The 288,358-nt window shown below is 46.2% G+C and overlaps 2 protein-coding genes and 1 long non-coding RNA gene across 6 annotated transcripts; all 3 read right to left on the bottom strand.

Annotated features, from left to right (window-relative positions):
- Positions 1-99,893: 99,893 nt before the first annotated feature.
- Positions 99,894-174,015, bottom strand: CCDC50 (coiled-coil domain containing 50). Of its 3 annotated transcripts, XM_067466139.1 has the most exons (12): positions 173,700-174,012; positions 141,121-141,183; positions 139,891-140,020; positions 134,725-134,815; positions 132,440-132,560; positions 127,715-128,401; positions 118,021-118,139; positions 115,743-115,787; positions 110,388-110,495; positions 108,227-108,312; positions 106,656-106,741; positions 99,894-104,496 (listed from the first exon to the last, which is right to left on the bottom strand). In XM_067466139.1, the coding sequence occupies exons 1-12, from the start codon at positions 173,746-173,748 to the stop codon at positions 104,477-104,479; spliced, it is 1,605 nt and encodes a 534-aa protein (XP_067322240.1). In that variant the 5' UTR covers positions 173,749-174,012; the 3' UTR covers positions 99,894-104,476. The 3 variants fall into 3 exon arrangements, with proteins under 3 accessions (XP_067322240.1, XP_067322241.1, XP_067322242.1); XM_067466140.1 differs by lacking the exon at positions 106,656-106,741 and having other exon boundaries at positions 173,700-174,015; XM_067466141.1 differs by lacking the exon at positions 127,715-128,401 and having other exon boundaries at positions 173,700-173,990.
- LOC137096531 (uncharacterized) lies at positions 128,822-132,429 on the bottom strand. The gene is made up of 2 exons (XR_010909534.1): positions 129,263-132,429; positions 128,822-128,907 (listed from the first exon to the last, which is right to left on the bottom strand). It is a non-coding gene; the product is annotated as an uncharacterized lncRNA (long non-coding RNA).
- Positions 174,016-195,169: 21,154 nt separating the features above from the next.
- OSTN (osteocrin) lies at positions 195,170-249,238 on the bottom strand. Of its 2 annotated transcripts, XM_067466137.1 has the most exons (5): positions 249,125-249,230; positions 227,247-227,339; positions 217,572-217,792; positions 209,228-209,307; positions 195,170-197,155 (listed from the first exon to the last, which is right to left on the bottom strand). In XM_067466137.1, exons 2-5 carry the CDS (start codon positions 227,337-227,339, stop codon positions 197,019-197,021), a joined length of 531 nt encoding a protein of 176 aa, XP_067322238.1. In that variant the 5' UTR covers positions 249,125-249,230; the 3' UTR covers positions 195,170-197,018. The 2 variants fall into 2 exon arrangements, with proteins under 2 accessions (XP_067322238.1, XP_067322239.1); XM_067466138.1 differs by lacking the exon at positions 195,170-197,155 and having other exon boundaries at positions 209,223-209,307; positions 249,125-249,238.
- Positions 249,239-288,358: the final 39,120 nt, after the last annotated feature.

Genomic DNA, 288,358 nt, shown 5'->3' with positions numbered 1-288,358 from the left:
GAGGCTTCTGGTCAGCTGAAGACGGCTCCTGAGCCGAAACTGATTAAATGTGCGGCCGAAGCTACAGAATTTAATCTTAAAGCATCAGCAAATCTCTTCCAGCTTCCCGCCCCAGTTTCACAGAAGGTAACTTCTGCATTGCAAAAGAGGAGTAACTTCCATGGATGTAAATTCCCCTCATTTCAATGGGGCTCCTCTTTCATGATCCCTCAAATGCCCAGAGCATCCATCTCTCTCCCCCAAAGAGCAGGTGGGTCAACGCCAAACAGGTGAAGAGAAGGTGAAGATAACTTGCTCCTTTCCGTTCCTTTCCTTTCCTCTTTACTCCTCTCCTCTTCTTCTCTCCTTTTTTCTTTATTCCCTCCCTTTATCCTGTCTTTCTTCCCTTCCCCTCTTCCCTTCTTTCGCTTTCTTTCCTTCACACCTCTATCTTTTCCTCTTTCCTTTCTCTACCTTTCTCTTCCTGCTTTCCTTTCCTCTTTTCTCCTCTCCTTCTCTCCTTTTTCTTTATTCCCTCCCTTTATCCTGTCTTTCTTCCCATCCTCTCTTCCCTTCTTTCACTTTCTTCCCTTCACACCTCTATCTTTTCCTCTTTCCTTTCTCTACCTTTCTCTTCCTGCTTTCCTTTCCTCTTTTCTCCTCTCCTTTTCTCCTTTTGCTTTCTTCCCTCAATTCATCCTGTCTTTCTTCCCTTCCTCTTTTCCCTTCTTTCTCTTTCTTTCCTTCACACCTCTAATATATTTTCCTCTTTCCTTTCTCTACCTTTCCTTTCCTTTCCTCTTTTCTCCTCTCCTTCTCTCCTTTCGCTTTCTTCCCTCACTTCATCCTGTCTTTCTTCCCTTCCTGTTTCCTTCTTTCTCTTTCTTTCCTTCACACCTCTAATATATTTTCCTCTTTCCTTTCTCTACCTTTCCTTTCCTTTCCTCTTTTCTCCTCTCCTTCTCTCCTTTTGCTTTCTTCCCTCACTTCATCCTGTCTTTCTTCCCTTCCTCTTTTCCCTTCTTTCTCTTTCTTTCCTTCACACCTGTAATATCTTTTCCTCTTTCCTTTCTCTACCTTTCCTTTCCTCTTTTCTCCTCTCCTTTTATTCTTTTTCTTTCTTCCTTCCCTTCATCCTGTCTTTCTTCCCTTCCTCTCTTCCCTTCTTTCACTTTCGTTCCTTCACACCTCTAATATCTTTTCCTCTTTCCTTTCTTGATTTTTCTCTTCCTTCCTTTTCTTTCTTTTCCCCTCTCCTTCCTTCTGCCCTTTTCTCTTTTTTCTCCTTCCTTCCTTCCTTCCTTTTGCTTACTTCCTTCTTTTTGTCCTCCCTCCCTCCTTTCTTCCCTTCCTTTCTCTTTCTTTCCTTCACACCTCTAATATCTTTTCCTCTTTCCTTTCTCGACTTTTCTCTTCCTTCCTTTGTCTTTCTTTTCCCCCTCCTTCCTTCTGCCTTTCTTTTCCTTTTTTCTCCTTCCTTCCTTCCTTCCTTCCTTCCTTTTGCTTCCTTCCTTCTTCTTTTTCTCCTCCCTCCCTCCTTTCTTCCCTTCCTCTCTTTCCTTCTTTCTCTTTCTTTCCTTCACACCTCTAATCTTTTCCTCTTTCCTTTCTCAATTTTTCTCTTCCTTCCTTTTCTTTCTTTTCCCCTCTCCTTCCTTCTGCCATTTTCTCTTTTTTCTCCTTCCTTCTTTCCTTCCTTTTTCTTACTTCCTTCTTTTTGTCCTCCCTCCTTTCTTCCCTTCCTTTCTCTTTCTTTCTTTCACACCTCTAATACATTTTCCTCTTTCCTTTCTCTACCTTTCTCTTCCCTCCTTTGTCTTTCTTTTCCCCTCTCCTTCCTTATTTTTTTTTTCTTTTTTCACCTTCCTTCCTTCCTTCCTTCCTTCCTTCCTTCCTTCCTTTTGCTTCCTTCCTTCTTTTTCTCCTCCCTCCCTTTCTTCCCTTCCTCTCTTCCCTTCTTTCTCTTTCTTTCCTTCATACTTCAAATATATTCCTTCTCCCTTTCTTTTTCTTTTTTCTCCTTCCTTCTTTCCTTCCTTTTCCCTTTCTTCCTTCTCCTTCATTTTCTCCTGCCTTCTTCCTTTCTTCCCTTTCTCCTTTCCTTGATACACATGCCACCTAGCATCAGCCAATTCGCTTCCTTTCTTTCCCAGTGACGTCACAGAAGGCCCCCTTCCTTTCCTTCCTTCCTTCCTTCCTTCCTTCCTTCCTTCCTTCCTTCCTTCCTTCCTTCCTTCCTTCCTGCCTGCCTTTTCCCTCCCTTCCCCTTCTTTTTCTCCTCCCTCCTTTTTTCCTTTTCTCCTTTCCTTGATACACATGCCACCTAGCATCAGCCAATTCACTTCCTTTCTTTCCCAGTGACGTCACAGAGGGCCCCTTCCCTCCCTCCTTCCTTCCTTCCTTCCTTCCTTCCTTCCTTCCTTCCTTCCTTCCTTCCTTCCCCTTCTTTTTCTCCTCCCTCCCTCCTTTCTTCCCTTTCTCCTTTCCTTGATACACATGCCACCTCGCATCTGCCAGTCCACTCTACTCCCTTTCTTTCCCGTTGATGTCACAGAGGGCCTCTTCACCTAGCCACAACCAGTCCGATTTCCTCCTTTTCTTTCCCTCTGCTCTGGACCTGAAAGGGATGGTTGTTTTTAGTTCAAACCACTCCATTATTTGAGTTGGGAAATGAGTGGAATGTGTGTCATGTTTATTCCAGATCCACCGAGCTAAGGAGAAGCCTTTGTGGTACAAATGGACAAACATAACATTTATCCATCCTTTAATTTTGCTACAGAGATAGATTATTCAGTGTCTAATTGCACATTTTTCCGCCCATATCCATGATGTGAGCAAAGCAGGCCCTGACTTGGTGGAACAGGCTCGCTTTGTCCTCCAAACAGGGACGCAGTGAACGTGGAGCTCAAAGGCCACTCTGTGTGGGTCCTGGCCCCATCACGGCTTGGCTAAAGGGCGGCCAGAACAACTGGACACTGCAAAGCCAGGGCTACATTTTTGGGACCAAAGCGAGGCACTCAGAGTTGAAAAACACAGCCTCGTTCAAAGCACAGCTCTGTCTAGTTTTGTCGTCTCCAATGTCACCAGTTGAAGCACAAAACAAAGCCCTCTTTTTGCAAAACAATGACAGACACAAAAAACCCCAGTTTCTTCTCTTTTTGTCCAATCCCAGGATGGGAGAGAGGCAGTTATCTAATCCTATCTATTAGGCCTGGGCGGTTTCGTTCGTTAATTATGTAATTCGTTAAATATTCGTTATTTTTAGCAATTACAAAATGAATACAAAACATTTTTTGAAACCCGGAAGGGTTTTTCAATAACGAAACGGCATCCTCCATCCTTTTTACGAGCTTCCGCCTGTTTCGGAAATGGGATGGAGGATGCTGGTGCCTGGGAGCCAATCCGGCGCTCCCAAGCACCCAAGCAGTGCACCGTGGCTGATTTTGATTGGCCAGGAAGCCCTTTAAAAGCGGCTCCGCGTGGCCGCTTTGCTCATTGTTGCGGAGGCGAGGGAGAAGGGAGGTCCGGGAGGGCGGCTTGCATTGGCTTGCATTGGCTTGCATTGGCTTGCATTGGCTTGGCTTGGTTGGCTGGCTAAGCTGGATTTCCTTGCATTGATTCCTTAATTCCTTAATTCTGTTGTTGGGAGAGTGAGGGCGGTTTTTGTTAATTTGTTAATTTTCCATTTTTAAATATTTTTGAAAAATACCTTTCTTTTATTCTTAAAAAAATCAAAAAATATTCTAAAAAAAGAAAAGAATCTTGTGTGCCTGTGTGTGCGTTTGTCATTTGTGTAGTTCCAACCAGTGCGCTCCTTTTGCCAACACAAAGTGCTATATAATACAGTGCTCGCTCATTATTTGTGTAGTTCCAACCAGTGCGCTCCTTTTGCCAACACAAAGTGCTATATAATACAGTGCTCGCTCATTATTTGTGTAGTTCCAACCAGTGCGCTCCTTTTGCCAACACAAAGTGCTATATAATACAGTGCTCGCTCATTATTTGTGTAGTTCCAACCAGTGCGCTCCTTTTGCCAACACAAAGTGCTATATAATACAGTGCTCGCTCATTATTTGTGTAGTTCCAACCAGTGCGCTCCTTTTGCCAACACAAAGTGCTATATAATACAGTGCTCGCTCATTATTTGTGTAGTTCCAACCAGTGAGCTCCTTCTGCCAACACAAAGTGCTATATAATACAGTGCTCGCTCATTATTTGTGTAGTTCCAACCAGTGCGCTCCTTTTGCCAACACAAAGTGCTATATAATACAGTGCTCGCTCATTATTTGTGTAGTTCCAACCAGTGAGCTCCTTCTGCCAACACAAAGTGCTATATAATACAGTGCTCGCTCATTATTTGTGTAGTTCCAACCAGTGCGCTCCTTTTGCCAACACAAAGTGCTATATAATACAGTGCTCGCTCATTATTTGTGTAGTTCCAACCAGTGAGCTCCTTCTGCCAACACAAAGTGCTATATAATACAGTGCTCGCTCATTATTTGTGTAGTTCCAACCAGTGCGCTCCTTTTGCCAACACAAAGTGCTATATAATACAGTGCTCGCTCATTATTTGTGTAGTTCCAACCAGTGCGCTCCTTTTGCCAACACAAAGTGCTATATAATACAGTGCTCGCTCATTATTTGTGTAGTTCCAACCAGTGAGCTCCTTCTGCCAACACAAAGTGCTATATAATACAGTGCTCGCTCATTATTTGTGTAGTTCCAACCAGTGCGCTCCTTTTGCCAACACAAAGTGCTATATAATACAGTGCTCGCTCATTATTTGTGTAGTTCCAACCAGTGAGCTCCTTCTGCCAACACAAAGTGCTATATAATACAGTGCTCGCTCATTATTTGTGTAGTTCCAACCAGTGCGCTCCTTTTGCCAACACAAAGTGCTATATAATACAGTGCTCGCTCATTATTTGTGTAGTTCCAACCAGTGAGCTCCTTCTGCCAACACAAAGTGCTATATAATACAGTGCTCGCTCATTATTTGTGTAGTTCCAACCAGTGAGCTCCTTCTGCCAACACAAAGTGCTATATAATACAGTGCTCGCTCATTATTTGTGTAGTTCCAACCAGTGAGCTCCTTCTGCCAACACAAAGTGCTATATAATACAGTGCTCGCTCATTATTTGTGTAGTTCCAACCAGTGCGCTCCTTTTGCCAACACAAAGTGCTATATAATACAGTGCTCGCTCATTATTTGTGTAGTTCCAACCAGTGCGCTCCTTTTGCCAACACAAAGTGCTATATAATACAGTGCTCGCTCATTATTTGTGTAGTTCCAACCAGTGCGCTCCTTTTGCCAACACAAAGTGCTATATAATACAGTGCTCGCTCATTATTTGTGTAGTTCCAACCAGTGAGCTCCTTCTGCCAACACAAAGTGCTATATAATACAGTGCTCGCTCATTATTTGTGTAGTTCCAACCAGTGCGCTCCTTTTGCCAACACAAAGTGCTATATAATACAGTGCTCGCTCATTATTTGTGTAGTTCCAACCAGTGAGCTCCTTCTGCCAACACAAAGTCCTATATAATACAGTGCTCGCTCATTATTTGTGTAGTTCCAACCAGTGCGCTCCTTTTGCCAACACAAAGTGCTATATAATACAGTGCTCGCTCATTATTTGTGTAGTTCCAACCAGTGCGCTCCTTTTGCCAACACAAAGTGCTATATAATACAGTGCTCGCTCATTATTTGTGTAGTTCCAACCAGTGCGCTCCTTTTGCCAACACAAAGTGCTATATAATACAGTGCTCGCTCATTATTTGTGTAGTTCCAACCAGTGCGCTCCTTTTGCCAACACAAAGTGCTATATAATACAGTGCTCGCTCATTATTTGTGTAGTTCCAACCAGTGAGCTCCTTCTGCCAACACAAAGTGCTATATAATACAGTGCTCGCTCATTATTTGTGTAGTTCCAACCAGTGCGCTCCTTTTGCCAACACAAAGTGCTATATAATACAGTGCTCGCTCATTATTTGTGTAGTTCCAACCAGTGAGCTCCTTCTGCCAACACAAAGTGCTATATAATACAGTGCTCGCTCATTATTTGTGTAGTTCCAACCAGTGAGCTCCTTCTGCCAACACAAAGTGCTATATAATACAGTGCTCGCTCATTATTTGTGTAGTTCCAACCAGTGCGCTCCTTTTGCCAACACAAAGTGCTATATAATACAGTGCTCGCTCATTATTTGTGTAGTTCCAACCAGTGCGCTCCTTTTGCCAACACAAAGTGCTATATAATACAGTGCTCGCTCATTATTTGTGTAGTTCCAACCAGTGCGCTCCTTTTGCCAACACAAAGTGCTATATAATACAGTGCTCGCTCATTATTTGTGTAGTTCCAACCAGTGAGCTCCTTCTGCCAACACAAAGTGCTATATAATACAGTGCTCGCTCATTATTTGTGTAGTTCCAACCAGTGAGCTCCTTCTGCCAACACAAAGTCCTATATAATACAGTGCTCGCTCATTATTTGTGTAGTTCCAACCAGTGCGCTCCTTTTGCCAACACAAAGTGCTATATAATACAGTGCTCGCTCATTATTTGTGTAGTTCCAACCAGTGCGCTCCTTTTGCCAACACAAAGTGCTATATAATACAGTGCTCGCTCATTATTTGTGTAGTTCCAACCAGTGCGCTCCTTTTGCCAACACAAAGTGCTATATAATACAGTGCTCGCTCATTATTTGTGTAGTTCCAACCAGTGCGCTCCTTTTGCCAACACAAAGTGCTATATAATACAGTGCTCGCTCATTATTTGTGTAGTTCCAACCAGTGAGCTCCTTCTGCCAACACAAAGTGCTATATAATACAGTGCTCGCTCATTATTTGTGTAGTTCCAACCAGTGCGCTCCTTTTGCCAACACAAAGTGCTATATAATACAGTGCTCGCTCATTATTTGTGTAGTTCCAACCAGTGAGCTCCTTCTGCCAACACAAAGTGCTATATAATACAGTGCTCGCTCATTATTTGTGTAGTTCCAACCAGTGCGCTCCTTTTGCCAACACAAAGTGCTATATAATACAGTGCTCGCTCATTATTTGTGTAGTTCCAACCAGTGCGCTCCTTTTGCCAACACAAAGTGCTATATAATACAGTGCTCGCTCATTATTTGTGTAGTTCCAACCAGTGAGCTCCTTCTGCCAACACAAAGTGCTATATAATACAGTGCTCGCTCATTATTTGTGTAGTTCCAACCAGTGCGCTCCTTCTGCCAACACAAAGTGCTATATAATACAGTGCTCGCTCATTATTTGTGTAGTTCCAACCAGTGCGCTCCTTTTGCCAACACAAAGTGCTATATAATACAGTGCTCGCTCATTATTTGTGTAGTTCCAACCAGTGCGCTCCTTTTGCCAACACAAAGTGCTATATAATACAGTGCTCGCTCATTATTTGTGTAGTTCCAACCAGTGCGCTCCTTTTGCCAACACAAAGTGCTATATAATACAGTGCTCGCTCATTATTTGTGTAGTTCCAACCAGTGCGCTCCTTTTGCCAACACAAAGTGCTATATAATACAGTGCTCGCTCATTATTTGTGTAGTTCCAACCAGTGAGCTCCTTCTGCCAACACAAAGTGCTATATAATACAGTGCTCGCTCATTATTTGTGTAGTTCCAACCAGTGAGCTCCTTCTGCCAACACAAAGTGCTATATAATACAGTGCTCGCTCATTATTTGTGTAGTTCCAACCAGTGCGCTCCTTTTGCCAACACAAAGTGCTATATAATACAGTGCTCGCTCATTATTTGTGTAGTTCCAACCAGTGCGCTCCTTTTGCCAACACAAAGTGCTATATAATACAGTGCTCGCTCATTATTTGTGTAGTTCCAACCAGTGCGCTCCTTTTGCCAACACAAAGTGCTATATAATACAGTGCTCGCTCATTATTTGTGTAGTTCCAACCAGTGAGCTCCTTCTGCCAACACAAAGTGCTATATAATACAGTGCTCGCTCATTATTTGTGTAGTTCCAACCAGTGCGCTCCTTTTGCCAACACAAAGTGCTATATAATACGGTGCTCGCTCATTATTTGTGTAGTTCCAACCAGTGCGCTCCTTTTGCCAACACAAAGTGCTATATAATACAGTGCTCGCTCATTATTTGTGTAGTTCCAACCAGTGAGCTCCTTCTGCCAACACAAAGTGCTATATAATACAGTGCTCGCTCATTATTTGTGTAGTTCCAACCAGTGAGCTCCTTTTGCCAACACAAAGTGCTATATAATACAGTGCTCGCTCATTATTTGTGTAGTTCCAACCAGTGAGCTCCTTCTGCCAACACAAAGTGCTATATAATACAGTGCTCGCTCATTATTTGTGTAGTTCCAACCAGTGCGCTCCTTTTGCCAACACAAAGTGCTATATAATACAGTGCTCGCTCATTATTTGTGTAGTTCCAACCAATGAGCTCCTTCTGCCAACACAAAGTGCTATATAATACAGTGCTCGCTCATTATTTGTGTAGTTCCAACCAGTGCGCTCCTTCTGCCAACACAAAGTGCTATATAATACAGTGCTCGCTCATTATTTGTGTAGTTCCAACCAGTGCGCTCCTTTTGCCAACACAAAGTGCTATATAATACAGTGCTCGCTCATTATTTGTGTAGTTCCAACCAGTGCGCTCCTTTTGCCAACACAAAGTGCTATATAATACAGTGCTCGCTCATTATTTGTGTAGTTCCAACCAGTGCGCTCCTTTTGCCAACGCAAAGTGCTATATAATACAGTGCTCGCTCATTATTTGTGTAGTTCCAACCAGTGCGCTCCTTTTGCCAACACAAAGTGCTATATAATACAGTGCTCGCTCATTATTTGTGTAGTTCCAACCAGTGAGCTCCTTCTGCCAACACAAAGTGCTATATAATACAGTGCTCGCTCATTATTTGTGTAGTTCCAACCAGTGCGCTCCTTTTGCCAACACAAAGTGCTATATAATACAGTGCTCGCTCATTATTTGTGTAGTTCCAACCAGTGAGCTCCTTCTGCCAACACAAAGTGCTATATAATACAGTGCTCGCTCATTATTTGTGTAGTTCCAACCAGTGCGCTCCTTTTGCCAACACAAAGTGCTATATAATACAGTGCTCGCTCATTATTTGTGTAGTTCCAACCAGTGCGCTCCTTTTGCCAACACAAAGTGCTATATAATACAGTGCTCGCTCATTATTTGTGTAGTTCCAACCAATGAGCTCCTTCTGCCAACACAAAGTGCTATATAATACAGTGCTCGCTCATTATTTGTGTAGTTCCAACCAGTGCGCTCCTTTTGCCAACACAAAGTGCTATATAATACAGTGCTCGCTCATTATTTGTGTAGTTCCAACCAGTGCGCTCCTTTTGCCAACACAAAGTGCTATATAATACAGTGCTCGCTCATTATTTGTGTAGTTCCAACCAGTGCGCTCCTTTTGCCAACACAAAGTGCTATATAATACAGTGCTCGCTCATTATTTGTGTAGTTCCAACCAGTGCGCTCCTTTTGCCAACACAAAGTGCTATATAATACAGTGCTCGCTCATTATTTGTGTAGTTCCAACCAGTGAGCTCCTTCTGCCAACACAAAGTGCTATATAATACAGTGCTCGCTCATTATTTGTGTAGTTCCAACCAGTGCGCTCCTTTTGCCAACAGAAAGTGCTATAATACAGTGCTCGCTCATTATTTGTGTAGTTCCAACCAGTGCGCTCCTTTTGCCAACACAAAGTGCTATATAATACAGTGCTCGCTCATTATTTGTGTAGTTCCAACCAGTGCGCTCCTTTTGCCAACACAAAGTGCTATATAATACAGTGCTCGCTCATTATTTGTGTAGTTCCAACCAGTGCGCTCCTTTTGCCAACACAAAGTGCTATATAATACAGTGCTCGCTCATTATTTGTGTAGTTCCAACCAGTGCGCTCCTTTTGCCAACACAAAGTGCTATATAATACAGTGCTCGCTCATTATTTGTGTAGTTCCAACCAGTGCGCTCCTTTTGCCAACACAAAGTGCTATATATAATATAATACAGTGCAATTAGCACGAATAACAAAATTTCGTAAATGCCTTTTGCGCATGCGCTAACACGGTGCACCATCTTAACGAATCGATTTGTTATTAGCGATGCATACAAATAACGAAATTTCGTAAATGCTTTGCGCATGCGCCAACGCGGGCGCCATCTTAACGAATCGATTCGTAAATATTTACGAAATTTCGTAAATACCAAACTTTTTTAAGGGAAAATTTTGTAATTATTTTAAATATCGAAACAAAAAAAACCCCCAATTACAAATCGATTTTAGAAACAAATTTTTCCGTTGTTACCCAGGCCTACTATCTATCTGTCTGTGATCCACCAACATTCCATGGTCGGCATCCGGACAATGTGGCCAGTCCAGCGGAGTTGATGGCGGAGGACCATCGCTTCAATGCTGGTGGTTTTTTGCGGCCATGTAGTGATTTCAGTTAGGACCGCAGTTAGGGAGATCCATTCCTGGTGTGCGTAAACTAAACCAGACTGGCCAGAACAGAGAAACGGGAGATACTGTGGAATCGTGGAAAGAGCTAAATCTTGACAAGAGGTGGAAGAGTTGGAGGGATGGGCATCGGCAGTCAGGTGCAGAAGCAAGAACAGCTGTAAGGGATGACGATGGGGTGGAGGTCAGCTCATCATCGGATGATGAGGTGTAAGATAAAAGTTGGCACTGAAATGGAAGATCTTTGCAGAAGGCAAAGTGTTGGTTTCGTGCCTTGGTTTTGTCGCTGCTGCTTTTGTGTTGGCCTTGGGTCCTGGATCTGCAGGTTGTTACAACTCAGCTTGGATTCTCATGAGTGCGGATTTCCCCTTCCTTGACTTTGGACTGCTTTTGATGATGACGCTGCCCACGTGGACTTTGGAATCTTGCAACTTCGGACTTGGCTTTCTTCGACCTCGGACTTCATTTGACTTTGGCTTTTTCTTCACGGCTCTTTGTTTGTTCGTCCTTCAATTACTGTGTTGTTTTGCGTGACTTTGGAAGCACTTCAGTTTAATCCGGATCTTTTCTCCGGATAATCCGGGTTATTGCTTTAGTTTGCTTTTTAAGCTGAAACTTGCTGCTACTTTTGGGTTTTGACCAGGGACACTGAAGTAAGTGTCTCTGAGTCCCTTTTGCTTTGTATTAATAAACTATTCTTTTGGACATACTCTTGAGTCTGGCTCTTTAAGGCGTCTGGGTTCTGACAGGTTCATTGATTCTGGCATAACGCAGCCACCAATATATCCACCAGAGGTGCATCTAGACTAAAGAATCAATGCAGTTTGATGCCCCTCGAACTGCCATGGCTCAGTGCTATCGAGGAGTTGTTCTTTGTAGAGGCCTCCAACACTTTTTGACAGAGAGGGCTGAAGTCCTTTTGAAACTATAACTCCCAGGATTCCACAGTACAGAGCCATTGCAGTGAAAGTGATATCAAAGGGCACTCATTCTACAGTGTAGATGCACCCCAAGTTGTTCCAGTTCTGTTTTAGCATGCAATGGTTCCTCCGTGTCCCAGGAGAGAGGAGCCATCCTTGGCTCTTCCTTTTCCCTTTTGCTTCCTTTGCACTTCTCTCTGCCGCGGAAATGAGCAAGAATGCAAGAGCAGCGATTTCACACCTGGTTTGCTATGCGTGCATGGCTGGGCGCATCTGATTTATTTTTATCTGGGCTGCAACAATCTTTATACCCTTCTCCATTCCCACTACCCTCTCCCTTTTTCTTAAAATGTCCTTGGCTGCATTTACACTGTAGACTCAGTGCAGTTTTACACCGCTTTCACTACCATGGGACGATGCCGTGGAATGCTATGGGAGATACAGTTTGGTGAAGCACCAGTCCTCTTTGGCAGAGAAGGCTACAGACCTTGTGAAACTACAATCTACAGGATTCCATTGAATTAAGCCATAGCAGTAAAAGTGGAATCCAAATGTATTAATCTTACATGCTGGTTCGCCCATCACAACTTATTCCCATTGATTTTTGCCATACTGCACCCAACACTAGCTAATCCTGTCGTTATTGTTGTTGTTGATGATGGTGATGTTGCTATTTGTTCCCCGCCAGCCTTCACAGGATGAGGTGGAACAGAACTTGGTTAAAACACGCTATATATATAGTGGCGCACTGGTGGCGCACTGGGTTAAACCGCTGAGCTGCTGACCAAAAGGTTGGTGGTTTGAATCTGGGGATGGGGTGAGTTCCCGCTGTTAGCCCCAGCTTCTGCCAACCTAGCAGTTCGAAAACATGCAAGTGTGAGTAGATCGATAGGTATTGCTTTGGCGGTAAGTTAACAGTGCTCCATGCAGTCATGCCGACCACATGACCTTGGAGGTGTCTACGAACAATGCCAGCTCTTCAGCTTAGAAATCGAGATAAGCACCAGAGTCCCAAAGTCAGCTACGACTGGACTTAATGTCAGGGGAAAACCTTTACTATACACACACACACCCATATATATATACATACACACACACACAGAGGTATATATTAAAAGTCAGAACAAAGATTTAATTGCCAATCCTAATTAAAGGTAAATTTAAAAGTCACTGCTTAAAATTGATTGAGCATTTGCCCATCTCTAAAACTCTTTTATCCTGTGCTGTCCTTAATGGGAACATGGAGAAGGAGGAAGGTGCACGACACCTGAGGAAATATTAACAGAACGGAGGACTTTAATCTCAAAGGCATGTTTACGAGCTCCGGAGATCACAGCCTGCAATTCAGCCAGCGATGGGTGGACAATTGAGCCATGAGCAATGACTCTGGAAAATAGAATTCGAATCCTTGCTGGGCCATGGAAACCTATTGGGTGACGATGGGTTGGTCACACTCTCTCAGGAGCAGGATTCAAAACTATCTTGACAAATTAGAGAGATGAATGGCCAAAACTAACAAAATGAAGTTCAACAGGGACAAATGCAAGAGACTCCACTTAGGAAGAAAAAACGAAATGCAAAGATACAGAATGGGGGACAATGATGCCTGGCTCGAAAGCAGGACGTGTGGAAAATATCTTGGAGTCCTTGTGGACAACAAGTTAAACATGAGCCAACAATGTGATGCGGTTCCAAAAAAAGCCAATGGGATTTTGGCCTGCATCAAGAGGAGCCTAATCTCTAGATCTAGGGAAGTCATGCTCCCCATGCTCTATTCCGCTTTGGTTAGACCACATCTGGAATATTGTGTCCAATTCTGGGCACCACAATTCAAGAGAGATATTGACAAGCTGGAATGTGTCCAGAGGAGGGCAACTAAAATGATCAAGGGTCTGGAGAACAAGCCCTATGAGGAGCGGCTTAAGGAGCTGGGAGTGTTCAGCCTTAAGAAGAGAAGCCTGAGAGAAGACATGATGAGGGCTATGAATAAATACGTGAGAGGAAGCCCTAGGGAGGAGGGAGCAAGCTTCCTTTCTGCTGTCCTGGAGACTAGGATGCAATGGAGCAATGGCTTCAAATTACAAGAAAGGAGATTCCACCTGAACATTAGCAAGAACTTCCTGACTGTGAGAGCCGTTCAGCAGTGGAACTCTCTGCCCCAGGGGGAGTGTGGTGGAGGCTCCTTCTTTGGAAGCTTTTAAGCAGAGGCTGGATGGCCATCTGTCAGGGGTGATTTGAATGCAATATTCCCGCTTCTTGGCAGAATGGGGTTGGAGTGGATGATGGCCCATGAGGTTTCTTCCAACTCTTTGATTCTATGATTTGATTCTATGGAAGGAGGGGGTTGAACTGGATGGACCTTGGGGTCTCTTCCAACTCCAGCAATTTATGATTTTATCTACCAGCCTGTCTGTCCCCTTCTCTCCTTCCCTGGGAGTTTTTAAGCAGAGGCTGGAGGGGAATCGGTTGGGAGAGCTTGCATGTCGTCGTCTTTCCTAGCAGGAGAGGGTTGGACTGGATGGCCCTTGGGGTTCCCTTCCAACTCCAGGATTCTATATCTGGGGACAGCGAAACTGAACCTCATGATAACGTGGAGGAGGATCTTCCCACACAGAGAAATAATGAGGCCATTGGTACATAAAGGCCTTTGTCGAGTCACAGCACAGGATGTACCCACTAATGTGGCCTTGTTATTTTTATCCAAAGGGAGAGAGGAAGCAGGAAACACTCTGATGTCCTTCGCCAACCACCCAACCCTTCTTTCTTCAAATAATTCCAAACAAAGAGAGATAAGTTCCCTCCAAGGCAATCCATTCCACAATCCTTTGAACAATCAAAAGTGTTAGGATTGGAATCTCTTTTTTGGTGTGCAAAACAGGCTTTGCAGGGACACAATGATAATGCAAGGATCCAATACTGACGACGAAGCATTCCCAGCGAGAATGCACCTGTGCCTCACCTAAATCTTTGCTATCAATTGTCTGGTCTTACTCAAAACCCCTTCCTTAAATTTCAATTGTCCACTCACAATGAACCGGGGGGGGGGGGGATTGTCAGGAGCGACTTGAGAAACTGCAAGTCGCTCCTGGTGTGAGAGAATTGGCCGTCTGCAAGGACGTTGCCCAGGGGATGCCTGGATGATTTGATGGTTTTTTTTTTGTCATCCTTGTGGGAGGCTTCTCTTATGTCCCTGCATGAGGAGCTGGAGCTCACAGAGGGAGCTCATCCACCTCTCCCCAGATTCAAACCTGCGACCTGTCGGTCTTCAGTCCTGCCGGCACAGGGGTTTAACCCACTGCGCCACTGGGAGCTCAATGAATGTACATCAGAGAAATTATTCAATGAATTTATTTATTTATGTATTTATTTACCATATTTATATACCGCCTCTCTCAACCGGAGGTGACTTGAGGCTGTTTACAGTCGGGAATCATTCCCCCCCCCCCCCCACAACATACAATATAGTTAAAAACATTAAGATACAATCAGAGGCGGCCCTAGCTAATTTTCAACAGTAAGCAAACAATATTTTGTCACTCGCCCCGCCCCCCCAACCAATCATTGATATATATTTTCTGTTTGTCGTGGGAGTTCTGTGTGCCATATTTGGTTCAATTCCATCATTGGTGGAGTTCAGAATGCTCTTTGATTGTAAGTGAACTATACATCCCAGTAAATACACTTGCCGCACTTGCTCCCTTGCCTGGCCTGCTTTGGGTCCAGAGGCGTGCCTGAAGACCCTGGCGTGTGAACCAAAAGTCATCTCTTCTCCTGACTTTCTCCTCAGCCATTGGGACCGACAGAGAGAGAGAGAGAGAGAGAGAGAGAGAGAGGTGGAGATGCCCACCTTTTCTGAAGGTAGGCGCAAAAACAAAGGAGGGAGCGGAGGTGGGAGATACCTCCAGCCGGAGGGGCTCTCTCTCTCTCTCTCTCTCTCTCTCTCTCGGTCCCAATGGCTGAAGAGAAAGTCAGGAGAAGAGGCGACTTTTGGTGCGCACGCTGGGGTCTTCAGACACGCCTCCGGACCCAAAGCGGGCCAGGCGCAGCAGCTCCGCCCCTTGGCCCACCCACGGATTGGGGAGAGGAGAGAAGGCGGGTGGAGCGCCGGGGAATTGGGAAAGGGAGACGGTCATGGGGAAGGGATCGAACATGGAGAACGATTGAGCGCCGGCTCTGCTCACGCACCCGGTGGCCGGGTGGAGCAGGAACAAGAGGGGCTAGGCGAGGCTCAAGGGCCCGGCCCCTTTGGGAAGAGGATTGCCCAGCAGCGAGGCAAGAAAGCCGAGGCTCCCCCCGGACTGCTAGGGCTGTTGTGAGTTGAGGGGGCGCTCCTCAAGTGGCGGTCGAGGGGCATTTACAGAGGCGCCTCTGCACCCCTGGCAAAATAAAGTGTTCTGCGACCGCTTACTTCGCGTAATGGACGAGCCGCCCCTGGATACAATATAGATCATATAAAAACAGTAGAACAATAAAACCCATAAGTGTCCATTTCCTTCTCCCATTGAGAAGATCAGGGTGATCTGTGGGGGGAAAATCCAGCACCTAGGCCCCCCAACCAGTCTCGCCTATTGAAATGGTCACCTGTCGCACCTCAGGGTAGATTCACCTTGCTAAAATCACCAAACTGCACACATACCGAAGTTTTTGTAGTTTATTGAAAAGTAAAAGATAAAAAGTTCTTAAAAGCAAGTAGTGTTCCAAAAGATCAATAAAAACATAGCAGATGCATCAACAAAACAAAATCTCATGAGAACATGACAACGTCCCAAGACCATGGACACAAGAACTACAAGATAATCCAGGCAAACGAGCACAAGCTGCTTGGTTGAGCGAAAAGTTGCTCTGACAAAGGTTTGTTTTCAAACACATTGCTTAATACCCTTTGCAATACATGAAAGCATTTCTTTGGCCTCTGACCTCCTTCATGTTGGCTATTCTCACACTCCTTCGAACTCTGAATTCCAAACGGTCAGCCTGATCAAAGATTCCCTTTTCATCAAGGTCAGGTTGCTCGTTAGTGTCCGCCTGGTTGCCTTCCTGCTTCCTGTCAGGCTGAGAATGGCCCTCCTTTTCTGAGTCTGGGCACCACAATTCAAGAGAAATATTGACAAGCTGGAATGTGTCCAGAGGAGGGCAACTAAAATGATCAAGGGTCTGGAGAACAAGCCCTATGAAGAGTGGCTTAAGGAGCTGAGCATGTTTAGCCTGAAGAAGAGAAGGCTGAGAGGAGATATGATAGCCATGTATAAATATGTGAGAGGAAGCCACAGGGAGGAGGAGGGAGCAAGCTTGTTTTCTGCTTCCCTGGAGACTAGAACGCAATGGAAGAGTGGCTTCAAACTACAAGAGAGAAGATTCCATCTGAACATGAGGAAGAACTTCCTGACTGTGAGAGCTGTTCAGCAGTGGAACTCTCTGCCCCGGAGTGTGGTGGAGGCTCCTTCTTTGGAAGCTTTTAAGCAGAGGCTGGATGGCCATCTGTCAGGGGTGCTTTGAATGCAACATTCCTGCTTCTTGGCAGAATGGGGTTGGACTGGATGGCCCAGGAGGTCTCTTCCAACTCTAGGATTCTATGATTCTATGATTCTCTGAGTCAATTTGCACCTGGCTAGTTTCAGTATCAAAAGCATCATTCCCTGCTGTGGGAAACTGACCTTGCACACCCTGCTCCTCATTGTCTACAACAGGAACATTTTGAACCTGATTGTGAACCTGAATCCCATCATCCTCGTCAGAGTCACTCTGAGACCCCATCTGAGTCTCAACACTATCAGTCTGTGGTTCCAGCTGAGTCACAACATCACTATCCTCAAGTATCCCTTTTGTATATTGAACTTCTCATGGACTCAATAACTGCTATCCCGTCACATTCCTTTCAAATTGCATCTCATCCCTTTTGGAGGTGGACCATGAAGTGGACTGACACTTCAAGTGCTTCTATGACATTCATTGTATTTTCTGTCACATGAAGAGCCAATCAGCAAAGATGTCTGGTGGAGCCCTGATCCAATCAGGATTGGGATCCTAGTTGGACAACGAATGCCTTCACTGTCGGAGAAGATGCGGGTCAAGAATACTGCTCCACAGCCACCTACGAATCCACAAGGAAACCCAACATGGAAGACCATCTTACTCATCCAACGAGGGATCGCCTAAGTAAGCAAGCAAGTAGTCGGACAATTTCTGAGCCAATCAGGAGCTGGCTCAAGTTTCCAGAATAGCTCTCAAATGAACTAAACATTCTCTGTGTTTACAATTGTGGTATGTCAGTAATTTGGAGTGCATTCTCCACTGACATCCTCTCTGGTCGTTGAGAATAAACCTCAGCTTTTGCCTTCTACCCGTCTTTGTCTGGTTTGGCCATTGAGAAGCTAGACATACCAGGCTTCCAAACCCACAGTCCTTGTGGTAGCTGAAATCACTCAATACAAGAGTGGCCTTGGCCAAGCCCTTCTCTCTCAGCCAGAGTGTAAGCTACTCTGATTCCTAGAAAATCCTACAATAGGGTCTCCATGCATCACTTTTAGAGAAGTTTGAAAGTTAGACTACATTTCTGGGAAACCAAGGTTCGAATCCCTGTTCAGCCCTGGAAACCTTCTGGAAACCCTGAGCCAAGTCACACTCTCTCAGCCTCAGGGGTAGACCCTGGTGTCAAATCCCTAGGAAGAAATCTGGCCAAGAAAGCTCCACAAGTCAGAAAAATACGTTGAAAATACACAACAATAAAAGATGGTGAAACTTCCCCAACAAGTTCAAGTGAAAATTTGCATGCAAAACGATCTTGTAACAGTTTCAGAGAAAATGGTAGCACAATGTATTGTCGAAGGCTTTCATGGCCAAAATCACTGGGTTGTTGTAGGTTTTTTCGAGCTATATGGCCATGTTCTAGAGAGGCATTCTCTCCTGACGTTTCGCCTGCATCTCTGACAAGCATCCTCACTACCTCTGAGGATGCTTGCCAGAGATGCAGGCAAAACATCAGGAGAGAATGCCTCTAGAACATGGCCATATAGCCCAAAAAAACCTACAACAACCCAATGGTAGCACAACAGTGACAAATGCAAGATACTCCACTTTGGCAGAAAAAATGAAATGCAAAAATACAGAATGGGTGACGCCTGGCTCGAGAGCAGTACGTGTGAAAAAGATCTTGGAGTCCTCGTGGACAACAAGTTAAACATGAGCCAGGAATGTGATGTGGCGGCAAAAAAAGCCAATGGGATTTTGGCCTGCATCAAGAGGAGCATAGTGTCTAGATCTAAGGAAGTAATGCTACCCCTCTATTCTGCTTTGGTTAGACCACATCTGGACATTGGACTCCACTGGCTTGACTACCATCCGATCCTCTGAAGATGCTTGCCACAGATGCAGGTGAAACGTCAGAATAAATGCTGCTAGAACATGGCTATATAGCCTGGAAGCTATACAACACCCCTGCTACAAGATTATTTGCATACTAACAAAATGAAGTTCAACAGTCCAATTCTGGGCACCACAATTCAAGAGAGATATTGACAAGCTGGAATGTGTCCAGAGGAGGGCGACTAAAATGATCAAGGGTCTGGAGAACAAGCCCTATGAGGAGCGGCTTGGGGAGCTGGGCATGTTTATTTATTTATTATTTATTTATTTCTTGCATTTATTGACCGCCCCTCTCAGCCCGAGGGCGACTCGGGGCGGTTAACAACAACAAAAAAGACAGTGTACAGTAAATTACGACAATACAAACCAACAGTTACAACATAACACATACCTATACTAAAAATCCGCTTCGTCAAGTCCTGGGGTCATAGCCGAAATTCATAATCCTAGTTCATTCCAATGTCATTCCAAGATACACTCAATTGAAGGCCTGCTCGAAGAGCCATGTTTTCAGGCTCCTACGAAAGGCCATCAAGGAGGGCGCCTGTCTAACTTCAGCAGGGAGGGTGTTCCACAGCCAGGGGGCCACCACCGAGAAGGCCCGCTCCCTCGTCCCCGCCAGACGTGCCTGTGAGGCAGGCGGGACCGAGAGAAGGGCCTCCCCGGATGATCTCAAGGCCCTCGTGGGCTCGTAGGCCGAGATGCGGTCTGCAAGGTATTTTTGGCCGGAACCGTTTAGGGCTTTGTAGGATAACACCAGCACCTTAAATTGGGCCCGGTAGCGAATCGGCAGCCAGTGGAGCTGGGACAGCAGGGGCGTTGTATGCTCTCTGCGTCCTGCTCCCGTTAACAACATGGCTGCCGCGCGTTGGACTAGCTGCAGCTTCCGGGCCGTCTTCAAGGGCAGCCCCACGTAGAGAGCGTTGCAGTAGTCGAGACGGGATGTGACCAAAGCATGTACCACCGTGGCCAAGTCAGACTTCCCAAGATACGGGCGCAGCTGGCGCACGAGCCTAAGCTGTGCAAATGCTCCCCTGGTCACCGCTGAAACCTGAGGCTCCAGGCTCAGCGATGAGTCCAGGGTCACACCCAAGCTGCGAACCTGCGCCTTCAAGGGGAGTGCGACCCCGTCCAGCACAGGCTGTAACCCTATATCCTGTTCGGCCTTGCGACTAACCAGGAGTACCTCTGTCTTGTCTGGATTTAGTTTCAGTTTGTTCGCCCTCATCCAGACCATTACAGCGGCCAGGCACCGGTTCAGGACTTCGACGGCCTCCTTAGTAGCAGGTGGAAAGGAGTGACAGAGTTGGACGTCATCTGCGTACAGGTGACACCGCACCCCGAAACTCCGGATGATCTCACCCAGCGGCTTCATGTAGATGTTAAACAGCAAGGGGGACAAGATGGAACCCTGAGGAACGCCACAGGTCAACGGCTGTGGCGTTGAGCAGGAGTCCCCCAGTAACACCTTCTGAGTACGACCCTCCAGAAATGACCGGGGCCACTGCAGAGCAGTACCCCCAAGACCCATCTCTGCAAGGCGCCCCAGAAGAATACCGTGGTCGACGGTATCGAAGGCCGCTGAGAGGTCCAGGAGCACCAACAGGGACACACTCCCCCTGTCTAGCTCCCGGCGCAGATCATCCACTAAGGCGACCAAGACCGTCTCGGTACCATGTCCCGGTCTGAAACCAGACTGTGCCGGATCCAGATAATCCGTGTCTCTCAAGAATACCTGGAGTTGTGAGGCCACCACGCTTTCCATGACTTTGCCCAAGAAGGGAAGATTGGAAACAGGCCGAAAGTTGTCCAATTTAGTGGGGTCAAGTGATGGTTTCTTCAACAGCGGCTTTATAACAGCCTGTTTTAGGCTCGCTGGAATCTTGCCTTCCCGAAGGGAGGCATTAACCACCACCGTTACCCACTCGGCCAATCCCCCTCTGGCCTCCTTCAGAAGCCAGGATGGGCAGGGGTCTAGGATGGACGTGGTGGGTCTCATTCCTCCAAGTACCTTGTCCACATCCTCGGGTTTCACAAACTGAAAAGAATCCAACAAAATCGGACAAGCAGGTGCTTGTGTCACATCCACAGAGACTGCATCTAATGTGGCGTCCAGCCCAGAGCGGATCAAAGCGACTTTGTCTGCAAAGAACCGAGCAAATGCTTCACAGCGCGCTGCCGAATTGTCAGGGCTCCCACCTGCATTGATGGGAGTTAAAGACCTCTGACAATCCGGAACAACTCCGCCGGACAGTTTTTTGCAGACGCAATAGTGGCCGCAAAGAAAGTTTTCTTTGCGGCTTTTATTGCCGCGGCATATGCCCTTAAAAAGGACACAAACCGTGTTCGGTTTGACTCGCTTGGGTCCGAGCGCCACACGCTCTCTAGAACCCTCTTCCTTCGCTTCATCGCTGCCAGCTCCTCAGTAAACCAAGGGGCTGGTTTAGCTCGGTTACTTGAGAGGGGACGTTCCGGAGCGATCTTGTCAATAGCTCTGGTCATCTCCCCATTCCAGAGAGCGACCAAGGCCTCGACATGATCACCTACCGCGGTGGCGGGAAACTCCCCAAGAGCCGTCAGGAATCCATTCGGATCCATTAGCCTCCTGGGGCGGACCATCTTAATGGGTCCTCCACCCTTGCGGAGGTTAGGGGGCGCAGTGAGCCTAAATCTAATCAGGAAATGGTCGGACCACGGCAACGGAGAGATGGACAACTCCTCCACACCGCCACCCTGCTCCCATCCCTGGCAGAAAACCAAGTCCAATGTGTGTCCAGCACAGTGGGTGGGGCCAGTTATTTGTTGGGACAGCCCCATGGTTGCCATGGCGGACATGAAGTCCTGAGCCGCACCTGTGAGGGTTGCCTCGGCGTGGATGTTGAAGTCCCCCAGCACAAGAAGCCGTTGGGACTCCACCGCCAGGCTCGAGACCACCCCCGCTAGCTCAGGTAGGGAGACTGTAGTGCAGCGAGGTGGACGGTACACTAGCAGAATCCCTATTCTGTCCCGGTCACCCACCCTCAGGTGGACAGATTCAAAATTTGTGGTCTGCGGGATGGGGCTCCTGGTTAGATGGATGGTATCTCTATAGACCACTGCGACCCCGCCTCCCCGTCCTCCGGCTCTTGGTTGGTGTTGCACGGAGAAACCTGGAGGACAAAGCTGGGAGAGATTTACGCCCCCCGCTTCATCCAACCAGGTCTCCGTGATGCACGCCAGATCTGCCCGCTCCTCCAGGATTAAATCCTGAATCCAAGTTGTTTTTCCGTTGACAGACCTGGCGTTCAACAACACCACCTTCAAGCCAGAGGGCCCGCTCACCTGGTTACACCAAGTTACCTTAGGAGACCTATTGGGAATAGTTAATTTGGAAAAGCGGTCCGAATTAGGCCAAATTCGGGGTCTCCTTCTCCCGCATCTCCTCCTTCCCACCACGACCTCTATGGGGGCCCCTCGGCTAGTGGAACACCTCCCCCCCTCCATGCCGCAGTTATGAGCCATAAGATTCCTTTCTCCTACGTTTGTTGTTAGGTTTATTGGTTCTTGCCAGCATCCCCCCTCCCCCTCCTCCCCCCTCCCCACCACACCTTCAATCACCGGCTCCGGGCCACCTCCTCTTCTGCCCCCTCCGCTACACCAGAGCAACAGAAACAGTACACAAAGGGGGGTAGGGGACCACATGGGTAGCAGCAATACAGATGGTAGTCGATATTCCGACTGCTTCAACAGACCAGTTCTTAAAGTGCTTAGATTCCAGGAGCCGTCCGTCGGAGAGCGTAAATGAACGTAAATTACTTAGCAGCAACACACATTCAAAGGCACATTAATAAAGTGCTGGATCTAAAGTGCTCTACTTAGCGATATAAAGTGCGGCACAGAGGGACAGGGAAGGGGTGAAAGTGCTGGTGCAATCTAGCAGCAGATGGCAGGCGCCTAAGTGCTCTAATTTGTTCTTATCACAATAATGACAGATGGCAACAATGACTACCAGGAAAGTGCTAGTTGATATTCTACGACTGCCCCTTATGGGCGATAGTGGTGGTAGTTAGCTAAATATTGCTATGACCCGGTGAGACTCTAGACGGTTGGTAAACCAGCGGATGGGGCTTCCGGAGATGGACACTCGGTAATGGGACTGCACAGTTAGTTAGTTACCTATTACACACTCTGTACTGGCACAGAGAGGGCTGGCATAGAGGTCTACACAAGGGTCTATACAAGGCCAGCGCAAAGGTCTACACAGGATCTACACAACGGTCTGCACAGAGATCTACACAGAGAGGCCTGCACAGAAAGGCCAGCGCCAACACAGAGAGGCCAACACCGACTGACTGTCCAGGGGTCTGCACAGCGTCAGTCAAACCGCCCTCCGCAGACTTGTTGCTCTGTCCAGATGGGAAGATGGGAGGCCGTTCAGGTGGTCCGGCGATGGTGTGGCCTATACGGTTCCCAGCAATGGCTGGGTGGCAACAGACTCGTCTGAGCTGCAGTTCCACAGCGGCCCAGCGACGATGGCAGCCGCTGCCTGGTAGAAATGGCGGGGGCGGCCTGGTGGTAGCAATGGCGGCCTAGCCCAGCCCTCACAGTGGCAACGTACCCGTCTTGGCGGCGCGGCGGACAGTGGTGGATGATGGTAGTGGCCGCGGCAATGGAGGCCCGGTGGAGGCCCGCTGGAACGACGGCTGCAACAGCAGCGGCCTAGCAGAGGCCCCCGTCGAGGCAGCAGAAGTCTCGTCCCGCAATCCAGCGGCGGCCGCGGCCTGGTGGCTCAGCCGCAGCCTGGCCCCCGCAGTGGGGCGTCAGCAGCTTCTCAGCCTGGCGGTGGCCACGGGCGGCGGCGCCTTAACAGGGCAAGAGTACCTGAAGATGGAGGGGCTCCGCAGCAATGCCTTGGCCTCCCCGGCCTCCTCGCGGCGTCTGCCCTCAGCGCCCAGCCTCCCCGCGGCGGCAATGGCGGCCAGGCAGAGGGAGCGGCGGTGGGTTGGTCTCCTCGGCCCCACTCGGCCCTACTCGGCCTCCTCGGCCCCACTCGGGCCCCACTCGGCCTCACTCGGCGGCGGCGGCGGCGGCGGCCCGGCGGCGGCGGCCCAGCTTAGCAGCAGCGGCTCCGTCCGGCGGCGGCCCCAACAAAGGGCGACGATGGCGGAGGCCCGGCGGTCGCGGCGGCCGCGGAGATGGTTTGGCCAGCCAGGCCAGCCAGCCAAGCCAGGTGGAAGAGCAGCATGGAATGGAGCAGCGCCCAGCCAGCAGCCAGTCGGCGGTGCGGTAGGACGGCCGTGATGGAATGGCGGCGGGTGTTTCTTCTCCTTCTCCTTCTCCGCCTTTCCTCCGCTTCCTCTAGGCCTTCCCGGTTCTTTCCCGGCTCTACACCCCCCTATCGAGAGCTTGAGGATTGGGGGTCCTTTCTCTCCTTAATTTGGGGTGGCAGGCGGGGGGGGAGGCTCAGGATTCCACCAGATTGAAAATTGGTTGAGGAGCGCAGCGTTTTTTGCTGCCAGCCGCCATACCGGAACCGGAAGTTTAGCCTGAAGAAGAGAAGGCTGAGAGGAGATATGATAGCCATGTATAAATATGTGAGAGGAAGCCACAGGGAGGAGGGAGCAAGCTTGTTTTCTGCTTCCCTGGAGACTAGGACGCAATGGAACAATGGCTTCAAACTACAAGAGAGGAGATTCCATCTCAACATGAGGAAGAACTTCCTGACTGGGAGAGCCGTTCAGCAGTGGAACTCTCTGCCCCGGAGTGTGGTGGAGGCTCCTTCTTTGGAAGCTTTTAAGCAGAGGCTGGATGGCCATTTGTCAGGGGTGATTTGAATGCAATATTCCTGCTTCTTGGCAGAATAAGGTTGGACTGGATGGCCCATGAGGTCTCTTCCAACTCTTTGATTCTATGATTCTATGATTCTATGATTCTATGATAGTCTAGGCTCACATGCCTGGGACTTTGAGTTCCACCTTCATGGAAATAGTTGTGTAGGTAGGCTTTAAAGATGCCGGAGTGATTTGAAGCTGTTCTTCCTGCCGTATCTTGGACTCCTACTCAGGGAAGCGGTCAAGAACGTTCTGTCTTGGGAACTAATGATCATTTTGGGTGGCCAAATGCAGGGCAGTTTCTTTGGAGAAAGTCTGGATGCTGACCTCTCCTTGGCCAGAGATACCTCTGTGGGTCCTTCTGCTCTACAAATCTCCTGTTGTGGTCTCAACCCACTCCTGGGCTACCAAGGCCATGGATTAGCATGCCGCTGATCATGGAGACCCTGCAACATCTCCATTGGATGGTGGTCTTCCTGGGTCTCCTGGTGAGAGGTACCAAAGAGTAAGCAGATCCCTCCGCTCCGCTAATTAATGAGCGCCTGCTTTCCGCCTTGTGCCCTTTCATGTTAAGTGTCCTTTGTCCTCCAAGGAGACCTTGGGTGATCTGCATCTCACCCTTCCCAAAGTGTGAACTATCCCAAACTAGAAAATGGGGGGGATGTTTTGGCTCTTTGGGCTCCTGATTCTGTGCTAGTGTGTGTGTGTCATGAGCAACCTGAGAAACTGCAAGTCACTTCTGATGTGAGAGAATTGGCCATTTGCAAAGATGTTGCCCAGGAGATTCCACCTGAACATTAGGAAGAACTTCCTGACTGTGAGAGCTGTTCAGCAGTGGAACTCTCTGCCCGGGAGTGTGGTAGAGGCTCCTTCTTTTGAAGGGTTTAAACAGAGGCTGGATGGCCATCTGTCAGGAGTGCTTTGAATGCAATATTCCTGCTTCTTGGCAGAATGGGGTTGGACTGGATGGCCCATGAGGTCTCTTCCAAGTCTATGATTCTATCCTGTCCACCAACATTCCGTTTTCCGTTCTTGAGTTCAGAATAGAGCAACTGCTTTGGGAGACGGTGGTCTGGCATCTCGACAACATGGCCAGTCCAGTGGAGTTGATGGCGGAGGACCATCACTTATATATTCCACAGATATATAAGCCCCGCTTGCCTAGTTTCCAACAGATCTCACAAACTGCCATAGATGTGGGCAAAACATCAGGAGAGAATGCTTCTGGAACATGTCCAGACAGCCCAGAAAACTCACAGCAACTCAAGGTGCATTTTCCTCCTTTTTTTTTCTGTGGTTAGCAAATGTTGAATGTTTATGGATAAGAGAGAGGCTTAGTACTTTTCTCCTTTTGCAGTCCCTCCTCTAAGGCTTCGGATAGCTGTGGCCAAAAGGTGAATCCAAAAACAAGACTGAATTGACCCCAGTGGAAATGTCCCTTTAGTTCCCACATTTATTCCCCAACACTCTTTTGTTTGCTGCGTCCACATACCTTTAATTGCTTTGCCTATATACAGAAATGACATTTCTATTATTATTATTATTATTATTATTATTATTATGTAATTTTTATTCAGAAATGAAAATATTATAATAAAAGAACAAGGACGGTAGAAAAAATCGCAAATTTCCATCATCTATGTATTGCTAAAACTAAGCAGCTGTCTGACTAGCCACTGTGACTTGCTACAAGAGCTGTTCAACAGTGGAACTCTCTGCCCTGGGGTGTGGTGGAGGCTCCTTCTTTGGAAGCTTTTAAACAGAGGCTGGATGGCCATCTGTCAGGGGTGATTTGAATGCAATATTCCTGCTTCTTGGCAGAATGGGGTTGGACTGGATGGCCCAGGAGGTCTCTTCCAACTCTTTGATCTCTTCCAACTCTAGATCTAAGGAAGTAATGCTACCCCTCTATTCTGCTTTGGTTACACCACATCTGGAATATTGTGTCCAATTCAAGAGAGATATTGACAAGCTGGAATGTGTCCAGAGGAGGGCAACTAAAATGATCAAGGGTCTGGAGAACAAGCCCTATGAGGAGCGGCTTAAGGAGCTGGGCATGTTTAGCCTGAAGAAGAGAAGGCTGAGAGGGGATATGATAGCCATGTATAAATATGTGAGAGGAAGCCACAGGGAGGAGGAGGGAGCAAGCTTGTTTTCTGCTTCCTTGGAGACTAGGATGCGAAACAATGGCTTCAAACTACAAGAGAGGCGATTCCATCTGAACATGAGGAAGAACTTCCTGACTGTGAGAGCCGTTCAGCAGTGGAACTCTCTGCCCCGGAGTGTGGTGGAGGCTCCTTCTTTGGAAGCTTTTAAGCAGAGGCTGGATGGCCATCTGTCAAGGGTGATTTGAATGCAATATTCCTGCTTCTTGGCAGAATGGGGTTGGACTGGATGGCCCATGAGGTCCCTTCCAACTCTTTGATTCTATGATTCTATGATTCTATGATTCCTTAGCCTAAGCCTTGATGGTTCAAGTGGTATCAAACTACATTAATTCCACAGTGATGTGGATGCAGTCCTAAAAGCGCAGAAGGATCAGTGGTCAATGAGTGCAGGCCAATGAGAAATGGGTTTTCATGCAGGGCAAAGCCACAGGAAAGAAGCTGAATTGTGCAAGAATTGTGCAAGAAAGTTGCAGAAAGGGGAAAAAAAGGACTCTCCCCTTTGAAGCAGTTGATTTTTTTGCTTCCAAATTGTATTTTTTTTAGTAATGTTTATTGAAAGGAGGAAATGTGCTACAGCAATGATAGAATAGACAGAAAGATTGTTAGGTGATACGCACACACGCACACGCACACACACACACACACAGTTACTGCAGTCCAACTATTTATTTATTGTGTCATCAGCAACCATACCATTGTGTTACAATTCTAACAGAATAAAACAAACACACAGATTAAAAAGAGAAAAAAAACACACACAGATTTTGCAAACTTGGTAGTTGGTTAAATGTCCTTTGACCAGTATCTGGCCCCTTGGGGTGCCTCTGGTGTTGCCGCAAGAAGGTCCTCCATGGTGCATGTGGCTGAGCTCAGGGTGCATTGCAGCAGGTGGTCAGTGGTTTGCTCTTCTCCACACTCGCATGTCGTGGATTCCGCTTTGTAGCCCCATTTCTTAAGATTGGCTCTGCATCTCATGGTGCCAGAGCGCAGTCTGTTCAGCACCTTCCAAGTCGCCCAGTCTTCTGTGTGCCCAGAGGGGAGTCTCTCATCTGGTATCACCCATGGATTGAGGTGCTGGGTTTGGGCCTGCCACTTTTGGACTCTCGCTTGCTGGGGTGTTCCAGCGAGTGTCTCTGTAGATCTAAAAAAACTATGTCTTGATTTAAGTCATTGACGTGCTGGCTGATACCCAAACAGGGGATGAGCTGGAGATGTCCCTGCCTTGGTCCTTTCACTATTGGCTGCTCCTTCCCGCGGATGTCAGGTGGTGCAATACCGGCTAAGCAGTGTAATTTCTCCAGTGGTGTGGGGAGCAGACACCCTGTGATAATGCGGCATGTCTCATTAAGAGCCACGTACACAGTTTTAGTGTGGTGAGATGTGTTCCACACTGGGCATGCGTACTCAGCAGCAGAGTAGCATAGCGCAAGGGCAGATGTCTTCACTGTGTCTGGTTGTGATCCCCAGGTTGTGCCAGTCAGCTTTCGTATGATATTGTTTCTAGCACCCACTTTTTGCTTGATGTTCAGGCAGTGCTTCTTGTAGGTCAGAGCACGGTCCAGAGTGACTCCCAGGTATTTGGGTGCGCTGCAATGCTCCAGTGGGATTCCTTCCCAGGTGAACCTCAGCGCTCGGGATGCTTGTCTGTTCTTAAGGTGAAAGGCGCATGTCTGTGTTTTAGATGGGTTAGGGATCTGCTGATTTTCCCTGTAACAGACAGTAAGGGCACCTAGAGCTTCGGAAAGCTTCTGTTCTACCATCTCAAGGCTCCCTGCTTGAGCGGTAATGGCACGATCATCAGCATAGATGAAACTCTCTGTCCCTTCTGGTCATTTGTGTAGATGTTGAACATGGATGGAGCAAGCACGCTCCCCTGAGGCAGGCCGTTCTTCTGTTTCCGCCATCTGCTTCTCTGGCCCTGGAACTCAACAAAGAAGCTCCTGTTTTGTAGCAGGTTTCCTATGAGGCGGGTGAGGTCCAACTAATTACTACAAATAGTAAAACATAAACACAAAAACAAAACAAACTAAAAAATGCAAAGACTAATCGATGAACCTCTTACTCCCTGCCTGGTTTTTATTTCTAACTACTCCTTATAAGTGATATTATATAATACAACATGATCACACTTCTGCATTTAGAATCATAGAATCCTAGAATCAAAGAGTTGGAAGAGACCTCATGGGCCATCCAGTCCAACCCCATTCTGCCAAGAAGCAGGAATATTGCATTCAAATCACCCCTGACAGATGGCCATCCAGCCTCTGCTTAAAAGCTTCCAAAGAAGGATCCTCCACCACACTCTGGGGCAGAGAGTTCCACTGCTGAACGGCTCTCACAGTCAGGAAGTTCTTCCTCATGTTCAGATGGAATCTCCTCTCTTGTAGTTTGAAGCCATTGTTCCATTGCGTCCTAGTCTCCAAGGAAGCAGAGAACAAGCTTGCTCCCTCCTCCTCCCTGTGGCTTCCTCTCACATATTTATACATGGCTATCATATCTCTTCTCATCCTTCTCTTCTTCAGGCTAAACAGGCCCAGCTCCTTAAGCCGCTCCTCATAGGGCTTGTTCTCCAGACCCTTGATCTGCTCCCTCATCCCTGTGGCTTCCTCTCACATATTTATATATGGCTATCATATCTCCTCTCAGCCTTCTCTTCTTCAGGCTAAACATGCCCAGCTCCTTAAGCCGCTCCTCATAGGGCTTGTTCTCCAGACCCTTGATCATTTGAGTCACCTTCCTCTGGACACATTCCAGCTTAGAGTCAATATCTCTCTTGAATTGTGGTGCCCAGAATTGGACACAATATTCCAGGTGTGGTCTAACCAAAGCAGAATAGAGCATGGGGAGCATGACTTCCTTAGATCTAGACACTATTTAATTAATTTCTGATTATTCATAAGTGCCACAATTGGCAAATTATATGACCAAACAGGGGCTACTAAACTGTTAAGTAGTCGTAATAGTAATAGTAGTAGTTGTTGTTATTTCTGTGGATCAAAGCAGAGAACAACAAATTAACATGCAGAAACAAGCAGTCACGTAACGCACTTAAAAACACAATCACCAATTAGAAATGCATCATAGGTTGAAGTGGCATAACTTCAGTTGGAAAAGCATGCATATTAAAAACAAATGCAAAGATACAGAATGGGGGACAATGCCTGGCTTGAGAGCAGTACGTGTGAAAAAGATCTTGGAGTCCTTGTGGACAACAAGTTAAACATGAGCCAGGAATGTGATGTGGTGGCAAAAAAAGCCAATGGGATTTTGGCCTGCATCAAGAGGAGCATGGTGTCTAGATCTAAGGAAGTCATGCTCCCCATGCTCTATTCTGCTTTGGTTAGACCACATCTGGAATATTGTGTCCAATTCTGGGCACCACAATTCAAGAGAGATATTGACAAGCTGGAATGTGTCCAGAGGAGGGCGACTAAAATGATCAAGGGTCTGGAGAACAAGCCCTATGAGGAGCGGCTTAGGGAACTGGGCATGTTTAGCCTGAAGAAGAGGAGGGTGAGAGGAGACATGATAGCCATGTATAAATATGTGAGAGGAAGCCACAGGGAGGAGGAGGGAGCAAGCTTGTTTTCTGCTTCCTTGGAGACTAGGACACAATGGAACAATGGCTTCAAACTACAAGAGAGGAGATTCCATCTGAACATGAGGAAAAACTTCCTGACTTTGAGAGCCGTTCAGCAGTGGAACTCTCTGCCCCGGAGGGAGTGTGGTGGAGGCTCCTTCTTTGGAAGCTTTTAAGCAGAGGCTGGATGGCCATCTGTCAGGGGTGATTTGAATGCAATTCCTGCTTCTTGGCAGAATGGGGTTGGACTGGATGGCCCATCAGGTCTCTTCCAACTCTTTGATTCTATGATTCTATGAAATAATTCATCACTGAAAACCTCATGATTAAAAAAACCATTAGGCTATAGGCTTGGTGGACGAGGCTGGCCTGACTCTTTAATGCCATTTTAAATGCAGGCGGTGCATCCAGCGGTCAGTGGGTCATTCCACCAAATAGCCCCCTTTTAATGTTTCTGGGCCTCTGCCAACGTTTGGCCCTGAGCCGAATGTCTGGCCGTCAAAGGCGGCATTCCCCATCAATGCCCTTCCCTGTGTGTGTGTCTGATGCATTGTTTGCCAACTGCGGGGACCACATGCCGGGAGGGAAAGCCTTGCTGGCTACTCAGTGCTCAGTGGTTTTGTCAGGACCCTCTGGTCGCATCCACACTCTCCAATAAGAGCCCCTCCGTTGTTCGTGTTCCCAATCCATTCCAGTCTGCACAGGCAATACGATCCTTACCTGGTCTGAAAGGGCCATTTTAACTGGATTTAAAACTGACTTGCATTAAGTAGTCCACTGTTTTTATATGCGTTTAATCCGTTTACATTATGCCTTTTGTGTTGTCGAAGGCTTTCATTGGGTTGTTGTAAGTTCTTTCGGGCTATACACAGGGGCGGCTCATCCATTACGCGAAGTAAGCGGTCGCAGAACACTTTTTTTGCCAGGGGCGCAGAAGCACCTCTGTAAATGCCCCTCGACCGCCACTTGTGGAGCTCCCCCTCAGCTCACCTTCAGGAAAGGTGGGCATCTCCACCTCTGTCTCTCTCTCTCTCTCTTGGTCCCAATGGCTGAGGAGAAAGTCAGGAGAAGAGGTGACTTTTGGTGCACACACACCGGGGTCTTCAGGCATTGCCCGGACCTTGCCCGGACCCAAAGCGGGCCAGGCAAGGGAGCAAGTGCGGCAAGTGTAGTTACTGGGATGCATAGTTCACCTACAATCAAAAAGCATTCTGAACTCCACCAATTATGGAATTGAACCAAATATGGCACACAGAACTCCCACGACGAACAGAAAATATATATCAATGATTGGTTGGGGGGGGGCGCAAAAATACTGTTTGCTTACCGTTGAAAATTACCCAGGGCCACCTCTGGCTATACGGCCATGTTCTAGAGGCATTCTCTCCTGACATTTCGCCTGCATCTATGGCAAGCATCCTCAGAGGTTGTGAGGTCTGTTGGAATTAGAAAAATGGGTTTATATATCTGTGGAATAACCATAGAATCATAGAATCAAAGAGTTGGAAGAGACCTCCTGGGCCATCCAGTCCAACCCCATTCTGCCAAGAAGCAGGAGTGTTGAATTCAAATCACCCCTGACAGATGGCCATCCAGCCTCTGTTTAAAAGCCTCCAAAGAAGGAGCCTCCACCACACTCCGGGGCAGAGAGCTCCACTGCTGAGTGACTCCCAGGTATTTGAAATGATGATGATGATGATGATGATGATGATGATGATGATGGTTGTGATGGCGGTCAATGTGGCAATAAAGCAACCCAATCTACTTATTTTGTTTTCCTCCAGGGATGAGCAGTCAAGTCCAGTGACGAGTTTGGATTCGAAAGCAGGTATGTGCTCTTTCTTTCCGAATGAGACCTGTTCCTTCTGCAACTGTTGTGGACCTTCAAGACTGTTGTGCAGAAGCGGACTTTAGCCAGGTCCAATGCAATAGACACACAGGCAAGAGGGAAAAAAGAACAGAAAACCTTTACTCTTATCAGCAGAGGCAAAACATAAACTTGCAGGCGCCTCTCCTGATCGAATTACCGGCATGTCTTCAGGGGCGCCTTTTACCTCCCTGCCAAATCAGTACCTATTTATCTACTCACATTGCTTTGTTTTCTAACTGCTAGCTAAGCAGAAGCTATGCTGACGGTGGGAGCTCACCCCAACCCATGCCTTGAACTTCCAACCTTCCAGTCTGCAAGATTTTCTGTAGCTGGTGATTAACCTGCTGTGCTAACTGCAACCCTACACATACATATTCGCTTTGGATTGCATAGGGGAAAGTTGAACACCCCTGTGGTGTTTCCTTTGTGTCTGTGCTGCTGTTTAGAAGATGTCACCTCGCTTTCCATCCCTGTGAGAATTAGATTTTGAAAAATTTGGCTTGTTGAGAAAACAAGAATTGTACATGTGAAAAAGATCTTGGAGTCCTCGTGGACAACAAGTTAAACATGAGCCAACAATGTGATGTGGCGGCAAAAAAAGCCAATGGGATTTTGGCCTGCATCAAGAGGAGCATAGTGTCTAGATCTAAGGAAGTAATGCTCCCCATGCTCTATTCTGCTTTGGTTAGACCACATCTGGAATATTGTGTCCAGTTCTGGGCACCACAATTCAAGAGAGATATTGACAAGCTGGAATGTGTCCAGAGGAGAGCGACTAAAATGATAAAAGGTCTGGAGAACAAGCCCTATGAGGAGCGGCTTAAGGAGCTGGGCATGTTTAGCCTGAAGAAGAGAAGGCTGAGAGGAGATATGATAGCCATGTATAAATATGTGAGAGGAAGCCACAGGGAGGAGGAGGGAGCAAGCTTGTTTTCTGCTTCCTTGGAGACTAGGATGCAATGCAACAATGGCTTCAAACTCCAAGAGAGGAGATTCCATCTGAACATGAGGAAAAACTTCCTGACTGTGAGAGCCGTTCAGCAATGGAACTCTCTGCCCCGGAGTGTGGTGGAGGCTCCTTCTTTGGAGGCTTTTAAGCAGAGGCTGGATGGCCATCTGTCAGGGGTGATTTGAATGCAATATTCCTGCTTCTTGGCAGGGGGTTGGACTGGATGGCCCATGAGGTCTCTTCCAACTCTTTGATTCTATGATTCTATGATTCTATTCTATGACATAAAGCTTCAGTGGAGATCCCCTTTCCCCAGGATAATCACTCTTTCAGGAGGGAATTTCCCTTCTGAGGGGAAGATTTATCTCACTTCCTGTTGTCCCACACCTGTTCTGAACTAGGAGTCGTTTGTAAGTCGGATGTTTGTAACTCGGGGACTGCGTGTAATTGGTTACGATAATGTCATCTGTAATGACTTTTAATGCTCACAGCCATAACATGCTTTGTTATGTTTAATGGGGAGCCTGCTTGCTTTCTGCAGCACCGTCCTGCCCGGTCAACAGCGCCTTCCACACCTGTGCCTCCGCTTGTCCGGCCACCTGCCTGGAACCCAAGGCTCCCGACACCTGTCCTTTCCCCTGCGTCCAGGGCTGCGTCTGCCTGAATGGTTTCGTCCTTCACAATGGGACCTGCATCCCCCGAAAGCAGTGCGAGTGCTGGCACGAGGGTAGGCCCCTCCTGGTGGGCTCTGGCTTCTGGGCTGATGCCTCCTGCACCAAGAAGTGCACCTGTCCTGGCCGTGGTGGACCAGTGGTCTGCAGGGAAGCCTCCTGCCCCAAGGAAACGCAGTGCGGGGTCAAGGACGGGGAGTTGGACTGCCACCGCAAGGTATATGGGGTGTGCCGCATCCATGGAGACCCCCACTACACCACCTTCGACCAGCGCACGCATCACTTCCAGGGCAACTGCACCTATGTCCTGGCCAGAGTGGGCCCCAGCCCCTTGCCCCGCTTCATCGTGGCAGCCAAGAACCATTACGAAGGGGCCCCCGCACGGTCCTTCATCCACAAGGTCTTCGTGGAGGTTTATGGGGAACTGATAGAGATCCACAAAGGCAACGAGTTCCAAGTGATGGTGAGTCACCCTTTTTTAGGTCAGCATTTACACTGTAGTTTTAATACAATTTGATGCCATCTAACAGCCATGGCTCCATGCAGTGTAATCCTGGTGTTATCAAAAAATTGACACACACCCTCCTTTAATAATGACTATCTATATATATAAATTTGTTAGGGGCATCCAACGAGGAAACAAAACTCAAAAACCCCTCAACGAAACTTAACCAAAATTCCCATGCCCATAACACAACCCACAAGGTACAAACATATCTACTCAAAATGAAAAACAACACAACAACACACTCACAAAACGGCAAAACAACTGAGCATGCGCATTGGCGTCCAGCCGCAAGTTCCCTGGCGCGCGCACATGGCCTTCTGGCCAACGTTCCCTCTGCGGAAATCATGCCCACTCCAAGCCCCATCGCGCCGCTTCCCGCACACACACACCCCCTGCCGCACACACACACACAACCCCACACTCCATCACTCCCCCCGCCGCACGCACACACGCAACCCCACTCCCCCCGCCGCCGCACACACACACACGCAACCCCACGCTCCATCACTCCCCCCGCCGCCACACGCACACACGCAACCCCACTCCCCCCGCTGCCGCACACACACACACAACCCCACGCTCCATCACTCCCCCCGCCACCGCACACACACACGCAACCCCACGCTCCATCACTCCCCCCGCCGCTGCACACACACACGCAACCCCATGCTCCATCACTCGCCTGCCCCAATCTTACCTCCTTTTACTTCACGCCACCTCCAAACCCCACCCCGCCCCTTCCCGCCCTGTCAAAATCTAGGAAAGACAGGAAGGAAGGAAAGAAGGAAGAAAGAGAAAGGGAGGTAAAGAAAAATGGGGAAGGAAGGAAAGTTAGAGAAAGAAGGAAGAAGAAAAGGAAAGAAAAGGAAAGATGGAAGGAAAGAAAAGAGAGACAGCAGAAAAGAAAGAAAAAGGGGGAAGGAAGGAAAGAGATAGAGAAAGAAGAGGAGAAGGAAAGATGGGAGGGAAGGAAGGAAGGAAGGAAGGAAGGAAGGAAGGAAGGAAGGAAGGAAGGAGGGAAAGAAGGAGAGAAACAGGGAAGATTGGCCACAGCAACACGTGGCGGGTAAAGGTTGTTATTTCTATTATTATTATTATTATTATTATTATTATTATTATTATTATTATGATGCTATTGTTCCTCTGAGACCCTTTTAGGGGGAATGGGAGAGGTCCCAGGTCCCAGAGGCAATGTATTGCATTATTGTTATTGTTATGATGGTGGTGAAATAAAAGGAAATAAAAAGTGAAAGAAGGAAGCAAACAGGGAGGGAAGAAAGGCAAAGGAAGAAAGGGGGAGGGAATGAAGGAAAGAGAGAAGGATGAAACCAAGTAGTGAAAGAAAGAAAGAGGTATTTATTTATCGTGTCATCAGCAACCACTGTTTTACAATTCTAACAGAGCAAAACAAACACAGAGATTAAAATGAAAAAGAAAAAAAAAGAAAAAAAAACCACACAGATTTTGTAAATTTGGTATTTGGTTAAATGTCCTTTGACCAGTATCTGGCCACTTGGAGTGCCTCTGGGGTTGCCGCAAGAAGGTCCTCCATCGTGCATGTGGCAGGGCTCAGGGTGCATTGCAGCAGGTGGTCAGTGGTTTGTTCTTCTCCACACTCGCATGCCGAGGATTCCACCCTGTAGCCCCATTTCTTAAGATTGGCTCTGCATCTCGTGGTGCCAGAGCGCAATCTGTTCAGCGCCTTCCAAGTCGCCCAGTCTTCTGAGTGCCCAGGGGGGAGTCTCTCATCTGGTATCACCCATGAATTGAGGTGCTGGGTTTGGGCCTGCCACTTTTGGACTCTCGCTTGCTGGGGTGTTCCAGCGAGTGTCTCTGTAGTTCTAAGAAAACTATGTCTTGATTTAAGTCGTTGACATGCTGGCTGATACCCAAACAGGGGATGAGCTGGAGATGTCTCTGCCTTGGTCCTTTCACTATTGGCTGCTACTTCCCGGCGGATGTCAGGTGGTGCAATACCGGCTAAGCAGTGTAATTTCTCCAGTGGTGTGGGTCGCAGACACCCCGTGATAATGCGGCATGTCTCATTAAGAGCCACATCCACTGTTTTAGTGTGATGAGATGTGTTCCACACTGGGCATGCATACTCAGCAGCAGAGTAGCATAGCGCAAGGGCAGATGTCTTCACTGTGTCTGGTTGTGATCCCCAGGTTGTGCCAGTCAGCTTTCGTATGATGTTGTTTCTAGCGCCCACTTTTTGTTTGATGTTCAGGCAGTGCTTCTTGTAGGTCAGAGCACGGTCCAAAGTGACTCCCAGGTATTTGGGTGCGCTGCAATGCTCCAGTGGGATTCCTTCCCAGGTAATCCTCAGAGCTCGGGATGCTTGTCTGTTCTTAAGGTGAAAGGCGCATGTCTGTGTTTTAGATGGATTAGGGATCAGATGGTTTTCCCTGTAATAGGCAGTAAGAGCACCTAGAGCTTCGGAGAGCTTCTGTTCTACCATCTCAAAGCTCCCTGCTTGAGCAGTAATGGCACGATCGTCAGCATAGATGAAACTCTCTGTCCCTTCTGGCAGTGGCTGGTCATTTGTGTAGATGTTGAACATGGATGGAGCAAGCACGCTCCCCTGAGGCAGGCCGTTCTTCTGTTTCCGCCATCTGCTTCTCTGGCCCTGGAACTCAACAAAAAAGCTCCTGTTTTGTAGCAGGTTTCCTATCAGGCGGGTGAGGTGGTAGTCCTTTGTGATATTATACATTTTTCTCAGGAGGAGGCGGTGGTTCACAGTATCATAGGCTGCTGACAAGTCTATGAAGACAGCTCCTGTGATCTGCTGCCTTTCAAAGCCATCTTCTATGTGCTGGGTCAGGTTCAGCACTTGCGATGTGCAGCTTTTGCCTTTCCTGAAGCCAGCTTGCTGTGGGATCAGACAGGGGTCTATATTTTCCATAATTCTATGCAAAATAAGTCTCTCCAGAACTTTGTAGAGGTGGCACAACAGGGAGATTGGTCTGTAGCTTTTTGGGTCATTACGGTCTTTGCCTGGCTTCAAGATGGCGATGACTCTTGCTTTCCTCCAGATTTTGGGGATCTGACAGGATGCAGTGCAGTTGTTCATCAGCTCCAGCAGCCAGCGCCTTGCTTTTGGACCAAAGTTCTTGATTTGTTCCATCCGTAGATCATCCAAGCCAGCTGCTTTGCCATTCTTACATTTGTTGAGAGCCATGTCCAATTCAGTAGATGTAAAGGGTTCATGGAGGTTGTTGTTCTCAATCTCTGGTTGTCTGGCTATTGGTTTCTTTCCTACTTTGGTGGCAAGGTTGGGTTTCCCATTCTTCAAGAGTTGGTGTGCTATCTGATCTGCCTTTATGTTGGCATGGGTATTAGTTTGTGAGGGATCGTTGCTCAGCCGTCTCAGCAGCCTCCACGCCTTCTGGCTGCTCCTGCCCATGTCGACCTCTGTGATCAACTTGATCCACTGTTCTTTCTTGGCTTCAGAGATGGAGGACACAATGCTCTGCGCTGCCTGAAGGGTCTGCTCACTGAATGGGTCTTCGTTGTGGAGCCTGTAGTAGTTTTCCAACAAGGCAGCTGTTTCAGGAGTAATGCCCTGGAGGTAGTGGGTTCTGCAGCCTCTCGGTATGGAGGCCCGTGAGCAGGTTTTCACTATTTCAATAAAATGTTCGTATTCAATAAAATGTTCGTATAACCCAGAAGCAACCGGTGAAGAAAGAGGTAGAGAAGGAAGAAAGGAGAGAAAGGGGGAGGAAAAGGGGCAAGGAATAGGTATGGACCTCTCTTTCATAATAGTCCAGATATCTACCTCAACTTTGATAAGTTTTACTATAGGCCACAGCAACGCGTGGCAGGGCATAGCTAGTAAATGTATAATATATTTTCATAGATCTTAGCTGGGTTTCCAGCCTCAGCCCAGCCCCAAACATTCTTGGGAGGATTAATCCCATCATTTACCAAGACTAAGAGACAAACTGAAAACCCCTCAGGACAGAGACAATGCCCAACTAAAGAAGACAATGGCTCAACACCCCTTATAGAGGTTTTATAGAGGCATCCAAAGAAACTTGGTATAATATATGAACTTGTGAAACTGGGGTGTGGGTGTGGGTGGGGCTTTGAACATCCAGAAAGTCAGCCTGATATCCAGCTGAGAGAGAATCCCTCAGGGAAGCAAGGCCTCTTTTTAATCACCTCTCAACAAAAGATTGCTCCAGGCACTTCCAGGCTATCAAATACTAATCAAGGTGGTCAGTTGAAACATTCACACCTAGCTCCAGCAGACAAGAGTCCTTTGTCCCACCCCGGTCTTTCCACAGATATATAAATCCATTTTCCTAGTTCCAACAGACCTCACTAAAATGATCAAGGGTCTGGAGAACAAGCCCTATGAGGAGCGGCTTAGGGAACTGGGCATGTTTAGCCTGAAGAAGAGAAGGCTGAGAGGAGATATGATAGCCATGTATAAATATGTGAGAGGAAGCCACAGGGAGGAGGGAGAAAGCTTGTTTTCTGCTTCCTTGGAGACTAGGACGCAAGGGAACAATGGCTTCAAACTACAAGAGAGGAGATTCCATCTGAACATTAGGAAGAACTTCCTGACTGTGAGAGCCGTTCAGCAGTGGAACTCTCTGCCCCGGAGTGTGGTGGAGGCTCCTTCTTTGGAAGCTTTTAAGCAGAGGCTGGATGGCCATTTGTCAGGGGTGATTTGAATGCAATATTCCTGCTTCTTGGCAGAATGGGGTTGGACTGGATGGCCCATGAGATCTCTTCCAACTCTTTGATTCTATGATTCTATGATTCACTACCTCTGAGGATGCTTGCCATAGATGCAGGCGAAACGTCAGGAGAGAATGCCTCTAGACCATGGCCATATAGCCCGAAAAAACCTACAACAACCCAGTGATTCCGGCCATGAAAGCCTTCGACAATACAAGGCCTCTTTAGAGAGTTAATTAAGGTCAGGCTCCCAAAAAGCCATCCAGGTGTTTCAGAAATATCAGGTGGGAGATGTGTTTCAGTGAAATCTGCATTGTGTTATATGTTTCCTATTCAGTGTGTATATTTGCATAGGTAAAGGTAAAGGTAGTCCCCTGACATTAAGTCCAGTCATGTCTGACTCTGGGGTGTGATGCTCATCTCCATTTCTAAGCTGAAGAGACAGCGTTGTCCGTAGACACCTCCAAGGTCATGTGGCCAGCATGACTGCATGGAGCGCCGTTACCTTCCCGCCGGAGCGATACCTATTGATCTACTCACATTTGCATGTTTTCAAACTGCTAGGTTGGCAGAAGCTAGGGCTGACAGCGGAAGCTCACGCCGCTCCCCGGAATCAAACCTGCGACCTTTCGATCAACAAGCTCAGCAGCTCAGTGCTTGAACCCACTGCGCCACCGGCATACATTTGCATACACTTTATCTTTTGTCTCTGAGGCTGGCTCCTATTGTAAACCCCATAATCCCATCCTGGACTATTTCACACCATTTCCCAAGTCTTGCCCTTTTTCTCCTTGGAGGATCTTCCAAATGGCTTCAGTTTCAAATAGACAAATAGCAGCTCTCCATTTTTCCCACCATAAGAGTTTTGGAAAGGCATGACCTTTTTTTTTTTAGAGATCATAACCTTTTGGAAAACCGGAATCTCCAAAGTGTGACCTTTTGGAGATTAATTGGCACTCACTACCATTTGAAAATCATAACCTTTTTGTAAAGTATGATCTTCCAGAGAAGAGTTAAATATTTGAGTGAATCTTCTCTTTAGTGGTAAATATCCCGTAGTATTCATGCAAAGCAAATTAGGTTTCTCAGTTGTTAGACTGATATACCTGGCTATCTCTTTGAACTGTTAGGAACAAAGATTATGCCAGGGCACAAAATATATAGCAGATCTTCACAATTATTATTAGACTGATGGACTTGGTTATGTCTTTGAACTGTTAGGAACAAAGATTATGCCAGTCCACAAAATATATAGCAAATCTTCAGAAGTGTTACTTCAGTTGCCCAAAACCATCTACTCTCCCTTAAAACTTCTTGGTTTAAATCATGCTCTCAAGAGACAAAAATAAGTAGTCTTCGTTAATGATAGCATAGTTGGCTTACTCACAAACTTCATGTATTCAGAATACACATACATTGCTTATCAATTCAGTTACAGCTGGAATTTGAAGCAATTTCTCTGTGCAGATAACACAGGGCATCTATCCTATAATCAACAGTACAAAGTCTAAAGCAGGGGCGGCTCGTCCATTACGCAAAGTAAGCGGTTGCAGAACACTTTTTTTGCCAGGGGCACAGAGGGGTCCCTCAACCACCACTTGAGGAGCGCCCCCTCATCCCACAACAGTCCGGGGGGAGACTCGACTTTCTTGCCTTGCTGCCGGACGATCCTCTTCCCAAAGGGGCCGGGCCCTTGAGCCTCGCCTGGCCCCTCTCGTTCCTGCTCCACCTGGCCACTGGGTGCGTGAGCAGAGCCGGCGCTCAATCGTTCTCTGCGTTCGATCCCTTCCCCATGACCGGCTCCCTTTCCCAATCCCCCCGCGCTCCACCCGCCTCCTCTCCTCTCCCCAATCCGCGGGTGGGCGAAGGGGCGGAGCCGCCACACCTGGCCCGCTTCAGGTCCGGAGGCGTGTCTGAAGACCCCAGCGTGCGCACCAAAAGTCGCCTCTTCTCCTGACTTTCTCTTCAGCCATTGACACCGAGCGAGAGAGAGAGAGAGAGAGAGCCCCTCCGGCTGGAGGTATCTCCCACCTCCGCTCCCTCCTTTGTTTTTGCGCCTACCTTCAGGAAAGGTGGGCCTCTGTCTCTCTCTCTCTCTCTCTTGGTCCCAATGGCTGAGGAGAAAGTCAGGAGAAGAGGTGACTTTTGGTGCACACGCCGGGGTCTTCAGGCATGCCTCCGGACCCAAAGCGGGCCAGGCAAGGGAGCAAGTGCGGCAAGTGTAGTTACTGGGATGTATAGTTCACCTACAATCAAAGAGCATTCTGAACTCCACCAATGATGGAATTGAACCAAATATGGCACACAGAACTCCCATGACGAACAGAAAATATATATCAATGAATGTTTTTTTTGGGGGGGGGGGGGCGTCAAAATACTGTTTGCTTACCATTAAAAATTACCTAGGGCCGCCTCTGGTCTAAAGTATCTCTCCTATTCTAAAATGGAGTCTGAGATCTGAATAGTCTCAGGTCTGGTCACATGGTCTTTAGTCCCTCCCACAACACAGAGTTAAGGAAAACTGCGTACTGTTGCACTCCAGACCAGGAGAAGCCCTCTGACTTTAAACATCACACAGCTGAGTAGAAATGCAATCTGTTTTATTGAAGATAATTAAAAAGCAGTAATAGTAAAAAGCACTTTAAAAGAATAGGTAAATCCAATTAAGTAGGAAGATAAGCTGGAACAAATAGTCCAGGAAATTAGTCCATCAAAGTTCTTGATAAACAAAGGTAAAAACTTCTATAATAAAATTCAAAAACTGGAAACATGAATCCAGGGCACTCAACACATGAAACATAAAATCCAAGAACTGAAAACATGAATCAAAGGCACTTAGCACTTGAATCTTTCCAAACCAAGGCTTCCAAGGAACAGGAATGAGATCTTGACTTGATTCCAAATGATGCTTCATCTGACTACAAATCCTGTACTTGGGACTTTTATCTCCTCGTTACACTATGTCCCAAGCAGCCAGAAAGGGGTTTTGTTTTAGCCTTGAATCCTTTATCATTCTTTCTTTGAGCCTGGCAGAACACCTAAGAGACTGGTCTGCTTTTCTATTCTGACTAATAACATCCCATCTATCTCTTTGCTCATTAATTTCTGCAGCTGGCCCGGGTGCCGAGCTAGTCCCAGGCTCTAAACCATGGGAATTCTCTGATAGCAATTCAGGGAGCACACCATCATCCCCACACCCTTCAGGAACAATCTCATGAGAAACTACACTTTGAACAGGGATCTCCTGATCATTCTCTGCATCAATATCATTGGAAACATCATGACCCACATGAACGTTATGGTCATCATTCCTCAAATCCAAAGTACCCTGATCCTGAAACACAATCACAGGCTGAACTCCAACACATACCAATACACACATATACTCGTGCGCCAGCTGCGCCCGTACCTCAGGAAGTCTGACTTGGCCACGGTAGTACACGCTCTGGTCACATCCCGCCTTGACTACTGCAATGCTCTCTACGTGGGGCTGCCCTTGAAGATGGCCCGGAAGCTCCAGCTAGTCCAGCGCGCGGCAGCCATGTTACTAACAGGAGCGGGACACAGGAAGCACACAACGCCCTTGTTGTTCCAGCTCCACTGGCTGCCGATCTGCTACCGGGCCCAATTCAAGGTGCTGGTGTTGGCCTACAAAGCCCTAAACGGTTCCGGCCCAAAATACCTGTCTGACCGCATCTCAGCCTATGAGCCCACGAGGACTTTGAGATCGTCTGGGGAGGCCCTTCTCTCGATCCCGCCTGCCTCACAGGCACGCCTGGCGGGGACGAGGGATAGGGCCTTCTCGGTGGTGGCCCCCCGGCTGTGGAACACCCTCCCTGTAGACATCAGACAGGCGCCCTCCCTTATGACATTCCGCAAGAGACTAAAGACGTGGTTGTTTGAGAAGGCGTTTGACTAAGTGCTACAACAATTGGCAACGATGATTGGAACGGAATATGGTTAACAAGATTGGATTGTGATTCTATGATGAGACGTCGCGAATGATTTAGTGTAATTGTATTATTGATAGTGATGTTGTTATTGTTGTTTGTGATATTGCCTTTATTGTAAATTGTTTTTATATGTTGTACACCGCCGTGAGTCGCCCTAGGGCTGAGAACGGCGGTCTACAAGTGCAGTAAATAAATAAATAAATAAATATACAATATAATAAGCCATCTGAATTGTATACGTAACAAATAACTAGAATAGGAGGCTTGTAGAAGGTTGCTATTTCCAACAAAGGCCGACTTTTGTATTGGAACTTGTGAAGCAACAAGCTCTAATAAGGAAACTGAGAAGAGGGGGGAGATGGGCAGGAAAGGTGTATAAAAGGAAGTGGTGGTGGGAAAAAGTCAGTAGTGTCTTTCTTTGCTGCAGAGATACAAGCAATATATTCATTTCAAAGCAAAACCGGCTTGTGAGTGATCATTTAATATTGCTATATAAAACCTACAGTCTTACAATTATATCATTTCAGTGTTACTCTTTGGGTGTGCCTTTAGGTGAACGAAATGTGGAGGACTCTTCCGGTGAGAAACGCCAATGGCTCTGTGACGGTGAGCCGGAGCGGGCGCCACATCTCCATTGAGACCGACTTCGGCCTGACCGTCAACTATGACAGAGATCACCTGGCAGAGGTCTGGATGCCCGCTGCATTTGCCAACTTGACCCGCGGCATCTGTGGCAACTTCAACGGCATCAAGGAGGACGATGCCATGATGCCCAACGGGCAGCAAGCGCCAAACTCCACGGCGTTGGGCAGGAGCTGGCGCATGCCACAGGGCAAGTACGACAACCCCTTTTGTCTCACTCCGGACAGCCGTCCCCTCTGCACCTCCGAGGAGGAGGACATTTACCGGGAGAACGACTCCTGTGGACTGCTGACCAATCCCGAGGGGCCCTTCCGGAAATGCCATGCAACGGTCAACCCAGAGAACTTGTTCGACACCTGCCTCAGGGACATGTGTGCCTTCAAGGGGGACCACAAGTTCCTGTGCAATGTGCTGGTGGCCTACAGCGAAGTGTGCCAGCGGTCGGGCATCCTCCTCGACAACTGGAGAAAGGACACGTATTGCCGTGAGTATTAACTGCAGCCACCCCAAGGCACCAAGGGGCCCAGAGGGGAAAACATGCCGCTTGTTCAATATTGGTCTAAAGACATCTGGGAGGGGAACCGGGAGGGATCTGTTCCTGTTGAATGCTTGAACTGGACAATGTTGGCAGGTTGAAAATGAATAGGATACCTCTGTGTGCTCAGGTCATACATGTAATACTAATAATAGTATTAGTATTCACTCTGTGAAGTCTGTGTGTTGATCAGTTGTGCACTGACCTCCACACATTAAAAAAACCCACGCACAGGTGTCTTCCAAAGAAAACAAAAACCAAGCAACCAAAGTCCCATGGCGATCAGCGAGTGGTGACGGGGGCAGGACTGTGAAATCTGGAAGCCCCTAGTCACAGACTGGCACATGGGCGGTGGGTACGGACTCAGTCGTTCTACCTCAAGGTCCGAGGCAGTTGAGTAGTTCGGCAGCTGTATCCACGACTGAGCAGCCCTATTGAGGACCAACTCTGCTCACCCCACATGGGGAGGGGGCTAGAAAAGGTGCCCTAAACATAGTCTGCCTCACTCATCCCTGACTGGACTGCCGCATCCAGTGGGGTCACCACCCTGCGGCCAAAAAAGGAAAATGAACTTCGGTACGTGGAACGTACGGACTCTGATGGACAACAGTGGCAGTGAACGCCCCGGACGCAGAACTGCCATCATCGCAAGGGAGCTGGGACGCTTCAACATCGACATAGTAGCCCTTCAGGAGACCCGGAGAGCAGGAGAGGGACAGCTGAAGGAAGAAAAAGGAGGCTACACCTTCTTCTGGAAGGGACTGCCCGAAAAAGACCAAAGAATGCACGGAGTTGGCTTTGCCATCAGGAATGATCTGGTGAAACATCTGTCCGAAGCACCCACTGGCATCAACGAACGACTCTCAACCCTCCGAATCGATCTTGCCAAAAACCAACGAGCAACCATCATAAGTGCCTATGCACCAACACTAGATGCTGACGAAGACATCAAGGAGAAATTCTACTGTCAGCTGGATACCGTCCTATCGGGGATACCTAAGGAGGACAAAATCATCCTCCTGGGGGACTTCAATGCAAGAGTCGGGCGAGACTTCGACCTGTGGGCAGGGACCATCGGAAAAGACGGGGTTGGAAACAGCAACTCAAACGGCATCCTGCTTCTCACCAAATGTGCGGAGCACAACCTTGTCATCACCAACACGCTCTTCCGCCAGAAAAACAAGCTCAAGACATCATGGAAGCACCCCCGGTCAAAGCATTGGCACCTCTTAGACTATGTAATCACACGCGCCAGAGACCGCCGTGATGTGCTCCTCACAAGAGCCATGACAGGTGCTGACGACTGCTGGACTGACCACAGGCTAATTCGATCCTCGATGGCTATCAAGATCGCCCCCAAGCGCAGACTCCAAGGAAGGAAGACAAGGCGCAAAATGAACACCCAAGCCCTTCAGGAGCCCTCCAGACGAGCCCATCTCCAAACAGCACTCAAGGACCATCTACCCACAGTACACCCCAAAAATGTCGAGGAACATTGGAACAAACTGAAGACCTCCATCATCCAAGCCTGCGAAGAAACTATTGGATACCAAGCCAAGAAACATCAAGACTGGTTTGATGAAAATGACATCGAGATCCAACAGCTAATTGGCAAGAAAAGGAAAGCCTTCCAAGCATGGCAGAGAGACATCAACTGTGCTGCTAAGAAAAAGATCTATGCCAGTGCAAAAGCTGAGGTCCAAAGAAGGACAAGAGAACTCAAGAACATCTGGTGGACAAAGAAGGCCGAAGAAATCCAACACCTGGCAGATACCCATAATGCTCAAGGATTTTTCAAAGCCACAAAGGTCATCTATGGACCAAGAAACCATGGCATACAGCCTCTACGCTCATCAGATGGAACCAAACTCCTGAAGGACCAAAACTCAATTGCACTACGTTGGAAAGAACACTACCAAAGCCTCCTGAATCGCAGCTCCAGTGTGGCCGAAGAGGTCCTCTCACAAATCCCGCAGCAACAAACAAGGGAAAAGCTTGCAGCACTGCCTAGTTTGGAAGAAGTCAGCAATGCCATCAGCCAACAGAAGAATAACAAAGCCAGTGGACCAGATGGGATCCCTGCTGAAATCTTTAAAGAGGGAGGACCTGAGCTGACACACCAACTCCACCAGCTCATAGAAAAAGTGTGGGTGACCGAGAAAATCCCAGCAGACTTCAAGGACGCCACCATCATCACCCTCTTCAAAAAAGGGGAAAGAACAGACTGCGGAAACTATCGAGGTATCCCCCTTCTAACCTCCGCTGGGAAAATCCTCGCAAGAATCCTTGCAAACCGCCTTCTGCCCCTCTCAGAAGACACCCTCCCAGAATCCCAGAATGGCTTCCGCCCCTCCAGAGGAACCGTGGACATGATCTTCACTGCAAGACAGCTCCAAGAAAAAGGCAGAGAACAAAACCAACCTCTGTACATGGCATTCATCGACCTTGCAAAGGCAATCGACACAGTGAATCGCAGCGCTCTCTGGACCATCCTCCACAAAATCGGGTGCCCAAGCAAATTTGTGAACATCCTGCGGCTCCTCCACGATGGCAACAGTCTTGGACAGCAGTGGCTCCCAAAGTGACCCATTTAAGGTGGAATCGGGTGTCAAACAGGGATGTGTTATTGCCCCAACTTTATTCTCCATCTTCATCGCTATGATACTTCACCTTGTTGATGGGAAGCTTCCCACCGGAGTGGAAATCATCTATCGGACAGATGGCAAGCTATTCAACCTCAGCAGACTGAAAGCCAAAACCAAGGTTACAACAACAGCTGTTATAGAACTCCAGTATGCTGATGACAATGTCGTCTGTGCGCATTCAGAAGAAGATCTACAAGCCACTCTAAACACCTTCGCAGAAGCATATGAGAAGCTCGGCATGTCACTGAACATTGAGAAAACCAAGGTGCTGTTCCAGCAGTCGCCAGCCAATCCCTCTCCAATGCCAGTAATACAGCTTAATGGTGTCACATTAGAAAATGTTTCCGCCATTTCCGCTACCTTGGCAGCCACCTCTCCACCAAAGTCAACATCGACGCCGAAATACAACACCGCCTGAGCTCTGCAAGTGCAGCATTTTCCAGAATGAAGCAGAGATTGTTTGAGGACCGGGACATCCGTAGGGATACCAAGGTGCTTGTTTATAAAGCTATTGTCCTCCCAACCCTGCTCTATGCCTGTGAGACGTGGACTGTCTACAGACGTCACATGCAGCTCCTGGAACGTTTCCATCAGCGCTGCCTCCGGAAAATCCTGCAAATCTCCTGGGAAGACAAGTGGACAAACGTCAGCGTGCTGGAAGAAGCAAAGACCACCAGCATTGAAGCGATGGTCCTCCAACATCAACTCCGCTGGGCCGGCCACGTTGTCCGGATGCCTGACCACCGTCTCCCAAAGCAGTTGCTCTACTCTGAACTCAAGAACGGAAAACGGAATGTTGGTGGGCAGGAAAAGAGATTTAAAGATGGGCTCAAAGCCAACCTTAAAAACTCTGGCATAGACACTGAGAACTGGGAAGCCCTGGCCCTTGAGCGCTCCAGCTGTAGGACAGCTGTGACCAGCAGTGCTGCAGAATTTGAGGAGGCACGAATGGAGGGTGAAAGAGAGAAACGTGCCAGGAGGACAGCGCGTCAAGCCAACCCCGACCGGGACCGCCTTCCACCTGGAAACCAATGCCCTCACTGCGGAAGAAGATGCAGAGCAAGAATAGGGCTCCACAGCCACCTACGGACCCACAGGGAAATCCATAATGGAAGACCATCTTACTCGTCCAACGAGGGATCGCCTAAGTAAGTAAGTAAGTAAGTACTACTACTACTACTACTAATAATAATAATAATAATAATAATCTATATAATAAAATGTAATGGGTTGTTGTAGGTTTTTTCGGGCTATATGGCCATGTTCTAAAAGCATTTTCTCCTGACATTTCGCCTGCATCTATGGCAAGCATGCTCAGAGGTAGTGAGGTCTGTTGGAACTAGGAAAGAGGGTTTATATATCTGTGGAATGACCAGATATATGTCTGTTGGAGCTAGGTGTGAATGTTTCAACTGATCACCTTGATTAGCATTTGATTGCTTGGCAGTGCCTGGAGCAATCTTTTGTTGAGAGGGGATTAGATGTCCTTGTTTGTTTCCTCTCTGTTGTTGTGCTGTTGTAATTTTAGAGTTTTTAAATCACCTCTCAACAAAAGATTGCTCCAGGCACTGCCAAGCAATCAAATGCTGGCTTGTTGCCCTTGGAAAACTAAAAATCCCTAACCATAAATCCTTTTTCTTCAGGGTGGGGGTGTTGTGGTATGCATTCTCTGAAGGCAGAATGTCAAAAACGGCTTCTTCCTTCCAAAGTGACTTTGTCCTTCCTTTCTTCTCGCTTTGCTTTCCAGTGTTCCTTTGCCCGTCCAACAGCGAGCACCACATGTGCACCAGCGCATGTCCGGCCACATGCACCGACCCGCTGGCGCCCAACAATTGCAGCAAGCCCTGCGTGGAAGGCTGCCAGTGCCACGAAAGCTACCTCTTCAGCGGCGGAGAGTGCGTCCCGGTCACAGAGTGCGGCTGCCTGGACGAAGGCCGGTATTACGAGGTGGGCTCCCTATTGACACCACAGGTATAGCCAGGGACCACCTGGAGAACCCCAAATAGAAAGACCCATGCAGCCGACAGAGGGGTGCTCAGTCCACATGTGGCCAAATCCCATTGGTTGGAGAGGTCTCCTCCAGTTGGATGCATGACTGAGATCTTTCATCCACTTGTATTGCGTAATCCGGTCCACATAGGGCAATATTTCTCAACCTTCCTAATGCAGTTTGGGAATTGTAGTTCATCTACACCCAGAGATTACTCTGGACTCAAACAATGATAATTCTGGACCAAACTTGGCGTGAATACCCAATATGCCCAAATGTTAATATTGGTGGAGTTTGGAGGAAATAGTCTTTGACATTTGGGAGTTGTAGTTGCTGGGATTTATAGTTCACCTACAATCAAAGAGCATTCTGAACTCCAACACCAATGGAAATGAACCACACTTGGCACACAGAACTCCCATGACCAACAGTAAATACTGGAAGGGTTTGTTGAGCATTAATCCTTGAGTTTGGGAATTTTAGTTCACTTACACCCAGAGATCACTGTGGAGTCAAACAATGATGGGTCTTGTAGTTGGTGGGATTTATAGTTCACCTACAATCAAAGAGCATTCTGAACCCCACCAATGAAGGAATTGAAGCAAACTTGGTACACAGAACTCCCATGACCAACAGAAAATACTGGAAGGGTTTGTTGAGCATTGACCTTCAGTTTGGGAATTGTAGTTCACCCACACCCAGAGATCACTGTGGAGTCAAACAATGATAGTTCAGGACCAAACTTGGCACAAATACCCAATATGCCCAAATGTGAACATTAGTGGAGTTTGGAAGAAATAGACCTTGACATTTGGGAGTTGTAGTTGCTGGGATTTATAGTTCACCTACAATTACAGAGCATTCTGAACCCCACCAATGAAGGAATTGAAGCAAACGTGGTACACAGAACTCCCATGACCAACAGAAAATACTGGAAGGGTTTGTTGAGCATTGACCTTCAGTTTGGGAATTGTAGTTCACCTACACCCAGAGATCACTGTGGATTCAAACAATGATAATTCTGGACTAAACTTGGCATGAATACCCAATATGCCCAAATGTTAATATTGGTGGAGTTTTGAGGAAATAGTCTTTGACATTTGGCAGTTGTAGTTGCTGGGATTTTTAGTTCACCTACAATCAAAGAGCATTCTGAACTCCAACACCAATGAAATTGAACCAAACATGGCACACAGAACTCCCATGACCAACAGTAAATACTGGAAGGGTTTGTTGAGCATTAATCCTTGAGTTTGGGAATTTTAGTTCACTTACACCCAGAGATCACTGTGGAGTCAAACAATGATGGGTCTTGTAGTTGGTGGGATTTATAGTTCACCTACAATCAAAGAGCATTCTGAACCCCACCAACGAAGGAATTGAACCAAACTTGGCACACAGAACTCCCATGACCAACAGAAAATACTGGAAGGGTTTGGTGAGCATTGACCTTCAGTTTGGGAATTTTAGTTCACCTACACCCAGAGATCACTGTGGAGTCAAACAATGATAGTTCAGGACCAAACTTGGCACAAATACCCAATATGCCCAAATGTGAACATTGGTGGAGTTTGGAAGAAAGAGACCTTGACATTTGGGAGTTGTAGTTGCTGGGATTTATAGTACACCTACAATCAAAGAGCATTCTGAACTCCAACACCAATGAAATTGAACCAAACATGGCACACAGAACTCCCACGACCAACAGAAAATACTGGAAGGGTTTGTTGAGCATTGACCTTCAGTTTGGGAATTTTAGTTCACCTACACCCAGAGATCACTGTGGACTCAAACAATGATAATTCTGGACTAAACTTGGCATGAATATCCAATATGCCCAAATGTGAACATTGGTGGAGTTTGGAGGAAATAGACCTTGACATTTGGGAGTTGTAGTTGCTGGGATTTATAGTTCACCTACAATCAAAGAGCATTCTGAACCCCACCAATGATAGAATTGGGTGAAACTTCCCACACCGAACAAATAAGGCAGAATAGATCCCAAGAATGTGGTTCCTGGTTGAGCAAGACAGTACATTATATGGCACATCCTCTATTTCTGGGGTTCCACAAATACAGGTCGATTCTAAAGTACCCAGGTAGTTTCGCCATTGTGCACAAAGAACAGACTGAATGTGCCTTCTGTTTCTCTGACTCTCTGGCAGAAAGGAGAGACCTTTTGGCGATCCGGCTGCCTCGGCCAGTGCCTCTGTGCGGAAAACAGCACTTTAGTGTGCAACGCCGATCGCTGCCCCGAGGACCAGTTTTGCAAAGTGGAAGAAGGCTTCCGAAGTTGCAGCATCCCAGATATAGCCGGCTGCCACATCTTTGGGGACCATCACGCCATCACCTTTGACGGGAAGCTCCACCATTTCCGTGGCGGGTGCAACTACACTGCGGTGGAGACCTTTGGCGAACTTGTCCAGCATTTCTCTGTGACGGTGAAGAGTGAGAGCCCGGAGAAGCCCCGGGCCACGAGGGTCCTCAACTCGGTGGCCTTCTCTTACAAGGACCTCCATATTGTCCTGGGAAAGGGAAAGGAGGTCTACGTGAGTATGGCTGCTCATCGACACAAAGCTGGGAAGGGGTCTCTCTTGCGCATCTTTGGAGCCATGCAAGATAACTCTTTGAGTTCCAGTTTTAGGGAAAGGGCAGAATGTAATCCCAGCCATAGAATCTTAGAGTTGGAAGAGACCCTAAGTGCTATCCAGTCCAACCCCCTCCTGCCATGCAGGAAAAGCACAATCAAAGCACCCCCAACAAATGGCCAATGGCTCTGCTTCAAAAGAACCACCTTGAGTCGCCTCTGATTGATAAAGGCAGTATACAAATGCAGTAAATAAATAAATAAATAATAAAAGCTGGGCAGATGCGGGGAATGCCGTGGATGTAGCGTACCTGGATTTCAGGAAGGCCTTCAACAAGGTCCCCCATGACCTTCTGGCAAGGAAACTAGTACAATGTGGGCTAGGCAAAACTACGGTGAGGTGGATCTGGAATTGGTTAAGCAAAGAAACCCAGAGGGAGATTCTCCCCAAGGCTTCCTCCTCTTCATCCTGGAAGGAAGTGACGAGGAGTGGAGTGCCATCACCAGAGCTCCATCCTGGACCCGGTCCTGCTCAGGATCTTCATTAACAACTTAGATGAAGGGTCAGAAGGCTGGATCATCAAATTTGCAGATGACACAAAATTGGGAGGGAGAGCCAAGACTCCAGAGGACAGGAGCAGGATTCAAAACGATCCCAACAGGTTAGAGAGTTGATGGACCAAAAACTAACAATAATGAAGTTCAACGGGGACAAATGCAAGAGACTCAACTTAGGCAGAAAAAAGGAAATGCAAAGAGACAGAATGGGGGACAATGATGCCTGACTCGAGAGCACGACGTGTGAAAAAGATCTTGGAGTCCTCATGGACAACAAGTTAAACATGAGCCAGGAATATGATGCAGCAGCAAAAAAAGCCAATGGGATTTTGGCCTGCATCAAGAGGAGTCTAGTGCCAAGATCCAGGGAAGTCCTGCTCCCCATGCTCTCTTCTGCCTTGGTTAGACCACACCTGGAATCACACTGTTTCCAATTCTGGGCACCACAATTGAAGAGAGATATTGACAAGCTGGAATGTGTCCAGAGGAGGGTGACTAAAAAGATCAAGGGTCTGGAGAACAAGCCCTATGAGGAGTGGCTTAAAGAGCTGGGCATGTTTACCCTGCAGAAGAGAAGGCTGAGAGGCGACATGATTATAGCCATGAATAAATATGTGCGAGGAAGTCATAGGGAGAAGGGAGCAAGCTTGTTTTCTGCTTCCCTGGAGACTAGGACGCAATGGAACAATGGCTTCAAACTACAAGAAAGGAAATTCCACCTGAGTATTAGGAAGAACTTCCTGACTGGGAGAGCTGTTCAGCAGTGGAACTCTCTGCCCTGGAGTGTAGTGGAGCCTCCTTCTATGGAGGCTTTTAAGAAGAGGCTGGATGGCCATCTGTTGGGGGTGCTTTGAATGCTATTGTCCTGCTTCTTAGCAGAATCGGTTTGGACTGGATGAGGTCTCTTCCAACTTAATGATTCCATGAAATACGGAATATGTGGAATCGACATTGGAATGGCCCAGTCTATGCACTTGGAGCATGTGATTTTTTAATATTTTTGTTAGGTGTTCAAGTCGCAGGTTCAAATCCGGGGAGAGGTGGATGAGCTCCCTCTATCAGCTCCAGCTCCTCATGCGGGGACATGAGAGAAGCCTCCCACAAGGATGATAAAAAACATCAAATCATCTGTGCATCCCCTGGGCAACGTCCTTGCAGACGGCCAATTCTCTCACACCAGAAACAACTTGCAGTTTCTCAAGTCGCTCCTGACACGACAAAAAAAAATTCTTATATTTCATGTTTTAAATAGCCTTTTTTCTTATCTTGTAGTGAATTGTCCTATTGATTTTATGCTTAATTATAGGGTGTGGATTTGTGATTCGGTTTACGTACGTAAGGCATTGAATTTTGCCATTATTTCTGCGTAAACTGCTTTGAGTCTCCCCAGGGGTGAGAAAAGCGGTATATAAAGGCTGCAAATAAATATAAATAAATACATACATTCCACATTGTCAGTAGATTTGCCTTCAGCGGCCTCTTCCTATGAGGAGCGGCTTAAGGAGCTGGGCATGTTTAGCCTGAAGAAGAGAAGGCTGAGAGGAGATATGATAGCCATGTATAAATATGTGAGAGGAAGCCACAGGGAGGAGGGAGCAGATCAAGGGTCTGGAGAACAAGCCCTATGAGGAGCGGCTTAAGGAGCTGGGCATATTTAGCCTGAAGAAGAGAAGGCTGAGAGGAGATATGATGATAGCCATGTATAAATATGTGAGAGGAAGCCACAGGGAGGAGGAGGGAGCAAGCTTGTTTTCTGCTTCCCTGGAGACTAGGACGCAATGGAACAATGGTTTCAAACTACAAGAGAGGATATTCCATCTGAACATGAGGAAGAACTTCCTGACTGTGAGAGCCGTTCAGCAGTGGAACTCTCTGCCCCTGAGTGTGGTGGGAGCTCCTTCTTTGGAAGCTTTTAAGCAGAGGCTGGATGGCCATCTGTCAGGGGTGATTTGAATGCAATATTCCTGCTTCTTGGCAGTATGGGGTTGGACTGGATGGCCCAGGAGGTCTCTTCCAACTCTAGGATTCTAGGATTCCTGGTTCATGACTGTTCTCCACCTTTCAGGTGAACGGAGTGAAAGTCAGCATTCCCCGAAAGCTTGATCATGACATTTTTCTTGAAGAGCGGTGGAAGTTTGTGGCCATCAGCAGCTCTTTTGGCCTCCGGATCGAGTTCGACGGTAGCCAGAACCTTTTCATCCAGGTGAATGAGCAGTACAAAGCCCGGGTGCGCGGACTCTGTGGCACGGCCTCTGGCAACCAGAGCAAGGAGGAGGGTGCTTTCACCAACCGTTGGATCGTGACGGATGAGGACGGGAGGTAAGCCCAATGGACCCAGGGGGATCCAGGTCTCATTAAAGCAGTGTTTCTCAACCTTCCTAATACCATGACCCCTTAAATACAGTTCCTCATGTTGTGGTGACCCCTGACCATAATGCTATTTTTGTTGCTACTTCATAACTGTCATTTTTCTACTGTTTTGAATTGTCATGTAAATATCTGATTTGCAGGAGGTATTTTCATTCACTGGACCAAATTTGGCACAAATACCCAATATACCCAAATTTGAATACCAGTGAGGTTGGGGAGGGGGCATTGGTTTCATCATTTTGGGGTTGTAGTTGCTGGAAGTTGTAGTTCCCCTACAATCAAGAACACTCTGAACTCCAACGATGATGGAATTTAACTAAATTTGGCACACAGGATTCCCATGACGAACAGAAAATATGGAAGGGTTTGGTGGGCATTGACCTTGGGTTTGGACTCAAACAATGATGGATCTGGACCAAACTTGGCAGAAATACTCAATATGCCTAAATGTGAACACTGGTGGAGTTTGAAGAAAATGGGCCTTGACATTTGGGAGTTATAGTTGCTGTGATGTATAGTTCACCTATGATCAAAGAGCATTCCGAACCCCACCAATGATAGAATTGGTGGGGTTCCCACCAACTTCCCACACAGAACCCCCATGACCAAGAGAAAAGACTGTGTTTTCTAATGGTCTTTAGTGACCCCTCTGACGCACTCCTCATGACTCCTCCAGGGGTCCCTACCCTCACCTGAATGTTTCTTGTCTGGAGTTCCCCTGTGTTAGAGTTGTGTTCTTTATTTACTATTATAATTTTAGAGCCCTCTCAGCCCAGTCATAGCTCACTTCTACATGGAACACTTTGAAGAACAAGCCCTGGAGACAGCAACCAAAAAGCCCACGATATGGTTCAGATATGTGGATGACACCTTCACCATTTGGAGCCATGGAGATGAAGAACTCAACAGGTTCCTGGACCATCTTAACAGCATCCACCCAAACATCCAGTTCACCATGGAAAAAGAAAATGAAGGAAGACTGCCTTTTCTAGATGTCCTAGTCATCCACAAACCAGATCAACAATTGGGTCACACCGTCTACAGAAAACCCACACACACAGATAGATATCTACATAAAAACTCCAACCATCACCCAAGTCAAAAAAGAAGCACCATCAAAGCCTTGGCAGACCGGGCAAAAAGAATCTGCGAACCCCACCTCCTCCAAGATGAACTGAACCACCTCAACTGGGCTCTCCAGGCCAATGGAGACTCCACCTCAGACATCAGAAGAGCTGCAAGACCAAGAACAAACCACGAGAGTAAAGATGAAGATCCACCCAGAGGAAAAGTGTTCCTGCCATACATCAAGGGAACCACTGATTGCAGAGGGAAGCTGATGAGGAAACACAACATACAAACAATCTACAAACCCACCAAGAAAATCCAACAAATGCTACGTTCAGCAAAGGACAAGAGGGATCCTCTCACCTCTGCAGGAGTCTACCATTGTATACCATGCAGCTGTGGACAAGTCTACATAGGGACCACCAAACGCAGCGCCCAGACACGCATCAAGGAACATGAAAGGCACTGCAGACTACTTCAACCAGAGAAGTCAGCCATAGCAGAGCACCTGATGAACCAGCCTGGACACAGAATATTATTTGAGAACACAGAAATGCTGGACCACACCAACAACCACCATGTCAGGCTACACAGAGAAGCCATTGAAATCCACAAGCATGTGGACAATTTCAACAGAAAGGAAGAGACCATGAAAATGAACAAAATCTGGCTACCAGTTTTAAAAAACTCTAAAATTTTAACAGCTAAACATCAGAGAGGAAGAAACCAGGCACAGATTAACAACTCCCAGCAACAGATTTTCCCAGACTCAGGCAGGCCTTCAAATGCTAATGAAGGTGATTAGCTAACATTCACACCTAACTGCAGCAGGGAAGAGCTCCTTGCCCCACCCCAACCATTCCACAGATATATAAACCCATTGTACTAATTGCAACAGACCCTCTGAGGATGCTTGCCATAGATGCAGGCGAAACGTCAGGAGAAATGCCTCTAGAACATGGCCATATAGCCCAAAAAAACCCACAAGAACTGAATTTTAGAGTTTTTTTTAATACTGGCAGCCAGATTTTGTTCATTTTCATGGTTTCCTCCTTTCTGTTGAAATTGTCCACATGCTTCTCGTGGTTTTCTATGGCTTCTCTGTGTAGCCTGACATGGTGGTTGTGAGAGTGGTCCAGCATTTCTGTGTTCTCAAATAATATGCCGTGTCCAGGTTGGTTCATCAGGTGCTCTGCTATGGCTGACTTCTCTGGTTGAAGTAGTCTGCAGTGCTTTTCATGTTCCTTGATGTGTGTCTGGGAGCTGCGTTTGGTGGTCCCTCTGTAGACTTGTCCACAGCTGCATGGTATAAGGTAGACTCCCACCTTGGACTTTCCACAGATATATAAACCCAATTTTCCTAGTTTCCAACAGACCTCACAATCTCTGTGGATGCCTGCCACAAATGCAGGCAGAACATCAAGAGAGAAGGCTTCTAGAACATGGCCATACTGTGTAAGGGATCACGGGTTTAGGGTGCGGGGTCCCTTTTTGAAGAAATCCACAGAGTCCAATAGGTTCATGTAAGACACCGTTTATTCAAGCTGATCAGCATGAGGTGGACAGACATCACTTCTGTAAGTGCTTTCACAGACTGCCGTGCCCCTCCTCGGCTTTATACTCAGGTAATTCAAGGGTTTTTTGGTCATGGAAAGTACTCTCTTTCCAGCCCCCCTCCTTTGACCTTTTGATGGAAAGTACCTTCTTGCACCTGCAGACTTTGCGCTTATAGAATCATAGAATCATAGAATCAAAGAGTTGGAAGAGATCTCCTGGGCCATCCAGTCCAACCCCATTCTGACAAGAAGCAGGAATATTGCATTCAAATCACCTCTGACAAATGGCCATCCAGCCTCTGTTTCAAAGCTTCCAAAGGAGGAGCCTCCACCACACTCCGGGGCAGAGAGTTCCACTGCTGAACGGCTCTCACAGTCAGGAAGTTCTTCCTCATGTTCAGATGGAATCTCCTCTCTTGTAGTTTGAAGCCATTGTTCCGTGTCCTAGTCTCCAGGGAAACAGAAAACAAGCTTGCTCCCTCCTCTCTGTGCCTTCCTCTCACATATTTATACATGGCTATCATATCTCCTTTCAGCCTTCTCTTCTTCAGGCTAAGCATGCCCAGCTCCTTAAGCCACTCCTCATAAGGCTTGTTCTCCAGACCCTTGATTATTTTAGTCGCCCTCCTCTGGACACATTCCAGCTTGTCAATATCTCTCTTGAATCGTGGTGCTTAACCACAACCCAACTTCCTATGTAAACTCGAACTTTGTATGACCTCTACATGTCACCTCTTATTTTTAAAACATTTTCTTCCATGTTGCTCCTTTTCTACAGAGAAAGAGTACATTTCTACTATGTTGCTAATTTCATTCAAAGCCCCTTGCTTAGCTATTGCTAATTTCACTCAAAGACCCTTTCAGTACAGCCTGAATAACCTACAACAACCCAGAGATTTTGGCCATGAAAGCCTTCGACAATACATACATCACCAAAATTAAAGTAAACATTAGAGTCACCTAATACCGAGCCAAATCAAAAGAGGAAGCTGCTTCTGGAGCTGCAGCTGTGCCTCTTATTTGAGGGACATCATAACTAATTTCATTATCACGGCTCAATGCTACGTAGAATTCGTTGTTTGGAGAGGCACCAGCATTCTTTGGCAGAGAAGGCTCCAGACCTTGTCAAACGACTGCCCTTTTGACTCCAAAGCATTGAACCAAGGCAATTAACGTGGATTCCTTCTACAGCTTAGATACACACCAAGGTTTTCTGCTCCATTGCTGAGAACTTTGATGTTCAAACACTTTTATTATTTATTTGGTTTACTTTTACCCCGCCCTTCTCACCCCGAAGGGGACTCAGGGCGGCTTACATATCCAAGGCACAATTCGATGCCTGTAACATACAACAATAATAAAACACAATAGCACAGAATAGCAAACAACAACAATACATTATATCTATATCCAATAAAACCAATAAAAACCAATAAAAAATTCATACAAACCGATACAACCAGTTACTCCTTATTGCCGATCAATATTCGCTATCTCATAGTTCAGAGTTTCATTCCACATTTATCAGTCCTGCCGGTCCTATTTGTCTGGTTGTCCTTACTTAGTTGGCAGATTGCCCGAAGGCCTGGTCCCACAACCACGTCTTTACCTTCCTCCTGAAGGACAGGAGTGATGTTGATGCCCTGATATCCGCCGGGAGTGAGTTCCACAGGTGAGGGGCCACCACTGAGAAGGCCCTGCTCCTCGTCCCCACCAGCCTCACTTGGGAAAGCGGGACGTAGAGGGAGATATGTTCGGACAGATACACTGGACCGGAACCGTACAGGGTTTTGTAGGTCAAAACCAGCACCTTGAATTGGGCTCGGAACTGAACCGGCACCCAGTGGAGCTGACACAGCAGAGGGGTGGTGTACTCTCTGTATATCGCCCCAGTGAGCAGTCTGGCTGCCGCTCGCTGGACCAGTTGAAGTTTCCGAACCGTCTTCAAGGGCAACCCCACGTAGAGTGCGTTGCAGTAGTCTATTCGGGATGTGACAAGAGCGTGGACCACTGTGGCCAGATCAGACTTTTGTTTGTAAAGAAGGAATTCTAAGCAGGCAGCACCTGTCGTGACCAAATTACAAAGCTTGACCATTTCGCCACTGCGCATTATTCGGCAGCAAATACTTTTTTTGGTTTCATGGCTTTGAAAATTGATACTTACTTACTTAGGCAATCCCTTGATGTCCAAGTAAGATTGTCCTCCGAGTGCGGTGTCCTGGCAGTGGGTCTGTAGGTGGCTGTGGAGTCATATTCGAGATCCGTATGTTCTCCCGCATTGAGGATATCAGTTTCCAGGTGGAAGGTGGTCCCAGTTGGGGTTGGCTTGATGTACCTTCCTCTTGGCACATTTATCTCTTTTGCCCTCCATTTGTGCCTCTTCGAATTCTGCAGCACTGCTGGTCACAGCTGACCTCCAGCTGGAGCGCTCGAGGCTTCCCAGGATTTTCTTCCCTCTAGTTCACAGACTAGAGATTAATTTAAAATTGTCCCTTTATTACTTTAATATTTACTTACTTACTTACTTACTTAGATGATCTCTTGTTGTCTGAGTAGGATTGTCTTCCAAGATCGGTGTACTGGCGGTGGGTCCATAGGTGGTTGTGGAGCCCTATTCTTGATCCGCATGTTCTCCCGCAGTGACGGTATTGGTTTCCAGGTGGAAGGCGGTCCCGGTCAGGATTGGCTTGACGCGCCTTCCTCCTCTTGGCACATTTCTCTCTTTTGCCCTCCATTTGTGCCTCTTTGAATTCTGCAGCACTGCTGGTCACAGCTGACCTCCACCTGGAGCGCTCGAGGCTTCCCAGGATTTTCTTCCCTCTAGTTCACAGACTAGAGATTAATTTAAAATTGTCCCTTTATTACTTTAATATTTACTTACTTACTTACTTACTTACTTACTTAGATGATCTCTTGTTGTCTGAGTAGGATTGTCTTCCAAGATCGGTGTACTGGCGGTGGGTACGTAGGTGACTGTGGAGCCCTATTCTTGATCCGCATGTTCTCCCGCAGTGACGGTATTGGTTTCCTGCTTCTTGGCAGGGGGTTGGACTGGATGGCCCATGAGGTCTCTTCCAACTCTTTGATTCTATGTCTATGTCAGGTGGAAGGCGGTCCCGGTCAGGATTGGCTTGACGCGCCTTCCTCCTCTTGGCACATTTCTCCCTTTTGCCCTCCATTTGTGCCTCTTCAAATTCTGCAGCACTGCTGGTCACAGCTGACTTCTAGCTGGATCGCTCGAGGCTTCCCAGGATTTTCTTCCCTCTAGTTCACAGACTAGAGATTAATTTAAAATTGTCCCTTTATTACTTTAATATTTACTTACTTACTTATTTACTTAGGTAATCCCTTGTTGTCTGAGTAGGATTGTCTTCCAAGATCGGTGTACTGGCGGTGGGTACGTAGGTGACTGTAGAACCCTATTCTTGACCTGCATCTTCTCCCGCAGTGAGGGCAACGGTTTCCAGGTGGAAGGCAGTCTCGGTCAGGGTTGGCTTGACACACCTTCCTCTTGGCACGTTTCTTTCTTTCGCCCTCCATTCGTGCCTCTTCAAATTCTGCAGCACTGCAGGTCACAACTGAGCTCCAACTGGAGCACTCAAGGGCCAGGGCTTCCCGGTTCTCGGTGTCCACTTACTTAGGTGATCCCTCGTTGTCCAAGTAAGATTGTCCTTCAAGTGAAGTGTCTTGGTGGTGGGTCCGTAGATGGATGTGGAGCCCTATTCTTGATCTGCATCTTCTCCTGCAGTGAGGGCATTGGTTTCCAGGTGGAAGGCAGTCTTGGTCGGGGTCTACTTGATGCACCTTCCTCTTGGCACGTTTCTTTCTTTCGCCTTGCATTCGTGCATCTTCCAATTCTGCAGCACTGTTGGTCACAGCTGACTTCCAGTTAGAGGGCCAGGGCTTCCCAGTTCTCAGTGTCTATGCCACAGTTTTAAAGGTTGGCTTTAAGCCCATGTATAAATCTCTTTTCCTGTCCTTCAAGATTCTATTTTCCATTCTTGAGTTCAAAGTAGAGCAACAGCTTTGGGAGACGGTGATCTTTGGGCATTCAGACAGTGTGGCCAATCAGGCATTCAGACAAGTGAGGTACACATTAGATTTGATGGTGCATTAAACTCAAGTAAATGTGGTAAGCACTTAATGTGGAATGAGATTGGATCAGCTCCATGGCGGCCAAACACTGCAGGGAGCTGATCTAGGATAATGCAAGGCAAGGTCACCTTAACCTTTACACACAATAGTTTTAATCCGTTCATGCACGAAAATGTATATTGTGTATACTGAACCTTCAGAAGGCAAAGACGTTGCTATCTCAGCCAGCGGTGCGGATGGTTTTAGAGACTGTTGGATTTCAACATTCCAGAAATAGGTTTTCTGATGTTAAGGTGATGTCTCCACTCTTTCCACGTTGCAGGTGTGGCCCACAAAGCACCTCACACGCCAAATGCTCCTCAGATGCCAAGAAGCGCCACAAAGCCATCTGCAGTGCGCTATCCAAACCGGGCGGCCCTTTCCAACCCTGCCACACGCAAGTCCTCCCCACCCACTACGTTGCCAGTTGCTTGCAGGACTTATGTGCCTCCAAGGGAGACAAGGAACGCTGCCGGCAGTCCATGGAAGCCTATGTGGCCGCCTGTGGACGCTTCGGCATCACCCTGGGAGACTGGTGGACTGAAAGCCTGTGCGGTGAGTCAGGGGGCCAAGGCCCACCCTTGGAATACATCTTGCTTGAGACCAGTGTGAATGTTGCAATTGACCACCTTGATTAGCATTGAATGGCCTTGCTGCTTCAAAGCCTGGCTGATTGTGCCTGGGGGGGGGGGACACCTTTGTTGGGAGGGGTGTTAGCTGGCCCTGATTGTTCCCTGTCTGGAAATTCCCCTGTTTTTGAGTGTTGTTCTTTATTTACTGTCCTGGTTTTAGAGTTTTTTAATACTTATAGTCAGGTTTTGTTTATGTTCAATCCAACAAAGGATTCCCCCGGACTTGGGAGGGGTGTTAGCTGGCCCTGATTGTTTCCTGCCTGAAAATTCTCCTGTTTTTAAGTGTTGTCCTTTATTTACTGTCCTGGTTTTAGAGTTGAGTGCATCTGAATGATTTTTTATATTTATTTCTTTATTTACAATATTTATATTCTACCCTTCTCACCCCGCAGGGGACTCAGGGCAGATCACAGTGCTCATATACATGGCAAAACTCAATGCCATAGACACACTACATAGACAGACACAGAGGCTATTTAACTTTCCAGCTTCATGAGGGTATGCTTCAATTTCCAGCCACTGGGGGAGCTGTTGCTTCACCGTCCACTTGTGCCACCAATGGAGTACTTCCTCATTCTTTTGCACACTGCTGGAGATTTTTATGATGTCATAAAATAGTTAATAATAATAATAATAATAATAATAATAATAATAAACTTTATTTATACCCTGCCACCATCTCCTCAATGGGGACTCGGAGCGGCTTACATGGGAACAAGCCTGGACAACATGTTACAGCAAAATAAAAACAAAACATAAACAACAAGCAACATAATCAAAATTACATAGAAAAAAATTAGCCTCCCTGCATAAAGCGGTACCTAAATTTCCTACTTGACAGAGGCAACTGTCATTCAGGCTGCAAAGGTCGACAGCAAACTAGACGTAATGGTCGGGAGCTCACTCCGACCCGGGCTGGGTTCGAACTCATAACCTTTCAGTCAGTAGTGATTTTAATGCATCTGACACCCAACCAGCTGCGCCACAGCCCGGTTTGGCCCCACATGAACTGCCATGGGTCCTGGCAATGGAGTCCTAGGAGTTGTAGTTTTACAAGGTCTGTAGCCTTCTCTGCCAAAGGCTGCTGGGGCCTCACAAACTGCAATCCCTGGATCCCATAACATGGAGCCATGGGAGTTAACGTGTTTAAAACTGCATGCATTCTACAGTGTAGCATGTTAGGAATTGTGAGAGCGGAAGTCCAAAACACCTGGAGGGAGGGCTGAAGTTTACCCATAGAATCATAGAATCAAAGAGTTGGAAGAGACCTCCTGGGCCATCCAGTCCAACCCCATTCTGCCAAGAAGCAGGAATATTGCATTCAAATCACCCCTGACAGATGGCCATCCAGCCTCTGTTTCAAAGCTTCCAAAGAAGGAGCCTCCACCACACTCCGGGGCAGAGAGTTCCACTGCTGAACGGTTCTCACATAGGGCTGGGCGGTTTCGTTTCGTAATTTCGTAATTCGTTAAAAATTCGTTATTATTTTTTTTTATAACGAAGCGATATTGAACCATTCAGGAGCAACTAAAAAACGAAACGAATTTTTCCAATTCGTTTCGTAATTGTTTCGTAATTGTTTCGTTATTGATTCGTTATTGATTCGTAAATGTTTCGTTATTATTTCCGCATGTCGGTGCAAGTTTTAGGGTTGCTGTTTGTTTTCTCAGTGAAAAAAAAATATAATTATCACACCAACAGTCAACAACAGAGGGAGAAGGAAGCTTCAGAAGTTTTTTTCGCGTATTGCGCGATCGCGGCCACCATTAACGAATCGATTCGTAATCGATTTGTAATTGTTTCGTAATTGTTTTATGATTTCCGAAATTTCGTAAATATCGAACTTTTTTTAAGGAAAATTTCGGAATTCTTTTAAATAACGAAACGCAAAAAAACCCAAAAAACGAATCGAGTTTAGAAACAAATTTTTCCGTGTTTGGACAGCCCTATTCTCACAGTCAGGAAGTTCTTCCTCATGTTCAGATGGAATCTCCTCTCTTGTTTCGTGTCCTAGACTCCAAGGAAGCAGAAAACAAGCTTGCTCCTTCCTCCTCCCTGTGGCTTCCTCTCACATATTGATACATGGCTATCATATCTCCTCTCAGCCTTCTCTTCTTCAGGCTAAACATGCCCAGCTCCTTAAGCCGCTCCTCATAGGGCTTGTTCTCCAGACCTTTTATCTTTTTAGTCGCTCTCCTCTGGACACATTCCAGCTTGTCAATATCTCTCTTGAAATATTGACAAGCTGGAATGTGTCCAGAGGAGAGCGACTAAAATGATAAAAGGTCTGGCTTGTATAGATGCAACCACGGCTAGCCTTGACAGTGCTCCTCACAATGCCCAGGTTGACCTGCCCTCCTCTTCTTCCCTGTCCTTTCCAGAGCCTGTGGTGCCCTGCAATTTCTCCTGCTCCTTCGACACGGACCTTTGCCTCTGGACCCAGTCTGCCTCTGACAACTTCGACTGGACCTGGTTCCAGGGCTCGACCCCATCCCAGATGACCGGACCCAACCAGGACCACACCTCTGGAAGTGAGCAGCGGAGCCGTCCCCATTCGCGGCTGGAGGCAGACCAAAAGGGCCTTGGGTCTCCTTCGAAAACACTGTGTCACCAAACTTGAAAGATGTTCTGTTCTTGGTTTGAAAGTGTTATTTCCTGTCTAATCATGCAGTCCTTACTTTGAAAGTAGGCTTCCTTTCTGCTGCCCTGAAGAGTAGGACGCAATGGAACAATGGCTTCAAATTACAGGAAAGGAAGTAGATTCCACTTGAACATTAGGAAGAACTTCCAAATTGTGAGAGAGTGCTGTTCAGCAGTGGAACTCTCTGCCCCAGAGTGTGGTGGAGGCTCCTTCTTTCAAGGCTTTGAAGCAGAGGCTGGATGGCCATCTGTCAGGGGTGCTTTGAAGGCAATTTTCCTGCTTCTTGGTAGAATTCAAAACGATCTTGACAGATTAGAGAGATGACTGGCCAAAACTAACAAAATGAAGTTCAACAGTGACAAATGCAAGATACTCCACTTTGGCAGGAAAAACAAAATGCAAAGATACAGAATGGGGGACAATGCCTGGCTCGAGAGCAGTACGCGTGAAAAAGATCTTGGAGTCCTCGTGGACAGCAAGTTAAACATGAGCCAGGAACGTGATGTGGCGGCAAAAAATCATAGAATCATAGAATCCAAGAGTTGGAAGAGACCTCCTGGGCCATCCAGTTCAACCCCATTCTGCCAAGAAGCAGGAATATTGGTTTCAAATCACCCCTGACAGATGGCTATCCAGCTTCTGTTTAAAAGCTTCCAAAGAAGGAGCCTCCACCACACTCTGGGGCAGAGAGTTCCACTGCTGAACGGCTCTCACAGTCAGGAAGTTCTTCTTAATGTTCAGATGGAATCTCCTTTCTTTTAGTTTGAAGCCATTGTTCCATTGAGTCCTAGTCTCCAAGGAAGCAGAAAACAAGCTTGCTCCCTCCTCCCTGTGGCTTCCTCTCACATATTTATACATGGCTCTCATGTCTCCTCTCAGCCTTCTCTTTTTCAGGCTAAACATGCCCAGCTCCTTAAGCCGCTCCTCATAGGGCTTGTTCTCCAGACCCTTGATCATTTTAGTCGCCCTCCTCTGGACACATTCCAGCTTGTCAATATCTCTCTTGAATTGTGGTGCCCAGAATTGGACACAATATTCCAGGTAAAGTGGTCTCACCAAGGCGGAAGAGAGTATGGGGAGCATGACTTCCCTAGATCTAGACACTAGGCTCCTATTGATGCAGGACAAAATCCCATTGGCTTTTTTGACGCCACATCACATTCCTGGCTCATGTTTAACTTGTTGTCCATGAGGACTCCAAGATCTTTTTCACACGTACTGCTCTCGAGCCAGGCCTCATCGTCCCCCATTCTGTCTCTTTGCATTTTGTTTTTCCTGCCTAAGTGGAGTATCCTGCATTTGTCCCTGTTGAACTTCATTTTGTTAGTTTTGGCCCATCATCTCTCTAACCTGTCAAGATCGTTTTGAATCCTGCTCCTGTCCTCTGGACTATTGGCTATCCCTCCCAATTTGGTGTCGTCTGCAAACTTGATGATCCTGCCTTCTAACCCTTCAGAAGATAGATAGCTTCTTGTTGTGGTGGTGGTGGGTGACTAGACCAGCTGTCTGACACAATTTTGGAATATTAGAAGGTCTCTCATATAGCAATTTTCTTGCCGATGCTGTTCCAAAAAGTTGAAGAAGCTGTAAATGAGAGACAGGTTGTTTTCCAGCCTTAATATGTAGACCCCCGTCAGTTGACTTAACAGATATTAGTTTCCTTGACTTAACAGATATTAGTTTCCGTCTTTGCCTATGTTTCTCACCCAGAGTTAGAATCATAGAATCCTAGAATCGAAGAGTTGGAAGAGACCTCGTGGGCCATCCAGTCCAACCCCATTCTGCCAAGAAGCAGGAATATTGCATTCAAATCACCCCTGACAGATGGTCATCCAGCCTCTGCTTAAAAGCTTCCAAAGAAGGAGCCTCCACCACACTCCGGGGCAGAGAGTTCCACTGCTGAACGGCTCTCACAGTCATGAAGTTCTTCCTCATGTTCAGATGGAATCTCCTCTCTTGTAGTTTGAAGCCATTGTTCCCTTGCGTCCTAGTCTCCAAGAAAGCAGAAAACAAGCTTGCTCCCTCCTCCCTGTGGCTTCCTCTCACATATTTATACATGGCTATCATATCTCCTCTCAGCCTTCTCTTCTTCAGGCTAAACATGTCCAGCTCCTTAAGCCGCTCCTCATAGGGCTTGTTCTCCAGACCCTTGATCATTTTAGTCGCCTTCCTCTGGACACATTCCAGCTTGTCAATATCTCTCTTGAATTGTGGTGCCCAGAATTGGACACAATATTCCAGGTGTGGTCTCACCAAGGCAGAAGAGAGTATGGGGAGCATGACTTCCCTAGATCTAGACACTATGCTCCTCTTGATGCAGGCCAAAATTCCATTGGCTTTTTTGCCGCCGCATCACATTGTTGGCTCATGTTTAACTTGTTGTCCACAAGGACTCCAAGATCTTTTTCACACATACTGCTCTCGAGCCAGGCCTCATCGTCCCCCATTCTGTCTCTTTGCATTTTGTTTTTCCTGGCAAAGTGGAGTCTCTTGCATTTGTCCCTGTTGAACTTCATTTTGTTAGTTTTGACCCATCATCTCTCTAATCTATCAAACTTCGTTTTGAATCCTGCTCCTGTCCTCTGGAGTATTGGCTCTCCCTCCCAATTTGGTGTCATCTGCAAACTTGATGATCCTGCCTTCTAACCCTTCAGAAGATAGATAGCTTCTTGTTGTGGTGATGGTGGATGACTAGACCAGCTGTCTGCCACAATTTTGGAATATTAGAAGGTCTCTCATATAGCAGTTTTCTTGCTGATGCTGTTCCACAACGTTGAAGAAGCTGTAAATGAGAGACAAGTTGTTTTCCAGCCTTAACATGCAGACCCCCGTCAGTTGACTTAACAGATATTAGTTTCCTTGACTTAAAAGGGCTCCGTCTTTGCCTATGTTTCCCACCAAGAGTTAGAATCATAGAATCATAGAATCAAAGAGTTGGAAGAGACCTCCTGGGCCATCCAGTCCAACCCCATTCTGCCAAGAAGCAGGAAAATTGCTTTCAAATCACCCCTGACAGATGGCCATCCAGCCTCTGTTTAAAAGCTTCCAAAGAAGCCTCCACCACACTCCGGGGCAGAGAGTTCCACTGCTGAACGGCTCTCACAGTCAGGAAGTTCTTCCTGATGTTCAGATGGAATCTCCTTCCTTGTAGTTTGAAGCCATTGTTCCATTGCGTCCTAGTCTCCAGGGAAGCAGAAAACAAGCTTGCTCCCTCCTCCCTGTGGCTTCCTCTCACATATTTATACATGTGTATGTTCAAAGGTTAATCATTTATCTCTGGTCATCAACAGTTCAGCAACTTTTAATTATAGTTCAGCCGCATAGTCCTTTTCCAGTCCTCCATATTTTCGAATGGTGTCTTCAGCCCACTTTGGCCCCATTCACACTTCTTTCTTCTCCTCCTCCTTTCAGGGGGCCACTACCTCTACACCGAGGGGGACAACGTCATTGAAGGCAACCTGGCCCACCTGGTCAGCCCCGTCTGCAACCCCTCGGGACCCTTCTGCTTCAGCTTCTGGTTCCACATGTTCGGGTCGGCCAGCATGATGTCGCTGCGGGTTTACGTGGCCCGAGTAGGCAAGCCGGCCAGCCTGGTTTGGGTGGCCACCGGGCGGAAGCAGGACTCGTGGCTCCCGGCCAAGGTCACCATCCACAGCACCGGACCCCTGAAGGTAAGGCAGGGCTGGGAGCCCCCTCCCCCTCCCCTCCACACACACACACTTTTCTGCCATGGAGCATCACATACTCTGCAGGTGCAAAATCAGAGAGGGACTTTGGAAGGTGCTGCTCTCACCCTGACATTCCTCCTGCAGAGATAATAATAATAATAATAATAATAATAATAATAATAATTATTATTATTATTATTATTATTTATATACCGCTCCATCTCCCCAAGGGGACTCAGAGCAGTTCCTGTTGCAATCCAGAGCAGGGAACGAGGCCCTTAGATAACTATCCACCACACTTGACTGTGAAAAACAATCCTTTTTTATTGAAAAAAAAAATGGTTACAAAATAAAGGAAAAATGCAAGTCAAAGGCCACAGCAAAATCAGCAAACATGAATTTAAATGCACAAGAACATTGTCCCCCATTCTGTATCTTTGCATTTCGTTTTTCCTGCCAAAGTGGAGTATCTTGCATTTGTCACTGTTGAACTTCATTTTGTTAGTTTTGGCCCATCTCTCTAATCTGTCAAGATCGTTTTGAATTCTACCAAGAAGCAGGAAAATTGCCTTCAAAGCACCCCTGACAGATGGCCATCCAGCCTCTGCTTCAAAGCCTTCAAAGAAGGAGCCTCCACCACACTCTGGGGCAGAGAGTTCCACTGCTGAACAGCACTCTCTCACAATTTGGAAGTTCTTCCTAATGTTCAAGTGGAATCTACTTCCTTTCCTGTAATTTGAAGCCATTGTTCCATTGCGTCCTACTCTTCAGGGCAGCAGAAAGAACAAAACCCAAAGCCACACTGCAAAATACTGGAACCTGTTTAGTGATTCACTAACCGTACTTGATATCCTAGAAATCTTCCCAAGCTATGGCCAGGGAACCGGGAGAGCTGCCAAGGTCTTCATCAATTCTGAAACGATGCCTGAACTGAGGGAATCAGCCTGGCGTATTGCAATTAAAACTCAAGAATTGGTTCCGTGAACCGCCCCTCTTCTTTGAAGCCAATGTTTTTAATTCTTGAATTCGGGAGGATTGACGCAAACTGAGTGATTTATTTCTATCTTGCCAAATTTGGCCCCTTCTGCTGTCATTACAGTTAACAGGTGCAGAAGGGAGGGAAAGATCAAGGCTTCCCTCTGAAACATTCTCATGAACACTGGTACTTTCATTTTCCAAATCTACAGAAGTTCCTTCCTCACTAATTTCAGGAACACTGGCATGTTCCAAACCTACAGCAGTTTCTTCCTCACTAATTTCAGGAGCATTGGCATCAGAAGGTACATTTCCACGAGCATCAGTAAATATACTTTCATTAGCATCAGGAGGAACAAACAGAGAATCAGGTTCAAGTTCAAACTCAGGCTGAACCCCAACAGTTCCCAGGTAACATCACAAAACATACAAAGTAAAAAACAACACAACCATAAGATTAACAGAACAAAATATAAGCATAAATATAAGCCCTATGAGGAGCGGCTTAACGAGCTGGGCATGTTTAGCCTGAAGAAGAGAAGGCTGAGAGGGGATATGATAGCCATGTATAAATATGTGAGAGGAAGCCACAGGGAGGAGGAGGGAGCAAGCTTCCTTTCTGCTTCCCTGGAGACTAGGACGCAATGGGACAATGGCTTCAAACTACAAGAGAGGAGATTCCATCTGAACATGAGTAAGAACTTCCTGACTGTGAGAGCCGTTCAGCAGTGGAACTCTCTGCCCCGGAGTGTGGTGGAGGCTCCTTCTTTGGAAGCTTTTAAACAGAGTCTGGATGGCCATCTGTCAGGGGTGATTTGAATGCAATATTCCTGCTTCTTGGCAGAATGGGGTTGGACTGGATGGCCCAGGAGGTCTCTTCCAACTCTTTGATTCTATGATTCTATATTGTCGCCATAACACATATATTAAAAATAATCCTGCCTGTTCAAGGCAATTAAAAAATTTAAAAGGCCGGGGCAAGATTTGTGCAAGCCCAAAAATTCTAGATTGTCCGGGAATTAAGTGCAATGCTATGGCAGGCAACAATAATATTAGGTACGAGTATGTGACTGTTCATTTCAGGGCCGATTAGAGGAAAGAATCTGGGTAATTGGTAGGAAGAATAAGGCCGCATTCGACAAAGTGTAGGTGTTGGGGTTCAGCCTCCGTGCAAACCAGAACCTGAACCTGATTCTTTAATAGTATTTCCTGATGCAACTGAACAGGCCTCTGAACATGTATCTTTCCCTGATGGGGTTGAATCTGTTGATTCTGAGGCCAGTGGCAGGGAAAGTGAAACTGAACTTCCTGATGAGAATGTTTTGGAATCAAGCAGTGATAGCTCTCCAGAGGGACTCACACCTGGGTTTGTTAATGAGGGAGAGCCAAGACTCCAGAGGACAGGGGCATGGATTCAAAACGATCTTGACAGATTAGAGAGATGGGCCAAAAGTAACAAAATGAAGTTCAACAGGGACAAATGCAAGATACTCCACTTTGGCAGGAAAAACGAAATGCAAAGATATAGAATGGGGGACGCCTGGCTCGAGAGCAGTACGTGTGAAAAAGATCTTGGAGTCCTCGTGGACAACAAGTTAAACATGAGCCAGGAATGTGATGTGGTGGCAAAAAAAGCCAATGGGATTTTGGCCTGCATCAAGAGGAGCCTAGTGTCTTGATCTAGGGAAGTCATGCTCCCCATGCTCAATTCCGCTTTGGTGAGACCACACTTGGAATATTGTGTCCAATTCTGGGCACCACAATTCAAGAGAGATATTGACAAGCTGGAATGTGTCCAGAGGAGGGTGACTAAAATGATCAAGGGTCTGGAGAACAAGCCCTATGAGGAGCAGCTTAAAGAGCTGGGCATGTTTAGCCTGAAGAAGAGAAAGCTGAGAGGAGATATGATAGCCATGTATAAATCTATGATTCTATGACCGAAGAGAACAGATTTGGAAAAACAGGAGTGAGTCGCAGTTTCTACGAAGGTCAAATAGATTACGGGAGAGGGAGGCTCTGGCATTTCAAGAAATAGTTTCTTTAGTTTAAGGGGCCTCTCCCCAGCTGTCTAGCTAGATCAAGCATCGTTTTAGACTGAGGCAGTTCCTTGGCAGATTTCCTGTGTTCCATGGCCTGCATTCCCAGAGGCTTCTAGTTTTCAAGTACGGTTAGTGATATGCTAACAGGTTCCTGGTTTTTGTATTGTGGCTTTTGGAATTTTGCTCAAATTCAGAGATTTTCCTGACTGCTGTGTTTCTGTTGTGGCTTTTTGACTTTGCATTTACCTTTCTTTTGTAACCATTTTTCATCAATAAAAAGGATGGTTTTTTTCCCACAGTCCAGTGTGGTGGATTTAATCTTATAGTCTTGTTTCCTGATCTGGGATGCAATAGTAGGGCTGAGTTAGAACTGGTCATTCTCAAAGACTTGTTGAAACCACCAGGTCTTCAAGCTCTTACAAAAGGAGGGGAGGGATGGGGCCTGTGTTATTTCCCTTGGAAGGGCGTTCCAGAGGCGGGGAGCCACCATTGAGAAGGCCCTCTCTCTCGTCCCCACCAACTGTGCTTGTGACGGAGGTGGCACCAAGTAGAGGGCCTCCCCGGAAGCTCTTAGAGCTCATGCCGGTTCATAGAAGGAGATGCGATCACGGAGATAGGCAGGGAGGGATGGGGCCTGTCTTCTTTCCCTTGGAAGGGTGTTCTAGAGACAGGGGGCCACCACTGAGAAGGTCCTCTCTCTCGTCCCGACCAACCGCACTAGAGACAGTAGTGGGACTGAGAGGAGGGCCTCCCCGGAAGATCTTAGAGCTTGTGGCAGTTCATAGAAGGAGATGTGATCGCAGAGATAGGCGGGGAGGGATGAGGCCTGTCTTATTTTCCTTAGAAGGGCGTTCCAGAGATGGGGGGCCACCACTGAGAAGGCCCTCTCTCTCGTCCCCACCAACTCTGCTTGTGACGGAGGTGGGACAGAGAGGAGAGCCTCCCCGGAAGATCTTAGAGCTCATGCCGGTTCATAGAAGGAGATGCAATTGAGGAGATAAGCGGGGCCCGAACTGTTTAGGGCTTTATAGGTCATGACCTGCACCTTGAATTTGGCTCGGCAACTTATTGGCAGCCAATGAAGCTGTTTTAATAGGGATGTGGTATACTCCCTATAGTTTGCTCCAGTAAGGAGCCTGGCTGCCGCCCAATGTTCTCATTCATGGTGTTGGATGTCCCTTTGAACTCATTCCAGAGGTTGTCATCCTTTCCTTTAGATAATCGTGGAAGGTGTGCGAGGGGAAGATTTCCACAGTGACGTGGCCCTGGACGACATCTCCGTGGCCAATGGAAACTGCACAGGTAAGAGCCCCTTCTAAGAAACCCACATTTTACTCTACACACCAAGAGCAGAATCACACCTCACACAGCATATTCATTTTCTCCACCTATCCAGACTCAGAGATGTTATGCAATGTGTGTTTTAGCCAGATATCCCAGTGCCCAAAGTCCAAAATGCAAAAACTCTCAGACCAATAGTAGAAGTGAACAGAAAAATCTTTACACCTTGTACTTTGCAGAGATGAAACAAAACTGGTAATGTTGCATACAAAAAATCAGCAGTGCAACATATTTACACAGTCTTTGTAAGAAACAAAAAATAAGGCATCTCATAGAATCATAGAATCAAAGAGTTGGAAGAGACCTCATGGGCCATCCAGTCCAACCCCATTCTGCCAAGAAGCAGGAATATTGCATTCAAATCACCCCTGACAGATGGCCGTCCAGCCTCTGTTTAAAAACTTCCAAAGAAGGAGCTTCCATCATACTCCGGGGCAGAGAGTTCCACTGCTCAACTAGGACGTAATGGAGCAAGGGCTTCAAACTACAAGAAAGGAGATTCCACCTGAACATGAGAAAGCACTTCTTGACTGTGGGAGCTGTTCAGCAGTGGAACTCTCTGCCCCGGAGTGTGGTGGAGGCTCCTTCTTTGGAGGCTTTTAAACAGGGGCTGGATGGCCATCTGTCAGGGGTGCTTTGAATGCAATATTCCTGCTTCTTGGCAGAACGGGGTTGGACTGGATGGCCAATGAGGTCTCTTCCAACTCTAGGATTCTATGATTCTATGATTCTATGACTGTGAGAGCCGTTCAGCAGTGGAACTCTCTGCCCCGGAGTGTGGTGGAGGCTCCTTCTTTGGAGGCTTTTAAACAGAGGCTGGATGGCCATCTGTCAGGGGTGCTTTGAATGCAATATTCCTGCTTCTTGGCAGAACGGGGTTGGACTGGATGGCCAATGAGGTCTCTTCCAACTCTAGGATTCTATGATTCTAAGGAGAGATACATTTGGATAGGTAAGTTGGACTAAAACCGTTTAGGGCTTTATAGGCTAAAGCCAGCAATTTAAACTGTGCTCGGTAGCAAGTTGGCAGCCAGTGGAGCTGGCACAGCAGGGGAGTTGTGTGCTCCCTGTACGCCGCTCCTGTTAACAACCTGGCTGCCACCAGTTAGACCATTTGCAGCTTCCGAACAGTCTCCAAAGGCAACCCCATGTAGAGTGCGTTGCAGTAGTCTATGCAGGATGTAACCAGAGTGTGGACTACCATGGCCAGTTGATGAGACAGTTCATGTTTTACCCAAACACCAAAGGAAACTTTTGATTTCAGTTAACAAATTTTTCTCTCCCCAAATATTTTTAAGGTGTAGTTGGTTGCAGATTGGAGTGTGTTTTAGTTTGTTTTTAATGTCGTCTCTAGTTCAAGTTAATGTCCTAACTGTGTTGTGTTTATTCTGATTTGCAAAGCTCTTTGAGTCCCAGAGTTGGAGGGAAGAGGACAACAGCAGAAGGAGAAGCAACACCAAGTCCCTCCCTGTAGCAAAGGAAGGGCCCTCTCCACGCTCCCTGGGCCATCGTCATGAGAGGGGCCTTAGCACCACATTAGCACCAAATTAGCACCAAATTAGCACCAAATTAGAGAAAGGGCTGGTCCATGAGGTCACGAAGAGTCGGAGACGACTGAACGAATGAACAACAAAGAGAAATCAGAGGAGTGTACTTTTATCAGGTCTTGACCCTTCTCTGCAGAAGAGCCCTGGCCCCTCACCAAACTCTAACTCTCACAATTCCATAGCATTTTGCCACAGCAGTTAAAGTGGGTATCAAACTGCATTAAATGCATAGTGTAGATGAACTGCTTGGTTGTGGGTCTTCCCCTTGAGTTTGGGAGTAGAAGTCGACTGGCATCATGATATCTGATCTCACTTTTCTGCATTATTTGAAAGGTATCATGCCAATCAACCTCTGCTGGTGTTCCATCTCATTTCAATCCAGACTTGTTGGGTTTTTCTCCCTGGACTTGTCCAACCAGAATAGATAGTGACTCCATTAGCATCTCCCCATTTTGCCTATTCAAGGCAGGTGTGCAAAATGTGCAGAGCATGATGGTATGAAATTCTGCCCCTTTCTCTCTTTCTGTTTGGATTGTCCTCCTGCCTTCAGCACTCATGGTTTCTTCTTGCCACAATTCCAGGGCTCTGCCTTATTCAGGTAGAGATGAACCAAACAATCACCCAGTTTGTATCAAACAATTTAATTGAAAACAGCACTTACTTTCTGGCTGTTTAAATAGTCCAAAACATAAAACATAAAGATAGCACTCAGCCACAGAATATAAAACAAAACTGACAGCAAACAGTGTTGCAGGTTCAAGATAACATCGTAGTCAAAAGGTCCAGTCCAGTGGTCAAGCGCCGAGAGTTCAATGAGCAAGTCCAGGGAACAAGAGTCCATACTGTACTAAAAAGCAGTCCAAAGATTCAAGGTTCCAGGGTTCAAGAGACAGGTCAGGATACCGAAAATCCACAAACCTGGGGGGAAACCAGCAGCATCTACCACCAAAACAAGACAAATTATTTTCTCCCAAAGATCAGTACCAAGGCTAGCTCCTTATATCTGGAAGCACCCAGCTGCAACCTATCTCTTGCATGCCTCCACCCTTAATTGCTTTGACCCATGAACTCTTACTTACAGATTACTCAACCCTTTAGAACTAAGACTTACATTAACCCTTCCTTCACCTACTGCTAGGCATACCACCACCAACTGCAGAACATGATACATGACACTTCTCCTTAGGTAAACTGAGAATGAGAGGCAGTGACCATGGCTAGTAACCAAGGCCAATGACTACTTGGCTTTCCCTTTTCTCAAGATTTACTGCTGCAAGCTGGACACCAATCGCCCCTGATTTTGGGAATGCCCCGCCCACCTGAGCAGTGATTTAATGCCATATTTCTTGCCCCAAATTGTGACTTCAGCACCATCGTCAAAATCTACGCAGAACGGGGAAGAGAAAGGCAAAGGAGAAGAGAAGTTGCCAGGCTTACTAGCAGATTTACTCCAAAAGCAGCGGTCGGAGTTTCAAGCAGATTTGGCTGTAGCCCTCGAACCCATAAAGGCACAATTGGCATCGCTGGCGAAAGAAAAAGTTGATGATTCAACAGAGAAAGACTTGGACACGGAAGGAGAAATGACCCAATGGCAAGATAACTCGGTACATGTTCAGAATGAAATGGAAGATGGTGAGCACCAGCATCAAAAGGTCATGATTGCATTTCGTGGCACGTCGGATGAGGCCCAAGAAGCAAGCATGGTGTCCTCGCTGGTTGGCTTCCTGAATCAGATCTGCCCAGAAGTACATGTCTCAGAAAGGGACTTCGAGAGGGTCTCCAAGTCTCCAGTCCCAACATGGCGAGAAATGCCCAGAAGAGAGTATGGCCACACCGAAATCTCTGTGCACCACGGTTTGTCCATCAGAAAATGGAGGAAAAGGAGGATGCTTCTGGGTTGCTGTGAGTTTTCACGACCAGTGAGTCCAGCCATGAAAGCCTTCAACAACATAAGGAAGCATAAGGAGGGAGACATCGAACACTCAAAGGACTTGCCTTTCTGGCTGTTGGTCCACCTCAATGGAAGAACCTTCTGGGCCTCACCGGACCACAATACAGAGATTTGCGATGCCCTCAGAGCAGCAAAGGAAGACCAAGACATGAGATAAAAGTAGCCATAGAAGAACATTTGACCAAATCTATTCTCCTGGTGCACAGATTTTCCCCTGGTCTGCACACCATGCAAGATGGATGGAAGAGGAGAAAGAAGTTGAGAAGCAAAATCATGATAGACTCAAAGTACAGCTTTAAATGACTATTAGCTGCCATGGTCCCATCTCTCTGGGTTTTATAGTTTCAAGAGGGGCTTAGAAATCCCAGTGGTATCCAGCTGCGATTGCTGTGCCGTGCAGATTTCGTGGCCGTTACGAACCTGAAATTGGTTACGACATGTGGCAAGCTCTCATTTGTATTTGGCAGGATTGAAGTTGGAGGTGCCCCCCCCCCCCCCAACCCAGGATTCTGTAAAAGATAGTTCAAGGTCAGGGAATTCATAATTTTGCCAAGGACACCAGGCTGGAATGATCCCATATTCCCCTATCTCTACCCCATGTGGGAATCTAAGGCTTTTTCCATGGCCCCTCATGGCAATGCCCTTGTGACCCAAACTAGCATCTGACCAATTTGGCTGTTTATTTATTGGGTTGTTGTAGGTTTTTTTGGGCTATACGGCCATGGTCTAGAGGCATTCTCTCCTGACGTTTCGCCTGCATCTATGGCAAGCATCCTCAGAGGTAGTGAGGTCTGTTGGAACTAGGAAAAAGGGTTTATAGTATATCTGTGGAATGACCAGGGTGGGGCAAAGGACTCTTGTCTGCTGGAGCGAGGTGTGAATGTTTCAACTGACCACCTTGAGTAGCATATAATGGCCTGACAGTGCCTGGAGCAAACGTTTATTTATTAATTGTATTCCTTTTTCGTGAATGAAACTCCTATTTTATGAATAGACTCCGACTTCTCAGTGCTCCTATTGACTCCAGTATGCTCCCCATGGACCCTTATGGACTTCTCTAGGACTTTTACACACTTTCCCCAACCCTCATGAACTTTTATCAACTTTTGAAGGACTCGTAGGAACTCTCTGGCCAAAACCCCCTATGGATCTTTATGATTTCCACCAATCTTTATGAACTTTTAATGGACTTTGGAAGGAGGGAATGCTGACATGGTTCTCCTTTGACTTTGTATGATCTATCCTCTATGAATTCCTTATATGTCCCCTTCCTCATATCACTATATGTTAGTATGTTAGTATGAAAGCCACCTTTTTTATCCAACACCTCATGGCACCCAATTTCCTGAGCCAGTTCATCCCCACACAAAAGACTCAACCAAAACTCATGTGCATGAACAATAAATAAATGGTTCTTATCCGAACAGATCTTGGAGGGCAAAAGGCTAGTCCATCTGGAGAGATAATACCTATGGGCATTTGAATCACCCAATACAAAGCGTGTCTTCCTGTTTGCAAGGAATTAGGATTTCACCACAGCTTCTTCTAATTGTGTCAACCCAACAGGCCAAAACCAGCCTCAAACTTCATCAATGGATCCCATACCTAGGATGGAAGGACAACAAAAGATCTAACCCCTGAGCTAGATGAAAATGTATTTTCAAAAGACTTAAGCAATACTCCTGACCAACTCGAGGGCCTATGCTACCACTGACCGCTTGGACAAACATTTGTCATTTTTATCCTGTCATCTTTTCCTTTCTTTCATTGTTTCCCTGTTGCCCGCCTCCCTTCCCCATCATTGGCTGAGCGGCCAAAGCAGGGCTCAGGCCCCCATTGGCTCTCATTGCTGGTTTGCTGACATAACAGCCAAACATAACAAAGCCAGCTCGGGGAGGGGAAGAGGGGTGGAACCTTTGAATCTGAAGGCTATAAATATTGTATCTTTTTGCCCAGTGGGCATGTCGATTATGTTGGCAGATTACTGCAATCTTCATCCTTTCCAGCTGGAATGAAATAAAAACCTCGATGGCTTTTCTCTTTGACTTGGTGAGATTTATTCTGTAATATTGGCTTCTCTTTCTCACCAGGCAACCCACAATGGCTTGGGCCTATTCACAGCCATTTTAAATTGCTTGACAACAGGATTTGTTCAGAGACAGTGGCCACTGCTTTGTTGTAGGCTTTTTTCAGGCTATATGACCATGGTCTAGAGGCATTCTCTCCTGACGTTTTGCCTGCATCTATGGCAAGCATCCTCACAGGTAGGAGGATGCTTGCCATAGATGCAGGTGAAACGTCAGGAGAGAATGCCTCTAGACCATGGCCATATAGCCCGAAAAAACCTACAACAACCCAGTGATTCCGGCCATGAAAGCCTTCGACAATACAGTGGCCACTGCCTTCCTCTGAGGCTGAGAGAGAGTGACTTGCCCAAGGCCATCCAATCCTAGTCCAACGCTCATGTTGGCTTGCCTTCAAGACAACTCTGAATTATAAGGTGCATCTACACTCTGGAATGAGTGCAGTTTGACCCCACTTGAATTGCCATGGCTTAATGTAGTGGAGTCCTGGGAGGTGTAGTTTGCTAAGGCACCAAGGAACGCGTTGTGAAACTACATCTCCCAGAATTATATGACATTGTGCCATGGCAGTGGAAATGGGGTCAAATGGTATTAATAACTCTCCAGTGTAGAGCTGGCATGGGCACGTTTCGACCCTTCAGGTGTTTTGGACTACAACTCCCACAATTCCTAACAGTCTGAAACACCTGGAGGGCCAAAGTTTGTCCATGCCTGGTGTAGAGGCACCCTTAGCCTTCTTGAAAGTCACACGAAATAACTCACCTGTGGCAAGCCTGCTCATCTTGTGGAAATATCTCAATCCATTCTGCCTGGGACATGTCTTTTTGTTGTGCTCGTTGTAAATAAACCAGTCACTTTATGCTTTTGCGTGGCATTCACTAAAAAAATGCAAAATCTTTGTGTAAATATAATGTATCCATGTCTGGAGTAGACGGATTCTGAACCCATTGAACCTGCTAGACTTTTATTTCTACCAAAGATGCACCATTGTCCTGGGAAAACTGGAATACTGGAATACTGTGTCCAATTCTGGGCACTGCGATTGAAGGGAGATGCTGACTCCAAGCTGGAATGTGTCCAGAGGAGGGCAACCAAAATGATCAAGGGTCTGGAGAACAAGCCCTATGAGGAGTGGCTGAAAGAGCTGGCCACCACAACTGAAGAGAGATATTGACAAGCTGGAATGTGTCCAGGTGAGGGCAACCAAAATGATCAAGGGTCTGGAGAACAAGCCCTATGAGGAGCGGCTTAAGGAGCTGGGCATGTTTAGCCTGCAGAAGGGAAGGCTGAGAGGAGACATTATGGCCATGTATAAATATGAGAGGGGAAGTCATAAGGAGGAGGGTGGAAGCTTCCTTTCCGCTGTCCTGGAGACTAGGACACAATGGCTTCAAACTACAGGAAAGGAAGGAGATTCCACTTGAACATGAGGAAGAACTTCCTGACTGTGAGAGCTGTTCAGCAGTGGAACTCTCTGCCCCAGAGTGTGGTAGAAGCTCCTTCTTTGGAGGCTTTGAAGCAGAAGCTGGATGGCCATCGATCAGGGATGCTTTGAATGCGATTTTCCTGCTTCTTGGCAGAATGGGGTTGGACTGGATGGCCCAAGAGGTCTCTTCCAATTCTATGATTCTCCCATCTCCTCGATGGGACATCCTTTCACATATATCTCTCTAAAGAGAGATATTGACAAGCTGAAATGTGTCCAGGTGAGGGCAACCAAAATGATCAAGGGTCTGGAGAACAAGCCCTATGAGAAGCGGCTGAAAGAGCTGGCCATGTTTAGCCTGAAGAAGAGAAGGCTGAGAGGAGACATGATAGCCATGTGTAAATATGTGAGGGGAAGTCATAGGGAGGAGGGTGCAAGCTTGTTTTCTGCTGCCCTGGAGACTAGGACACAATGGAGCAATGGCTTCAAACTACAGGAAAGAAAGGAGATTCCACTTGAACATGAGGAAGAACTTCCTGACTGTGAGAGCTGTTCAGCAGTGGAACTCTCTGCCCCAGAGTGTGGTAGAAGCTCCTTCCTTGGAGGCTTTGAAGCAGAGGCTGGATGGCCATCGATCAGGGATGCTTTGAAAGCAATTTTCCTGCTTCTTGGCAGAATGGGGTTGGACTGGATGGCCCAAGAGGTCTCTTCCAATTCTATGATTCTCCCATCTCCTCGATGGGACATCCTTTCACATATATCTCTCTAAAGAGAGATATTGACAAGCTGAAATGTGTCCAGGTGAGGGCAACCAAAATGATCAAGGGTCTGGAGAACAAGCCCTATGAGAAGCGGCTGAAAGAGCTGGCCATGTTTAGCCTGAAGAAGAGAAGGCTGAGAGGAGACATGATAGCCATGTGTAAATATGTGAGGGGAAGTCATAGGGAGGAAGGAGCAAGCTTGTTTTATACTGCTCTGGAGACTAGGATGCAGAACAATGGCTTCAAATTACAGGAAAGGAAGGAGATTCCACCTGAACATGAGGAAGAACTTCCTGACTGTGAGAGCTGTTCAGCAGTGGAACTCTCTGCCCCAGAGTGTGGTAGAAGCTCCTTCTTTGGAGGCTTTGAAGCAGAAGCTGGATGGCCATCAATCAGGGATGCTTTGAATGCGATTTTCCTGCTTCTTGGCAGAATGGGGTTGGACTGGATGGCCCAAGAGGTCTCTTCCAATTCTATGATTCTCCCATCTCCTCGATGGGACATCCTTTCACATATATCTCTCTAAAGAGAGATATTGACAAGCTGAAATGTGTCCAGGTGAGGGCAACCAAAATCATCAAGGGTCTGGAGAACAAGCCCTATGAGGAGTGGCTGAAAGAGCTGGCCATGTTTAGCCTGAAGAAGAGAAGGCTGAGAGGAGACATGATAGCCATGTGTAAATATGTGAGGGGAAGTCATAGGGAGGAGGGTGCAAGCTTGTTTTCTGCTGCCCTGGAGACTAGGACACAATGGAACAATGGCTTCAAACTACAGGAAAGGAAGGAGATTCCACTTGAACATGAGGAAGAACTTCCTGACTGTGAGAGCTGTTCAGCAGTGGAACTCTCTGGCCCAGAGTGTGGTAGAGGCTCCTTCTTTAGAGGCTTTTAAACAGAGGCTGGATGGCCATCTGTCGGGGATGCTTTGGATGTGATTTTCCTGCTTCTTGGCAAAATGGGGTTGGACTGGATGGACCACTAGGTCTCTTCCAACTCTGGGATTCTATGAAACAAAAAAGGGCTGATGGCAAAACAGTTGGGGGAGTATTGGAGGGAAATAATTATAGAGTCTGGGTTGTTGTAGGTTTTTTCAGGCTATATGGCCATGTTCTAGAGCAGTGGTTCTCAACCTGGGGTCCCCAGATGTTTTTGACCTACAACTCCCAGAAATCCCAGCCGGTTTACCAGCTGTTAGGATTTCTGGGAGTTGAAGGCCAAAAACATCTGGGGACCCCAGGTTGAGAACCACTGCTCTAGAGGTATTCCCTCCTGATGTTTCGCCTGCATCTATGGCAAGCATCCTCAGAGGTAGTGAGGTCTCTTGGAACTAGGAAAAGGGGTTTATATATCTGTGGAATGACCAGGGTGGGGCAAAGGACTCTTGTCTGTTGAAGGCAGGTGTGAATGTTTCAACTGACCACCTTGATTAGCAATTGATGGCCTGGCAGTTGTTTGGTGTTGTTTGTTTATACATCTCCCAAATGTCAATGTTTATTTTCCCCAAACTACACCAGTGTTCACATTTGGGCATATTGATTATTTGTGCCAAGTTTGGTCCAGATCCATCATTGTTTGAGTCCACAGTGCTCTCTGGATGGAGGTGAACTACAACTTCCAAACTCAATGTCAATGCCCATCAAACCCTTCCAGTATTTTCTGTTGGTCATGGGAGTTCTGTGTGCCAAGTTTGGTTCAATTCCATCATTAGCGGGGTTCGGAATGCTCTTTGATTGTAGGTGAACTATCAATCCCACAACTGCATCTCTCAAATGTCAAGGTCTATTTACCCCAATCCCCACCAGTGCACATTTGGGCATATTGAGTATCTGTGCCAAGTTTTGTCCAGATCCATCATTGTTTGAGTCCACAGTGCTCTCTGGATGTAGGTGAACTACAACACCCAAACTCAAGATCAATGCCCATCAAACCCTTCCAGTATTTTCTGTTGGTCATGGGAGTTCTGTGTGTCAAGATTGAGTTAATTCCATCATTGGAGTTCAGAATGCTCTTTGATTGTAGGTGAACTATAAATCCCAGCAACTACAACTCCCAAATGACAAACTCAATCTCCCTCCCCAACCCTAGCAGTATTCAAATTTGGGCATATTGGGTATTTGTGCCAAATTTGATCCAGTGGATGAAAATACATCCTGCAGATCAGATATTTACATGACGATTCCTAACAGTAGCAAAATGAGAGTTATGAAGTAGCAACTGAAATAATGTTATGGTTGGGGGTCACCACAACATGAGGAACTGTATGAAGGGGTCGTGGCATTAGGAAGGTTGAGAAAGACAGCTGTAGTGGAATATAGGCTCCTGGGACTTCTGGAGTCTCTTTCTCTGGAGGTTTTTAAGCAGAGGCTGGATGGTCCCTTTAGATTTCCCAAAGTGATCTGAAAGCAATGGAAGCAGCACCACCTCGTGGATGAGAAAATGCACTACTACATAATAATAATAGAATCCTAGAATCAAAGAGTTGGAAGAGACCTCATGGGCCATCCAGTCCATCCCCATTCTGCCAAGAAGCAGGAATATTGCATTCAAATCACCCCTGACAAATGGCCATCCAGCCTCTGCTTAAAAGCCTCCAAAGAAGGAGCCTCCACCACACTCCGGGGCAGAGAGTTCCACTGCTGAACGGCTCTCACAGTCAGGAAGTTCTTCCTCATGTTCAGATGGAATCTCCTCTCTTGTAGTTTGAAGCCATTGTTCCATTGCGCCCTAGTCTCTCTCCAGGGAAGCAGAAAGGAAGCTTGCTCCCTCCTCCCTGTGGCTTCCTCTCACATATTTATACATGGCTATCATATCTCCTCTCAGCCTTCTCTTCTTCAGGCTAAACATGCCCAGCTCCTTAAGCCGCTCCTCATAGGGCTTGTTCTCCAGACCCTTGATCATTTTAGTCGCCCTCCTCTGGACACATTCCAGCTTGTCAATATCTCTCTTCAATTGTGGTGCCCAGAATTGGACACAATATTCCAGGTGTGGTCTAACCAAAGGGGAATGGACCATGAGGAGCACGACTCCCTTAGATCTAGACACTATGCTCCTATTGATGCAGGCCAAAATCCCATTGGCTTTTTTTGCCACCACATCACATTGTTGGCTCATGTTTAACTTGTTGTCCACGAGGACTCCAAGATCTTTTTCACACGTACTGCTCTCGAGCCAGGCATTGTCCCCCATTCTGTCTCTTTGCATTTCGTTTTTCCTGCCCAAGTGGAGTATCTTGCATTTGTCCCTGTTGAACTTCATCGTGTTAGTTTTGGCCTTTCATCTCTCTAATCTGTCAAGATCGTTTTTAATCCTGCTTCTGTCCTGCTCTCCCTCCCAATTTGGTGTCGTCTGCAAACTTGATGATCCTGCCTTCTAGCCCTTCATCTAAGTCATTAATAAAGATCCTGAACAGGACCGGGCCCAGGACGGAACCCTGCGGCCCTCCACTTGTCACTTCTTTCCAAGATGAAGAGGAAGTATTAGTGAGCACTCTCTGTGTTCGTCCACGTAACCAATTCCAGATTGGTTGTGGAACAAATGCAGTTTGGCACCACTTTAGGTGACATGGCTCAATGCTGTGGGGTCCTGCCAATTGTAGTTTTACAAGGTCTTTAGCCTTCTCTGCCAAAGTGTGGCTGGTGCCTCAACAAATTACATAGCAATTAAAGTGGTGCAAAACAGCATTCATTCAACAATGTGCATCATTATGTGCAAACTTGTGCCTTCCAGGTGTTTTGGACTCCAACTCCCACCACTCCTAACAGCCTTAGGCCCCTTCCTTTTCCCCCCAGCCACTTAAGTGGCTGTTAAGAGTGGTGGGAGTTGGAGTCCAAAACACCTGGAAGGCACAAGTTTGTGCATGCCTGATGTAGATGCACCCTCTGTGTCAAAGCATCAATGGCTGGATGTTAGTGGGGAAAGAGAGATGCAATGGAAGACTCAAGTCTCCCAGTGTAGCACAATGACATCCCTTCTATGCAATGGCAACAAACACATTTTGGTTTTTGCAATTTTCCTCCCTGAATATTTTGTTTGAAACTGTGGACACAGAGGGCCCAATGATCTTGGAGTCCTTGTGGACAACAAGTTAAACATGAGCCAACAATGTGATGTGGCGGCAAAAAAAGGCAATGGGATTTTGGCCTGCATCAAGAGGAGCATAGTGTCTAGGTCCAGGGAAGTCATGCTCCCCATGCTCTATTCCGCTTTGGTCAGACCACACCTGGAATATTGTGTCCAATTCTGGGCACCACAATTGAAGAGAGATATTGACAAGATGGAATGTGTCCAGAGGAGGGCGATTAAAGTGATCAAGGGTCTGGAGAACAAGCCCTATGAGGAGCGGCTTAAGGAGTTGGGCATGTTTAGCCTGAAGAAGAGAAGGCTGAGAGGAGATATGATAGCCATGTATAAATATGTGAGAGGAAGCCACAGGGAGGAGGAGGGAGCAAGCTTCCTTTCTGCTTCCCTGGAGACTAGGACACAATGGAACAATGGCTTCAAACTACAAGAGAGGAGATTCCATCTGAACATGAGGAAGAACTTCCTGACTGTGAGAGCCGTTCAGCAGTGGAACTCTCTGCCACAGAGTGTGGTGGAGGCTCCTTCTTTGGAAGCTTTTAAGCAGAGGCTGGATGGCCATCTGTCAGGGGTGATTTGAATGCAATATTCCTGCTTCTTGGCAGAATGGGGTTGGACTGGATGGCCCAGGAGGTCTCTTCCAACTCTTTGATTCTATGATTCTATGAATGTACTGCTTCAAACACTGTTTTATACAAGTACAAAACTATGCCTGCTGTGTCGTGATTCTCTTTGTGGGAGTTGTAATCCAAAACACCTGGAGGGCCAACGTTTTAAACTGGTGTCAAACTGTATCCATCCTACAGTGTAGATGCACCCATTGCCCATCTTGTTGGCGGGCTTCTCCAGAGGCATCGGGGGCTGGACTAGATGGCCTCTGCAGTTCCTCCCAATTCTAGTTTCTTGACCTCTGTGACTTTGGCCCAGAGAAGCCTTTGCTCTAATCCAAAGCGCAACTCCCAGAAAACATGAATAACTTCTGTAGATTTGTTTCCAAAGGAAAACATAAGCCAAGAAATGCATTTTGGGCAAAGAAGGCAAAAGACAAGACAATTGGAAAACACGGAAAGTGAAGGATCTCCCTTGGCATTCAAGGATCGTTGGGGACACTAATTGGGGGAACAGACGGCACATATGGAGAAGGCTCCATTCTCTTTAAAATCCCCTTTAAACCAAGAAGCCAAACAGGGTTAGGAGTAAATCCCAGCAAAGCCAGCTTATTGCAGGGAGGGTCCGCCTTCAGGGTGCCCTTTCCATTGGCAAAGGAAGGATGGCTGTGGCTCCTCCCAAACTGTACTTACTTAGGCGATCCCTCATTGTCCGAGTAGGATAATCTCCCAGGGTGGGTCCATAGGTGACTGTGGAGTCCTATTCTTGCATCTTCTCCCACAGTGAGGGCATCAGTTCCCAGGTGGAAGGCGATCCGATCGGGGTTGGCTTGACACACCTTCCTCTTGGCACGTTTCTCCATTTCGCCCTCCATTCGTGCCTCTTCAAATTCTGCAGCACTGCTGGTCACAGCTGACCTCCAGCAAGAGCGCTCCATGGCCAGGGCTTCCCAGTTCTCAGTGTCTATGCCACAGTTTTCAAGGTTGAAAGGTGGTCCCGGTCGAGGTTGGCTTGACATGCCTTCCTCTTGGCACGTTTCTCCCTTTCACCCTCCATTCGTGCCTCTTCAAATTCTGCAGCACTGCTAGTCACAGATGACCTCCAGCTGGAGCGTTGAAGGGCCAGGGCTCCCCAGTTCTCAGTGTCTACGCCACAGTTTTTAAGGTTGGAAGGCAGTCCAGGTCAGGGTTGGCTTGATGCGCCTTCTTCTTGGCACGTTTCTCTCTTTCACCCTCCATTCACGCCTCTTCAAATTCTGCAGCACTGCTGGTCACAGCTGACCTCCAGCTGGAGCACTCAAGGGCCAGGGCTTCCCCGTTCTCAGTGTCTATGCCAGAGTTTTCAAGGTTGAAAGGTGGTCCCGGTCGAGGTTGGCTTGATGCGCCTTCCTCTTGGCACATTTCTCTCTTTCACCCTTCACGCCTCTTCAAATTCTACAGCACTGCTGGTCACAGCTGACTTCCAGCTGGAGCACTCAAGGACCAGGGCTTCCCCGTTCTCAGTGTCTATGCCAGAGTTTTTAAGGTTGGAAGGCGGTCCCGGTTGGGGTTAGCTTGACGTGCCTTCCTCCTGGCACATTTCTCTCTTTCGCCCTCCATTCATGCCTCTTCAAATTCTGCAGCACTGCTGGTCACAGCTGACCTCCAGCTGGAGAGCTCAAGGGCCAGGGCTTCCCAGTTCTCAGTGACTATGCCAGAGTTTTTAAGGTTGGCTTTGAGCCCATCTTTAAGTCTCTTTTCCTGCCCACCAGCATTCAATTTTCTGTTCTTGAGTCCGGAGTAGAGCAACTGCTTTGGGAGATGGTGGTTGGGCATCTGGACAACATAGCCAGTCCATCGGAGTTGATGGCGGAGGAGTATCACTTCAATGCTGGTGGTCTTTGCTTCTTCCAGAACAATGACATTTGAAAATTAGAACTATGAGATAGCGAACGCTGACCGTGTAGGAGGAGGAATTGGGTTTGTATTGGTTTTATTGATTTTATTGATTTTATTGGTATATGGCATGAATTGTTGTTAACTGTGAATTTGATGTAATTTTGTGTTTTGATTGTTCTGTGATGCGGGCATCGAATTGTGCCTTTGCTTTTGTAAGCCGCCCTGAGTCCCCCTCGGGGTGAGAAGGGCGGGGTAAAAGAAACAGAAATAAATAAATAAATAAATAATTTGTCTACCTGTCTTCCCAAGAGATTTGCAGGATTTTCCAGAGGCAACGTTAATGGAATAGTTCCAGGAGTTGCATGTGACATCTGTAGACAGTCCACGTCTCGCAGGCTTATAGCAGGGTTGGGAGGGGAATATGTTTATAAACAAGCCCCTTGTTCTTCCTATGGATGTTCCAGTCTGCTTCATTCGGGAAAGTGCTGCACTCGCAAAGCTCAGACGGTGTTGTATTTTGGTGTCAATGTTGACTTTTGTGGCGAGGTGCCTGCCAAGGTAGTGGAAATGGTCAACATTTTCTAATGTTACACCATTAAGCTGTATCACTGGCATTGGAGAGGGCATAGCTGGTGACTGCTGGAAAGCCACTTTGGTTTTCTTGATGTTCAGTGACAGGACGAGCTCCTCGTATGCTTCTTAGAGTGGCTTTTAGGCCTTCTTCTGAATGCGCACACACAACATTGTCATCGGCGTACTGGAGTTCTATAACCGATGCTATTCTAACCTTGGTTTTGGCTTTCAGTCTGCTGAGGTTAAATAGCTTGCCATCTGTCCGATAGATGATTTCCGCTCCGGTGGGAAGCTCCCAAACTGTATTGCAATGTTCAAACCCTGTTGAAGCAGCTAGATCTTTTCCTCTGATCGAACTACATTCAGCTCAAGGTGAAGATTTGTGCTTGGTGGCCCATTGCCTATGAAGACAGATGTACATCTCCTTCTGCACAGCTGCCATTTGAATCAGGGGATGCATAGCACAACTGCGCATGCAGAGATGAATACGACCCAACTCCAATGCAAGGACTTGGTCAATGCATCTGCTCTGACTTTGTGAAATTGAATAATGAACTCACCTTAGCAAGGACTTGCAGAAATGGAAGAATTGTTCTGACTGCAGTGAAAGACTATGGGTAAACTTCAGCAGCCCTTTAGGTATTTTGGATTACAACTCCCACAATTCCTAACAACCTACTGGCTGGATTGTTGTGAGTTTTTCAGGTTGCGTGGCCATGTTTCAGAAGCATTCTCTCCTGACGTTTCGCCTGCATCTATGGCAGGCATCCTCAGAGGTTGTGAGGTCTGTTGGAACTAGGAAAATGGGTTTATATATCCATGGAATGACCAGGGTGAGACAAAGGACTCTTGTCTGCTGGAGCTAGGTGTGAATGTTTCAACTGATCATCTTGATTACCATTAGGCTTGGGCAATCCATGGTTCTAAATGGTTCTAAAGTACTTACAAAACTAAAGTTCTGGTGGTGAAAATTTCCGAACTCTAACAAAACTCTCAAAATTTCATAATAAATGGCATTTCCTAATTGGTTCTGTCATTATAATCACCAATAATGAAATAATAATTAAATTTTGAAAGTTTTGTTAGAGTTCTGAAATTTTCACCACCAGAACTTTAGTTTTGTAAGTACTTTAGAACCATTTAGAACCATGGATTGCCCAAGCCTAATTACCATATAAAGGTCTGACAGTGCCTAGAGCAAACTTTTGTTGAGAGGTGATTAGATGTCCTTGTTTGTTTCCTCACAACCTCTAAGGATGCCTGCCATAGATGCAGGTGAAACATCAGGAGAGAATGCTTCTGGAACATGGCCATACAACTCTGCAAACTCACAGCAACCTAGTAATTCCGGTGATGAAACCCTTCGAGCCTACTGGCTGTTAGGAATTGTGGGAGTTGTAATCCAAAACATCTGGAGGGCAAAAATTGGCCCATGACTGAGCTATAGGTTGAGCAAAGGTATAATGGTTTTAAAATAGCCAACACTCCAGAGGACAGGAGAGGATTCAAAACGATCTTGACAGAATGAAGTTCATCAGGGACAAATGCAAGATACTCCACTTTGGCAGGAAAAACGAAAAACGAAATGCAAAGATACAGAATGGGGGACAATGCCTGGCTCGAGAGCAGTACGTGTGAAAAAGATCTTGGAGTCCTCGTGGACAACAAGTTAAACATGAGCCAGGAAAGTGATGTGGTGGCAAAAGAGCCAATGGGATTTTGGCCTGCATCAAGAGGAGAAGACTGTCTAGGTCCAGGGAAGTCCTGCTCCCCATGCTCTATTAGACCACTTTACCTGGAATATTGTGTCCAATTCTGGGCACCACAATTGAAGAGAGATATTGACAAGCTGGAATGTGTCCAGAGGAGAGAGACTCAAATGATAAAGGGTCTGGAGAACAAGCCCTATGAGGAGCGGCTTAAGGAGCTGGGCATGTTTAGCCTGAAGAAGAGAAGGCTGAGAGGAGATATGATAGCCATGTATAAATATGTGAGAGGAAGCCACAGGGAGGAGGAGGGAGCCAGCTTGTTTTCTACTGCCCTGGAGACTAGGACGCAATGGAGCAATGGCTTCAAACTACAAGAGAGGAGATTCCATCTGAACATGAGGAAGAACTTCCTGACTGTGAGAGCCGTTCAGCAGTGGAACTCTCTGCCCCGGAGTGTGGTGGAGGCTCTTTCTTTGGAAGCTTTGAAACAGTGGCTGGATGGCCATCTGTCAGGGGTGATTTGAATGCAGTGTTTCCTGCTTCTTGGCAGAATGGGGTTGGACTGGATGGCCCAGGAAATCTCTTCCAACTCTAGGATTCTATGATTCTATGATTCTATGAAATGGTGTCAACCTGTATTCACCCTACTGTATAGACGCCCCGTTGCCCATCCTGTTGGCAGGCTTCTCTAGAAGCATCAGGGCTGGACTAGATGGCCTTTGCAGTCCCTTCCAATACTAGTTTCTTGACCTCTGTGACTTTGACCTGGAGAAGCCTTGGTCCAAATCCAAATGGCTTAAGAACCAGCTCATCCCATTAACCCAGAGACATTGGGATGAACTGGGAAGCTGCTGCTGCTGCTCATCAAAACAAAGAGCTTTGAGCAACAAAGAGGCAGATGGAAGGAGAGATTGGAGAGAAGTCCTAAGGGTTCACTGTGTTGTTGCTGTTGTTATTTGCTATCAAGTTGACTTGGGATTGTGGTGGCTCCATGAATGAGTGACCTCCAAGATTGGCTGCCAGGACAACCATGGCATCCTTGATGGGAGTCCACCCATTTGCCTTTATTTTCTCTTTTGCCTTCTACCTTTCCAAGGCATATTGCTTTTTCTAGGGTCAGGTCTTCTCAAAAATAGATCCAAAGAACAACAGCCTCGTTCCATTATAGAATCATAGAATCAAAGAGTTGGAAGAGACCTCCTGGGCCATCCAGTCCACCCCCATTCTGCCAAGAAGCAGGAATATTGCATTCAAATCACCCCTGACAGATGGCCATCCAGCCTCTGCTTAAAAGCTTCCAAAGAAGGAGCCTCCACCACACTCCGGGGCAGAGAGTTCCACTGCTGAACAGCTCTCACAGTCAGGAAGTTCTTCCTCATGTTCAGATGGAATCTCCTCTCTTGTAGGTTGAAGCCATTGTTCCATTGCGTCCTAGTCTCCAGGGAAGCAGAAAGGAAGCTTGCTCCCTCCTCCCTGTGGCTTCCTCTCACATATTTATACATGGCTATCATATCCCCTCTCAGCCTTCTCTTCTTCAGGCTAAACATGCCCAGCTCCTTAAGCTGCTCCTCATAGGGCTTGTTCTCCAGACCTTTTATCATTTTAGTCGTCCTCCTCTGGACACATTCCAGCTTGTCAATATCTCTCTTGAATTGTGGTGCCCAGAACTGGACACAGTATTCCAGATGTGGTCTAACCAAAACAGAATAGACAGGTAGCATGACTTCCCTAGATCTAGACACTAGGCTCCTCTTGATGCAGGCCAAAATCCCATTGGCTTTTTTTGCCGCCACATCACATTCCTGGCTCATGTTTAACTTGTTGTCCACGAGGACTCCAAGATCTTTTTCACACGTACTGCTCTCGAGCCAGGCGTCACCCATTCTGTATCTTTGCATTTCGTTTTTCCTGCCAAAGTGGAGTATCTTGCATTTGTCCCCATTGAACTTTATTTTGTTAGTTTTGGCCCATCTCTCTAATCTGTCAAGATCGTTTTGAATCAAGAATCGTTTTGAATTATGTCTTCTCTCTTCTTCAGGTTAGATTAATAACAGACAATCATCCCGAGCTCTGAGGATGACCTGGGAAGGAATCCCACTGGAGCACTGCAACGCGCACCCAAATACCTGGGAGTCACCCTGGACTGTAGACCTGTCCGCAGGTTATGATACTGTGAACCACCTCCTGAGAAAGATGTATAATATCACAAAGGAAACCTGCTACAAAACAGGAGTTTTTTTGTTGAGTTTCAGGGCCAGAGAAGCAGATGGCGGAAACAGAAGAACAGCCTGCCTCCGGGGAGCGTGCTTACCCCATCCATGTTCAACATTTACACAAATGACCAGCCACTGTCAGAAGGGACAGAGAGCTTCATCTATGCTGATGACTGTGCCATCACTGCTCAAGCAGGGAGCTTTGAGATGGTAGAACAGAAGCTCTCCGAAGCTCTAGGTGCTCTTACTGCCTATTGCAGGGAAAACCAGCTGATCCCTAATCCATCTAAAACACAGACATGTGCCTTTCACCTGAAGAACAGACAAGCATCCCGAGCTCTGAGGATGATTACCTGGGAAGGAATCCCACGGGAGCATTGCAGCACACCCAAATACCTGGGAGTCACTCTGGACCGTGCTCTTACCTACAAGAAGCACTGCCTGAACATCAAGCAAAAAGTGGGCGCTAGAAACAACATCATACGAAAGCTGACTGGCATAACCTGGGGATCACAACCAGACACAGTGAAGACATCTGCCCTTGCGCTGTGCTACTCCGCTGCTGAGTACGCATGCCCAGTGTGGAACTCATCTCACCACACTAAAACAGTGGATGTGGCTCTTAATGAGGCATGCCGCATTATCACGGGGTGTCTGCGCCTTACACCATTGGAGAAATTACACTGTTTAGCGGGTATTGCACCACCTGACATCCGCCGGGAAGTAGCAGCCAATAGTGAAAGGACCAAGGCAGAGACATCTCCAGCTCATCCCGTTTGGGTATCAGCCAGCACATCAATGATTTAAATCAAGAAATAATTTTCTAAGATCTACAGAGACACTCGCTGGAACACCTCAGCAAGCGAGAGTCCAAAAGTGACAGGCTCAAGTCCAGAGCCTCAACCACTGGCAGATACCCAATGAGAGACTCCCCCCTGGGCACACAGAAGACTGGGCGACTTGGAAGGCGCTGAACAGACTGCGCTCTGGCACCACGAGATGAAGAGCCAATCTTAAGAAATGGGGCCACCAAGTGGAGTCCACGACATGTGAGTGTGGAGAAGAGCAAACCACTGACCACCTGCTGCAATGCACCGCAAAAACAATTAAGATATTATAGTTAGATAAGCTTAATTGAGATATTATAGTTAGATAAGCTTAATTGAGCTATAGTTAGATAGATTATAAGAGAGTCATAGAGTATAAAGAAAAATAGATATTGAGCTTTGAGAATTGAGTTTTATAGAGTCTCATAGAGAGAGAGAGAGACTGCATTGCCTTATCTCCAAGGCTAATCTGGATCTTAGATAGATAGGGAAAGATTTCTTCTTTCTAAAGGCGACAGCTCTGGATTAGGGTGAAGGATCCCTGGATCCCTTTGCTACTTGGGGGAAAGGCTGACTCAGTAACTGGTGGAGAAGAGAAAGAAGGAATATCTATTTGATTTATCAATTGACTATTCTGTTTGCAACTTTGAGAAATAAATATCCTTTTTGATGTTCAGAACTTGTAATAGACTCAGTTACTGAGAATCTCAATCTTCTCAAGAAAAGCACCGGCAGTTCGCCCAGACATAAAGAACAGCACATCATAGTTTTATTTTTATAAAAGCGTCTGGGTGTAACGGCACAGTTGCTCTACTCCAAACTCAAGAACAGAAAATGGAATATTGGAGGACAGGAAAAGAGATTTAAAGATGGACTTAAAGCCAACCTCAAAAACTGTGGCATAGACACTGAGAACTGGAAAGCCCTGGCCCTTGAGCGCTCTAACTAGAGGTCAGCTGTGGCCAGCAGTGCTGCAGAATTTGAAGAGGCACGAATGGAGGGCGAAAAAGAGAAATGTGCCAAGGGGAAGGTGCATCAAGCCAACCTTTGTCGGAACCGCTTTCCATCTGGAAACCAATGTCCTCATCATGGGAGAACAAGCAGGTCAAGAATAGGGCTCCACAGCCACCAACAAACCCACTACCAAGACACTGCACTTGGAGGACCATCACCCTTGGGCTATGAGGGAGCACCCAAAAGTAAGAGCTAGAAATCTGGGGATTTTAGGGAAAATCCATTGGGGATGGCAAAGTTATCATTTGGGGGGGCGGGGGGGGGGGGGGGTTAAAAATCAACAGATAATGACTGTGAGTTTTGCAGAATAGGTTTTGTAGTTGTGTGTTTAGTACGTCATTAATATAGTCATCCAGTCCAACCCCATTCTGCCAAGAAGCAGGAATATTGCATTCAAATCACCCCTGACAGATGGCCATCCAGCCTCTGTTTAAAAGCTTCCAAAGAAGGAGCCTCCACCACTCTCCCTCCGGGGCAGAGAGTTCCACTGCTGAACGGCTCTTGTAGCAAATCACAGAGGCTAGTCAGATAGCTGCTTAGTTTTAGCAATACATAGATGATGGAAATTTGCATTTTTTTTCTACAATCCTTGTTCTTTTATTATAATATTTTCATTTCTGAATAAAAAATACTTAATAATGTCATTTCTGTATACAGGCAAAGCAATCAAAGGTATGTGGATGCAGCAAACAAAAGAGTTGGGGAATAAATGCGGGAACTAAAGGGACATTTTCACTGGGGTCAATTCATTCTTACTTTTGGATTCACCTTTTGGCCACAGCTATCTGAAGCCTTAGAGGAGGGACTGCAAAAGGAGAAAAGTACTAAGCCTCTCTCTTATCCATAAATATTCACATTTGCTAAACCCAGAAAAAAAGGAGGAAAATGCACCTTGAGTTGCTGTGAGTTTTCTGGGCTGTCTGGACATGTTCCAGAAGCATTCTCTTCTGATGTTTTGCCCACATCTATGGCAGGATGTGAGGTCTGTTGGAAACTAGGCAAGCGGGGCTTATATATCTGTGGAATATATAAGCGATGGTCCTCCGTCATCAATTCCGCTGGACTGACCATGTTGTCCGGATGCCTGACCACTATTTCCCAAAGCAGTTGTTCTACTCCGAACTCAAGAACAGAAAACAGAATGTTGGTGGGCAGGAAAAGAGATTGAAAGATGGGCTCAAAGCCAACCTTAAAAACTCTGGCATAGACACTGAGAACTGGGAAGCCCTGGTCCTTGAGTGCTCCAGCTGGAGGTCAGCTGTGACCAGCAGTGCTGTAGAATTTGAAAAAGAGAAACGTGCCAAGAGGAAGGTGTGTCAAGCCAACCCTGACTGGGATCATCATCTTCCAAAGCAGTTGCTCTACTCTGAACTCAAGAATCATAAAATCAAAGAGTTGGAAGAGACCTCCTGGGCCATCCAGTCCAACCCCATTCTGCCAAGAAGCAGGAATATTGCATTCAAATCACCCCTGACAGATGGCCATCCAGCCTCTGATTAAAAGCTTCCAAAGAAGGAGCCTCCACCACACTCCGGGGCAGAGAGTTCCACTGCTGAACGGCTCTCACAGTCAGGAAGTTCTTCCTCATGTTCAGATGGAATCTCCTCTCTTGTAGTTTGAAGCGATTATTCCCTTGCGTCCTAGTCTCCAGGGAAGCAGAAAACAAGCTTGCTCCCTCCTCCCTGTGGCTTCCTCCCACATATTTATCCATGGCTATCATGTCTCCTCTCAGCCTTCTCTTCTTCAGGCTAAACATGCCCAGTTCCTTAAGCCGCTCCTCATAGGGCTTGTTCTCCAGACCCTTGATCATTTTAGTCGCCCTCCTCTGGACACCTTCCAGCTTGTCAATATCTCTCTTGAATTGTGGTGCCCAGAATTGGACACAATATTCCAGGTGTGGTCTAACCAAAGCAGAATAGAGGGGTAGCATGACTTCCTTAGATCTAGACACTATGCTCCTCTTGATGCAGGCCAAAATCCCATTGGCTTTTTTTGCCACCACATCACATTGTTGGCTCATGTTAAACTTGTTGCCACGAGGACTCCAAGATCTTTTTCACACGTACTGCTCTCAAGCCAGGCATTGTCCCCCATTCTGTATCTTTGCATTTCGTTTTTTCTTAAGTGGAGTATCTTGCATTTGTTGAACTTCATTTTGTTAGTTTTGGCCCATCATCTCTCTAATCTGTCAAGATCGTTTTGAATCCTGCTCCTGTCCTCTGGAGTCTTGGCTCTCCCTCCCAATTTGGTGTCGTCTGCAAACTTGATGATCCTGCCTTCTAGCCCTTCATCTCAGTCATTAATAAAAATGTTGAACAGGACCAGGCCCAGGACGGAACCCTGCTGATGGCACTCCACTTGTCACTTCTTTCCAAGATGAAGAGAAGCATTGGGGAGAATCACCCTCTGGGTTCGTCCACTTAACCAATTCCAGATCCACCTCACCGTAGTTTTGCCTAGCCCACATTGGACTAGTTTCCTTGCCAGAAGGTCATGGGGGACCTTGTCAAAGAAGGCCTTCCTGAAATCCTGACACGCTCCATCCATGGCATTCCGCGCATCTACCCAGCTTGTAACTCTATCGAAAAAAGAGATCGGATTAGTCTGGCATGACTTGTTTTTGATAAATCCATGTTGACTATTAGCGATGACTGCATTTGTTTCTAAGTGTTTGCAGACCACTTCCTTAACAATCTTTTCCAGAATCTTGCCCGGTATCGACGTGAGGCTGACCGGACGGTAGTTGTTTGGGTCATCCTTTTTTCCTTTCTTGAAGATTGGGACCACATTGGCCCTCCTCCAATCTGCTGGAACTTCTCCCGTTCTCCAAGAACTCTCAAAGATGGTTGCCAATGGTTCCGAAATGACTTCCGCTCGTTCCTTCAGTACTCTTGGGTGGAGTTGATCTGGCCCTGAAAGGGGATTTGAACTCATTTAGAGCGGCCAGGTATTCCTGGATGACTTCTTTCCCAATTTGGGGTTAGATGTCCTCTAATCCCTCATCCACTCCAGACAAGAACTCTTGTCTACTTGAGACAAGTGTGAATGTTGCAATCAGACAGAAGTGTTGTTTCTCCCACCCTGGACATCAATCCACAGATATATAAACTCCACTTGCCTCATTTCCAACAGACCTCACAACCTCTGAGGATGCCTGCCATAGATGTGGGTGAAATGTCAGGAGGGAATGCCTCTAGAACATGGCCATACAGTCCGGAAAACTCACAGCAACGCAGTGATTCCAGCCATGAAAGCCTTTGACAACAAAATGCACCTTCTTCTTGGTGTCGCTTTCATTTCTGGCTGATGCCTACGGTGCAGCAGCGACAACCATCTGCTTCTTGATAGCTTTGCAGAGCAATTTCCAAAAATCCTGGAGATGCAACCATCTGCTCTCAGCAAAAATTGCATTCAGCTTTTGATTGTTTGCTCTGAAAGGTCCTAAACCCAAACCAAAGGTTTTTACATTCACAGTGGGCTGGAAGTCAATGGGATTCAATAAAGGAACCCCAAATCTCCCCAAAAGGCTGCATTTTAACAACTTTTAAACCATTTGATCCATTGGAAGCTGTTGTCCAATCTGCTTCAATCCAAAAAGGAACTTCCTCAAACTCTGTTGCGACAATATATGTCCTTCTTGGCTCTTCGCCGCTGATGGAAATGACATTAAATTTGGGTTTTTCTCCAAGAAGAAGAATCTTCCAACCACATCTTTGCTGAGACTTTTGCATAATTTTTCACCCAAATGAGGACAAAAGATGATTTCAAAGCCTCAATTCCTGATTGGTTTCAACAGAGGGAGCTCTTCGTCTCCATGATTTTCAGGTTTGATCCAGGAAAATAGATATTTTATTCCCTTCTTTTCCCTTTCCTGAGCTGAAGCTGATAAGGGATAAATAGGGGTATCTCCACATTCATAGCACTTTGATCCCAATTTAACTGTCGCTAACTCCACCCAATGGAACCCCTGGAATTTGTAGTTTCTGGCAAAGGGTACTAGTGCATCCTCAGACACCGACTGAGCTCTGCGAGTGCAGCATTCTTCTGAACGAAGCAGAGCGTGTCTGAGGACCGGGACATTCGTAGGGAGACCAAGGGGCTCCACATAGAATCAAAGAGTTGGAGGAGACCTCCTGGGCCATCCAGTCCAGCCCCATTCTGCCAAGAAGCAGGAATATTGCATTCAAATCACCCCTGACAGATGGCCATCCAGCCTCTGTTTAAAAGCTTCCAAAGAAGGAGCCTCCAACAAACTCCAGGGCAGAGAGTTCCACTGCTGAATGGCTCTCACAGTCAGGAAGTTCTTCCTCCTGTTCAGATGGAATCTCCTCTCTTGTAGTTTGAAGCCATTGCTCCATTGCGTCCTAGTCTCCAAGGAAGCAGAAAACAAGCTTGCTCCCTCCTCCTCCCTGTGGCTTCCTCTCACATATTTATACATGGCTATCATATCCCCTCTCAGCCTTCTCTTCTTCAGGCTAAACATGCCCAGCTCCTTAAGCCGCTCCTCATAGGGCTTGTTCTCCAGACGCTTGATTATTTCAGTCGCCCTCCTCTGGACACATTCCATCTTAGAGTCAATATCTCTCTTGAATTGTGGTGCCTAGAATTGGACACAATATTCCAGGTGTGGTCTCACCAAAGCGGAATAGAGCATGGGGAGCATGACTTCGCTAGATGTAGACATTAGGCTTCCCTAGATCTAGACATTCCAGTTTGATTCCAATTTAAGTGCTGCTAACTCCACCCAATGGAACCCTTGGGATTTGTACTTTCTGGCAGAGGGTTCTAGTGCATCCTCAAACACTGCCTGAGCTCTGCGAGTGCAGCATTTTTCTGAATGAAGCAGAGAGTGTTTGAGGACGGGGACATCCATAGGGATACCAAGGTGCTTATCTATAAAGCTATTATCCTCCCAACCCTGCTATATGCCTGCAAAACGTGGACTGACTACAGATGTCATATGGAACTCCTGAAACGATTCCATCAGCGCTGCCTCTGAAAAATCCTGCAAATCTCTTGGGAAGACAAGTGGACAAATGTCAGCGTGCTGAAAGAAGCAAGGACCACCAGCACTGAAGTGATGCTCCTTCGCCATCAACTCCGCTGGACTGGTGACGTTGTCCGAATGCCTGATCACCGTCTCCCAAAGCAGATGCTCTACTCCGAACTCAAGAATGGAAAATGGAATGTTGGAGGACAGGAAAAGAGATTGAAAGATGGGCTCAAAGCCAACCTTTAAAACTCTGGCATAGACACCGAGAACTGGGAAGCCCTGGCCCTTGAGCGCTCCAGTTGGAGGTTAGCTGTGACCAGTAGTGCTGTAGCATTTGAAGAGGCACGGATGGAGGGTGAAAAAGAGAAACGTGTCAAGAGGAAGGTGCATCAAGCCAACCCCGACCGAGACCGCCTTCCACCTGGAAACCAATGCCCTCACTGCAGAAGAATATGTGGGTCAAGAATAGGGCTCCACAGTCATCTACGGACACACCAGTACACTGATCCTGGAAGACTATCCTACTTGGCCAATGAGTGATTGCCTATGTAAGTAAGTCTAGTGCACCAGTTCAGAGAGAGCAGATCGGAAAACCCAACTTATAAGAGGATCACTGAGTTGGAAAGGACTGCAAGGGCCTTAGATGAAACTTGAAACTAGAAACCCACGGACTCTGAACAATGGCTCTTAAAGGTGGTATCACATTGATATAGTTGCACAATGTGGAAGCATCCAAATGGAAATTGACCTGGGAAAGGACCAGGTGGCCATCCAGCCTCTGTTTAAAAACTTCCATAGAAGGAGCCTCCACCACACTCCGGGGCAGAGAGTTCCACTGCTGAACGGCTCTCACAGTCAGGAAGTTCTTCCTCATATTCAGATGGAATCTCCTCTCTTGTAGTTTGAAGCCATTGTTCCCTTGCGTCCTAGTCTCCAGGGAAGCAGAAAACAAGGTTGCTCCCTCCTCCTCCCTGTGGCTTCCTCACATATTTATACATGGCTATCATATCTCCTCTCAGCCTTCTCTTCTTCAGGCTAAACATGCCCAGCTCCTTAAGCCACTCCTCATAGGGCTTGTTCTCCAGACCCTTGATCATTTTAGTCACCCTCCTCTGGACACATTCCAGTTTGTCAACATCTCTCTTGAATTGTGGTGCCCAGAATTGGACACAGTATTCCAGGTGTGGTCTAACCAAAGTGGAATAGAGCATGGAGAGCATGACTTCCCTAGATCTAGACACTATGCTCCTCTTGATGCAGGCCAAAATCCCATTGGCTTTCTTTGCCGCCACATCACATTCCTGGCTCATGTTTAACTTGTTGTCCACGAGGACTCCAAGATCTTTTTCACACGTCCTGCTCTCGAGCCAGCATTATCCCCCATTCTGTTTCTTTGCATTTCGAGTTCTGATTTCATTTGCTAACCTTTTGACAAATGATGATTTGGGGAGCATCTACACTGTGGAATTAATGCAGTTTGGTACCACTTTACCACTGGACTGACCTTGAAGGAGCTGGGGGTGGTGATGGCCGACAGGGAGCTCTGGCGTGGGCTGGTCCATGAGGTCACGAAGAGTCGGAAATGACTGAACGAATGAACAACAACAACCACTTTACCTGCTATGGCATCATGGGAATTATAGTTTGGTGCGGCACCAGCATTCTTTGGTAGAGAAGGCTACAAACCTTGTGAAACCCATCTCCCAGGATTCCATAGCATTGAGCCACAGAGGTTAAAGTGGTATCAAACAGCATTAATTCTGCAGTGCAGACGCAGCCTTACCTAGACTTCGAAGCCCAAATTATCAAATGGAAAACTCAATAGGATCTTGCCCAAAGAGTCACACAGAGAAGGAAACGGATCCCTTTTTTGGCACCAGATTATTAATACTTAACGAGGAATAAATACGGTCCGAATGGGATGTAGCAACAATGTATTAGAACAACGAGGGACGGAAGATGGAAAATGGCAGGTTCGTTAGTAAACAAAACAAAACAAAACAAATCCCATTAACAACCTTTGACTATTCTATGTCATATAAAAATATAAAATCATAGCGTTGCCGGAGTGTCCAACAGATCAGAAAGAAGGGGAATATGCACACGAATGATGGCCGGACCGGTCCAAAATCGGGGGTGAAATGGACAGCTGGACGGGGCAAAAGTTGGGAACGAGGACTATGGAGCCTTTTACGGAAGAGCAACACGGAGAGCTGGCCTTAGACGTAGTTTTGGGTTTTGCACTCGCTTCCACCCGGCTAAGGCACTTTGGAACTCCCCTTTCGTGGTTTCGAAACAGACCCAGAAAGCAATGTTTCTAGTCCTCATGGTTCCAAAAAGAAATTTACACCTTTGGACGTTGGAAAGCCCAGCTTATATCCAAAAGGAAACAAAGACCCAAACTGAATTGCTTTCCATTCCTATGACTTGGGAAATCCCATGTTTTCCTGGATTTTTTTCTTTCTTTCCCTTCGAAACAGCTCCAGTTCAAAGTATTGCAAGTAGCAGAAAAATAGAACCTTCCCATAGCAGAGAGAGTCTCAAATAAGGTCGTCCAAACGATATCGAAAAAGTATTTTCCAAATGCAGGTTGAGGTGTGTCTAGATCAGGCATGGGCCAACTTTGGCCCTCCAGGTGTTTTGGATTTCAACTCCCACAATTCCTAACAGCCTATTGAAGGAAGGAAGGAAGGAAGGAAGGAAGGAAGGGAGGGAGGGAGGGAGGGAGGGAGGGAGGGAGGGAAGGAAGGAAGGAAGGAAGGAAGGAAGGAAGGAAGGAAGGAAGGAAGAGTTCCAACTTCGGAACTCTTAACCTGGAGAGATCAGGAAAGCCCCTTCACTAGAAACATTAAAAAAGGACCTTAAAACCTGGCTCTTCCACTGTGCCTTTGGTGAGTTAAGTGCACACCATGAGTTGAAGTCCAAAACACCTGGAGGGCCGAAGTTGGCCCATGCCTGGTCTAGACTCTAGCATGGATGAGCTTTAATTGCTACGGCTCAATGCAACAGAGTCCTGGGAGCTGCACCTGTTCATAGAATCCAAGAGTTGGAAGAGACCTCCTGGGCCATCCAGTCCAACCCCTTTCTGCCAAGGAGCAGGAAAATTGCATTCAAAGCACCCCCGACAGATGGCCATCCAGCCTCTGTTTAAAAGCTTCCGGAGGTTTAGCACAGCTGGTGAATCATCAGCAATTGTAAGATCTATCAACCAAAAGGTTGCAAGTTTGAACCCCGGGTTTGGCGTGAGCTGCCAAATGTCAGCCTAGCTCATTGTTTACCTAAGCAATTAGAGAAATTAGGTACTCCCTCTGACTTCCCCTCACATATTTATACATGGCTATCATGTGTCCTCTCAGCCTTCTCTTCTTCAGGCTAAACATGCCCAGCTCTTTAAGCCGCTCCTCATAGGGCTTGTTCTCCAGACCCTGGATCATTTGAGTCGCCCTCCTCTGATGTAATGTTTGAAAGTACAACTCACAGATTCCGTCACACTGAGCCATAGCAGTTAAGGTAGTATCAAATTGTGTTAATTTCAGGCGCACCTTTTATTCTGGCACTGAGGCTCATAATAGGTTTTGAGATGCTGAGTCTGAGATGTATGCAACTTTTTTTTTCTTGCAAACAGCTGCACCACTCAGTTTTACAAAATCTAGAATCCAAAGTTAGTTCTTAGGGGTGTGCCTACATTGCAGCACTAATGCAGTTTTAAGCCACTTTAACTGCCATGGCTCAATGCTGTGGAATCTTGGAAGCTGTAGTTTCACAAAGTCTGTAGTCTTTAGCCAAGAATGCTGGTGGCTCACCAAACTACAGCTGAGTTGTCGTAGTTTTTTTCGGGCTATGTGGCCATGTTCTAGAGGCATTCTCTCCTGACGTTTCGCCTGCATCTATGGCAAGCATCCTCAGAGGTTCTCAAGATTCAGTTCTCAAGATTCCATAAGGTATTGTTTCAATGCTATTGAAACCTGGGAGTTGTAGTTTCCCAAGGTCTTTGCCTCCTCTCCTAGAGCACTGGTGCCTTAGTAAACTGCAACTCCCAAGATTCCATAAGCCAATGGCTTAACGTTATTGAAACCTTGGAGTTGTAGTTTCCCAAGGTCCTTGCCTTCTCTCTTAGAGTGCTGGTGCCTTAGTAAACTGCAACTCCCAAGATTCCATAGCCAATGGCTTAATGTTATTGAAACCTGGGAGTTGTAGTTTCTCAAGGTCTTTGCCTTCTCTCCTAGAGCGCTGGTGCCTTAGTAAACTGCAACTCCCAAGATTCCATAAGGCAATGGTTCAATGCTATGGGATCCTGGGAGTTGTAGTTCCCCAAGGTATTTTGTCTTCTCTCCTAGAGCGCTGGTGCCTTAGCAAACTACAACTCCCAAGATTCCATAAGGCAATGGTTCAATGCTATGGGATCCTGGGAGTTGTAGTTCCCCAAGGTATTTTGCCTTCTCTCCTAGAGCGCTGGTGCCTTAGCAAACTACAACTCCCAAGATTCCATAAGGCAATGGTTCAATGCTATGGGATCTTGGGAGTTGTGGTTTCCCAATGTCTTTGCCTTCTCTCTTAGAGCACCGCTGCCTTAGTAAAATGCAGCTCCCAAGATTCCATAAGCCAATGGCTTAACGTTATTGAAACCTGGGAGTTGTAGTTTCCCAAGGTCTTTGCCTTTTCTCCTAGAGCGCTGGTGCCTTAGTAAACTGCAACTCCCAAGATTCCATAAAGCAATGGCTTAATGGTATTGTAACCTGGGAGTTGTAATTTCTTAAGGTCTTTGCTTTCTCTCCTAGAGCACTGCTGCCTTAGTAAACTGCAACTCCCAAGATTCCATAAGGCAATGGTTCAATGCTATGGGATCCTGGGAGTTGTAGTTCCCCAAGGTATTCTGCCTTCCCTCCTAGAGCGCTGGTGCCTTAGTAAACTGCAACTCCCAAGATTCCATAAGGCAATGGTTCAATGCTATGGGATCCTGGGAGTTGTGATTCCCCAAGGTATTTTGCTTTTTCTCCCCTAGAGCGCTGGTGCCTTAGTAAACTGAAACTCCCAAGATTCCATAAGGCAATGGTTCAATGCTATGGGATCCTGGGAGTTGTGATTCCCCAAGGTATTTTGCTTTTTCTCCCCTAGAGCGCTGGTGCCTTAGTAAACTGCAACTCCCAAGATTCCATAAGACAATGGTTCAATGCTATGGGATCCTGGGAGTTGTAGTTCCCCAAGGTATTTTGCTTTTTCTCCCCTAGAGCGCTGGTGCCTTAGCAAACTACAACCCCCAAGATTCCATAAGGCAATGGTTCAATGCTATGGCATCTTGGGAGTTGTAGTTCCCCAAGGTATTTTGCCTTCTCCCCTAGAGCGCTGCTGCCTTAGTAAACTACAACTCCCAAGATTCCATAAGGCAATGGTTCAATGCTATGGGATCCTGGGAGTTGTAGTTACCCCAGGTATTTTGCCTTCTCTCCTAGAGTGCTGGTGCCTTAGCAAACTACAACTCCCAAGATTCCATAAGGCAATGGTTCAATGCTATGGGATCTTGGGAGTTGTGGTTTCCCAAGGTCTTCTGCCTTCCCTTCTAGAGTGATACTGTCTTAGCAAACTACAAATCCCGGTATTCCATAACATTGAGCTGTAGCAGTTAAAGTGGTATCAAACAGCTTTCATTCTACAGCGCAGATGCACCCGGTGATGAAAACGCCCGTCATCCCAATCTTTGCTCGAGTCCACAAAAATTCTGAATTTTGGGAAGGCTGATATTGCAAATGGAGCTTTTGCAGCACTGGAGAGCCTCAAAACAGAAGGCCGGCATTGTTTACAGGACTGTACGTTACGCTTGTCAGAAGACAGCAAGTCTGGGTTTGTGCCTTTGAACCAAAACGGAAACCGCAGCTAATCCAGGCGTGAGGTCCGTCCCTTGCAAACTGTCCCAACATTCTGCGTCTTGGAAGCATCACGACTCACCCAAACGAGGCACGCAAAAGAGCCCCAACGTAAGAGAAACACACACACACACACACATCTGAATCTGCCAAGGAGGGAAATCCAGACACATTTCAGACGGAAACAGGCGGAGGAGCTCAACTTCCATGGCGGGTGGGACAGACTCCTCAGGTCTGCCACACTTTGAACATTATTAGACTGAGTAGACCATGGAGGGCAAAGCGCTCCAGACAAAAGGCGCCGGAAGACCAGTCGATGTCTTGCTTGTCCGAATCCAGTTGAAGGCAACGGCTCTTGGAAACGGCTCTGCCTCCGTCTCTCTTGGATGCCGAAGGAGAAGACCCAAAGCCAGGCGGATGCAAAGGAGGCAACGGAAGAAGAGGAAGGAGCTGAGTGGACCGAGAACCTTCAAGACACAGAAATGGAGATGGAACACAACGGAGAAGGAGGAGAGGCACTGGTTGCAGACGCTGTGATGGTTGGGGAGGAGGAGGCCTCCACAAGGACTCCAAGACAGTTTGCTACGGAGGAGGAGAGTCAGTCTCGTTGCAATGCAAACCAACGCCCGAGGGTTTCTCCTACTGCTTAAAGTGGTAACCTGCCAACAAGAAGGAGACGGAAAAGGCATTTAGTTTCACAAAACAGCAGACTTGGAACTATTCTTCTGCCCATTCTCTTCCTTAGGAAGGGAAGAATCATAGAGTTGGAAGGGTCCCCAAAGGCCATCCAGACCACCCCCTTCTGTTGAGCAGGAAAAGCACCATCAAAACACCAAATTGGGAGGGATAGCCAATAGTCCAGAGGACAGGAGCAGAATTCAAAACGATCTTGACAGATTAGAGAGATGGGCCAAAACTAACAAAATGAAGTTCAACAGTGACAAATGCAAGATACTCCACTTTGGCAGGAAAAATGAAATGCAAAGATACAGAACGGGGGACGCCTGGCTCGAGAGCAGTACGTGTGAAAAAGATCTTGGAGTCCTCGTGGACAACAAGTTAAACATGAGCCAGGAATGTGATGTGGCGGCAAAAAAAGCCAATGGGATTTTGGCCTGCATCAATAGGAGCAGAGTGTCTAGATCTAAGGAAGTCATGCTCCCCATGCTCTATTCTGCTTTGGTTAGACCACACCTGGAATATTGTGTCCAATTCTGGGCACCACAATTCAAGAGAGATATTGACAAGCTGGAATGTGTCCAGAGGAGGGCGACTCAAATGATCAAGGGTCTGGAGAACAAGCCCTATGAGGAGCGGCTTAGGGAACTGGGCATGTTTAGTCTGAAGAAGAGAAGGCTGAGAGGAGATATGATAGCCATGTATAAATATGTGAGAGGAAGCCACAGGGAGGAGGAGGGAGCAAGCTTGATTTCTGCTTCCTTGGAGACTAGGACGTGGTGGAACAATGGCTTCAAACCACAAGAGAGGAGATTCCATCTGAACATGAGGAAGAACTTCCTGACTGTGAGAGCCGTTCAGCAGTGGAACTCTCTGCCCCGGAGTGTGGTGGAGGCTCCTTCTTTGGAAGCTTTTAAACAGGGGCTGGATGGCCATCTGTCAGGGGTGATTTGAATGCAATATTCCTGCTTCTTGGCAGAATGGGGTTGGACTGGATGGCCCAGGAGGTCTCTTCCAACTCTTTGATTCGATGATTCTATGATTCTATGACTCGGTGCGGCTTACATGAGGCCAAGCCCAATCAACAGATTACAACAAAATAAAATAAAAAACACATGCAATAAACAACAACATCATAATTGCATAAAACATATGAATACATTAACGATATAAGATTACAATAAACACAGTCACAGTGACAATGGGCAGCTACATGTGCGAGAAAATGATTAAAAAACAGATTAAAACCGATAAAAAACACGTGTGAGATAAAAGTAGAAGCAGGTTATTTGCGGAGGTGGGCTCATTAAAACGAGGACTACTGTGGAATCGAGCTTTCCCACAAAGAGGGGGGGGGACATATAGGAGTATACGCCCCCCCCCTCTTTGTGGGAAAGCTCGATTCCACAATTTGTCATTGGACAAAAACGTTGAGGCTGAGCATAATGTGAGGTTGTGTACCTACTCACCAAAGGCGCAGCGGAAGAGCCAGGTTTTAAGGTCCTTTTTAAAAGTTTCTAAGGCAGGGACTTTCCTAATCTCTCCAGGTAATGAGTTCCAGAGTTGAGGGGCCACAGAGGAGAAAGCTCTCTCCCTTGTGCTCACCAGGCGAGCTTGTGAGACTGGCAGGGGCAAAAGGAGGGCCTCCCCAGAAGATCAGAGGGGCCGGGCTGGTTCATGGAGGGAAATACGGTCACAAACGTAGGCGGGTCCCAACCGTTTAGGGCTTTGTAAATGATAACCTGCACCTTGAATTGGGACCGGAAAATGAACGGCAGCCAATGGAAATCCTTAAACAGGGGAGTAGACCACTCCCTGTAACTAGCCCCTGTTATTAATCTGGCTGCCGAATGTTGGACAAGTCTTCAAGGGTAGCCCCACGTAGAGTGCATTGCAGTAGTCCAGTCTAGAGGTAACTAAGGCATGGACCACCATGGTCAAGTCAGACTTCACGAGGTAAGGTTGCAGTTGGCGTTTTAATTGTGTGAAGGCCCTCCCGGCCACCACCGACACCTGAGCTTCAAGCATCAGCGCTGAGTCCAGGAGGACCCCCAAACTGTGGACCTGTCATTTCAGGGGGAATATCCCACCTCTAAGGTACACAGGTGTGTTTTGCTCTGCCACTGGGACTCCGGCTCACCTTTATGTGAAGGCTCTGGCTTGGAGCTCTGCTGGCTGGTCAGGTTCACCAGGTGGTCCAGGGCTTCTGTGGGAGGCGGAGGAGGCCTGCAGGGCAGAGAAAGGGGACACCCTCAAGAGAAAGGAGTCGCAATGGGAACATTCCCTTCTAAATTAAGGGAATGGCCAATCTGCGCCTGGGTTCACTCCGAACTTTAAATTAGCTGTCCAAGGAGTTGAGCTCTCTGCTGGTTACAATGCTCCAAAAAGTGGGATGTGCCCACACTGATGAACAAATGCATTTTCATAGAATCATTGAGTTGGAAGAGACCTCATGGGCCATCTAGTCCAACCTCCCACCAAGAAGCAGGAAAATCACATTCAAAGCACCCCTGATAGGATTGCAATACACCCAAATACCTGGGAGTCACTTTGGACCGTGCTCTGACCTACAAGAAGCACTGCCTGAACATCAAGCAAAAAGTGGGTGCTAGAAACAACATCATACGAAAGCTGACTGGCACAACCTGGGGATCACAACCAGACACAGTGAAGACATCCGCCCTTGCGCTATGCTACTCTGCTGCTGAGTATGCATGCCCAGTGTGGAACACATCTCGCCACGCTAAAACAGTAGATGTGGCTCTTAATGAGACATGCCGCATTATCACAGGGTGTCTGCGCCCTACACCACTGGAGAAATTACACTGCTTAGCCGGTATCGCACCACCTGACATCCGCCGGGAAGTAGCAGCCAATAGTGAAAGGACCAAGGCAGAGACATCTCCATCTCATCCCCTGTTTGGGTATCAGCCAGCATGCCAACGACTTAAATCAAGACATAGTTTTCTTAGATCTAAAGAGACACTCACTGGAACACCCCAGCAAGCGAGAGTCCAAAAGTGGCAGGTCCAAACCCAGCACTTCAATCCATGGGTGATACCAGATGAGAGACTTCCCACTGGGCACACAGAAGACTGGGCGACTTGGAAGGCGCTGAACAGACTGCGCTCTGGCACCACGAGATGCAGAGCCAACCTCATGAAATGGGGCTACAGGGTGAAATCCTCGGCATGCGAGTGCGGAGAAGAACAAACCACTGACCACCTGCTGCAATGCAACCTGAGCTCTGCCACATGCACAATGGAGGACCTTCTTGCGGCAACACCAGAGGCACCCCATTGGCCAGATACTGGTCAAAGGACATTTAACCAACTACCAAGCTTGCAAAATCTGTGTTTTTTTCTTCTTCTTTTTAATCTGTGTGTTTGTTTTTCTCTGTTAGAATTGAAATACAATGGTATGGTTGCTGATGACACGATAAATAAATAAATAAACCCCTGATAGATGTCCATCCAGCCTCTGTTTGGCACTACTTTAGCCGCCATGGTACAATGGAATCCTGGGAGAGCTTTTTGATGGAGACCTTGCAAAAACTACAACTCCCATGACTCCACTCCACTGAGTCTTTAGCATGAATTTTAAATGTCTATTCCTTTGTTTAATCTTTGTTTTGTGTATTTTAATGTGTTTTATAGGAAAAAAAAGTTGCAAATAGTAAGAATGCAATGAGAACCATTTGGCACATCTCACCGCGTGGGTTTGTCACTCTTCCCGCGGTGGTGGCCTTCGTGGACTTCTCTGGACCTGGGAGGCAGCGTGGTTTCGTGCGTCTCGTGCTGCAAGGAGAAAAAAGAGAGCAGGATGCATTCAGTAACATTGGAACCACACAATCTGTTGCAATCTCCAAATGTGCAAAAATTTGGAGACACGAGAGTCTCTAATAGTAAACAATGAAAACCTTTGCTCTTTAAGGTTTTGTTATGCACAAAATACACATTTTGGTGGTCTTGTGCATTTTTGTGGCCAGAGAGCAGTAATAACCACAAATATTTCATTGCAGAGATATTATTTCCTTCTCAGGAGTATTTGCATAGATTTCCTAGAGTTACACAATGTAATGTATTCCCACTTTTCTCCCGCTTGATCGAGACCCAAAGCAGCTCACTACATTTAAAACTAATACAAATTACAATGTATTGTCGAAGGCTTTCATGGCCGGAATCACTGGGTTGTTGTAGGTTTTTTGGGCTATATGGTCTAGAGACATTTTCTCCTGACGTTTCGCCTGCATCTATGGCAAGCATCCTCAGAGGTAGTGAGGTCTGTTGGAACTAGGAAAAAGGGTTTATATATCTGTGGAATGACCAGGGTGGGACAAAGGACTCTTGTCTGCTGGAGCCAGGTGTGAATGTTTCAACTGACCACCTTGATTAGCATTTGATGGCCTGGCAGTGCCTGGGGGAATCTTTTGTTGAGAGGTGATTAGATGTCCTTGGGTTGTTGTAGATTTTTTCGGGCTATCTGGCCATGTTCTAGAGGCATTCTCTCCTGACGTTTCGCCTGCATCTATGGCAAGCATCCTCAGAGGTAATGAGGACTGTTGGAATTAGGACAATGGGTTTATATATCTGTGGAATGACCAGGGTGGGATAAAGAACTCTTGTCTGCTGGAGCTAGGTGGGAATGTTTCAACTGACCACCTTGATTAGCATTTGATTGCCTGGCAGTGCCTGGAGCAATCTTTTGTTGAGAGGTGATTAGATGTCCTTGTTTGTTTCCTCTCTGCTGTTTTGCTGTTGCAATTTTAGAGTTTTTTAATACTGGCAGCCAGATTTTGTTCATTTTCATGGTTTCCTCCTTTCTGTTGAAATTGTCCACATGCTTCTTGTGGATTTCAATGGCTTCTCTGTGTCGCCTGAAACAAATTACACTTTATCTATATAAATAAAAATGTAATGTTCATTTGTGGGATTAACAGAACTCAAAAACCACTGGACGAATTGACACCAAATTTGGACACAAGACACCTAACAACCCAATGTATGTCCTTCACTCAAAAAATTGATTTTGTCATTTGGGAGTTGTAGTTGCTGGGATGTATAGTTCACCTACAATCAAAGAGCATTCTGAACCCCACCAACATCGGAATTGAACCAAACTTGGCACACAGTTCTCCCATGACCAACAGGAAATACTGGAAGAGTTTGGTGGGCAATGTCCTTTGGTTTTGGAGTTGTAGTTCACTCACATGCAGAGATCACTGTGGACTCAAACAATGATGGGTCTGGGCCAAACTCTACACGAATACTCAATATGCCCAAATGTGAACACTGGTGGAGTTTGGGGAAAATAGAATCTTGACATTTGGGAGTTGTAGTTGCTGGGATTTATAGCTCACCTACAATCAAAGAGCATTCTGAACCCCACCAACGTTGGAACTGAACCAAACTTGGCACACAGTGCTCCCATGACCAACAGAAAATACTGGAAGGGTTTGGTGGGCAGTGCCCTTTGGTTTGGGAGTTGTAGTTTACCCACATCCAGAGATCACTGTGGACTCAAACAATGATGGATCTGGACCAAACTCTACATGAATACTCCATATGCCCAAATGTGAACACTGGTGGAGTTTGGGGAAAATAGAATCTTGACATTTGGGAGTTGTAGTTGCTGGGATTTATAGTTCACCTGCAATCAAAGAGCATTCTGAACCCCACCAACTATAGAATTGGCCCAAACCTCCCTCACAGAACCCCCATGTGGGCCACAACAACACGTGGCAGGGGATGGCTAGTAACATATAAATATTAAAATAGAATTAAACCAACAATTGTTAATGTCTTTGCAAAGATGTGTTGCAAAGCCCAGTTTGGGAACGCTAAGCTTGACTCCGATTGAGCCGCAAACTCACTTTCCAGTCTGGATCCTGCTTTTTCTTTTCAGTGGACGACTTTTCTCGCTCCCTCGCTTTCTTGTAAGCCTTCTTCTTCTCTTCTGCCATCAGCAGGCGGGCGATTTCCTAACGGGGAAAACAACACACTGAAATACACACACACACACACACACACAAATAGGACAAGATACAGGTGAGCAAAACCCCAGGGCCACTTCAAGCAGCATTCCTTGGGGTCAGGCCACTGTCCGTCTGCAAGAAAGAAGGAGCCGTGCCCCAAAGGGGTCAGTCACTGGACCAGACTGGGTCTCCAGGCTGGAAAATGGCTTGATTGCATAGATGAGGTGGGTGGGCTCCAAGAAGGAAGCCAGGATTGCCCCAACTTTTGTCATTTATGATGGGGCTCAAGGCACAATTACCACAGCAACCATGCCCATAAATGCTCCATATAGCCATATAGACTACTGCAACGCTCTCTACGTGGGGTTGCCTTTGAAGACAGCTCGGAAGCTCCAACTAGTCCAACGCTCGGCAGCCATGATTTTAACAGGAGCGGAGCGCAGGGAGCATACAACCCCCCTGTTGCGCCAACTCCACTGGCTACCGATCTGCTACCGGGCTGAATTCAAGGTGCTGGCGTTGGCCTTTAAAGCCCTAAACGGTTCCGGCCCAAGCTACCTATCCGACCGCATCTCTGCCTATGAACCCACCAGGACTTTGAGATCTTCCGGGGAGACCCTGCTCTCGATCCCGCCTGCTTCTCAAGCTCGGCTGGCGGGGACGAGAGATAGGGCCTTCTCGGTGGTGGCTCCTCGGCTGTGGAACGCCCTTCCTACCGACATTAGACTAGCACCATCTCTAGTGGTATTCCGCAAAAAGGTGAAGACCTGGCTGTTTGAGCAGGCGTTCGAATAATTAGTGCAATGATTGGTTAATGAACACTGGAATGGAACAATGGATGACGAATCTGGAACATGTTTTTGATGACGAGACGACAGTGAATGGGTATTGTAGTAACTGTTTATTAAGTGTGTAATGTGTTAGGTTGTTAACTGTTTCTATACTGTAGCTCTGAATTTTTGCTGTTCGTATTTGTTGTGAACCGCTGTGAGTTGCCTTCGGGCTGAGAACAGCGGTATAGAAGTAAGGTAAATAAATACATAAATATAGCCATTTTCCTGAAAACCCTTCTGCCATAACGCATTGTGACAGCTACCAAGACAGATGGCCAGTGTTTAATTTAAATTTGAAATATCTATATTGATAGTGTATCTATCCCTGTAGCTATCTATCTATCCATGCAATCATCCATCCATCCTATGTCTATACGTAGACATACAAAGACAAATAGAGAAAGAGACTACATGGGCCATCTAGTCCAACCCACTGCCATAAATGCATACAGCCAATAGTGAAAGGACCAAGGCAGAGACATGTCCAGCTCATCCCTTGTTTGGGTATCAGCCAGCACGTCAACGACTTAAATCTAGAAATAGTTTTCTAAAATCTACAGAGACACTCGCTGGAACACCTCAGCAAGCGAGAGTCCAAAAGTGGCAGGCTCAAACCCAGCACCTCAATCCATGGCTGATACCAGATGAGAGACTCCCCCCTGGGCACACAGAGGACTGGCGACTTGGAAGGCGCTGAACAGACTGCGCTCTGGCACCACGAGATGCAGAGTCAACCTCAAGAAATGGGGCTACAAAGTAGAATCCTCAACATGTGAGTGTGGAGAAGAGCAAACCACTGACCACCTGCTGCAATGCACCCTGAGCCCTGCCACATGCACCATGGAGGACCTTCTTATGGCAACACCAGAGGCACTCCAAGGGGCCAGATACTGCTCAAAGGACATTTAATCAACTACCAAGCTTGCAAACTTTGTGTTTTGTCTGTTTGTTTTGTTAAAAATGTAATACAAATGTCTGGTTGCTCCTGACACGATAAATAAAAAAATCCTTGGAAAGACCCCAGATCCTTGTATTTTGTATTTTATCTGTTTGTTTGCTTTGTTCTGTTAGAAATGTAATATAATCGACTGGTTGCACTGACATGATAAATAAATAATGCATACTACACACACACACACACAGAGCTCTGGCATGGGCTGGTTCATGAGGTCACGAAGAGTCGGAAGTGACTGAATGAATGAACAGCAAACAACACACACACACATATTTATATATACATACATATTTATATACCTCTACATATGTGCATATGCACACACACACACACACACATATATATGCATGCACACAGATACACACACACATATTTTTATATATACATACACACACATATATTTATATGCATATACATACACATCCATACACACAATTTTATATATATACATACACATGCACACACAAATACACACATATATTTATTTATATATACACATTTATGCACACATATATATACACACACACATTTATATATTCATACACATGTGCAGACACATAAATACACACATATTTATATACATATACATAAACATACATACATACACACACACACACACACATATATATATATACTCTGCCCTCCACAAATAAGCCCTAACCAGAAAATAAGTCCTAGCATGATTGCTCAGTATGCTTGTATTATTGTTGTTGTTGTTGTTGTTATTATAGAATCATAGAATCCAAGAGTTGGAAGAGACCTCCTGGGCCATCCAGTCCAACCCCATTCTGCCAAGAAGCAGGAATATTGCATTCAAATCACCCCTGACAGATGCCCATCCAGCCTCTGTTTAAAAGCTTCCAAAGAAGGAGCCTCCACCACACTCCTGGGCAGAGAGTTCCACTGCTGAACGGCTCTCACAGTCAGTTCTTCCTCATGTTCAGGTGGAATCTCCTTTCTTGGAGTTTGAAGCCATGGCTCCATTCCGTCCTAGTCTCCAGGGAAGCAGAAAACAAGCTTGCTCCCTCCTCCTCCCTGTGGCTTCCTCTGACATATTTATACATGGCTATCATATCTCCTCTCAGCCTTCTCTTCTTCAGGATAAACATGCCCAGCTCCTTAAGCCACTCCTCATAGGGCTTGTTCTCCAGACCCTTGATCATTTTAGTCGCCCTCCTCTGGACACATTCCAGCTTGTCAATATCTCTCTTGAATTGTGGTGCCCGAATTGGACACAATATTCCAGGTGTGGTCTAACCAAAGCGGAATAGAGCATGGGGAGCATGACTTCCCTAGATCTAGACACTATGCTCCTCTTGATGCAGGCCAACATCCCATTGGCTTTTTTTGCCACCACATCACATTCCTGGCTCATGTTCAACTTGCTGTCCACGAGGACTCCAAGATCTTTTTCACACGTACTGCTCTCAAGCCAGGCATCATCGTCCCCCATTCTGTATCTTTGCATTTTGTTTTTCGTGCCTAAGTGGAGTCTCTTGCATTTGTCCCCGTTGAACTTCATTTTGTGAGTTTTGGCCCATCATCTCTCTAATCTGTCAAGATCCCTTTGGATCCTGCTCCTGTCCTCTGGAGTATTGGCTATCCCTCCCAATTTGGCATATGCACGAATTTATATATATACATGCACACAGATGCACACACATATATTTATATATATACATACACATACATACATATATGCACACATATTTATATACATATACATACACATGCATAAACACATATATTTTATATATATACATATACATGCACACAAACATTTATATACCTATACATACAGAAACAGATATATTTATATATATACATGCACACACAAATACACACACACACACATATATGTGTGTATTTGTGTGTGCATATATATATATAAATATATGTGTGTATGTATAGATATATAAATATGTGTGTACATGTGTATGTATATACAGAAAAATATGTGTGTGCATGCATGTGTATGTAAATGTATATAAATGTGTGCATATATGTATGTGCGTGTGTGTGTGTGTGTGTATATATATATATATATATATATATATGAGTGGATCTGTGTGCATGTATATATATATAAATATGTGCATATGCATATATGAGTAGAGATATATATTTATATATGCACATACACATATGCACACATTTATACACACATATTTATATATTCATACACATGCACACACAGATATAAACACACACACATATTTATATACATATACATAAACATACACACACACATATTTATATATACATACATACACACACATACTTATATACTTCTACACACATATGCATATGCACATATTTATATATATACATGTACACAGATAGCTTTCAGAGAAATATGGTATATACATGTATGTGTATATGTGTGTGTGTGTGTGTGTGTGTGTGTGTGCATATGGTGGATGAGAACATCGATGGTTTGGGTCTTCTGAGCTGCATTTTATCTGGAGATGGAGATTGGTCTAAGAATGCATCTACACCATAAAATTAATGCAGTTTGATACCACTTCTGTGGCTCAATGCCATGGAAACAGGGGATTTGTATTTTCTGAGGCACCAGCACTCTTTGTCAGAGAAGGAAAAAGTAACTGTAAAACTACAACTCCCAGGATATTGTCGAAGGCTTTCATGGCTGGAATCATTGGGTTGTTGTAGGTTTTTTCGGGCTATATGGCCATGGTCTAGAGGCATTCTCTCCTGACGTTTTGCCTGCATTTATGGCAAGCATCCTCACTACCTCTGAGGATGCTTGCCAGAGATGCAGGTGAAACGTCAGGAGAGAATGCCTCTAGACCATGGCCATATAGCCCGAAAAAACCTACAACAACCCAACTCCCAGGATTCCATAACACTAAACCATGGTTGTCAAAGTGGTCTCAAACTGCATAAATTCCACAGTGTAGATGCAACCAAAGAAGCTACGCTGTTTTAAGGATTAAGCAATTAATGCAAGCCTAGGTTCTTGTGGGTTTTTTCGGGCTATATGGCCATGTTCTAGAGGCATTTCTCCTGATGTTTCGCCTGCATCTATGGCAAGCATCCTCAGAGGCAGTGAAATCTGTTGGAATTAGGACAATGGGTTTATATATCTGTGGAATGGCTGGGGTGGGGCAAAGAGCTCTTCTCTGCTGGAGCTAGGTGTGAATGTTTCAACTGATCACCTTCATTAGTATTTGAAGGCCTGGCTGAGCCTGGGAAAATCTTTTGTTGAGAGGTGTTAAGATGTGTCTGGTTGTTTCCTCTCTGCCACCCCAGCCATTCCACAGATATATAAACCCTTTTTCCTACTTCCAACAGACCTCACTGCCTCTGAGGATGCTTGCCATAGATGCAGGCAAAACGTCAGGAGAGAATGCCTCTAGAACATGGCCATACAGCCCGAAAAAAACCCAGAAGAACCTAGTGATTCCAGCCATGAAAGCCTTCAACAATACAATGCAAACCTACCTCGTCCTGGGCTACCTGGGCTGCCCTCGTATCCACCTGGTTGGCCTAGAAAAGAGAAGAAAATGCAATTTAGAAGGTTTGAGAAGGAAACTTGGTAGTACAGAACTAGTGAGGACACTCTGTGCATGCTCAGAAGAGGGGGAAATGTTCATTTCCCCTCTACGTGCAAGAAGAAAGCAATTCAAAAACTTTATAATACTGTTAGTAAGATGCACTTTTTGGTGGTTTTGCATTTGGGAAGGTGGAGCATAAAATAAACAAGTAAATGTGCAAAAATACTATTCTTTGCAAGAAATATATATTTGCATTGCACTTTCTGGAGGTATTTTTACAACACATTAAGACAGGATGTTTTCCATCATGCTTCATTGGCATTCTCTCCTCTGTCATCGAGTTTTCCTCTTTCAAAATAAGGAATAGAAAGTAGTGCAAAACCAAAAGAAAAACCTGCATCAAGAATATTGAATTGTTTTTCAACACTGTTGTGACTTCTAGGAATCGGTCACTTACCAAACACTGTGAAAAGAACACATTACTGTTTTGAAACAATAGTTTTGTAAGATTTGGAAAAGAATAACAAAAGGTTTTGCAGCAGAGACTGGGTGGTCATCTGTTGGGAAGGCTTGGGTGGTGTCTTCCAACTCTAAGAGTCTGGGATTTTCACCCAACATCCTCTGAGGCAGCCAGGTGCCAAGTGACCAGGTTCACCTCCTAAATCTTCTTTCCCCTTCTTCATCTTCCTTCTTTTTCCTCTGCCTCCCTCCCTTCTCTTCCTTTTCTACTTATTCTTTCTCCTTCTTTCATTCCTTCCTCCTTTTTCTACATGCTCCTTCTTCCTCTTCTTTTTTCTTCCTCCCCCTTCTTCCTTCCTTCCTTGTCTTTCCTTCCTTCCTTCCTCCTCCTTCTTCTTCCTCTTCCTCTTTCCTTCTACTTTTCCACTTTTTCTTCCTTCCTTCTATCCCTCCTCCTCCTTCCTTCTTCTTCCTTCCTCTTCTTCTTTTTTCCCCTTCCTCCTTCTTTCCTATGCCTCATTCCTTTCACCTCCCTTTCTCTTTTTCTTCCTCCTTCCACTTTTTTCATTCTCCTTCTCCCCCTCCCCCTCTTTCTCCTTCCTTCCTTCTTCTTTTTCTTCCTCTTTCCTTCCTTCTACTTTTCCCTTTTCCCTTCCCTCCCTCCTCCTCCTTTCTTCCTTCTTCCTCCTTTCCTTCTCCCTTCCTCTTCCTCTTCCTCCCCCTTCCTATTTCTTTCCTATGCCTCATTCCTTTCATCTCCCTTTCTCTTTTTCTTTCTCCTTCCACTTTTTTCCTTCTCCTTCCTACCCTCCCCCTCTTTCTCCTTCCTTCTTTCTTCTTTTTCTTCCTCTTTCCTTCCTTCTACTTTTTCCCTTTGTCCTTCCTTCCTTCCATCCCTCCTTCTCCTTTCTCCTTCCTCCCTTCCTTCTTCCTTCCTCTTCTTTCTCCCCATTCCTTTCCTTCTTTCCTATGCTACTCTGCTGCTGAGTATGCATGCCCAGTGTGGAACACATCTCACCATGCTCAAACAGTGGGTGTGGCTCTTAATGAGACATGCCGCATTATCACGGGGTGCCAGCGCCCTACACCACTGGAGAAATTACACTGCTTAGCCGGTATTGCACCACCTGACATCCGCCGGGAAGTAGCAGCCAATAGTGAAAGAACCAAGGCAGAGACATCTCCAGCTCATCCCCTGTTTGGGTATCAGCCAGCACGTCAATGACTTAAATCAAGAAATAGTTTTCTTAGATCTACAGAGACACTCAGCAAGCGAGAGTCCAAAAGTGGCAGGCTCAACCCCAGAACCTCAATCCATGGCTGATACCAAATGAGAGACTCCTCCCTGGGCACACAGAAGACAGGGCGACTTGGAAGGCACTGAACAGACTGCGCTCTGGCACCACGAGATGCAGAGCCAACCTTCAGAAATGGGGCTACAAAGTGGAATCCTCGACATGTGAGTGTGGAGAAGAGCAAACCAGAGACCACCTGCTGCAATGCACCCTGAGCCCTGCCACATGCACCATGGAGGACCTTCTTGCGGCAACACCAGAGGCACTCCAAGGGGCCAGATACTGGTCAAAGGGCATTTAATCCACTACCAAGCTTGCAAACTTTGTGGTTTTTTCAATCTGTTTGTTTGTTTTGTTCTGTTAGAAAAGTAATACAATGGTCTGGTTGCCCCTGACACGATAAATAAATACATAAATAAGTTGCTTTGAGTGCTAAACTGGGAGAGAAACATCCGATTTAAGCCATCTCACCAGCAGCTCTTCTTCTTGCAACCTCCTGGCAATCTCTGCATCGTAAAGCTCCTGCTCCTGAGGATCCGTTGGACGGGGTTTGGAGTAGGAAGCCTCCTTCGTCCCTTTTGCTTTTGTCCCTGCAATAAAGGAAAACCAACTCTCTCTTATCCCCAAACAAGACTAAAGTCTTAACGAAGGCTTGCTTCATTTAATTATCCGGCCTTTTCCTTTGGAGATGCGGAACCCACAGTTGCACACCACATTGAAACACGGGCAGAATAAAGTGGCATGGCACTACGGGTGGAGTTGTATCTCTGGAACGTCTGCTGAATATAGGGCAGTTGGGGATTGTGGGAGTTGCAGTCCAAAATAAGGAACTTTACCAAACTTTGGAAACTACTATGGGAGGAACTGTATCTTTGGAACATCTGTGGAATATAGGGCAGTTGGGGATTGTGGGAGTTGCAGTCCAAACAAAGGAACATTCCCAAACTCTGGAAACCACTAAGGGAGAAACTGCATCTCTAGAACATCTGTTCAACATAGGGCAGTTGAGGATTGTGGGAGTTACAGTCCAAAATAAGAACTTTACCAAACTTTGGAAACAGCTATGCGAGGAACTGTATCTTTGAAGCATCTGTGAAATATAGGGCAGTTGGGGATTGTGGGAGTTGCAGTCCAACATAAGAACTTTACCAAACTTTGGAAACAGCTATGGGAGGAACTGTATCTCTGGAATGTCTACTGAATACAGGTCAGTTGGGGATTGTGGGAGCTGCAGTCCAAAATAAGAACTTTACCAAACTTCGGAAACTATATTGGGAGGAATTGTATCTCTGCAACATCTGCTGAATATAGGGCAGTTGGGGATTGTGGGCACTGCAGTCCAAAATAAGAACTTTACCAAACTTTGGAAACTACTATGGGAGGAACTGTATCTTTGGAGCATCTGTGGAATATAGGTCAGTTGGGGATTGTGGGAGTTGCAGTCCAAAATAAGGAACTTTACCAAACTTCGGAAACTATCTTGGGAGGAATTGTATCTCTGCAACATCTGCTGAATATAGGGCAGTTGGGGATTGTGGGAGTTGCAGTCCAAAATAAGGAACTTTACCAAACTTTGGAAACTATCATGGGAGGAATTGTATCTCTGGAACATCTGCTGAATATAGGTCAGTTGAGGATTGTGGGAGTTGCAGTCCAACAGAAGAACTTTACCAAACTTTGGAAACTATCTTGGGAGGAATTGTATCTCTGCAACATCTGCTGAATATAGGTCAGTTGGGGATTGTGGGAGTTGCAGTCCAAAATAAGGAACTTTACCAAACTTTGGAAACTATCTTGGGAGGAATTGTATCTCTGCAACATCTGCTGAATATAGAGCAGTTGGGGATTGTGGGAGTTGCAGTCCAAAATAAGGAACTTTACCAAACTTTGGAAACTATCTTGGGAGGAATTGTATCTCTGCAACATCTGCTGAATATAGAGCAGTTGGGGATTGTGGGAGTTGCAGTCCAAAATAAGGAACTTTACCAAACTTTGGAAACTATCTTGGGAGGAATTGTATCTCTGCAACATCTGCTGAATATAGAGCAGTTGGAGATTGTGGGAGTTGCAGTCCAAAATAAGGAACTTTACCAAACTTTGGAAACTATCTTGGGAGGAATTGTATCTCTGCAACATCTGCTGAATATAGAGCAGTTGGGGATTGTGGGAGTTGCAGTCCAAAATAAGGAACTTTACCAAACTTTGGAAACTATCTTGGGAGGAATTGTATCTCTGCAACATCTGCTGAATATAGAGCAGTTGGGGATTGTGGGAGTTGCAGTCCAAAATAAGGAACTTTACCAAACTTTGGAAACTATCTTGGGAGGAATTGTATCTCTGCAACATCTGCTGAATATAGAGCAGTTGGGGATTGTGGGAGTTGCAGTCCAAAATAAGGAACTTTACCAAACTTTGGAAACTATCTTGGGAGGAATTGTATCTCTGCAACATCTGCTGAATATAGAGCAGTTGGGGATTGTGGGAGTTGCAGTCCAAAATAAGGAACTTTACCAAACTTTGGAAACTATCTTGGGAGGAATTGTATCTCTGCAACATCTGCTGAATATAGAGCAGTTGGGGATTGTGGGAGTTGCAGTCCAAAATAAGGAACTTTACCAAACTTTGGAAACTATCTTGGGAGGAATTGTATCTCTGCAACATCTGCTGAATATAGAGCAGTTGGAGATTGTGGGAGCTGCAGTCCAAAATAAGAACTTTACCTAACTTTGGAAACTATCTTGGGAGGAATTGTATCTCTGCAACATCTGCTGAATATAGGGCAGCTGGGGATTGTGGGAGTTGCCGTCCAAAATAAGGAACTTTACCAAACTTTGGAAACTATCATGGGAGGAATCGTATCTCTGGAACGTCTACTGAATATAGGTCAGTTGGGGATTTTGAGAGTTGCCGTCCATAATAAGAACTTTACCAAACTTTGGAAACAACTATGGGAGGAATTGTATTTCTGAAACATCTGCTGAATATAGGGCAGTTGGGGATTGTGGGAGTTGCAGTCCAAAATAAGGAACTTTACCAAACTTTGGAATCATGAGAAGACAGGAAAGCTTGGAGAAGACAATGATGTTGGGGAAAATGGAAGGAAAAACGAAGAGGGGCCGACCAAGGGCAAGATGGATGGATGGTATCCTTGAAGCGACTGGCTTGACTCTGAAGGAGCTGGGGGTGGTGATGGCCAATAGGGAGCTCTGGCATGGGCTGGTCCAGGAGGTCACCAAGAGTCAGAAGCGACTGAACAAATAAACAACAAACCAAACTTTGGAAATTACTATGGGAGAAATTGCATCTCTGGAGCATCTGCCAAATATAGGGCAGTTGGAGATTGTGGGAGTTGCAGTCCAAACAAAGGAAATTTCCCAAACTCTGGAAACCACTAAGGGAGAAATTGTATCTCTGGAACATCTGCTGAATATAGGTCAGTTAGGGATTGTGGGAGTCGTCGTCCACAATAAGAACTTTACCAAACTTTGGAAACTATCTTGGGAGGAATTGTATCTTTGTAGCATCTGCTGAATATAGGGCAGTTGGGGATTGTGGGAGTTGCAGTCCAAAATAAGAACTTTACCAAACTTCGGAAACTATCTTGGGAGGAATTGTATCTCTGCAACATCTGCTGAATATAGGGCAGTTGGGGATTGTGGGCACTGCAGTCCAAAATAAGAACTTTACCAAACTTTGGAAACTTATCTTGGGAGAAATTGTATCTCTGAAACATCTGCTGAATATAAGGCAGTTGGGGTTTGTGGGAGTTGTAGTCCAAAATAAGGAATTTTACCAAACATTGGAAACTACTATGGGAGGAACTGTATCTTTGGAGCAACTGTGAAATATAGGGCAGTTGAGGATTGTGGTAGTTGTAGTCCAAAATAAGGAATTTTACCAAACTTTGGAATCATGAGAAGACAGGAAAGCTTGGAGAAGACAATGATGTTGGGGAAAATGGAAGGAAAAACGAAGAGGGGCCGACCAAGAGCAAGATGGATGGATGGTATCCTTGAAGCGACTGGCTTGACTGTGAAGGAGCTGGGGGTAGTGATGGCCAATTGGGAGCTCTGGCATAGACTGGTCCAGGAGGTCATCAAGAGTCAGAAGCGACTGAACAAATAAACAACAAACCAAACTTTGGAAATGACTATGGGAGAAATTGTATCCCTGGAGCATCTGCCAAATATAGGGCAGTTGGGGATTGTAGGAGTTGCAGTCCAAACAAAGGAACTTTCCCAAACTCTGGAAACCACTAAGGGAGGAATCGTATCTCTGGAACGTCTGCTGAATATAGGGCAGTTGGGGTTTGTGGGAGTTGTAGTCCAAAATAAGAATTTTACCAAACTTTGGAAACTATCTTGGGAGGAATTGTATCTCTGGAACACCTGCTGAATATAGGGCAGTTGGGGATTGTAGGCACTGCAGTCCAAAATCAGAACTTTACCAAACTTTGGAAACTATCTTGGGAGGAAGTGTATCTCTGCAACATCTGCTGAATATAGGTTAGTTGGGGATTTTGGGAGTTGCAGTCCAAAATAAGAACTTTACCAAACTTTGGAAACTATATTGGGAGGAATCGTATCTCTGGAACATCTGCTGAATATAGGTCAGTTGGGGATTGTGGGAGTTGCAGTCCAAAATAAGAACTTTACCAAACTTTGGAAACTATCTTGGGAGGAATTGTATCTCTGGAACATCTGCTGAATATAGTGCAGTTGGGGATTGTGGGAGCTGCAGTCCAAAATAAGGAACTTTACCAAACTTTGGAAACCACAATGTGAGGAATTGTATTTCTGGAATATCTGCTGAATATAGGGCAGTTGGGGATTGTGGGAGTTGCAGTCCAACATAAGAACTTTACCAAACTTTGGAAACTATCTTGGGAGGAATTGTATCTCTGGAACGTCTGCTGAATATAGGACAGTTGGAGTTTGTGGGAGTTACAGTCCAAAATAAGAACTTTACCAAACTTTGGAAACTATCTTGGGAGGAATTGTATCTCTGGAACATCTGCTGAATATAGGGTAGTTGGGGATTGTGGGCGCTGCAGTCCAAAATAAGGAACTTTACCAAACTTTGGAAACTATGATGGGAGGAATTGTATCTCTGGAACATTTGCTGAATATAGGTCAGTTGGGGGTTGTGGGAGTTGCCGTCCAAAATAAGGAACTTTACCAAACTTTAGAAACTATCTTGGGAGGAATTGTATCTCTGGAACATCTGCTGAATATAGTGCAGCTGGGGATTGTGGGAGCTGCAGTCCAAACAAAGGAACTTTCCCAAACTCTGGAAACCACTAAGGGAGAAATTGTATCTCTGGAACATCTGTTCAACATAGGACAGTTGAGGATTATAGGAGTTACAGTCCAAAATAAGGAATTTTACCAAACTTTGGAAACTACTATGGGAGGAACTGTATCTTTCGAGCACCTGTTGAATATAGGGCATTTGAGGATTGTGGTAGTTGCAGTCCAAAATAAGAACTTTACCAAACTTTGGAAACTATCTTGGGAGGAACTGTATCTGTGGAACATCGACTGAATATAGGGCAGTTGGGGATTGTGGGAGTTGCTGTCCAAAATAAGAACTTTACCAAACTTTGGAAACTATCATGGGAGGAATTGTATTTCTGGAACATCTGCTGAATATAGGGCAGTTGGGAATTGTGGGAGTTGCTGTCCAAAATAAGAACTTTGTCAAACTTTGGAATTGGAAAGAATTGTATCTGTGGGACATTTGCAGATAGGGATTGTGGGAGTTGCAGTTGAAAAATAAAACTTTCCAAACTCTGGAAACCACAATGGGAGGAACTGTATCTGTGGAACATTGTTCAGTATCAGGTAGTTTGGAGATTGTGAGAATCGATTCCAAAAAAGAGAGCAAACTTTCCCACAGCTGGGACTACGGTTGGAATTTGATCTCCTGGAGATCGGATGTGCCTTTTCTGCAAAAGTCATTTTCTCATGGAAAACAAGGGACAGAGAATGACTCACGCCTGGCCAGACGCGCCCCAGGGAGCCAGTTGCTCTGTGGCATCCACAGGAAGTGGGGACGTGGGTCTGTTTTGATAGAGATACTCTCATTATTTGAAGCCTGGCTGTTGTCACAGATAGAAGGAAACGTGGGGTGGGAAAAGACTGATGGGAAATGCAGCGGAGACTCCAAATGCCTTGCCTTTAGGGATGCTTTCTCACAGACATTCAACCCATGACAACCTTTCCAATTTCCATTTTTTGTGCAAATCCCATTAATTCCTAGCTGAGTGTTTCTCAAGCTGAGGATCGGGACCCCTGGAAGGGTCACGAAGGGGGTGTCAGAGGGGTCACCAAAGACCACGTCCTGTTCAAAAGCCAACTGCTATAGGCCCAGCGCGTGACAGCACAGCTTAGTTCACTGCTGACACGATAAATATATAAATAGGGAGTTGCATTACAGAAAATGAACTTTTCTACAATGATTATTGTGAACAGATTTGTCCTGAGAAGCCAGAAAGGCTTGTTCTATGACCGTGATGGCGAACCTATGCAGAGGCGGCCCTAGGTAATTTTCAACGCTAAGCAAACAGTATTTTAGCGCCCCCCCGCCCAACCAATCATTGATATATATTTTCTGTTCGTCGTGGGAGTTCTGTGTGCCATATTTGGTTCAATTCCATCATTGGTGGAGTTCAGAATGCTCTTTGATTGTAGGTGAACTATACATCCCAGTAACTACAACTCGCATATGTCAAGGTCTATTTTCCCTAAACTTCACATTTGAGCATATTGAGCACTTGTGCCAAGTTTGATCCAGATCTATCGTTGTTTGAGTCCACACTACTCTCTGGATGTAGGTGAACTACAACTCCAAAACATCAAGGTCAATGCCCACCAAACCCTTCCAGTATTTTCTGTTGGTCATTGGTTCTATTCCATGGTTGGTGGCATTCAGAATGCTCGTTGATTGTAGGTTAACTATAAATCCCAGCAACTACAACTCCCAAATGACAAGAGCAATTCTCCATCCCCAGAGGCGGCCCTAGGTAATTTTCAACGCTAAGCAAACAGTATTTTGCCCCCTCCCCCCAGCCCAACCAATCATTGATATATATTTTCTGTTTGCCGTGGGAGTTCTGTGTGCCATATTTGGTTCAATTCCATCATTGGTGGAGTTCAGAATGCTCTTTGATTGTAGGTGAACTATACATCCCAGTAACTACACTTGCCGCACTTGCTCCCTTGCCTGGCCCGCTTTGGGTCCGGAGGCATGCCTGAAGACCCCGGCGTGTGCACCAAAAGTCACCTCTTCTCCTGACTTTCTCCTCAGCCATTGGGACCGAGAGAGAGAGAGAGAGAGAGGTCGTGATGTCCACCTTTCCTGAAGGTAGGCGCAAAAGCAAAGGAGGGAGCGGAGGTGGGAGATACCTCCAGCCGGAGGGGTTCTCTCTCTCTCTCTCTCTCTTGGCCTGAAGCGGGCCAGGCACAGTAGCTCCGCCCCTTGGCCCACCCGCGGATTGGGGAGAGGAGAGGAGCCGGTCATGGGGAAGGGATTGAACAAGGAGAACAATTGAGCGCCGGCATTGAAGCTTCCTGCAAATGCAATATTTTGCAATGGAGGCAGCCAGCTATCCTTCCCTTCCTCTTTCTCCAGGTACACAAGTGCCTTTGTTTGGCACTTGCAGCTGGAGCGAAGGAGCTAAAAGCGGAAAGCCCCAGGACAGCCGGCTCCGGCGCTAGCGATCAATCCGCTCTTGTTTGGCTCATGGCTTCTTCCCAACACAGGCGGAATAGTTTCAATAGGGACGGAATTAGACACTGATGTTTCCCACCCTCCCATCTGATTTCCATTTCAAGCATATTCCTCCTTTAGATTCATTCATTTCCTCTCTGACTTATGTTGATGGAAGAGTCTCATTCCATTGAGTTTCAAAGAGATCTATTATTACTCTACAAAACACTATTTTGGTTCCTGGGTTGTAAATGCCATTTCCTAATTGGTTCTATCACAAAAACATAGGGAACATTGACTAAAAACTGCAAAAACTTTGTTTTTTGCTGAACATCAAGCAAAAAGTGGGCGCTGGAAACATCATACGAAAGCTGACTGATTCCATCTGAACATGAGGAATAATTTCCTGACTGCGAGAATCGTTCAGCAGTGGAACTCTCTGCCCCGGAGTGTGGTGGAGGCTCCTTCTTTGGAAGCTTTTAAACAGAGGTTGGATGGCCATCTGTCAGGGGTGATTTGAATGCAATATTCCTGCTTCTTGGCAGAAAGGGGTTGGACTGGATGGCCCATGAGGTCTCTTCCAACTCTTTGATTCTATGATTCTATGACCTTGAGTTTGAGAGTTGTAGTTCACCTACATCCAGAGAGCACTGTGGACTCAAACAATGATGGATCTGGACCAAACTTGGCATGAATATTCCATATGACCAAATATGAACACAGATATAATCTGGGGGAAATAGACCTTGGCATTTGGGAGTTGTAGTTACTGGGATTTATAGTTCACCTGCAATCAAAGACTATTGTGAATGAACCCCACACATGACAGAATTGGGGCAAACTTCCCACACAGAACCCCCATGACCAACAGAAAATACTTAAGGCCATCTAGTCCAACTCCCTTCACCAGGGCAAGAAAACATAATCAAAACCCTCCTGACAGAGAGCCATCCAGCCATAGATATAGACAGATATATATGATTCACACACACATAGATAAAGTATTATAGATTTGAAAGGGACTCCTAAAGATGGACAATTATATGTTCCATGTTCCAGAGTAGGCAAACCAGACAATCTCTATGTCAACACTGTCAAAGAAACATCAAGAAATACTGTTTACCCACAAGTATAAAGACATTACAGCACTTTCTAATTACTTTATTTTCCATATCACCAGACTGGGCCACAGCAATGCAATTTGAATGCAATATTCCAGCTACTCGGCAGAATGGGGTTGGACTGGATGGCCCATGAGGTCTCTTCCAACTCTTTGATTCCATGATTCTATAACTGGCACAACCTGAGGATCACAACCAGACACAGTGAAGGCATCTGCCCTTGCGCTATGCTACTCTGCTGCTGAGTACGCATGCCCAGTGTGGAACAGACTGCCTGAACATCAAGCAAAAAATGGGTGCTAGAAACAATATCATACGAAAGCTGACTGGCACAACCTGGGGATCACAACCAGACACAGTGAAGACATCTGCCCTTGCGCTATGCTACTCTGTGGCTGAGTACGCATGCCCAGTGTGGAACAGACTGCCTGAACATCAAGCAAAAAATGGGTGCTAGAAACAATATCATACGAAAGCTGATTGGCACAACCTGGGGATCACAACCAGACACAGTGAAGCATCTGCCCTTGCGCTATGCTACTCTGCTGCTGAGTACGCATGCCCAGTGTGGAACAGACTGCCTGAACATCAAGCAAAAAATGGGTGCTAGAAACAATATCATACGAAAGCTGACTGGCACAACCTGGGGATCACAACCAGACACAGTGAAGACATCTGCCCTTGCGCTATGCTACTCTGCTGCTGAGTATGCATGCCCAGTGTGGAACACATTTCACCACGCTAAAACAATAGATGTGGCTCTTAATGAGACATGACCCATTACCATGGGGTGTCTGCGCCCTACACCGCTGGAGAAATTACACTGTTTAGCCGGTATTGCACCACCTGACATCCGCCGGGAAGTAGCAGCCAATAGTGAAAGGACCAAGGCAGTGATATCTCTGTTTGGGTATCAGCCAGCACGTCAATGACTTAAATCAAGAAATAGTTTTCTAAGATCTACAGAGACACTTGCTGGAACACCTCAGCAAGCGAGAGTCCAAAAGTGGCAGGCTCAAATCCAGAACCTCAATCCATGGCTGATACCAAATGAGAGACTCCTCCCTATCGCATGCCATCCATCTATCCAACTATCAGCCATTCTGACACACAGCCGATAGTCAGATGGTATGAGATAGGACAGTGGTCCTCAACCTGGGGTCCCCAGATGTTTTTGGCCTACAACTCCCAGAAATCCCAGCTAGTTTACCAGCTGTTAGGATTTCTGGGAGTTGTAGGCCAAAAACATCTTTGGACCCCAGGTTGAGGACCACTGAGATAGGAGTTCATGACAAACCAGCAACAGAGGTGCTCACCCAACTCTTCCTCATTACCTGCGCCCAGGTCCCAGTTTTCCCCGTGATGCGAGGAAGAGGAATGGGGTCTCCCTCTGTCCTTGGATGCTTCGTTTCTCCGTCCTGCATCCTTCTTCCGGCTTTGATGTGGAGAGACCTCCAAGTCATTGTGGCGGTGGTCCCGACCTCTTGGAGAATGCCCCGCTTCATGGGATGGGACCATGTAATGGTTAGGATTTGGTGACCTGCTATAATGTTGACGTGGGAAGCCAACATCCGAACCTGGAGACTGCCTTTCCCGACGTCTATGGCGCCCGAGATCTGGACTCGCTTCTTGGTCCATAAGGAGAGAAGGAGGTCTTGGAGGTCTTTCATGGCTCCTGTGTGGACGCTCCCGATGGTCCCTGCCATCTCCATCCAGTGAAGATGCCGCCCGAGGTCTCTCCAAACTCTCCGGGTTCTTCTTCCTCCTCCTCTCCTTGCTTTGGCCAAGGCTGACCTCGTCCTCCGCTTCCCAAAGAGGCACTGGGTGTTTCTCAGGTTTCCGCTCTCTCTGCCGTGTCCGGCTTCGGCTGCTCTTCCCTCCTTCTGATCCCTCCGAAACCTCCAGGTCGAGCCCCTCCAGAAGGAGAGGAGGGCCCCTCCAGGGGTCTGCGTTGCCCTCGCGGGGCTGGCGAGATCTGGACTGCTCGGGCGCCACATCTCGAGGGCTGGCGCACCTTCGGTCTGGTCGACAAGTAGGACGGACAGAGAACAGAGCGGGGTTAGTGACACGTGTTAATGGCACACACAGAAATGGACATGGAAACTCAAAGGGACCTCCAGAGAGAACGTGGAGGAAGTGGAGAGCAAAATCAATTGCGTAAAGCAGGCATGGGATGCAGTCCTCAGGTCCTCCTCTCTCTCACCATCCTATCTTTCCTTCCTTCCTTCCTTCCTTCCTTCCTTCTTTTTCTCCTCCCTCCCTCTTTTCTTCCCTTCCTCTCTTTCCTTCTTTCACTTTCTTTCCTTCACACCTCTTATATCTTTTCCTCTTTCCTTTCTCAACCTTTCTCTTCCTTCCTTTGTCTTTCTTTTCCCCCCTCCTTCCTTCTGCCGTTCTTTTCCTTTTTTCTCCTTCCTTCCTTCCTTCCTTCCTTCCTTCCTTCCTTCCTTCCTTCCTTCTTTCTCTCTTTCCTTCCTCCTTCCTGCCCTTTCTCCTTCGCTTCTACCTTTTCATTCTTCCTTCCCTCCTCTTTTCTTCCTCCTTCCCTCCCTCTAATCCTCATCTCCCTCTTTTTCCATCTCTTCTTTCTTCCCATCCACCCTTTCTTCGTTTCTTCCCTCTCTCCTTCTTTCTCCTTCCTTCCTTCCCTTTTGTCAGAGAACAGAGCGGGGTTAGTGACACGTGTTAGTGGCACGCACAGAAATGGACATGGAAACTCAAAGGGACCTCCAGAGAGAACTTGGAGAAAGTGGAGAGCAAAATCAATTGCGTAAAGCAGGCATGGGATGCAGTCCTCAGGTCCTCCTCTCTCTCACCATCCTATCCTTCCTTCCTTCTCTCTTTCCTTCCTGCCCTTTCTCCATTTCTTTCCTCCTTCCCACCTCTCTTTTCTTCCTCCTTCCCTCCCTCCATTCCTCACCTCCCTCTTTTTCCATCTCTTCTTTCTTCCCTTCCACCCTTTCTTCGTTTCTTCCCTCTCTCCTTCTTTCTCCTTCCTTTCCTTTTGTCTTTCCTTCTTCCTATCTTCCCTTCCTCTCCCTTTCCTCTTTCTTCCTCCTTCCATTCCCTTCCACCCTTTCTTCATTTCTTCCCTCTCTCCTTCTTTCTCCTTCCTTTCCTTTTGTCTTTCCTTCTTCCTATCTTCCCTTCCTCTCCCTTTCCTCTTTCTTCCTCCTTCCATTCCCTTCCACCCTTTCGTCCTTCCCTCCCTTTTGTCTTTCCTTCCTCCTTACTTCCCTTCCTTTCCTCCCTCTTTCTCCTTCCATCCTTTTCCTTTTCTTCCTTCCTCCTTACCTCCCTCCCTTTCCTCCCTCTTTCTCCTTCCATCCTTCCCTCCACCCTTTTGTCCTTCCGTCCCTTTTGTCTTTCCTTCCTCCTTACCTCCCTTCCTTTCCTCCCTCTTTCTCCTTCCATCCTTCTCCTTCCATCCTTCTCCTTCCCTTCCTTTCTCATTAAGTCCCTCCCTTTCCTCCCTCTTTCTCCTTCCATCCTTCCCTTCCACCCTTTTGTCCTTCCTTCCCTATTTTCTCCCTCTCCTTCCTTCCCTTTTGTCTTTCCTTCCTTCTCTCTATCTTCCCTTCCTCCCTTCCCTCTCTCTTTCTTCCTCCTTCCATTCCCTTCCACCCTTTTGTCCTTCCTTCCATCCATCCTTCGCTTCCACCCTTTCGTCCTTCCCTCCCCATTATCTTTCCTTCCTCCTTACTTCCCTCCCTGTCCTCTCTCTTTCTCCTTTCATCCTTCCCTTCCACCCTTTTGTCGTTCCTTCCCTCTTTTCTCCCTCTCTCCCTCTTTCTCCTTCCTTCCTTCCCTTTTGTCTTTCTTCCCTTCTCTTTCCTTTATCCTTCTCTACCTTCCATCTATCCTTCTCTTCCTCCTTTTTTCCTTCCTTCTCTTTTTCTTTCCTCCTTCCCTTCCACCATTTCATCCTTCCTTCCCTTTTGTCTTTACTTCCTTCTCTCATTCCTTCTTCCTTACCTCCCTCCCTTTCCTCCCTCTTTCTCCTTCCATCCTTCCCTTCCACCCTTTTGTCCTTCCTTCCCTCTTTTCTGCCTCTCTCCCTTTTTCTCCTTCCTTTCTTCCCTTTTGCCTTTCCTTCCTTCTCTTTCCTTTATCCTTCTCTTCCTCTCTTTTTTCTTTCCTTCTTTTTCTTTCCTCCTTCCCTTCCTTCCTTCCTTTCATCCTTCTCTTCCACCCTTCCATCCTTCCTTCCCTTTTGTCTTTCCCTCCCTCTCTCCCTTCCATCCTTCCCTTCCACCCTTTTGTCCTTCCTTGCTTCCATCCTTTCGTCCTTCCCTCTTTTGTATTTCCTTCCTTCTCTCATTTCTTCCTCTTTACCTCCCTCTTTCTCCTTCCAGCCTTCCCTTCCACCCTTTTGTCCTTCCTTCCCTCTTTTCTCCCTCTCTCCCTTTCTCCTTCCGTCCTTACCTTTTGCCTTTTCTTCCTTTTCTTTCCTTAATCCTTCTCTTCCACCATTTTTCCTTTCCTTCTCTTTTTCTTTCCTCCTTCCCTTCCTTCCTTTCCTCCTTCCTTCCCTTTTGTCCTTCCCTCTTTCATCCATCCTTCCCTCTTTCTCCTTCCATCCTTCCCTTCCCTTCCACCTTTTTGTCCTTCCCTCTCTTTTGTCTTTCTTTCCTTCTCTCATTCCTTCCTCCTTACCTCCCTCAATTTCCTCCCTCTTTCTCCTTCCACCCTTTTGTCCTTCCTTCCCTCTTTTCTGCCTCTCTCCCTTTTCTCCTTCCTTCCTTACCTTTTGCCTTTCCTTCCTTTTCTTTCCTTAATCCTTCTCTTCCACCATTTTTTCTTTCCTTCTCTTTTTCTTTCCTCCTTCCCTTCCTTTCATCCTTCTCTTCCACCCTTTCATCCTTCCTTCCCTTTTGTCTTTCTTTCCTTCCCTCTTTCATCCATCCTTCCCTCTTTCTCCTTCCATCCTTCCCTTCCCTTCCACCCTTTCGTCCTTCCCTCTCTTTTGTCTCTCCTTCCTTCTCTCATTCCTTCCTCCTTACCTCCCTCAATTTCCTCCCTCTTTCTCCTTCCACCCTTTTGTCCTTCCTTCCCTCTTTTCTTCCTCTCTCCCTTTCTCCTTCCTTCCTTCCCTTTTGCCTTTCCTTCTCTTTCCTTTATCCTTCTCTTCCTTTTTTCCTTCCTTCTCTTTTTCCTTCCTCCTTCTCTTCCACCCTTTCATCCTTCTTTCCTTCCCTTTTGTCTTTCCTTCCTTCCCTCTCTCCCTCTTTCTCCTTCAATCCATTTCATCCTCCCTCCCTCCCTTCTTTCCTTTCTCCCTTCCCTTCCTCCCATCCCTCCATCACAGAGAAGCCAGTCATCCATGTAGGGAGTGCTAACATGCAGCCCCCAAAGCATTCCAGAAGATGGGGAAAGGGAACCAAAGGGCACAGAATGGTACCGGAGAGATAGGTCGTTGAATCAATGCGTCTTGATCCCACTTTAATTGTGAGAAGCCGAAGAAAAGACAGAGGAGACCTTCACCCAACGGCAGGAGAGACAGAGAGAGCGTTTGTGAGGGTAAAGAGGGAGGAAGCAGACCACCACCAACAAGCAGATCCTCAGTTCTGCACCCCTGAAATCCTCAGGATTATAGTTAGTTCGATCACGAATGTATCTTGGATCAGAAGAAGAGAAATTCCAGATGTTGCTCAGCTTCTTGCAGATTCCAATGGGAACAATTTTCTGTTCGACGATTATTTTTCATGGTAGCTCAGCAAGAGTCTCATCCAGCATGGATCAGATTTTGCATTTCCATTACGATTCTTTATAAGCAATGATTCGGTTCCTTTGGCACCACCACCAATAATCTCCAGGGCTTTTCCAGAAAAGGGGAATCACCGGGAAGCAAAGCAAGTGCGGAATCAAGACACCAAACTTGCAATGTCACAAATGGCAACCTCTCACTGCAATGCATCAACCTCTGCTGGCAATCTCATCTCCCACCTCAAACATTTCACAGGACCAAGGGGAAGACCTTCTGGAGGGGCGTTTGGACTCGCAAACCCAAACCAGAGCAGGCCTTTCCTGGTTCAGATGGGCCAGCTGGTGGTCCTCACCTCTGTTTTCTGGATAGTAGGCCTCTTTGTAAGGGCTGGCCGAGACGGGTTCCGGCGGGAGAGGCTTCTTCCTCCTCTTCTCTTCCTGAAGCTCCTTCTGTTGCAGGATCCGAGCAATGTCCTAAAGGAGAAAGAGAGATGCTTTCTGCTACGCCAAGAGAAGAGGTGCAAATGCAGGGGGGTGAGATACGAGACCAACTTCCAGCCCCAAGGTTATCCAGAAACGCACCAAAACTCAAAAATGATGACGATGAATTATGAAACTGGAACCACCTGAGAAGGACAATTGTCCCCATCATCTCCAAAGCCACCCATGACCTAAGCTTCAGGAGGAATCTTCAGTGAGACTTAGAATCAGAAGAGTTGGAACGGTCCCCCAAAGGCCATCTAGTCCAACCCCCTTCTGTTGGCAAGGAAGGCATGGTCCAAACCCTCTCGATAGATGCCCATTCAGTTTTAAATACTTGGGGGGGGGGGTCTTTCTTTCTTTGGAGGTCTATAAGCATGTCTTGGGGGTCTATAAGCATGTCTTGGAGGGCTATAAGCATGTCTTGGGGGTCTATAAGCATGTCTTGGAGGTCTATAAGCATGTCTTGGAGGTCTATAAGCATGTCTTGGAGGTCTATAAGCATGTCTTGGAGGTCTATAAGCATGTCTTGGAGGTCTATAAGCATGTCTTGGAGGGCTATAAGCATGTCTTGGAGGTCTATAAGCATGTCTTGGAGGTCTATAAGCATGTCTTGGAGGGCTATAAGCATGTCTTGGGGGTCTATAAGCATGTCTTGGAGGTCTATAAGCATGTCTTGGAGGTCTATAAGCATGTCTTGGAGGTCTATAAGCAGCACCCAGTGGTGCAGCAGGCTAAAGCGCTGAGCTTCAGAACTTGATGACCAAAAGGTCACAGGTTCAAATCCGGGGAGCGGGGTGAGCTCCTGCTGCTAGCATCAGCTTCTGCCAACCTAGCAGTTTGAAAACATGCAAATGTGAGCAGATCAATAGATACCGCTCCGGCGGGAAGGTAACAGCGCTCCATGAAGTCATGCTGGCCACATGACCTTGGAGGTGTCTGTGGACAACGCTGGCTCTTTAGCTTAGATATGGAGCGGCGTGAGCTCCTGCTGTTAGCTCTAGCTTCTGCCAACCTAGCAGTTCGAAAACATGCAAATGTGAGCAGATCAATAGATACCACTCCGGCAGGAAGGTAACAGCACTCCATGCAGTCATGCTGGCCACATGACCTTGGAGGTGTCTGTGGACAACGCTGGCTCTTTGGCTTAGATATGGAGCGGCGTGAGCTCCTTCTGTTAGCTCTAGCTTCTGACAACCTAGCAGTTCGAAAACATGCAAATGTGAGCAGATCAATAGATACCGCTCCGACGGGAAGGTAACAGCACTCCATGCAGTCATGCTGGCCACATGACCTTGGAGGTGTCTGTGGACAACGCTGGCTCTTTGGCTTAGATATGGAGCGGGGGTGAGCTCCTGCTGTAAGCTCTAGCTTCTGCCAACCTAGCAGTTCGAAAACATGCAAATGTGAGTAGATCAATAGATACCGCTCCGGCGGGAAGGTAACAGCACTCCATGCAGTCATGCTGGCCACATGACCTTGGAGGTGTCTACGGAGAACGCCGGCTCTTTGGTTTAAAAATGGAGATGAGCACCAATTTCCAGAGTCAGACACAACTGGACTTAACATCTGGGGAAAACCCTTACTTTTACCTAAGCATGTTGAATCTTTTTGGCAATCCTGCATGCCAAGGGGTTTGGATTACATAGATGGCCTTTGTGGTACTTTCCAATCCTATGATTCTATTGCCAGATTTTCCCCAAATAACCTAACTCCACTTCTTTGTTGTATTATTCCAAGGGTGCATCAATAGTATGGAATGCATGCAGCCTGACACAACTTTGACAGCCATAGCTCAATGCAATGGAACCCTTGGGGTTGTGATTTGCACTCTTGGGCAGATTTTGCAAAACTACAGCAACCAGGACTCAATAGCACTGAGCCATGGCTGTTAACGGGGTGTCCAACCGCACCCATCCTGCAGTGTAGATGCAGCCCTAGAGTCTCCAAGGTCCAGTCCAATCCATGCCTTGGGGCGCCGTTTGCCAACCAGATGGTGCAGGAACCCTCCCAGATGCTGTCCATTGCTCTTGTCTGGACATCAAAGTCCCAAGACTCCTGTTTCTCATTTGCCCAAGACAACACTGCATTCCTTAAAATATCCAAAACAACAAAGGCACCCAAACATCGGCCCACGGCTCCCAGGTTCATCACATACCTCGTCGTCCTCTTCCTGCCGGCGCCGTTGTTCCGCTTCGATGACCAGCTTGACTTGGATTTCCTGAGCGATCTCACAGTCCTGGCGCTCTCTGCAAAACAGAAGGCAGGGAGGTGACAGGAGCAGGGAAAGCGGCTGGTTGCAGAGTCTGGGGCATCTACACTGCAGAATTAATGCAGATTGACACCACTATGAACTGAAAACAATATTATTATTATTATTATTATTATTACTATTATTATTACTATTACCTGCCATGTGTTGCTGTAACCAACCTTTCCTCCCCTTTTCTCTCCTTTCTTTCTTTCTCTCCTTCCTTCCCTCCCTCCTTCTCTCTTTTGTTCCTTCTCTCCTTCCTTCCCTCTTTCATTTTTTTATTTCCTTCTCTACCTTTCTTTCCTCTCTCCTTCCCTCCTTCTCCTCTTTCTCTCCCTCCTTCTATCCTTCATTCTCTACCTTTCTCTTTCCTTCCTTCTCTCCTTCCCTCCTTCTCCCCCTCTTTCTCTCCCTCCTTCATTCTCTACCGCTCTTTCTTTCTTTCCTTCATTCTCTCCTTTCTTCCTTCTCTCCCTCTTGCTCTCTCTCCTTCATTCTCTACCCTTCTCTCCTTCCTTCATCCTCTCCTTCCCTACCTCTTTCTCTCTTTTGTTTCTTCTCTCCTTCTTTCCCTCTTTCATTTTTTATTTCCTTCTCTACCTTTCTTTCTTTCCTCTCTCCTTCCCTCCTTTCCCTCTTTCTCTCCCTCCTTCATTCTCTAGCCTTCTTTCCTTCCTTCCTTCCTTCTCTCCTTCCCTCCTTCTCCCACTCTTTCTCTCCCTCCTTCAATCTCTCTATCCTTTTTTCTTTCCTTCCTTCTCTCCTTCCCTCCCTCTTTCTCTCCCTCCTTCCTTCTCTCTCCTTCTTTCCTTCCTTCTCTCATTCCCTTCCTATTTCTCTTTTTTGTTCCTTCTTCCTTCCCTCTTTCATTTTTTTAATTTCCTTCTATACCTTTCTTTCTTTCCTCTCTCCTTCCCTCCTTTTCCTCTTTCTCTCCTTCCTTCATTATTTACCCTGCTTTCTTTCCTTCCTTCTCTCCTTCCCTCCTTCTCTCCCTCTTTCTCTCCCTCCTTCTCTCCTTCCTTCCTTCCCTCCCCCTTTCTGTGTATGTGTTTTGTGTGTGTATATGCATATATGTGTGTGTATATATATATATATGTGTGTGTGTGTGTTTTTATATATATATATGGTTTTGCGCATAAATTGTAACATATTTGGGGGGGGGTTGATTTTAAGTCCCGTCTGCTGTGTTTTTCAGTGTTTTTATGAGTGATGGTCACTTGTTGGTCTGACAGGTGTATTGTGTCCAAATTTGGTGTCAATTCCCCCAGTGGTTTTAGAGTTATGTTAATCCCACAAACGAACATTACATTTTTATTTATATATATTGTTGTTATTGTTGTTGTTGTTATTATTATAATTATTATTATTATTTATATAGCTCTATATTATTTTGCAGTGTATCCTTCACATCCGTGTTGATAAGTTGGACGGTTTGCTTTTTGCGTTGTTATTTTTAACTTCAGAGTTTTGTGCAGAAGCCCGGAAACACAACCAGGAAACAAGGAAGTCCCTTTGTAGCATTCTGTAAAATGGCCTAAGCTTCTGAGATCCTTCTCTTTAGAGCCTCTGGGTGCAGAACCAATGCGGTTTGGCACCACTTTCGCTGCCAAACTGGGAGCTGTAGTTTTACAAGGTCTCCAGCCTTCTCTGCCAAAAGATACCGATGACTCACCAAATCACAAACCCCAGGATCCCATAGCATGGAGCCATGGCAGCAAAAGTGGGGTCAAATTGTATTAAATCTACAATGTAGATGCACATTGTGCTTCTTCACTTGTCACCAGTCTTTAAAAAAGCCTGTCTGCTTTGCTTTTAATCACAATGATATCTATTTTAAGGCTGGGATGTTGTAGGTTTTTTCAGGCTATATGGCCATGTTCTAGAAGCATTCTCTCCTGATGTTTCACCTGCATCTATGGCAAGCATCCTCAGAGGTTGTGAGACCTCACAACCTCTAAGGATGGTTGCCATAGATGCAGGCGAAACGTCAGGAGAGAATGCTTCTAGAATATGGCCATATAGCCCGAAAAACCTACAACAACATGCTTGCCATAGATGCAGGCGAAACGTCAGGAGAGAATGCTTCTAGAACATGGCCATATAGCCCAAAAACCTACAACAACATGCTTGCCATAGATGCAGGGGAAACGTCAGGAAAGAATGCTTCTAGAACATGGCCATATAGCCCGAAAAACCTACAACAACATGCTTGCCATAGATGCAGGGGAAACGTCAGGAGAGAATGCTTCTAGAACATGGCCATATAGCCCGAAAAACCTACAACAACATGCTTGCCATAGATGCAGGGGAAACGTTAGGAAAGAATGCTTCTAGAATATGGCCATATAGCCCGAAAAACCTACAGCAACATACTTGCCATAGATGCAGGGGAAACGTCAGGAGAGAATGCTTCCAGAACATGGCCATATAGCCCGAAAAACCTACAACCCTTTCTCCCACCCTGGACATTATTCCAAATATATATTTATATACACTCCACTTGCCTCACTTCCAACAGAGCTCTGAGGATGCCATTAGCCACAGATGCAGGCGAAACATCAGGAGAAAATGCTTCCAGAACATGGCCATATAGCCCAAAAAACCTACAACCCTTTCTCCCACCCTGGACATTATTCCAAATATATATTTATATACACTCCACTTGCCTCACTTCCAACAGAGCTCTGAGGATGCCATTAGCCACAGATGCAGGTGAAACGTCAGGAGAGAATGCTTCCAGAACATGGCCATATAGCCCGAAAAACCTACAACCCTTTCTCCCACCCTGGACATTATTCCAAATATATATTTATATACACTCCACTTGCCTCACTTCCAACAGAGCTGTGAGGATGCCATTAGCCACAGATGCAGGTGAAACGTCAGGAGAGAATGCTTCTAGAACATGGCCATATAGCCCGAAAAAACCTACAACAACCCAGTGATTCCGGCCATGAAAGCCTTCGAGAATATATTTTAAGCTGGTTTAAATTCACATTGCTCTAAATAAGGTCATTTATCTAACGGTTGTTTGTATTATTAAGTCTGTTTAGATTAATATCATAGAGCTGAAAGAGACCCCAAGGGCCATCTTGTCCAACCCCCTTCTACCTTCATGCAGGAAAAGCACAATCAAAACACCCTCAACAGATGGCCATCCAGCCTCTGTTGGAAAGATTCAAAGGAAGAAGCATCCACCACACTCCGAGGCAGAGAGTTCCACTGCTGAACAGCTCATAAATCCTTGCTGATGTTCAGGTGGAATCTCCTTTCCTGCCATTTGAACCCATTGAGTTCCATTGAGTCCTAGTCTCCAGGGTAGCAGAAAACAAGCCTGTTCCCTCTTCCATGCAAAGGTGGCTTCCCTTGGTTTGCAATAATAGGGCCTATGACCCATCAATCATTGTTAAGTTTTGGTTCCGCCCCTTTCCCCAGGGCCCTGGGAGGAGAGGGAGCCATTTTAGGTCAGTCTTGCATTGGAAAGCTTAGCTACAGGACGTGGATTAGCTCCACCTGTAGAGAAGCTTCGTTTCTCACAGCGTCCGGGGGAAAACAACCTTAAAGCTTCAAAGGAAAACAATTTGACAGCACAACCCTTGTTGAGGTTAAAGATACACAACCCTAAAGCTTCAAAGGAAAACAGTTTGACAGCACAACCCTTATTGGGGTTAAAGATACAGATCCACATCAATTGTGGAGAAAGTCCAAAAGGACTCCTGCTGGAAAATCTATAAAGTCTTGACTGGTAGGTCTACTCGGGTATCCAGAAGCAATTGGAGCCGGGAGTAGGGCCCACACCAGCAGAGCCTTAAAGCAGATTGCCCGAGAGGGATCAAAAAGGGTTTTCCTTGTTAAAGAAAGAAATAGTTCTCCAAGCAAGGTACCTGTCCTTTGTAGACAAGTTAAGAAGCGTATGTTTAATTTGTTGAAGGTCTAAGAAGTATTTGATTGTTTCTTGAAGACTTAAGCAACAATAAAGAACTTTGTTAAACCTTTCAAGCTTCTAAAGACTCTGAATAGGAAAATCCTTAGGGCCTCTCACTTGAGGCACCCTGGCTTCCCACTGGGCACAAAGAGCACGTCCTGTTCAAAAGCAAATTGCTATAGGCCCAGCGCCTGACAGCACACTCACTGATTGACTTTGCAGCTGCAAGGCTACTCAGTGCTAATCAAGCTTGCCAATTGCAACAGTCACACTTGCTTCAAACATGCAAGGGTTCTTTCTCCCACCCTGGACATGATTCCACACCTGAAGATGCCAGCCACAGATGCAGGTGAGACATCAGGAGAGAATGCTACTGGAACATCGCCATACAGCCCCCAAAATTCGCAGCAATCTGGCGACCCGTAATAGGGTTATTGGGGCACCAAAGGCATCCCCTAGACCAGTGTTTCTCAACCTAGGGGTCGGGACCATAGTATTTTCTGTTGGTCATGGGGGTTCTGTGTGGGAAGTTTGGTCCAATTCTATCATTGGTGGGATTCAGAATGCTATTTCATTGTGGGTGAACTATAAATCCCAACAATTACACCTCCCAAATGTCAAGGTCTACTTTCCCCAACCTCCACCAGTGTTCACATTTGGGCATATTGAGTATTTGTGCCAAGTTTGGTCCAGATCCACCACTGTTTGAGTCCACAGTGCTCTCTGGGTGTAGGTGAACTACAACTCCAAAAACCCAACGTCAATGTCCACCAGACCCTCCCAGTATTTTCTCTTGGTCATGGGAATTCTGTGTGCCAAGTTTGATTCAATTCCATCATTGGTGGAGTTCAGAAGGCTCTTTGATTGTAGGTGAACTATAAATCCCAGCAACTCCAACATTCCCAGATGACAAAATTAATCACCCCCATCCCACCAGTATTCAAATTTGGGCATATCGGCTATTTGGGATTTGAAAATACATCCTGCATACCAGATATTTACATTATGATTCATAACAGTACCAAAATTAGTTATGAAGTAGCAAAAAATATAATGTTATGTTTGGGGGTCACCACAACATGAGGAACTGTATGAAGGGGTCACAGCATTAGGAAGGTTGAGAAACACTGCCCTAGACTCACATGTCTTTGTGCCGCTCATGGACCCGGGCCCGGGCTTTCCGGTCTTCCTCCTCCTGGAGCTGCTTGGCCATCTGCAAGTCATATTGCACCAGGCGGTTGCGCTGGATGTTGGTCGCCAAGTGATGCTCAACTGCACGGGGAAAGCAAGGAATACAGTTTCAAAAGTCACGTCAGAAGTCACAGGAAGCAGGGGGAAAAGAACTTCAAAACCCAGTGTGATGTGGATGCTTCATCAACAAGAGTATAGTGCAGGCGTGAGCAAACTTTGACCCTCCATGTGTTTAAACCAGTACAAGTGGTCCTGAAATGGCAGGGAGAAGGTTTGAAAAAAAGAGACAAAGAGAGATCCTCAGAAGTGAAAAGCACGGCTTTATTCTCGGTTGGCGCCAACCGGATATGGACCCTCCTGGTAAGCCAGGAAAGAAGGGTTCAGAACAAAGGAAATCCTTGGTTTATATACCTTTTAAAATAATTCTGCATGCATCATACAGACATCACAAAATTCTACTTTTACATTGACTTCAATAGCATATTTTCAAACTCAACACCTTGTCAATCTTCATTAGCATCCCTATCTGAAGAGTTGCTATTAATGAGGACCATCGCCAGAATGTCTACTAGACCTGATAGCAAGAGTCTCCATCCATCCTAAGATAAGGTCTTCCTGAAATCTCTTAATGGCCACCTCATTAGTCTTACGATAAGGTGACTGGTACGAAAAATAGAACCTCTTGAAATATGCCAGGTCTCTAGACATTCCTTTTCCTAGATGCTGGCCTCTCTAATTTTGCAGCTTTTAAGAAGTCAAGTGAAGTGAAGGCCATGCATACAGACATACATACATTTCTCTTATATATTTCTAACTCCTATTTCTAATATGGTTACATCAAATATATATTTTCCAATATGTGAATTATGTATTTTCATCAAGCCTTCATCAGTCCCAGTGGTCATCGGCACAATGGGTGCCATGCCAAAAGATCTCAGCCGGCAACATGGAAACAATAAATACTGACAAAATCACGATCTGTCAACTGACTTGGATCTGTGGGCATCATTCAAAAATACATCACACAATCCTAGACGCTTGGGAAGTGTTCGACTTGTGATTTTGTGATACGAAATCCAGCATCTATATCTCGTTTGCTGTGACAAACTGTGTTTTTTGTCAATAATAATAATAATAATAATAAATAAGGGAAATAACTTGGTGGCTTTACTGAGACGTACTTTCCTGCTCTTGAAGGCTGTGGGCCAAAGTGTGGTCTTCCAGGACCGCAAAGTCTCGACACACTGGAAAGAAAAAATACATACAATTTATTTACAACTTCATATATATATCTATTTAGTATATCAAATATATTTAACTTGATATATTTACAGCACTGGGCGCAAGGTGGTGTTGGGACTCAGCCTATGCTTGAACCTGTGAATGTGTTTCAGTCTCCTGGTGTTTCTGTGTCTGATGTGGGTAATGAGGAGGGGAATCAGTCCCCTGTTGCTTCTGATGAGGGGGATGCTGGGACTGACTCTGAGGTTCAACATGGAGACTTTGGTCAATGAGTTTCATGCAGACACTGACAGAGAGGCTTCGGTGCAAAGGGCAGATTCTCATGAGAATGCTTCTATCAGGCCTTGGGAGAAAGGTTTACTCTCTCTGCTTGTGAGCTCTCTAGATTCTAGTTTGGAAAACAGCCTGACACCTGCTAAAGTTAATGAGGAGTCAGATAAGCAGAGTCGGCGGCTAGAGATTAGCCAGAATCGACAAGAGGCCCAATATTTATGTAGATCCGAAAGAATTCATCAATTAAAGTCAAAGTTTGGGGGAAAGCAAAACCAGTTTTTGGGATTTAAGGTTTTCCTGTAGAAAATCTCATCAGATCAGGCATCATTTGGAAACCAAGTGTAAGCCTCATGGAATCCCTGTTCAAGTGGTCTCGTCTTCATGGATTTTTCTAGCTTTTAAGGTGACTAGCAGCATCTGGTCTGTTCTTGCTTTTTGTTTGATTCCTGTCTGGTGTCGCACACCAAGGCTGGAAGCACGCCTTTGAACCCACAAACTCTCCAAAGTTCTATAGCAAATAAACAGTTTATTGAATAAATGCAAGCAATATTAAAAGGGGGTGGAAAAGGAAAGTAAAAGGTTAAGTAAGAAAGACTAAAAACAATCCAAACCGATAGATAAGCAAATATAATCCATAAAAGAGCACAGAGATGATCCTTGATTCTACAGCAAAATCCACGAATGCATAGTCCTTAAAACCCACAGAGGAAAATGTCCAAAGTCTCTTGAAAAGCCAGGGAACAAGGTTGCCCAGATCCAAAATCCACAGAAGAATTACACAGGGAAACTTTCACCAACAGCAACTTGAACATGAGTCTTGAGCAGAGTGTTCTATGAATCTTGACATGACATACATACAAGACTTGCCCAGTAACCAACGTTGCGCTCACTGAAGGCAATGCTGTGAAAGCCCTATATTTATTCAAAAAGACCTACACAAAATGCATTCCAATTCCCTTGAGAACTCTCCTTCAAATGCCTCTTTTCCCTTATCCTGACAGACCTTCTGACTCCCCTTTGCAGGTGGCGATCTTGACAAATTTGACCCCTTCTATCAAAGGTTGATTCCTCCCAGTTGCTCGTTAACACATTCCTTTCACTTTCCTTATCTAGCAACACAAGCTGGTTCCCATCAGACTGTCTGGAAACCATTCTCTGGATATCATTGCCTTGGATTATAATTTCATGTTTTTTTGGACATTTTTTATTGTTACGTTTGGACACTGTTTTATCTGGCTGCCTTTGAATGCCTTATTGCTTTTTGGAACCTTATCTATCTTTACAAGCATTTATTTCTACTGGCTTTTTTTGCTAAGCTTTAATAAAAAGGCTGAGAGGATCGTGTCTCCTCTCAGCCTTCTCTTCTGAAGGCTAAACATGCCCAGCTCTTTAAGCCACTCCTCATAGGCCTTGTTCTCCAGAACCTCGATCCTTTGACTCAACCTCTTCCTCTGGACACATTCTAGCTTATAGTCAACATCTCCCTTAAACAGCAGTGCCCAGAATGGGACACAGTGTGAATCCAGGTAAAGTGATCTGACCAAGGCAGAATAGAATAGAGCATGGGGAGCAGGACTTCCCTGGATCTAGGCACTAGGCTCCTATCTAAACAGAAAAGGGTTTATTGTCGAAGGTTTTCATGACTGGAATCACTGGGTTGTTGTAGATTTTTTGGGCTATATGGCCTTGTAATAGAAGCATTCTCTCCTGACGTTTCGCCTGCATCTATGCCAAGCATCCTCAGAGGTTGTGAGGTCTGTTGGAAACTATACAGCCTGAAAAACCTACAACAACCCAGAGAACTGGCCGTCTGCAAGGACGTTGCCCAGGGGACACCCGGATCTCTGAGGGTGCTTGCCATAGATGCAGGGAAAACATCACGAGAGAATGCTTCTAGAACATGGCCATATAGCCCGAAAAACCTACAACAACCCTTTCTCCCATCCTGGACATTATTCCAAATATATATTTATATACACCCCACTTGCCTCTCTTTCAACAGACTTCTGAGGATGCCATTAGCCACAGATGCAGGCAAAATGTCAGGAGAGAATGCTTCTAGAACATGGCCATATAACCCGGAAAACCAACAACAAACCAAACAAGGATTCTTTCTCCCACCCTGGACATTATTCCAAATATATGTTTATATACACTCCACTTGCCTCACTTCCAACAGACCTCTGAGGATGCCATTAGCCGCAGATGCAGGTGAAACGTCAGGAGAGAATGCTTCTAGAACATGGCCATATAGCCTGAAAAACCTACAACAACCCAGACAAGGGTTCTTTCTCACACCATGGACATTATCCCACATATATATTTATATACACTCCATTTGCCTTACTTCCAACAAATCTCTGAGAATGCCATTAGCCACAGATGCATGTGAAACGTCAGGAGAGAATGCTTCTAGAACATGGCCATATAGCCTGAAAACCTACAACAAACCAAACAAGGGTTCTTTCTCGCACCCTGGATATTATTCCAAATATATGTTTATATACACTTCACTTGCCTCACTTCCAACAGACCTCTGAGGATGACATTAGCCACAGATGCAGGCGAAACATCAGGAGAGAATGCTTCTAGAACATCGGCCATATCGCCCAAAAAACCTACAACAACCCTTTCTCCCACCCTGGACATTATTTCAAATATATATTTATAGACACTCCATTTGCCTCACTTCCAATAGACCTCTGAGGATGCCATTAGCCACAGATGCAGGTGAAACGTCAGGAGAGAATGCTTCTAGAACATGGCAATATAGCCTGAAAACCTACAACCACCCAAACAAGGGTTCTTTCTCACACCCTGTATATTATTCCAAATATATGTTTATATACACTCCACTTGCCTCACTTCCAACAGTCCTCTGAAGATGCCAGCCACAGATGCAGGTGAAACGTCATGAGAGAATGCTTCTAAAACATGGATACATCGCCCAAAAAACCTACAACAACCCTTTCTCCCACCCTGGACATTACCTCACATATATATTTATAGACACTCCATTTGCCTCACTTCCAACAGACCTCTGAGGATGCCATTAGCCACAGATGCAGGTGAAACATCAAGAGAGAATGCTACTGGAACATGGCCATATCACCTGAAAAACCTACAACAACCCTTTCTCCCACCCTGGATATTATTCCAAATATATGTTTATATACACTCCATTTGCCTCGCTTCCAACAGACCTCTGAGGATGCCATTAGCCACAGATGCAGGTGAAACATCAGAAGAGAATGCTACCTGAACATAGCCATGCAGCCAGGAAAACTCACAGCAACCCAGTGACTCTGGCAATAAAACCCTTTGACAACACAGAGAAAGCTTTGCTGCAAAGTAGTTATTTTGGTTTGCCATAATCCATTTTCCTTTTTAATGGGATCACTCAATGGATTACGGCGGATGCGAGGCCCTTCCGGAAAATTCAGACAATAGACTCGGCGGACTCTTGACTCAGCCATTGATTGACATGGAAAGGAAGGGAAGAAGTGGCCAGATCATGCTTCTCTGGTACAGAAGACGGCATTTAAGAATCTCATTAATATTTGGAAGATATTCATAGAAAAGGGACAAAATAATAATTGGAAAAATTGTTGGAAAATAATAATTACGGAAAAACAGGGCAACAAGTTAAGTGTTTCCTTTGCCATCGTCCAAACCACAGCTGAAAAATTACAGATGGAAATCTCAGACGTTTCTGATTGAACTTCCAGATGGACTTTTTGGGAACCACCTGAAGGTTGGATCAGGAGAAATATCTGTTTCTGGCTATCTGGAAGCATCTCTTGACCACTTCCTTTTCCTGCATTTTAAGAAAACGAAGAGACTGAAAAGCAAACCGCGGATCAGACACAACAAAGGAAACGAACAGGAGCCAAAACAATGTTGCTTCCCCAAACGATCTCTGTTCTGCATCCATCCACACTGGAGAATGAATGCAGTTTAGCACCGTGCTTGCTCCATCCATGTTCAACATCTACACAAATGACCAGCCACTGCCAGAAGGGACAGAGAGCTTCATCTATGCTGATGATCGTGCCATCACCGCTCAAGCAGGGAGCTTTGAGACGGTAGAACAGAAGCTCTCCAAAGCTCTAGGTGCTCTAACTGCCCAATACAGGGAAAACCAGCTGATTCCTAATCCATCCAAAACACAGACCTGTGCTTTTCACCTTAAGAACAGACAAGCATCCCGAGCTCTGAGGATTATTACCTGGGAAGGAAGGAATCCCACGGGAGCATTGCAGAGCACCCAAATACCTGGGAGTCACTCTGGACCGTGCTCTGACCTACAAGAAGAACTGCCTGAACATCAAGCAAAAAGTGGGCGCTAGAAACAACATCATACGAAAGCTGACTGGCACAACCTAGGGATCACAACCAGATACAGTGAAGACATCTGCCCTTGCGCTGTGCTACTCTGCTGCTGAGTACGCATGCCCAGTGTGGAACACATGTCACCACACTAAAACAGTAGCTGTGGCTCTTAATGAGACATGCCGCATTATCACAGGGTGTCTGCGCTCTACACCACTGGAGACATTACACTGCTTAGCCGGTATTGCACCACCTGACATCCGCTGGGAAGTGGCAGCCAATAGTGAAAGGACCAAGGCAGAGACATCTCCAGCTCATCCCCTGTTTGGGTATCAGCCAGCACGTCAGCGACTGAAATCTAGAAATAGTTTTCTAAGATCCACAGAGACACTCACTGGAACACCTCAGCAAGCAAGAGTCCAAAAGTGGCAGGCTCAAACTCAGAACCTCGATCCATGGTTGATACCAAATGAGAGACTCCCTCCTGGGCACACAGAAGATGGGGAGACTTGGAAGGCACTGAACAGACTGCGCTCCGGCCCCACGAGATGCAGAGCCAACCTTCAGAAATGGGGACACAAAGTGGAATCCACGACATACGAGTGTGGAGAAGAGCAAACTGCAGGCCACCTGCTGCAATGCAGCCTGAGCCCTGACACATGCACAAGGGAGGACCTCTTGCAGCAACACCAGAAGCACTCCAAGGGGCCAGATACTGGTCAAAGGACATTTAATCAGCTACCAAACTCACAAATTTTGTATTTTTCCATTTTGTTTTGTTTTGTTTTTTGCTTTGTTCTGTTAGAAATGTAATATAATCGACTGGCACGATAAATAAATAAGCACCACTTTAACTACAATGGCTTAAGGCTATGGGATTTGCAAGGTCTTGAGCCTTCTCTGCAAGCATCTAGACCAGGCAAGGGCAAACTTGAGCCCTCCAGGTGTTTTGGATTTCGAGTCGCCCTAGGGCTGAGAGCGGCGGTTAACAAATGCAAATAATAAAATAATAATAAATAACTCCCACAATTCCTGAATGCAGTTTGGCACCACTTTAACTACAATGGCTCAGGGCTGTAGGAACATGAGAGTTGTAGCTTTGCGAGGTCTTGAGTTTTTTCTGCAAGCATCTAGACCAGGCAAGGGCAAACTTGGGCCCTCCAGGTGTTTTGGACTTCAACTCCCACAATTCCTAAATGCAATTTGGCACCGCTTTAACTACAATGGCTCAGGGCTGTAGGAACATGAGAGTTGTAGCTTTGCGAGGTCTTGAGCTTTTTCTGCAAGCATCTAGACCAGGCACGGGCAAACTTGGGCCCTCCAGGTGTTTTGGACTTCAACTCCCACAATTCCTAAATGCAATTTGGCACCACTTTAACTACAATGGCTCAGGGCTGTAGGAACATGAGAGTTGTAGCTTTGCAAGGTCTTGAGCCTTCTCTGCAAGCATCTGGACCAGGAACAGGCAAACCTGGGCCCTCCAGGTGTTTTGGACTTCAACTCCCACAATTCCTGAATGCAGTTTGGCACCACTTTAACTACAATGGCTCAGGGCTATGGGAACCTGGGAGTTATAGTTTTGCAAGGTCTTGAGCCTTCTCTGCAAGTATCTGGACCAGGAACAGGCGAACCTGGGCCCTCCAGGTGTTTTGGACTTCAATTCCCACAATTCCTGAATGCAGTTTGGCACCACTTTAACTACAATGGCTCAGGGCTGTAGGAACATGAGAGTTGTAGCTTTGCAAGGTCTTGAGCTTTTTCTGCAAGCATCTAGACCAGGCATGGGCAAACTTGGGCCCTCCAGGTGTTTTGGACTTCCACAGTTCTTAAATATAATTTGGCACCACTTTAACTACAATGGCTCAGGGCTATGGGAACCTGGGAGTTGTAGTTTTGCAAGGTCTTGAGCCTTCTCTGCAAGCATCTGGACCAGGAAAAGGGAAACCTGGGCCCTCCAGGTGTTTTGGACTTAAACTCCCACAATTCCTTACAGCCTCGTATTGTATTGTATCCAAATTTGTTGTCAATTCCCCCAGCGGTTTTTGTGTTCTGTTAATCCCACAAACGAACATTACATTTTTTATTTATATAGATTTGCTTTGCTGTACTGTTGGGTTTGGCCTCATGTAAGCCGCCCCGAGTCCCCCTGGAGAGATAGTGGCAGGGTATAAATAAAGATGATTATTATTATTATTATTACTACTACTACTACTACTACTACTCTCCAGGCTCTGAGTTCCACCCTTTGAGAGTGAATCAAATGAGAGTGGGATCAATACAATGTCACTGGATGCCGTTTTCCAAGGCCTTTGGCACAGAAATCATCCTAAAACCTGGGATTACACCGTGGATGGACCTTGAAACATTGAGCAACAGGCTGTCCTCCGAATCTCACTTTCGGCTCGGTGCTTCTGCCTTTGATCCTCCCAGCTCTGTTTGCTCCCAAGCCAATGAGGCAACGGCTGGCTCTTTCGCCTATTAAAACAAATTGAGATTCCTTGGAGAACAAACAAGCTGGAAAGGCTCCCGACCGCTCCTCCAAGGTGACCAAAGTGGAGTTTTGGTGCCAAGCAAAGAAAGGAGCCGCTTCCCAAGATGTCATCGGCCAAGCATTTGAGGAGAAAGCCTCGGAGGCATTTTCCTCTTCCAAATCTAGACATATTTGTGTTGATGCGCTGCTTTCACTGTGGTGCTGCCATTGCAAAGAGCTCCAAAACAGAACCCAAAGAGCTGCAGCCAGGCTGCAAACATTCCAGCCATGAGAGTATTGTCCAAGGCTCTCATGGCTGGAATCACTGAGTTGCTGTGAGTTTTCTGGGCTGTATGGCTCCCCATGCTCTATTCCGCTTTGGTTAGACCACTTTACCTGGAATATTGTGTCCAATTCTGGGCTCCACAATTGAAGAGAGATATTGACAAGCTGGAATGTGTCCAGAGGAGGGCGACTAAAATGATCAAGGGTCTGGAGAACAAGCCCTATGAGGAGCGGCTTAAGGAGCTGGGCATGTTTAGCCCGAAGAAGACAAAGCTGAGAGGAGATACGATAGCCATGTATAAGTATGTGAGAGGAAGCCACAGGGAGAAGGTAGCAAGCTTGTTTTCTGCTTCCTTGGAGACTAGGACGCAATGGAACAATGACTTCTATTGGGATTAGGACAAGGAACAATGGCTTCAAACTACAAGAGAGGAGATTCCATCTGAACATGAGGAAGAACTTCCTGACTGTGAGAGCTGTTCAGCAGTGGAACTCTCTGCCCCAGAGTTCGGTGGAGGCTCCTTCTTTGGAAGCTTTGAAACAGAGGCTGGATGGGCATCTGTCAGGGGTGATTTGAATGCAATATTCCTGCTTCTTGGCAGAATGGGGTTGGACTGGATGGCCCATGAGGTCTCTTCCAACTCTTTGATTCTATGATTCTATGAGAGTCAAGTGGAGTTTTGGTGCCAAGCAAAGAAAGGAACCGATTCCCAAGATGTCATCAGCTAAGCATTTGAGGAGAAAGCCTCGGAGGCATTTTCCTCTTCCTAAAATATGCTCCATTTCTAGACATATTTGTGTTGATGCGCTGCTTTCAATGTGGTGCTACCATGCAAACAGCTCCGAAATGGATCCCAAAGAGCCACAGCCAAATTGAAAACATGGGGATGAGATTGTATTGTCGAAGGCTTTCATGGCCGGACTCTCTGGGTTGTTGTGATTTATTCGAGCTGTATGACCATGTTCCAGAAGCATTATATTCTGACATTTCACCCACATCTATGGCGAGGTCACAACCTCTGAGGATGTCTGTCTTAGATGGAGGGTTCAACCATATTTCTCTCACACAGTTTGCAGCAACTTCCTGTCGCACATCGGGGAGGGGTGTGTGTGACAACTAGCTTATTGTATTGTATTTTGTGAATTGTTAAGCATCGAATTGTGCCTTTTGTAAGCCGCCCTGGGTCCCCCCTAGGGGGTTGAGAAGGGCGGGGTAGAAGCACCCCAAATAAATAAATAAATAAGTTATGCTCCCCATGCTCTATTCTGCCTTGGTTAGACCACACCTGGAATATTGTGTCCAATTCTGGGCACCACAATTGAAGAGAGATATTGACAAGCTGGAATGTGTCCAGAGAAGGGCGACTAAAATGATCATGGGTCTGGAGAACAAGCCCTATGAGGAGCGGCTTAAAGACCTGGGCATGTTTAGCCTGAAGAAGAGAAGGCTGAGAGGAGACATGATAGCCATGTATACATATGTGAGGGAAAGCCATAGGGAGGAGGGAGTAAGCTTGTTTTCTGCTGCCCTGGAGACTAGGACACAATGGAACAATGGAAGGAGATTCCATCTGAACATGAGGAAGAACTTCCTGACTGTGAGAGCCGTTCAGCAGTGGAACTCTCTGCCCCGGAGTGTGGTGGAGGCTCCTTCTTTGGAAGCTTTTAAACAGAGGCTGGATGGCCATCTGTCAGGGGTGATTTGAATGCAATATTCCTGCTTCTTGGCAGAATGGGGTTGGACTGGATGGCCCTTGAGGTCTCTTCCAACTCTAGGATTCTATGATCAACAGTTGTAGGTTTGAGGCATCCAGTGATTATTCCGCATGTTTCGTTCAATGCTTTGTTTACCTGCTTCAAGTGGGTAGACTTGTGCCAAACAGGTCAGGCATACTCAACAGAGCTTATTTTGGGTATGCTCCCCATGCTCTGCCAATAAGTTTCCGCAGGATGGTATTGCATTCAGCTACTTTGTGCTTGGTGTTTATACAATGTTTCCTAAATGTTGGTGTTCTATCAAAGGTGACACCAAGATATTTAGGATGGAAACACTGTTCAAGCTCTTGGCCTTCTGTGTGGTACATGGAAAGTGCCTCCTCGAAGACTGAGTAGGTACAAACAGGCATCCTCTATGCAACGTTTCTTGTAATCGGCTCATCTTTCCAACCCAAAAGCATGGCTTTTTATCTATACATGAATGCCAGTTGAAGCACAAACTGCTGGATAGTGTTCAATCCCACTTTCCCAGGCACAAGTCTATGATGATGATGATCATACAAGCCAATAGTGAAAGGACCAAGGCAGTGACATCTCCAGCTCATCCCCTGTTTGGGTATCAGACAGCATGTCAATGACTTAAATCTAGAAATAGTTTTCTAAGATCTACAGAGACACTCGCTGGAACACCCCAGCAAGCGAGAGTCCAAAAGTGGCAGGCTCAAACCCAACACCTCAACCAATGGCTGATACCAGATGAGAGACTCCCCCCTGGGCACACAGAAGACTGGGTGACTTGGAAGGCGCTGAACAGACTGCATTATGGCACCACGAGATGCTGAGCCAACCTCAAGAAATGGGGCCACAAAGTGGAATCCACGACATACGAGTGTGGAGAAGAGCAAACCACTGACCACCTGCTGCAATGCACACTGAACCCTGCCACATGCACCATGGAGGACCTCCTTGCGGCAACACCAGAGGCACTCCAAGTGGCCAGATACTGGTCAAAGGACATTTAACCAAATACCAAGTTTGCAAAATCTGTGTGTTTTGTCTGTTTGTTTTGTTCTGTTAGAAATGTAATACAATTGACTGGTTGCCCTGACATGACAAATAAATAAAAAGCATCCTAGAGTTGGAAGAGACCTCCTGGGCCATCCAGTCCAACCCCATTCTGCCAAGAAGCAGGAATATTGCATTCAAATCACCCCTGACAGATGGCCATCCAGCCTCTGTTTAAAAGCTTCCAAAGAAGGAGCCTCCACCACGCTCCGGAGCAGAGAGTTCCACTGCTGAACGGCTCTCACAGTCAGGAAGTTCTTCCTCATGTTCAGATGGAATCTCCTTATGATGATCATGATTATTGGAAGGACTGTATCTTCCTTTACAAGCCCATTAGACTTCTATTATCATTAGGAAATATGTTTCTTCTGGGGCACATTTGCACTGACCACTTAATGTGGATGAAAAGCAGTGGCGTTTAAATGATGCATGGCAGAAATGCACACAGGAGCATGCGTTTAGAGGGCTTAAACTGGGACAAGCAAAATTGGGGGATACTCCAAAATGAGACATCAGCACGTGTACGTATAAACCATGGGGTGCATCTAAACTGCCAAATTGGCAGCCACGTCTCCACCAAAGTGAACATTGACACCAAAATACAACACCGCCTGAGCTCTGTGAGTGCAGCATTTTTCCGAATGAAGCAGAGAGTGTTTGAGGACCGGGACATCCATAGGGAGATCAAGGCGCTTGTTTATAACACTATTGTCCTCCCAACCCTGCTATATGCCTGCGAAACGTGGACTGTCTACAGACATCACATGCAACTCCTGGAACGATTCCATCAGCGCTACCTCTGGAAAATCCTGCAAATCTCTTGGGAAGACAGGTGGACAGGTGGACAAACGTCAGCATGCTGGAAGAAGCAAAGACCACCAGCACTGAAGCGATTGTCCTCCGCCATCAACTCCGCTGGACCAGCCACGTTGTCTGGATCCCCAACCACCATCTCCCAAAGCAGCTGCTCTACTCTGAACTCAAGAACGGAAAACGGAATGTTGAAAGACAGGAAAAGAGATTGAAAGATGGGCTGAAAGCCAACCTTTAAAACTTTGGCATATACACTGAGAACTGGGAAGCCCTGGCCCTTGAGTGCTCCAGCTGGAGGTCAGGTGTGACCAGCAGTGCTGCAGAATTTGAAGAGGCACGAATGGAGAGTGAAAGAGAGAAACGTGCCAAGAGGAAGGCGCGTCAAGCCAACCCCAACCGAGACCGCCTTCCACCTCAAGGGTCTGGAGAACAAGCCCTATGAGGAGCGGCTTAAGGAGCTGGGCATGTTTAGCCTGAAGAAGAGAAGGCTCAGAGGAGATATGATAGCCATGTATAAATATGTGAGAGAAAGCCACAGGGAGGAGGAGGGAGCAAGCTTGTTTTCTGCTTCCCTGGAGATTAGGACGCAATGGAACAATGGCTTCAAGCTATAAGAGAGGAGATTCCGCCTGAACATGAGGAAGAACTTCCTGACTGTGAGAGCCGTTCAGCAGTGGAACTCTCTGCCCCGGAGTGTGGTGGAGTCTCTTTCTTTGGAAGCTTTTAAACAGAGGCTGGATGGCCATCTGTCAGGGGTGCTTTGAATGCAATATTACTGCTTCTTGGCAGAATGGGGTTGGACTGGATGGCCCAGGAGGTCTCGTCCAACTCTTTGATTCTAGGATTCTATGAGAGTCAAGAGCTGTCTATGTTGCCCCGCAATGAACAATGACATTTTCAGTCAAAGGAAAAGGAAGAATAAATAAAACCAAGGAACGAGCAGACATCCTGGCCTGGCAACCCAGTCCAGAATGACTCAAGTGACCTTTAGCCAAGAGGGACAAGGAAGGAGGGGTATATTGCAGAGAGTATTGGCTACGGCCATCCAGCATTTGGCTACGGCTGACCTGAGCCTGTTGCCCAGGAGATGGCTGCTTGGCTCTTTGTTGGGCAGCAGGAGAAGCTTTGTTTCTGCCAAGCCAGGTCCAGGGCTGCCTTTGCACTTCACATTGTCAACATTTATAGGTCAAAGTCTACGGAGAAAACACCTGGGCGAGAAAGCAAACGTGTATGGAAACGCTCTAACCACAGAAGGAAAAGTGCCTCGTGGAGTATAGGCAGTATAAACAGCCAACTTGCAAATGACTCATAGTTATAAACAAGGGTGAGACAACAGGAAGTGAGAGAAATCTTCACCACGGAAAGAAGGGAAATCCACTCCTGGAAGAGTTATTATCCTGGGGGAAAGGTGTCTCCACTGAAGCTGTATTGTCCAAGGCTCTCATGGCCGGAATCACTGGGTGGCTGTGAGTTTTCTGGGCTGTATGGCCCTGTTCTAGAAGCATTCTCTCCTGACGTTTTGCCTGCATCTCTGGCAGGCATTCTCAGAGGTTATGAGACAGACAACAGGGGGAATTCCAGACAAGAAACATTCAGGGCCAGCTAATCACCTCCCAACAAAGGATTCCCCCAGGCAGTAAGAAGTCAGACCTTGAAACTGCCGGGCCATTAAATGCTAATCAAGGTGGACAATTGAAACATTCACACCTACCTCCAACAGACAAGAGTTCTTTCTCCCACCCTGGACATTCCACAGATGTATAAACACAATTTTCTTAGGTTCCAACAGACTTCACAACCTCTAAGGATGCCTGCCATAGATGTGGGCAAAAGATCAAGAGAACATCAACCGGCCTTGCAGCTTCAAAGCCGGCTGCTTCCTGCCCGGGTGATCCTTTGTTGGGAGGTGTTAGCTGGCATTGATTGTTTCATGTCTGGAATTTCAACAAAGGATTCCCCAGGCAGGAAGCAGCCACCCTTTGAAGCTGCAAGGCCATTCAATGCTAATCTATTATTCTATAAGCTTTTAAACAGAGGCTGGATGGCCATCTGTAGGGGGTGCTTTGAATGCAATTTTCTTGCTTCTCGGCAGAGGGTTGGATGGCCCATGATGTCTCTTCCAACTCTATGATTCTAAACAAGATGGCCAATTGCAACGTTCACACCTACCTCCAACAGACAAGAGTTCTTTCTCCCACCCTGGACAATGTTCCACAGATATATAAACCCTTGCAAATGACTCATAGTTATAAACAAGGATGAGACAACAGGAAGTGAGAGAAATCTTCACCGTGGAAAGAAGGGAAATGCACTCCTGGAAGAGTTATTATCCTGGGGAAAAGGTGTCTCCACTGAAGCTGTATCACCAGCCCTTGTTTCCACAAGGAGCCAAATTTTGCAAAATCTAATTCTCACAGGGACAGAAAGTGAGGGGAAATCTTCTGAGGAAGGGCACATAATGCAAAGGAAATACCACAGGGGTGTTCACACTTTCCTAAGTTATCCAAAGCTGAGAGAGAGAGAAAGCTCACAAATACATATAGAATATATATTTAGGTAAGTGTTGCTCAACCTGGGGGTCGCGACTCCCAGAGAGGTTGTGCAGGGGTGTCAGAGGGGTCACCAAAGACCATCAGAAAACACAGTATTTTTTGCTGATTATGAGGCTCCTGTGGGGGAAGTTTGGCCCAATTCTATTGTTGGTGGGGTTCAGAATGCTCTTTGATTGGGTCTGGAGAACAAGCCCTATGAGGAGCGGCTTAGGGAACTGGGCATGTTTAGCCTGAAGAAGAGAAGGCTGAGAGGAGATATGATAGCCATGTATAAATATGTGAGAGGAAGCCACAGGGGGGAGGAGGGAGCAAGCTTCCTTTCTGCTTCCCTGGAGACTAGGACGCAATGGAACAATGGCTTCAAACTACAAGAGAGGAGATTCCATCTGAACATGAGGAAGAACTTCCTGACTGTGAGAGCCGTTCAGCAGTGGAACTCTCTGCCCCGGAGTGTGGTGGAGGCTCCTTCTTTGGAAGCTTTTAAGCAGAGGCTGGATGGCCATCTGTCGGGGATGCTTTGAATGCGATTGTCCTGCTTCTTGCCAGAATGGGGTCGGACTGGACGGCCCATGAGGTCTCTTCCAACTCTTTGATTCTATGATTCTATGATTGTAGGTGGACTATAAATCCGAGATACTACAACTCCCAAATGTCAAGGTCTATTTTCCCCCAACTCCACCAGTGTTCACATTTGGGCATATTGAGTATCCGTGCCAAGTTTGGTCCAGATCCATCATTGCTTGAGTCCACAGTGCTCTCTGGAGATAGGTGAACTACAACTCAAGATCAATGCCCACCAAACCCTTCCAGTATTTTCTGTTGGTCATGGGAGTTCTGTTTGGTTCAATTCCATCATTGGCTGAGTTCAGAATGCTCTTCAATTAAAGGTGAATCCCAGAAACTAGAACTCCCAAATGACAAAATCGATCCCCCGCCCAACTCCACCAGTATTTAAATTTGGGCGTATTGGGTATTTGTGCCAAATTTGGCCCAGTGAATGAAAATACATCCTGCATATCTGATATTTACATTACAATTCATAACAGTAGCAAAACTAAAGTAGCAATGAAAATAATGTTATGGTTGGAGGTCACCACAACATGAGGATCTATATTAAGGGGTCGCAGCATTAGGAAGATTGAGAACAATTGAGATAGATGGATAGATAGATAGATAGATAGATAGATAGATAGATAGGTAGGTAGGAAGGTAGAAGCTCCTTCTTTGGAGGCTTTTAAACAGAGGCTGGATGGCCATCTGTCAGGGGTGCTCTGTATGTGATGTTCCTGCTACTTGGCAGGGGGTTGGACTGGATAGCCCATGAGGTCTCTTCCAACTCTGTGAGTATATATCTATATCCATATCCATATATATAAATGCTCTGTGCATAATGAGTACCTTAAAAACAAAAGAACCAATGAACGAAATCACACTAAATTTGGCAACAAAACGTCTCACCACACAAGGAGTGACCATCACTCAAAAATTATGATTTTGCCATTTGGGAGTTGTAGTTGCTGGGATTTATAGTTCACCTACAATCAAAGAGCATTCCGAACTCCACCAATGATGACATTGAACCAAACTTGGCATACAGAACTTCCATGACCAACAGAAAATACTGGAAGGGTTTGGTGGGTATTGACCTTGAGTTTGGGAGTTGTAGTTCACCTACATCCAGAGAGCACTGTGGACTCAAACAATGAAGGATCTGGACCAAACTTGGCACGGATACTCCATATGCCTAAATATGAACACAGATGGGGTTTGAGGGAAATAGACCTTGACATTTGGGAGTTGTAGTTACTTTATTTTCCAGATCACCACACTGGGACACAGCAACATGTGGCAGGGGACTGCTAGTGTGTGTGTGTGTGTGTGTGTGTATCACATCACACTCCACTTGCCTCATTTCCAACATACCTCTGAAGATGCCTGCCACAGATGCAGGTGAAACGTCAGGAAAGAATGCTATTGAAACTCACGGCAACCCACCTACCAATCTGTTAACAAAGAGCCTACTGTACTTTGCTCTTCTCATAGAATCATAGAATCAAAGAGTTGGAAGAGACCTCATGGGCCATCCAGTCCAACCCCCTGCCAAGAAGCAGGAATATTGCATTCAAATCACCCCTGACAGATGGCCATCCAGCCTCTGTTTAAAAGCTTCCAAAGAAGGAGCCTCCACCACACTCCGGGGCAGAGAGTTCCACTGCTGAACGGCTCTCACAGTCAGGAAGTTCTTCCTCATGTTCAGATGGAATCTCCTCTCTTTTAGTTTGAAGCCATTGTTCCATTGCGTCCTAGTCTCCAAGGAAGCAGAAAACAAGCTTGCTCCCTCCTCCTCCCTGTGGCTTCCTCTCACATATTTATACATGGCTATCATATCCCCTCTCAGCCTTCTCTTCTTCAGGCTAAACATGTCCAGCTCCTTAAGCCGCTCCTCATAGGGCTTGTTCTCCAGACCTTTTATCATTTTAGTCGCTCTCCTCTGGACACATTCCAGCTTGTCAATATCTCTCTTGAATTGTGGTGCATGTTTGCTTTCGGGGTTTTGGGGAAATATTTGCATCCTACACGTTGTTTAATCCATGGATACAAAGGGCTGGCTGTGATTGTACTTCGCGATGGTCATTCAAACGTTATCAAATTCCCTGATTTGGTTTCCCATGCAGCTGTGACCTCTTGGTGCAAAGGAAAGGGCCGGCCGGCCTCCCCATCCATCCCAGTCATTTGACTCTCTCCAAAATACCCACAAAGAGGGGCCCCTTTGCCCTATATCTTGTTCCCACAGCTTAGTGGCAAGGTGACACCACAAGCAAGCAAGCAAGCAAGCAAGCAAGCGGCACAAAAGCAAGGCAAGGCTATGAGGCCAGGAGGTTAAGCGGATCAAGGAGCAGACATTGGCCTCGATTGGTCTCGGCAAAAGCCTAGGGAGGGAAAAGGGGAGGGTTGAGCATCTGTGCCCCCTTCCCTCCCTTTCTCCCTCCCTCCCTCCCCAGAGCACAAAGCAGGCTGTCTGGAGGCAGAAGGTCACCCAAAGACAATGGAGCTGATCCCTCTGCGCGCAGGATCCCTTTGGATACGAGAAATCTTTCTCGGAGAAAAATCAGAGGCATGCCATAATGTGCAATGGCAAAGGCTTTCAGAGGTCCTATGGGGAGAAGGGGATTAAAATGCAAAGTATTTGCAAATAGGGGTAACTTGCAAGAACTTGCAAGAAGGCTGAGAGGAGATATGATAGCCATGTATAAATATGTGAGAGGAAGCCACAGGGAGGAGGGAGCAAGCTTGTTCTCTGCTTCCTTGGAGACTAGGACGCGGAACAATGGCTTCAAACTACAAGAGAGGAGATTCCATCTGAACATTAGGAAGAACTTCCTGACTGTGAGAGCCGTTCAGCAGTGGAACTCTCTGCCCCGGAGTGTGGTGGAGGCTCCCTCTTTGGAAGCTTTTAAGCAGAGGCTGGATGGCCATCTGTCAGGGGTGATTTGAATGCAATATTCCTGCTTCTTGGCAGAATTGGGTTGGACTGGATGGCCCATGAGGTCTCTTCCAACTCTTTGATTCTATGATTCTATGATGCAAAGAGCAACCCTACATTGCAATTGGCCAACTCTAGCATTATAGTTGGACCCTCCGTATCCAGGGATGTAGGCCATTTTCTCTGCGTGGAAGATCCAAACAGATGGCCAAAAATACAATCACGATGATGATGGTGATGATGATAGAATCATAGAATCCCTAGAGTTGGAAGAGAACTTAAACCTTAAAAACTGTGGCATAAACACTGAGAACTGGGAAGCCCTGGCCCTTGACTGCTCTAGCTGGAGGTCGGCTGTGACCAGCAGTGCTGTAGAATTTAAAGTGGCATGAATGGAGGGCAAAATCATAGAATCATACAGTCAAAGAGTTGGAAGAGACCTCATGGGCCATCCAGTCCAACCCCATTCTGCCAAGAAGCAGGACAATCGCATTCAAATCACCCCTGACAGATGGCCATCCAGCCTCTGTTTAAAAGCTTCCAAAGAAGGAGCCTCCACCACACTCTAGGGCAGAGAGTTCCACTGCTGAACAGCTCTCACAGTCAGGAAGTTCTTCCTCGTGTTCAAATGGAATCTCCTTATGATCACGATTATTGGAAGGACTGTATCTTCCTTTACAAGCCCATTAGAGTACTGTGATCATTGGGAAATAGGTTTCTTTTGGGACACATTTGCACTGACCACTTAATGTGGATGGAAAGCAGTGGCATTTAAATGATGCATGGCAGAAATGCACACAGGAGCATGCGTTTAGAAGCCTTAAACTGGGATAAGCAAAATTGGGGGATACTCCAAAATGAGGCATCAGTGCCTATAGGTATAAACCATAGGGTGCATCTAAACATCTAAATGTTCAGATGGAATCTCCTCTCTTGTAGCTTGAAGCCATTGTTCCATTGCGTCCTAATCTCCAGGGAAGCAGAAAACAAGCTTGCTCCCTCCTCCCTGTGGCTTCCGCTCACATATTTATACATGGCTATCATATCTCCTGTCATCCTTCTCTTCTTCAGGCTAAACATGCCCAGCTCCTTAAGCCGCTCCTCATAGGGTTTGTTCTCCAGACCCTTGATCATTTTAGCCGCCCTCCTGTGAACACATTCCAGCTTGTCAACATCTTCTTTCAACTGTGACGGCCAGAATTGGACACAATATTCCAGGTGTGGTCTAACCAAGGCAGAATAGAGCATGGGGAGAATGACTTCTCTGGACCTAGACACTATGCTCCTATTGATGCAGGCCAACATCCCATTGGCTTTTTGCCACCACATCACATTGTTGGCTCATGTTTAACTTGTTGTCCACGAGGACTGCAAGGTCTTTTCCACACATCCTGCTCTCAAGCCACACGTCCCCCATTCTGTATCTTTGCATTTCATTTTTTCTGCCAAAGTGGGGTCTCTTGCATTTGTCCTCATTGAACTTCATTTTGTTAGTTTTGGCCAATCATCTCTCTAATCTGTGAAGATCGTTTTGGATCTTTTTGAATGCTCCAGAAGCCAATCCAGAAATTGAACCAAATGCAGCCTATTATAAGGGGAAATGACCCCTCCTAGGAAACCCAGAAACATATATACAGACAATCCCCAAGTTACAATCATTCCGACTTACAAACGACTCATAGTTAAGAACAAGGCTGAGACAACAGGAAGTGAGAGAGAACTTCCCCACAAAAGGGGAATCCACTCCTGGAAGAGTTATTATCAGGGGAAAAGTGACGAGCGGAGTGCCGCAGGGTTCCCCCCTGGGCCCGGTCCTGTTCAACATCTTTATTAATGACTTAGATGAAGGGCTAGAAGGCAGGATCATCAAGTTTGCAGACGGGACCAAATTGGGAGGGAGAGCCAAGACTCCAGAGGACAGGAGCAGGATTCAAAACGATCTTGACAGATTAGAGAGATGAATGGCAAAAACTAACAAAATGAAGTTCAACAGTGCCAAATGCAAGATACTCCACTTTGGCAGAAAAAATGAAATGCAAAGATACAGAATGGGGGACAATGCCTGGCTCGAGAGCAGTACGTGTGAAAAAGATCTTGGAGTCCTCGTGGAGAACAAGTTAAACATGAGCCAACAATGTGATGTGGCAGCAAAAAAAGCCAATGGGATTTTGGCCTGCATCAATAGGAGCATAGTGTCTAGATCTAAGGAAGTAATGCTACCCCTCTATTCTGCTTTGGTTAGACCACATCTGGAATATTGTGTCCAATTCTGGGCACCACAATTCAAGAGAGATATTGACAAGCTGTAATGTGTCCAGAGGAGGGCGACTCAAATGATCAAGGGTCTGGAGAACAAGCCCTATGAGGAGCGGCTTAGGGAACTGGGCATGTTTAGCCTGAAGAAGAGAAGGCTGAGAGGAGATATGATAGCCATGTATAAATATGTGAGAGGAAGCCACAGGGAGGAGGGAGCAAGCTTGTTTTCTGCTCCCTTGGAGACTAGGACGCAAGGGAACAATGGCTTCAAACTACAAGAGAGGAGATTCCATCTGAACATGAGGAAGAACTTCCTGACTGTGAGAGCCGTTCAGCAGTGGAACTCTCTGCCCCGGAGTGTGGTGGAGGCTCCTTCTTTGGAAGCTTTTAAGCAGAGGCTGGATGGCCATCTGTCAGGGGTGATTTGAATGCAATATTCCTGCTTCTTGGCAGAATGGGGTTGGACTGGATGGCCCATGAGGTCTCTTCCAACTCTTTGATTCTATGATTCTATGATTCTATGAAAAGGGGATCTCCATTGAGGTTTTATCCCCAATCCTTGTTTCCACTGCAAGCCACATTGAAGTAGTCTGCAGTGCCTTTCATGTTCCTTGATTCGTGTCTGGGCGATGCTGCTGTGTTTGGTGGTCCCTATGGAGACTTGTCCACAGCTGCATGGTACGCAGTAGACTCATGCAGAAGTGAGAGGATCCCCCTTGTCCTTTGCTCAACTTCTGCAGGAGTCTACCATATACCATTCACCTGTGGACAAGTCTACATAGGGACCACCAAACGCAGCGATGCCCAAACACAAATCAAAGAACATGAAAGGCACTGCAGACTCCTTCAACCCGAGAAGTCAGCCCTAGCAGAGCACCTGAGGAACCAACCTGGACACAGCAGATTATTAGGGAACACAGAAATGCTGGACCACTCCAACAACCACCACGTCAGGCTACACAGAGAAGCCATTGAAATACGCAAGCATGTGGACAATTTCAACAGAAAGGAGGAAACCATGAAAATGAACAAAATCTGGCTACCAGTATTAGAAAACTCTAAAATTACAACAGCACAACACCAGAGAGGAAACAATCAGGCACATCTAATTACCTCTCAATAAAAGATTCCCCCAGGCACTGTCAGGCCATTATATGCTAATCAAGGTGGTCAGTTGAAACATTCACACCTAGCTCCAGCAGACAAGAGTCCTTTGTCCCACCCTGGTCCTTCCACAGATATACTATAAACCTTTTTCCTAGTTCCAACAGACCTCACAACCTCTGGAGCTAGGTGTGAATGTTTCAACTGACCACCTTGATTAGCATTTGATGACCTGGCATTTGTTTGGTGTGGCTTGTAAGTGCCTGGAGCAAACTTTTGTTGAGAGTCTGGAGCAATCTTTTGTTGAGAGGTGATTAGATGTCCTTGTTTGTTTACTCTCTGTTTTTGTGCTGTTGCAATTTTAGAGTTTTTAGAGCCAGGTTTATATATCTGTGGAATGACCAGAGTGGGACAAAGGACTCTTGTCTGCTGGAGCTAGGTGTGAATGTTTCAACTGACCACCTTGATTAGCATATAAAGGTCTGACAGTGCCTAGAGCAAACTTTTGTTGAGAGGTAATTAGATGTCCTTGTTTGTTTTCTCTCTGTTGTTGTGCTGTTGTAATTTTAGAGTTTTCTAATACTGGTAGCCAGATTTTGTTCATTTTCATGGTTTCCTCCTTTCTGTTGAAATTGTCCACATGCTTCTTGTGTATTTCAGTGGCTTCTCTGTGTAGCCCGACATAGTGGTTGTTTGTGTGGTCCAGCATTTCTGTGTTCTCAAATAATCTGCTGTGTCCAGGTTGGTTCCTCAGGTGCTCTGCTATGGCTGACTTCTCTGGTTGAAGGAGTCTGCCGTGCCTTTCATGTTCCTGGATTCGTGTTTGGGCAATGCTGCTGCATTTGGTGGTCCCTATGGAGACTTCTTGTCCACAGCTGCATGGTACACGGGAGACTCCTGCAGAAGTGAGAGGATCCCAACAGACCTCACTACCTCTGAGGATGCTTGCCATAGATGCAGGCGAAACGTCAGGAGAAATGCCTCTAGAACATGGCTCTATAGCCTGAAAAACCCACAAGTACCTATCCCTCTTGTCCTTTGCTGAACGGAGCATTTCTGGGATTTTCTTGGTGGCTCTGTAGATAGTTTGTATGTTGTGTTTCCTCATCAGTTTCCCTATGCGGTCAGTGGTTCCCTTGATGTCTGGCAAGAACACTTTTCCTCTGGGTGGATCAAACAAGGACATCTAATCACCTCTCAACAAAAATTTGCTCCAGGCACTGTCTGGCCATTATATGCTAATCAAGGTGGTCAGTTGAAACATTCACACCTAGCTCCAGCAGACAAGAGTCCTTTGTCCCACCTTGGTCATTATTCCACAGATATACTATAAACCTTTTTCCTAGTTCCAACAGACCTCACAACCTCTGAGGATGCTTGCCATAGATGCAGGCGAAACGTCAGGAGAGAATGCCTCTCTAGACCATGGCCATATAGCCCGAAAAAACCTACAACAACCCAACAATTATGATGATGTTGTTGATGTTGACTTGCTTAGAGCCCATGGATGTTGGGGCTGACATCCTTGCTAAAAGATGCCCAAGGTGAAAAGTTTGAAGTGTTTTCAGGGCTTCCAAGTGGCTGGCTTGTTTAATTCCATTTTAATATATGTACGTTGTGGATTTAATAGTAATTATATTAGTAATAGTAGGGTTGACTTGCTCAGAGTCTGTGGAAATAAGGAGACCTGATTGTAATGCTAAAGGGTCTTTGCATTGTCTTCTTGCACTGATGATTAATTACATTTTAATTCATTGATTTATTGTCAAAGGCTTTCATGGCTGGAATCACTGGGTTGTTGTGAGTTTTCTGGGCTGAAGCATTCTCTCCTGACGTTTCGCCTGTATCTATGGCAGGCATCCTCAGAGATTGTGAGGTCTGTTGGAAACTAGGGAAATTGGGTTTATATATCTGTGGAATGTCCTAGGTGGGAGAAAGACTCTTTGTCTGTTAGAAGCAAGTGGGAATGCTGCAATTGGCCACCTTGATTAGCACTGAATAGCCTTGCAGCTTCAAAGCCTGGCTTCTTGCTTGCTGGGGGGATTCTTTGTTGGATTGAACATGAACAAAATGTGGCTACCAGTATTTTAAAATCATAACAGTGAATAAATAACAACACTCCAAAACAGGGAATTCCAGACAAGAAAAAATCAGGGCCAGCTAATCACCTCCCAACAAAGGATTCCCCAGGCAATAAGAAGTTAGACCTTGAAAGTGCTAAGCCATTAAATGCTAATCAAGGTGGCCAACTGAAACATTCACACCTCACTACCTCTGAGGATGCCTGCCATAGAAGCAGGCAAAACGTCAGGAGAGAATGCCTCTAGACCATGGCCATACAGCCCGAAACCTACAACAACCCATTCACACCTACCTCCAACAGACAAGAGTTCTTTCTCCCACCCTGGACATTCCACAGACGTATAAACACAATTTTCTTAGTTTCCAACAGACTTCACAACCTCTGAGGATGTGGGCAAAACGTCAAGAGAGCATTGACCAGCCTTGCAGCTTCAAAGCCAGCTGCTTCCTGCCTGTGTGATCCTTTGTTGGGAGGTGTTAGCTGGCATTGATTGTTTCATGTCTGGAATTTCAACAAAGGATCTCCCAGGCAGGAAGCAGCCAGCCTTTGAAGCTGCAAGTCCATTCAATGCTAATCTATGATTCTATAAGCTTTTAAACAGAGGCTGGATGGCCATCTGTAGGGGTTTTTTTGTCATGTCAGAAGTAACTTCTGGTGTGAGAGAATTGGCCGTCTGCAAGGACGTTGCCCAGGGGACGCCTGGATGATTTTGATGTTTTTATCATCCTTGTGGGAGGCTTCTCTCATGTCTCTGCATGAGGAGCTGGAGCTGATAGAGGGAGCTCATCCGCCTCTCCCCAGATTTGAACCCGTGACCTGTCGGTCTTCAGTCCTGCCGGCACAGGGGTTTAACCCACTGTGCCAATCTGTCGGGGTTGCTTTGAATGCAATTTTCTTGCTTCTCGGCAGAATGGGGTTGGACTGGATGGCCCATGAGGTCTCTTCCAACTCTATGATTCTAATCAAGATGGCCAATTGCAACGTTCACACCTACCTCCAACAGACAAGAGTTCTTTCTCCCACTCTGGACAATGTTCCACAGATATATAAACCCCATTTTCCTAGTTTCCAACAGACTTCACAACTTCAGGTGAAACGTCAGGAGAGAATGCTTCTGGAACATGGCCAGACAGCCCGGAAAATAACAACTCAGTTCATTGATTTGTTGAATTCCATTCCAATATTTATATGTTGTGGACTAGCCTTCCCCTGCCATGCGTTGCTGTGGCCCAGTCTGGTGATCTGGTGATATGTAATTCCTTTCTGCTTGTGGGTAAACAGTATATCTTCCTGTTTCTTTGTCAGTGTTGATGTGGAGAGTGTCTGGTTTGCCTCCTCTGGCACATGCAACATATCATTGTCCTTCTTTAGGGGTCCCTTTCAAATCTAGGATACTATGTGTGTGTATGTGAATCATATATATCTATCTATATCTATGGTGGGATGGTTCTTCATCAGGACGGCTTTGATTACGTTTTCTTGCCCTGGTGAAGGAAGTTGGACTGGATGGCCTTAAGTATGGGGGTTCTGTGTGGGAATTTGACCCCAATTCTGTCATTGGTGGGGTTCAGCATGCTCTTTGATTGTAGGTGAACTATAAATCCCAGTAACTACAACTCCCAAATGTCAGGGTCTATTTCCCTCAAACTCCATCTGTGTTCATATGGAGTATTCGTGCCAAGTTTGGTCCAGATCCATCAGAGTTTGAGTCCGAAGTGTTCTCTGGGTGTAGATGAACTACAACTCCAAAACTCAAGGTCAATGCCAACCAAACCCTTGTAGTGTTTTCTGTTGTTTATCGGAGTTCTGTGTCCCAAGATTGGTTCAATTCCATCATTGGTGGAGTTCAGAATGCTCTTTGATTGTAGGTGAACTATAAATCCCAGCAACTACAACTCCCAAATGATAAAATCATTTTTTTTGAGTGAAGGACATACGTTGGGTTGTTAAGTGTCTTGTGTCCAAATCTGGTGTCAATTCCCCCAGTGGTTTTTGAGTTCTGTTAATCCCACAAATGAACATTACATTTTTATTTATATAGATTTGAAGATTTTTAATGTTGTGAGCTACGATCAGGAGACAAAAGCAGGATTATAATCATTATCATCTTGCTCAAAATTCATGGATATAGCGGGGTCAGATGTAATGCTAAGCGCTCTCTTTGCATAAGCTCATACTTATAGTAGACTCTCAGTTAACCAGAACTCTCAAGCAACCAGCAACAAAGAAATAAAAGAAATACATAATATGTAAAATCTATATAAATAAAAATGTAATGTTCGTTTGTGGGATTAACAGAACTCAAAAACCATTGGATGAATTGACACCAAATTTGGACACAAGACACCTAACAACCCAATGTATGTCCTTCACTCAAAAAAATTGATTTTGTCATTTGGGAGTTGTAGTTGCTGGGATTTATAGTTCACCAACAATCAAAGAGCAATCTGAACCTCACCAACGATGGAATTGAACCAAACTTGGCAAACAGTTCAAATACTGGAAGGGTTTGGTGGGCCGTGTCCTTTGGTTTTGGAGTTGTAGTTCACCTACATCCAGAGAGCACTGTGGACTCAAAAAATGATGGATCTGGACCAAACTCTACACAAATACTCAATATGCCCAAATGTGAACATTGGTGGAGTTTGGGGAAAATAGAATCTTGACATTTGGGAGTTGTAGTTGCTGGGATTTATAGTTCACCTACAATCACAGAGCATTCTGAACCCCAACAACCATAGAATTGGGCCAAACTTGGCACACAGTTCTTCCAGGACCAACAGAAAATACTGGAAGGGTTTGGTGTGCAGTGTCCTTTGTTTTTGGAGTTGTAGTTCACCTACATCCAGAGATCACTGTAGACTCAAACAAGGATGGATCTGGACAAAACTCTACACGAATACTCAATATGTCCAAATGTGAACACTGGTGGAGTTTGGGGGAAATAGAAATCTTGACATTTGGGAGTTGTAGTTGCTGGGATTTATAGTTCACCTACAATCACAGAGCATTCTGAACCCCACCAACGATGGAATTGAACCAAACTTGGCACACAGTTCTCCCATGAGCAACGGAAAATACTGGAAGGGTTTGGTGGGCAGTGTTTTTTGGTTTTGGAGTTGTAGTTCACCTACATCCAGAGATCACTGTGGACTCAAATAATGATGGGTCTGGACCAAACTCTACACGAATACTCAATATGCCCAAATGTGAACACTGGTGGAGTTTGGGGAAAATAGAAATTTTGACATTTAAGAGTTGTAGTTGCTGGGATTTATAGTTCACCTACAATCACAGAGCATTCTGAACCCCACCAACGATAGAATTGGGCCAAACCTCCCACACAGAACCCCCTATGTGGGCCACAGCAACGCGTGGAAGGGGACGGTTAGTCTATATAAATAAAAATGTAATGTTTGTTTGTAGGATTAACATAACTCAAAAACCATTGGATAAATTGACACCAAATGTGGACACAAGACACCTCTCAGGGCAATGAGGTACCATCACTGGAAAACACAGCAGAAGAGACTTAAAAAGCCAAAAAACAAAAAATACATGACAACACATGTGCAAAACCACATATATACACAAACATACATATATACGCAGACTTGGCCACAGCAATGTGTGGCAGGGGACAGCTAGTGTGTGTATGTGTGTCTCTGTGTGTTTCTATATAAATAAAAATGTAATGTAAATGTAAACACAATAAACAAATATACACACACACATACATAAACATATATAACAAACAAAACACATATACACAGACTTGGCCACAGTAATGCGTGGCAGGGGACAGCTAGTGTGTGTGTGTGTTTATATAAATAAAAATGTAATGTTCGTTTGTGGGATTAACATAACTCAAAATCCACTGGACGAATTGACACCAAATTTGGACACAAGACACCTCTCAGGCCAACGAGTGACCATCACTCATAAAAACACTGAAAAACACAACAAAAGGGATTTAAAAGGCTGAAAAATAAAAAAATACGTACATTACAACAAATACGCAAAACCACATATATACACAAACACACATATATACATATGCACAAATATATACACATATATATATGCATATATATACACACAAAACATACACAGAAAGGGGGAAGGAAGGAAGGAGGGAAGAAGGGAAAAAAAGAGGGGGGAAAGGAGGAAAGGAGAGAAGGAAGGAAAGAAAAGGGTTAGAGAAGGAAGGAAGGAGAGAAGGAAATAAAAAGTGAAAGGAAAGAAAGAGGAAGGGAAGGGAGGGAGGGAGGGAGGGAGGGAGGGAGGGAGGGAGGCAGGAAGGCAGGCAGGCAGGCAGGCAGGAAGGAAGGAAGGAAGGAAGGAAGGAAGGAAGGAAGGAAGGAAGGAAGGAAAGAGAGAAGGAATGAAAGAGGGAGGGAGGGAGGGAGGGAGGGAGGAAGGAAGGAAGGAGAGAAGGAATGAAAGAAACAAGGAAGGATGGAACCAAAGGGCAAAGGAAGAGAGGAAAGAAACAGAGAAGGAAGAAAGAAGGAGGGAAAGAAAAAGAGGGAAGGAAGGAAAGAGGGAGAAAAGGTTGGCCACAGCAACGCGTGGCGGGTACAGCTAGTATACACATACACACACACACACACACACACACACACACACACGGTTGGAGTTACACTTAAAAATATCTCTGTTTAGACTTAGAAACAAACCTACAGAACCTCTTTTCATAGAATCATAGAATCAAAGAGTTGGAAGAGAAGACCTCCTGGGCCATCCAGTCCAACCCCATTCTGCCAAGAAGGAGGAATATTGCATTCAAATCACCCCTGACAGATGGCCACCCAGCCTCTGTTTAAAAGCTTCCAAAGAAGGAGCCTCCACCACACTCCGGGGCAGAGAGTTCCACTGCTGAATGGCTCTCACAGTCAGGTGGGTCAATGCCCACCAAACACTGCTAGTATTTTCTGTTGGTCATGGGAGTTCTGTGTGCCAAGTTTGGTTCAATTCCATCGTTGGTGGAGTTCAGAATGCTCTTTGATTGTAGGTGAACTATAAATCCCAGCAACTACAACTCCCAAATGACAAAATCATATTTTTTTGAGTGATGGTCACTCCTTGTGTTGTGAGATGTTTTGTTGCCAAATTTGGTGTGATTTCATTCATTGGTTCTTTTGTTTTTAAGCCACTCATTACGACATGAGCATTTATATATATATAGATATATCTGGCAGTGTAGACTCATACAACCCAGTACAAAGCAGATCATCTGAGATCAGATTCTGGGGTGTAGGGCAGATGGAGGAATGTGGACCCAGAGGAAAAGAATGGAGAAGGGGTACACAACCCAGCTTTCCCCCATCTTTAAGGCAACATCCTCCTTTCCTTTTCTTCCTTATTCTTTTCAATGGAAGGAGCCTGCGGCCTGTGGTGAGGTTTGGGGTTTGCCACTGAACCCACAAGGGCTTTCCCACGTTCAGAGCAAAGGAAAACAGGGCTCAAGGGACACAAAAGTTCAGAGGAGGCTAAGGAGCAGGAAGGGGGTGTGGGTTGGAGGAAGGGGCGCCTCCCTTTCCTGGGACCCCCTCCCTTGGAGAACAAAGGAGCCCCCAGCCAGCAGCCTTGCAGAGCTCCACCCGATAACAGTCACCCAGCCACACTACATTTCCCTTTGGAACCCCAAATAATGCACATATAGCACCCCAAAAACACTGGTAATTCATCCCTCCAGCATTCTTCCCCTTGAGCCCCCAAATAATGCCTATATTGCACTCCAATAAGTCAGCCTCCTCCCTAACATTTTCCTCCAGCCCTCCAAAATAATGCACACGTTGGATAGTAATTCAGCCCCAATATTTCACTGTAGCCCTCAAATAATGCATATGTTGCACCCCAATAATAATAATAGCTCAGCCCTTTCCATTTAGACCCAAAATAATTCACATATTGAATCCCAATAGTGATTCAGCCCTAATATTTCACTCTAGCCCTCAAATAATGCCTACATTGCACCCTAATAATAATAATTCACCCCCAGAATGGATATACACACCCCAAAAATAATCCAGTTGGGTATGTGTTTTAAAGCTCCAAATGCACACTTTGCATTCCCACAATTGTTCCCACACTCCAAACTGACATTCCCCTTTAAGCCCCCTCCACAGATTCCCAGGATTGTTGTAGCCCCCAAATAATGCATACATTGCACCCCAATAATAATTCAGCCTATTCCCTTTAGACCCTAAATAATGCACACATTGGATCCCAACAGTTGTTCAGCCCTAATATTTCACTCTAGCCCCAAACAATGCTTATGTTGCACCCTAATAATAATAATTCACCCCCAAAATGGGCATACAGCACCCCAAAAATAATCCAGCTGGATATGTGTCTTAAATCCCCAAATGCACACATTGCATTCCCACAATTGTTCCCACACTCCAAACTGACATTTCCCTTTAAGCCCCCTCCCCAGATTCCTAGGATTGTTGCGGCCCCCAAATAATGCATATATTGCACCCCAATAATAATAACCCAGCCCTTTCCCTTTAGACCCTAAATAATGCACACATTGGATCCCAATAGTTCTTCAGCTCTAATATTTCAATCTAGCCGCCAAACAATGCCTAGGTTGCACCCCAATAATAATAATAATAATAATAATAATAATAATAATAATTCACCCCCAAAATGGACATACAGAACCCCTAAAATAATCCAGGTGGGTATGTATCTTGAAGCCGCAAATGCACACATGGCATTCCCACAATTGTTCCCACTCTCCAAAATGACATTCCCCTTTAAGCCCCTTCCCCAAATTCCTAGGATTGTTGTAGCCCCCAAATAAGGCATACATTGCACCCCAATAATAATTCACCCCAAAAATAGACATACAGCACCTCAAAAATAATCCAGCTAGGCATTTCTCTTGAAGCCCCAAATGCACACATTGCATTCCCACAACTGTTCCCACACTCCAAACTCACATTCCCCTTTAAGCCCCCTCCCCAGATTCCCAAGATTGTTGTAGCCCCCAAATAAGGCATACATTGCACCCCAATAATAATTCACCCCAAAAATAGACATACAGCACCTCAAAAATAATCCAGCTAGGCATTTCTCTTGAAGCCCCAAATGCACACATTGCATTCCCACAACTGTTCCCACACTCCAAACTCACATTCCCCTTTAAGCCCCCTCCCCAGATTCCCAGGATTGTTGTAGCCCCCAAATAAGGCATACATTGCACCCCAATAATAATTCACCCCAAAAATAGACATACAGCACCTCAAAAATAATCCAGCTAGGCATTTCTCTTGAAGCCCCAAATGCACACATTGCATTCCCACAACTGTTCCCACACTCCAAACTCACATTCCCCTTTAAGCCCCCTCCCCAGATTCCCAGGATTGTTGTAGCCCCCAAATAAGGCATACATTGCACCCCAATAATAATTCACCCCAAAAATAGACATACAGCACCTCAAAAATAATCCAGCTAGGCATTTCTCTTGAAGCCCCAAATGCACACATTGCATTCCCACAACTGTTCCCACACTTCAAACTGACATTCCCCTTTAAGCCCCCTCCCCAAATGCCTAGGATTGTTTTCACCCCCAAATAATGCATACATTGCACCCCAATAATAATTCACCCCAAAAATAGACATACAGCACCTCAAAAATAATCCAGCTAGGCATTTCTCTTGAAGCCCCAAATGCACACATTGCATTCCCACAACTGTTCCCACACTCCAAACTCACATTCCCCTTTAAGCCCCCTCCCCAGATTCCCAGGATTGTTGTAGCCCCCAAATAAGGCATACATTGCACCCCAATAATAATTCACCCCAAAAATAGACATACAGCACCTCAAAAATAATCCAGCTAGGCATTTCTCTTGAAGCCCCAAATGCACACATTGCATTCCCACAACTGTTCCCACACTCCAAACTCACATTCCCCTTTAAGCCCCCTCCCCAGATTCCCAGGATTGTTGTAGCCCCCAAATAAGGCATACATTGCACCCCAATAATAATTCACCCCAAAAATAGACATACAGCACCTCAAAAATAATCCAGCTAGGCATTTCTCTTGAAGCCCCAAATGCACACATTGCATTCCCACAACTGTTCCCACACTCCAAACTCACATTCCCCTTTAAGCCCCCTCCCCAGATTCCCAGGATTGTTGTAGCCCCCAAATAAGGCATACATTGCACCCCAATAATAATTCACCCCAAAAATAGACATACAGCACCTCAAAAATAATCCAGCTAGGCATTTCTCTTGAAGCCCCAAATGCACACATTGCATTCCCACAACTGTTCCCACACTTCAAACTGACATTCCCCTTTAAGCTCCCTCCCCAAATTCCTAGGATTGTTTTCACCCCCAAATAATGCATACATTGCACCCCAATAATAATAACTCAGCCCATTCCCTTTAGACCCTAAATAATGCACACATTGGATCCCAATAGTAGTTCAGCCCTAATATTTCACTCTAGCCCCAACCAATGCTTATGTTGCACCCCAATAATAATAATAATAATAATAATAATAATAATAATAATAAACCCCAAAAATGGACATACACACCCCAGAAATAATCCAGCTGGGTATGTGTCTTAAAGCCCCAAATGCACACATTGCATTCCCACAATTGTTCCCACTCTCCAAAATGACATTCCCCTTTAAGCCCCTTCCCCAGATTCCTAGGATTGTTGTAGCCCCCAAATAAGGCATACATTGCACCCCAATAATAATAACTCAGCCCTTCCCTTTAGACCCTAAATAATGCACATATTGATTCCCAATAGTTGTTCAACCCTAATATTTCACTGTAGCCCCCAACCAATGCCTATGTTGCACCCCAATAATAATAATAATAATAATAATAATAATAATACACCCCAAAATGAACATGCAGCACCCCAAAAATAATCCAGCTGGGCATTTCTTTTGAAGCCCCAAATGCACACATTGCATTCCCACAATTGTTCCCACACTCCAAACTGACATTTCCCTTTAAGCCCCTTCCCCAGATTCCTAGGAGTATTTTCACCCCCAAACAATGCATACATTGCACCCCAATAATAATAACTAAGCCCTTTCCTTTAGACACAAAATAATGTACATATTGAATCCCAATAGTTGCTCAACCCTAATATTTCATTGTAGCCCCCAACCAATGCCTACATTGCACCTCAATAATAATAATAATAAACCCCAAAAATAGACATACAGCACCCCAAAAATAATCCAGCTGGGCATTTCTCTTGAAGCCCCAAATGCACACATTGCATTCCCACAATTGTTCCCACACTCCATACTGACATTCCCCTTTAAGCCCCCTCCCCAGATTCCCAGGATTGGGGTGTAATAATAATAATAATTCACCCCAAAAATGGACATACACACCCCAAAAATAATCCAGCTGAGTATGTGTCTTAAAGCCCCAAATGCACACATTGCATTCCCACAATAGTTCCCACACTCCAAACTGACATTCTCCTTTAAGCCCCCTCCCCAGATTCCCAGGATTGGGGTGTAATAATAATAATAATTCACCCCAAAAATGGATATACCGCACCCCAAAAATAATCCAGCTGGGCATTTCTCTTGAAGCCCCAAATGCACACATTGCATTCCCACAATTGTTCCCACACTCCAAACTGATATTCCCCTTTAAGCCCCTTCCCCAAATTCATAGGATTATTTTCACCCCCAAATAAGGCATACATTGCACCCCAATAACAATAATAAATCAGCACCCCGAAAAGATATTCCCATATGCTTAGTATGAAAGAGAAAACAATGGAAATCCGCCCCTTTCTCCGCCCTTTTAGTTTGGGGGGCTTTTTGGGGTAGGGGGGAAGCTCCAAGGTGGGTGTTGCCAGGTAGGAAAGAGCCCCCCAGCAACGAAATAGAAGGAAAAAAGTGGTCCCAGGCTCTCTCCTGAGAGTTCTTGGAGAGGGAGGCTCCCTTTGGGAACGCCTTTGGGGAGATCTCGAAGTCCCCACCGAAGATACTTCCCTCCCCCCAGAAAGGGCTTGTCTTCCCCCCCAAAAGCCCCCCGTTTTGGTCCCGGAAAGAAGGAGGAAGGGGCCTTAGCCTCACCTTCTTTGACGCCGGGCAGCTTGGACTGGTCGATGCTGAGTTCAGCCATGTTGGCCTCCGCCTTTGCAGCCCCAGAGAGAGAGAAAGGGGAGGAAAAGAAAGAGGAGGAAGGGAGGGAGGGGCCAGGAAACACCGGAGGCACCCCCCTCCCCAAATGCAATACTCCGCGGCCCCGATTCGGAAGGGAGTCGGAAGCCCGGCTTTGCGCCAATTGACAAGAAACTGGGGTTTTGGCAAAGGCTGGGAGGCAATGGGGAGAGGCCCTTCCTGCCGAGAGAAAGGAGCCCACGGGAGCTGGATCAGGGCCCTTCTGCCTCCTCCTCTTCCTCCTCCTCCTCCCGAAGGGAAACAAACACGCCCCTCGCCAAGGAGAGGCCCCCACCCGGCTCTTTCCTCCTTTCCTCCCCCCCCCCCTTTCTTTCTTTTCTTCCTTCTTTCCTTCTGTCTTTCTTTCCTTCCTCCCTCCCTCCTTCCTCCCTCCTTTCCTTCCTTCCTTCCTTCCTTCTTTCCCTCCTTCCTTCCTCCTTTCTTTTCTTCCTTCCTTCCTTCTGTCTTTCTTTCCTTCCTTCCTCCCTCCCTCCTCCCTCCCTCCTTTTCTTTCTTTCCTTCTTTCCTTCCTTTCTTCTTTCCCTCCTTCCTTCTTCCTTTCTTTTCTTCCTTCCTTCCTTCCTTCCTTCCTTCCTCCTTTCTTTCTTTCTTTCTTTCTTTCTTTCCTTCCTTCTTTCCCTCCTTCCTTCCTCCTTTCTTTTCTTCCTTCCTTCCTTCTGTCTTTCTTTCCTTCCTTCCTCCCTCCTCCCTCCCTCCTTTTCTTTCTTTCCTTCTTTCCTTCCTTCCTTCTTTCCCTCCTTCCTTCTTCCTTTCTTTTCTTCCTTCCTCCTTTCTTTCTTTCCTTCTTTCTTTCCTTCCTTCCTTCTTTCCCTCCTTCCTTCCTCCTTTCTTTTCTTCCTTCCTTCTGTCTTTCTTTCCTTTCTTCCTCCCTCCCTCCTTTCTTTCCTTCCTTCCTCCTTTCTTTCTTTCCTTCTTTCTTTCCATCTTTCCTTCCATCCTTCCTCCTTTCTTTCTTTCCTTATTTCTTTCCTGCCTCCTTCTTTCCTTACTTCCTCCTTTCCTTCCCTCTTTCTTTCCTTCCTTCCTTCTTTCTTTCTTTCCTTCTGTCTTTCCTCACTCCCTCTTTTCTTCCTCCTTTCTTTCCCTTCCTTTCTTTCCTTCCTTCCTTCCTCCTTTCATTTTTCCTTTCTTTCCTTCCTTCCTACTTCCTTTCTGTTTTTCCTTCCTCCTTTCTTTCTTTCCTCCCTCCCTCTTTCCTTCCTCCTTTATTCCTTCCTTCTTTCTTCCCTTCTTTATTTCCTTCTGTCTTTCTTTCTTTCTTTTCCTTCCCTCTTTCTCCTCCTTGCGAGGAAGGAAGTGGCAAGAAAAGGCCCAGTTGGAAAGGAAAAGGAAAGAGAAAGAGGGAGAAGGAGAAAAGTGAAAAGAAGGGAAAAAGAAAGGGAAAAGGAGGAAGAGGAAACAAAGTAGGGGCGATTTCTTAAGGTGGTCTCCTCGTGAGAAAAGCCTTCTTCCTATCTTATCTATCTATCTGTCTGTCTATTTATCACATATCTCTGTATCTCATATCTATTTATACATTTGTATCTACCAATCTGTTTGTCTGCCTCCTCTCTGTTTATCTATGTATATGTCTATCTATCTAACTAACTAACTAACTATCTGCCTATCTCCTATATATTTCTATCTCATCCCTCTCAATATATGTCTGTCTCATATCTATCAATCTGTATGGCTGTCTTATATCTATCTCTCTATCTAGATGGCTGTTTCATATCTCTATCTATTTCTATTTTCTATCTATCTATCACATCTATCTATATGTCTCTCTAGATCAGTGGTTCTCAACCTGGGGTCCCCAGATGTTTTTGGCCTACAACTCCCAGAAATCCCAGCTAGTTTACCAGCCGTTAGGATTCCTGGGAGTTGTAGGCCAAAAACATCTGGGGACCCCAAGTTGAGAACCACTGATCTAGAATCATAGAATCCTTGAGTTGGAAGAGACCTTGTGGGCCATCCAGTCCAACCCTATTCTGGCAGGAAGCAGGGTCTGTCTGTCTCATATCCTATCCTATCCATCTATCCATATGTCTATCTATCTCCTATCTATATGTTTATCTCATATATTTATATATCTATTTATATGTCTGGGAGTTTCAGAAAAACATCTATTTCTGTTTTATTGACTATTCTAAAGCCTTTGACTTTGTGGATCATAATAAAGACCCGGCACAGTCTGGCTTTAGGCCGGGACATGGAACTGAGACAGCCTTGGTCGCCTTGGTAGATGATCTGCGCAAGGAACTGGACAGGGGGAGTGTGTCCCTGTTAGTTCTGCTGGACCTCTCAGCGGCCTTCGATACCGTCGATCACGGTATCCTTCTGGGCCGCCTCATGGACATGGGGCTCAGAGGCACTGCCCTGCGGTGGCTTCGATCCTTCCTTGAGGGACGGACCCAGAAGGTGTTATTGGGTGACACCTGTTCGGCCCCACAACCGTTGTTGTGTAGAGTCCCACAGGGTTCAGTCTTGTCCCCGATGTTATTTAACATCTACATGAAGCCGCTGGGAGAGATCATTCGGAGTTTCGGACTGAGATGCTATCTCTATGCAGATGACGTCCAAATCTGTCACTCCTTCTCACCTGTCACCAAGGAGGCTGTCCAGACCTTGAACCGGTGCTTGGCTGCTGTGTCGGACTGGATGAGAGCTAACAAATTGAAATTGAATCCAGACAAGACAGAGGTCCTACTGGTCAGTCGTAAGGCCGAACAGGGCATAGGGTTACAGCCTGTGTTAGACGGGGTTACACTCCCCCTGAAGACGCAGGTTCGCAGCTTGGGAGTGATCCTGGACTCATCGCTGAGCCTGGAACCCCAGGTCTCAGCGGTGGCCGGGAGAGCTTTCGCACAATTAAAACTTGTGCACCAGTTGCGCCTGTACCTTGGGAAGTCGGATCTGGCCACAGTGGTCCACGCTCTTGTCACATCCCGGATGGATTACTGCAACGCACTCTACGTGGGGTTGCCTTTGAAGACTGCTCGGAAACTTCAACTAGTCCAGTGAGAAGCAGCTAGATTGCTCACCGGAGCGGCGTACAGGGAGCACACCACCCCCCTGTTGCGTCAGCTCCACTGGCTGCCAATCCAATTCCGAGCACAATTCAAAGTGCTGGTTTTGATCTACAAAACCCTATACGGTTCCGGCCCAGTGTATTTGTCCGAACGGATCTCCCTCTACATCCCACCTCGAAGTTTAAGATCTTCTGGGGAGGCCCTGCTCTCGACCCCACCAGTGGCACAAGTGAGGCTGGCGGGGACGAGGAGCAGGGCCTTCTCAGTGGTGGCCCCCCACCTGTGGAACTCACTCCCGGGGGAGATCAGATCGGCAACCTCTCTTCTAGCGTTTAGGAAAAAACTAAAGACCTGGGTGTGGGACCAAGCTTTTGGCCATGCTGATAACTAACTAAAGGACCTGTCGATAGACAAGGACAATGGAATGGAATGGATATATGGACTCTGATATATGGACTCTGACATGAGATTGTTTTTATGATTTTATCAGGTATTGATGTTTTAATTGTTGAATTGTTATATTTTGTACTGTTTGTTGTGTGATTTGGGCATCTAATTGTGCCTTCCCTGTAAGCCGCCCTGAGTCCCCTCCGGGGTGAGAAGGGCGGGGTATAAGTAAATGAAATAAATAAATAAAAATAAATTGTGGCAAATTCTTCGTGGTATGTATGGGGAGACCAAATCTCCTTCCCTCTCCTGAGGAATCTGTATAAAGACCAAGTAGCAACAGTCAGAACTAGCCATGGAACAACAGACTGGTTCAAGATTGGGAAAGGCGTACAGCAAGGCTGCATCCTCTCACCCAACCTATTCAACTTCTATGCAGAACACATCGTGTGATGTGCGGGGATTGACGAATGCAAGGATGGGGTGAAAATTGGTGGAAGAAACATTAACAACCTTAGATATGCAGATGATACCACTTTGATGGCCGAAAGCGAGAAGGAGCCGAGGAGCCTTCTAACCAAGATGAAGGAAGAAAATGCAAACGCTGGGTTACAGTTAAACAACAGCAACAACAAAAACAAGTTTATGGCAACAAGAATGATTGACAACTGGGAAATAGAGGGAGAAAACATAGAGGCCGTGACAGACTTTGTATTTCTAGGTGCAAAGATGAGTGCAGACGCAGACTGCGGCCAGGAAATCAGGAGATGTTTCCTTGGGAGGAGAGCAAGGACCAATCTCGATAGAATAGTGAAGAGTAGAGACATCACACTTGCAACCAAGATCCGCCTAGTCAAAGCAATGATCTTCCCCATAGTCACCTACGGATGTGAGAGCTGGACCATAGGGAAAGCTGATCGAAGGAAGAGAGATGCTTTGGAACTGTGGTGTTGGAGGAAAGTGCTGAGAGTGCCTTGGACAGTGAGAAGATCCAACCAGTCAATATTTCAGGAAAGAAAGCCCAATTGCTCGTTGGAGGGAAGATGAGAGGCCAAGATGAAGTACTTTGGCCACATCATGAGGAGACAGCAAAGCTTAGAGAAGACAATGATGCTGGGGAAAATGGAAGGCAAAAGGAAGAGGGGCCGACCAAGGGCAAGGGGGATGGATGGCATCCTTGAAGTTACTGGATTGACCTTGAAGGAGCTGGGGGTGGTCACAGCTGACAGGGAACTCTGGCCTGGGATGGTCCAGGAAGTCACAAACAGACCGAAGTGACTGAACAAATGAACAACAACATTTCTATATCATACCTAACTACCATATCTGTCTATATATCTTACTTAGGCAATCCTTCGTTGTCCGAGTAGGATAATCCTCCAGGGTGGGTCCGTAAATGACTGTGGAGCCCTCTTCTTAACCTGCATCTTCTCCCACAATGAGGGCATTGGTTTCCAGGTGGAAGGCGGTCTCGGTCAAGGTTGGCTTGATGCGCCTTCCTCTTGGCACATTTCTCTCTTTCGCCCTCCATTCGTGCCTCTTCTAATTCTACAGCACTGCTGGTCACAGCTGACCTCCAGCTGGAGCACTCAAGGGCCAGGGCTTCCCAGTTCTCAGTGTCTATGCCAGAGCTTTTAAGGTTGGCTTTGAGCCCATCTTTCAACCTCTTTTCCTCTCCTTCAACATTCCGTTTTCTGTTCTTGAGTTCGGAGTAGAGCAACTGCTCTGGGAGACGGTGGTTGGGCATCTGGACAACATGGCTGGTCCGGCGGAGTTGATGGCAGAGGACCATCGCTTCAATGCTGGTGGTCTTTGCTTCTTCCAGCACGCTGACATTTCCCCGCTTGTCTTTCCAAGAGATTTACAGGATTTTCCGGAGGCGGCGCTGATGGAATTGTTCCAGGAGTTGCATGTGACGTCTGTAGACAGTCCACGTCTCACAGGCATAGAGCAGGGTTGGGAGGACAATAGCTTTATCAACAAGCACCTTGGTCTCCCTATGGATGTCCTGGTCCTCAAACACTCTCTGCTTCATTTGGAAAAATGCTGCACTCACAGAGCTCAGGCGGTGTTGCCTTTCAGTCTCAATGTTGACGTCTGTAGACAGTCCACGTCTCACAGGCATATAGCAGGGTTGGGAGGACAATGGCTTCATAAACAAGCCCCTTGGTATCCCTACGCATGTTCTGGACCTCAAACACTCTCTGCTTCATTTGGAAAAAATATATCTATGTCTATCTCTCCTATCTATATATGGCTATCTCATATCTAGCTATCTTATATGGCTCTCATGTATCTCATATCTATCTACTATCTATAAGTCTGTCTATCTCATATCTGTTTGTCTATGTATAAGTTTATCTCCTATCTATATCTGTCTATCCCATACCTATCTCCAGGCCCATAGCCAGGATTTTGATTCGGGGGAGGGGGGGGGGGGGGGCTGAGTGAGTGAAAGAGGGTCTAGCCTAGCAAACCTTTTGTATCATTACCCCAATAATACCCCCATGCATATGGGATATATTGAGTAGGGTGATCAGATCATGATATGAATCAACATAACAGTAAGGCCTTCTCACGGACCACCATCAGAATTTCGGGGGGGGGGGGGAGGCTGAAGCCCCCCAAGCCCCCCCCCCCCCACCGGCTACATGCCTGCCTATGTCTGTCTCATATCTATCTGTCTATCTGTTTCCATGTCTCTCTGTCTGTCTAGATGCGACTCAGCGTAGAGAAAGGATCGGGGTCCAAAAAGAGGAGGAGGAGAAAGTGGGAGCAGGGCAAGGGGGCGGGGAGGGGAAAGGGGGGTCTTCCGGTCCACTTCCGCCCCTCTTCCTCCCCTTCCTCCGCCTTCCTCTTTCGGGGGATTCCCCGCGAAGGGAACTTCCCCCTCCTGCGTCACTCTCCCCTCACCTGCCCCGCCTTCCACTTTCTCTCCCAGGGAACTTTGGGAAGTGTAGTTTTGGGGCAGCTTTGGGGTCTGGCCTCTCCTCCTCCTCTTCCTCCTCCTCCTGCTCCACCCAGCACACCTTCCTGAAGGGATTGGGCTCCACTTCCCAGCATCCCGGCCACGACAACAAGTTAAACATGAGCCAACGATGTGATGTGGCGGCAAAAAAAGCCAATGGGATTTTGGCCTGCATCAAGAGGAGCCTAGTGTCTAGATCTAAGGAAGTAATGCTACCCCTCTATTCTGCCTTGGTGAGACCACACCTGGAATATTGTGTCCAATTCTGGGCCCCACAATTCAAGAGAGATATTGACAAGCTGGAATGTGTCCAGAGGAGGGCGACTAAAATGATAAAAGGTCTGGAGAACAAGCCCTATGAGGAGCGGCTTAAGGAGCTGGGCATGTTTAGCCTGAAGAAGAGAAGGCTGAGAGGAGATATGATAGCCATGTATAAATATGTGAGAGGAAGCCACAGGGAGGAAGAGGGAGCAAGCTTGTTTTCTGCTTCCCTGGAGACTAGGACGCAAGGGAGCAATGGCTTCAAACTACAAGAGAGGAGATTCCATCTGAACATGAGGAAGAACTTCCTGACTGCGAGAGCCGTTCAGCAGTGGAACTCTCTGCCCTGGAGTGTGGTGGAGGCTCCTTCTTTGGAAGCTTTTAAGCCGGGGTTGAATGGCCATCTGTCAGGGGTGATTTGAATGCAATATTCCTGCTTCTTGGCAGAATGGGGCTGGACTGGATGGCCCAGGAGGTCTCTTCCAACTCTTTGATTCTATGATTCTATGACAGGCGGGAGATTGCAGGTGTTGTAGTCCCAAAGCCGGAAGGAATGAGTTACAAGTAACGACGTTAGGGGTCAGCCATTCCTTTCTGGTTGGGTGCCATTCCATGCAAATTTATTTATTTTATTTATTGTGTCATCAGCAACCATACCATTGTGTTACAATTCTAACAGAGCAAAACAAACACACAGATTAAAAAAACAAAACAAAAAAACAGATTTTGCAAACTTGGTAGTTGATTAAATGTCCTTTGACCAATCTCTGGCCCCTTGGAGTGCCTCTGGTGTTGCTGCAAGGAGGTCCTCCATTGTGCATGTGGCAGGGCTCAGGGTGCATTGCAGCAGGTGGTCAGTGGTTTGCTCTTCTCCACACTCGCATGCCCAGGATTCCACCCTGTAGCCCCATTTCTGAAGGTTGGCTCTGCATCTCGTGGTGCCAGAGCGCAGTCTGTTCAGCGCCTTCCAAGTCGCCCCGTCTTCTGTGTGCCCAGGGGGGAGTCTCTCATTTGGTATCAGCCATGAATTGAGGTGCTGGGTTTGAGCCTGCCACTTTTGAACTCTCGCTTGCTGAGGTGTTCCAGCAAGTGTCTCTGTAGATCTTAGAAAACTATTTCTTGATTTAAGTCGTTGACGTGCTGGCTCATACCCAAACAAGGGATGAGCTGGCCTTGGTCCTTTCGCTATTGGCTGCTACTTCCCGGCGGATGTCAGGTGGTGCAATACCGGCTAAGCAGTGTAATTTCTCCAGTGGTGTAGGGTGCAGACACCCCGTGATAATGCGGCATGTCTCATTAAGAGCCACATCCACTGTTTTAGTGTGGTGAGATGCGTTCCACACTGGGCATGCATACTCAGCAGCAGAGTAGCACAGCGCAAGGGCAGATGTCTTCACTGTGTCTGGTTGTGATCCCCAGGTTGTGCCACTCAGCTTTCGTATGATGTTGTTTCTAGCACCCACTTTTTGCTTGATGTTCAGGCAGTGCTTCTTGTAGGTCAGAGCACGGTCCAGAGTGACTCCCAGGTATATGGGTGTGTTGCAATGCTCCAGTGGGATTCCTTCCCAGGTAATCCTCAGAGCTCGGGATGCTTTTCTGTTCTTAAGGTGAAAGGCGCATGTCTGTGTTTTAGATGGATTAGAGATCAGTTGGTTTTCCCTGTAATAGGCAGTAAGAGCACCTAGAGCTTCGGAGAGCTTCTTTTCAACCATCTCAAAGCTCCCTGCTTGAGCGGTGATGGCATGATCATCAGCATAGATGAAACTCTCTGTCCCTTCTGTCAGTGGCTGGTCATTTGTGTAGATGTTGAACATGGATGGAGCAAGCACGCTCCCCTGAGGCAGGCCCTTCTTCCGTTTCCGCCATCTGCTCCTCTGGCCCTGGAACTCAACAAAGAAGCTCCTGTTTTGTAGCAGATTTCCTATGAGGCGGGTGAGGTGGTCGTCCTTTGTGATATTATACATTTTTCTCAGGAGGAGGCAGTGGTGGTTCACAGTATCATAGGCTGCTGACAAGTCTGTGAAGACAGCTCCTGTGATCTGCTACCTTTCAAAGCCATCTTCTATGTGCTGATCCAGAAGCAACCAGAGATTCCATGCAAAAATAAGTAGGGAATGGCAGGTGAATGCCATCCTTCCAAATACAGATGGATCATTCCTTGTTCCAGATTTTCCAAATGGGTGACACTTTTGCATTCCAGTCTTCCAAGGCAAAGGGTGAAAGAAGACATTGTGTATCAAATTACTATGTGTATATGATTCATTGTGTTGCTGGGCGTGTAAAGGCTTATATGTGAAACCTACATTACTTTTAATTCTCTGATTTAGGTCTCAACTCTAAGATTTACTTACTTACTTAGGCCACCCCTCATAGTCAGAGGATGATGGTCCTCCAAGTGTAGCATCCTGGGGGTGGGTCCATAGGTGACTGTGGAGCCCTATTCTTGACCTGTATCTTCTCCCACAGTGAAGGCATTGGTTTCCAGGTGGAAGGTGGTCCTGGTCGGGGTTGGCATGGCACGTTTCTCTCTTTCGCCCTCCATTCATGCCACTTTAAATTCTACAGCACTGCTGGTCACAGCTGACCACCAGCTGGAGCACTCAAGAGCCAGGGCTTCCCAGTTCTCAGTGTTTGTGCCACAGTTTTTGAGGTTGGCTTTGAGCCTGTCTTAGGTGACTGTGGAGCCCTATTCTTGACCTGTATCTTCTCCCACAGTGAAGTCATTGGTTTCTAGGTGGAAGGTGGTCCTGGTTGGAGTTCGCTTGGCACGTTTCTCTCTTTCGCCCTCCATTCATGCCACTTTAAATTCTGCAGCACTGCTGGTCACAGCTGACCTCCAACTGGAGCGCTCATGGACCAGGGCTTCCCAGTTCTCAGTGTTTATGGCACAGTTTTTAAGGTTGGCTTTGAGCCCATCTTTAAATCTCTTTTCTTGTCCACAAACATTCCGTTCTTGAGTTCGGAGTAGATCAACTGCTTTGGGAGACGGTGGTCGGGCATCCAGACAACGTGGCTGGTCCAGCGGAGTTGATGGCAGAGGACCATCGCTTCAATGCTGGTGGGCTTCGCTTCTTCTTCCAGCACGCTGACATTTCCCCACCTGTCTTCCCAAAAGATTTGCAGGATTTTCCAAAGGCAGCTCTGATGGAATCGTTCCAGGAGTTGCATGTGAGGAGCATTGCTTCAGTGCTGGTAGTCTTTGCTTCTTTTTCTTCCAGCATGCTGACATTGTCTGCTTGTCTTCCCAAGAGATTTGCAGGATTTCTCGGAGGCAGCGCTGATGGAATTGTTCCAGGAGTTGCATGTGACATCTGTAGACAGTCCACGTTTTGCAGTCATAAAGCAGGGTTGGGAGGACAATAGCTTTATAAACAAGCCCCTTGGTCTCCCTATGGATGTCCCGGTCCTCAAGCACTCTCTGCTTTATTCGGAAAAATGCTGCACTCGCAGAGCTCAGGCGTTGTTGTATTTCAGTGTCAATGTCAACTTTTGTGGAGAGGTAGTTGCCAAGGGACCAGAAATGGTCAACATTTTGTAATGTTACACCATTAAACTGTATTTAAGATGCCTGTGCATGAATTTTTTTAATGTGTGGAGGTCAGTGAACAACTGATACATATTAATACATGGCCCACATCATGATAGCCATGTATAAATATGTGAGAGGAAGTCATAGGTAGGAGGGATCAAGCTTGTTTTCTGCTGCCCTGGAGACTGGGGCACTTAAAGCCAACCTTAGAAACCATGGCATAGACACCGAGAGGAGAAGAGGAAGAGGAGGAAGAACTTTGCATTGTTGTAGGGTTTTTTGGGTTATATATGTATAAATATGTGAGAGGAAGTCACGGGGAAGAGGGAGCAAGCTTGTTTTCTGCTTCCTTGGAGAGAGACTAGGACGCAATGGAACTATGGCTTCAAACTACAAGAAAGGAGATTCCATCTGAACATGAAAGTAAGTAATGCTACCCTCTGTTCTGCTTTGGTTAGACCACATCTGGAATATTGTGTCCAATTCTGGGCACCACAATTCAAGAGAGATATTGACAAGTTGGAATGTGTCCAGAGGAGGGCGACTCAAATGATCAAGGGTCTGGAGAACAAGCCCTATGAGGAGCGGCTTAGGGAACTGGGCATGTTTAGCCTGAAGAAGAGAAGGCTGAGAGGAGATATGATAGCCATGCATAAATATGTGAGAGGAAGCCACAGGGAGGAGGAGGGAGAAAGCTTGTTTTCTGCTTCCTTGGAGACTAGGACACAATGGAACAATGGCTTCAAACTACAAGAGAGGAGATTCCATCTGAACATTAGGAAGAACTTCCTGACTGTGAGAGCCGTTCAGCAGTGGAACTCTCTGCCCCGGAGTGTGGTGGAGGCTCCTTCTTTGGAAGCTTTTAAACAGAGGCTGGATGGCCATCTGTCAGGGGTTATCTGAATGCAATTTTCCTGCTTCTTGGCAGAATGGGGTTGGACTGGATGGCCCAGGAGGTCTCTTCCAACTCTTTGATTCTATGATTCCATGAGGAAGAACTTCCTGACTGTGAGAGCCATTCAGCAGTGGAACTCTCTGCCCCGGAGTGTGGTGGAGGCTCCTTCTTTGGAAGCTTTTAAACAGAGGCTGGATGGCCATCTGTCGGGGGTGATTTGAATGCAATATTCCTGCTTCTTGGCAGAATGGGGTTGGACTGGATGGCCCAGGAGGTCTCTTCCAACTCTTTGATTCTATGATTCTAAGTAAATAAACTAAAGTAAATACAGTTATACTGTTACGTTAATTTTTGGCATCAGAAAGTCTCTTTATGAATCCTACATTGGGAGTGAGGTCTCCAGGTGCACATTTACACTGTGGAATTCATGCAGTTTGACGCCACTTGAACTGCCCTGGCACAATGCTCAATGTCATTTGGAGAAGCACCAGCATCCTTTTGCAGAGGAGGATTTGGCAAAGCAACGTTTCCCAGGATCCCATTGCACTGAGCCAAGGTGGTTCAAGTGGCACAAAACTGCATTCATACTGCAGTGGAGATGCATCCCAGGTGCAGCCTATACAAAAACCCCAGTTCTTTGCTTCCTGGTGGAGACCAGAGAAGGCTTGCAAACTGTGGCCAAACCCAGGCAGCCGTGAACCTGCCGTTCTGAGCTTCCAAAGAGCAGCTTTGGGCACCGCAGAGATAATTGTCCTGCAATTTGGGAAACCACATAATCACCCCTTTGCTTGGACTGATGAAGGGTTTGCAAAGATAGCAGAATCCTTTGGGATGGAGGCAGGAGCCGGACTCTGCTTGGAAGACTTTAGGAAGAATCAGGCTTTTATGAATTGCTGCAACTACTAGGATACTGCGCTTTCCCTAAAGATAAAGAAAAATGTGCTTTCTGCTTTGGGCGCATTGATCACATTGAATGAATGTAGTTTGCCCCACTTTAGCTGCCATGCCTTGATGATGTGGGATTCTGGGAGTTGTAATTTTATGAGGCCCCTGCAAATTTTGACAGAGAAAATGCTCAAAACTTCATGTCAATGAACAAAAGCATATATTATCATTATTATTTGAGACACAACAAGATGAGTCCACAGAAAACAAGATCACTAGGCTGGATTTTGTATTTGATCACACGTTGGACACTTCCCAAGTGTCTAGGAGTGTGTAATTAGAAAATGTTGACCATGTCCGCTCCCTTGGCAGCCACCTCTCCACCAAAGTCAACATCGACACTGAAATACAACACCGCCTGAGCTCTGCAAGTGCAGCTTTTTCCCGAATGAAGCAGAGAGTGTTTGAGGACCGGGACATCCGTAGGGATACCAAGCTGCTTGTTTATAAAGCTATTGTCCTTCCAACCCTATAGACAGTCCACATCTCTATGCCTGCGAGATGTGGACTGTCTACAGATGTCAACATTGAGACTGAAATACTTCACCACCTGAGCTCTGCGAGTGCAACATTCTTCCAAATGAAGCAGAGAGTGTTTGAGGACCGGGACATCCGTAGGGAGACCAAGGTGCTTGTCTATAAAGCTATTGTCCTTCCAACCCTGCTCTATGCCTGCGAAACGTGGACTGTCTACAGACGTCACATGCAACTCCTGGAACGATTCCATCAGTGCTGCCTCCGGAAAATCCTGCAAATCTCTTGGGAAGACAAGTGGACTAACGTCAGTGTGCTGGAAGAAGCAAAGACCACCAGCATTGAAGTGATGGTCCTCTGCCATCAACTCTGCTGGGCCGGCCATGTTGTCCGGATGCCTGACCACCATCTCCCAAAGCAGTTGCTCTACTCTGAACTTAAGAACGGAAAACGGAACGTTGGTGGACAGGAAAAGAGATTTAAAGATGGGCTCAAAGCCAACCTTAAAAACTCTGGCATAGACATTGAGAACTGGGAAGCCCAGGCCCTTGACCGCTCCAGCTGGAGGTCAGCTGTGACCAGAAGTGCTGCAGAATTCAAGGAGGCACGAATGGAGGGTGAAAGAGAGAAATGTGCCAGGAGGAAGGCGCGTTAAACCAACCCCGACCAGGACCGCCTTCCACCTGGAAACCAATGCCTTCATTGTGGGAGAAGATGCAGGTCAAGAATAGGGCTCCACAGCCACCTACGAATCTACAAGGAAACCCATCATGGAAGACCATCTTACTCGTCCAACGAGGGATCGCCTAAGTAAGTAAGTAAGTAATGTATAGGTCCACATAGATCCAAATAGGTGGCCTTTTGCAGCTGACAGATGGTAATTTTGTCAGCACTGGTTGTTTTCAAGTGCAGGCCAAGGTCTTTAGGCACTGCACCCAGTGTCCAATCCCCACTGGGACCCCTTGACTGGCTTCTGCCAGAGGCTTTGCAATTCAATCTTTAAATCCTCATATTGTGTAAGCTTTTCCAGTTGCTTGTCATCAATTCTGCTGTCACCTAGGATTGCAACATCGACGATCCATACTTAAATGTTTTCCACAATCTTGAGGTCAGGTGTCTTGTACTCCAAAACTGCGTTGGTCTGAATTTAGATTGTTTGTCGTGTTCATTTTCCGTAACTTATTATTATTATTATTATTATTATTATTATTAACTTTATTTGTACCCCGCTACCATCTCCCCAAGGGAGTCAGTGCGGCTTACATGAGGCCGAGCCCAAACACAACAATACAAGCAATAAAACATCAATACAGCAAATTAAAAAACATAGACAATAAAATACACAACATTATAAAAAAAAAGAACACATAATTAAAACAGTGGGAAGGACAAATGTAGAGTTAAAATTGGGAATAATGCTGTTCAGGGTTGTGATCCCACCAGTTCTTTGCCGCAGGCAGATGGTGTTTGTGGCACAAGTTCCAGTGAATCATCTGAACAACAGTGTTGTGCCTCTGCTTGGAGTCTGTCTGTGCGATCTTCTTGCAGCAGCTGAGGATGTGATCTATCATTTCGTCTGCTTCCTTGCAGAGTCAACACTTTCCAATTCTGGCCCTGATGGCATTTGTTCTAATGGCTTGTTCTTGAGCTGCTCCGCTGGACTGGCCACGTTGTCTGGATACCCGACCACCGTCTCCCAAAGCAGTTGCTCTACTCCGAACTCAAGAATGGAAAACAGAATGTTGGAGGACAGGAAAAGAGATTGAAAGATGGCCTCAAAGCCAACCTCCAAAACTGTGGCATAGAGGCTTGAATGGAGGGTGAAAGAGAGAAACGTGCCAAGAGGAACCCTGACCGGGACCGCCTTTTTAAATGATCAACTGAGAAAAATAATGTATTGTGAAAGTAATCACAGTAGAATTAATGGGGAGGCTGCTTTTGAATAAGTTTTATGTTAAAGATACATATATGAAGACATATGTATAAAGAGATATATATGAAGTTATGATTCATTCTAAAGATTACGTAATTCGTCTGGGAACGTGGCTGATCAGCTGACAAAAAGGGGAGCAGTGGAAATTATAGTATCTTGCCAACAATTGTTCTTGGCTGCGGTTCCTCGAGGACAAATTGATATTGATTAGATTGTGTAAATGTCAAGACCCATATGCGCATGTGTAAACCTGTAAATTTATGCTATAAATGCTGGAGCAAATCTGACTTCCAACTTGTGTCAGATATTGTTTTCTGGACACCCTATCGAGCTCGATAGAATTAAAAAGCCTGGAATCAGTTGCCGTCTCCTTTCTCTTCCTTCCTGATTGTGCTCTAAATGATCTCGGGTAACGAATCTTCTGCAACACCAGGACACTGACCCTGGAAGACTATCTTACTTGGACTATGAGGGATCACCTAATGAATGATCAATCCTTTATTATTTTTGCACCAACAGGTGAACTGGACTCTGTACTAGTCAAGCTTCCATTGAGGAAGGGAAGTTCAGACTGGATGCCTGAGGACAACCAGAAGATGGCTGACCTCTGCATCCGTTGGGATGTTGAATGCTTTCATGTCAGTTGGATGCTTTAGTTGTGGCTTTTTGCATGGACTAGGCAACCTTTGTGGTTTCTAGCAAGTCTGCAACTCCATGAATCTGTTCCAGGCTTGTAAAAAGAGTTCTCCAAGGTGCCCCAAGTTCTTCCCATATTGCCTTAGGACAGTATTTCCCACCTTCCTAATGATGTGACCCCTTACTACAGTTCCTCATTTCATGTCCTGGTTGGATTTCCCATTGTTCTGCGTCCTAGTCTCCAGGGCAGCAGAAAGGAAGGCTGCTCCTTGCTCCCTATGACTTCCTCTCACATATTTATACATGAGAGCCATGTATAAACATGTGAGAGGAAGTCATAGGGAGGGGGAGGGGGAGGGAGCAAGTTTGTTTTCTGCTTCCCTGGAGATTAGGATGCAATGGAACAGTGGCTTCAAACTACAAGAAAGGAGATTCCGCCTGAACATGAGGAAGAACTTCCTGACTGTGAGAGCCGTTCAGCAGTGGAACTCTCTGCCCCAGAGTGTGGTGGAGGCTCCTTCTTTGGAGGCTTTTAAGCAGAGGCTGGATGACCATCTGTCAGGGGTGTTTTGAATGCAATTTTCCTGATTCTTGGCCAAATGGGGTTGGACTGGATGGCCCATGAGGTCTCTTCCAACTCTTAAGATCCTGTGATTCTATGATTCTATTCTAGCCCAATCGTACACAATTACGATTGCAGGAGAGGAACAAGGTGGCCCTTGCTTCTGCTTTTGGGCTTCCTGGGTGAGGCCCACAATGAGGCCATTTCTACACTGCCATATAATCCAGATTACCAAAGCAGATAATCGACATTATCTGCTTTGAACTGGATTTTATGAGTCTACTTAACCATATACTTCTGTTCAAAGGAGATAATATGGATTTTCCATGGTGGTGTAGATGGGACTTGAGCTTCCTTCAAAGCAACTTTGAGTCTGTATTGTCGAAGGCTTTCATGGCTGGAATCACTAGGTTCTTGTGAGTTTTTTTTGGGCTATAGGGCCATGTTCTAGAGGCATTTCTCCTGACGTTTCGCCTGCATCTATGGCAAGCATCCTCAGAGGTAGTGGCCTCACTACCTCTGAGGATGCTTGCCATAGATGCAGGCGAAACGTCAGGAGAAATGCCTCTAAAACATGGCCCTATAGCCCGAATAAACACACAAGAACCTAACTTTGAGTCTCCTTGTGGAGATAAAATGCAGGTCATAAATAAACATAATAAATGATACAATGGGTTGTTGTATTTTTTTTTGGGCTATATGGCCATGTTCTAGAGGCATTCTCTCCTGATGTTTTGCCTACATCTGTGGCAAGCATCCTCAGAGGTTGTGGGGTCTCTGAGGACCTCACAAACTCTGAGGATACTTGCCATAGATGTAGGCGAAATGTCAGGAGAGAATGCTTCTCGAACATGGCCATATAGCCTGAAAAACCTACAACAACCCAGTGATTCCAGCCATGAAAGCCTTCGACAATACAAATGACACAATATTCAAAGCCTGGGTCTCCATAAAACTCTCCACATTTGCAAGCACTTTCAAAGAAGTTTTTCAGTTCACCATCTGGAAATAAATGGAAACAGACAAACATCTGGAAGAAGGACCTTTCAAGATCATGGCGTGCAGCATGGATGTTCTCAAGAGCAACCACAAACAGCACCACAGGGATGCATTGTGAACAGTGAGTGCACACACTATGTGCAGACATGTATGTATGTGAGAACACACACATAACGTCCTTCCACACACCCCTATATCCCAGAATATCCCAGAATGGGAAGTGTGGGCCTGTTTTTGGCTGATGAGATAGGATTGTTGTTGTTATTGTGTGCCTTCAAGTCATTTCAGACTTAGGTTGACCCAGAGCGATGGCCAGGTAAATGACCTTGGAGATCCGTATCCAGCCCTCGGGCCTTAGTTTGAATACCCCGGTATAGATGGTTGGTGCATCACTCATGTATTTATTTATAATTATTTAATTACAGTATTTATACCCCGCCCTTCTCACTCAAAAAGGGGACTCAGATAGGCTTTTGTTGGGGTTCAGCCTGGGTGTGAACCTGAACCTGATTCTCTGATTGTATTTCCTGATGCTACTGAAGACGTATTTTTCCCTGATGCTAATGAAAATGTTGATTCTGAGGTCAGTGTAGAAGAAACTCTTGCAAGCTTGGAAGGCTTGGAAAGTGAAACTACACATTCTGATGAGAATGTTTCAGAGCCAAGCGGTGATAGCTCTCCATAGAAGCTAACACCTGGGGTCCTTAATGAGGATAGAAGAGGGTAGATTTGGAAAAACAGGAGTGAATCGCAGAGTCTGCGAAGGTCAAGCAGATTAAGAGAAAAAGAAGCAAAGGCTTCAAAGCCTGGAGGCGTGTCATGAAACAGTTTCCTCGGCTTTAAGTGCCTCCCACCGGGTTGACTTGTTAGATCAGGCATCGTTCAGACTGAGGCATTACCTTGGCAGATTTCCCGTCTCCCGTGGCCTACATCCCAAGAGGCTTCTAGTGCTCCAAGTACGGTTAGTGGATTGCTAACAGGTTCCAGGTTTTTACAGTGTTGCTTTTGGTTTTTGATCTAATTCATGGATATTACTGACTGCTGAATTTTACTGTGGCTTTTTGACTTTGCATTTTCCTATTTTGCAACCATTTTTCATCAATAAAAAGGGATTGTTTTTCCCACAGTCAAGTGTGGTGGATTGTTATCTTAAGGTCTCGTTTCCTGCTCTGGGTTGCAACAGCTTTACAGAATACACACATATGACAAACATTCAATGCTGATTAAGCAGTTAACAAGGACAGACAGACAGAGGTTCCTGTTGTGGCTGAGCTATTTTCTGACGATGAGGATGATGGGATTCAGATTTCTGTTAGGTTTCAGCTTCCTGGCTCTTTGTCTGTGCCTCAATTCTCTGAGCCTGCTTCTGAGGCTCTCACAGACAGTGCAGTGTCAACACAGCTGTTTTCACCAGAAAGGAATTTTAACGAAGGACATAGCGAGTAGGTGCCTTCTCACACTGATACCGAAAATGTAGATAGTAACTTGACCTGGGAAGCTCGCCTTGATCTCCAGGTCAGGCGGAGTTCGCGTCTGGCAAGCAGACGAGAAGCCAGCTCAGTGAAAGGTCATCACAATGCTTTTATGATGCTGAGAGCCTAATGTTTTGATGTTAGAAAGGTATTTAGGCCTCTTGGAAACTCTGTGAAAGCATCAGTTCAACGTAGCTTACTAGCCTGAAAGCTTCATGGAATAATCTTAGCCTGGAAAGCAGTACGCTTGGGATTTCTTGCATTGTGATTCATGGGGCAATTGTTTCATTGCTTGTACCTGGGACTCTGGTTTGAACTTTGCCAATAGGATTATGTCTCCTGTTTTTACCTGAAGATCTTTGGAACCATATTCTGCTTTTAAACTTAATCTTTGGAATTTTGCAATGCTTATTCTTTATTTTGACTTGGATTTTCTCCTCAATAAACTATAAAACTACAGCTCTTGTGTGATGGTGTTTGGCAGCAAGGTGAAGCTTACTCTGAGTTGCAACAGTTCCCATCTTATTTCCGGCATCTTGGAGACTGTGCTCGACTCCAACCACATCATCTGTTGCACCATCTTCCATTCTGAGGAGCTTTCCTCCAATCGATCGATGTCCTTATGGGTGCCTTTATTACCTCCCCACTAAAAGTGGTACCTATTTATCTACTCTCATTTCTGCTTTTGACTTACTAGTTAGGCAAGTGAGCTGGGGCTAATGGCAGGTACTCACTCCAACCCGGGATCGAACTGCTGGCCTTTCGATTGGCAGGATTTTTCTGCAGCACAGCGGTTTAGCCTTATCTTCTAATAGTTGGTTACGTATATTTATGGAAATGCACCTTCAATGTATCCTCTATTCTTTGAAGGGCTATCTCTAAGTGTATTATCTCTAAGTGTATTGTCCATATATATCTGATCTTTGTAGAAATATCTTTGTCTGCCTTCCATCTATACATCCTCTAGTCCAGTGTTTCTCAACCTTCCTAATGCCATGACCCCTTAATACAGTTCCTCATGTTGTGGTGACCCCCAACCATAAAATTATTTTCATTGCTACTTCACAACTGTAATTTTGCTCCTATTATGGATCTGATATCCAGGATGTATTTTCATTCACTGGACCAAATTTTGCACAAATATCTGATATGCCCAAATTTGAATACTGCTGGGTTGGGGTTGGTGTTGTTGATTTTGTCATTTGGGAGCTGTAGTTGCTGGGATTCATAGTTCACCCACAATGTCTTAGGGTGCATCTACACTGTAGACTTGTATTCCTTGTAGTAACCTACGGATGTGAGAGCTGGACCTTAGGGAAGGCGGAGCAAAGGAAGATCGATGCTTTTGAGCTGTGGTGTTGGAGGAAAGTGCTGAGAGTGCCTTGGACTGCGAGAAGATCCAACCAGTCCATCCTCCAGGAAATAAAGCCCGGCTGCTCATTGGAGGGAAGGAGACGAGAGACAAAGCAGAAGTCCTTTGGCCACATCATGAGGAGACAGCAAAGCCTGGAGAAGACAATGATGCTGGGGAAAGTGGAAGGCAAAAGGAAGAGGGGCCGACCAAGGGCAAGATGGAGGAATGGCATCCTTGAAGTGACTGGACTGACCTTGAAGGAGCTGGGGGTGGTGACGGCCGACAGGGAGCTCTGGCGTGGGCTGGTCCATGAGGTCACGAAGAGTCGGAGACGACTGAACGAATGAACAACAACACACTGTAGACTTAATGCATTTTGCACCCATTTTATTGCTGTAGCTCAGTGCTATGGAATCATGCTATAGAGCAGTGTTTCTCAACCTGGGGGTTGGGACCCCTGGGGGGGGTCACGAGGAGGTCCGAGGAGGAGGTCAATATTTTCTGTTGGTCATGGGAGTTCTGCATGCCAAGTTTGGTTCAATTTAATCATTGGTGGCGTTCAGAATGCTCTTTGATAGTAGGTGAACTATAAATCCCAGTGAGTACAACTCCCAGATGTCAAGCTCTATTTTCCCCAAACTCCACCAGTGTTCACATTTGGGCATATTGAGTATTCGTGCCAAGTTTGGTCCAGATCCATCATTGTTTGAGTCCACACTGCTCTCTGGATGTAGGTGAACTACAACTCCCAAACTCAAGGTCAATGCCCACCAAACCCTTGTTGGTCATGGGAGTTGTGTGTGCCAACAATTCCATCGCTGGTGGAGTTCAGAATGTTCTTTGATACTAGGTGAACTATAAATCCCAGCAACTACAACTCCCAAATGACAAGATCAATCCTCCCAACCCTACCAGTATTCAAATGTGGGTGTATTGGGTATTTGTGCCCAATTTGGTCCAGTGAATACAAATACATCCTGCATATCAGATGTTTACATTATGATTCATAACAGTAGCAAAATTACAGTTACGAAGTAGCAACGAATATAATTTTATGGTTGGGGTTCACCACAACATGAGGAACTGCATTAAGGGGTCGCGGCATTAGGAAGGTGGAGAAATGCTGCTATAGAGTTTTGGAAAGTCTGTAGCCTTCTTCATCAGATAGTTTGGGTGCCTTGCCATACTACAACTCCCAGGATTCAATAGCATTGGGCCAGGGCAGTCCAAGTGGGGCCAAACTGCATTCATGCAACAATGTAGATGCAACCAGAAAAAAAGCCATATGTTTTGGCATAAAATGAAGGAATCCAGGAACATTTTGGGACTAACATTGAGGAAGACATCTCTGGAGTAAGCTTTTTGGTGTTCTTTGTACCAGAAAAATAAAACCCAGGACATCTTCTCATAATGTATCATATTTTATTTGAGCCTGGTGGAGTTTCTGCAGCAATGCCAACGTCGTTCCCAGATGAGGAGCATCTCTCCTTGCATGCAACACAGGAAGTTCAAAGTCTCATTTTGCTTTTTCCAGCAAGAAGGAAGGAAGGAAGGAAGGAAGGAAGGAAGGAAGGAAGGAGGGAGGGAGGGAGGGAGGGAGGGAGGGAGGGAGGGAGGAAGGAAGGAAGGAAGGGACGGACACTTGCTCCCAAACATCCTGATCATTTTTACATTACTCCCCAAAAATCCACCTTGATTCATGCTCTACCTCAAAAGCTATTTCAGTGGCACTTGTTCCCTCCAAACTGCACAGATCCGACAAAAGTAGAAGTGGGTTGTTGTAGGTTTTTCCGGGCTATATGGCCATGTTCTAGAGGCATTCTCTCCTGACGTTTCGCCTGCATCTATGGCAAGCATCCTCAGAGGTAGTGACCTCACTACCTCTGAGGATGCTTGCCATAAATGCAAGTGAAACGTCAGGAGAGAATGCCTCTAGACCATGGCCATATAGCCCGAAAAAGACCTCACCACCTCTGAGGATGCTTGCCATAGATGCAGGCGAAACGTCAGGAGAGAATGCCTCTAGACCATGGCCATATAGCCCGAAAAAGACCTCACCACCTCTGAGGATGCTTGCCATAGATGCAGGCGAAACGTCAGGAGAGAATGCCTCTAGACCATGGCCATATAGCCCGAAAAAGACCTCACCACCTCTGAGGATGCTTGCCATAGATGCAGGCGAAATGTCAGAAGAGAATGCCTCTAGACCATGGCCATATAGCCCGAAAAAACCGACAACAACCCAGTGATTTCGGTCATGAAAGCCTTCGACAATAAAAGTAGAAGTGAGGTGCATCTGCATTGTTTGGAGGTGTAGATTTGGATGGTCTTCCAGCCTTTTCTGCTTCACCACACTACAACTCCCAGGACTCCACAGCATTGACTACTGCAGTTAAAGTGGTGCCAAACTGCATTAATCCTGCAGTGTAGAGCTGGCCTAAGAGCAAATTGAATTTGTAGCTGAAGCCAAAATTACTTAGGCCACATCTATCTGGGAGTTGTAGTTTTAGAATATCTTCAGCCTTCTCTGCCAAAGAATGCTGGTGCTCACCAAATGGTAAATCATCGGCAATGATAAGATCTATCAACCAAAAGGTTGCAAGTTTGAACCCCTGGGTTGGCGTGATCTGCCAACTATCATCCTAGCTCATTGTTTACCTATGCAATTTGAAAACAGCTTTAGCTAACTACAAATCCCAGGATTCCACAGCATTGAGCCATGGCCATTAAAGTGGAATCAAATCACATTCACTCTGCAGTGTAGATGCACCCTTAGAAACGTCCTGGGTTGTATCCACATTGTAGAATTATACCAGTTTTGTTCCAGTCTAATAGCCATTGCTGCCAGCTATGCAAAACTGGGATTTGTGGCTTCACAAGGTACATTTAATTCTCTAATGTAGTTTCCAGGAAAGAATGGACTAAGGAGAGGATCCTATGTCCCATAGCAAACTACAAATCCCAGGACTCCCTAGAATGGAGGCACTTAAAGCACTATTAAGACATTGTAACCTTGGAATGCAAATATACCCCAAAAGTGGGAATTCAGTTTGGGAAGAAAGGGCAGAGCCTGTCAGCACCGTTGGCCATGAGAAATCCCTTTTTAAAGGCCATTTCTGACAATGAGTGTTGGTGGAATCTCCATCTTTAGAGCTCTATAAATAGAGGCAGAATGGCCCTCTGTTGGGAAGGCTTTGGTTGTGTCTTCCTAACTGGCAGGAGGGATGTGTTTGGACTAGATGGCCTTTGGGGTCCCTTCCAACTCTATGTTTCTAAAGTTTGTGTGATGGGCCTTGCATGACTGTGTCTTCCTGCTTGGCAGAAGGGGTCAGACTGGATGGCCTTTGGGGGCCTCCACCAACAACTTTCCATGAACTTTCCATATGTGCCTACGAATTGCAATTAGCACCCAGAAGAATCATTCTGGTAGGAAACCAGCTCCAAAGGACCCAGATTTGTGGAAGAAGAACTCCAAACAACAAAGAGTTGCAGAATGAAAAATTGGCACGAGGAACTCAAAAAGAGGTTTACACAACAATGATAAATGACTCCGTCAACATGAAAAGAATGACAAAGTATTCTTACAGAACTCAGACTATGCCCAAAGTCAACAACTGCCTTGCTCTCTCAGCTGAGCAACCTCCCGAAACCCTTTTCCCCTACCAGTGCTATGGAATTATTATATACACACAAACATACATACATCGAAAACAGCCTTTCCCTTCCTTTTTAGCCACAGGACAGAGTGCCCGGAAGAGGAAGTTCTGATCCAGTGGACGGAGGTGCTATAGTTTGTTCGAGGCCGAAAGAGGAGAGGTGCAGTTCTTGGATTTCTTGCTTAAGGACACCAGGCCAGGGCTCCTTGGGGCATCTCCTGCAAGGCCAGAGGTTCTGGACGCGGCTTCAGAAAGGGAAAGCAGACCTGGAAGGAAGGAAAGGAAAGGAAATTGTTGGATTTCATCCCTGACTGCACAAGTTTGCAGCCCTCAATAAGTAGTTAGCTTATTTATTTATTTATTTATTTCGGTTTCTTCTACCCCGCCCTTCTCACCCTGAAGGGGACTCAGGGCAGCTTACAAAACCATTTATTTATTTATTTATTTATTTCGAGGTTTTATATACCGACCCAATCACCTTCAAAGAGGGATTCGGACCGGTTCACAACATGTGTTAACATACAAAGAATATACAATAACAACACAATGCCACTTCATTACACGGTTAAAATATCAGCACTATACACGTTAAAACATTATCATCCCAGTTAAAAGAGCCAAATCGTCCGACACCATCACAATCCCATTCATCATCCTCCTTTCATGTGGGCAAAGAATTAAATCAGTTGTCAAATGATGCGTTCCACAACCAGGTCTTTGTTAGTTTCCTGAACGTCATGAGGGAGGGGGCAGTTCTGATCTCTAATGGCAGGGAGTTCCAAAGTTGAGGGGCCACCATCGAGAAGGCCCTGTCCCTCGTCTCCACCAGCCGTGCTTGTGCAGGCGGAGGGACCGAGAGCAGGGCCCCTCCAGACGATCTTAGTGGTCTTGATGGTTCGTAGGGGAGAATACGTTCGGAGAGGTAAACAGGGCCGGAGTCGTTTAGAGCTTTATAGGTTAACACCAGCACTTTGAATTGTGCTTGGAAGCTAATCGGCAGCCAGTGGAGCTGGCGTAACAGCGGAGTGGTGTGCTCCCTGTACCCCGCACCCGTTAGTAATCCGCGCGTTGTACTTGCTGCAGCTTCCGGGCAGTCTTCAGAGGCAACCCCACGTAGAGAGCGTTGCAGTAATCTAAGCGGGATGTAACCAAAACGTGTACTACCGTGGCCAAGTCAGCCCTCCCAAGGTACGGACGCAGCTGGCGCACAAGTTTTAATTTAACCAAAGGCAAAATTCGGTGCCCGCATCACATAACAGTCATAAAACAAAATGGCATCAATTCACAGTTAAACAACAATTCCTGCATTACAACCATAAAACCAATAAAATCAATAAAACCAATACAAACCCCAATTCCTCCTCATAAACGGTCAGTGTTCGCTATCTCATAGTTCCAATTTCAATTCCACATTGTCCGTCCTATCAGTCTTACTCATCTGATTGTCTTATCTAGTTGTCAGATTGCCCAAAGGCCTGGTCCCACAACCACGTCTTTACCTTCCTCCTGAAGGAGAGGAGGGATGTTGATGCCCTAATTTCCCCCGGGAGTGAGTTCCACAGGTGAGGGGCCACCACTGAGAAAGCCCTGCTCCTCGTCCCCACCAGCCTCACTTGCGACAGCGGTGGGGTCGGGAGCAGGGCCTCCCCAGATGATCTCAAACTCCAAGGTGGGACGTAGAGGGAGATACGTTCGGACAGATACACTGGACCGGAACCGTACAGGGTTTTGCAGGTCAAAACCAGCACCTTGAATTGTGCTCGGAACTGAATCGGCAGCCAGTGGAGCTGGCATAGTAGGGGGGTGGTGTGCTCCCTGTATGTCGCTCCGATGAGCAGTCTGGCTGCCGCTCGCTGGACCAGTTGAAGTTTCCGAACAGTCTTCAAGGGCAACCCCACATAGAGTGCATTGCAGTAGTCTATTCGGGATGTAACAAGAGCGTGGACCACTGTGGCCAGATCAGACTTCCCAAGGTACGGGCGCAACTGGTGCAGAAGTTTTAATTGTGCAAAAGTTCTCCCGGCCACCGCCGAGGCCTGGGGTTCCAGGCTCAGCGATGAATCCACGATCACTCCCAAGCTGCGAACCTGCGTCTTCAGGGGGAGTGTGACCCCGTCCAACACAGGCTGTAACCCTATGCCCTGTTCGGCCTTTCAACTGACCAGTAGGACCTCTGTCTTGTCTGGATTCAATTTCAATTTGTTAGCTCTCATCCAGTCTGACACAGCAGCCAAGCACTGGTTCAAGGTCTGGACAGCCTCCTTGGTGACAGGTGAGAAGGAGTGACAGATCTGGACATCATCAACGTAGAGATAACATCTTAGTCCGAAACTCCGAATGATCTCCCCCAGCCTAGATAGTAGGCATGGTTAGGTCCAGTCGGAATCTTCGTAATTTGGAATAAATTCGTAAAAATTACCTTTTTGAAGTGATTTTGAACTTTTTTAGGAATCCAGAAGTCCCTTTGCCCTTCCGAAGCTAGTCTCACAATTTTTCTTCCGACCCAGGAAGTGAGTTGGAAATTATTCTGGTCCCTGGCCTTGGCTCAAGCCAGAGAAGCCAGTTTTAAACCAGGAAGGCTGAATTTCCTTCCTTTGCTTTCCCCACTTCTGTCTCAAGCCAGAGACACCAGCTTTAAACCGGGGAAGGATGAATTTCCTCCCTTTGCTTTCCCCACTTTTGTCTCAAGCCAGAGACACCAGCTTTAAACCGGGGAAGGATGAATTTCCTCCCTTTGCTTTCCCCACTTCTGTCTCAAGCCAGAGACACCAGCTTTAACCGGGGAAGGATGAATTTCCTCCCTTTGCTTTCCCCACTTCTGTCTCAAGCCAGAGACACCAGCTTTAACCGGGGAAGGATGAATTTCCTCCCTTTGCTTTCCCCACTTCTGTCTCAAGCCAGAGACACCAGCTTTAAACCGGGGAAGGATGAATTTCCTCCCTTTGCTTTCCCCACTTCTGTCTCAAGCCAGAGACACCAGCTTTAACCGGGGAAGGATGAATTTCCTCCCTTTGCTTTCCCCACTTCTGTCTCAAGCCAGAGACACCAGCTTTAAACCGGGGAAGGATGAATTTCCTCCCTTTGCTTTCCCCACTTCTGTCTCAAGCCAGAGACACCAGCTTTAACCGGGGAAGGATGAATTTCCTCCCTTTGCTTTCCCCACTTCTGTCTCAAGCCAGAGACACCAGCTTTAAACCGGGGAAGGATGAATTTCCTCCCTTTGCTTTCCCCACTTCTGTCTCAAGCCAGAGACACCAGCTTTAAACCGGGGAAGGATGAATTTCCTCCCTTTGCTTTCCCCACTTCTGTCTCAAGCCAGAGACACCAGCTTTAAACCAGGGAAGGATGAATTTCCTCCCTTTGCTTTCCCCACTTCTGTCTCAAGCCAGAGACACCAGCTTTAACCGGGGAAGGATGAATTTCCTCCCTTTGCTTTCCCCACTTCTGTCTCAAGCCAGAGACACCAGCTTTAAACCGGGGAAGGATGAATTTCCTCCCTTTGCTTTCCCCACTTCTGTCTCAAGCCAGAGACACCAGCTTTAAACCGGGGAAGGATGAATTTCCTCCCTTTGCTTTCCCCACTTCTGTCTCAAGCCAGAGACACCAGCTTTAAACCGGGGAAGGATGAATTTCCTCCCTTTGCTTTCCCCACTTCTGTCTCAAGCCAGAGACACCAGCTTTAAACCGGGGAAGGATGAATTTCCTCCCTTTGCTTTCCCCACTTCTGTCTCAAGCCAGAGACACCAGCTTTAACCGGGGAAGGATGAATTTCCTCCCTTTGCTTTCCCCACTTCTGTCTCAAGCCAGAGACACCAGCTTTAAACCGGGGAAGGATGAATTTCCTCCCTTTGCTTTCCCCACTTCTGTCTCAAGCCAGAGACACCAGCTTTAAACCGGGGAAGGATGAATTTCCTCCCTTTGCTTTCCCCACTTCTGTCTCAAGCCAGAGACACCAGCTTTAAACCGGGGAAGGATGAATTTCCTCCCTTTGCTTTCCCCACTTCTGTCTCAAGCCAGAGACACCAGCTTTAACCGGGGAAGGATGAATTTCCTCCCTTTGCTTTCCCCACTTCTGTCTCAAGCCTGAGACACCAGCTTTAACCGGGGAAGGATGAATTTCCTCCCTTTGCTTTCCCCACTTCTGTCTCAAGCCAGAGACACCAGCTTTAAACCGGGGAAGGATGAATTTCCTCCCTTTGCTTTCCCCACTTCTGTCTCAAGCCAGAGACACCAGCTTTAAACCGGGGAAGGATGAATTTCCTCCCTTTGCTTTCCCCACTTCTGTCTCAAGCCAGAGACACCAGCTTTAAACCGGGGAAGGATGAATTTCCTCCCTTTGCTTTCCCCACTTCTGTCTCAAGCCAGAGACACCAGCTTTAAACCGGGGAAGGATGAATTTCCTCCCTTTGCTTTCCCCACTTCTGTCTCAAGCCAGAGACACCAGCTTTAACCGGGGAAGGATGAATTTCCTCCCTTTGCTTTCCCCACTTCTGTCTCAAGCCAGAGACACCAGCTTTAAACCGGGGAAGGATGAATTTCCTCCCTTTGCTTTCCCCACTTCTGTCTCAAGCCAGAGACACCAGCTTTAAACCGGGGAAGGATGAATTTCCTCCCTTTGCTTTCCCCACTTCTGTCTCAAGCCAGAGACACCAGCTTTAAACCGGGGAAGGATGAATTTCCTCCCTTTGCTTTCCCCACTTCTGTCTCAAGCCAGAGACACCAGCTTTAAACCGGGGAAGGATGAATTTCCTCCCTTTGCTTTCCCCACTTCTGTCTCAAGCCAGAGACACCAGCTTTAAACCGGGGAAGGATGAATTTCCTCCCTTTGCTTTCCCCACTTCTGTCTCAAGCCAGAGACACCAGCTTTAAACCGGGGAAGGATGAATTTCCTCCCTTTGCTTTCCCCACTTCTGTCTCAAGCCAGAGACACCAGCTTTAAACCGGGGAAGGATGAATTTCCTCCCTTTGCTTTCCCCACTTCTGTCTCAAGCCAGAGACACCAGCTTTAACCGGGGAAGGATGAATTTCCTCCCTTTGCTTTCCCCACTTCTGTCTCAAGCCAGAGACACCAGCTTTAAACCGGGGAAGGATGAATTTCCTCCCTTTGCTTTCCCCACTTCTGTCTCAAGCCAGAGACACCAGCTTTAAACCGGGGAAGGATGAATTTCCTCCCTCTGCTTTCCCCACTTCTGTCTCAAGCCAGAGACACCAGCTTTAACCGGGGAAGGGTGAATTTCCTCCCTTTGCTTTCCCCACTTCTGTCTCAAGCCAGAGACACCAGCTTTAAACCGGGGAAGGATGAATTTCCTCCCTTTGCTTTCCCCACTTCTGTCTCAAGCCAGAGACACCAGCTTTAAACCGGGGAAGGATGAATTTCCTCCCTTTGCTTTCCCCACTTCTGTCTCAAGCCAGAGACACCAGCTTTAACCGGGGAAGGATGAATTTCCTCCCTTTGCTTTCCCCACTTCTGTCTCAAGCCAGAGACACCAGCTTTAAACCAGGGAAGGATGAATTTCCTCCCTTTGCTTTCCCCACTTCTGTCTCAAGCCAGAGACACCAGCTTTAACCGGGGAAGGATGAATTTCCTCCCTTTGCTTTCCCCACTTCTGTCTCAAGCCAGAGACACCAGCTTTAACCGGGGAAGGATGAATTTCTTCCCTTTGCTTTCCCCACTTCTGTCTCAAGCCAGAGACACCAGCTTTAACCGGGGAAGGATGAATTTCCTCCCTTTGCTTTCCCCACTTCTGTCTCAAGCCAGAGACACCAGCTTTAAACCGGGGAAGGATGAATTTCCTCCCTTTGCTTTCCCCACTTCTGTCTCAAGCCAGAGACACCAGCTTTAACCGGGGAAGGATGAATTTCCTCCCTTTGCTTTCCCCACTTCTGTCTCAAGCCAGAGACACCAGCTTTAAACCGGGGAAGGATGAATTTCCTCCCTTTGCTTTCCCCACTTCTGTCTCAAGCCAGAGACACCAGCTTTAAACCGGGGAAGGATGAATTTCCTCCCTTTGCTTTCCCCACTTCTGTCTCAAGCCAGAGACACCAGCTTTAACCGGGGAAGGATGAATTTCCTCCCTTTGCTTTCCCCACTTCTGTCTCAAGCCAGAGACACCAGCTTTAAACCGGGGAAGGATGAATTTCCTCCCTTTGCTTTCCCCACTTCTGTCTCAAGCCAGAGACACCAGCTTTAAACCGGGGAAGGATGAATTTCCTCCCTCTGCTTTCCCCACTTCTGTCTCAAGCCAGAGACACCAGCTTTAACCGGGGAAGGGTGAATTTCCTCCCTTTGCTTTCCCCACTTCTGTCTCAAGCCAGAGACACCAGCTTTAAACCGGGGAAGGATGAATTTCCTCCCTTTGCTTTCCCCACTTCTGTCTCAAGCCAGAGACACCAGCTTTAAACCGGGGAAGGATGAATTTCCTCCCTTTGCTTTCCCCACTTCTGTCTCAAGCCAGAGACACCAGCTTTAACCGGGGAAGGATGAATTTCCTCCCTTTGCTTTCCCCACTTCTGTCTCAAGCCAGAGACACCAGCTTTAAACCAGGGAAGGATGAATTTCCTCCCTTTGCTTTCCCCACTTCTGTCTCAAGCCAGAGACACCAGCTTTAACCGGGGAAGGATGAATTTCCTCCCTTTGCTTTCCCCACTTCTGTCTCAAGCCAGAGACACCAGCTTTAACCGGGGAAGGATGAATTTCTTCCCTTTGCTTTCCCCACTTCTGTCTCAAGCCAGAGACACCAGCTTTAACCGGGGAAGGATGAATTTCCTCCCTTTGCTTTCCCCACTTCTGTCTCAAGCCAGAGACACCAGCTTTAAACCGGGGAAGGATGAATTTCCTCCCTTTGCTTTCCCCACTTCTGTCTCAAGCCAGAGACACCAGCTTTAACCGGGGAAGGATGAATTTCTTCCCTTTGCTTTCCCCACTTCTGTCTCAAGCCAGAGACACCAGCTTTAACCGGGGAAGGATGAATTTCCTCCCTTTGCTTTCCCCACTTCTGTCTCAAGCCAGAGACACCAGCTTTAACCGGGGAAGGATGAATTTCCTCCCTTTGCTTTCCCCACTTCTGTCTCAAGCCAGAGACACCAGCTTTAAACCGGGGAAGGATGAATTTCCTCCCTTTGCTTTCCCCACTTCTGTCTCAAGCCAGAGACACCAGCTTTAAACCGGGGAAGGATGAATTTCCTCCCTTTGCTTTCCCCACTTCTGTCTCAAGCCAGAGACACCAGCTTTAAACCGGGGAAGGATGAATTTCCTCCCTTTGCTTTCCCCACTTCTGTCTCAAGCCAGAGACACCAGCTTTAAACCGGGGAAGGATGAATTTCCTCCCTTTGCTTTCCCCACTTCTGTCTCAAGCCAGAGACACCAGCTTTAAACCGGGGAAGGATGAATTTCCTCCCTTTGCTTTCCCCACTTCTGTCTCAAGCCAGAGACACCAGCTTTAAACCAGGGAAGGATGAATTTCCTCCCTTTGCTTTCCCCACTTCTGTCTCAAGCCAGAGACACCAGCTTTAAACCGGGGAAGGATGAATTTCCTCCCTTTGCTTTCCCCACTTCTGTCTCAAGCCAGAGACACCAGCTTTAAACCGGGGAAGGATGAATTTCCTCCCTTTGCTTTCCCCACTTCTGTCTCAAGCCAGAGACACCAGCTTTAAACCAGGGAAGGATGAATTTCCTCCCTTTGCTTTCCCCACTTCTGTCTCAAGCCAGAGACACCAGCTTTAAACCGGGGAAGGATGAATTTCCTCCCTTTGCTTTCCCCACTTCTGTCTCAAGCCAGAGACACCAGCTTTAAACCGGGGAAGGATGAATTTCCTCCCTTTGCTTTCCCCACTTCTGTCTCAAGCCAGAGACACCAGCTTTAAACCGGGGAAGGATGAATTTCCTCCCTTTGCTTTCCCCACTTCTGTCTCAAGCCAGAGACACCAGCTTTAAACCGGGGAAGGATGAATTTCCTCCCTTTGCTTTCCCCACTTCTGTCTCAAGCCAGAGACACCAGCTTTAAACCAGGGAAGGATGAATTTCCTCCCTTTGCTTTCCCCACTTCTGTCTCAAGCCAGAGACACCAGCTTTAAACCGGGGAAGGATGAATTTCCTCCCTTTGCTTTCCCCACTTCTGTCTCAAGCCAGAGACACCAGCTTTAAACCGGGGAAGGATGAATTTCCTCCCTTTGCTTTCCCCACTTCTGTCTCAAGCCAGAGACACCAGCTTTAAACCGGGGAAGGATGAATTTCCTCCCTTTGCTTTCCCCACTTCTGTCTCAAGCCAGAGACACCAGCTTTAAACCGGGGAAGGATGAATTTCCTCCCTTTGCTTTCCCCACTTCTGTCTCAAGCCAGAGACACCAGCTTTAAACCGGGGAAGGATGAATTTCCTCCCTTTGCTTTCCCCACTTCTGTCTCAAGCCAGAGACACCAGCTTTAAACCGGGGAAGGATGAATTTCCTCCCTTTGCTTTCCCCACTTCTGTCTCAAGCCAGAGACACCAGCTTTAAACCAGGGAAGGATGAATTTCCTCCCTTTGCTTTCCCCACTTCTGTCTCAAGCCAGAGACACCAGCTTTAAACCGGGGAAGGATGAATTTCCTCCCTTTGCTTTCCCCACTTCTGTCTCAAGCCAGAGACACCAGCTTTAAACCGGGGAAGGATGAATTTCCTCCCTTTGCTTTCCCCACTTCTGTCTCAAGCCAGAGACACCAGCTTTAAACCAGGGAAGGATGAATTTCCTCCCTTTGCTTTCCCCACTTCTGTCTCAAGCCAGAGACACCAGCTTTAAACCAGGGAAGGATGAATTTCCTCCCTTTGCTTTCCCCACTTCTGTCTCAAGCCAGAGACACCAGCTTTAAACCGGGGAAGGATGAATTTCCTCCCTTTGCTTTCCCCACTTCTGTCTCAAGCCAGAGACACCAGCTTTAAACCGGGGAAGGATGAATTTCCTCCCTTTGCTTTCCCCACTTCTGTCTCAAGCCAGAGACACCAGCTTTAAACCGGGGAAGGATGAATTTCCTCCCTTTGCTTTCCCCACTTCTGTCTCAAGCCAGAGACACCAGCTTTAAACCAGGGAAGGATGAATTTCCTCCCTTTGCTTTCCCCACTTCTGTCTCAAGCCAGAGACACCAGCTTTAAACCAGGGAAGGATGAATTTCCTCCCTTTGCTTTCCCCACTTCTGTCTCAAGCCAGAGACACCAGCTTTAAACCAGGGAAGGATGAATTTCCTCCCTTTGCTTTCCCCACTTCTGTCTCAAGCCAGAGACACCAGCTTTAAACCAGGGAAGGATGAATTTCCTCCCTTTGCTTTCCCCACTTCTGTCTCAAGCCAGAGACACCAGCTTTAAACCAGGGAAGGATGAATTTCCTCCCTTTGCTTTCCCCACTTCTGTCTCAAGCCAGAGACACCAGCTTTAACCGGGGAAGGATGAATTTCCTCCCTTTGCTTTCCCCACTTCTGTCTCAAGCCAGAGACACCAGCTTTAAACCGGGGAAGGATGAATTTCCTCCCTTTGCTTTCCCCACTTCTGTCTCAAGCCAGAGACACCAGCTTTAAACCAGGGAAGGATGAATTTCCTCCCTTTGCTTTCCCCACTTCTGTCTCAAGCCAGAGATACCAGCTTTAAACCGGGGAAGGATGAATTTCCTCCCTTTGCTTTCCCCACTTCTGTCTCAAGCCAGAGACACCAGCTTTAAACCAGGGAAGGATGAATTTCCTCCCTTTGCTTTCCCCACTTCTGTCTCAAGCCAGAGACACCAGCTTTAAACCAGGGAAGGATGAATTTCCTCCCTTTGCTTTCCTTCTGCCTCAAGCCAGAGAAGGAATTTCCTCCGCTTGCTTTTCCCTGCTCATGGAGTAAAACAACTACTTTCAAAGTAAAGACCACTCAATGAAACAGGAAATAACACTTTCAAACCATTAACGAAAGAATTCGGAAATCTCGGAAGTTTTGAAAAGTTCTGAACATTTATTTCTGTGAAAATGAGAATTGACTTTAGAATCAAACCACCAGCACCCCCTACATCCGAAACAAGTTTTGAATCTTTTCTTTTTCTTTTTTCTTTTGGATCAAACAAGCCTACTAGATAGATTAGAATGAAGGATTCCTTCCCCACATTCCTCAAGCATGCTTATCTTAAGAAAGGGCTTAGAAGGGGGTTTGTCTTACTCATCCTGCATGCCACTATTTCCTCCCCCTTTGAATACTTAGCAATGTGATCTCTTCAGGGAAAACATAAGGGTATTTTTATTGCCCTGGTGAGGCCATGTGGTCAGTTCTCCATCTTGGCCTTGCTCTTCCATTTTGTTTTCTCTAGAGTGAGGAGGCATCTTGCCATTGTGCAGGCAAGATATAGTAGATCTAGCTATTTCGTTATTTTTCCTCATTCTTTTTCTTTAGAGGATAGGTCAGTGAAGCCAGTTAGCTCCAAGAACCTTTCCTATCCAGAGCCCCCGATGGTGCAGTGGGTGTAACTGCTGAGTTGCTGAACTTGCTAACCAAAAGTTCACCGGTTCGAATCTAGGGAGCAGGGAAACTCCCGCTGTTACACCCAGCTTCTGCGAACCTAGCAGTTCGAAAACATGCAAATGTGAGTAGATCAATATTGTTGGAAAACAAATTCAGCCAAGAGTACAAAGTCCAACAAATTCCTTGCTTGCCTTGCAGACAATTTCATGGTCCAGAAGGTAGAAGAGGCAACAAGGGGGTTGGCTACTCTCGATCTCATTCTAACAAATGCAAAGGAGCTGATCGATGCAGTTGAAGTGGTCAGATCCTTGGGGGTAAGTGACCATGTGCTCCTGCAGTTTGAGGTACAAAGGAAGGCTGAAACTAAGACAAATCAAACCTGCATTTTGGACTTTAGGAGAGTTGCCTTCCGAAAAATGAAGGAAATACTGAGCAGCATTCTGTGGCCTCAGATACTAAAAGACAAAGGAGTTACGGATGGATGGGAGTTTCTCAAGAGTGAGATACTCCTGGCGCAATTGCAAACAGTGCCAACAAAAAAAATTAGGACAAGTGCAAAGAAGCCAGAATGGATGTCCAAAGAACTTCTAACTGTGCTATGACTCAAAAGAGACATGCACAAGAAGTGGAAAAAGGGAGAAATCACCATAGAAGAAATCAAACAAATAGACTCCTGTAGGGAAATGGTTCGCAAGGATAAAGCACAAAACCATTTAAAAGGACTATTTTATTCCTCTGATCTCTGTCTAAATTCAAAGATAATGAAATATACATTGTTACCCTGTTTAAACCTTTGAACTAAAGTAAAGATACTGTAACTTGTTTCACAAACCTGAGTTTATTATACTGCAGGGTATATCTTAAATACTGTTTAAATATTGTGGTAAAGCTTCTGCTCATTCTGCTTATTCACGTTTACCAACCCTCACAGGAGGTACCTTCTATGATTTGTAGTTTGGTGAGATGCCAGTACTCATTGGCAGAGAAGACTATAGGCCTCATGAAACTACAACTCACAGGATTGCATTGCAAAAAGCGATGGCAATTAAAGTGGTGCCAAATTGCATTCGTTCCACAGCGTAGATGTGTTCGGTTTAAACATTAGTATGTCTTTATAAAAGGTAGCAAGGAAACATCAAATGCACATTACTCTCCTTGAACGAACCCATTTTTGAAGGGGAACAGGGATCTAAATCAGATCTGGGCGAACTTGGACCCTCCAGGTGTTTTGGACTTTGACTCCCACAATGCCTAACATCCTACTCACTGTTGGACATTGTGGGAATTGAAGTCCAAAACTCTAGAGGGACAGAGTTGACCCAGGCCTGATCTAGATGATTTTATTTATTTATTTATTTAAAACTTTTATATCCCGATCTTCTCAACCTCCGTAGAGGGACTCAGACTGGCTTACAGCAAGGATTCAATGCTAATAGTACAATCTAAAAACATCATATAATAACGAGTTAAAATACATATAAATTAAAATTACAAATTAGCCAAATCGCCAAGATAAAATCATGTACAACTCAGTCTGTATGTGTGGTCGATAACTTTGTTCTGTAGCCGGTTTCAACCATTACCATTACTCTGGGAATGCTTCCTTCCATAGCCAGGATTTCACCAGCCTCCTGAAAGATTGCTCCAGATCTGATCGCAATCGGGGGAGAGTTCCATACTGAGGGGCCACCACAGAAAAGGCCCTGTCTCTCGTTCCCGCCAGACGCAATTGCGAAAGTGGTAAGACCGAGAACATGGCCCCATCAGACGATCGTTATTGTATTGATGGTTCATCAAGACAATTTGGGCAGTAGTTTGTGCCAAATATGGATCCGGTTCCTCTCAACCCACCCTTCAATCTGGTCTTACCACCTTCTACTAACCTTTGGAGTTATTCAGTCGGTTTGCTCCGATCCGGTCCAGCGGGATCCCGAACCTCCTCTTGGGGACTTCCACAACTTTCCTGCCAGTTGGGAAGAAAATGGAGATTGCTCAGTCAAAGTATCTGGATTTAAGAAACCCAGTCTTGCATGCACTTTTTTACCATAGTAGTCTGTGCAAATTTGTTGCCATGGCACAAAAGCTAAGATCCCATATTGAGCTTAAAGAGTCTATAATATCTTAATACAAGAAATGTGCAAAACCACCCTTGTGCCAAATGATGGTTTCTGTCTGTTTATAATCAGCTTGCAGATGGTTTGCACTATGTAACACAATTTTTGTTCCTAGGTTAACAATGTAATTTCGTAACAGTCTATCATAAACATGGGAAAAGTTTTTTTTTAACTGCAAAAAGTTTGTTTTTCATAGAACTATAGAATCCTAGAGTTGTAAGAACCCTATTCTGCCAAGAAGCAAGAAAATTGCATTCAAAGCACCCCCAACAGATGGCCATCCAGTCTCTGTTTAAAAGCTTCCAAAGAAGGAGCCTCTACCACACTCCGGGGCAGAGAGTTCCACTGCTGAACACGCCCTTACAGTCAGGAAGTTCTTCCTAATGTTAAGATGGAATCTCCTTTCTTGTAGTTTGAAGCCATTGTTCTGCGTATGTGGGACATCCTGCAGCACATTTTAATCTAGGTTTTCAATAGTATCTCAGAGACTCATCCAATTCAACATAGTTTGTGGCAGATACAAAAATGAAATGTCTGGAGTAGAACAACTTCTTCCAAAGTAAGTACCACACAATTAAATAATCTGCACTGTAGAATGAATGGTGTTTGACACAGCTTTAGCTGCTGTGGCTCAATGCTGTGGGATTTGTAGTTTGTGTGAAACATCAGCACTCTTTGGCAGAGAAAGCTCAAGACCTTGTGAAACTATTATTTATTTATACAGTATTTCTATACTGCTATTCTTACCCCTGAAGTCCTTTGGCCACATCATGAGGAGACAGGAAAGCTTAGAGAAGCCAATGATGCTGGGGAAAGTGGAAGGCAAAAGGAAGAGGGGCCGACCAAGGGCAAGGTGGATGGATGGCATCCTTGAAGTGACTGGACTGACCTTGAAGGAGCTGGGGGTGGTGACGGCTGACAGGGAGCTCTTCGTGACCTCATGGACCAGCCCACGCCAGAGCTCCCTGTCAGCCGTCACCACCCCCAGCTCCTTCAAGGTCAGTCCAGTCACTTCAAGGATGCCGTCCATCCATCTTGCCCTTGGTCGGCCCCTCTTCCTTTTACCTTCCACTTTCCACAGCATCATTGTCTTTTCTAGGCTTTGCTGTCTCCTCATGATGTGGCCAAAGGACTTCCTCTTTCCCTCTAGTCTCCTTCCCTTCAGTGAGCAGCCGGGCTTTCTTTCCTGGAGGATGGACTGGTTGGATCTTCTCGCAGTCCAAGGCACTCTCAGAACTTTCCTCCAGTACCACAGTTCAAAAGCATCTCTCTTCCTTCGCTCAGCCTTCCCTAAGGTCCGGAGGTGACTACAGGGAAGACCATGGCTTGGACTAGGCGTGTCTCTGTTGCCAGTCTGATGTCTCTACTCTTGACTATTTTGTCGAGACTGGACATTGCTCTCCTCCCAAGAAGGAAGCGTCTCCTGATTTCCTGGCCACAGTCTGCATCTGCCGTCATCTTTGCACCTAGAAATACAAAGTCTGTCACGGCCTCCACTCCCTCTATTTTCCAGTTGTCAATCATTCTTGTTGCCATAATCTTGGGTTTTTTGATGTTCAGCTGCAACCCGGCTTTTGCGCTTTCTTCTTTCACCTTGATTAGAAGGCTCCTCAGCTCCTCCTCGCTTTCGGCCATCAGAGTGGTGTCATCTGCATATCTGAGATTGTTAATGTTTCTTCCAGCAATTTCCACCCCAGCTTTGCATTCATCCAGCCCCGCACATCCTCACATGATGTGTTCTGCATACAAGTTAAAAAGGTTGGGTGAGAGGATGCAGCCTTGCCGGACGCCTTTCCCAATCTTGAACCAGTCTGTTGTTCCGTGGTCAGTTCTGACTGTGGCTCCTTGGTCCTTGTACAGATTCCTCAGGAGAGAGACAAGGTGGCTTGGGATGCCCATCCCACCAAGAACTTGCCACCATTTATGATGATCCACACAGTCAAAGGCTTTAGAATAGTCAATGAAGCAGAAGTAGATGTTTTTCTGAAACTCCCTGCCTTTCTCCATTATCCAGCAGATATTGGCAATCTGGTCTCTCGTTCCTCTGCTAAAAATCATAACAGAGGAAAATTCAGGATTTTTTTTTTTTGCAGAAGAGGACTGCCCCCGTGTGGCCATCCGGAGATACAGCAAGGTACCTCTGGACTATTGGCTCTCCCTCCCAATTTGGTGTCATCTGCAAAGTTGATGATCCTGCCTTCTAGCCCTTCATCCAAGTCATTAATAAAGATGTTGAATAGGACCGGGCCCAGGACGGAACCCTGCTTGTGGCACTCCGCTTGTCACTTCTTTCCAGGATGAAGAGGAGGAAGCCTTGGGGAGAATCACCCTCTGGGTTCGTCCATTTAACCAATTCCAGATCCAGATCCACCTCACCCTGCTTGTGGCACTCCGCTCGTCACTTCTTTCCAAGATGAAGAGGAAGCATTGGTGAGCACTCTCTGTGTTCGTCCACTTAACCAATTCCAGATCCACCTCACCGTAGTTTTGCCTCGCCCACATTGGACTAGTTTCCTTGCCAGAAGGTCGTGGGGGACCTTGTCAAAGAAGGCCTTACTGAAATCCAGACACGCTCCATCCACGGCATTCCCCGCATCTACCCAGCTTGTAGCTCTATCGAAGAAAGAGATCAGATTAGTCTGACATGACTTATTTTTGATAAATCCATGTTGACTCTTAGCGATGACTGCATTTGTTTCTAAGTGTTTGCAGACCGCTTCCTTAACAATCTTTTCCAGAATCTTGCCCGGTATCGACGTGAGGCTGACCGGACGGTAGTTGTTTGGGTCATCCTTTTTTCCCTTCTTGAAGATTGGGACCACATTGGCCCTCCTCCAATCTGCTGGAACTTCTCCCGTTCTCCAAGAACTCTCAAAGATGGTTGCCAATGGTTCCGAAATGACTTCCGCTAGTTCCTTCAATACTCTGGGGTGTAGTTGATCTGGCCCTGGGGACTTGAACTCATTAAGAGCGGCCAGGTATTCCTGGACGACTTCTTTCCCAATTTGGGGTTGGATGTCCTCCAATCCCTCATCCACTCCATCTTGCTGAGGTTGAAGACTCTCTTTTTGTGAGAAGACCGAGGCAAAGAAGGCATTAAGTAGTTCTGCCTTTTCCCTGTCCCCTGTCAGCATTGCCCCATCTTCTCCTCGAAGAGGTCCTATCGCCTCCTTGTTTTTCCTTTTTCTACTGACATAAGAATAGAAGCCCTTTTTATTGTTTTTAATAACTTCTGTTATTGCCATTAGCTTTGCAGAGGTAAGTTCTTTACTGGCTGCACAATGACTGAAACAATTCCCATGCCCAACTTTTTAGTAATGTAGTCCTTCCCAATGAGGCCATTTCCATAGGGATGGAAGAGCACTCCCCCCCCTTCCCCAAACACTATCCATTCAAGCTCCATTCTGTCCTGAAAGAACAAACAATCAAACACTCTGGACAGATGGCTGTCCAGCCTCGATTTGAAAATCAAAATCCAAGCAATTTTATAGTAAAGCCAGCAGGATTGGCAAGGCCAAGGGGAAAATGTGCTGGAAGTGCAGTATTTTAATTACTTATTTACTTATTTATTTATTTACTAGCCGTCCCCTGCCACGCCTTGCTGTGGCCCATATGGGGGTTCTGTGTGGGAGGTTTGGCCCAATTCTATCGTTGGTGGGGTTCAGAATGCCCTGTGATTGTAGGTGAACTATAAATCCCAGCAACTACAACTCCCAAATGTCAAGGTCTATTTCCCCCAAACTTCATCTGTGTTCATATTTGGGCATATTAACTATTCATGCCAAGTTTGGTCCAGCCCCATCATTGTTTCAGTCCACAGCTCTTTGGATGTAGGTGAACTACAACTCCCAAACTCAAGGTCAACGCCACCAAACCCTTCGAGGGTTTTCTGTTGTTTATGGGAGTTCTGTGTCCCACATTTGGTTCATTTCCATCATTGGTGGAATTCAGAATGCTCTTTGATTGCAGGTGAACTATAAATTCCAGCAACTACAACTCGCAAATGACAAAATCAAAATTATTTGAGTGAAGGACATACATTGGGTTGTTAGGTGTACAATGTCCCAATTTGGTGTCAATTCGTCCAGTGGTTTTTGAGTTATGTTAATCCCAGAAACGAACATAGCATTTTTATTTATATAGACTAACTGTACCCACCACATGTTACTGTGGCCAACCTTCCCTTCCTTTTTCTCTCCTTCCTTCCCTCTTTCCTTCCTTCCCTCTTTTTCTTTCCCTATTTCTCTTCTTTCTTCTATCTCTACCTGTTTCTTTCTTCCTTTTCTTTGCTCTTTGGTTAGATCCTTCCTTCCTTCCTTCCTTCCTTCCTTCCTTCCTTCCTTCCTTCCTTCCTTCCTTCCCTATCTTTTGTTCCTCCTCTTCTTCCTTCCCTCTCTTTTTCCTTTCACTTTTTTATTTCCTTCTCTCCTTCCTTCCCTCTCCTTCCTTCTCTTTCCTTCCTTCCTTCCTTCCTTCCTTCCTTCCTTCCTTCCTTCTTTCCGTCCCTCCTTCTCTCCTTCCTTCCTTCCTTCCCTATCTTTTGTTCCTCCTCTCCTTCCTTCCCTCTCTTTTTCCTTTCACTTTTTCATTTCCTTCTCTCCTTCCTTCCTTCTCTTTCCTTCCTTCCTTCCTTCTTTCTTTCCGTCCCTCCTTCTCTCCTTCCTTCCTTCCTTCCTTCCTTCCCTATCTTTTGTTCCTCCTCTCCTTCCTTCCCTCTCTTTTTCCTTTCACTTTTTTTATTTCCTTCTCTCCTTCCTTCCTTCTCTTTCCTTCCTTCCTTCCTTCCTTCTTTCCGTCCCTCCTTCTCTCCTTCCTTCCTTCCTTCCTTCCTTCCTTCCTTCCTTCCTTCCTTCCTTCCCCCTTTCCCTCCTTCATTCCTTCCCCCTTTCCCTCCTTCATTCCTTCCCTCTTTCCCTCCTTCTCTCGTTACTTCTTGACTGTCCCTTCCATTTCATATTGTATTTATATCTTAAATAGAAAGAAGGAAAGAAGGAAGGAAGGAAGAAGGGAGGGAGGGAGGGAAAGAAGGGAAGGAAGTGAAAGAAAGAAGGAGGGACAGGAAGGAAGGATGGATAGGAAGAAGGAAGGAAAGAGGGAAAGGAAGGAGAGGGGTGAAGAAAGGAAGGAGGGAAGGAAATGAAGAAAGGGAAAGAAGGAGGAAAGGAAGGGAGGAAGGAAAGGAAGAAGGGATAGGAAGGAAGGGAAAGAAGGAAAGAAAGAAAGAAAGAAAAGAAAAGAAAGAGAGGAAGGAAGGAAGGAAGGAAGGAGGAAGGAAGGAAGGAAGGAAGGAAGGAAGGAAGGGGATGGAAGAAGGGGAGTGAGAGAGAGAAGGAAGGTCCTCTGTGCGGCAAGCTCCACCTCCACTCCCATGGTGCCCACTCTCGCTTGTGTGTGTGTATGTGTGTGTGTGTGGCTGTGCCCGCGCACCTGGCTCCTCATGCTTTAATGGCTGGCTGTTTCCCTGCGAGGAGGAGGGAGCGTGGCCATGGGTCTCTTTCTGGGTATGCAGTTTCTCCTTTGAGGACATGCAGTTTAGAAGTCCTTTCTGCTTTTTCCCCCCATTTTTTTTTAGTGAAGGACATACATTGGGTTGATATGTGTATCGTGTCCAAATGTGGTGCCAATTCCCCCAGTGGATTTTTAGTTCTGTTAATCCCACAAACGAACATTACATTTTTATTTATATAGATTGGAGTACCTTGCAGTTCTCCCTCTTGAAATGCATGTGGTTAGTTTTGAACAATTATCTCTCCAACCTGTGAAAGCCATTTTGGATCCTGATCCTGAGATCTGGGATATTAGCCCTCCTTCCTAATTTGGTGGCATCTACACATTTGAGACAGCAAAGCCTAGAGAAGGGAATGATGCTGGGGAAAGTGGACAGCAAAAGGAAGAGGGGCTGACCAAGGGCAAGATGGATGGATGGCATCCTTGAAGTGACTGGACTGACCTTGAAGGAGCTGGGGGTGGTGACGGCCGACAGGGATCTCTGGCGTGGGCTGGTCCATGAGGTCACAAAGAGTCGGAGACGACTGAACGAATGAACAACAACACACATTTGATAAGCTTGTCTTCTGTTCTATTGTCCAAGTCATGCACAGAATGGTTGAATAGCCCCCAAAGTTTCCAGGACTGAACCCTCTTTGTGACTGCCAACATGCTACTTCTCTTCAGAAGAAGGACAGAAGCATCCTTTGGGTTAAGACTCATTAAGACACGTGCGCCAACTGTGACCGTACCTCGTGAAGGCGGATCTGGCCAGGGTGGTCCATGCCTTAGTTGCCTCCAGATTGGACTACTGTAATGCACTCTACATGGGGCTACCCTTGAAAACAGCCTGGAAATTTCAACTGGTTCAATGAGCGGTGGCCAGGTTGTTAACTGGAGCTCCTTACAGAGAGCGATCATCCCTCCTGTTTAAGGAGCTCCATTGGCTGCCGTTCATTTACCGGTCCCAATTCAAGGTGCAGGTGCTCACCTACAAAACCCTGAACGGTTTGGGACCCGCCTACCTGCGTGACCGCATCTCTGTATACGAACCCACACAATCTCTTCGATCATCTGAAGAGGCCCTGCTCACACTCCCGCCTCCATCGCAAGCGTGATTGGTGGGGATGAGGGAGAGAGCCTTCTCGGTGGTGGCCCCTCGACTCTGGAACTCACTCCCCAAGGACATTAGGCAAGCTCCAACTCTGGCAGTCTTTAGGAGGAGCCTGAAAATGTGGTTGTTTCAGTGTGCCTTCCCTAATTAAGGAAACTCCCAGCAATATGTCCCTAAACTCACTTAATTAATGATTTAAGATTGTCTGCACATTTCTTCCCTCTCCAAAATTTCCATCCCAGTTACATGTCATCTTGTCATGCCCAGCATTATTTTTTTTTAAAAAAATAACTATTACATTTGGCCCAGCCATAGGTTTTTAAACGCGATGTGTTATTGTTAATGTTTGGCTTATTTTTGCTTATCAGTTTTATTGTTTTGTATTATTGTTGTTATTGTTTATTGTTGTATTGTGGGCTCGGCCTCGTGTAAGCTGCACCGAGTCCCTTGGGAGATGGTAGCGGGGTACGAAGCCTAGAGAAGGGAATGATGCTGGGGAAAGTGGAAGGCAAAAGGAAGAGGGGCCGACCAAGGGCAAGATGGATGGATGGCATCCTTGAAGTGACTGGACTGACCTTGAAGGAGCTGGGGGTGGTGACGGCTGACAGGGAGCTCTGGCGTGGGCTGGTCCATGAGGTCACCTAGAGAAGACAATGATGCTGGGGAAAGTGGAAGGCAAAAGGAAGAGGGGCCAACTAAGGGCAAGATGGATGGATGGCATCCTTGAAGTGACTGGACTGACCTTGAAGGAGCTGGGGGTGGTGACGGCTGACAGGGAGCTCTGGCGTGGGCTGGTCCATGAGGTCACCTAGAGAAGACAATGATGCTGGGGAAAGTGGAAGGCAAAAGGATGAGGGGCCAACCAAGGGCAAGATGGATGGATGGCATCCTTGAAGTGACTGGACTGACCTTGAAGGAGTTGGGGGTGGGGACGGCCGACAGGGAGCTCTGGCGTGGGCTGGTCCATGAGGTCACCTAGAGAAGATAATGATGCTGGGGAAAGTGGAAGGCAAAAGGAAGAGGGGCCGACCAAGGGCAAGATGGATGGATGGCATCCTTGAAGTGACTGGACTGACCTTGAAGGAGCTGGGGGTGGTGACGGCTGACAGGGAGCTCTGGCGTGGGATGGTCCATGAGGTCACCAAGAGTCGGAGACGACTGAACGAATGAACAACAACAACAAATAAAGTATTATTATTATTATTATTATTATTATTACTACTATTATTATTGGTTCGGTCCATCAACCAGTTCCCCAGCCACCAAATAAGTGCATTGTCGAGCCTATATTTGACTAACTTCATTGCAAGAATATGATGCCAATCTTCTTGCTGAAATAATGAGCAATATGCTGTGAGACTGATAGGTTTAATGTCCCAATGGGGACCTTGTGCATCTATGGTGGCCTCATCTGGTTCCAACTTCCAATGTCTCATTCCTGTTTCAGCAGAAGAAATGAAGCAACCCAGATGCCTCTGAAAGACCCCAGACAAGGTATTCTCCATCACTCACTTCTGCTTGGTCTTCAGGTCCATTGACCCCATGGATAGCCGGTCAAGAGGGGAACCGAACCCCGAGAAGCTCCTCTTCTTCTTGGTCTCAATGACATCATTTTCGAGGGACACCAGTTCATCCAAGAGCAGGAGCTTGGCGGCCAGGTCAGCGGCTGATTTATCTTCATCAGAGGGAGAAGAATGACCAGGTCCCAGAGGCAAGGAAGAGTCCAAACGTGGCTGGAAAAGGAGAAGAAACAGGATGGGAGAGCTTTGAGCCTTCATAGAATCACAGAATAATAGAGTCATAGAATCATAGAATCAAAGAGTTGGAAGAGACCTCATGGGCCATCATCCAGTCCAACCCCATTCTGCCAACAAGCAGGAATATTGCATTCAAATCACCCCTGACAGATGGCCACCCAGCCCCTGTTTAAAAGCTTCCAAAGAAGGAGCCTCCACCACACTCAGTACCACTGCTGAATGGCTCTCATAGTCAGGAAGTTCTTAGAATCATCATGGAATCAAAGGGTTGGAAGACCTCATGGGCCATCCAGTCCAACCCCATCCTGCCAAGAAGCAGGAATATGGCATTCAAATCACCCCTGACAGATGGCCATCCAGCCTCTGTTTAAAAGCTTCCAAAGAAGGAGCCTCCACCACACTCCGGGGCAGAGAGTTCCACTGCTAAACAGCTCTCACAGCCAGGAAGTTCTTCCTCATGTTCAGATGGAATCTCCTCTCTTTTAGTTTGAAGCCATTGTTCCATTGCGTCCTAGTCTCCAAGGAAGCAGAAATCAAGCTTGCTCCCTCCTCCTCCCTGTGGCTTCCTCTCACATATTAATACATGGCTATCATATCTCCTCTCAGCCTTCTCTTCTTCAGGCTAAACATGCCCAGCTCCTTAAGCTACTCCTCATAGGGCTTGTTCTCCAGACCCTTGATCCTTTGAGTCGCCCTCCTCTGGACACATTCCAGATTGTCAATATCTCTCTTGAATTGTGGTGCCCAGAATTGGACACAATATTCCAGGTGTGGTCTAACCAAAGCGGAATAGAGGGGTAGCATTACTTCCTTAGATCTAGACACTATGCTCCTATTGATGCAGGCCAAAATCCCATTGGCTTTTTTGGCCACCACATCACATTCCTGGCTCATGTTTAACTTGTTGTCCACGAGGACTCCAAGATCTTTTTCACACGTACTGCTCTTGAGCCAGGTGTCCCCCATTTTATATCTTTGCATTTCATTTTTCCTGCCAAAGTGGAGTATCTTGCATTTGTCACTTTTGAACTTCATTTTGTTAGTTTTGTGCCATCATCTCTCTAATCTGTCAGGATCCCTTTGAATCCTGCTCCTGTCCTCTGGAGTCTTGGCTCTCCCTCCCAATTTGGTGTGGTCTGCAAACTTGATGATCCTGCCTTCTAGCCCTTCATCTAAGTCATTAATGAAGATCCTGAACAAGACTGGGCCCAGGATGGAACCCTGCGTCACTTTTTCCAGGATGAAGAGGAAGCCTTGGGGAGAATCACCCTCTGGGTTTGTCCATTTAACCAATTCCAGATCCACCTCACCGTAGTTTTGCCTCGCCCACATTGGACTAGTTTCCTTGCCAAAAGTCATGGGGGACCTTGTCAAAGAAGGCCTTACTGAAATCCAGATATGCTACATCTAAAGAGACCATGTGGGCCATGAAGGAAAAGCACAATCAAGGCACCCTCAACAGATGGCCATCCAGCCTCTGTTTAATTGCCTCCAAGGAAGGAGCTTCTACTGGATTCCGAGGCAGAGAATTCCCTTCTTCTTACTGTCAGGAAGTTCTACCTAATGTTCAGGTGGAATCTCCTTGTTATGCCTCAGCTAGGATTCACCTTGCTCAAGATCTCACTGGGAAGCCAAACGTATAAATAAACAGTTTATTGAAAAAAAACACACACACAGTAAAAGAGTAAAAAATCCAAATAGGTAGGTGTCATATGTTCTATAGTTGATGGTGGTTGGTGGTGGTAGACCAGGCAGTTGGTGAAGGAAGGGTTAATATAAGTCTTGGTTCTAAAGGGCTGAGTAGTTTGTAAGTAACAGTTTACAGGTAAAAGCAATTAAGGGTGGAGGTATGCAGGGGATAGGTTGCAGCTGGGTGTTACTGGATTTAAGAAGCTAACCTTGGGACTGATCTTTGGGAGAAACGTATTGTCATATTTTGGTGGTGGATGCTGCTGGTTTTTCCCCCAGGTCTGTTGGATTTTCGGTATCCTGACCTGTCTCCTGTAATCTTGGAACTCTGGAACCTTGAACCTTTGGACTGGCTTTTGACTACGGAATTGGCTCTTGATCCCTGGACTTTGTTGATTGAACTCTTGGCGCTTGACCACTGGACTGGACCCTTCGACTGCGGTGTAACTTTTGCTATCCATTTTTGTTTATTCTGTGGCTGAGTGCTATCTTTATGTTTTATATTTTGGTCTATTAAAACAGCCAGCAAGTAAATGCTGTTTTAATTAAACTGTTTGACAAAACTGGGAGTTTGGTTCATCTCTACCTAAATAAGGCAGAGCCCTGGCAACGTGACAGTAGGATAAAAGGAGTCTCAAAAACCAGTGATAAGTCTCCAATGCAAAGATTAAAGCATAAACATAAATCCAAGGAGCAGGGTAAAATCATGAGCTTGAATGATCCAAAGACAAGGAATAAAACATCAACTTGTGTAATCCAAGAATCAAAGAACAAAAAGCCCTAAACAGTTCCAGTCTGGCTAACCTATCTGAACGTATCTCTCTTTATGAACCATCTAGGACTTTAAGATCGTCTGGGAAGGCCCTGCTCTCGATCCCGCCTTCCTCGCAAACACGTTTGGTGGGGATGAGAGACAGGGCCTTCTCAGTGGTGGCCCCTCGGCTATGGAACGCCTTCCCCAGAGATATAAGATCAGCTCCTTCCCTTCTAACATTCTGCAAGATGGTTAAGACCTGGCTGTTCGAGCAGGCTTTTTACTACTGGAGCATAATTAGACAAAAATGAATTATGGAATGTCTGATGATGCAATTGGATCACGATTTCAGTAAGGGGACGTTGAGGACTTGTTTTTATAGATATTCTAGTTTTTTTATATTTTTAAGATTACTGCAACACTCTCTACGTGGGGTTGCCTCTGAAGACTGCCCGGAAGCTGCAGCAAGTACAACGCATGGCAGCCAGACTACTAACGGGTGCTGGGTACAGGGAGCACACCACTCCGCTGTTACTCGAGCTCCACTGGCTGCCGATTAGCTTCCGAGCACAATTCAAAGTGCTGGTGTTAACCTATAAAGCCCTAAACGACTTCGGCCCTGTTTACCTCTCCGAACGTATTCTCCCCTATGAACCATCAAGACCATTAAGATCATCTGGAGGGGCCCTGCTCTCGGTCCCACCGCCTGCACAATCACGGCTGGTGGGGACGAGGGACAGGGCCTTCTCGGTGGTGTCTCCCCGGGTTTGGAACTCCCTCCCATTAGAGATCAGAACTACCCCCTCCCTCATGACGTTCAGGAAATTATCAAATACCTGGTTGTGGAATGTGGGATTTGACAACTGATTTAATTCTTTGCCCGCATGAAAGGAGGATGATGAACGGTAGTTTGGGATTGCGATTGTGTGGACGATTTGGCTCTTATAACTGTGATGATAATGTTTTTAATGTTTATGGTGCTTATATTTTAATCGTGTAATGAAGTGGCATTGTGTTGTTATTGTATATTTTTGTATGTTAACACATGTTGTGAACCGGTCCGAATCCCTCTTTGAAGGTGAGAGGGTCGGTATATAAAACCTCGAAATAATAAATAATAATAATAATAAATAATAATAATAATAATGCTGAACTGTTTTATAAATGTTTTTATAATTGTTTTTAACTGTACCCTGTTATTATTATGGCATCGAATCGCTGCCGATTGTGAACCGTCTTGAGTCATCTTTGGCTGAGAAAGGCAGCATAAAAATGCAGGAAATAAATAATAATAATAATAAATAACAATAATACACTTTTTTATACCCTGCCACCATCTCCCCGATGGGGACTCAGAGCGGCTTACATGGGGCCAAGCCCGGACAACATATTACAGCAAAATGAAACCAAAACATAAACAGCAAACAACATCAACAAAATTACAGAAAGAAAAAAGAAGCGAGACAATAGCAAAATAACATTCCACAAACACAATAACAAAGGGTGGGATAAACAGCAAACAACATAAAAACACACAGAGTTATGAAACTAAACTAAACTTCCCATTTGAAGGGGCGTGTACTCCAGTGGCAAGGACCTTGAGGGAGCAACAGCATCATGTTGTGCACCTACTCACCAAAGGCACAGCGGAAGAGCCAGGTTTTAAGGTTCTTTTTGAATGTCTCTAGCAAAGGGGCTTTCCTGATTTCTCCAGGTAGTGAGTTCCAGAGTCGGGGAGCCACAGAGGAGAAGGCTCTCTCCCTTGTGCCCACAAGACAAACTTGTGAGATTGGTGGGGCAGAAAGGAGGGCCTCCCCCAAAGATCGAAGGGCCTAGATTGGAATGTGGAGAGAGATAAGGTCACGAAGGTAGGTGGGTCCCAAACCATTTAGGGCTTTGTAGGTGATAACCTGTACCTTGAATTAGGGCCAGATACATGAGCTTGAGCATGGTAAAATCCCCAAGACTTAAAGCAAAACTTGACTAAGACATGGCTTGAAGCTAGAACCAAGGCAAGAGTTCCTTACTCTATCTGCTAGATCTGAAACCAAAAGCTATTCTTTCCCTAATTAAGGACAGCAAAGCATGAAAGCATTCCTTCAACCTTGAGTAGTCCCTCTCACTCTCACTTTCCCATGGCCTGGCTTGTACCTGGAATTCTTCACCTACAAAAGTAGTCTTGATTCTCTATCTAATCTCCCTTCCTGCCTGTCAGCTTCTAAAACAGTTTTGTTTTCACACAGAGAATCCCCCAAATCCCCCTCTGTCTGGGCATCTCCAGATTCTTCATCCTCATCCTCAGCTAGCTGAGCTACAACACTCCTTTCCTGTCATTTGGATCCATTGCTCTGAGTCCTTCAACCCATTATATTGTGAGCAGAGGAGCCTGGAGCAAAAGGTCTTGGCTGCATCTCCATCCAGAAGAGAAGAGGGAAAGCAGAGCCCATGGTACCCACAAAGCTCTACCAGTTGTCTAAAGATTGTGCCTTAGGATGCATCTACACCAGGTATGGGCCAACTTGGGCCCTCCATCTATTTTGGACTTCCACAATTCCTAATAGTCTACCAGCTGTTAGGAATGGTGGGAGTTGAAGTCCAAAACACCTGGAGGACCTGAGTTTGCCTATGCCTGATCTAAACCATTTGGCACAGAAGGTCAAAGACTTTGCACAACTACAACTCCCAGGATTCTGAAGCATTCAGGCATAGCAATTAAAGTGGAATTAAACCGCATTAATTCTAGTGTAGATGCACTCTCAGACCCCAAAGACACCACATTTCAGAGGCTGCAAAATGTGATGTGTGATTTGGCTTCTTACTTACTTACTTAGGCGATCCCTCGTAGTCCGAGGATGATGGTCCTCCAAGGTCGGTGTTCTGTCGATAAGTCCGTAGGTGACTGTGGAGCCCAATTCTTGATCTGAATCTTCTCCGGCAGTGAGGGCATTGGTTTCCAGGTGGAAGCCGGTCCCAGTTGGGGTTGGCTTGATGCGCCTTCTTCTTTGCACGTTTCTCTCTTTCGCCCTCCATTTGTACCTCTTCAAATTCCACAGCACTGCTGGCCACAGCTGACCTCCAGCTGGAGCGCTCAAGGGCCTGGGCTTCCCACTTTTCAGTGTCTATGCCAGAGATTTGAAGGTTGGCTTTGATGCCATCTTTTAGAAGGAAATTAAAAACATGGATTTGGGACCAGGCTTTTGGGTAACCTGGCAGATAGATAAAGGACAATGACGACTAGAATTGATAGGAACTGACAATGTGAAATGAATTTACGGATTCTGAGCCGACGAACGTTGAGCATGAGATTGGTTTTATTGATTGTGATGTACAATTGATTGTTTGAATTGTTATAATTGTTTTAATTGCTGATCATATATGTTTTATTTTTATTGTTTGTGTAGGCATCGAATTGTGCCTTTTGTAAGCCGCCCTGAGTCCCCCTCGGGGGTTTTAGAAGGGCGGGGTAGAAATACGCGAAATAATAAATAATCTTTAAATCTCTTTTCCTGTCCTCCAACATTCCGTTTTGCATTCTTGAGTTTGGAGTAGAGCAACTGCTTTGTGAGATGGTGGTCGGGCATCCGGACAATGTGGCCGGTCTAGTGGAGTTGATGGCAGAGGACCATCGCTTCAATGCTGGTGGTCTTTGCTTCTTCCAGCACACTGACATTTTTCCGCTTGTCTTCCCAAGAGATTTGCAGGATTTTCCGAAGGCAGCGCTGATGGAATCATTCCAGGAGTTGCATGTGACGCCGGTAGACAGTCCACGTCTTGCAAGCGTATAGCAGGGTTGGGAGGACAATAGCTCTATAAACAAGCCCCTTGGATTTGGTTTCTAATCCCACAGGAGATCCTCATATGAACTTCAAAGCCCCAATATGTCTTATTTTTTTCTGCTTCTACTCAGAAATAGTAACTTGGGGTGTCTCTACACTGTGGAATGAATGCAGCTTGACGCTACTTTAACTGCCATGACATGATGTCTTGGAATCCTGCATCAATAGGAGGATGGCTTCGTCTGGTCAAGACTTTTCAGCATTGAACACCTCTTTAGGAATCTCTAAGTCTTCCAATGTAATGCATGGTCCATTTCCAATGGAATTCAAGCACAGAGCCCGGTTGGAAGACCTAGATAGTCCTAAGAAGACAGTAGAACTGTGTTGCATTAAGTTAAGTGTGTCATTATTTGTCTTAATTTCATTTAATGATGGCATTTCAATACTACTACTACTACTACTACTAATAATAATAATAATAATAATAATATCAATGCAATGCAGAGTTCATGATATGGTACAGTATGGTGTCTAATGAACTCGTGAAGGATATTTTTCATGTCAACTCTCAAGGAACCAGAAACTACACTTATCTGGCATCTACTGGTACTTTCCCCCTTTGTCTTAGCTCTTGCAAATCTATCTGTCTTATTGCCAATATGGCTTTGAAACTACCTTGCTGTGCATTGCAAATGGGGCAAAACAGTATGGCAAACCGAGCTCTCCAACAAGGAAGGCTTCCTCTTGCAGGGAAAAGCCACCCATGGGCAATTTATTTATTTTGCTTTATTAATTTACACCTTTTTTATCCTGCCCTTCTAACCCCCCCCCCGGGGGGGGGGGGACTCAGAGTGGCTAACAAAGGCAGCAATTCAATGCCACAAATCAATAACACAGTATAAAACCATAAATACATACAGAGTTAAAACAATAGCAATTAATTATAACCAAATTATCATAACAGTCATTAAAACAATACTCAGTCCACAAACCCACTGATAGAACAATAAAACCGTATCCTCACACATATCGTCTTGCCAATCCATTTCCAGTTGTGGCGGCACGAGTGGTGCCACCTATGTGTAGAACTATTAGTTGCAAGATTTAACTTGTTGTATCATGCTTAATCCTGCCTTTTTTACCCTGCTTATGTATGGTTGGACTGATTGGTTTGGCTCCACCTCTTCCTGGAGGAGGGGAGTGCTTCCCTTTTCATTTTGCCATCAGAGTTTCTATCGGATGGACGTGAGTAAGAGACTTGGCTCTAAAAGCCCCTGCTTAAATTACCTCTCAGCACCAGTTCTGAGGTTTTTTACCCTTGAGACTTATGCTTCATGTTCAGACCAACCTGAACGACGTTGGAAGTCTCAAGCGCCTTCAAACCGGTTCTTTTGGCACCAGAGGAAGATCCTGAGTCTTCAAACATAGGCCATTTGAACTGGGGCTGTGGTTTGCTCTGGCATTCACAGCCATTGAGGAAAGAGGAAACAGGAAAAACTTCTCAGCTACAAACTCCTTGGACTTCAGAGATTGTAAAGTATATTTCCTTTATCCCTGTTGAAACATCAAGCTTATGCCTGAGAAAGATAACTCATTGTGAACAATAAATACCATTTCGAGTAATCTGTTGTGTTTTGGTCTTTGGGAGTTCCAGTTTCCTATAGGAGGGCAAGAAGCAATCCCCTGGGGAAAGATGCCACGTCCATGCCTCTCTCATTAAGAGTTATAGCCCTCAGGCGCGATGGCACACCAGTCAAAGTGCTGCTTTATGTTTATTGTCTGAAAGCCTGGTCCAAAAAACCAAGATGTTAATTTCTTCCTGAATGCCAGGAGGGATGGAGTCGATCGTATTTCATTTAGAAGCGTGTTCCTAAGGTGGGGGCTACAGCCGAGAAGACTCTGTCTCTCGTCCTCACCACCCACATTTGCGATGTTGTCGGGAGCGAGAACAGGGCCTCCCCGGATGATCTTAAGTAGAGGCAGATGCGTTCGGACAAGTAAGCTGGGCCAGAACTGTATAGAGCTTGATAGGTCAAAACTAGCACTTTGAATTGAGCTCAGAAGTGGACAGGCAGCCAGTGGAGTTGACACAACAAGGGGGTGGTATGCTCCCTGTATGTAGCTCCTGTTAGTAATCTGGCTGCCACCTGTTGGACTAACTGCAGTTTCTGAACTGTCTTCAAAGGCAGCCCCACGTAGAGTGCATTGCAGTAATCTATTCGGGATGTGACCAGAGTGTGGACCACTGTGGCCAGATCAGACTTCCCAAGGTACGGGCGCAGCTGGCACACAGGTTTTAACTGTGCAAAAGCCCCCCTGGCCACCGCCGAAACCAGAGGTTCCAGGCTCAGCAATGAGTCCAGGATCACTCCCAAGCTGTGAACCTGCGTCTTCAGGGGGAGTGTAACCTGTTGGGGTTCAGCCTCTGTGTGACCCTGTACCTGATTCTTTGATTGTATTTCCTGATGCCAATGTAGATGCCAATGATAATTCTGAGGCCAATGTAGATGTTAATACTGATGATTGGTGAAAATCCTACACCCTTGGAAAGTGAAAGTCAAAGTTCCCATGAGAACATTCATTCCGAACTGAGCGGAGAAGTTTCACTCCCCTTTTCTCCCAGCCTTAGTTCCCCAGAGAATCTGACACCTGGTCAGCCTAATGAGGGAAGGAGGGGGCAGATTTGGCAGAGCAGGAGAGAAGCACAAAGTTTACAGAGGTCAGAAAGATTGAGAGAAATGCAAACAAAAACTTCAGGCGTGTCTCGTAATAGATTTCTCTCCTTTAAGAGTTCCAGGTCTGAAGCTGTGGAGGCCTCCTGATTCAAGTGGCTGGGTTTCTCGTAGTTTCTCAAGTTGTTCCAAGTGTCGTTAGCTGGGAGCTAGCAGATTTCAGGATTCATCAACGGTAACTCACTGTTTGCTGTGGTTTTTTATGGGCTTGTTCACGGACATTGCTCATTGCTGTTTTGCTATGGTTTTTATTTACCTCTTATTCTTCCTCTGCTTGCATTCAACGTTCTTCAATAAAAGGATTGTATTCCTACAGTCAAGTGTGGTGGATTGTTGTCAAGAGGGTCCGGTTTCCTGCCTAGCACCCAGCGTAGATCATCTACTAAGGTGACCAAGGCTGTCTTAGTTCCATGTCCCGGCCTAAAGCCAGACTGTGCCAGATCAAGATAATCAGGAAATGAAGCCATGCAAGGGCTTACCTCTCTCTGAGCCTGGAAGGCGTTGCCGGAACGCCACTGCACCAAGGCCACAGCCAGCACCAAACTCCCTGCTACTCGCCGACAAAGCACCATCTGCAAGGGAAAATGAACAGCTTGTGACTCAAGGGCTAGGAGATCTATCATGTCCAATGCACACCATGCAGCGGACATCAATGCTCTTGGGAGCTACCAAAAGTTTACAAACATAAGCCTTAAGAAGGATAACAGCACAATAAAGATGGGAAGTCCAAAATCCAGGACTTGGACTGTGCCACTTAATCATTCCTCAAAGGTCTATTGAAATGGAAAGGTCTTCACTTGGAGAAGTGTTATCAAGCCAAGATCTCTCCCCCCCCCCCCCCAATGATGTATAGTTCATTAAGAGACTAAAAGCAAATATATGTTTTTTTTTCTTTTTATTAAAAACCTTTCTTGGTGGTCTGGAGTTGTGAAATCCTGGAACCTTAGAAATTCAGGAGCAGACCTAGCAGCAGCTGTACCCTACAAACGATCAATTTTAATGTATTGTCGAAGGCATGGCTGGAATCACTGGGTTGATGTTGGTTTTTTTGGGCTATATGGCCATGGTCTAGAGGCATTCTCTCCTGACGTTTTGCCTGCATCTATGGAAAGCATACTCAGAGGTCTGTTGGAACTAGGAAAGTGGGTTTATATATCTGTGGAATGACCAGGGTGGGACAAAGGACTCTTGCCTGCTGGAGCTAGGTGTGAATGTTTCCACTGACCACCTTGATTAGCATATAATGGCCTGACAGTGCTTGGAGCAAACTTTTGTTGAGAGGTGATTAGATGTCCTTGTTTGATCCACCCAGAGGAAAAGTGTTCTTGCCATACATCAAGAGAACTACTGACTGCATAGGGAGGCTGATGAGGAAACACAACATACAAACTATCTACAGACCCACCAAGAAAATCCAGCAAGTGCTCCATTCAGCAAAGGACAAGAGGGATCCTCTCACTTCTGCAGGAGTCTACCGTGTACCATGCAGTTGTGGACAAGTCTCCATAGGGACCACCAAACGCAGAAGCATTGCCCAGACACGAATCAAGGAACATGAAAGGCACTGCAGACTACGTCAACCAGAGAAGTCAGCCATAGCTGAGCACCTGATGAACCAACCTGGACACAACGTATTATTGGAGAACACAGAAATGCTGGACCACACCAACAACCACCATGTCTGACTACACAGAGAAGCCACTGAAATCCACAAGCATGTGGACAATTTCAACAGAAAGGAAGAGACCATGAAAATGAACAAAATCTGGCAACCAGTATTTAAAATCTCTAAAATTACAACAGGAAAACAACAGAGAGGAAACAGACAAAGCCATCTAATCACCTCTCAACAAAAGTTTGCTCCAGGCACTGTCAGGCCATTATATGCTAATCAAGGTGGTCAGTTGAAACATTCACACCTAGCTCCAGCAGACAAGAGTCCTTTGTCTCACCCTGGTCATTCCATAGATATATAAACCCATTTTCCTAGTTCCAACAGACCTCACTACCTCTGAGGATGCTTACCATAGATGCAGGTGAAACGTCAGGAGAGAATGCCTCTACACGATGGCCATATAGCCCGAAAAAACCTACAACAACCCACTGGGTTTATATATCTGTGGAATGACCAGGGTGGGACAAAGAACTCTTGTCTGTTGGAGCTAGGTGCTTCTTTTTTGACTTGGGTGATGGTTGGAGTTTTTATGTAGATCTCTATCTGTGTGTGTGTGTGGGTTTTCTGTAAATGGCGTGACCCAATTGTTGATCTGGTTTACAGATGACTAGGACGTCTAGAAAAGGCAGTGTTTCTTCATTTTCTTTTTCCATGGTGAATTGGATGTTTGGGTGGATGCTGTTGAGATGCTCCAGGAACCCGTTGAGTTCTTCTTCTCCAGGGCTAGCCTTGGTTAGGACCTGGATAGGAGACCTCCAAAGAATCCAAGTGCTGGAGCCTATTTCAGAAGAAGCCATCTCTGAGTTTTCCTTGCCTGAGAAAAACCCTCTGAAATTTGTGAAGCCACCGTAAGTTGATAGGTGACTAACTACATCCAGTGTAGTGTTGTGCTTTGAGTGTTGGACTACAACTCTAAATACCAGGGTCCAAATTCTTTGTTTATCATGGAACACTCTCTCAGCTTCAGAGGAAGCCATAAGCTGAGAATACCTTATGATAGATTTGCTTAGGGTCTCCATAAGTCAGAAATGACTTGGAGGTACACAACAACAACTCCATATCTCTTCTGAGTCTCCTCTCTTCAGACTAAACATTCTCCCATTTCCTCTCAGTTTCACAACTTTTTACAACTTTAGTTGCTCTCTTCTGGACACTTTCCACTTTGTCAATTTCCTTTCTAAACTCTGGTGTCCTGAACTGACACTGAGATCCGGCCAAAGCAAAACAAAACGGTTTGATTACATTCCTTGATCCGACCACTACGGTCCTCTGACCGGGAATGGCATTGGCCTTTATTGTCGCTGCAACACAGCCTTGGCTCAGGTTTTGCATTAGAAAAAAGAGGGGATGGACTGGGACAAAGGGATTAAATAGGCACCGATATAGATATCGTTGCGGTGTTGTTTCTTTTCCTCCTTGGATCTGCTTCATTCCTTTCTGAGGCCTTTGGGGTTCCGCAGAGGACTGTCCTGCCTCTCAAGTGTGAAGCTGGAGTTTATCACTCTTGCAAGGAACCACATCCTGGTTATCTGGATTCGGAAGCGGGATGTAAAAATAAACGGCCAGGTTAAATACACACATTCTTTTTTTTCTTCGGTGGAACATCTGCAGGGCTGTTGTCCATTCATCCCGGGAGCTAAAAATAAGCCCCTGAATGCGAATCAAAATAAACACAGTGGGACTGGCCTTACAAAAGGCGACTCAGGCAAAATTAGAAGCGGAAGAGCCGGCAAAGGCAGAAAAGCCAGCAAATGGCACTTGCTGCACCCATTCCTCATGGAGAGCAAGAGGGGAGCAGACATGGGGGACGGAGGGTGGGAGCACCCTCGGTCTCCAGCCACTTAGCAAGGTTTCCTGTTTGGAAAAGCAATGCTTACTCTGCCCTTAACAGCTGGCATCGGCACCAAGGAGATGGAGAACAGCTGGAGGCTTCACACAGTTTTGCAGCAATTGTGCTCCATTGATGCATGAATTGATGCATCAAGAGGAGCCTAGTGTCCAGGGAAGTCATGCTCCCCATGCTCTATTCTGCCTTGGTTAGACCACACCGGACACACCTGTGTCCAATTCTGGGTACCACAATTGAAGGAAGATATTGGCAATCTAGAATGTGTCTAGAGGACGACGACTAAAATGATCAAGGGTCTGGAGAACAAGCCCTATGAGGAGCGGCTTAAAGGGCTGGGCATGTTTAGCCTGAAGAAGAGAAGGCTGAGAGGAGACATGCTTGTTGTTCATTCATTTAGTTGCTTCCAACTCTTTGTGACCTCATGGACCAGCCCACACCAGAGCTCCCTGTCGGCCGCCACCATCCCCAGCTCCTTCAAGATCAAGCCAGTCACTTCAAGGATGCCATTCTCCCACCCTGCCCTTAGTCAGCCCCTCTTCCTTTTTTCCTTCCATTTTCCCCAGCATCATTGTCTTCTCTAAGCTTTCCTGTCTTCTCATTACATGGCCAAAATACTTCATCTCTGCCTCTTCTATCCTTCCCTCCAATGAGAAGCCGGGCTTTCTTTCCTGATGTATGGACTGGTTGGATCTTCTCATGGTCCAAGGCACTCTCAGAACTTTCTTCCAACACCACAGTTCAAAAGCATCTATCTTCCTTCACTCAGCCTTCCCTATGGTCCTGCTTTCAGAAATGCTGACCATGTATAAATATGCGAGGAATAGTCACAGGGAGGAGGGACAAGCTTGTTTTCTGCTTCCCTGGAGACTAGGATGCAATGGAGCAATGGCTTCATACTACAAGAAAGGAGATTCCACCTGAACACGAGGAAGAACTTCCTGACTATGAGAGCTGTTCAGCAGTGGAACTCTCTGCACCAGGGTGTGGTGGAGGCTCCTTCTTTGGAGGCTTTTAAACAGAGTCTGGATGGCCATCTGTTGGGGGTGCTTTGAACACGATTTTCCTGCTTCTTGGCAGAATGGGGTTGGATTGCATGGCCCATGAGGTCTCTTCCAACTCAATGATTCTATGATTGCAAATGTTGTACCTTGCACTTGGAGGCGCATATGTGAAGCTCATCCATGATGGGCAACTCTGTGAGCCACATTCTTAAAGAAAAGGCAGGTATCAATAATATTGATCCACTGACTGACTGATGCAGAATTCTCCTTTTTTGGACCAAGGCACAATAGTACCATATAATATCATACAATCACAGCACTGGAAGGAACTCCCAGTGGTAATCCAGTCCAACCCCTTCTGCCAAGGGATGAAGACACTATGTAAACACTCTTAACAGATGACCATAAAGGCTCCACTTAAAAAATTCGAACCACATGAATGGATTGCAATGTTGTGCGTTGCACTTGGAGGCACATCCATGATGGGCAACTCACATTCTTAAAGAAAAGGTGGGCATCAATAATATTGATCCACTGAGTGACTGATTGATTGATGCGGAATCGCCCTTTTTTGCACCAAGGCACAATAGCACCACCTAGTATTATAGAGTCAAAGCATTGGAAGGAACTCCCAATGGTAATCCATTCCAACCCCTTCTGCCAGGGAGAAAGACACTATCTAAACACTCTCAACAGATGGCCATACAGGAAAGGGGGGATATCGGTAATATTGATCCACTGGCTGATGGGTTGATGTAAAATATTGCCATAAAATCGCAGCATTGGAAGGGACTTTCAAAGACCTTCCAGCCCAACCACATTCAGTCAGGCAGGAAAACACAAACCAAGCCCTCCCAGCAGATGGCCATCCAGCCTCTGCTTAAAAATCTCCAGGAAAGGAAGGAGACTCCGACATACTTTTAGGAAACAGCAGATTCTGCTGCCAAACAGCTCTGATACTCAGGCAATTCTTCCTAATATTTAGGTGGAATCTCTTTTCCTTCAGCTTAAATCTCTTCTTCTATTGTATTGTTGTCTCTGGAGCAGCAGACAACAAGCTTGCTCTTCTTTGAATGGGACATCCTTTCAGATAATTAAACATGACTCTCATGAATGCATCTCAGCCTTCTCTTCTCTAAGCTAAACATCCAAAGCTCCCTAAGCCTTTTCTCAGAGGGATCCATGGTTTCCAGACCTTTGGCCCTTTTCTGGACACCTTCCATTCTGTCCATCTTCTTGAATTGCCATCCTGTCCATCTCCTTCTTGACCTGCTTTTTCCAGAACTTGACACTCCAACTGAAGTCCGACCACAGCAGAATAGAGCTGAATGTTGACTTTCCTTGATATAGGCCAGTGATTCTCCAGATGTTTTGGCCTTCAAATCCCAGAAATCCTAACAGCTGCTCAACTGGCTGGGATTTCTGGTAGTTGTAGGCCAAAACACTCTATAATTGTTGATGTTGCCTAGAATTACATTGGCCTTTTTAGCTGCTACTAAGACCCCAAGTGGCGCAGTGGGTTAAAGTGCTGAGCTGCTGAACTTGCTGACCCAAGGTCAGCAGTTCAAATTTGGGGAGCAGGGTGAGTTCTTGCTGTAAGCCCCAGCTTCTGCCAACCTAGTGGTTTGAAAACATACAAATGTGAGTAGATCGGGTTGTGGTGCAGATGGTTGGGAGTCAGATGCATTAAAATCACTACTGACTGAAAGTTCATGAGTTCAAAGCCAGCCTGAGTCAGAGTAAGCTCCTGACCATTTGTTTAGCTTGCTGTCGACCTTTGCAGTCCAAAAGACTGTTGCATCTCTCAAGTAGGAAATTTAGGTTATGCGAAGAAGCTAATTTAACTAATTTACAATGCCATGTTGTACTTTGGCCACATAATGAGAAGACAGGAAAAGCTTAGAGAAGACAGTTATGCTGGGGAAAATGGAAGGAAAAAGGAAGAGGGGCCTACCAAGGGTAAGGTGGATAGATGGTATCCTTGAAGTGACTGGCTTGACCTTGAAGGAGCTCAGGGTGGTGATGGCCGACAGGGAGCTCTGACATGGGCTGGTCCATGAGGTCACAAAGAGTCAGAAGCGACTGAATGAATAAACAAGAACACAATGTCATAAAACTCCCTAGCAGTATGCAAAAGAATGAGGAAGTACTCCATCAGAATCACAAGTGGATGGTGAAGCGACAGCTCCCCCAGTGGCCAGAATTTAAAGTATACCCTCATGAAGCTGGAAAGTTAAATAATCTCCATGTCTTTTTCTATATATGTTGTGAGTCTATTGAATGTTTGCCATGTATATGTGCATTGTGATCCACCCTGAGTCCCCTGCAGGATGAGAAGGGCAGAGTATAAATACTGTAAATAAGACTAAATAATCAATAGTGACCGCTCCAGGAGGAAGGTAACAGCGCTCCATGCAGTCATGCCGGCCACATGACCTTGGAGGCATCTATGGATAATGCCTGCTCTTCGGCTTAGAAATGGATATGAGCACCAACCCCCAGAGTTGGAAACGACTGGACTTAAGGTCAGGGGAAAACCTTTACCTTTACCTAAGACCCCTGGTCTTCCTGGTCTATAATGTTCTTCATCTCTAGTGTCATTGCCAACTGCAGGCTCTAACAATAAACAAAGAAGAATGTATTGTCGAAGGGTTTCATGGCTGGAATCACTAGGTTCTTGTGGGTTTTTTGGGGCTATAGGGCCATGTTCTAGAGGCATTCTCTCCTGACGTTTCGCCTGCATCTATGGCAAGCATCCTCAGAGGTAGTGAGGCCTCACCACCTCTGAGGATGCTTGCCATAGATGCAGGCGAAACGTCAGGAGAAATGCCTCTAGAACATGGCCCTATAGCCCTAAAAACCCCACAAGAACCTAACAAAGAGGAACTTTATTGAAACCTAGAGAATAAAAAACTCAGTCTGCATTTAGAAGAAAGTGTTTGCTCTCTTGGTCGTGAAGCTTGGCTTATGCTGGTGGCGGCAGAGGGAACTTAACTTTGGAATCATGGAACTGCTTGACAGCTGGTCTGAGGCACTTGCTAGCAGCAATCTCTTCATCCTTCATGATTTGTATCGAATGAGCACGAGCCCTTTTGCAGGTTCCCATATTATGATAGCAGTGTGTAACAGCTCCAGCTGTTGTCAAATCCCTGTCTTCCCTATACATGTTGTGACTTCCACTGCCAGGGTCATATCACAGCCAGGTGCCAAAGTTTTTCACCCTCAGTGGAGATTTCTCAAAATCCTGCCCACAGTACACAATCTCTCCTGAAGACCAGGGAAGTCATGCTCCCCATGCCCTATCCTGCCTTGGTTAGACCACACCTGGCATAGCTTGTCCAATTCTGGGCACCACAATTGAAAGGAGACATTGACAAGCTGGAATGTGAGAGGAAGTCATAGGGAGGAGGGAGCAAGCTCGTTTTCTGCTGCCCTGGAGACTAGGACACAATGGAGCAATGGCTTCAAACTAGAAGAAAAGTGATTCCACCTGAACATGAGAACATGAGAACATGAGAAATAACTTCCTGACTGTGAGAGCTGTGGAACTCTCTGCCCTGGAGTGTGGTGGAGGCTCCTTCTCTGGAGGCTTTTAAACAGAGGCTGGATGGCCATCTGTTGGGAGTGCTTTGAATGCAACTGGATGGCCCATGAGGTCTCTTCCAACTCTATGATTCATCATCATCATCATCATCATCATCATCATCATCATCCGTGGGCTGATCATTCAAAATCCATCAAATTTGTAATCGTTTGCAGCAGCCACCCAAAATATCTGCTGCAAATTCCTAAAGACGTCAGCAGCAGATCACCAAAGGGATAAGAAATTGTTGCTACTTCTGTTATTGTTCGCCTGACATCTTTCACAGTAATTTATTGTTTTGTTCCTGTTTTCCACTCAACAAGGCTCTTGTTTAATGAAAGTATGTTTAGTTTCAGATCATTTTATAATAGGCAGAGTAAACTCAACTTGACATAAAAAACGGAAACTATATGTGGCCACATCTCCTTCCTTCTCCATTGCAAAGTTTTGAACTTGAGAATGATGCAAGTAAAATGAATGGAGAGTCGAATGTGGGCAGGAAGCAGAAAGTTCCCATCGTTACTTGAATCTAATGCTCACCTTTTTGAGGATACCTCGCCAAAATTAAGGTGCACATTAGATTTGTGTAATATGGTGACCTTAGTGTTGAGCCCAAGCAAAAGGGGGAGCTGCTTCTATTTGAGGGATGTCATCTCTCATTTAATGGCTATGGCTCAATGCTATGCAATCTTGGGATTTGTAGTTTGGTAAGGAATCTGTACTCTTTGGCAGAGAAGGTCAAAACCTTATCAAACTAAACCCCCCATGATTCCATAGCCTTGGACCAAAGTATTTAAAGTGGATCCATTCTACAGCAAGGTTTTAACTAAGCCTGAACTACTTAAAGTAACCAAACACTTTTAAGTCAATATTTTGAAACAGCTAAGCTTTATACCTGAATTGTTCTCTTAAATAAACATCATGGTTTTGTTGTTCACAACATCTGTCTTGCATGTGCTTCTGTGGGTGAAGTTTTAAAAAGCAGTTTCATGCAGCAAACAAGAGTCTATGGTGGCAGTGCATAATTTAAAGAACAATCTTTTAGTGTTGACTCAGAACACAAGCCTGAAGGCTAATCCAACACACTTTTGCCTAAGATACTTCCAGCAAGCCAAGGGCTTAGCAGTGCTTCTCTTTTTGGTGGTGGCCAGAGAGTTTTCAAAAAAGTTTTCCGACCAGAAGAAAGTTCCATCTTTCCTTACACCTTTTTGTTTTGGGCTTTTCCACACAGAAACCTCATTCCAATCACAAGTGGTGTTCCGTGTTTGGGGATTTTGTTCCTTCAAATAAAGCCTCAAACTTTTATAAGGTCTAATACCAAAGGCCACAATCTATATATTTAGTCCAAAGATAACAAAGCTCAACATGAGTCAACAGTGTGATGCAGCAGCTAAAAAGGCCAACGTGATCCTAGGCTGTGTCAATAGGACTCCAGTATAAAGATTGAGAGAAGGATACCCAGATCCATAAGATGCTCTTCAGAGGGACTGGTGGTTTCCAGACCTTTGATCATTGTTGTCTCCATCTCCTTCTTGAATTCTGTTGCCCAGAAATAGAAGGAGGGCTATTATTCTAGGAAAAGATGTCCAACCAAAGCAGAAGAGAGTGGGACAAGGACATGATCAAGAGAAGTCCTGGTCCTCCTCTCTTCTGCTAACCTGGAATAATAGCTCGGTGTCCAGTTCTGGGCAGCACAATTCAAGAAGGAGATGGAGACAACAATGATCAAAGGTCTGGAACCCACAAATCCTGCTGAAGAGCATCTTAGGGATCTGGGTACCTTTAGCTTGGAGAAAATAAGGCTGAGAAGAGACTTGAGAGACATGAAAGGAGGTCCCTGTGAGGACAAGAAGGGCCAAGCTTGTTTTCTGCTGCTTTAGAGATCAGGGTACAACAGAGCCAGGAAAAATTTATCCTGAAAACTTTCTCAAGGTGTGTGTGTGTGTGTGTGTGTGTGAGAGAGAGAGAGAGAGAGAGAGAGGAACGACTTGAGAAACTGCAAGTAGCTTCTGGTGTGAGAGAATTGGCCATCTGCAAAGATGTTGCCCAGGAGATTCCATCTGACATTAGGAAGAACTTCCTGACTGTAAGAGCTGTTCAGTAGTGGAACTCTCTGCCCCGGAGTGTGGTGGAGGCTCCTTCTTTGGAGGCTTTTAAATAGAGGCTGGATGGCCATCTGTCGGGGGAGCTTTGAATGCAATTTTTCTGCTTCTTGGCAGAATGGGGTTGGACTGGATGGCCCACGAGGTCTCTTCCAACTCTATGATTCTAGGGGATGCCTGGATGTTTTACCACCCTTGTGAGAGGCTTCTCTCATGTCCCCACATGGGGAGCTGGAGCTGACAGAGGGAGCTCATCCTGGCTCTTCCCGGAGTTGAACCTGTGATCTGTCAGTTTTCAGTCCTGCTGGCACAAGAGTTTAACCCATTGCACCATTGAGGGCTGGCAGTATTCAATAGTAGAATATGCTGCCTGGAAGTCTGGTGGAGCCTCCTTCCTTCTCTGAAGGTTTCAAGGAGAGGCTGGATGTCCATCTGCTGGGAGGGCTTTAATTCTATCTTCCTGTATGATGAGGGGTGGGACTGGATGACCCTTGAGACCTTTTCCAACTCCTACAGTCTTTGATTCTATCTTTTTATCTGTCTGCGGGGGTGCCTCCTACCTGGCAAAATGGTGTTGGACTGGATGGCCTCTGAGGTTCTCTTCCAACTCTAATGGAATATAGACTGCCTGGAAGTCCAATGGTGCTTCTTTCTCTGGATGTTTTGAAACAAAGGCTAGATGGTCATCAGTCTGGAGGGCTTAGATTTTGTTTCCCTGCCTGGCACAAGGGTGTTGGATTGGATGGCCTTTAGAGGCCTCTTCCTACTCTAAGATTCAAACTGGATGGCCTTTAGAGGTCCCTAAGATTCTCTGAAAGACACCTAAAGATGTCTAGACTCACATCCACCCCTTAAGGCTGATGTGCAGGGAGATTTGAGAGGACCTTGTGGAGATGTTTGGGTTGCCATGTCCTGGAAAGGAAAGCCAGGCAGGGCCTTAAAGGAGGTGTCCAAGGTGCTGAAAGCTGCTCCCCAAGTAGGTTTGGGAGCCCCTTGGTGTTGCTCCTGTGCAGTTTGGACTGAAACTCAGAGCAGGCTTGCAAGCTGGGGACACAGGCCCCGAGAGTCAGCCTTGCAGTTGGAGAATCAGAAAAAGAATCACTCAAGAATCAGAAATAGAGGAGAAAGAAGGAGAAAAGGAAGTAAAAAAGGAAGACAAGAGGGGATGGTGGGGGGTGGAAGAAGAAGGAAGGAAGGAAGGAAGGAAGGAAGGAATTAAGGAAGGAAAGGAGGACGGAAAGGAGGACAGAAAGAAGGAAGGGAGGGAGGGAGTGAGGAAGAAGGCAGGGAAGGGACGGAGGGACGGAGGGACCAAGAGAGGAAAGAAGGATGGAAAAAAAGAAGGAAGGAAGGAAGGAAGGAAGGAAGGAAGGAAGGAAGGAAGGAGGGAGGGAGGGAAGGAAGGAAGGGAAGGAGGAAGGAAGGAAGGAAAGGAGGATGGAAAAAAAGAAGGAAGAAGGAGGGAAGGGAGGGAGGGAGGGAGGAAAGAAGGTTGGAAAGAAAGAAATAAAGAAAGAAAGGAGGGAGGGAGAGAAGGGAAGGAAAGGAGGATGGAAAGAAAGAAAGAAAGAAAGAAAGAAAGGAGGGAGGGAGGGACGGAGGGTCTGAGAGAGGAAAGAAGGATGGAAATAAAGAAGGAAGGAAGGACGGAGGAAAGTAAGGAAGGAAGGAAGGAAGGGAAGGAGGAAGGAAGGAAGGAAGGAAAGGAAAGGAAGGAAGAAGGGAGGAAAGGGAGGGAGGGAGGGAGGGAGGAAAGAAGGAAAGAAACAAAGGGGGAGGGGAGGGAAGGAGGATGGAAAGAAAGAAAGAAAGAAAGAAAGAAAGAAAGAAAGAAAGGAGGGAGGGAGGAAAGAAAGAAAGAAAGAAAGAAAGGAGGGAAGGAGGGAAGGAAGGAAGGGAAGGAGGATGGAAAGAAAGAAAGAAAGAAAGAAAGAAAGAAAGAAAGAAAGAGGGAGGGAGGGAGGAAAGGAGGATGGAAAGAAAGAAGGAAGGAAGGAAGGAAGGAAGGAAGGAGAAAGAGTGAGAGAGGGAAGGAAGCAAGCGAAATCAAAGAATCATAAAATCCTAGAGTTGGAAGATGGAGATCCCCAAGGGTCAACCAACCCAACCCAATGCTTCCAGACACCACCCAAGCCCTCCCAACAGATAAACATCCAATCTCCATTTAAAACCCTCCAGAGAAAGAGACTCCATAGGAGTCCTTGGAGTCTATAGTCCACTAGATTCAGAAGGGACCTCAAAGGTCATCCAGTCCAACTCCTTTTGGTCAATTAGGAAGACAATCCAAAGCCTCCTGACAGATGACCATCCAGAATCAGTTTGAAAACCTCCAGAGGAGGAGACTCCACCAGAATGCCAGGAAGCAGCACATTCTGCTGCCAGAGAGTTCTTACCATCAGGAAGTTCTCCCTAGTGTTTAGGTGGAATCTCTTTTCTTACATTTTGAATCCATTCTTTCATGTTTTAGCCTCTGTAACAGCAGAAAACAAGCCACCCCTCTCCTTAATAGGCCCTCCTTTCTGATATTATAACATGGGTTTCATATTCCCTTTCAGCTCCAGTTCACTGAGTTTCTCCTCAGAGGGATTCCTGTTTTCCAGATCTTTGACCACTTTTGTCACTTTGATCATTTTTGGCCACAAGATGAACAAGAGCCAACAGTGTGATGCAGCAGCTTACAAAGCCAATGCAATTCTTGGCCGCACCAAGAGGAGTCCGGTGTTTGGATCGAGGGTACCCAAATAACAAGAGAAGAGAAGGAGGAAGGGGAGAAGGAGGAAGAGGAAGAACAGAAGGGATAAAGAAGAGGAGGAGGTGGAAGAAAGAAGAGAAGAAGGAGAAAGAAGAAGCAAAAGTGTTTGTTGGGTGTGAAGTTCTTCCAACAAGTATCAGGATAGATGGAACCTGGGATTTTCAGATCTTCTCCTATTCAGCCCCAAAGCCCTGGCAGGGTATCTCAAACAGGAGGCTTGTGCAATCTGCTTATCAAATGCCTAAAAGGGGGGGGGGGGTCAGTCTAGATGGCCTTTGGGGATCCCATCCAACTCTATGATTTGATGCCTCAATTAATGATCTCCTCTGATTTTTTTTGACAATTATGGCTAGAGAATAAAAGGAGTCCATAGACTCATTTAGTCATCACAATATCCCTGTCTTTTTCTGAGGTTCTCAAGGTAATAAAACCAATATGAGTTTTTACAACATGTCAATAACCAAAATGATTTTTAAAGGCTAAAGAATTAAAATAAGTCAACTAATTAAATGCCGGATTTAAAGCGTTTCAAAGAAATTAAAACTAGCCTGAGTGTTGGAGTACGACTCTGGGTTCGAATCCCTGCTCGGCCATGAAAACCTACTGGGTGACCTTGGGCAGGGCACACTCTCTCAGCCTCAGAAAGTCCCATGAAAGGATGACAAGTCGGAAACAACTTGAAGGCATTCAGTAACAACCAATAAAAAACTACGTCTTGATTTTGGTATATAGTCAGACGGAGATATTTAACAGGTTGGATTGCTTGTAAAGTTGGAATAGCTGTGGACACATTGCGCAGAAGAAGGGGACAGAAGGAAAGAAAGGAAAGAAGGAAGAAAGAAAGGAAAGAAGGAAAGGAAAGAAGGAAGGAAGGAAGGAAGGAAGGAAGGAAGGAAGGAAAGGGAGGGAGGGAATGAAGGAAGGAAGGAAGGAAGGAAGGGAGGGAGGGAGAAAGAAAGAAAGAAAGAAAGAAAGAAAGAAAGAAAGAAAGAGAAGGAAGGAAGGAAGGAAGGAAGGAAGGAAGGAAAGAAGGAAGGAAAGGAGGAAGGAAAGGAGGAAGGAAAGGAGGAAGAAAAGGAGGAAGGGAGGGAGGGAGGGAGGGAGGGAGGGAGGAAGGAAGGAAGGAAGGAAGGAAGGAAGGAAGGAAGGAAGGAAGGAAGGAAAGGAAAGACAGACAGGCCTGGGGGATGCCTGCTTGATAGCAGTACAGGTAGAAAAAATCTTGGAATCCTCATGGACCACAAGTTAAACATGAGTCAACAATGTCATGTGACAGCAAAAAAAGCCAATGGGATTTTGGCCTGCATCAAGAGGAGCCTAGTGTCTAGGTCCAGGGAAGTCATGCTCCCCATGCTCTATTCTGCCATAGTCAGGCCACTTTACCTGGAATCACACTTTGTCCAATTCTGGGCACTACTATTGAAGGGAGATATTGACTCTACGCTGGAATGCTGTGTCCAGAGGAAGAGGGCAACTAAAAGGATCAAGGGTCTGGAGAACAAACCCTATGAGGAGCGGCTGAAAGAGCTGGACATGTTTAGCCTGCAGAAGGGAAGGCAGAGGGGAGATATGAAGAAGGCCAGGGATCAAGAGGTAAGGGGAAGTCACAGGGAGGAGGAGGAAGCAAGCTTCCTTTCTCCTTCCCTGGAGACCAGGATGCAATGGAACAATGGCTTCAAACTACGGGAAAGAAAGGAGATTCCATCTGAACATGAGGAAGAACTTCCTGACTGTGAGAGCTGTTCAGCAGTGGAACTTTCTGCCCAAAGTGAGGTGGTGGCTCCTTCTTTGGAGGCTTTGAAGCAGAAGCTGGATGGCCATCTGTCAGGGGGACTCTGAATGGGATTTTCCTGCTTCTTGGCAGAAAGAGGTTGGACTGGATGGTCCATGAGGTCTCTTCCAACTCTAGGATTTTATGATTCTATGAATCCAAGGCAGGCCAGCATTGGATTTGCATTCCAGGATTGGATTTGCACTTCTGGGATTCATAGTTTGCTAATGACACTGAATTCTCTTTAGTGCAGAAACCGGAACAAATTCTAAGTACCTTCCCAAACTAGATGTCCCAGGATTTTGTAGGATGGATCCATGATAGTTAAAGGGGTATCCAATTGCATATTTAAGGGAATGTGGGCACAAACATGCTTTGATAGAATTGTGGATCACAGCACCCATGTTGCACCTTTGTTGTGCTGCTTGTTAAACAAGACAGAGGATGTATTGTCGAAGGCTTTCATGGCCGGAATCACTGGGTTGTTGTAGGTTTTTCGGGCTATACGGCCATGTTCTAGAGGCATTTTCTCCTGACGTTTCGCCTGCATCTATGGCAAGCATCCTCAGAGGCTGTGAGGTCTGTTGGAAGTAGGAAAATGGGTTTATATATCTGTGGAATGACCAGGGTGGGACAAAGGACTCTTGTCTGCTGGAGCTAGGTGTGAATGTTTCAACTGACCACCTTGATTAGCATTTAATGGCTTGGCAGTGCCTGGGGGGAATCTTTTGTTGAGAGTGATTTGATGTGCCTGATTGTTTACTCTCTGTTGTTATTGCTGTTGTAATTTTTGAGTTTTTTTTTTAATACTGGTAGCCAGATTTTGTTTCTATGATTCACACCTAGCTCCAACAGACAAGAGTTCTTTGCCCCACCCTGGTCATTCCACAGATATATAAACCCATTTTCTAGTTCCAATAGACCTCACTATCTTTGAGGATGCTTGCCATAAATGCAGGTGAAACGTCAGGAGAAAATGCCTCTAGAACATGTCCCTATAGCCTGAAAAAACCTATAACAACCCAAGACAGAGGAGTTTGCAACGCTTTACGCTTAGTCTCAAAACCAATTCCAGTTCAAGATGCTTCAATTTTGCAGAGATAGTGGCAATAATAACAATAGCAACCACAATAGTAGTCATAATAACAATCATGGTGTTATTCTAGTGTCTGTAACCCCAACCCACCAATATCCTTCTTTCCTAAGAGCTGGAAAAAGACATTCTCATTCTTTGCTCCAACCTGGAAATAGAATAGCACGTCTATTGTCTATCCAAACACAATTCTCCTCCGCACAATGCAATTATAGCACTTTGGTACAATTTTGCCTACTACTTTCTGTTAACGTCCAGTGTTTTGATGGAAGTTAGAGTTTTTCAGCACAGAGTTCTAAATACCTCCCCAAACTACAAATCCCACAGTTCTATAGCGTAGTTCCAGGGGAGTAAAACGTGGAATTGAAGTGTTATCATTTTGGATGTGGAAGATACCCAAACAAGCAAGATTACCAAGGAAAGGAGATTGGCACAAAAGGAAAGTCTGTGTTGTTAATGAGATGCTGTTTTGGCCCAGCTACAGGGGTCAATTTATTTGAGAATAATCTGCTAGTGGCTCAGCAAACTATAACTCCCAGGGTTCTAACACATTCAAGGTAGTAAAAGGTAAAAAGTTTTCCCCTGACATTAAGTCCAGTTGTGTCCAACTCCGGGACTCTGGTGCTCACCTCCATTTCTAAGCCGAAGAGCCGGCATTGTCCATAGACACCTCCAAGGTCATGTGGCCAGCATGACTGCATGGAGCACCGTTACCTTCCCACCGGAGTGCTACCTATTGCTCTACTCACATTTGCAAGCTTTTGAGCTGCTATAGTGGAATATTGTGTCTAATTCTGGGCACCACAATTCAAGAGAGATATTGACAAGCTGGAATGTGTCCAGAGGAGGGCGACTAAAATGATCCAGGATCTGGAGAACAAGCCCTATGAGGAGCGGCTTAAGGAGCTGGGCATGTTTAGCCTGAAGAAGAGAAGGCTGAGAGGAGATATGATAGCCATGTATAAATATGTGAGAGGAAGCCACAGGGAGGAGGGAGCAAGCTTGTTTTCTGCTTCCTTGGAGACTAGGACGCGGAACAATGGCTTCAAACTACAAGAGAGGAGATTCCATCTGAACATTAGGAAGAACTTCCTGACTGTGAGAGCCGTTCAGCAGTGGAACTCTCTGCCCCGGAGTGTGGTGGAGGCTCCTTCTTTGGAAGCTTTTAAACAGAGGCTGTATGGCCATCTGTCAGGGGTGATTTGAATGCAATATTCCTGCTTCTTGGCAGAATGGGGTTGGACTGGATGGCCCATGAGGTCTCTTCCAACTCTTTGATTCTAGGATTCTATGATTCTATGCTAGGTTGGCAGAAGCTGGGGCTAACAGCAGGAGCTCACCAGTGACTTTTGGGTCAGTAAGTTCAGCAGGTCAAAGGTTTAACCCACTGTGCCACTGAAAATTAATGCAGTTCAGCAGCACTTTCACAGCCATTGCTTGATGTTATGGAATCATGGGAATTGTAGTTTGTTAAGGTCTCTAGCTTTCCCTGTCAAAAAGGGCAGGTGCCGCACCAAACTATAAATCCCAGGGATCCATGGCGTTGAACCATGGTAGTTAAAGTGAGATCAAACTGCATTTCTTCTACAGTGTAGATGTACCCTCGATGTTATAGAAACCTGGAATGCATGTTTTTGAACTGCTAGGTTGGCAGAAGCTGGGGCTAACAGCAGGAGCTCACCAGTGACTTTTGGGTCAGTAAGTTCAGCAGGTCAAAGGTTTAACCCACTGTGCCACTGAAAATTAATGCAGTTCAGCAGCACTTTCACAGCCATTGCTCGATGCTATAGAATCATGGGAGTTGTAGTTTGTTAAGGTCTTTAGCCTTCCCTGCCAAAGAGTGCAGGTGCCGCACCAAACTATAAATCCCAGGGATCCATGGTGTTGAACCATGGTAGTTAAAGTGGGATCAAACTGTATTTCTTCTACAGTGTGGATGTACCCTCAATGTTATAGAAACCTGGAATGCATGTTTTTGAACAGCTAGGTTGGCAGAAGCTGGGGCTAACAGCAGGAGCTCACCAGTGACCTTTGGGTCAGCAAGTTCAGCAGCTCAGCGGTTTAACCCACTGCGCCACTGAAGATTAATGCAGTTCAGCAGCACTTTCACAGCCATTGCTCGATGCTATGGAATCATGGGAGTTGTAGTTTGTTAAGGTCTTTAGCCTTCCCTGCCAAAGAGTGCAGGCGCTACACCAAACTATAAATCCCAGGGATCCATGGCACCACTGAAAATTAATGCAGTTCAGCAGCACTTTCACAGCCATTGCTTGATGCTATGGAATCATGGGAGTTGTAGTTTGTTAAGGTCTTTAGCTTTCCCTGTCAAAAAAGGGCAGGTGCCACACCAAACTATAAATCCCAGGGATCCATGGCGTTGAACCATGGTAGTTAAAGTGGGATCAAACTGCATTTACAGTGTAGATGTACCCTCAATGTTGTAGAATGCTGGGATTTATAGTTTGCTGAGCCACTAGCACTTCTGGTAGAGCAGTGGTTTATTTATTATTTATTTTATTTACATCACTTATATCCCGCCCATATCAGCCCGCAGGCGACTCAGAGCGGTCTACATATCGGCACAATTCGGGGTTACCCCACTTGAACTGCCATGGCTCAATACTATGGGACCCTGGGAGTTGTAATTTTACAAGGTATTCTCTACCACAGTGGTTCTCAACCTTCCCGGATGATTTTGGCCTACAATTCCCAGAAATCCCAGCCAGTTTACCAGCTGTTAGGATTTCTGGGAGTTGAAGGCCAAAAACATCTGGGGACCCCAGGTTGAGAACCACTGTGGTTCCTTGTAAAACTACAACTCCCAGGGTCCCATAGCATTGAGCAGTTCAAGTGGGGTAAATCTGCATTAATTCTGCAGTTTAGATGCACCTGGTTTTGGAATGTACCTTTAAAAAAGTTTTTAATAACTTTTTTTTGGCCTCTTGAATGCCCACCTGTCTATACAATGGAATAAAGCCTGGAAAACAAAGGATTGCATTATCAAAGAGAATTCTTCCTTTCCCCCTCTAAGTCTAATATCCGCAGACCTCTTGCCAAAGTAGCAATCAAAACAACTTTTTGCTTTGCTAACTGTGAACATTTCCGAAGCAAAAAACCCCTTCGCTTGGCTCTCCATCATGTTTGTCCAGAGAAGGCATGTCGTGGTTATTTGGGGGGGAAGAAAAGTAGTCAAACAAATGGATTATTCTTTCAAAAATAAACAAAGTACAGTATTGAAATGCCCTTCTCTCATAGAATCAAAGAGTTGGAAGAGACCTCATGGGCCATCCAGTCCAACCCCATTCTGCCAAGAAGCAGGAATATTGCATTCAAATCACCCCTGACAAATGGCCATCCAGCCTCTGCTTAAAAGCTTCCAAAGAAGGAGCCTGCACCACACTCCGGGGCAGAGAGTTCCACTGCTGAACGGCTCTCACAGTCAGGAAGTTCTTCCTCATGTTCAGGTGGAAACTCCTTTCTTGTAGTTTGAAGCCATTGTTCCATTACGTCCTAGTCTCCAGGGAAGGAGAAAACAAGTTTGCTCCCTCCTCCCCCCTGTGGCTTCCTCTCACATATGTATACATGGCTATCATGTCTCCTCTCAGCCTTCTCTTCTTCAGGCTAAACATGCCCAATTCCCTAAGCCGCTCCTCATAGGGCTTGTTCTCCAGACCCTTGATCCTTTGAGTTGCCCTCCTCTGGACACATTCCAGCTTGTCAATATCTCTCTTGAATTGTGGTGCCCAGAATTGGACACAATATTCCAGGTGTGGTCTAACCAAAGCGGAATAGAGCATGGGGAGCATGACTTCCCTAGATCTAGACACTATGCTCCTATTGATGCCGGCCAAAATTCCATTGGCTTTTTTTGCCGCCACATCACATTCCTGGCTCATGTTTAACTTGTTGTCCACGAGGACTCCAAGATCTTTTTCACACGTACTGCTCTCGAGCCAGGCATTGTCACCCATTCTGTATCTTTGCATTTCATTTTTTCTGCCAAAGTGGAGTATCTTGCATTTGTCACTGTTGAACTTCATTTTGTTAGTTTTGGCCATTCATCTCTCTAATCTGTCAAGATCGTTTTGAATCCTGCTCCTGTCCTCTGGAGTCTTGGCTCTCCCTCCCAATTTGGTCCCGTCTGCAAACTTGATGATCCTGCCTTCTAGCCCTTCATCTAAGTCATTAATAAAGATGTTGAACAGGACCGGGCCCAGGACAGAACCCTGCGGCACACTCTTTGTGTGCCATAGATCAGTGTTTCTCAACCTTCCTAATGCTGTGACCCCTTGATACAGTTCCTCATGTTGTGGTGACCCCCAACCATAACATTATTTTCATTGTGACTTCATAACTGTCGTTTTGCTCCTGTTATGAATCATAATGTAAATGTCTTATATGCAGGATGTATTTTCATTCACTGGGCCAAATTTGGCAGAAATGTCCAATATGCCCAAATTGAATACTGGTGGGGTTGGGAGAGGGGTGATTGATAGTCATTTGAGAGTTGTAGTTGCTGGAATTTATAGTTCACCTACAATCAAAGAGCATTCTGAACTCCACCAAGAACGGCATTGAACCAAACGTGGCATACAGGACTCCCATGACCAACAGAAAACACTGGAAGGGCTTGGTGGGCATTGACCTTGAGTTTGGGAGTTGTAGTTCACCTACATCCCGAGAGCACTGAGGACTCAAACAATGTTGGATCTGAACCAAATTTGGCACAAACACTCTATATGCCCAAATGTGAAACTGATGGAGTTTGGGGAAAACAGACCTTGACATGTGGGAGTTGTAGTTACGGGGACAAATGTCCAATATGCCCAAATGTAATACTGGTGGGGTTGGGAGAGGGGTGATTGATAGTCATTTGAGAGTTGTAGTTGCTGGAATTTATAGTTCACCTACAATCAAAGAGCATTCTGAACTCCACCAAGAACGACATTGAACCAAACGTGGCACACAGAACTCCCATGACCAACAGAAAACACTAGAAGGGTTTGGTGGGCATTGACCTTGAGCTTGGGAGTTGTAGTTCACCTACATCCCGAGAGCACTGAGGACTCAAACAATGTTGGATCTGAAACAAATTTGGCACAAACACTCTATATGCCCAAATGTGAAACTGATGGTTGTTGCTGTTCATTCGTTCAGTCGTCTCCGACTCTTCGTGACCACATGGACCAGCCCACGCCAGAGCTCCCTGTCGGCCGTCACCACCCCCAGCTCCTTCAAACTGATGGAGTTTGGGGAAAATAGACCTTGACATATGGGAGTTGTAGTTACGGGGACAAATGTCCAATATGCCCAAATTTAATACTGGTGGGGTTGGGAGAGGGGTGATTGATTGTCATTTGAGAGTTGTAGTTGCTGGAATTTATAGTTCACATACAATCAAAGAGCATTCTGAACCCCATCAATGATAGAATCGGGCCAAACTTTCCACACAGAATCCCCATGACTAACAGAAAATACTGTGTTTTCTGATGGTCATTGGCGACCCCTCTGATACCCCCTCGCAACCCCTCCAGGGGTCCCGACCCCTAGGTTGACAAACACTGCCATAGATAGAATGCGTTGCCTCTTTGTTTTTCCATCTGCGATAACTCCACTCCGTTATCACTATCTGACAATAGTCACGGAAGACTATGCCCAGCTCCTTAAGACATGCCCAGCTCCTTAAGCCCCTCCTCTGGAGAACAAACCCTATGAGGAGCGGCTTAAGGAACTGGGCATGTTTAGCCTGAAGAAGAGAAGGCTGAGAGGAGATATGATAGCCATGTATAAATATGTGAGAGGAAGCCATAGGGAGGAGGGAGCAGATCAAGGGTCTGGAGAACAAGCCCTATGAGGAGTGGCTTAAGGAACTGGGCATGTTTAGCCTGAAGAAGAGAAGGCTGAGAGGAGATATGATAGCCATGTATAAATATGTGAGAGGAAGCCACAGGGAGGAGGGAGCAGATCAAGAGTCTGGAGAACAAGCCCTATGAGGAGCGGCTTAAGGAACTGGGCAAGTTTAGCCTGAAGAAGAGAAGGCTGAGAGGAGATCTGATAGCCATGTATAAATATGTGAGAGGAAGCCACAGGGAGGAGGAGGGAGTAAGCTTGTTCTCTGCTTCCTTGGAGACTAGGACGCAATGGAACAATGGCTTCAAACTACAAGAGAGGAGATTCCATCTGAACATGAGGAAGAACTTCCTGACTGTGAGAGCCGTTCAGCAGTGGAACTCTCTGCCCTGGAGTGTGGTGGAGGCTCCTTCTTTGGAAGCTTTTAAACAGAGGCTGGATGTCCATCTGTCAGGGGTGATTTGAATGCAATATTCCTGCTTCTTGGCAGAATGGGGTTGGACTGGATGGCCCAAGAGGTCTCTTCCAACTCTTTGATTCTAGGATTCTAAGATGCATCAAACACATCCCTCCTTAAAGAAACTTTGCATGCTTTTGCTGATTTGGAAATAGCAAGCATTTTTGGATAAAGCATCACAGCAGTTGCAAAATAGAAGGAAAACTTAGAAGGTAAGCACTCACCTTGAGCCACAGATGGACTGACTGGCTTTCCCCAGAAATTGGACCTTTCCGGCCGGTTTCCTCTGACTTATCCCTAATGTTGCCTTTCCTCCCTGAGTTTTTATAGTCTCCCCCGTTGCAATGCACTCCAATCCCTGCTGCCCGTCTCTCTTACATCATGCCTAAAGATTTTCACCGGCTCTTGCATCTCCCTCCCTCTTTCCCTCTGTTTTCCCCCCAACCTGCCCATTTCTCGCTTCTCCTCCGGAGAGATTTATTGCACCGATCCAGGTGATCCGATTATGGCAGAATTAAGATCGTGCAGTCAGAAATGGGCAGGATGGAAAGGGCAGCAGAGAGCCAGAGGTGGACACAAGCCGGGAAGGCCTGACGGAGGACATGCTCCCATTCCCATAATACACATATTTTTCCGAATGAAGCAGAAAGTGTTTGAGGACTGGGACATCCGTAGGGAGACCAAGATGCTTGTTTACGTAGCTATTGTCCTCCCAACCTTGTTATATGCCTGTGAGACGTGGACTGTCTACAGACGTCACATGCGACTCCTGGAATCATTCCATCAGCGCTGCCTCTGGAAAATCCTGCAAATCTCTTGGGAAGACAGGCGGACAAACGTCAGCGTGCTGGAAGAAGCAAAGACCACCAGCACTGAAGCGATGGTCTTCCGCCATCAACTCCACTGGACCGGCCACGTTGTCCGGATGCCCGACCACCATAGAATCATAGAATCATAGAATCAAAGAGTTGGAAGAGACCTCATGGGCCATCCAGTCCAACCCCATTCTGCCAAGAAGCAGGAATATTGCATTCAAATCACTCCTGACAGATGGCCATCCAGCCTCTGCTTACCCAGTGATTCCGGCCATGAAAGCCTTCGACAATACATTATTATTATTATTATTATTATTATTATTATTATTATTATTATTGAGAGGTGATTAGCTGTCCCTGCTTGTTTCTTGTCTGGAGTTCCCCTGTTTTTGAATGTTGTTTTTAAATGTTTTGAATGAGGCTGTTAGGAATGGTGGGAGTTGAAGTCCAAAACACATGGAGGGCCCAAGTTTGCCCATGGCTGCAGTAGTGTTGCAGAGTTGGTTACATAGAATCATAGAATCATAGAATCAAAGAGTTGGAAGAGACCTCATGGGCCATCCAGTCCAACCCCATTCTGCCAAGAAGCAGGAATATTGCATTCAAATCACTCCTGGCAGATGGCCATCCAGCCTCTGCTTAAAAGCTTCCAAAGAAGGAGCCTCCACCATACTCCGGGGCAGAGAGTTCCACTGCTGAACGGCTCTCACAGTCAGGAAGTTCTTCCTCATGTTCAGATGGAATCTCCTTCCTTGTAGTTTGAAGCCATTGTTCCGCGTCCTAGTCTCCAAGGAAGCAGAAAACAAGCTTGCTCCCTCCTCCTCCCTGTGGCTTCCTCTCACATATTTATACATGGCTATGATATCTCCTCTCAGCCTAAACATGCCCAGTTCCCTAAGCCGCTCCTTGTAGGGCTTGTTCTCCAGACTCTTGATCATTTTAGTCACCCTCCTCTGGACACATTCCGGCTTGTCTATATCTCTCTTGAATTGTGGTGCCCAGAATTGGACACAATATTCCAGGTGTGGTCTAACCAAAGCGGAATAGAGCATGGGGAGCATGATTTCCTTAGATCTAAACACTATGCTCCTATTGATGCAGGCCAAAATCCCATTGGCTTTTTTTGCCGCTACATCACATTGTTGGTTCATGTTTAACTTGTTGTCCACGAGGACACCAAGATCTTTTTCACATGTACTGCTCTCGAGCCAGGCCTCATTGTCACCCATTCTGTATCTTTGCATTTCGTTTTTCCTGCCATGGAGTGGAGTCTCTTGCATTTGTCCCTGTTGAACTTCATTTTGTTAGTTTTGGCCCATCTCTCTAATCTGTCAAGATCGTTTTGAATCCTGCTCCTGTCCTCTGGCGTATTGGCTCTCCCTCCCAATTTGGTGTCGTCTGCATACTTGATGATCCTGCCTTCTAGCCCTTCATCTCAGTCATTAATAAAGATGTTGAACAGGACCGGGCCCAGGACGGAACCCTGCGGCACTCTGCTCGTCACTTCTTTCCAGGATGAAGAGGAGGAAGCCTTGGGGAGAATCACCCTCTGGGTTCGTCCACTTAACCAATTCCAGATCCACCTCACCGTAGTTTTGCCTCACCCACATTGGACTAGTTTCCTTGCCAGAAGGTCATGGGGGACCTTGTCGAAGGCCTTACTGATGCTCCCATTCCCAGCCCCATAACACACACACACACTAGCTTGGGTACCCAGCATTGCCTGAGTTATTTGAAAAAGTCATTTCTTACTTTACAAAATGCATAAGTTTGTGGGTGAACTACAACTCACATCATGCCAGGTTCTGGGTTTGAGCCTGCCACTTTTGGACTCTCGCTTGCTGGGGTGTTCCAGCGAGTGTCTCTGTAGATCAGTGTTTCTCAACCTTCCTAATGCCACGACCCCTCAATACAGTTCCTCATGTCATGGCGAACCCCCAACCATAACATTCTTTTGCTACTTCATAACTGTAATTTTTCTCCTGTTATGAAACATAATTTGGGATTTGTAGTTGTTGGGATTTATGGTTCACCTACAATCAAAGAGTATTCTGAACTTCACCAATGATGGAATTGAGCCAAACTTGGCACACAGAATGCCCACGAATGCCCACGATCACCTACAAAGAGCACTATGGACTCAAACAATGATGGATCTGGACCAAACTTGGCATGAATACTCAGTATGCTAAATGTGAACACTGATGGAGTTTGGGGAAAATAGGCCTTGACGTTTGGGAGTTGTAGTTGCTGGGATTTATAGTTCGCCTACAATCAAAAAACATTCTGAACCCCACCAATGATAGAATTGGGCCAAAGTTCTCACACAGAACTCCCATGACCAACAGAAAATATTGTGTTTTCTGATGGTCTTTGGTGACCCCTCTGGCACCCCCTGGCGACCCCTCCAGGGGTCCCGACCCCCAGGTTGAGAAACACTGCTGTAGATCTTAGAAAACTATTTCTTGATTTAAGTCGTCATTGCTGAGGTCCTGATAATGGCTGAGTTTTTCCTGTTGCTTTTCCTCAATGCAACTGTCACCCGGTATGGCAACAACATCATCATTACCATCACCATCGCCATCACCACCATCATCATCATTTAGCCTTCTCTGCCAAAGAATGGTGGTGCCTTACCAAACTACAAATCCCAGGTTTCAGCAGTGACCAGGGGAGATCATCCGGAGTTTCGGGGTACGGTGTCATCTGTACGCAGATGATGTCCAACTCTGTCACTCCTTTTCACCTGCTACTAAGGAGGCTGTCACAGTCCTGAACCGGTGCTTGGCTGCTGTGACGGTCTGGATGAGGGCGAACAAATTGAAATTGAATCCAGACAAGACAGAGGTCCTCCTGGTCAGTCGCAAGGCCGAATAGGGCATAGGGTTACAGCCTGTGTTGGATGGGGCCGCACTCCCCCTGAAGACGCAGGTTCGCAGCTTGGGTGTGACCCTGGACTCATCGCTGAGCCTGGAACCCCAGGTTTCGGCGGTGACCAGGGGAGCATTTGCACAGCTAACGCTTGTACGCCAGCTGCGCCCGTACCTTGGGAAGTCTGACGTGGCCATGGCAGTCCACGCTCTGGTTACATCCTGTTTAGATTACTGCAACGCTCTCTATGTGGGGTTGCCTTTGAAGACAGCTCGGAAGCTCCAACTAGTCCAACGCTCGGCAGCCATGATTTTAACAGGAGCGGAGCGCAGGGAGCATACAACCCCCCTGTTGCGCCAACTCCACTGGCTACCGATCTGCTACCGGGCTGAATTCAAAGTGCTGGCGTTGGCCTTTAAAGCCCTAAATGGTTCCGGCCCAAGCTACCTATCTGACCGCATCTCTGCCTATGAACCCACCAGGACTTTGAGATCTTCCGGGGAGACCCTGCTCTTGATCCCGCCTGCTTCTCAAGCTCGGCTGGCAGGGACGAGAGATAGGGCCTTCTCGGTGGTGGCTCCTTGGCTGTGGAATGCCCTTCCTACGGACATTAGACTAGCACCATCTCTAATGGTATTCCACAAAAAAGTGAAGACCTGGCTGTTTGAGCAGGCATTCGAATAATGAGTGCAATGATTGGTTAATGAACACTGGAATGGAACAATGGATAACGAATCTGGAACATGTTTTTGATGATGAGAAGATAATGAATGGTTATTGTAGTAATTGTTATTAATTATGTAATGTGTTAGGTTATTAACTGTTTTTTATACTGTAGCATTGAATTTTTGCTGTTCGTATTTGTTGTGAACTGCTGTGAGTCGCCTTCGGGCTGAGAACAGCGGTATAGAAGTCAGGTAAATAAATAAATAAATAAACCAAGGGAACCACTGATCGCATAGGGAAGCTGATGAGGAAACACAACATACAAACAATCTACAAACCCACCAAGAAAATCCAACAAATGCTCCGTTCAGCAAAGGACAAGAGGGATCCTCTCACCTCTGCAGGAGTCTACCGTGTACCATGCAGCTGTGGACAAGTCTACAGAGGGACCACCAAACGCAGCATTGCCCAGACACACATCAAGGAACATGAAAGGCACTGCAGACTACTTCAACCAGAGAAGTCAGCCATAGCAGAGCACCTGATGAACCAGCCTGGACACAGCAGATTATTTGAGAACACAGAAATGCTGGACCACACCAACAACCACCATGTCAGACTACACAGAGAAGCCATTGAAATCCACAAGCATGTGGACAATTTCAACAGAAAGGAAGAGACCATGAAAATGAACAAAATCTGGCTACCAATATTAAAATACTCTAAAATTATAACAGCTAAACAACAGAGAGGAAAAAACCAGGCACAGATTAACACCTCCCAGCAACAGATTTTCCCAGGCTCAGGCAGGCCTTCAAATGCTAATGAAGGGGATCAGCTAAACATTCACACCTAACTGCAGCAGGGAAGAGCTCCTTGCCCCACCCCAGCCATTCCACAGATATATAAACCCATTTTTCCTACTTCCAACAGACCTTCTCAACCTCTGAGGATGCTTGCCATAGATGCAGGCGAAACGTCAGGAGAAATGCCTCTAGAACATGGCTCTATAGCCCGAAAAAACCCACAAGAACCTAGTGATTCCAGCCATGAAAGCCTTCGACAATACAAATAAATAAATAATAAGAATAATAATAAACTTTATATGTATCTCCCCCTATCTCCCCAGTGGGGGACAAATCCAAAAATCATGCAGTCAAGGCAGTTAAAGCGATTTCAAACTGAATGAGTACTACAATGCAGATGCACTCCTTTATAATTTCCATGGAAAGGCTGCAACATCTAAAATTCAAAGGTACAATAAAAACAAAAAATGCTGAATTTGCAATTATTCGGAGTCTGTTCATCTGCAAAACAATAATATTAGCCAACCATCGTAAGATGCGTTTCAAGAAGGCCCATGACAAAGGCTGCAAAACATTATTTTTAGCCACACGATTATCGCCACAATAGTAAAACAACTCTTCTGAACAGGTCCCTGTGTCTTTTTCCCTTCTTGGGGGTGGCCTTCCCTTTGGACGTGACTCATGCGGGTGTTTCCATGTGCCTTTAAAAAGTTACTTCGGAAGAGCCCAATGGCCATTTTTAGAGCCTTGGAGTGACATTTAATCCGCGAGGGAGCCCAGCCACCCTTTTTAGAGCTTTTTGGACCCAATGGAAATGAGATCATTGCACACACCTCAAATGTCAATTCTATTCAAATGTAATTTAGTTATCCTTTTGGAAAAGTTAACAACAGCATTTTGGGTGCAAAGAGGAGGCAACAGCCATCGTCAAATGCAGAGTGAAGATAAGACACGAAGGCCTCGTTGGAGCAGTGGGTTAAAGGTTTGAGCTGCTAAACTTGTTGACCGTAAGGTCGCAGATTCGAATCCGGGGAACGGGGTGAGCTTCCACTGTTAGCCCCAGCTTCTGCCAACCTAGCAGTTTGAAACATGCAAATGTGAGTAGATCAATAGTTACCACTCTGGCAGGAAGGTAAGGGCGCTCCATGCAGTCCTACTGACCACATGACCTTGGAGGTGTCTATGGACAACTCCAGCTCTTCGGCTTAGAAATGGGGATGAGCACCAATCCATAGAGTCAGACACAACTGGACTTAATGTCAGGAGAAAGCCTTAACCTTTACTAAGATAACGAGGTCAAACCCAGGACTCCTTGCTTTCAAGCTGATCTGTCCTGCAGCAGGGAGTTCCTTAGTTCTCTGTTGCCCCGCTTGGGCCAACTTCCATGAAACGTGGCCACAGCAGCAGCTACAAATCAAATCAAATCCAATCCAATCAAATCAAATCAAAGAGTTCGAAGAGACCTCATGGGCCATCCAGTCCAACCCCATTCTGCCAAGAAGCAGGAAAATTGCATTCAAATCACCCCCGACAGATGGCCATCCAGCCTCTGCTTAAAAGCTTCCAAAGAAGGAGCCTCCACCACACTCCGGGACAGAGAGTTCCACTGCTGAACGGCTCTCACAGTCAGGAAGTCTGACTGTGAGAAGCCTTCTTATTGCTTCACTTTCTTCCTCTTCCTAACATTGTAACAAATCCCCCAATAAAGTATCCATTAATTGTAACTTTTTCTTCTTCTTGGTGTTACTTTGTGTCTTTTACTGCCTGCAAACTTTCCTCTGCATGAACCTTTCCTCTCCCAGGCTGCAGATGTCCCGGGGAAGCAGAAACTGCACTCCTCTGAACCGCGGATACGGAAACCCATTGGGTCTCCCGTATCCGCGAGTCAATGGATTGCTTCAAAATCGGTGCCATTCTTCTCCTGGGAGAATTAGAAGACTAATAGCTATCTCGCTTTTGCTACGCTAACCCCTCCACCCTAGGAATAATCATTTTTGCCTCTAAAACCTGAACATGGAGCCCAGCTGGCTCCCTAATGACACCGCATCGTTGCCACCATTTTGTGGATGCCCAGAAAGCCTGTCAATCCGGGGAAACTGTCATGGTCACCCCTTGGGATCCCCGAGATGTCGGTGGGCAATCTTGGTCCTTGATGAGGAGGGATCTGTAGTTTTCTCTGTCTCCCAACATGGATCTCGACTTCCAGCGCAGGCAGTGGTCTCGTAAGGACTCTGTGGACTCTGGGACATTTTTCCCAACTTGCCCCCATGGATTTTACAACTTTTTATCAACTTTTGCCAACTTCTAAGAACTTTTGAAAACTTCCTGGAACTTTCCCCCCAAGCCCCATGGACTCCCTTTTATGATTTTGGGATTATATAATTTTATGACCTTGGACTCTTTGTGAATTCTGGTGGGTGGGATGGGTCAATATGAATTTCCTTTCTTCTTTCCCTGTGTATGTCTATGTATTAAAATATGGGAAGCCACCTTTTCGTGACCCCAGCATGACAAGCTCTTGGGAAATTCCTTCCTATTTCCTGAGATGAATTCCCCATTGACTTAGGGACTCCAACAAAGACTTATTGCATGATAATAACAATGGTGGCTCTTGGGTCTTGGAGCATGGCCACCCAGGAAAGCACCCCATGGTGAACTCGTCAACAATGGGACATCCTGCCTTCAGGGAAGATCAGGGTGCCCCATCCGCCTCACCCATTGTCTTTGCACCCTCGGCTGAAACCAACACACAGATAGCATCAATTAATCCCATATCCAGGACTAAAAGGTTATCAAGGTTTGGCAGCCATGCCAGCCACTTTTGTATATTTCACCACCACTGGACAATACCAAGCCAGCTTGAGGAATCTCTAGATTATTGCCAGCCATCGGACAAACCATTAAGTTACATTTAATCTACTCACCGCCTCCTCAATTCCCATTGGCTCAGAAGCCAAAGCAGCACTGGCTTCCCCATTGGCCGAGGCGCGCCTAAGTCAAGCTTCCCTTCTCATCAATAGGACCTTTGCACCTGGCTCCCATGCTCTCTTCTCCCAGTCTTCTCTTCTCCAAGCTAAACAAACCTACCTTGCTCTCTAAGATGCTCCTCAAAGGGATGCATGACTTTGAGACTTTTTGAGGAAGTCCTAGGGAGGAGGGAGCAAGCTTCCTTTCTGCTTCCCTGGAGACTAGGATGCGGAACAATGGCTTCAAACTACTAGAAAGTAGATTCCACCTGAACATGAGGAAGAACTTCCTGACTGTGAGAGCTGTTCAGCAGTGGAACTCTCTGCTCCGGAGTGTGGTGGAGGCTTCTTCTTTGGAGGCTTTTAAACAGAGGCTGGATGGCCATCTGTTGGGGTGCTTTGAATGCATTTTTTCTGCTTCTTGGCAGAATGGGGTTGGACTGGATGGCCCACAAAGTCTCTTCCAACTATGATTCTATGATTCTATGACATGGCCATCATGGCCCTATACGGCGCCGGCCCAGCGTACCTGTCCGAACGTATCTCCTTCTATGTCCCACCGCGGAGTTTAAGATCTTCTGGGGAGGCCCTGCTCTCGGCCCCACCTTTATCACAAGCGAGGCTGGTGGGAACGAGGGACAGGGCCTTCTCAGTAGTAGCCCCTCGCTTGTGGAATTCACTCCCTGGGGAAATCAGGTCATTAACATCTCTCATCTCCTTCAGAAAGAAGCTGAAGACATGGATATGGGACCAGGCATTTGGGTAATCTGGCTAACTAACAAGGTAATGATGACTAGAGTTGGAAAGGATTATGGTAATGGTAAATGGATTGATGGATTTTAGAACTCGATAAACGCAGGCTGTAGATCGGCTTTTTAGTTGATATTGTATTAATTGTATGTTTTTCCTTTTTCTACTGACATAAGAAAATAATCCCTTTTTATTGTTTTTAATGTCCCTGGCAAGCCTGAGCTCGTTTTGTGCTTTAGCCTTGCGGACCTTTTCCCTACAGGTGTTGGCTATTTGTTTGAATTCTTCTTTGGTGATTTCTCCCTTTTTCCACTTCTTGTGCATGTCTCTTTTGTGTCTTAGCACAGTTAGAAGTTCTTTGGACATCCATTCTGGCTTCTTTGCACTTGTCCTATTTTTTTTCTTTGTTGGCACGGTTTGCAATTGCGCCTTGAGTATTTCACTCTTGAGAAACTCCCATCCATCCGTAACTCCCTTGTCTTTTAGTATCTGTGTCCACAGAATGCTGCTCAGTGTTTCCTTCATTTTTTGGAAATCAGCTCTCCTAAAGTCCAAAATGCGGGTTTGACTTGTCTTAGTTTCGGCCTTCCTTTGTACCTCAAATTGCAGGAGCACATGGTCACTTGCCCCTAAGGATCCTACCACTTCGACCGCATCGATCAGGTCCTCCGCATTTGTTAGGATGAGATCAAGAGTAGCCAATCCCCTTGTTGCCTCTTCTACCTTCTGGACCATGAAATTGTCTGCAAGGCAATTCTTCTTCAGGCTAAACATGCCCAGCTCTTTAAGCCGCTCCTCATATGGCTTGTTCTCCAGACCCTTGATAATTTTAGTCTCCCTCTATCTCTGGACACATTCCAGCTTAGAGTCAGTATCTCCCTTCAATTGCGGTGCCCAGAACTGGACACAGTGTGATTCCAGGTGTGGTCTGACCAAGGCAGAATAGAGCATGGGGAGCAGGACTTCTTTGGATCTAGACCAGTGGTTCTCAACCTGTGGGTCCCCAGGTGTTTTGGCCTTCAACTAGTCCAATGTGGGCTAGGCAAAACTGTGGTGAGGTGGATCAGTAATTGGTTAAATGGATGAACCCAGAGGGTGATTCTCCCCAAAACTTCCTCTTCATCCTGGAAAGAAGTGACGAGCGGAGTGACGCAGGGTTCCGTCCTGGGCCCGGTCCTGTTCAACATCTTCATTCATGACTTAGATGAAGGGTTAGAAGGCAGGATCATCAAGTTTGCAGACGACACCAAATTGGGAGGGATAGCCAATACTCCAGAGGACAGGAGCAGGATTCAAAACGATCTTGACAGATTAGAGAGATGATGGGCCAAAGCTAACAAAATGAAGTTCAACAGTGACAAATGCAAGATACTCCACTTTGGCAGGAAAAACGAAATGCAAAGATACAGAATGGGGGACAATGAGGCCTGGCTCGAGAGCAGGACATGCGAAAAAGATCTTGGAGTCCTCGTGGACAACAAGTTAAACATGAGCCAACAATGTGATGTGGTGGCAAAAAAAGCCAATGGGATTTTGGCCAGCATCAAGAGGAGCATAGTGTCCAGATCTAAGGAAGTAATGCTACCCCTCTATTCTGCTTTGGTTAGACCACATCTGGAATATTGTGTCCAATTCTGGGCACCACAATTCAAGAGAGATATTGACAAGCTGGAATGTGTCCAGAGGAGGACGACTCAAATGATCCAGAGTCTGGAGAACAAGCCCTACGAGGAGCGGCTTAGGGAACTGGGCATTTTTAGCCTGAAGAAGAGAAGGCTGAGAGGGGATATGATAGCCATGTATAAATATGTGAGAGGAAGCCACAGGGAGGAGGAGGGAGCAAGCTTGTTCTCTGCTTCCCTGGAGACTAGGACACAGAGGAAGAATGGCTTCAAACTACAAGAGAGGAGATTCCATCTGAACATGAGGAAGAACTTCCTGACTGTGAGAGCCGTTCAGCAGTGGAACTCTCTGCCCCGGAGTGTGGTGGAGGCTCCTTCTTTGGAAGCTTTTAAGCAGAGGCTGGATGGCCATCTTTCAGGGGTGATTTGAATGCAATTTTCCTGTTTCTTGGCAGAATGGGGTTGGACTGGATGGCCCATGAGGTCTCTTCCAACTCTTTGAGTCTATGATTCTATGATAACTCCCAGAAATCCCAGCCAGTTTACTAGATGTTAGGATTTCTGGGATTTGAAGGCCAAAACATCTGGGGACCCACAGGTTGAGACCCACTGATCTAGACACTATTGTTGCTGCACCTTCAAGACGCACACTGCCACCTTTTGCTCATCCAAAAGCCCATTTCCCTGCAGCTGATGGGACTTGAACCCAGGACGGCATAACCAGAAGCCCTGCGCCAAGAGAAAGACCCTCCGTGGCTTGAGGGGAGGCGTATGCCTTTCTCTCTTCCACAATCTCCCCTTGTTCGCTTTCCAAAATGTTTTGTGGTCTGGACTTTGGAGCGAGCGAGGCAGTGCCGAGAGGCTTACAACTCCCTTGAGTCATTTTCACTTGGAGTCAATCACTTGCTAAAAATAATCCTTCCAAAAAGGCTTGACCTGCAAGCAAGATCTTTGCAATGTAGGGAATAGAGGAAAGGAATGAGGCTGACCAAAGCGTGTGTGCGTGCGCCTGTATTTTCCTTCCTCCCTGGCAAAGGCGCTCGTTTTGCGCTGCTGATCTTGCTTTTACCTGAAATAAACTCTCCGGCGGCCCATTCAAGCCAAAGCTTATTAAGGGCAGAAAAGTATACGCCTTGCTAATGTAACCCATGGTTTGTGCTTCGGCCTAATTGCCCGCGTGGACCAACGAGCATGGAAAGCGGAGGATTGCGCCGGCCAGACCAAAAGATGCGCGGTTGTGCAGAAGAGCCTTTGCTGACCTCAGGCTTTCTGCTGAATCAGGGCCGGCACCGACGGCATCTTTTGCATCGGCTGCTTATCAGAGGGAATTTTCCCCTCTTTTCAGAGAAAACTATCAACCAAGGACAGGAGGGAGGGAGGAAAATTATGGCTCAGGAACTGATGTCTGGGAGAGGGTTTATTATAGATTGGTGAGGGTACAAAGAATTATAAGCAAGGAGAAGCATCACGTTGGAAGGGACCTTGCTTCCTTGCAGACTAGGACGCGGAACAATGGCTTCAAACTACAAGAGAAGAGATTCCACCTGAACATGAGGAAGAACTTCCTGACTGTGAGAGCCGTTCAGCAGTGGAACTCTCTACCCCGGAGTGTGGTGGAGACTCCTTCCTTGGAAGCTTTTAAGCAGAGGCTGGATGGCCATCTTCAGGGGTGATTTGAATGCAATATTCCTGCTTCTTGGCAGAATGGGGTTGGACTGGATGGCCCAGGAGGTCTTTTCCAACTCTTTGATTCTATGATTCTATGATTCAAGGCCACATAGTTCAACCCCATTCAGATATGTTGGAAATAGCAACCTTCGTCAAGCCTCCACTAGTAATTTGTTTGCATATGATTCTGCTTTGCTTACTGTATTGTCTGTGTATGCTCTGGTATGAAGTATCATAGCGATGAAAAATAAGGTTGGGGCAATAACACACATCCCTGTTTGACACCCGATTCCACCTAAAATGGGTCACTTTGGAAGCCATTGTGGATGCGAAGTTTCCCACCAGAGTGGAAATCAACTATTGGACAAATGGCAAGCTATTTAACCACAGCAGACTGAAAGCCAAAACCAAGGTTGCCACAACATCTGTTATAGAAATCCAATATGCTGATGACAACATTCTCTGTGCACATTCAGAAGACTTACAAGCCACTCTAAATACCTTCGCAGAAGCATACAAGAAGCTTGGCCTGTCATTGAACATTGATAAAACCAAAGTGCTCTTCCAATAGTCACAAGCCAACCCCTCTTCAGTGTCAGAAATATAGCATAATGGTGTAATATTAGAAAATGTGGACCATTTCCGCTCCCTTGGCAGCCACCTCTCCACCAAAGTCAACATTGACACCGAAATACAACACTGCCTGAGCTCTGTGAGCACAGCATTTTTCCGAATGAAGCAGAGAGTGTTTGGGGATTAGGACATCCTTAGGAAGACCAAGGTGCTTGTTTATAAAGCCATTGTCCTCCCAACTCTACTATACGCTTGCGAAACGTGGACTGAGTACAGACGTCACATGCAACTCCTGGAACGATTCCATCAGCGCTGCCTCTGAAAAATCATGCAAATCTCTTGGGAGCACAAGCGGACAAATGTCAGCATCCTGGAAGAAGCAATGACCACCAACATTGAAGCAATGGTCCTTTGCCATCAACTCCGCTGGACTGGCCACATTGTCCGGATGCCCGACCACTGTCTTCCAAAGCAGTTGCTCTACTCCAAACTCAAGAACAGAAAACGGAATGTTGGAGGACCTTGTTTGGGTATCAGCCAGCACATCAATGACTGAAATCAAGAAATAGTTTTCTAAGATCTACAGAGACACTCGCTGGAACACCTCAGCAAGCGAGAGTCCAAAAGTGGCAGGCTCAAACCCAGAACCCCAATCAATAGCTGATACAAAATGAGAGACTCCCCGCTGGGCACACAGAGGACTGGGCGACTTGGAAGGCGCTGAACAGACTGTGCTCTGGCACCACGAGATGCAGAGCCAACCTTAGGAAATGGGGCCACAAAGTGGAATCCTCGACATGCGAGTGTGCAGAAGAGCAAACCACTGACCACCTGCTGCAATGCACCCTGAGCCCTGCCACATGCACAGTGGAGGACCTTCTTGCGGCAATACCAGAGGCACTCCAAGGGGCCAGATACTGGTCAAAGGACATTTAATCAACTACCAACCTTGCAAATTTTGTGTTTTGTCTGTTTGTTTGTTTTGTTCTGTTAGAAATGTAATACAATTGACTGGTTGCCCTGACACGACAAATAAATAAGAAGGAGATTAGATGAATTTGTGCCAAATGGAGCATTAGATGAAAAATGGCGACCACAGACTATTTGTATGTATAACATCAAAGTGGGTGAGGTGCAAAGTAAAATTGTTGGAAGACTTTGTGTGCATTCCTTCTACAAAGCAGATGCACACTTGAACCTCCGAGGATGGGCCTGAAATCCCAGGGTTTGGGACTGTGCTGACCTCCGAGGCTCTTCCAAAAGTCCTCCCCTTTGAAAGTAGCCCTCTGTGGTCATTTGCCGAGTCCAGGCCTCAGCCTGGCAGCGGAGGCCAAAACAGCTTGGAGTTTCTGAGATAACCCTGCATTTATCTCGGTGACGTGAGGCTTGGACCCAGATCTGGACTCGGCGGCCCTCAAAAGGGTTCTGTGTCAGCAGAGTTCACCAAGGAATCCTGGCAGCTGGACAACGCTCCCATTTCCAATCTCAATCATTGCTTTGATATTTATTTATTTATTTATTTATTTATTTATTATTTAAACGTATATGCGGCCACTCCCCTGGGGCTCGGAGCGGCTTACAAGAATAGTTAAAATCTAACAAAGTTTAAAAGCAATTTAAAACAATTTAAAAACAACAGTATCAAACATTAAAAGCCTGTCGGAACAGGTATGTCTTCCATGCCCTGCGGAAAGCTGGTAAGTCCCGCAGGGCACGAACTTCAGGTGGCAGAGTATTCCAGAGTGATGGCGCCACTGCTGTGAAGGCTCTGCGTCTGGTTGCCGCTAGACGCAAGGTCTTGACACTGGGGACCTCCAATAGATCTTGGTCCTCAGAACGGAGGGATCTCTGGGGTTGGTAGGGGGTGAGGCGGTCCCTCAGGTACATCGGCCCCAGACCATGCAAGGCCTTCAAGGTGAGTCCCATCCCTTTGAAAGTGATCCGGTGCTCAATTGGTAACCAGTGCAGCTGTAGTAAAATTGGTATTATGTGGCATCTCATCGGAATTCCCACAAGAAGCCGAGCAGCTGCATTTTGTACCAACTTGAGCTTCCGGATCACCGACAGAGGAAGGCCAATGTAGAGGGCATTACAGTAGTCCAGTCTTGAGATGACCGTGGCCTGGATCACCGTAGCTAGGTCGTCCCTGGACAGGGAGGGGGCCAGCCGTCTAGCCTGCCGCAGGTGAAAGAAAGAAGGCGGTTCTGCTCACGGCGGAGAGAGACCTGGGCCTCCATCGTCAGCAGAGGGTCCAAAAGGACTCCCAGGCTCTTGACCAATGATGACGGGCGTAACGCCTCGCCATCCAGGGTGGGCAGATGGATGTCCCCACTGCCCAGTCCACCCAGCCATAGGATCTCCGTCTTTGCTGGATTCACCCTCAACCTGCTGGCACGCAGCCATCCAGTCACGGCCTCAATGAGGCACTGATGGAAACAATCGGGTACAGAGTCCGGTCGGCCTTCCATCTTCAGCACCAGCTGAGTGTCATCAGCATACTGATAACACTCAAGCCCAAAACCTCGAACCAGCTGAGCAAGTGGTCGCATAGAGATGTTAAACACCAGAGGGGAGAGAATGGCCCCCTGAGGAACCCCACAAGAGAGAGAGAGGGGACCTCTCAGAGACCAGGCCTCCCCTCTCCACTCGCTGTCCACGGTTGTGAAGAAAGGAGGGGAGCCAGTTTAAAGCTGTCCCCCTGATTCCAGCAACAGCAAGGCGGTGGGTCAAGAGATTGTGGTCGACTGTTATGGAGGCACTTTTTTTTGGACTGCAAAACTGTCACACGTTTATGGCATGTGTACGCACGACAGCTCCAAGAAAAATGCAGGGAACAAAACCAACCTCTGTACATGGCATTCATCGACCTTGCAAAGGCATTCGACACAGTGAATCGCAGCGCTCTCTGGACCATCCTCCAAAAAATCGGGTGCCCAAGCAAATTTGTGAACATCCTGCGGCTCCTCCACGATGACATGATGGCAACAGTCTTGGACAGCAATGGCTCCCAAAGTGACCCATTTAAGGTGGAATCAGGTGTCAAACAGGGATGTGTTATTGCTCCAACTTTATTCTCCATCTTCATTGCTATGACACTTCACCTTGTTGATGGGAAGCTTCCCACCGGAGTGGAAATCATCTATCGGACAGACGGCAAGCTATTTAACCTCAGCAGACTGAAAGCCAAAACCAAGGTCACAACAACATCTGTTATAGAACTCCAGTATGCTGATGACAATGTCGTCTGTGCGCATACAGAAGAAGATCTACAAGCCACTCTCAACACCTTTGCAGAAGCATACACAAAGCTTGGCCTGTCACTGAACATCGAGAAAACCAAAGTGCTGTTCCAGCAGTCGCCAGCCCATCCCTCTCCAATGCCAGAGATACAGCTTAATGGTATAACATTAGAAAATGTCGACCATTTCCGCTACCTTGGCAGCCACCTCTCCACCAAAGTCAACATCGACGCCGAAATACAACACCGCCTGAGCTCTGCAAGTGCAGCATTTTCCCGAATGAAGCAGAGAGTGTTTGAGGACCGGGACATCCGTAGGGATACTAAGGTGCTTGTCTATAAAGCTATTGTCCTCCCAACCCTGCTATATGCCTGTGAGACGTGGACTGTCTACAGACGTCACATGCAGCTCCTGGAACGATTCCATCAGCGCTGCCTCCGGAAAATCCTGCAAATCTCCTGGGAAGACAAGCGGACAAACGTCAGCGTGCTGGAAGAAGCAAAGACCACCAGCATTGAAGCAATGGTCCTCCAACATCAACTCCGCTGGACAGGCCACGTTGTCCGGATGCCTGACCACCGTCTCCCAAAGCAGTTGCTCTACTCCGAACTCAAGAATGGAAAACGGAATGTTGGTGGACAGGAAAAGAGATTTAAAGATGGGCTCAAAGCCAACCTTAAAAACTCTGGCATAGACACTGAGAACTGGGAGGCCCTGGCCCTTGAGCGCTCCAGCTGGAGGTCAGCTGTGACCAGCAGTGCTGCAGAATTCGAGGAGGCACGAGTGGAGGGTGAAAGAGAGAAACGTGCCAGGAGGAAGGCGCGTCAAGCCAACCCCGACCGGGACCGCCTTCCACCTGGAAACCAATGCCCTCACTGCAGAAGAAGATGCAGAGCAAGAATAGGGCTCCACAGCCACATGCGGACCCACAAGGAAACCCATGATGGAAGACCATCTTACTCGTCCAACGAGGGATCGCCTAAGTAAGTAAGTACGCACATACAGGGAGGTTGTCTCTTCCTATACCTCTCCAAAAGAATGGGTGTGTCGGGTTGCTGTCAGTTTTTCAGACTGTATGTCCGTGTTTTGGCAGCATTCTCTCCTGATGTTTCCCCTGCATCTGTGGCTAATGGCATCTTCTGAGGTTCTGTTGGCAGTGAGGCAAGTAGAATGTATATATTTCTTTTATTTATTATTTATTTAAAGCATTTCTATTCCGCCCTTCTCACCCCGAAGGGGACTCAAGGCGGAGCACAGCATATATACGGCAAACATTCAATGTCAGGACACAACTTACTTACTTAGGTGATCCCTCATTGGACGACTAAGATGGTCTTCCTTGATGACTATTTTTGTGGGTTTGTAGGTGGCTGTGGAGCCCTATTCTTGACCCGCATCTTCTCCCACAGTGAGGGCATTGGTTTCCAGGTGGAAGGCGGTCCCGGTCGGGGTTGGCTTGATGCAACTTCCTCCTGGCACGTTTCTCTCTTTCACCCTCCACTTGTGCCTCCTCGAATTCTGCAGCACTGCTGGTCACAGCTGACCTCCAGCTGGAGCGGTCAAGGGCCAGGGCTTCCCAGTTTTGAGCCGTTCAGCAGTGGAACTCTCTGCCCCGGAGTGTGGTGGAGGCTCCTTCTTTGGAAGCTTTGAAGCAGAGGCTGGATGGCCATCTGTCAGGGGTGATTTGAATGCAATATTCCTGCTTCTTGGCAGAATGGGGTTGGACTGGATGGCCCATGAGATCTCTTCCAACTCTTTGATTGTATTATTCTATGATTTATCAAAATATTAAACTACACCATTTAAAACCGTCCTAGCCTTCCACGTCAAATCCAATTGGCCTGGTCATCTTTCCTATTGCTGCTTACTTGCCCTATCCCGAAAGCTTGGTCCCACAGCCAAGTTTTTACCATCCTTCTAAAGGGCAGGAGGGAGGGGGCCGACCTGATCTCACCAGGAAGGGAGCAATCACCGAGAAGGCCCTGTCTCTCGTCCTCACCCATCATACCTGTGACAATGGCGAGACGGAAAGCAGGGCCTGCCTGGAGGATCTTAATCTCCACGATGGTCGAAGACTTGGTCCCATAGCCAAGTCTTGAGTTTCCTCCTAAAAGACAGGAGGAAGGTGGCCAATCTGATGTTCCTGGGGGGGGGGGGGGATTCCACAGACAAGGGGCCACTGCTGAGAATGGCTGTGGGAGCTCAGCCTGTGATTGTGTTCCAGGATCAGGGTGCTTTCGATGTGGGGAGTGATGTCAAAGAGTTGCAAGATGAGTTTCAAGATGGCAATGGCAATGGTTTAGCCAGTGATCTTAATGCAGAGAATGACCAGGAGATCCCTGTTCAAAGAGTAGTTTCCTATGAGAAGGTCCCTGAGGGGTGTGGGGATGATGGTGTGATTTCTGAATTGTTACCAGAGAGTTCCTATGATAGGGAACAAGGAAACAGCTCAGCACCTGGCCCAGCTGCAGAAATTAATGAGCAAAAATATGGGAGGAGATCAGTCAAAATAGAAGAGCCGAACAGTGGCTTCGGTGCTCTGTCAGGCTCCGAGCGAAGAAGATAAGAAATTCTCAGCTAAAGCGAAACCAATTTCTGAGTGCTAGAGACATAGCTAACGAGGACATAAAAGTCCCAAGTACAGGATATCTGGTCAAATGAAGCATTGTTTGGAATCAAGTCAAAATTTCATCCTTGTTCATGGAAGCTTTGCACTCTTTAGCAGGAAAGGCTAAAGGCCTAGTAGAACTACAACTGTGGTTCCATAGCAGTGAAGATGCACCAAACTGCATTCATTCAACAGTGAAGATCAGGCATGGGCTAACTTGGACCTTCCAGGTGTTTTGGACTTCAACTCCCACAATTCCTGGCCTCAGACCCCTTCCTTTCCCCCCTCAGCCGCTTAAGCTGAGTTGAAGTTGTGGGAGTTGAAGTCCAAAACACCTGGAAGGTCCAAGTTAGCCCATGCATGGTGTAGATGCACCCTCTAACAAAAGCAAAGGCAACGTGCATTATGTGAATTGCTTTCTTTGCAATTGCAAAGGGATTGGCTGCAGAAACTTTGCAAAGTGTGTATAAATTAGCTATTAATATATCAATTGGGGATCAGACAGCATTAATTCTCCAGTGTGGATGCATCCTTCGAGGAGAAAGTCTGGAGTAGCATTGTTTCACACTCAATTCCTTTGTCTTTGTATATGCTCACAAACTGATAATAATGTACCATTTGCAATTTAGGGCCCAACATTTGAGAGGGGTTGTTGTTGATGTTGTTGATGTTGTGTTTACCAAGAGCCATCAGGTCCAACCCCCTGCTCACAGCAGGATCTAAAATCGCATTTGCCTTCTTTGCTGCAGCATCACAGGTCTGGCTTACGTTCTACTTATGATCAACACTCATGCTGCTAAAATACGAGGGTTGAATGAAAAGTAATGCCTCTATCTTCGTTACTTGGGTGTGGATGGGAATATTTTAATAAATCAAACGCAGAAATAATCCTTAGAACGTGCTCTTTAACTACCACTATTCACTTTTCCACATAATCACCAGACAATTGTATACATTTCTGCCAACAGTGAACAAGTTTTCTGAAGCCGTCACAGAAGAAGTCGACACTCTGTTTCCGCAACCAGCGTCTCACAGTTCTCTCATTCTGGGTGGGTACTAGGCTTGGTTGATCCAAAAAAAAAAAAAAAAAAGGTTCAAAACTGGCGATTCGATTTTGAAATGATTTCTGAAATTTTCTTGAAAAAAAGATCGGAAATATCAGAAATCCAAATCGCTTCGTTAATGGAAGGTGCCTCTCCCTCCCGTTTTTCCAGCTGATTTTAACATTTTTGTCCCTGACGGGGATTCGAACCTGGAGAGTTCTGTTTGCAAGGTGGGAGCACTGGGGGCGTGGCCTTCAAGAAGAGCTATGCTTAGCCACACCCACCTCATCCCGCTGCATCGCCGCCAAGGAAGGGAAACTGCGAGATTTTAAAACTGTTTGTAGGCTTTGCCAAAATTACTTAATGGTTCTGAAAATCAAAATAACTGTGGGAGACATCCGAAAATAATTCTGAACAATGGGTAAGTGGTTTCAATTCGGAATTGCTCCTCCCACTATTCCTGCATGGTTCGAAATAGGTTCAAAGGGGAATTTAATCTGAATTAATGTTGCGATCCAGAGCAGGGAACGAGGCCCTAAGAGAACTATCCACCACACTTGGCTGTGAAAAACAATCCTTTTTTATTGAAGAAAAATGGTTACAAAATAAAGGAAAAATGCAAGTCAAAAGCCACAGCAAAATCAGCAAACATGAATTTAAATGGACAAAGCAAAACCCAAAGCCTCACCGGGAAATACTGGAACCTGTTAGCAATCCACTAACCGTACTTGATATCCTAGAAATCTTCCCAGACTATGGCCAGGGAACCGGGAGAACTGCCAAGGTCTTCATCAATTCTGAAATGATGCCTGAACTGAGACAATTAGCCCGGCGTATTGCAATTAAAACTCAAGAATTGGTTCCGTGAACCGCCCTTCTGTTTTGAAGCCAATGTTTTTAATTCTTGAATTCGGGAGGAACGACGCAAACTGAGTGATTTACTTCTGTCTTGCCAAATTTGGCCCCTTCTGTTGTCATTACAGTTACCAGGTGCAGAAGGGAGGGAAAGTTCAAGGTCTCCCTCTGAAACATTCTCATGAACACTGGTACTTTCATTTTCCAAATCTACAGAAGTTCCTTCCTCACTAATTTCAGGAACATTGGCATTTTCCAAACCTACAGCAGATTCTTCCTCACTAATTTCAGGAGCATTGGCATCAAAAGGTACATTTCCACTAGCATCAGTAAATATACTTTCATTAGCATCAGGAGGAACAAACAGAGAATCAGGTTCAAGTTCAAACTCAGGCTGAACCCCAACAATTAATTCCAATTTAAGAAGCTTCCGAATGAACTCAACCAAGCCTAGTGAGTACCTATCATGCACAGATCTCCCGACAGCCGAGCAAAGCAATAATGTGACCCAGGCCCGTAGCCAGGATTTCGTTTCGGGGGGGGGGGGGGGGGCTAAAAAAATTTCAGGGGGGGTTTCGGGGGGGGGGGCTGAGTTTCGGGGGGGGGGCTGAGTCTGAGTGAAAGAGGGTCTAGCCTAGCAAACCTTTTGTATCATTACCCGAATACCCCCATGCATATGGGATATATTGAGTATGGTGATCAGATCATGATATGAATAAACATAACAGTTTAAATAATGCACCAGTAAGGCCTTTTCGCGAACCACCATGAGAATTTCGGGGGGGGGGGGCTGAAGCCCCCCAAGCCCCCCCCTGGCTACATGCCTGATGTGACCCACACGTTCTTGTGTAATGCTGATTATGCTTGAAATTTCTCTCTGAGTGATACAACAATTGTCCTGAATCAATCTGTCAACCTTTTGCTTGTGAAACTCAGTGGTTGCTGTCACAGGACGTTCAACTCTTTGTCACGCAAGTCAGATGTTCCCACCTCAACATCTTTAAACTTACTCGTCCAACGACAGACAGTACTCACATCAACCCAATCACAATAAACAGCTTGCTTTCTCTGATGAACCTCCTTTGGGGTGACACCTTCTGCTGTCCAGAATTCCATGACTACACGTTGCTTAAGTCGCATTGACTGACCGTCTGCGCAGGGTTCCATACTTTGCACTTTAACAATACAACTGTTTAATGCTAAGGCTTCCCACCAAAATGGAACTGTAGAGGGGAGTCTACTGAACAAGCCAGTACCTGCCGCATACCAGTACTGCCATCTGTTGAGGAGTTATGAAGGTGGAGGCATTACTTTTCATTCAACCCTTGTAGAATAGAATGGTAACGTACATTGATGGTGCAATAACAACAACAGCAACAACAACAAAAGTTCACTTCCAATGATGTTAGACCCCAGCAAGATTCCAGAAAGATTTGCTTGGAATACATTTTTGTGCATAATAATGATGATGATGGTGATCATCATCACCATCATCATTATCATCTGTCATTAAAAGACACCACATCAAACTTCCAATAATCTCACTCAGCAGGGAAGAGTCTTTGAAAAGGTCTCATTCTGGCCTGAAAGATTTATATCCTTAGTTCTGAGCCAAAAGGATGGAGATTTATGGAACAGACAAAAAAAGCCCATACGAGTGTTTATCCCACCATTGGCAAAACAGAGATGTTCCTCCTCTTCCTCCTCTTCCTCCTCCTCCTCTTCGTCTTCCCAAGCCGTGCTGTTGACAGCTGCTTTGTCTGAAACAAGACAATGATTTGTAAAGTGAGGTCTCGTTCCCAAACCGCTCCAAATTTCGCAAATTGTTTTCTGAGAATCTGAAATCACTTTAGTAGGACTGACCGTTCGAGTTGCGTTGGAACCTTGGCTTTGGAGGCTCCTTGGCTCCTCGGCTTCAGCTGCCGTGAGACTCAGCCAAAGGTGCTGCGGATCGATTTATGTGTAATTCAGCATTTCTGTTGCCACAAAATTGTGGCTGAGGACAAGCGGAGGCATCTTGTATGCGGTGGATACTACATGAACTGCCACGGCTTAGTGCTATGGGATCCAGGGTGTTGTAGCTTACAGAATCATAGAATCATAGAATCCTTGAGTTGGAAGAGACCTCGTGGGCCATCCAGTCCAACCCCATTCTGCCAAGAAGCAGGAATATTGCATTCAAAGCACCCCTGACAGATGGCCATCCAGCCTCTGCTTAAAAGCTTCCAAAGAAGGAGCCTCCACCACACTCCGGGGCAGAGAGTTCCACTGCTGAACGGCTCTCACAGTCAGGAAGTTCTTCCTAATGTTCAGATGGAATCTCCTTTCTTGTAGTTTGAAGCCACTGTTTCGCATCCTAGTCTCCATTTTCAGAAAACAAGCTTGCTCCCTCCTCCCTGTGACTTCCTCTCACATATTTATACATGGCTATCATATCTCTTCTCAGCCCAGCTCTTTAAGCCACTCCTCATAGGGCTTGTTCTCCAGACCCTTGATCCTTTTAGTCGCCCTCTTCCTCTGGACACATTCCAGCTTGTCAATATCTCTCTCCAATTGTGGTGCCCAGAATTGGACACAATATTCCAGGTGTGGTCTCACCAAAGCGGAATAGAGCATGGGGAGCATGACTTCCCTGGATCTAGACACTAGACTCTTATTGATGCAGGCCAAGATCCCATTGGCTTTTTGCAGTTTCTGGGTGTAGTTTCGTTTTGGCAGAGAAAACTAAAGGCTTTGTCAAACTACAACTCCCAGGATTCCATAGCATTGAACTGTGGCAGTTAAAGTGGTGTCAAACTGCACCAGTTCTACACCGTAGATGCACCAAGAGTCCAAAAGCATACCTTCAACTGTGCCAATTTATTGGCTCTGATTAAACCTCTGCCATCCCATTTTTAACTTGTTTTTAGTATGTACCAATTTCACTAATGTTTGGTGGATTGGGAATGGCTTGACTGGCCAAACCCAAAGGCTGCTTCTCTCCAAGGGCTCTTCCTCTTCCTCCTGGAGAGAAGTGACCCATAAAGGCCTCTTCCACACAGCTGCATAAAATACACATTGAACTGGATTATATGGCAGTGTGTGGACTCAGATAACCCACTTCAAAGCCGATATTGTAGATTATCTGCTTTGATATTCTGGGTTGTATGACTGTGTGGAAGGGCCCAAAGAGGGTCCCATCTTGGGCCTTTCAGGGCTATTCAATGACTTGGAGAATGCAATAGAAGACATGCTCATCCTACTTGCAGATGGCACCACATGGGGAGGGAGAGCGAACACCCCCCATGTTCACGCCATGCCCCCACGCCCCCACCCTCCCCTGCCCCACCCCTAAACGCCCATACCCCAACCTTACCTCCACCCCCTTCTTCTTCTTCCCCCGTCCGCGCCCCCCACGGAAGGATGGAGAGAAGGAGGGAGAGAAGAAGGGAAAGAAGGAGGGAAGGAGAGAAAGAAGGAAAGAAAGAAAGGTAAAGAAGGAAGGAAGGAGAGAAGGAAGAATAGAAAGTGTGAGAGAAGAAGGGAAAGAAAGAGAGAAGGAAAGAAAGAAAGGTAAAGAAGGAAGGAAGGAGAGAAGGAAGGATAGAAAGTGTGAGAGAAGAAGGGAAAGAAGGAGAGAAGGAAGGAAAAAAAGATGGATAGAGAAGGAAGGAAGGAGAGAAGGAGGAAGAGAAGGAGGGAGAGAAAGAGGGAAGGAGAGAAGGAAGGAAAGAAAAGGGTAGACAAGGAAGGGAAGAGAGAAGGAGGGAAAGAAAGAGGGAAGGAGATAAAGAAGGAAAGAAAGAAGAGTAGAGAAGGAAGGAAGGAGAGGAGGGAGAGAATGAAATAAAAAAGTGAAAGAGGGGAGGAAGGAGAGATGGAACGAAAGAGAGAAAAAGGGAGGAAAGGAAGGAAAGAGACAAGGAAGGGTGGAACCAAAGAGCAAAAGAAGTGAGAAAAGAAACATGTAGAGAAGGAAGAAAGAAGAAGGGAAAGAAAAAGAAAGAAAAAGAGGGAAGGAATGAAAGAGGGAGGGAAGGAAAGATAGGAAAAAAGGAGAGAAAGAGGGAGGGAAGGTTGGCCACAGCAACTCGTGGTGGGTACAGCTAGTTGGATATAAAATTAAGAAGGGACTGCACAGATATAGGATGAGTAGCACCTGGCTTGGAAACAGTCCATGTGAATGGGATCTAGGAGTCTGAGAATACCAATGCAATTCTGGCGTGCATCAATAGGAGTCTCTCCAGATTGAGGGAAGTCCTAGTCTCTCTCTATTTCTGCATTGATCAAGCCTCACCTGGAATAATAGCCCTGTGCCCAGTTTCAGGCAAAGCAATTCAAGAGGAATATCAACAAGATGAAAGGTGTCCAGAGAAGGGTATCCACCTACCAAAATGATCAAAGGTTTGTAAACCATAGTGTAGATAGATACACCACCAAAATAACACTAATACGAGGGGCGTTCATGAAAGATTTCCCCTGACCTTTTATCCTAGGATGCTGAAACTGCACATGTATAATGCGCTAAGTCTCTATGGGTTACATGCCAATTGACAACTCAGAACTGAGAACAGTCTTGATTTGACAGGTGCTGAAGTGGAGTGAGGTTTGAGAATGGACCCAGTGGAATCCAGAGCAGTCCTCAAGTTCCTTTCCTTGAAAGGCCGCACACCAAAGGAGACGTTTGATGAGATTAAAGAGCTTTATGGTGAGGATTTCCCGTCATATGATGGAATCAAGAACTGGCATTGTGCATTCAAATGTGTTCGGACAGCTCCAATTCCAGGTGACCCCACTCTGCTCCTGATGAACACACCATCCAGCAAGTGGAAGTCGCCATTTTGGAAAATCGCCCCATAACCATTCATCACCAAGCCCAAAATGTCAAGGTGAGTGTGGGGTCCATGGAAAAAATTATCCCAGATCACCTTCACATGCATCAGGTATCCGCTTGCTGGGCCCTCTGGCTGCTCACACCTTTCCAGAAACAGGAACTAGTCGAATGTCCTCAGGCTCTCTTGACAATGATGTGCCATGGAAACCAGGAGGACTTTTTCCACAGACTGATCACACAGGATGAAAATTGGGTCTGTTTGGTTGTGCGCTGGACCTGTAACAGCTGTCTTTTCTATAGGGCGTATACTTTAAGCCCAGCAGGAAGCCAGGGGCGCCTCAAAGAGAGGTTCTCAGGGATTTTCCTGAAGTGATGGTCTTTAGAGTCTTTAATGATACAACAAAGTCTTTATTAGGGAACAAACAACAAATCTTCAATGGTTCAAACAACACTTCAAGGCTTCCTTAGTCTAGTCCTCAATGGACTGGTACCTGACTGATTAACTGTACTTTCTCTGTAGGAAAAAACCCTATTTAACCTCTCTCAGGATGCTTTCTATCTATGCCTCATCGGTGTGGGTCCTACTACCAATTCCAAATGTATCTGGGTATCAAGTAGACCTACCAGCTTGTAGATATTTCAGCTGGAGTTCTGTGGATCTGTAATGCTGTCCTCCCTCAGAGAATTCTTTGAAAACTTCAGGGCTGTTTTCCCTCTGATTGCTGTGAGGCTGAGAGGCTGTGAGCTCTCAGCCAGAGCCTTGGGACCTTTTCCCTGGATTTTCTGTTTCTGTTTCCCCGGATGTTCTTGAGAAAAGAAGCTTTTCTATGGGACGAGCTGGTCTGCGTCCTATAGTTTAGCTTCCTTATGAGAGACTGCCCCCCAAAAATGGCTCCTTTCCCTCCTAGAGCCCTGAACAAGGGGCGGAACCAAAGCTTAATGATGATGGACAGGAGGCCTGCCCTATGACTGCAAACAGATAACAGAAAGAAAATAAAGTTGAAGCTACTGGTACAGCTGTACCAGCACAGGGTCCATCACTCTGATCCTGAGACTCAAGTCCAGTTGATGCAATGGAAGCATCATGACTCACCACCCCCAAAGAAGGCATATGCCCAACTCTCGTCAGCCAAGGTCATGCTCACAGTATTTTGGGACCAGCACGGAGTAGGATTGATGGATTTCCTAGCAAAGGGTCCCATGATCACTGGGGCAGACTAGGCTTCACTGCTGTGGAAATTGCAGGAGGCCATTGAAACCAAGAGACAATGTGTCATTCTCCCCAATGTCTGCCTTCTGCAAGACAATGCACCACTTCACAACACACCTGTTCCTCAAATGGAAGAAGCATGCTCCTGTGGCTTGGAAATTCAACCACATCCCACTGATTCCCCCAATCTCATACCATCGGACTGCCACCTCTTTTCAACTAGGAAGTTATTATTGAAGGGCAAGCATTTCTCAGGGGACGAGACACAACGTGGCTTTTGGAGAAACCTGTCAACTTCTACAATCCAGGGGTTTACAGTTGCTTATAAAGATGGGCGGTGTGTCCGTGTCCCTAGATCAGTGGTTCTCAACCTTCCTAATGCTGCGACACCTGAATAAAGTTCCTCATGTTGTGGTGACCCCCAACTATAAAATTACTTTTGTTCCTACTTCATAACTGCAATTTTGCAAATGTCATGAATCATAATGTAAATATCTGATTTACAGGATGCATTTTATTTACTGGACCACAAATTCCATGAGGAAGAACTTCCTGACTGTGAGAGCTGTTCAGCAGTGGAACTCTCTGCCCCGGAGTGTGGTGGAGGCTCCTTCTTTGGAAGCTTTTAAATAGAGGCTGGATGGCCATCTGTCAGGGGTGATTTGAATGAAATATTCCTGCTTCTTGGCAGAATGGGGTTGGACTGGATGGCCCATGAGGTCTCTTCCAACTCTTTGATTCTATGATTCTATTCCCGATATGTCCAAATTTGAATACTGGTGGGGTTGGGGGGTTGATTTTGTCATTTGGGAGTTGTAGTTGCTGGGATTTGTAGTTCACCCACAATCAAAGAGCATTCTGAACTCCACCGATGATGGAATTGAACCAAACTTCCCACACAGGAGGACCCCCATGATCAACAGAAAATACAGGATGGGTTTGGTGGGCATTGACCTTGAGTTTGAGAGTTGTAGTTCACCTACATCCAGAGAGTACTGTGGACTCAAACAATGATGGATCTGTACCAAGCTTGGCACAAATACTCCATTTGCCCAAATGTGAACACTGGTGGAGTTTGGGGGGAATAGACCTTGACATTTTGGTGGACATTGACCTTGAGTTTGAGAGTTGTAGTTCACCTACATCCAGAGAGCACTGTGGACTCAAACAAAGATGGATCTGGACCAAACTTGGCACAAATACTCCATTTGCCCAAATGTGAACACTGGTAGAGTTTGGGGGGAATAGACCTTGACATTTGGGAGTTGTAGTTGTTGGGATTTATAGTTCACCTACAATCAAAGAGCATTCTGAACCCCACCAATGATAGAATTGGGCCAAAATTCCCACACCCCTACGACCAACAGAAAATTCTATGTTTTCTGATGGTCTTTGGCGACCCCTCTGACACCCCTCTTGCGACCCTCTCAGGGGTCCTGACCCCCAGGTTGAGAAGCACTGCCCTAGATGGTGACACCAATGGAGAGGAGGACTCAGAACTGGGCCAAGTTTCATTGCTCACCGTCCACAGGAAATCTTTCATGAAGACCCCTCGTATGTCTTTGTCAAATTAGCTTCTCTGTTTGCATCATTGCTGCATGTTCTTAATTTCTTCATGAGTTCAGCGTTCCAAGATAACATCCCAATACTATTTAATTAACAGACAAAAATAAACCATTTACGTATGCATTTTATTTGATTGCATTCATCATGCGGATTTCAACGTTTCACCATTTTCCGCTTCTTTGGTTTTATTTTCTTGGTTATGATGGTCATCCCTTTTGATTTTTTGCAATTGAGCTTGACACAATTTTTTTCTTTTTTTACTGCTTGTGCGTCTACATTGCTCTGGTGTGCAGTTTAGATGGAGATGAGGCATAGACTCTGCTTCTGATGCCACCTGCTCACGCAAACGGCTTGGTCTCCACTGGGCTTTGCAGCGCCTCTGCCTGGATCCCTCCGTCCTGCGCTGACGGCATGGAGCTTGACCTCATGCCAATGCATCTAAATAGAAACCAGAGCTTTGGCCGCGAGGCACAATCAGGAGGGAGGCTGCACCACCAAGGAGCTGGGAGGCCTTTGACGGCTGGAGAAGGACTGCGAAACACGTCGGGAGCTCATGGGCGGGCGCCATGCCATGACGGCACCAACGGGAACAAACATCTGCACTTAATCGAACGACTGGAAGAGGAGGAGGAGCACATTAATCTTGCAGTAATAAAGGCATGGCAGCCCCGCTAAGCATCTCTATTTCCAATAAGCAAAGGGTGACACAGATGCTACTTTAATAGGTGCGGAAAGAACCCATCTTGGGGGCTGAGGCCCAGAAGTACTGTGTGAACTGGTGCAAAGGTCTTGGGCAATGTTTACAAGAAGATCTTTAAAATATTGGCTGGGATTCTTCTTAAATATACTTAACTGAGTGTCTTATACTTCCATCCAACCAATTCCGACTTATTGGGCATCCAAACAATTTCCATCCAGTTCTTGTGGGTTTTTTCGGGCTATATGGCCATGTTCTAGAGGCATTTCTCCTGACGTTTCGCCTGCATCTATGGCAAGCATCCTCAGAGGTGAGGTCTGCTGGAACTGGGAAAAAAGGGGTTTATATATCTGTGGAATGACCAGGGTGAGACAAAGGGCTTTTGTAAGTTGGGCTAGGTGTAGATCTTTCAACTGACCACCTTGATTAGCATACAATAGGCTGACTGTGCCTGGAGCAAACTCTTCTTGAAACCCTAACCCTAACCCTAACCAGGCACAGCCAGCCCATTGTATGCTAATCAAGGTGGTCAGTTGAAAGATCCACACCTAGCCCAACTTACAAAAGCCCTTTGTCTCACCCTGGTCATTCCACAGATATATAAACCCCTTTTTTCCCAGTTCCAGCAGACCTCACCTCTAAGGATGCTTGCCATAGATGCAGGCGAAACGTCAGGAAAAATGCCTCTAGAACATGGCCATATAGCCCGAAAAAACCCACAAGAACATAGTGATTCCGGCCATGAAAGCCTTCGACAATACAATTTCCATCCAACCAATTCTGACTTATTGGGCATCCAACAACTTCCATCCAACCAATTCTTATTGGGCATCAGATGTTGAAAGCAACAGGGATCTGCTCTTTTGTTAATCAGGGTGCACTGATAGTTGTTTATGAATACTTAGTCCACCTGAATATAGGTGGAAACCAATGGGCTTGCTCCATTCTCACCCTTTCAACTCATCTCCAAGTTGCTTCTGGTCTATTTAATCAACTACCAAGCTTGCAAACTTTGCATTTTGTTTGTTTGTTTGTTAAAAAATGCAATACAACTGTTTGGTTTGCTGCTGACACAATAAATAAATAAACACATCTCCAAGCTGCCTGCCCTTCCATGCACCCTTGTTGGCCAGGTAGAAGGCAGGTGCAGAAGTCTATGTGTTAGGTGTTTCATCCCTGGACTGCAGAAGTCTCGTGTGTCATCAAGTCTCCAGTCCTCAATGAGACTAGAGATAGGATTAGAGTGTGGGATTCCTGCCCCAACATCCCTGTGCAATGCATGCTTATCCTAGAAGAGGCTTTGTTTTTACTCTTCATCCTTGCCACTGTCTGCTCCCCCTTTGAAGATGTATCAATGGAATCTCTGTGAGGTCACTTCCTTTTTAAAGGTAGTTTTATTTTTAAAACCTTGCAGCACAGACTGGTAAGAACAGCTGAGAGAGAAGCTTCTACGACTCTCCACCATGCTGCTGGCCACTTTAAAACCTTGCAGCACAGACTGGTAAGAACAGCTGAGAGAGGAGCCTCCAGTGAGTGGCTGCATTGGGCTGCCTCTATACTGGACCTTTTCCATCATCATCCCCTCTGGCATCGCTGCTGCAGTGTTCAAACCAGACAGGGAGTCTTGGAGCCCCCTCCACCATTGTCCCCTTGGCTGTTGTGTTACAACACTGGCTTGTTCAACCACCATTGTCATTGCTGCCCTTGGAGGAGATGCTGTGGCTTAGTATAGTTCATAGAATCATAGAATCATAGAATCAAAGAGTTGGAAGAGACCTCATGGGCCATCCAGTCCGACCCCATTCTGCCAAGAAGCAGGAATATTGCATTCAAATCACCCCTGACAAATGGCCATCCAGCCTCTGCTTAAAAGCTTCCAAAGAAGGAGCCTCCACCACACTCCGGGGCAGAGAGTTCCACTGCTTAACGGCTCTCACAGTCAGGAAGTTCTTCCTCATGTTCAGATGGAATCTCCTCTCTTGTAGTTTGAAGCCATTGTTCCATTGCGTCCTAGTCTCCAAGGAAGCAGAAAACAAGCTTGCTCCCTCCTCCCTGTGGCTTCCTCTCACATATTTATACATGGCTATCATATCTCCTCTCAGCCTTCTCTTCTTCAGGCTAAACATGCCCAGTTCCCTAAGCCGCTCCTCATAGGGCTTGTTCTCCAGACCCTTGATCATTTTAGTCGCCCTCCTCTGGACACATTCCAGCTTGTCAATATCTCTCTTGAATTGTGGTGCCCAGAATTGGACACAATATTCCAGATGTGGTCTAACCAAAGCAGAATAGAGGGGTAGCATTACTTCCTTAGATCTAGACACTATGCTCCTCTTGATGCAGGCCAAAATCCCATTGGCTTTTTTTGCCGCCACATCACATTGTTGGCTCATGTTTAACTTGTTGTCCACGAGGACTCCAAGATCTTTTTCACACGTACTGCTCTCGAGCCAGGCGTCACCCATTCTGTATCTTTGCATTTCGTTTTTCCTGCCAAAGTGGAGTATCTTGCATTTGTCACTGTTGAACTTCATTTTGTTAGTTTTGGCCCATCTCTCTAATCTGTCAAGATCGTTTTGAATCCTGCTCCTGTCCCCCGGAGTATTGGCTATCCCTCCCAATTTGGTGTCGTCTGCAAACTTGATGATCCTGCCTTCTAGCCCTTCATCTAAGTCGTTAATAAAGATGTTGAACAGGACCGGGCCCAGGACGGAACCCTGCGGCACTCCACTTGTCACTTCTTTCCAAGATGAAGAGGAAGCATTGGTGAGCACTCTCTGTGTTCGTCCACTTAACCAATTCCAGATCCACCTCACCGTAGTTTTGCCTCGCCCACATTGGACTAGTTTCCTTGCCAGAAGGTCATGGGGGACCTTGTCGAAAGCCTTACTGAAATCCAGGTACGCTACATCCACGGCATTCCCTGCATCTACCCAGCTTGTAGCTCTATCGAAGAAAGAGATCAGATTAGTCTGGCATGACTTGTTTTTGATAAATCCATGTTGACTATTAGCGATGACCGCATTTGTTTCTAAGTGTTTGCAGACTGGTTTCTAAGTGTTTGCAGACTGTGTTTCAACTTCTATTAACATGTCACCCCCTTGCTCCCCTCCCCCCAGACCAAATGGACTGGTCTGGGTTAAATAGACTGGAGCAGCTGGATGCCTTTTGGGAATCTTTCATCAGCCCATTGGGCATTCCTTAAGGGCAATTGGGTGTGGGATGGATTGGACTACTTTTAGGTGGGGGTGGGCGGTATGTGACAATGTTTTGAGGGTGCTGAGCTGTTATTTATCAGGGTTTCGGCCGTTTAAGCCATTGGACTGTAAGACCTGTAATCGTACTTCAATGCAATGTAATTTTGATAAGTTTGAAATGTTTTAATATGTTTTATTCACTCGAACGACTATTTTAATTTATATATTTGTGTTTCTTACAGTTTTATAATATTGTGTTCTATTGATATTGTTGTTATCTGAATCTGGCATTGAATTGTTGCCATAGTTTGTAAGCCGCCCTGAGTCGGCTTACAAACTATGTAAATAAAGAAATAAATAAATAAATTTATTGCCCTGGGCTTGGCCATGCAGCCATCCTCCATTGTTCCTTCCGTCTTTCCCTTCCTTCCAGTAAAGATGTGTCATGCATAACTTTTCAATAGCTTTAAAGCGTAGGTTCTTTTTATTACAATTTCTAGTGTGAGAGGGGACACCAGAACTTTTACCGAACTTTTACACAAAGAATGGCATTAGACATACAGATTCCATGCAACGACGTTGGATTTACAATTACATGCCTAACAAACGAGCAAAGGAGGATTACATTTTTAATCACACACACATTCATCCTCATGCACCCAAATATTACCATACCCTTTTCTCCCTCCTTGGAGAAGCACCTGTAAAGTCAGACCCTGCTTTCCTGCAGCCTGCCAACGCACAGTTCCAAAACATCCATAACTTCAAAACTTCAAAATGTATCCTTTCCCTAAGCACAATGCCAAGGACCAGACCTCCGTTTTCCCTACAGCTGAATCAGACTCCCTGCACAAAGTCTAAGACTCCTGTGCTGTTGCGCGCTGGGCCTGTGATAATGTCTGTTTACAGGACGCACTTTCTGAATGCCCAACAGGATGCCAGGGGTGCCTCAGGTAAAGGGTCTGTCAGGTTTTACAATGTATTGTAATGTAATATAGCTGAGTCATGCCCTGCTAATAGGCTTCTATTGGAAATGCTGAGTCATGCATTAACTGTATATAGAAATTCATTTGGGGAATGTGTTCTGGCCTAGTCCAGGGGATTGTGAATGATGCAATCCTGGGTCTGAGTTAAGTTAATGAGTTGGGAACCAATCAGAGATTGCTATGTATAATTGTATAGAATTGTATATAAGGAAGTCATGTACAGTGTATATTTCTCTCCTTGTGCTGTGATGCTGTTCATCAAAGGCTCTATGTAATTGATTAAAAGAACCTGTCTGCAAAGACAAGATATAACCGTGTGCTGTGGTAAGTTTGTAGTGTCATCTAGATTGGAGGGGAAAGACAATAGTGAAACTGGGTCTGAGTTAAGGGTTAGGGTTAGGGTTAGGGCATGTGCTCAAGTGTCTGTAAAAGAGTTCCAGAGTGACTACAGTTTGTGGGAGCAGTTGACTGAAAATACTGTGCAGGAAGAAGGTACTGGAAAGTGCTGAAGTTGTGCAACTGATCTGCTGCTGAATTGTGAAATTAATCTCAACAGGGTCCCTTAGGTTTCCCAACACAAAGTTCTGTAGAAGCCCAAAGTAAGTTCAACAAAGTTCTTTATTAGGGCTTAAATCTTCGAAGAAATGAATTAAATGCTTTATAATCTTGAAAAACTAGTAGCTTTTTCTATTTGCCAACAAGGGACAGGCAACTGCTTGGTAAACTGTTCCTTTCTTTCTTGGGGAAACCTTCTGACCCCTCCTTGGGCAATCTTCCTTTACCTTACTGGCGTGAGGCCCCTACTCCTAGCTCCAATCTGCTTTATGGATAGCCCGAGTGTCCCTTACCAGATAAGGTTTTCCGTAGATCTGCCAAGCTGGTGTCCCTTAGATTTTCCATGAAGGTTGTGGAACCATTCCTTTTGCCTAGCAAAGCTGGTTGTAATTCCCAGCAAAGCTGGCTGTATTTCTTCCCCCCCCCCCCCCCCCCCAGCAAAGCTGTGAGAAATGAAGCCTTTTTGCAGGTTGGAGAGAGAAGCCCACACGTCCTGTCTGTTAGGCTCCAAGTTGTGAGACTGAACTAAAAGTCCCCTTTCCCCTCCAAACCTGGGGAAAAGGGCGGATCTAAAGGCTCTAACGATGATTGATAGGTTGTTGGCCCTATGGCTGCAACCTGGGAAAGCTACCTGATTGAAAAATGCATGGCCTAAACAGATTCATGCAAACAGTGCAAGAAAAGGAATTCAAATCTCCTGGCACAGCCATGCCAGCACAATTCCAGAAGCACACTTCTTCCTCTTCTCTTGAAAAAGAAGCCCCAAAGTGACCAGGCTACTCCCTTGCAAATCTGCCATTCTCTGAATACACCATCTCTGTCCTTCCCATGGAGCAGAGCATGGCAAATGAACCAGACTCCTCAGGTCAGTCATAATTTGAAGATTATTGGATTGAGTCTTTTATAGGAATATTCTGTTGATGTAATCCCAAAGTTGTAAAGTAATGATAGACGTCTTCCATCCTGGATCCATCTCAGTTTCCTGGCCAGATGTTGGTCTTCTTGATTGGTGTTGATCTTATGTTGACTTCCTTCTTAACATTGTAAACATTTCTGTTATTACTGTCACAGTTCTTATCAGAGTTTACTTTTCAGCTCTTATTAGCAACTTTTAATTATAGTCCAGCAAGCAAGTAGTTAGTCATTGCAGGCCTTAATATTTTACTAGTGTTTCCAAAATTATTAACGCCATCCATACATCTTTCTATTCAACTCATTCATACCCTCACATCATATTAAATCTACACTTATTGAATCTGCAAATTCAATTTCTTATTATAGATGCATTTTGGCTTTATCTAGGCAAAATGTAGTTGAATGGATATTTTGACTATTTATCCTTTTTACCTTTCTTAGAAGATGAGATTTAGTAAGCTAGTTAGTCCCAAGACCTTTTCTATCTAGAATGGCCATCCAGTCCAACCCCATTCTGCCAAGAAGCAGGAATATTGCATTCAAATCACCCCTGACAGATGGTCACCCAGCCTCTGTTTAAAAGCTTCCAAAGAAGGAGCCTCCACCACACTCCAAGGCAGAGAGTTCCACTGCTGAACGGCTCTCACAGTCAGAAAGTTCTTCCTCATGTTCAGATGGAATCTCCTCTCTTGTAGTTTATATGAAATATAAACTAAATAAATAAATAAATTTAAATCCCAGGTAAGCAAGAAATAGCCTGTTCTAGAGTAATGCACCTTCCAAGAATGCACTAAAGCGTGTGAAACAGTTACTGTGAACTGAGAACAGACATGACTCAACGGCAAAAAAGTAAAGCCAGATGTGTGTGAGAACTTACATAAAAAGTCAAGGGGGTGTCAGCCAAGGTTAGCACGCAGGTAGGCCCAGCCAAGCATTGCTATCTGCTGGATTGCGGTCAAAAAACCCAAAGCAGCTCTTTCATCTTCTTGCACTGATCCCAAGAATCGTAGGAGACAAAGGCAGGCTGGAAAGAGAAATGTGGAGTAGGAAGAGTTCAATGCCCCACTCTTGCATGTCACAAAGGAGAAGCATAAGGTGAGGATGAGGCACAAATCCTTTTGCATGCAAGGGACAATCTCCATGTTATAAAAAGGATCTCAAGGTTGCAATGGGTTGCAAGCTAAAAATGGTTTGTTACGTCAAGTGCTGATGCTCCAGCTCAAAACAGCTGTAGCTTCGTGAATGTCATCCCTGTCCAAGTGTTGAGTTCATTACTCTGATTGCTCTTGGATAAGGCTTTCCTCAGTTTCGTTGCACATTTCTTTTGCACTTTGTTTTCTCTGTACTAGTGGTCTCGCTAAGATGCATTTAGACTGTGCAAGGAAGCTGAGGAAACCATGGATCATCTCCTCAGCTGATGCAAGAAAATTGCACAGATGGACTACAAATAGAGGCACAACTCTGTGGCCCAAATGATTCACTGGGACTTATGTCACAAGTACCATCTGCCAGGAGTCAAGAACTGGTAAAAAGATCATAAACCTGCAAAAGTAGGGGAAAATGAACAGGCCAAAATACTGTGGGACTTTCAAATCCAGACTGACAAAGTTTTGGAACACAATACACCAGACATCACGATTGTGGAAAAGAAGAACGTCTGGATTATTGATTTTGCCATTGCAGGTAACAGTGGCATTGAGGAAAAACAACAGGAAAAACTTAGCCGCTATCAAGACTTCAAAATCGAACTGCAAAGGCTCTGGTGGCATCAACCAGTACAGGTGGTCCCAGTGGTCATTGGCACACTGGGTGCCATGCCAAAAAATCTCAGCTGGCATCTGGAAACAATAAACATCAACAAAATCATGATCTGTCAACTGCAAAAGGCCACCTGACTTGAATCTGCATGCATCATTCGAAAATATATCACACAGTCCTAGATGCTTCAGAAGTGTTCAAGTTGTGATTTTGTGATACGAAATCCAGCATATAGATGTCGTTTGCTGTGACATATTGTGGTTTTGTGTCATAATAATAATAATAATAATAATAATAATAATAATAATAATATAGAGCCAAATCGACAAAGAAAAAACATGGCTGTGGCTCACAAATGAAACTCTGAAAAAGGAGACAAAGGAGGGCCTGATTCTGGCAGCTCAAGAACAAGCCATTAGAACCAATGCCAGCAAAGCCAGAATTGAAAAGTCGACGACAGATCCCTACTGTAGACTCTGCAAGGAAGTGGATGAAACAATAATCCCATCCTCAGCTGCTGCAAGAAGATTGCGCAGACAGACTACAAGCAGAGGCACAAGACAGTTGCTCAGATGATTCATTGGAATTTGTGCCACAAAGACCATCTGCCTGCAACAAAGAACTGGTGGGATCACAAGCCGGAAAAAGTTACAGAGAATGAACACATCAAGATACTCTGGGACTCCCAAATTCAGACTGATGGAGTTTTGGAGCACAAGATACCTGACCTCACGATCATGTTAAAAAACAGAGTGTGGATTGTCAATGTTGACATCCCAGACGACAGAAGCATTGACGAGAAGCAACTGGAAAAGCTGACACAATACGTGGATTTAAAGATTGAACTGCAAAGATTCTGGCACAAGCCAGTAAAGGTGGTCCCAGTGGTGATTGGCATACTGGGTGCAGTGCCTAAAGACCTTGGCCTGCACTTAAACACAATCAGCGCTGACAAAATTACCATCTGGCAGCTGCAGAAGGCCATCTTACTGGGTTCTGCATGCATCATTCGCTGATACATTACACAGTCCTAGACACTTGGGAAGTGTCCGACATGTGATCCAATTCAACAGCCAGCACAGTGATCTTATTTGCCGTGGACTCATCTTGTTGTGTTTCTAATAAATAATAATGATGATGATGATGATGATGATGATGATGATGATGATGATGATAATAGCCAACAGTGTAATGTGGAGCCAAGAAGTCCAATGTGATTCTAGGCTGCATCCATAGGAGTAAAGCGCCGAGGGGAAGGGAAGTGATTGTCCCACTTTCTTCTGCTTTGGTCAAGCCTCACCTGGGATAATTGTGATGGCGCATCAGGCCCCACTTGTATGTGAATTGAATTTTTTGGCTATCTATTGCTTTCTATCAATGTTGTTTGCATCTGTTAAATTGCCTCCCCTGCTTAATTGTTTGGCTCCTCCCCTTCCTGGGAAAGGGGGCAGGGCTTTCTTTTCAGTCCACCACCAAACATCTCAGCAGATGGACGTGAAAAAGGACTTGGCTCTAAAAGCCCTTGGATAAGTTATATCCCATTACCAATTCTCAGGTTTTAACCTTGGGACTCATACTTCATGCCCAGTTCATCCTGGACAACGTTGAGGAGACCCAAGCGCCTTCAAACCGGTCCTTTGGCATCAAAAGGAAGACTCTGTGCCTTCAACATAGGCCATTGGACTGGGGGTTGTGTTTGTTCCGACTTTCACAATCATTGAGAAAAGAGGGAACAGGGAAAGTTTCTCAGCTGCAAAACTCCTTTGACCCAGGACTTCAGAGACTGTAATGTATATTTTCCTTTACCCCCTTTAAATACCAAGTTTAATCCCTCAGAAAGATAACTCTTTGTCAACAATACATACCATTTCGAGTTATCTGTTGTGTCTTGGTCTTTGGGAGTTCCAGTTCCCTAAAGGAGGGCAAGAAGCAATCCCCTGTCCATGCCTTTTTCACTAAGAGTTACAGCCCCAGGTGTGATGGCACAATAATAATAACCAGTTCTGGGCACAGCAATTGAAGAAGGAGATGAATGAGATGAAAGGTATCCAGAGAAGGTATCCAGTGGAGGGTTTTCAAAGTCCTTTGAGGTGCAGCTTAGGGAGCTGGGGATGTTTAGCTTGGAGACCAAAAGGACTGAGAGAAGGGGACATGAGAACCATATTGGAAAGGAAAGACCAAACTTGTTTTCTGTTGCTCCAGGGAGTAGGACGCAATGGAGCCATGGATTCATGCGGCAGAGAAAGAGATTCCACCTAAACATTAGGAAGAACCTCCTGGTGGAAAGACCTGTCCAACAGTGGGATGTGTTCATGGGAGTCTCCTTCTTTCCCTGGAGGTTTTTAAGCAGAGGCTGGATGGCCATCTGTTGGGAGGGATCTTATCTGAACATTAGGCCTGGGTAACAACGGAAAAAATTGTTTCTAAAATCGATTCGTTTTTTTGGGGTTTTTTGCGTTTCGATATTTAAAAGAATTCTGAAATTTTCCTTAAAAAAAGTTCTATATTTACGAAATTTCGTAAATGGTAAAAAAATTACAAAACAATAACGAAACAATAACGAATCGATTCGTTAATGGCGGCCGCGATCGCGCAATACGCTAAAAAAACTTCTGAAGCTTCCCTCTCCCTCTGTTGTTGACTGTTGGTGTGATATTATAATTCTTTTTTCACTAATTAAACAAAAAACAACTATAAAACTTGCCCCAGACATGCGGAAATAATAACGAAACGACCTCAAACCAATAACGAAACGAATACAAAACGAAATACGAAGCATTTACGAAACGACTTGAAAAATTCGTTTCGTTTTTAAGTTGCTCCAGAATGGTTCGTTATCGCTTCGTTAACAAAAAAAAATAACGAATTTTTAACGAATTACGAATTAACGAAACGAAACCGCCCTGCCCTAATGAACATCATGAGATTGTTCCTTGTGGGTGTCTCCCAACTCTCTCATGGTGTGACCCTGAGCCAGCGCCAACAATGCCTTCTCGGCACTGGGTGAGTGTTCAGTTTCCCCGGCATCCCACGCCTGGCAACCTCTCCACACTTAATTTGTCTAACCTTTTCCTCCTGGCCCGAGATGGGGATCCGACCGCTATTTTTGTCCAAGGCCGAACAAAAGAGGTGGCTATTAAAGATAATGACTTGGTGTTCCTGGCCGGAGAGCCAGGGTCGTCCCCCCCGCCTCTGCCCTGCCGACATGGAAAGGGTGCGAAAGGCCTCCAGGAGGTGGTTCCTTCCCAGTCAAAATAATGCGGGGACTCAGCTCGGCCTCCA

This window comes from Anolis sagrei, chromosome 3, assembly GCF_037176765.1.
Source record: "Anolis sagrei isolate rAnoSag1 chromosome 3, rAnoSag1.mat, whole genome shotgun sequence".
NCBI classification, from domain to species: Eukaryota; Metazoa; Chordata; class Lepidosauria; order Squamata; family Dactyloidae; genus Anolis; species Anolis sagrei.
This window is presented reverse-complemented; position numbering and strand designations above follow the sequence as displayed.

Bases quoted from the DNA above. Each gene is read 5' to 3' on its own strand.
- OSTN (XM_067466137.1), bottom strand. From the start codon at position 227,339: ATGGTGCTTTGTCGGCGAGTAGCAGGGAGTTTGGTGCTGGCTGTGGCC. The intron at 209,308-217,571 runs GTGAGTGATGGA...CCCAACTGGCAG, and splicing joins GACCTGAAGACCAAGCAGAA to GAAAGTTGTGGAAGTCCCCA. The intron at 197,156-209,227 runs GTTAGTAGAAGG...CCTTCCTTCCAG, and splicing joins CCGACTGAATAACTCCAAAG to GTCTGCTTTCCCTTTCTGAA.
- CCDC50 (XM_067466139.1), bottom strand. From the start codon at position 173,748: ATGGCTGAACTCAGCATCGACCAGTCCAAGCTGCCCGGCGTCAAAGAA. The intron at 134,816-139,890 runs GTGAGTCTAGGG...TCTGTTTTGCAG, and splicing joins CATGAGCGGCACAAAGACAT to AGAGCGCCAGGACTGTGAGA. The intron at 118,140-127,714 runs GTAATGAGGAAG...CCTTTATTGCAG, and splicing joins AAACTGGGACCTGGGCGCAG to GGACAAAAGCAAAAGGGACG.